A 259,507-nucleotide genomic window follows, 5' to 3' on the forward strand; every position below is an offset into this window, starting at 1 on the left:
TTAATTAAAACAAGTTCAATTTCATTAGGTTGTTTCCTACTTTTGCATATAGCCATTTTTTGTCATTAAATTTTCGTAGACTTAATGCATTAAATGGATCTGTGATTCACCATATCGGCGCGACTTGTGGCTGCTAGTTTAATATTCACGTAATATTGTTTCATTATAATAATTTTTAATAAAATGTTTTTTAAATTTTAACAAAAAAGTAATCGAAGTTGCTCATTTTTTTACGACTCACGCTCTGACTCCGACTCCGCAGCCCTGATTATTTCACTATCAGAAATATAAAACAACCTGCCCCTTTTCCAAATAAAAGCTTCATTAAAACTAAAAATACAGGGGTTAGATTAATGCGGTGTTTATATAGGGTGGACTTTTAAGGTTTAAACCTATAATACTGCAAAAGCCGTCATGTTTGTCAATAAAAATGACTAACTAACTAACTAACCATCACGCCGCTTCCCCGCAGGGGTAGGCAGAGAGAATCGAACGCCACACCACTCTATCTTTGCAAACATTCTTTGCCTCTTCTACATTCATGCATCTCCTCATACATACCCGACGATTATTACGACTCCTGACCCGGCCGCTTTCAAGTATTTGATATACCTGATTGTGCCAAGTTTTCCTCGGTCGTCCTCTGCTTCTTTTTCCAACTACATTCGCCCCATAAATTTGTTTAACCGTTCTTTCTTCACTCATACGCTCCACATGTCCAAACCATCTCAACACACCTTTCTTAATTTTATCGATAATGCTTATCTCAGCCTTACATTCTTTCCTTATTTCATCATTCGAACATCTATCAAACATCGTTTTGCCACACATTCGTCTGAGGGATCGCATTTCGACTGCATTCAGTCTGCTTTCATCCTTCTTTTGCCAACTTCATGCTTCGCTTCCATACATAAGGGTTGGAACCAGAACTCCATTGTGTACTGCCAGTTTAGCTTCCGCTGATAGATTTTTATTTGCTAAAACTGATTTTAGTGCACCATTCACTCTATTCAAAAATACTTTTTTTAATTTATTAGCACAGCACCCAAAATTGGGTGATACATGCCGTACTAGCGATTTTACTTAAACAATTTTTTTTAATGATTTTACTTGGGGTTACACGTTTTTGCCATACTTTTTTACATGTTTAATGACCGCACTATTAATATTTTTGGAGTTAATTGATAAAAGGTGTTGGACATTCAGCGGGAAGGACAAATCCTTCGACCGGATGTCCTGAATAAACTCAAGGTTAGGGAGTAAGGGGCAGTTAAAAAATATGTGGTCACCAGTCTCATCCTCCTGTCCACACGCGCATAATGAACAAGTTAGTATGTTAATTTTTTTGAGGTGGGATATAATAATAATTTGGATAATTTATATAGCGCCATTTTCGTAAAATACTACCTCAAGGGCGCTTATAAAGACATGGATAATAATAATAATGAGAGGATGATGATGATGATAATATTATACAAAAAATAAATGGATTAAAACGTCATCAATCGGTCTTGGGCCGTCGAGTCTGGAACGGGGAAAAGGTGAGCGGACAAATTAAAACGCCTTCCGCAAGTATAGTGTCCGATCCTCAGCCTGCACAGAAAGGACAAATTCAGCTTGGGAATTTTGATTTGTAACGCAAGGTTTATTCCCAATATAAGCGCCATACGGCTTTATCTATGATCTACATTGGTCTCGATCCAGGGAAGAAGTGCGGGTTGCCAACGGTTGTTTTCTAGTACACGTGCTCCAGGCAACCTGGCGGGCATCCATCGGCTGACATCATTCCCCACTCCTTGACATCAATACCTGAGTGTCTTTATATTACAATACAATAAATCAAGTCCTTGTACTTTTTTAAAACTTTTTATTTTATAATTCACTATATTTTATTAATTTTATAATATTTACATAGTTGTTTATATAACAAACTGTTGTAGAAATTATATTTAAGGAAACATTGCATTAGGAGTTGTTTAATAACACAAACTGTGTTAAAATAAAAATATTGAGCAGTGTACAGTGAATGGGTACTTATAACGAACATATCCAAGTTAAATAGTACATTATTTTAATACTTATTGCCGTTAATGCGAAGTGTACCCTGTTCTGAGGGTAAGTTTACTATAGTCATACATATTGGATAGAAAAAAACATAAATATTGTTAAATTAGACATATACAACTTTATAACTGAGCTTATTGGTCAAAAATAGCATTGAAATCAACATAATTGGGACAAAGATCAAAGGCAAGAGAAACGGTAGTAGGATAGAAAAATTATTAATTTAAGTTTTTTTATATATTCAAAGCATTGTTAACTTTGTTGTATGGTAATAATAACACTCTACCTTATCATTCATTGTTCACATTGTGTAATACCACTTAAAAAGTGGTATTAATTAAAGTGTTATTACATTAAATGAATGATAAAGAGAGTGTGTTAATTTAAGTTTCAAATAGTAAATACCACTATTTCTTCAAATCTATTGTGACACGTGTTTCAATGCATTCCTAATCATTTTCAAACACTGTATGTTACATACGGTGTTTGAAAATGATGCGCAATGCATCGAAAGGTGTGTTACAATAGATTTTAAGAAATAATGGTATTTACTAAGCAAAACTTAAATTAAACATGGATAGATTTTACCGGAAAGCAACTGCCGAATTAACTAATGAAATTAGATAAATTGTGTTGTATAATGGGGCTCAAAAGAAGAAAAAAATCTTAAAGTTGTTGTAATAAGAATAAGATTATTATATAGAGGAAGCGCCCCAGAGATGGTCAGTAAGATTGTCAATGTTTATATCACTGACATCTTCATGCCCAATTTTGTACACAATAGCTGGAGTTCACCCATTTATTGATATACCAACATAGATAAAGAAGTTATTATCGGGTGTTTTTACGCCTGCGGACCGCTGGTGACCGCATCATTTTCAAACACCGTAATACGGTGTTTGAAAATGATGCGGAATGCATGGAAACACGTGTCACAGTAGATTTTAAGAAATAGTGGTATTTACTAAGTAAAACATTAATTAAAACAAGTTCAATTTCATTAGCTTGTTTCCTACTTTTGAATGTGGCCATTTTTTGTCATTACATTTTCGTAGACTTTATGCATTAAATAAATCTCGGTGATTCACCATATCGGCGCGACTTGCGCCTGCAAGTTTAATATTCGTGTAATATTGTTTCATTTTAATAATTTTTAATAAAATGTATTTTAAATTTTAACAAAAAAGTAATCGGAGTCGCTCATTTTTTTACGACTCACGCTCGACCGGATGCGGATGCGGACCGCTGGCGACGGGATTTAATAATTATGTATATATAGTCAAGACCTTAACAAAGAGATTGGTAAATAATATTAATTTAAAAACATTAAATATGTAATTCCTTCTTTTCTGACTTTGAAATGAGGCCGGCGCAGAAGGTAAAATACCCTTCCCATACTTAAGCATCAATCGACCGAATGTGTAGAAATACCTTTCCCGTCTATCACTATGGTACACACTTGTTAAGACAGGAGTATGAAAGTCTATAAATTCACAGAAAGCTAAACTATCAGTGCGTAACGAAGTCCTGGAACCACCTAGGGGTGGTACCAGGATTACATTAGGATGTACGGACATGAAGCGTGGACTGGCAAGAAAGGGGTGAAAGTAGACTGAGTGCAATAACTCACACAAATCCACATTTGCTCCACAGCAAAACGATGTTTAAATAGTGAAATGATGAAGGAAGGCTAAGATAAGCATTATCCGTCAAATTAACGAAGTTATGTTGAGATGGTTTGGAAGTGTGGAACGAATGAGTTAAGACAGAACACTAAAACAAATATACGAGTCAAAGGAATAGACCAAAGAAAACTTGGCTTGATCAAGTACTTCAAATACTTGAAAAAAGAATGAATGTATACGAGGCGAAGAATGTTTGCAAAGGTAGAGTGGTGTGGCGTTCTATCCATTTCGCCTGCCCCTGTGCGAAAGCAGCATGATTGTTAGTTAGTTACTTCTTCATCTATGTTGGAAATCGCTATGACTAATCAAATTGTGGTTTGTTTGGGAGAGTGTGGGTGATAAGTACATAGTAGCATAATTATTTGCTTTGAACTTGGATACATAGTGTCACTCACATTTGAGGAAATGCATTTCTTGTCTACTAAGTTAGTATCCATTATTACTTATGTATTTTAAATTTGTAATTTAATAATAATCACACATTTTTAACAAACAATTTAGAAGAAAACTTTTTAAATAACCGAACAAAAACAATTAGTTTTTCGTTGTAAAATTCTAATTAATTTTTTGACTATTTTGCGAATTATCGCCGGCAAGAATTTCATATCTATATTATTTTAAATCTAAAATTGCTAACTAATTGTAGTGTTTAACTTTATATGTAACATGTACGTTCATCCACTAGGCCGAATTAAAAACTAACTACCTTCAAAATATACACCTTATATTACTTTATAGACAGTGTAGTGATCATTTCTATGAACAATAAATGGTTTATTAAATCTACTCAAATATCGGCATATACTGTATCTATTCTCATAACTTAGTAACAATTTAAAGCGAATTGTTTTCATTTAATCTTTTGATAAACAACTGTCCAGAACTATTATTTTAATTTCAATTAATCCTTCAGGATTGCAGAAGGAACCTCAAATCAACATTTTTACACAACATAAAAGCAAAATGTTTCCCTGTTACCATTAAATTCGAATGAACATAACTCTGAAATAATCATTTAATAAATCTTTCTCACACATCCATTGAAGAGCGGCCATCTTTGAAAAAATGGAGTGTGACCGTCTTCAGTTTGATCAAACATGAAGTTAGCTGCACTCCATATTTGAACAATGACCTTTCTTTAAAAAGAAAAATGCTAACTTGTATTTTGTCATTAGGTTTTTACATGTTATTACAGTAAAGCTCGCCAATTCCACACATTATAAAAATTTTGGCAAAATTCAAATAATATTTTGAAAAAATTATGAGATGAATTTGTTTGTTTTTTTTTTTAATCAATCTCATTTAGGGTTATTTTGTTAACAAAATATACAAATTATTTAGGAAATTTATTTATGAAAACTAGCAAAAAATATTTTTTTGAATTTGTTAAATTGAAACTATTCTTTAATTTTGGTTTCTCCAATTTCAAATTAGTGGACTTTTTTGATTAACAGTAATGTAATTTTATGGATACATCATTCGCAAGCAAAGAGTTTATGGGTAAAAAATAATATATTAATAAGAATATTATGTTGCGATGCTCTTTTTTGGTGTCCTATGCAAAATGGAGATACATCTTTATGACAATAAGCCGACCACTTGTTGATGGAATCACAAAATAATCCATAACTAATTAATAATAATACAATGTGCTTGAACGCTAAAATAAAATGAGATGTGCATAAAATAAACCTAAACAAAGTCTTTCTATTTTAACATTGTACTCTGAAAAATTACAATTAATATCTTAAGTGCTTTTTGACTGTTATACTCATCCATCTTAACATAGAAATTGGAAATATCATTCAATACATTGGTGAGTTTAGCTAAAAAGTAAGTTAAGTTTTGTTTTTTTTTAACTAATACGTTTCCAAAATTCAGTGTGTTAATACATATAACTTAATGATATTCATATTCATAAATAATGTTAATTTTGACACTGTAAGGAACACTAATTTTTAACTCTCGTTATCAAAATTCTTTCAACATTTTTTTACAAAAATGTTAGTAATATTAGTATAAAACCACTCACCGTGATTGTTCGGTGAATGGTTATTAAAAAAAAATAATTAAAAATGACTAAACACAAAGTAAATCCTTTAAATATGAATAATATTGAGAATAAATTCTTTGAAACTCATCCTTTTCCTGTCATTTTACAGCTGCCATGATTAGTAGATCTATACTGACATTTTCCATACCTTACCTGATAAAAATATGCAATTTTATTTATTTAATCTAATATTGGTCAGTATTTAAAAAAAAGGAAACAAATGATCATACTGTCTTCAAAACAATATTTTTATGATACAAAAAGAGTTAGAACATTCCATTTTAACAGATAATGCAAACTATTATAAAATAATGGTCTAGTCACATGATGGTCTAGACACATGTAAAGTGACATATCTTGAATTGACTAATAGAAAAGCAAAAATATCAAAGAAAATTGATGAAATATTATTCAGGTAAGTACTGTTAAAATTAGTATTAGTTATCTTCTTGAATATAACAAAAGCAGCTGTATTCGGTATCGGTTTTTTGGCACATGGATTTTGAGCTCTGATAATTTACTAAATAATAAATACATGATGATTTATCTGGATGAGAATAGGAAACAGAGAGTCAGCATTGTTTTTTTTTATCCAAGGATTAACATTATTTGTGAATACGGCTATAAGGCTGAAAATAAAATTCAAAATTAAGTACGTTTCCACAGGTGACATGTTATAAAAAATAATGCAATTTATTCTTAAACTCTTAATAAAGATATATGAGTACGTTTATTGAATGTATTGTACGATATATTGATATAAAATTTGCATTAAAACGTCCATTGTGCTTTTATTGTGTGAATAAAATCAAACATTAATAAAAAATGTGCACCTAACTTTGAACTGCCTAATAATAGAAAAAAATATATAAAAGAAATCTATTTACATTTTTTTTACATTTATTCAATTGTTTTATGGCATACATTGTTTTTTTTTCCTTGCCGCCCTGAATAATTGTGGATGTATTATATTTGCAACAAGATTATCATTCCACTGGCGACATTATTTTAAATCATCATTGTAAATAAATACAACATTATGTGTAGGAAAATGCAAACAGAATCTGTATGAACAAACTGTATTGACCATTTTTAAGTATAATAATATTTTTATCAAAACTATATTATTAAATCTATATATGTTTAATGTATTTACCTAAATGTATAAAGTTGAAATTACCACAAAAAATGTTTTAAGGATATGAAGTTCTGATTACAATTTTTTCATGATGTTTATTGCACTAACGATAATACATTTATTTGAAATAGAATTTTTTTATTCTCTCCGATAAGTTATTATATACAAGGAGAAAATATATAGGGACCTATTTACTATTCTTTTTAGTTTTATGTTCTGAATCTCTCGAGTTTTGTTTAAGGAGGAGTTTCGTTTTTGCGTTTGATATTTCTGTGATATCGAAATTCACTTTGCCACATATAAATCTGTCAAAATCTGTTACAGTTGCAATGCTTTAATATCCATTAAAGAAACGCTTGAAGAAATCTAAGCGTTTTCTGAATGTTTAAAAAATCATAATAGCAGATACTGTATAACTAATTTAATAAGCTGTACTAGTACCTACCCAAAATTAATCATTTTCATCTATATTCTTACCATTTCTATGGATAAAGTCAGTTATAGCTTTGGTATTGCCAGTGAGATAGAGAATTAATTTAAGAACTTGTGAGGTAGGGAACGAAACTTCATGTTTACCCGAGGCACAAAGTCTTTGAAATATGTGCACATATCTGAATGTGCTGAATATATGCCCATATCTCAATTTGCTATAGCAATAATGGGCTAGAAAGAAACAAAAATCCCCCCTACACCTATTCACTTTTCATTTTATCTCCTTTATGTGTATACACAGGCAAATTTATTCGCGAATACATGCAGCAGGTTTGTTTACACCTGTGACATTGCATCAATCACCTAGCAACTTGTGCCTAAAGTGACCGTGTGTATAAGACTAACTTTTTGATATTTACAGAGATAGGACTTCGCTGACATCGGAAATCATAAATGAATCGGATGGTCATTTGAACGGTGTTCATTTGTTTCAATAATCATAAATTTACCAACTATCTATAACAGTTGCTTGACTTGAATTGTTTATGGAATTGATTTTGTATATCTTCAGCAATGAATGGACAAGCGATGGTATCTCGCAAAGGGGCTATGGATCTGCATTCGGAGAGTCAGTACAAGTTAGTTAATTAATTATCACAAATGATTCTGTAAGCACATCATAAGAAGCCCATGTCTAGGGCGTTGTAGAGGGCGGCCATGTCGGAGTGGCCGGATATTCTCCAGAAGGGGTAGTTCTTGGCCTTGGCGGCGGATTCCTCCTCGTTGCCGTCCCCGACCACCACGTACGTGCAGCGATCTCCATATTTCTGACGGATCTTCTCGAAGCATGTGTCTTTGCCTACAGAAAATACGTATATTTAAAACATAATCAGTATTTTGAGTTTATTCAGGAGAGAGCTGCCCATAATATTTAACATAGGGGAAGGTGTGATGGAGGTTTTATGTTTTTTTTTCACTCTACTCATGACACAATAATAAATAAAGTATTGTAACGGTATATACACGGGTCTACCAAACAATAAAATGACTCGACTGCAATCAGTGTTAAACGCAGCAGCGAGATTAATTTTTGGAATTTCTAAATTCACTCACATCACCCCACTACTTCACAAACTCCACTGGTTACGCTTTCCCGAAAGGGTTGAGTATAAACTCTGCCTACTCATGTATAAATCAATACACAATATGGCTCCAGAGTATCTTAAGGAGCTGTGTATTCCAGATGAATTGGTTGATAGACGTCTCACGCTTCGATCGGCTACAACATCTGCAATGGGCAAAGTTATCTTACCAGCTCGCAAGCAACGCACTAAATTTGGCGAGCGTGCCTTTGCTGTTGCAGGACCGACGGCGTGGAATGCTCTTCCACCAATGGTTAGAAATAGTGAGAGTGAGATGATCTTTAGAAAAAGACTAAAAACACATTTGTTTTCTAAATCATTTCCACCATAATATTTTCCCCAATTCATTCACCGTGAAGCGCCCTTGAGGTATTTTTTTACGAAAATGGCGCTATATAAGTTATCCAATTTTATTATTTTTATTATTAAAGTATTACTTAATTGAATACTACTTTGTCCGATGAGTGTTTTGTTGTACGAATGAATTTCTTGAAGAAACTCAAATTTGTATAAATTTATGATTTTCTAATATTTATTTTTAAAAAATTATTATCATTAAACTTTTTTTAAAAACTTTTTGTCTTGTTTTTCCACAAATTTTTCGGGACATTGTATAATATGGTAAACTTACCATAGTGTAAATCGTAAACCTTGGCACTGGGCAGCATGCCATTAGTGATTTTCATTTTGTTTATAGACATATATAATTTATATCATTTCATACTTGAAATGAGAGTTCAAATTTAAACAAAAATTTATAATTAAATCAAAAGAAGAAATATACACCAACGTAAAAGATTAAAATATAATTGTTTTTGGTAAACAAAATTGTTGATGGTATGAACAAAAATTGGCAATATAAGAAAAATAATAAAAAATAATATTATGTGACACAATGGTACATAGAAAACTATATCAGATTGATACAATTTAAACTACAAATATCTGTATCTATATTGGCTACCTACCAGTTTTAGTAGCGGAGTATATGTTCTCCACGTTGAAGACTCCCCCGAGCCCGAAGAGCAGCACTTTGGCCACCGCAGGAACCAGTTGGGTGGTGGTCACCAGGACGTTCACGCAGTTCTCTCTGCAAAATACATATTCCAACCGTTATAAACCTATTCACACACTGAGTAGACTTGCCGGTTGGTTCCCTAGAGTAAGTCAGGTTAGAGATTGTCAGTTTGTTGGTTGATCATCTGGAGTTGTCAGTTGGTTACCTGGAGTTAGTAATAATATTAATAATCTCGGATGATTTATATAGTGGGATTTTCGTTTAATACTACCTCAAGGGCGCTTATACAGATATGGATTATGATATGAAAATGATAATGAGAAATAAAAATTATTATGGCAAAGAAAAACGTAAATCGGGTGAGTCTGAAGGAAGGATAGTGGAGCGCCTTCTTCTTGGTCTTCTTGGGCTGGAGCACGGCCAAGATGTTGGGCAGGACTCCTCCCTGTGCAATGGTAACGGCGGAGAGCAGCTTGTTGAGGTATCGTCATTGTGGATATTCAACTGCAGATGGCGGGAGGTGATGCTGGTCTTAGTTGTAAGTTGTTGTAGTTGTCTAGGTTAGGGATTATCAGTTGGTCAGTTGGTTACCTAGAGTTGTCAGGTTATGGATTATCAGTTTATCGGTTGGTTACCTGGAGTAGTCAAGTTAGGTTTTGTTCGTTCTTCGGTTGGTTACCTGTAGTTGTCAGGTTAGAGATTGTCAGTTGGTTACCTGGAGTTGATGAGGTTGAGACATTTGCTGGAGAGAGTGAGCCAGTTGTCTGTGGCGGCTTCTATCTCCGCCCGCAGCTGCAGCCACTGGTCTCTCTTGGCCGGCCCCAGCAACCCGCCCACACTGGAACAAGAAACGCAACCATTCAGCAGAACTTTTTATTTAATTTGCAATATCTTAAATAATAATGAATATCTGCTAGTTGAAAGTTCTTGGATAAAAAAATGGATATATTAAGTACTGTATATACTATCACATACTGTTGCTTAAAAAAATTATGGTAATAGTATTAACTTGATCTTTGATTATGAAAAGACAAGGTGATCACCATACAAAACATAAGGCAAAATAGAGGGTCGACGAGGTGTGGGCAGAAGACATCTCCTGGCTCCGGAATATACGAGATTGGACGGGGATCAGGACCGTCGAGGCGCTGTTTAGAGCTGCCTGAGACAAGGACAATCACTCTCAAGTGATAGTCGACGTCAGGGGGACGTGACACGACACGACAAAAGAAGATGATCACCGTGCGTTTCAGTTCAACAGTCCGGAATGACACTAACTCCTAAGCTTAAGTACGGTAGCTAAGTGCGCAAAGCACTAACTATTTACCAACGACGGTAGTTGAGGTCCGAAAGGGGTAGCTTTCGGAACAACCTATCCATCATCAGGTCAACTATAGTACATTACACACTCAATATGATATGCCAAATTGTAACAATGGTAGACAAATAATGGGACCAACCTGTTCCTGTAGTTGTTGTAGATCTCCTTGATCCTCCGGTAGCGGAAGGCGAGCTTCCTCATCCAGTCCACGCCGCCGCGCACGCCCTGCGCCGGGCAGAGCGCGCCCGGCCCGCCGAGCGCGCCTGGCCCGCCTAACGCACCCGGACCGCCCGGCGCGCCCGGCCCGCCCAGCGCGCCGCCCGGAGCCGCGAGGCACGCGGCCGAGAAGCCGTCTCCTTGGAAGTTGTACGCGCTGAGGTCCTGCCCGTTGTCATCGGCCGACACGGCGTCCACGTGCTCCTGGTCACATTCCTGAGGAATACACAATCTGTTTACGTGTCTCTTCGTCAGGACCACCACTACCATACCACTACTCGCACACTTAACCCTTAAATGTATACCGTTGCAATTCTGCAACAACAATTTCACATCAGCTGAAACATCTTTCTTTCATCTTCAAACCCTTATTCACACCCCAATGGTGTATAGGGCACTGCATCATATAAATGCAGTGTTATCTTGATTGTTAACACGTGAAGGAAAGGTGATCAGCCTTTATTTAACCCTGGACTGGTAAATGTTGAATAAATATTAGAGTGAAAAAATCACTTATAGTTATTTGACCCCCCCCCCTGACAATTGAACCCGGGGCCTCTAGTACAGTAGCCAAGCATCCTGACTATTACACTACGAAGGCGGACACGTCATCTGACACATCTTTAGTCGCCAGGAATGGTTATAATTCACACGGTTGCATATGCAACATCTCATCACACACCTCTGTGTTAGAATTAAGTCAGCCATTTATAACTAGATGCATTGATGGTTTTTTTTTTGGGAATTTAATAGATCAGTAACATCAAATTATACACATATACAAGCATTTCAAAACAAGTACTTCTTCTTTAGAGTTCTGTCCTCCACTGCTGGATATAGGCCTCTTCTGTATCCTTCCATTTTTTCCGTCTGTTGCTGCTTGTACCCTGTTTTTACCCCCCCACAGCGGCTATGTCGTCAGACCATCTTTTATGATGTCTATTTTACTCTCCCAAGGTCAAGGATCCTTTGATATCCAAAACCGTAAGGTTATAAACCTTATGCCAAATATATTGGTCCCAAAGTATCGCAATAAAATAATATAGACATACGATAAACAATTCATTTTAGCCACCCTGGACCCGGGATTTCCAGCATGGTAGCAAAACCTAAGCAAACCACTTTACTACGGAGGCTGACAAATAGACTCGTTGGTGTAGAACTTAAATTTAAAAATTCAGAAAAACTGTGTTCAAACTGACCTCGATGTCGTTGAAGAAGAAGTGTGTGTCTGCCAAACTAAAGATCAGCTCTTCCATTCGAAATCCTAGCTGAATGAATTGTTGTGCGTCCTAAAAACATGGTATAACATTAACATTTTATAAGGTTGACCATTGCATTCCAAGAATTGAAGCCAAAAAGAAACAATTATAACATTTTTAAATAATTCAACGTTATTTGTTTTATGCGGTACCCTATTACCAAAACCAAAGCTGAAGGTGCGTTGCAGAAGCCTGGTGAGGACCTATCCGATATCGGATCCGTGTTAGTTCATAAGGAACTCTCACGAGAGGTGATATCATACATTATTAAAGTACTGAAGGACATTGGTACCATAAACCAAACTAGAACACACAATATAGAACCCTCTTCTAGTGGGACGGAAGGTCTGTTGACGACAGTCAGCAGTCCGGCTTCCCCTGAGGAGTTTTAAGGTGGTTCCCAACACAGATTCAAATTCAAATAAAACATATTTTTAGCTATGGCTTTTAAGAAACAAATTCCACTTAATGATCACCTTACTATTGATGTCTGTTACACAAGTTAGACCAATAGTATATAAAATATATAAATTAGAGTGAAACCGTCAGTCTGTAAATGTCCGACTCACCTTATTGTACCTAGCAGCGAAGCCTCCCGTGAGCAGCGTGTGGAAGATGATGATGGTCTCGTCCAGGTCCCAGACGAACACCCTCTCGGTGGAGGGCTCCGGCGGCGCGGGGGCGCCCGGGGACCCCGCCCCCGCCGCCTGCCGCCGCCCCCGCCCGCGCCCCTGCTTGCCCGACGGCTGCCCGCCCTCCCTGTTCACACACACGATAACCATTATTGAAATGACAGTCGATCGACCAATTGCACAACCCCGAGTAGCGCTCAGCCTATCCTATAGTTAACTACTATTCCTAGTCCATTTCCTTTCCTGTATAGTAGTAATGCCTTGATCCCAAGATTCATTTACGTGGCCTTTACCCCATCAAATAAACTCCATTCAAAGGAATGCAGAGGAGGTACAGACCCAATAAATTGAAGCACAAGACTGATCACCTTGCTTAAGTGTAATTAACGATCAAAACAACACTGTTTTGGAACGATGCAGTGCCTTCTACACTATTGGGTGAAGAAGTTAGAAGGAAAAAGGAAGAACATTCACCATTCTCCACATGATTGACAGCCACTTACACATTACTCAAATTTCAGAGGTTTTTTTTACAGAAAAAATTTTAAAGGCAAGAAGCATTCTGGTTAAAATTTGTAAGTTTTTAGGCGTACATTTAGTTTGACTAATTTCGTACTAGACAGACTTTTATTTTAATTTGTATGATTCTCTAAAAGAGTTGTCAAAACAACAAAGAACATACTCCAAAACCCAAACCACTCAAAAATGTGTAAATTTTACCAAATAAAAGTTTGTATAATACTTATGTATGTGACTCTCTGTCTCTGTTGAGATGTTTAGAATATGTTTGTGTGTGACTCTCTGTCTCTGCTGAGATGTCTAGAATGTGTTGATGTGTGCCTCTCTGCCTCGGTTGAGATGTCTAGAATATAATTGTGTGACTCTCTGATCTCTGTTGAGATGTCTGGAATACGTTTGTGTGTGACTCTCTGCCTCCGTTGAGATGTCCAGAATGTATTTGTGTGTAACTCTCTGTGTTTGATGATCTTATCTATCATATGATCAAATAGACATCCGTCTAGAATATGTTTGAGTGTGACGCTCTCTTGAATCTTGATGATAGACATCTGTCTAGAATGTGTTTGTGTGACTTTCTACCTCTATTGAGAAGTCTAGAATGTGTTTGTGTGTGACTCTCCATCTCCGTTGAGAAGGCTAGAATACGTTTGTGGTGATTCTTCGTTAAGATGACTGGAACACTGACCCGGAGCCGCCGCTGCAGCGCCGGCTGGACTCGCTCTTGACGGGCGACAGCGGGCTGGTCTCGCCCATGGACAGCAGGCCCGAGGAGGGCGACTCGGGCAGCGCCGTGGCGAGGTGGTAGGGCGCGCTGCCCGCCGAGCTGGGCGGCGACAGCGCGTACGGCGGGTAGGGCTGGTAGTAGGCCGCGTACCCGGCGCCGCCCGCGCCCCCAGCGCCTCCCGACGGGGACACGCCCTCCGAGTACGCGCTCGCCATGCCGTAGTTGCAGTAGTCCTGGAACAACGAGCTTAAGTTACATTTTTACATCTCAACATAGATGAAGAAGAAAATGGAGGTCTGGATTTTTTACAGGGCTTACGGCCTGGATTAAGCATAAGCTGGATTAAATGATCACTTCATAAACGTGTAATATTCACCATTCTACCCATGGTTGACAACCAGACACATTTTTTGGAACTCCTACATTTACATACATTTATCATTAATTTCATGACACTGTACATATGAGTTTACTGGAGTAATCTATGGTTGGATAGGGAGAGCTTTTATTTATCAGAGATCCTTTTATTTGGATGTATGCAAGATCCTAACTGGATTATTTACCATACTGGAATTTTTCGGAATTCGGAATATATATTTTTTTTCTACGGTACAAATTTTTATAACAATGCTAAATGTACGTATGGAATAATCGGCGGGTATGTATGAATAGATGCATGAATGTGGAAAAGGAGAATATGTATGATCTATTAATCACTACTGATTGTCCTGACAAAGAGACAGGGATAGCTTTACCTGGTGCATCGCCGTTCCCGTGAAGGTGGACTGGAAGGGGGAGGAGTAGGCGGCGGGGTAGGGCGGGCAGTAGCCCCCCGCGGAGACCGCGCCCCCGCCCCCCGAGGGCGCAGCGCCCGTCCCGTACGTGGCGTACGAGGGCGCAGCCTTGCATGACGGTCTGGAAACAAAAAACTCCGAGTTATATATTATAAATAAAGCAGACTGCTCGCCTCCGAATGTGAAGAACAGAAGCAATGGCTAAGGCATTCGGGGTCGCATACTCGTTCTAAGTTATCTACGTTGGAAATGTCCATTTTGGTGGAGACTGACCAGAGCCGTAACGTAACACGTTACGATGCGAGCATTCGTATAGTCAGTACAGCGAGCCGAGCGCTCCATCCATAGTCGGAGCGCTCGCCGCGAGCGACGTTACGACGAAATGCTCTCGAAATGTCAGTCCCTACCTTTAGGGATGAATAAAATTTGAAGTTTCGGCTCATACGTATACTGTATTAAGGTGGAGACTGACCGGAGCATTTCCTCGTAACATAACGTCGTAACATCGCTCGCGGCGAGCATCAGCGAGCATCCGAAACTATGGATGGAGCGCTCGGCTCGCTGCACTGACTGCCTGAATGCTCGCATCGTAACGTGTTACGTTACGACGAAATGCTCCGGTCAGTCTCCACCATTAACCGCACGCAGTATTGCGAAAACGTGACTGGCATATGATTTTGCGAGCTGGTTCGATGGGAAGGTAGGTGTGGGTAGGTACCTGGAGGGAGCGGCGCTGGAGTGGCCGGAGTAGGCCGAGTAGGGCGACTGGCCGTAGAAGGGGGTGGCCGAGGTGGCGCCCATGTGGTACGCGGGCCCGGGCGTGTACTGCTGCATACTGGAACAACATCAATATTCAATTATTCAACATATAGGTACAGTTTTATGTATTTAGATTTTTTTAAACTAGAGGATTGATAACTCCTATTTTTCGTTAAGACGAAGAATACTAAGGACTAAGGTCCTCATTACTGAGGGTTGTGGCCCTTGTGGAAGCAAGGACTCTTCTCCAGTTATCCCTTAACTGCGCTGCAAGTAGCGCTTCAACCACTATACACTCTGTTCACAGATATTTGACATGTATTTTTTTAAATTATTTATTCCTTAATTAATTTAATTATAAAAAATAGGGGTAAAATAACTGTGAACCGAGTGAAACTTAATCGGTCCATCGTGTGGGGATCTTCCTCTCCCTCTCTTCCCCTCCAGGCTACCGATCACAACCAGTCATTTCAAGCTATATCCTTACAGTATCCAATCATCTAAAATAGACTTGCGAGTTATTCCTTTAAAAAATAAAAAATAAAGTAAAAATTTTATTTTTATTTACAATTAAAATGTAACTTTGTTTTAAAATCACTATAAATATTTTATTATTATCGTGATAAAGAAGCGGTTAGCTTCGAAACCGGTAGACAATATAATCAAGTTATAATAAAATACTTATAGTGATTTTAAAACAAAGTTACATTTTAATTATAAAATGGAAAATCACAAAGTTAGTGCTTCAAATATAAATTATATTATTTTATTTTATTTGAAAACGTCGCTTGGCAGCCCTGCACCGGCGCGCGAGCGAGACCGCGATACTGTCTCGTGCGTCCGGCCTGTGGTTAGAGCGAGACGGAGCTGTGTTCTCACCTGTGGTAGTAGTTGTAGGCGGGCGGCGCGTCCAGGGCCGCCAGCTCGTCGGGCGCCCCCGCCGCCAGGTACAGCGCGCCCGCGCCCTCCTCCGCCGCGCCCAGCGGGCTGCGCACCTCGCTCTTCACCCCGCCCCCTACAGACACAACACAACGTTACAACGCTATAAGCGAGTGATTTGCCTAGAATTTTCACATGAAATTATAGTAACTTTAAACATAAAGAGTAAAAAGATTTAAATAAACTGATTTTTTTAAAACTCATTCATACGAATTTATCATATAATTCTCACGACGCTTCATGTGTGAGTTCGCGGCAGTATCTATGGTTGATTTGAGTGATACTTGAAAGCGGCCGGGTCAGGAGTCTTAATTATCGTCGGGTCTCGGGAATCGTAGGAATCTAGAAGAGTGAAGAATGTTTACAAAGACAGAGTGGTGTGGCGTTCGATTCTCTCTGCCTACCCCTGCAGGGAAGCGGCGTGATGGTTAGTTAGTTTAGTTTTATACCAGAGACCCTTTCATTTATATGTATGAAAGATCCTCACCTAATTATTTTACTTAGGTACTTGGAAACGCAAGAAAAATCTGTATGCAGCTCATTATTTCACCAGTTTTTTGTTCACAGCCTAAACGGTGTGTCCAAATCCTTTTACACAAACTGGGTTCTACAAAGACGCACCGAAGGCAATTTTTCAAAGAAAAAAATGCGTAAAATACGGTGTAATTTTTTGGTTAGCAAAATATATTACCAGACGAGTCATTCATCAACCAAGCCACCGCAGCGGACGCCGTCACGGAGCTGCACAGGCCCTCGGGGGGCTCGAGGAGCGGGGCTTGCGGCGGCTGCAGCGGGGGCTCGGGGGGCAGCAGGCCCGGGAAGGGGGGCAGCAGCAGCTCCTGCTCCAGCAGGCACGGGGGGCCGTACCCGCACGGGGGCGGCGACGCGGGGCTGCCCGAGCTGCAGCTCGACCCCGAACCGGATAATCTGGAATCAAAGTCAAATGTTCCTGTTATTATTTTTAGTTTTTTTTTTAATTTTTACAGAACGGTTACATAAATACATTTATATTATATTACATTAATGAGTTATAAAAAACAGGTATTTGTAACATTCCAGTTACAAAATTTCACAAATTAAATTAAATATAAATACCTGGAAAAGGGACGGGAGGGGGGAAAAGGGAAAAATCAAGGCTCAAGTCTAAGACAAATTATGTGAAAATTGGGATACACCACGATATGAATATCGAATATTATTGTGGGATTCATTCATCAGACATTGGATTGTTCACCCCACAAATGGTGTATTAATATTATACAGGTTTTTCACTTCAAATTAGACGTTAAAGAAATCGAATTGGACGTTTAAAAAAAAACAAAAAGCTTTTTAAAGGTGTTTTTACCTATCACAGGTAAACACCTGATACAATATTGTCAAATTTCAATGCAATCGATGAATTACTTTAGGAGATTTAACATTTTGAACAAACGCACATTTTACCGTCGATCAAAATCGATGGTAAAATCTCAAACAAAATATCACAACACAAAGCGACGGTAATCTTTAGATTGTACTTAAAATCCATAACAACGCTTTATTTTTTACGTTTTATTACATTCAATGCAGTTTTCCAACGACAATAAGCAGAAATTTTTAATAGGTAAGTATAAAACATTATCTATGATATTTATAAATATGCCGTTTCATTTTCAACAAATGGCACTGATAATTTGGGATTATGGTCATGTACCAGTTATAATCAAATTTGAAAACATAGTTAATAAATGCGTTTATCGCCTGTAATATTTGTATTTCCATCGATTTTTAAGAAGGCAATAGAGTCATAAGTAGGTACGTAACGATATTCTTTTGGTTATTATTTTGTTATTTAAACTATTAACAATATTGTACCAGACATTCTGAATACGTAGGTACCAACATAAATATGCAGTAGATATTTATCGTGAGGACCCGTCTTAGGTGAAGCGTATAGCCCGTACTTTATGTACCCTCCCCTCACTGCACGTAATAAAACACTCGATCCAGCAGATAATAAATTAAGGCAGATTATTAAACCGGAATAAAACAAATCGGGCTATATATTTATAATCTGGCACCGGTTCTGCGGATTGTGTGGCCATAATGAAAAAAAACAGCATCTCGCCGTGGACGAACATTAATTTGTTAGCTGACAACACTGACAAGCTGACTCGGTGTTAAAATGTCATCTGTCATCCGTTTACAGCAGTTTATGGCGAGCTGTAGCGCGTGCGAAAGTGATAAATACTGGATCTTTTTCTAAATCTTATATTATAAATGGTACAAAGTTTCATAAAGAAAATAAGTTATTTATTCACACAAATGAGGAATGAACGGTAAAACAAATATATAAGGGGCGAATGTAATTGGAATATAAGCAGATCAAGACGATTATGGTATTTTAAACAAAGTTTTACTTGTGTAAAACTTGTTCTGTATTATGTAATTCGGGTATAAACCCTAGGAAATTTTCAGGGGTAAAAGTAAGATATCAAGATTTAAAATAGGGCTAAAAACTGGGTTCTAATCGATGCAAACCGAAATTTTTCAACTGAATGAAGATGTTCGTTGAATTCAAACTTCATTTTGCTTCAAATTCTATATTGTAATGATGATCAATCGTTCCGTAATGATGTTCAATCATCATTTTGTGTTCAATCATCATTTTCTATCGTGAACTATTTAATACTATTGTGTTGTTCTATCGTGAACTATTTAATACAATATTAATTTATCACTTGGTAATGATGTTCAATAATAATTTTGCAATGTTCAATCGTCATTGTTTAATGATATTTATTTATCATTTAATAATGATGTTCAATTACCATTCTGCAATATTCAATCGTCATTGTTCAATAGTATTAATTTATCATTTGGCCATGATGTTTAATCATTTTGCAATGTTCAATCGTCATTGCTTTTTGATTGATTTTAATTTATCATTTAGTAATGATGTTCAATAATCATTCTGCAATATTCAATCGTCATTGTTCAATAGTATTAATTTATCATTTGGTAATGATGTTCAATAATCATTTTACAATGTTCAATCGTCATTGCTAAATGATTTTAATTTATCATTTAGTAATAATTTTCAATAATCATTCGTCGTCACAATATTCAATCGCCATTGTTCAATAGTATTAATTTATCATTTGGCCATGATGTTTAATCATTTTGCAATGTTCAATCGTCATTGCTTTTTGATTGATTTTAATTTATCATTTAGTAATGATGTTCAATAATCATTCTGCAATATTCAATCGTCATTGTTCAATAGTATTAATTTATCATTTGGTAATGATGTTCAATAATCATTTTACAATGTTCAATCGTCATTGCTAAATGATTTTAATTTATCGTTTAGTAATAATTTTCAATAATCATTCGTCGTCACAATATTCAATCGTCATTGTTCAATTGTATTAATTTATCATTTGGCCATGATGTTTAATAATTTTGCAATGTTCAATCGTCATTGCTTTTTGATTGATTTTAATTTATCATTTAGTAATGATGTTCAATAATCATTCTGCAATATTCAATCGTCATTGTTCAATAGTATTAATTTATCATTTGGTAATGATGTTCAATAATCATTTTACAATGTTCAATCGTCATTGCTAAATGATTTTAATTTATCATTTAGTAATAATTTTCAATAATCATTCGTCGTCACAATATTCAATCGCCATTGTTCAATAGTATTAATTTATCATTTGGCCATGATGTTTAATCATTTTGCAATGTTCAATCGTCATTGCTTTTTGATTGATTTTAATTTATCATTTAGTAATGATGTTCAATAATCATTCTGCAATATTCAATCGTCATTGTTCAATAATATTAATTTATCATTTAGCAATGATGTTCAATAATCATTCTGCAATATTCAATCGTCACTGTTCAATAGTATTAATTTATCATTTAGTAATGATGTTCAATAATCATTCTGCAATATTCAATCGTCATTGTTCAATAATATTAATTTATCATTTAGCAATGATGTTCAATAATCATTCTGCAATATTCAATCGTCATTGTTCAATAGTATTAATTTATCATTTAGTAATGATGTTCAATAATCATTCTGCAATATTCAATCGTCATTGTTCAATAATATTAATTTATCATTTAGCAATGATGTTCAATAATCATTCTGCAATATTCAATCGTCATTGTTCAATAGTATTAATTTATCATTTAGTAATGATGTTCAATAATCATTCTGCAATATTCAATCGTCATTGTTCAATAGTATTTATTTATCATTTAGTAATGATGTTCAATAATCATTCTGCAATATTTAATCGTCATTGTTCAACAGTATTAATTTATCATTAGGTAATGATGTTCAATAATCATTTTGCAATATCAAACCGTCATTGTTCAATGATATCAATTTATCAATTAGTAATGATATTTAATCATCATTTCGTAATGTTCAATCGTCATTGTTCAATAATATTAATTTATCATTTAGCAATGATGTTCAATAATCATTCTGCAATATTCAATCGTCATTGTTCAATAGTATTAATTTATCATTTAGTAATGATGTTCAATAATCATTCTGCAATATTCAATCGTCATTGTTCAATAGTATTTATTTATCATTTAGTAATGATGTTCAATAATCATTCTGCAATATTTAATCGTCATTGTTCAACAGTATTAATTTATCATTAGGTAATGATGTTCAATAATCATTTTGCAATATCAAACCGTCATTGTTCAATGATATCAATTTATCAATTAGTAATGATATTTAATCATCATTTCGTAATGTTCAATAGTCATTGTTTAACGATATAAATTTATCATTTAGTAATGATGTTCAATAATCATTCTGCAATATTCAATCGTCATTGTTCAATAATATTAATTTATCATTTAGCAATGATGTTCAATAATCATTCTGCAATATTCAATCGTCATTGTTCAATAGTATTAATTTATCATTTAGTAATGATGTTCAATAATCATTCTGCAATATTCAATCGTCATTGTTCAATAATATTAATTTATCATTTAGCAATGATGTTCAATAATCATTCTGCAATATTCAATCGTCATTGTTCAATAGTATTAATTTATCATTTAGTAATGATGTTCAATAATCATTCTGCAATATTCAATCGTCATTGTTCAATAGTATTTATTTATCATTTAGTAATGATGTTCAATAATCATTCTGCAATATTTAATCGTCATTGTTCAACAGTATTAATTTATCATTAGGTAATGATGTTCAATAATCATTTTGCAATATCAAACCGTCATTGTTCAATGATATCAATTTATCAATTAGTAATGATATTTAATCATCATTTCGTAATGTTCAATCGTCATTGTTTAACGATATAAATTTATCATTTAGTAATGATGTTCAATAATCATTCTGCAATATTCAATCGTCATTGTTCAATAATATTAATTTATCATTTAGCAATGATGTTCAATAATCATTCTGCAATATTCAATCGTCATTGTTCAATAGTATTAATTTATCATTTAGTAATGATGTTCAATAATCATTCTGCAATATTCAATCGTCATTGTTCAATAATATTAATTTATCATTTAGCAATGATGTTCAATAATCATTCTGCAATATTCAATCGTCATTGTTCAATAGTATTAATTTATCATTTAGTAATGATGTTCAATAATCATTCTGCAATATTCAATCGTCATTGTTCAATAGTATTTATTTATCATTTAGTAATGATGTTCAATAATCATTCTGCAATATTCAATCGTCATTGTTCAATAGTATTTATTTATCATTTAGTAATGATGTTCAATAATCATTCTGCAATATTCAATCGTCATTGTTCAATAATATTAATTTATCATTTAGCAATGATGTTCAATAATCATTCTGCAATATTCAATCGTCATTGTTCAATAGTATTAATTTATCATTTAGTAATGATGTTCAATAATCATTCTGCAATATTCAATCGTCATTGTTCAATAATATTAATTTATCATTTAGCAATGATGTTCAATAATCATTCTGCAATATTCAATCGTCATTGTTCAATAGTATTAATTTATCATTTAGTAATGATGTTCAATAATCATTCTGCAATATTCAATCGTCATTGTTCAATAGTATTTATTTATCATTTAGTAATGATGTTCAATAATCATTCTGCAATATTTAATCGTCATTGTTCAACAGTATTAATTTATCATTAGGTAATGATGTTCAATAATCATTTTGCAATATCAAACCGTCATTGTTCAATGATATCAATTTATCAATTAGTAATGATATTTAATCATCATTTCGTAATGTTCAATCGTCATTGTTTAACGATATAAATTTATCATTTAGTAATGATGTTCAATAATCATTCTGCAATATTCAATCGTCATTGTTCAATAATATTAATTTATCATTTAGCAATGATGTTCAATAATCATTCTGCAATATTCAATCGTCATTGTTCAATAGTATTAATTTATCATTTAGTAATGATGTTCAATAATCATTCTGCAATATTCAATCGTCATTGTTCAATAATATTAATTTATCATTTAGCAATGATGTTCAATAATCATTCTGCAATATTCAATCGTCATTGTTCAATAGTATTAATTTATCATTTAGTAATGATGTTCAATAATCATTCTGCAATATTCAATCGTCATTGTTCAATAGTATTTATTTATCATTTAGTAATGATGTTCAATAATCATTCTGCAATATTCAATCGTCATTGTTCAATAGTATTTATTTATCATTTAGTAATGATGTTCAATAATCATTCTGCAATATTCAATCGTCATTGTTCAATAATATTAATTTATCATTTAGCAATGATGTTCAATAATCATTCTGCAATATTCAATCGTCATTGTTCAATAGTATTTATTTATCATTTAGTAATGATGTTCAATAATCATTCTGCAATATTTAATCGTCATTGTTCAACAGTATTAATTTATCATTAGGTAATGATGTTCAATAATCATTTTGCAATATCAAACCGTCATTGTTCAATGATATCAATTTATCAATTAGTAATGATATTTAATCATCATTTCGTAATGTTCAATCGTCATTGTTTAACGATATAAATTTATCATTTAGTAATGATGTTCAATAATCATTCTGCAATATTCAATCGTCATTGTTCAATAATATTAATTTATCATTTAGCAATGATGTTCAATAATCATTCTGCAATATTCAATCGTCATTGTTCAATAGTATTAATTTATCATTTAGTAATGATGTTCAATAATCATTCTGCAATATTCAATCGTCATTGTTCAATAATATTAATTTATCATTTAGCAATGATGTTCAATAATCATTCTGCAATATTCAATCGTCATTGTTCAATAGTATTAATTTATCATTTAGTAATGATGTTCAATAATCATTCTGCAATATTCAATCGTCATTGTTCAATAGTATTTATTTATCATTTAGTAATGATGTTCAATAATCATTCTGCAATATTCAATCGTCATTGTTCAATAGTATTTATTTATCATTTAGTAATGATGTTCAATAATCATTCTGCAATATTTAATCGTCATTGTTCAACAGTATTTATTTATCATTTAGTAATGATGTTCAATAATCATTCTGCAATATTCAATCGTCATTGTTCAATAGTATTTATTTATCATTTAGTAATGATGTTCAATAATCATTCTGCAATATTCAATCGTCATTGTTCAATAATATTAATTTATCATTTAGCAATGATGTTCAATAATCATTCTGCAATATTCAATCGTCATTGTTCAATAGTATTTATTTATCATTTAGTAATGATGTTCAATAATCATTCTGCAATATTCAATCGTCATTGTTCAATAGTATTAATTTATCATTTAGTAATGATGTTCAATAATCATTCTGCAATATTCAATCGTCATTGTTCAATAGTATTTATTTATCATTTAGTAATGATGTTCAATAATCATTCTGCAATATTCAATCGTCATTGTTCAATAGTATTTATTTATCATTTAGTAATGATGTTCAATAATCATTCTGCAATATTCAATCGTCATTGTTCAATAGTATTTATTTATCATTTAGTAATGATGTTCAATAATCATTCTGCAATATTCAATCGTCATTGTTCAATAATATTAATTTATCATTTAGCAATGATGTTCAATAATCATTCTGCAATATTCAATCGTCATTGTTCAATAGTATTTATTTATCATTTAGTAATGATGTTCAATAATCATTCTGCAATATTTAATCGTCATTGTTCAACAGTATTAATTTATCATTAGGTAATGATGTTCAATAATCATTTTGCAATATCAAACCGTCATTGTTCAATGATATCAATTTATCAATTAGTAATGATATTTAATCATCATTTCGTAATGTTCAATCGTCATTGTTTAACGATATAAATTTATCATTTAGTAATGATGTTCAATAATCATTCTGCAATATTCAATCGTCATTGTTCAATAATATTAATTTATCATTTAGCAATGATGTTCAATAATCATTCTGCAATATTCAATCGTCATTGTTCAATAGTATTAATTTATCATTTAGTAATGATGTTCAATAATCATTCTGCAATATTCAATCGTCATTGTTCAATAATATTAATTTATCATTTAGCAATGATGTTCAATAATCATTCTGCAATATTCAATCGTCATTGTTCAATAGTATTAATTTATCATTTAGTAATGATGTTCAATAATCATTCTGCAATATTCAATCGTCATTGTTCAATAGTATTTATTTATCATTTAGTAATGATGTTCAATAATCATTCTGCAATATTCAATCGTCATTGTTCAATAGTATTTATTTATCATTTAGTAATGATGTTCAATAATCATTCTGCAATATTCAATCGTCATTGTTCAATAATATTAATTTATCATTTAGCAATGATGTTCAATAATCATTCTGCAATATTCAATCGTCATTGTTCAATAGTATTAATTTATCATTTAGTAATGATGTTCAATAATCATTCTGCAATATTCAATCGTCATTGTTCAATAGTATTTATTTATCATTTAGTAATGATGTTCAATAATCATTCTGCAATATTCAATCGTCATTGTTCAATAGTATTAATTTATCATTTAGTAATGATGTTCAATAATCATTCTGCAATATTCAATCGTCATTGTTCAATAGTATTTATTTATCATTTAGTAATGATGTTCAATAATCATTCTGCAATATTTAATCGTCATTGTTCAACAGTATTAATTTATCATTAGGTAATGATGTTCAATAATCATTTTGCAATATCAAACCGTCATTGTTCAATGATATCAATTTATCAATTAGTAATGATATTTAATCATCATTTCGTAATGTTCAATCGTCATTGTTTAACGATATAAATTTATCATTTAGTAATGATGTTCAATGTCTCTCGTAAATCGTGTATACGTAGGTACTTAATCAATCATCGATCTTCTCATTTTGAATAGATCCGACTGGAATCGTTTAGTGAATGAAGTAGCCGGAGATAAAACTGCTAAAAAGAGCGTCGAATTGATGAATGGATAATAAAATCCCCAATGAAATATACTTGTCAGTCCCCATCTGCGCTGTGTAGATGAGAGTAATTTAACTCCCAATAAAAACACAAAAACTTCTCTCAAATTTTACGGTAATATTTCAACTACATTAACGACGCAATAAAAGTGTAAAACCGAATCACTTAAACACAAAGTTTACTTTAAACCTCCCTCCTGATTTAGTCCCGGCGGAATTGAAGCACAAAAAACAACGCAATAAAGTGCTGTTTACTTTTTTACGCCATCTTTCGAAATAGCCGCGGGCGCTCCTGTCGAAAAGCGTTTGAATTTTACAAACTAAAAAAACAAATAAACAAACAAATTAGTCCAAGACAAAAAGCCATTAATATTATATTAGGGTAAGAGGCGTTTAAATTCGTGGTAATTACGCCTAATATAAACATGGGTGTGAAGTTGGTAACAGAAAAAAAAACTGCTGGGTTTAATACGTATACAATATTTGGATTTGAGTTTTGTACGAATTTCTTGATGGAAATGCGTTTTTTTTATATAATTTGATATTATAAAATAACCATATGTTTTTTTTACATATATTTTATTTGACCAGTGACCGGGTTTCGTCGTTACCGATAACATTGTCGACAAAATTCTATGTTATATCCACAACAAGACAGGGGTAGAAAACCATGATTTTATAATTTTTTCTCATAAAATTAATTTCAATTCAGTGAATTTAAGTGGTGTTTTATGATAATAATTACACATGTAAAAATGTAAAAATAGCTCCTAAAATGTGAAGAAACCCAGATTTGTGAAAAAGGATTTGTGACCCAAAAATGTTTTTAATTTATCAAACGTTTATCGAAGCAATTAGAATCGTAAAATATAAGCTTTAAACTTTAAATGTTCAGGAGATTCAAATAAGTAAAATATTTTTTATTCCTTTAAAACTTCTTCTTCTAGGGTTAAAATAAAGTTAATAAGGGGTTTATCCGCACCCAATTGTGCATAGGGCACTGCATCATATAAACGCAGTGTTATCTTGATTGTTAATACATGAAGGGAAGGTGATCAGCTCTCCGCGTCTGTTACCAGTCTAGGGTGATTGATATTGAACAAATGTTAGAGTGAAAAAATCACTTATATTTACTTGACCCCCCCTTTGGGAATCGAACCCGGGACCTCCAGTACAGTAGCTGAGCGTGCTGATCATTACACTACGGAGGCGGACAAACCCTATAAAATTACACTATTGTATCATTTTCCGTATTATTTTGTCAATACATCTATGGATCCAAGACACCATTGATTGTAACATATCGCTCACTCCTTTCAAGAACGTCATAAATCAAAAAAACTTGATTTCTCAGGAGAACGTTTTTAAAGTATTAAAATATAATACAATATATCAAAAATAAATATCAATCCACGTATCGAACTTTTTACTGTGCAACAGATCTTTTTAGGTATAACTTGAAGGTTTTTTATCCATTTGAAAAATATTTAGTATGTTTACAAAAATTATTAAACAATACCTTTTCTTCAAAATGCAAAAACAACACTTTCTGCCCTGTAGCGGGTAAATATTAAGTTAAAAATATGCCGCTTTTGCTGGGATATAGTACATTTTCTGGGCATTTCGAAAACATGCACAACTGAAAATTGTCGATTTTTAATTTATGACGTTCTTGAAAGGAGTGAGCGATATGTTATATTATATATCATCGCATTCCACATAACTTGCCCAAACGAGAAGCAATCTCTCTTAATTAAAAAAAAGGGATTTTGATGCTGTAAATCTCCATTTGTGACGTTAATATCGAACAATCAAAAGATAAACTCCATTCCATATTCTATGAAACAATAAATTGTCAAATCCCAACCTTCACACCGTACAACAAAGAGTATCCAACTTGGTTTACTAAAGACTTATATAATCAATCAGTGGAAAAAAATTGCTACATAAAGCACTCAAAGAAACACTATATAAGTATCAATATTTTTGTGTATTACTTGATATAAACGCACCGTTGTTTATTGTTTTTATATTCAATTGTAAAAGGCCCTTATGCCGTATACATAATTGAATATGTTCTATTTCCTATCCATAAGAGCAAAGGTAGATATATTTTTTTAATGTGTTAGAATGTAACACCTTTGGCTAATAAAACAAATTCATGACGGCTCATCTTCCGTTCCGGATAGGCAAATGCTCGTTAACGGTCTTACTGAACGCATTCCTTCAGCACAGCGGAGTTCCCCAGGGATCAATTCTAGGTCTTTTTATCGGATACGATTTTTTAAATACGTACTAAAATATAATATAAATAAAAATACAGAGAAACTGTTTTTTTTTAATAAAGACACATCATAGAACATCAGATTAATATGTAATAAGTAGTTTATTAATAACAGCTTTTGATTGGTAAAATTGCTATGTACTAAGCTAGTGGAATATGATCACTAGCTTTGACTTTGTTTTATCATAAATAAGTATTACTAGGTAACTCTAAGAGTAAGTGACTGCTTTCTGGGATAAACAAATCTAGAATGCGCTTGCCAGACTTTGCGGGTATGCCCACGATTGCGGCTATATTGTTGCCACCAATATGTCACCAACATTGTTTATAAATAAAAATAAACGAATAAAGAATGTTATTAAACTCCAACTAAGTATGTTCTTTTACCACTTTTATTTGTGGTACTTTTTTCTAACCGATTTCAACAAGCCCCTTATCATCTTCAGGGATGGATGTCTTCGTACACTAAAGAATATAAACCGAACTAAAATCGGTTAGAAAAAAGCAGCAAAAAATAAAAGTGGTCAAAGTCGGAATTTTATTTTATAAAATTTGTGAAATGTGCCACAAAACATCAGCAAAAAACTTTCAAGAAAAGATTAAAGGATGTTTTTTGTTTTTTAAATTTGGATACAATTCATTAGTGAACATTTTTTTTGTATTATTTCGTCTGAGAATTTCAGATGCTTAAAACATTCATAGATTTAGAAAAGATACCTTATTTAGTTGCACGATAAATTATCGTATAATATTAAACGGAAGTAACGGGTGACTCAAGAAATACCACCAAACATCGATATACCTTTTTTTAACACATTGTATATTTCTAGGAATGATAAATGGACAAGCAAAGGGAAATGCACAGTTTCTTTAAAAAACATAAAAAATGGTAAATGTAGATAAAAATGAAATAATGTACGTCAAAATGTTTAGTTCTCTTTCTTGTTCTCTCTAAGTTATATCTTTCTTACCTTGCATGTAACGAAATGTGTCTAATAAACGTGACGCGTCCTTGAAATTTAACTATTGATTTTCATCTAATTATTGATTATTGAATCGCCCCCTAAGAAGTTTAACTTTAAAAATCTAGAATATCAATAATTATATAATATATGTATATTATACATTTTATGTTAAGGAAATAATGCAAGGCTGACATAAGCATTATCGATAAAATTAAGAAATGTGTGTTGAGATGGTTTGGACACGTGGAACGAATGAGTGAGGAAAGAACGAGTTGAAAAAAGAAGCAGAGGAAGACCGATAAAAACTTGGCATGATCTGGTATGTCAAATACTTGAAAGCAGTCAAGTCAGTAGTCGAAATAATCGGCAGGTATGTATGAGAAGATGCCATGATTGTGGAATATGCGTATAATGTTTGCAAAGACAGAGTGGTGTGGCGTTCTATTCTCTCTGCCTGCCCCTACGTGGAAGCGGCGTGATGGTTAGGTTTGTTTATATAATGTATATACTAACATTAATCAATTGGAGTTCCCTTTCTTGTAAGAAAAAGCAAAACCATTATTAAAAAAAAAAAATATTGTTATCCACATTTTTTCAGTACACTCGTTACTCTCGAAATTTTGAAAATAGAACGCAGTGGGCGGAGTCACCGGATTCTCCAATTACAGCGCGCCTTGTGACAGCTCGATACATATTTTATAATGGAGAAACGTCACTTTGACAGTTGCCGTAAAGCTTGTGTCATATTTGAATCTCGAACGGAATAATATTTTCTATTCTAATTTGTCGGGTTTGACGAATTATGACGGGTGATGAAATGTAGCGAGAATGCTTTCAAAAATTCATTTATTTCAATTCCGTCGTTATTTTATCAATTTTCTGTTTATTTTTGGATATTTTTGAAACTTTAGATTGCTGGTAATTAAATGCACTATATTATTATAGTCCGCCTCCGTAGTGTAATGGTCAGCACGCTCGGCTACCGTTCTAGAGGTCCCGGGTTCGATACCCAGATGAGTCAAATAAATAAAAGTGTTTTTTTCTCTCTAATATTTATTCCATAGTACCCTGGACTGGTACCTAAAGCGGAAGGCTGATCACCTTTCCTTAATGTGTTAACGATCAAGATAACACTGCGTTTATATGATGCAGTGCCCTATGCACCATTAGGGTGCGGATAAGGGTTTGAATTGATTGATTAATTATATTATTATAGAAAAAGGCATGTAAAGCAATAACCAGTACAGGTTATATTAAATAAACATAAATGTGAAGAGTCACTAATATTTATTTTGACACCCTTGGAAATCGAACCTGGGACTTCATTCACGGTACCCATATGCGCAAACCCCTACACTACGGAGGCGAACCTATGAGACCTTTTCTAGGTGAACATCACACACTATACGGACTGTATTTACTCTTTAGGTAGGTGACATTTGAGACCTTTTCTAGGTGAACATTACACTCAATACAGACTGTTTACTCTTTAGGTAGGTGACATTTGGGACCTTTTCTAGGTGAACATTACACTCAATACAGACTGTTTACTCTTTAGGTAGGTGACATTTGGGACCTTTTCTAGGTGAACATTACACTCAATACAGACTGTTTACTCTTTAGGTAGGTGACATTTGGGACCTTTTCTAGGTGAACGTAAAACTCAATGCAGACTGTATTTACTCTTTAGGTAGGTACGCGCTCCCGTGTAGGACGCGCTACTGAAAACATATTTTTAATATCAGGAAGCTACAGCTTGCAGTGCCCACTGACAGATGGAGTTTTGTGCCAGTTAAAACAGTCACAATATGACAGGGGGAGACAAATCGAAATAAATCTCTCTCTTAAAAGAAATATCTGATAGGTTTTTATTTGCTATAACTGAATGCAGTCGAAATGCGATCTCTCAGAAGAATGTGCGACAAAACGATGTATGATAGATGTGCGAATAGTGAAATAAGGAAGGAATGCAAAGCTGAGATAAGCATTATCGATAAAATTAAGAAAGGTGTGTTGAGATAGTTTGGACATGTAGAAAGAATGAGTGAGGAAAGAACGGTAAAACTAATTTATGAGGCGAATGTTAGTGGAAAAAGAAGCAGAGGAAGACCGAGAAAAACATGGCACGATCAGGTATGCCAAATACTTGAAAGTGGTCAGGTTAGGAGTCGTAACAATCGGCGGCTATGTATGAGGAGATGCATGAACGTGGAAGAGGCGAAGAATGTTTGCAAGGACAGAGTGGTGTGGCGCTCTATTCTCTCTGCCTACCCCTGCGGGGAAGCGGCGTGATGGTTAGTTAGTTAGTTAGTTAGAAATATCTAATAATTATCAAATTAGAAATCGTATTGGAAAACGGTGTTGAACTAGATGACAAAAGACAGAAGACAGGACAGTATAACTATTGTTTTATTAGTTTTTATAATGTGATATGGACACCTACGGAATGGATAACAAGAGAATGACTTAGAAAGCATATTTGGCAAATGTGAACGGGAGATACAAAACACTCAGATCAATTAGAAACTAAAACCTGGTGGTGTCAAAAGTCTACGTACTCGGAGGGCATTTACGACTAGATGTATGGATGGGAAGGAGGCTAGGAGTGTGTCAGCGCTGAAGAGTGTGGCGTTCTAGCCTCTCTGCCTACCCCTGCAGGGAAACGGCGTGATGTTAGTAGTAGTAGTAATACCACAAACATTTATATCATCACCTTGGACCAGTCCAAGGTGATGATGGACTGGTACCTCAACACAGGACTCATCTATCATCATCTTGCCTTCATATAATTAGAGATCGAACACAGCATTTGTCTACTATTGAATGCAGTGCCCTATGCACCATTCTAAAGGTGGAGACTGACCGGAGCATTTCGTCGTAACATCGCTCGCGACGAGCTTCAGCGATCATCTGAAACTATGGATGGAGCGCTCGGCTCGCTGTACTGACTGCCTGAATGCTCGCATCGTAACGTGTTGCGTTACGACGAAATGTGGAGGTCAGCCTCCACCTTAAGAGGACAAGGGTCAGAAGAACATTTGCAAATTTGCTGATAAAATAATAGTGCTTATTTGGTGCAACAATGACGTAATTAAACAAGATAAATACGAGTATGTCCAAATGTGCTGAAAGACTATTTACATGGGGAGAAACAAGGAAAGAATTGATTTTGTGGCGAGATGGCGCGAGTGTCATTGTAGAATTGAGTAAAATGGCGCCATTTCTGTTGCTACAATGTCTGAATGGCATCTCCTGTAATATTGCTAAAAGTGTAATCACGCCATTGTTGCACCAAATGAGCGATATGTTGAACATACATATCTACTAATGTGTAAGGGCAACTAGCCGTAACTCAAGCTGTTTGGCGTAACACGGCTCAAAGCATTCTTATAACTGGCCTCTATCATATACAATCACAGATTTTGCTCGATCTCTTTCCTTTACCGAGATATACATTATCCAAAATAGCCGCAAAATTGTATTAATTTGATACATGTGTTGGCAAAAAGCATAATTTTAAGTTAACTATAAACTCGCTTTTCTCAAAACTACTGTTTTTAACTTGCGGCTATTTGCCTTTGCACACTAGTCTAAGTGTCCCTACGCACTCGGGCCCGGGAGTGTCGCGGCTCGCGCTCGCGGGGCGCCACCGGGCGGCGCGGACGGGCTGCGCGCACCTGGCCGCTGCGCTTTGATCCGACACGACAGCGCGCGACATTAAACGTCAAACTAATAAAAACAAGTCCACCGACGTGAAATGGCAGATTGGCGGGAGGAGAGTGTTATTCCAATTTCTCTCCACTTAGACACACAGAAATGTAAACATGACAAAGAAAAACATACGTTTTGTGTTTTTATTTTACTACAAATAAACATGTTTGGAATCTATTGTAGATTTTTATGAAACACGGTCCGTTTGTTTATTTTATACACTAGAATTTATTAATACAATATAAAGAGACATCGCTCACTCCTTTCGAGAACTTCATAAATCAAAAAACTTGATTTTTCAGGAGAACGTTTTTAAAGTTTCAAAATATAAAAAAATGTATTAAAATAAATATCAAGCCACTTATTGAACTTTTTACTATGCAACAGATCTTTTTAGGTAAAACCTGAAGATTTTTTCTCCATTTGAAAAATATATCGCATATTTAAAAAAATAATTAAACAATACCTTTTCTTCAAATTGCAAAAACAATACTTTTTGCCCTGAAGCGGGTAAATATTAAGTTAAAAATATGCCTCGTTTGCTGGGATATAGTACATTTTTTGGGCATTCCGAAAACATGCACAACTGAAATTTTACGATTTTCGATTTATGACGTTCTTGAAAGGAGTGAGCGATATGTCGTCTGCTTAATTTGTTAAGTAATCCACCTGGATTTACAGTATAAGAGAGAGTAAAAATTTTGTAAATTAAGATTTTTTAAATTTAGATGTAAAATAATATTTAAGGTGCGAATACGTAAGTCTGGGCATTAACAAGGTTACGACCAGTCATTGGCTGGTTTAATGATTGATATATGCACTATGTACCATTCCCAATTTCACAAATGATTGACTACCACGACTATTCATTACTAGGAGAAGCTTTAAAATATAATTTAAAATAGCAAAAATAATAAATAATAATTTATAAAAAATACACAAATAATAAAAAAAAAACTAATTTAAAATATTGTATATTAACAATCACATGGAACGTATCAATTTAAAAAATAAAATCTTTTTTTACTCACATATTGAGTGCAAACAAGTGTATTTTTCATTAATAAAATACGTTAAATGGTTATATCATAATGTTTTTATTCACTCCAGTAAACTAAGGCCAGACGGAGTTAGACACATAATTGATTAAGCCGACGATATATTGAATAATAAGAATAAAAAAATAGTATGTTGGATATTCGGAAGATAAAAAAAATGTGAATCTAGATTTTCTCTACTTAGGGGTAGAATTGTTGAATGTTGCACGTGCGTAAAGTGATCACTTATCCAGCCTATGACAAATCATAAGCCCTGTAAATACCCAGTCTTCCATATTCATCTTCATCTATGTTGAGATGTCAAAATACATTAAATATAATTTTAAAAAATTACTTTGAGATTTTTACTATCTGCTAGTAAGAGCGGTCGATATGTATTATATTTTGATTTATTAGACCTTTCTAATACCTCGTAATAATTCCATTAAAATGGGTGAATTATTTCTGCATTCGTGGAAAGGGGAATGCAAAACACGTGATATTATTTGTTTAAGTGAGTGCAAAACGTCAGGACCACTGAGAGGAGGTCCGTCTCGGGATCATTACAAATAATAAAGTGTACCATTAAATTAGTCCCACACGTGATTTACTGCCTCTCTTACCCTCAAACTTGACAAAAAATCATCTTATAAAATTAAGAATCAGTCCTTTCCCGAGCGCTTGCGGGTGACGGCTTCATATCAGGGCAAGTAAAGTGTAACGGGCTCAGTGTGAAAAGGTCCTAATATCAAAATACATGACATTTATTTATTTTTCAAACATGCACATACTTAATTAAAAATTGAAATATACAGTAATGTGCCAAAACTGAGTTTAACCAAGTGTGCCAAGGGTACCAGTCCAGAGTAGTATTGAATAAATATTAGAGTGAAAAAATCACTTGTAGTTATTTGACCCCCCCCTGAGAATTGGACCCGGGACCTCCAGTACGGTAGTCAAGCGTCCTGACTATTACACTACGAAGGCGGACACGTCATCTGAAACATCTTTAGTCGCCCTTTAGTAATTGAATATTTATTTGACCCCGCTCGGAATCGAACACGGGACCTCCAGAACGGTAGCCGAGGCTTAAAACTTTTCTGCAATAACAATATAATACGGTTAAACTTCTATATAACGGACTTCTATTCCACTAAATTAGGATATAACACACAAAAAATCCGGTAAAATGTATAAAATAAAAACGTCAAGTTAATATTATATGTAAATGCTTGATTCGATATCAAACAGCAACGTCACTTCACGACTGTCCGAAGACAATAAATAGAATTTTGTTTGTGTTTTGTTTTGTTTAAAAAAAAAACATTACATAATGGACTTTCCGCTGTAACGGACACCCCCTCCAACCAATTAGTCTACCATAGTATTCTATCGTAATATTCTACCGCCATTGATAAATATATCAATGGCGGTAGAATATTATGACTCGGGATACAAAAGTTGGAGCAACGTCTGCAAAAGTGTTTAGTCAGAAACGGCATTTATGTAGAAAAACAGAGGTTTAAAGCTTTAAAATGATGTATAATGCTTAGGAAAATAACAAAACTGTATATTTTTAAAAAATATGTGAACTTTGTTTTACGAATGACCTTAGTACATTCATATTTTGGTAGATTTTAAGAAATAGTGGTGCTATTTACCAAGTAAAATTTAAGTGACTGCCGCATCAATTAATTCCATATCTTCTTCATCTACATATATTGACAGGTCAAAATGTATTTTTTTTATTTTTAAATATATTTTTCTGTAGTTTCCTTTCTACTAAGCAGTCTACTTTTCGCTAGAGAGTAGACGGTCGGGGAGTAGCTGTGGAGTGCAGCTAAACTGACCGTCACGCTCCGTAGGTCATGTGCTATGCACTGCACTCCCCAACAAATAACAAACTTTCTTACAAATAATAATAAAAATATTAAAAATATTGCGTTTTTATTATTTTACAATTCATAAAATATCCAGAGACTAGCTGAGAATCATATATAATATTTGATAATTCGGCAGTCACTCTGTGGTAAAATCTATCCATTTTAAATTTAAATTTTACTTAGAATTTACAACTTTTTCTTAAAAATCCATGTACTGTGAACGTGGTTTGATGCATTCCGCATCGTACGGCATTTGAAAATGATGCGGAATACATCAAAACACGTCTCACAATAGATTTTAAGAAATAGTGGTATTTACTAAGTAAAATTTAAACTTTGTCCGCCTCTGTAGTGAAATGGTCAGCACGCTCGGCTACCGTTCTGGAGGACCCGGGTTCGATTCCCAGGGGGGGTAAGAATAAATATGAGTGATTTTTTCACTGTAATATTTATTCAATATTACCCTGGACTGGCACTTGAAGCGGAGGGCTGATCACCTTTCCTTCATGTGTAAACGATCAAGATAACACTGCGTTTATATGACGCAGTGCCCTATGCACCATTGGGGTGCGGATAAGGGTTTACACAATTTACAAATTTTAAACTAAGTAAATAAATTAAATTTTATTGTTAACGTATGATATGTAGATGTTCGAAAGGTGAAATGAGGAAAGAATGCAAGGCTGAGATAAGCATTAGGTATCGATACAATTATGAAAAGATGGTTCGGGCATGTGGAACGAATGAGCTGTAAAACATATTTATTAGGCGAATGTAGTTGGAGAAGACCAAGCAAAACTTGGCATGATCAGATATGTCAAATAATTTAAAGCGGCCGGGTCAAAAGTTCAAATGATCGGCGGGTATGTATGAGAAGATGCATAAGTGTGGATGAGGCGAAAATGTCTGCAAAGACAGGGTGGTATAAGGTTCTTTTCTCTCTGCCTACCCCTGCGGGGAAGCGGCGTGTGATTATGTATTTTCTCCATTTAATAACAAATCACAAATCAGGAGAGTCACGATAATTTTAGCATTTTATTACACTAGCTATAAATTTTACTACTAATAAAAGATTTTCGCTAACACGAATTGGTGTTTCATTTTAAGTGTGTAAAAATATTTTAAATACTCGCGGGCCTATTCTGTAAACGTGGTTAACGATTACCGGTAGTTAAGGGTTAAGAGGTAACACGTTTCTTCACGCCCGTTTTTTTTTTAAAGAATGTAAATTGGAAAAAATTGTTTTTTAAAATACATTTGGATTTTTTTAAACGCCTTACCTTTTAATAACTCTTTTATGTACAGAGTTATTCAAAATTTATAATTATTTTCGTAACGATACTAGGCTGCGTTCACGTTGTTTTTAAGCATACGCAAATACTATGCGACGGTAATTACTAGAATAAGTATGATTTAAACTGAACAAATTTAACTAAACTTAGCTAAATTTAGCTAAACAAATTTATGAGGCGAATGTAGTTGGAAAAAGAAGCAGAGGAAGACCGAGAAAATCCTGGCACAATCAGGTATGTCAAATACTTGAAAGCGGCCGGGTCACGAGTCGTAATAATCGTCGGGTATGTATGAGGAGATGCATGAATGTAGAAGAGGCGAAGAATGTTTGCAAAGACAGAGTGGTATGGCGTTCGATTCTCTCTGCCTACCCCTGCGGGGAAGCGGCGTGATGGTTAGTTAGTTAGTTAAACTGAATGAGGGTAGAATACATTGGGTGAGTGTCAGCCTAGTCCTATTTTTCTTGTATGGACTTTCGTTTTGCTTTTGTGAATACGCCAGTATTCGTACCTAGCCTACCGATAATTTTATTCGTCTGTTTCATAATGATAGATACCTGTGGATCAATGAATTAAAAACTAATTAATTCTGTAAATTTAACAGCATGCCTATCTAAATTTATATATACAATATTGTATTCGTAAACTATTTGCCTAACAAGCATATGCATACCACTATAAAATTATAAATTACCATCTACTTCAACAAGTACGTAATAAAGAATTTCAGAAATTTGTTTTTTTTTTTTAAATAACATTACTCCTTTCTAGAGTATTTGAACCGAATTATAAAATAAAAATTAAACAATAATTTTAATATGTATAAAAAAAATATTGCCTTACGTCCAAGTGACTGAAATCCAGCTACGGCTTATGTAACACCGTTTATCATGGCCCTACTCGGCTGTCCAAACTCAAAACACAGTAAGGGAAATTTTTTGTAGTACTTTTTTTTGCATTTTTGGACTAAGTAGGTTCTACTTAGTCCAAAAATGCAAAAAAAAGTACTACAAAAAATGTCCCTTACTGTGTTTTAAATTTGGACAGCCATACATTACCTAACTACTATTTTACAGTACTCAATAACAGTGCATTAATTCTTTTTTTTATTGTTTTGTTTTGTGGGTTGCTTTTGTTTTCTATTTTTCTTGATAGATTTAAGAGTTTCACTATAAAACGTAAAGTTTGCGGATCTTTGTGGTCCGTGACCCTTGTTCCTATTCCTAGAAGGCAGGCCCCAGAAAGCTCCCTGCGGAACTCCCTCGGTCCTTCTGCGAACGAGCCTCGGATTGTCCCCAAACAAAATTACAGCCACCTCGCTATGCTATGAGACTTCTATGGACCTAATAATCGCTGGATTTACTCTCGGCACTAAATTAAAAGATTTTATCTTTGTTCTCACCGAAAAATAAATAACCGAGTTATCATACTCGTAGAGGTAGAACCAGTGCTGGATTAACGTACAAGCTAAATAAGCTGTACAACATTTTGAGTGTGTCCAAATACTTGTTCACCAATTAGGAGTTATTTTATACATTATTTTTTCACATCTCAACATAGATGAAGAAGTATATGAAATATAATTAAACATTGTTTTAAAATCACTATAAAGATTTTTAAACAAAGTTACATTTTAATTATAAAATGAAAAATCACAAAGTTAGTGCTTCAAATATAAATTATAATAATATGGAAGTCTGGGCTTTCGACTTTAGGGCTTACGACCGTCATATGTCCTATTTCTTCGTAATTTTTTTACAACTGCATGTCTTCTTTTGCACATTCTGTTTCCAATTTGAATCTTTCTTTTTCAAAAATTGACATACCCACACTAAATAAGGGACATCTTGCGATGACGCCTCATCACATTCACAAGTAGAGTTTTGTCTAACTTTAAAACGGAAGAGGATTCTCTAAATGCTCCATGACCCGAAAAATTTAAGTCAATGCATAGTTCAAAAATAGTTCATAGTTCGTTTCATAGTTTAAAAAAATTAAGTTGCGGGCTATCGAATATCCTGCCTTGATTTCTATGTTCGATGAAGAATATTGCACAATTTTTGACGGTAATTACATGCTAAACATCTCATTTAAAATAAGATAAAATTGTACTTAGGATCCGCGATGTCTAGCTGAGTTTTCTGAAGGGTATCAGAGATGATAAATATACCAAAACACAGCTGAAAACGAAGCCATTTTAAAATACAACATAATTTATGTAAGGTCGCATATTCAAACATTACTACAAAGTGAGAAATGTCATTTTTTAGCTGCTCATTGGATAGATTTATTGCTATGTGACGTGCAAAAAATGGGCCTAGCCGATTTAAAAAATGAGGGTCGCTCCGCGCAGTACGGTGGCGGTGGTACGGCGCACCCTCTAGCCCCAAATAGCGTCACACACAATAATTCACTTTTTACGGGAGAAGAGGTGCTACTTGTAGCTCCTAACCTCTTCCCGGCAATAAATTCTAATTATTTGTTCCCTGGCAGGGGTGGCTACTGCAGCAGTCGCCCAATATCCCCAAATGCATAAATAAATCGGGATATTCGATAGCCTGCCACTTAATTTTCTTTACACCCAGGTAACATTTGACGTATGTAATTGAATTTTTTCTATTAAAATACCGTTTTTATATTGAAAAAATAGGTTTTTCTTCGAAATCAATATATATTTTGAAAAGAAAAGAGTTATTGAAAGGTAAGGAGTTAAAAAAGTGATAAAAATATGTTTCCAATACATATTATTTAAAAAAATCATATTTCCAGCTAATCCCTCTTAAAAACAGGCCACAGGACCTATACCAAAAAGATGAAGATCTCGAATAAGGCTTTGTCCTAGTACAACGCGAATTAACGACGCGATCATCGTACGAATCTCATTTTGGACACCTATTCGTTAATCTTTGATCGCGTTTACGAACTTAGTCCGCACGAATAAGTTGGGACACATATTCGAGATCTATTTATGTTTAATCGCGGATTCGTACGAGTGAAATTCGCGAGAAAGCAAGATGATTTTTTTATTTTATTTGTAAATTTTACAGAACAAATGTAAATGTTACATAAACACATTTATTGTACATTAATGAGTAACAAAATATACGTATTTGTGACATTCCAGTTACAAAATTTCAAATATGTAATTTAATATAAATACCTAGAAGAAGATTTATATATGAGGCGAATGTAATTGGAAAAAGGAGCGGAGGAAGACTGAGAAAAAGCTTGGCACGATCAGGTATGCCAAATACTTGAAAGCTGTCAGGTTAGGAGTCGAAACAATGGGCAGGTATGTATGAGAAGATGCATGATTGTGGAATATGCGAAGAATGTTTGCAAAGATAGAGTGGTGTGGCGTTCTATTCTCTCTGCCTAAGCCTGCGGAGAAGCGACGTGATGGTTAGTTAGTTAGTTACCTAGAAGAAGGATGGGAGGGAGGAAAAGGGGAAAAGGGAATGATCAAAAATCAAGTCCAAGACAAATTATGTGAAAATTGGGACATGCGTCGCATATCGTGGTTTGTCCCAATATTCACATTATGTTCGCGATCTTAGTACTGACGCCGTCTTAATGTTTGCGTAATCGCGTTGTATTAAGCGCCTAAGGGTCTTAAGAAGAATGATAAAAAGATAGATCAACTGTTAAACTATTTTTTAAATTACCATTTTGAGTTTTCCAACCCCTGTTTCAGTAAACAGCCCCTCGGTGTCGGGTTAAGCGAGTGTCAATTAGTGTCTCCGACACGCAGAGCAGTGATTAACTTCCCCGACACGTATCCACCAACCGCACCCGCCTCGCGCGCACACTACCACACCACCACACTACCGCACTACCAGCAAGAGAGCACATTACTACAAAAAAACATTATAATTTATGCATATTTTTGGTGTTTTGTGAAAAAATCGATGAAACGAAGAAAGGATTTTGTGGTTATATCTACCCATTAATATAAACCAAATTAATCAGACGTATGTGGTTGGTAATATGAGAAGAGGAAGACCGAGGCAAACTTGGCTTGATCAGATATGTCAAACACTTGAGAGCGGACCAGGAGTCGAAAAAAAGACGAAAAACCACAAACTTTGGCCACATATTTCGTGGAGAAAAATATTCCTTTCCATAGTTTTTAGTAGAGGAAAAGATGGAGGGCAGACGGGGCTTGGGGTGTAAAAGAACATCATGGCTCAAAATTCTTCGACAGTAGTTTGGAACGGGAGGCAGCAACCCTCAGCAGGCTGGCCCAGGATCGTGTGCACTTTAAGGAGATGGTCACTAACCTCCGATAGCTGTGGCACGAGAAGAAGAAAAAGAAACAATAATTCCTAACAGTGCAGTCCCTAAGGCGACGGTACACGAGAATGCTATACGATATTGCGTACGATATGACGTGCGAAGTTAATGGATTTAGATTTAGTAGTCAAGTCCGGGTGATGTTTGAAATATGGTGTCCGAGGCGTCGAGAGCTGCACACTGCCACTGCACAGTACAGGGCACAGAGGAGCGCATGATTAATACAGTTCTCTTCATCAAGCTGTCAGAACTGCGCAGAGGCGAATTTGATAATGCGCCAAGTGAACCAAATGATTAGTTATTCACGACATCAGTACCTACTTAGACAAAGCGCTTTTTTTAAAACACCTTCTGTATGTATTGTTCCCTACATAAAAAGCTGTCCCACCGCATGCCCAGATCTGATACAGAAGCATCTAGGCTTCCTGACAGATCTGCTCTTGCTAAGCAATTTTTTTAAAACTAAGTTGCGAAATTTATTGAAAATGTGAATCAATATAAAATTGTATCCCATGTGTGAATTTACACTTAAAAAGTTCCCGACATTAACAACATTTTAATAAACTGCACGAAAACTTTTATCATTGAAAAAAAGCAATACAAAAATACATAAATCGTAACATTTTGGGTGAACCAAAATCCTTATTCACAAATATGGGTTTCTTTTTTACATGTTGAAATCTCAACATAGATGAAGAAGAATATGGAAGTCCCAGACTTTACAGGGCTTTTGACCTATATAAAAAATGCTAACCTTTTTCGCAAGTTGGTCAAATTCGTTTTGTCGTCTACTTTGGGGCTGGCCGTGTAGTGCAATTGTGGGGGAGTCTGGACGATTACACTCTGCTCAGATGTGCATACCATTGTCTCCTTCGTTGCCTTCCCCACCTAACGACATCTTCCATCTCGCATATTTCTCTTATCTTGGTGTTCCTTATTCTACCTCGTAGACTGTTGCCAGTCTTCATTTCTGACATTCTTAGCGCGTTTTTTGTTACTGCGGTGTCCGCTCTGCATTTGATCCCATATCGGTCACTCCTTTTAAGAACGTCATGAATCAAAAATCGGCAATTTTTAGTTGTGCAAGTTTTCGGAATGCCCAGAAAATGTACTATATCCCAGCAAAAGATGTATATTTTTAACTTAAAATTTACCCGCTACAGGGCAGAAAATGTTGTTATTGCATTTTGAAGAAAAGGTATTGTTTAATTATTTTTTTAAATATACTAAATATTTTTCAAATGGAAAAAAACCTTCAGGTTTTACCTAAAAAGATCTGTTGCACAGTAAAAAGTTCAATAAGTGGCTTGATATTTATTTTTAATACATTGTGTTATATTTTAAACTTTAAAAACGTTCTCCTGGAAAATCAAGTTTTTTTATTTATGACGATCTTGATAGGAGTGAGCGATATGTCACGATGGGTCGCACACAAGTTTTATATATTTTCATTTTGCTGCCGATCTTCGTGTCCGGGTTCTGACGTCACGTCATATAAAGAGACGGAAGGGAGAGATGATAGTCCTAAAGCAAAAGTCTAACTCCGGTCCCGTACCCGGGTCGGCGGATAATTGGCGCGAGATGGATGGCGAGCTGTCGGCGCCCTGAAGACGGATCGCGGCCGCATACCGGAACGCGCGCCCGCATTAATACTCGTCGCATCGCGGTGCACTGGGCACTGAACACCGGGCTGTCAGACAGAGGAAGGACAGAGGAAGAATGATGTCTGATCCCTTCATTTTAGTATAAGCATTCTGGTACAAGTAATCCTTACGAGGATTAAGTATGGCGCCACAGTAAATATGCCTTCTTTCTGAACCCAACGCGGTAATAATTTCTTAAATGATTGTAAATAAAAATAAGACTTGACACTGGCAGAAACATCCTCTCATTGGATGACTGCCAAATAAAAAAAATCATAAAAAACATTCACATTTAACGACTGATTTTTAACATCATTCATAATTATTTCAAACTGCGTCAAAAAATAAATAATAAACATTGAATCGCAAAATCATTTCCAAAATATTTCCTCTTGGTTACATGAATGCATCTCCTCATACATACCCGCCGATTATTTCGACTCCTGACTTGATCGCTTACAAGTATTTGATATGTCAAATTCAAATATATGTCAAAGTCAAAATCAAATATTGAATGATCAGGTATGCCTGTATGATCAGGTATGCCTGATCATACCAAGTTTTCTATCTATTTTTTTGGTCTTCCTCTGCTCATTTTTACAACTCCTTCCTCAAATACTATTATTTTTATATTATCACCCGAAGCTTGTTTGCTGATTAATTGCCGAGTTCACATTAAATCAAGTTTATGACCAGATCTATGCTTCGTTTCTAAATAAATTAGGATTGGCACGAGGACTCCTTTGTATTGACGACAATGCACGATGCAAGTAGCCATGTAATGTGTTGCCAAGCTACGCACACTGAAGCCATGATATACGCACTGTCGGGTCGGGCGGTTGACATTTCCTGGTCGCAGTTCTAAGGGTTCGACCACCATTCATCTCCTGACCATCGAGTTATTGAGTTAGTGGTTTTCGATGAGTCCACATATGGTGTCCACATGTCCTAGGCCAGGGGTCGGAAAACTTTCTTCATTTATTTTTCAATCTTCATTTCTTAAGGCCACATTCATTTGGCTGATTAGTGGGCCGTGTTTGTAATATTTTCAAATCAATTGTTGGGTGATTTGGATAAAATTGAACATGGTTTATTTGGTTGAATTCTACATTTATTTATGTATATGTTAATACGAGACGCGTTTCGTCTTCTTAGGACACTAGTGTTTGATAATGTCCTAAGAAGACGAAACGCGTCACGCATCAACATAACTAACTAACTAACTAACCATCACGCCGCTTCCCCGCAGGGGTAGGCAGAGGAATCGAACGCCACACCACTCTGTCTTTGCAAACATTCTTTGCCTCTTCTACATTCATGCATCTCCTCATACATACCCGACGATTATTACGACTCCTGACCCGGCCGCTTTCAAGTATTTGACATACCTGATTGTGCCAAGTTTTCCTCGGTCGTCCTCTGCTTCTTTTTCCAACTACATTCGCCTCATAAATTTGTTTAACCGTTCTTTCTTCACTCATACACTCCACATATCCAAACCATCTCAACACACCTTTCTTAATTTTATCGATAATGCTTATCTCAGCCTTACATTCTTTCCTTATTTCATCATTCAAACATCTATCAAACATTGTTTTGCCACACATTCGTCTGAGGGATCGCATTTCGACTGCATTCAGTCTGCTTTCATCCTTCTTTTGCCAACTCCATGCTTCGCTTCCATACATAAGGGTTGGAACCAGAACTCCATTGTGTACTGCCAGTTTAGCTTCCGCTGATAGATTTTTATTTGCTAAAACTGATTTTAGTGCACCATTCACTCTGTTCCCAGTATTCACTATCCTTTCTCCTTTATTAACATATACATACATAAATAAATGTAGAATTCAACCAAATAACCTTGTTTAATTTTGGATATATAAACCAACAATTCAATATGGAATTCTACCAACTGCCTGCAGTTACAATAATTTATTTTTTTTAAATCAATCATTGACTAATTTTCGAGTTTTGGTGACACAAACATACGGAAGCTGAATTTTTATGTACACATTTATAAAGATATTGGAATTAGAAAATATTATAAAGGAATGTAAGGCTGAACTTGGGATTATCGAAAAGATTAAGAAAAGTTCTTAAAGCTGGTATGGACATGTGGAGCGAATGGATAGCGAGAGAATGACAAAAAAGTATATTTGGCGAATGTGAGCGGTAGAACACAACAGCCGAAAAATATTTGGCACGACCAGAACAGGCACCTAAAATCTGGTTGTCAAAAGTCTACGCAATCGGAGGGCGTTTATGACTATATGTATTGACGTGAAGGAAGCTAGGAAGTGTATGTCAGAATAGAAGAGTGTGGTGTTCCTTCCTCTCTATCTACCCAACAGTGAAACAACGTGATGGTAGTGCATATTAGTAATAGATATGAAAGATATTCAGTATTTTTTAATTGGCACTAGTCAAAAGGCCGTATCACGATGCTAAGAAGCCGCACACGAGTGCAGTTTTCCACCCCTGTCCTCTAGGGTCTACCCTTCAGGGCTGTTAATCTACCGTACTAAGGACAGAGGGGGTATCTACACTTGAGTCAATCTAGTATAATAAGTAGAAACCAGGAAAAAAGTTTGTTTGTGGTTGAATAAGTTATAATAATTTTGGATAATTTACAATGCGCCATTTTCGTAATATATACTGTTACATAGTTATTAGCAGAAACCTGTATGAAATGTATGCAAAAAATGTCCCGACGAAAATTAATTTAAAAATTCAGTTGATCTTTTCAATTGAAGCATCAACTTTCCGAAATTTAAGTAATGTGGTTGTCAATCGTAGATAGTATGGTAAATCTTACACAATGTATACAATGATGGCTTAACCCAGGCAACGACAGGTCGCAAGCCTAGACTTCCATATTCCTACTCAAATAGTTTTTCCTTCTTCGTGTATGTTGAGATATCAATAAAAAAAATCTTTTAAGATTTTAAATTTAACCGTGTGAAGGCGAAGGCGAGATAATAAAATAAAATAAAATACTCTAATATTAAATAAATACATATTAGGGTGAAAAAAATTTTTCAGTTACCCCCTCTGGTCCTAGTACGGACGGCAGTGACACAGATGACCAGCGACAGGTTAGGGGATGATATATTCAATGTACTGAACAGCATAAGGGAGGAGACCGAAGTCAATTTACTAAAAAAACATGTGGCTCATCGAGGTTTCAATAGAACCCAAGGATTTATTTCAAAATACATTCTCAATAATAGTCAAATAAAAACGTACTTTTGATAATAATAAAACCAAAATAATAAAAAGATTGGATAACTTATGAACTGACACTATCGCATAATACTCCCTTAAAGATGCTCTAATTAAAATATATAAAATATAAATCAATCCCTTAGACTAATGTGCGACAAAACGTTGTATGCTCGAAGGGTGAATAAGGAAATAATGCAAGGCTGAGATCAGCATTATCGTTAAAATTAGGAAAGGTATGTTGAGATGGTTTGGGCAAATTACGTATTATATACATATATAGAAATACGCGTGTTTTTTTAATGCTAACAGCTACAAATGTTTTTTTTTACTTAATTTTGTGTAATATTTCTAAAAAAGTAGACGTGGTACTTAAAACACCTGCGTACATGTTGCCCTAGCCGACAATCGAAGCGAAAACCTTGTGTTTAGAAACCTAAGCACTAAAAAGTAGCCAGCCTTTATTAACACTACATAGGCCGACAATAATAACATACCTGCTGAATAGTAAATACAAGTAAAAAATCATAGAATGAAAAGACGCAAAAGTATAAGGCGAATTAACAGGAAGTTTAATGGATTTACAAAGATGTCAAGATGCTGATAAAAATAATATAAAAGATACTCGTAAATACGCCGAAACATCTTGATCTGAGACATTTATGTACTGATCTGAATGATCTGAGTTGAAAAAAAAACGTGTTAATGCGAAGGGTACTAAAACATCTCCCTGAGGTACTCCAGAGTATAATCAATTGTTGTCAAAGCCCCTCGAAGGTGTTGGAAAAAACTCATTGAGAGATTTCTGAGATATTGCGCTCTTTGATCGGCTGAGAGTGGAAGGTGAAGAGCGATCATCCCCCGTCCCGTGTGACACCCTCCGGCTTATCGGGGAGACGGCTCCAATGACAAGTGGGGACAAAGGAAGAATGCAGACTTATTCTGAAAGATTTAGTCCGCTCTTTATGCAAGAATTCGGTAGCAGCTTTGTCACATTTTGGGATAATCCCATCAGGTATTCCCAAGCGTTCGTATTACGTTTTACTAAATATATTTTTGTTGTGAATTTTAATGTTATCAACACGCTTGTTTCTTTTACTGTAGTATTAGCATTAGTTATATGGCTATACATGGTAATAATAATAAATTTGGGTAATTCATATAGCGCCAATTTCGTAAAATACTACCTCAAGTGCGCTTCACTGTGAATGAATTGGGATAAGAAAAAAGTGGAAATGCTTTATCAAACAAATGTGTTTTTAGTTTTTTTTCTAAAGATCATCTCACTGTCATTATATATTACCAAGGGTGGAAGAGCATTCAGGTAAAACCCGCTTTTTTATAAACAATTGCAGCGCCATCTATTAAAAATGCTTCACTAAACATCGATTATGGTGAACAACGTCCTTCTTGACAGCTGCTAAAAGATTATACACCCACAAGCATTGTAAAATTAAACATATTAGAAACGTGTACTTTGTCTTTTCTTTCTCTTCCATTTAACCAGACAGCCCCACAGCAACGCATAGCCGGCTAGTATATAATACTGTGAAATTTCAAATATACTTATTCAGAATTTTGATTATTTATTTGACCAGGCGAATTATGCAAAACATCGTTATTTTTTAAGTTTTATAATCCAAAAATGGATATCTTTTTTTCCTAAATCAGTGACTGTTTGATTGGCATCCTTGTTAATTAAAATTTTCAATGTGTCAGATTACAATTACTGCATTAGTACGTACATTCCGTACATTCCGTACATTCGTACATGCCGTAGTCAGACAAGCGCAATGTTTGGAATAGCACCCCCCGTCATTAATAAACTCAAGTTGCGTCAAAAGTGGCCCTCGAGTTGAAAGGTTCTGTTTGTTAACAATGGCCATTATTGTCGTTATTAGGGAGAGATTTAGAATTGCTCTTTTTGTACCATCGCCTCACAACAATGGCGGCCCTGCTGGAGTCTGAAGGGACCACTACACACTTCACTACGCAAACAATACGCAGGGCCCAACATGGGGACGGCCACTGAGAGCTACTTGACTACAGACTACCACTATTGGATAAAGGCCATTATTAGCTGCCATCAATTATGAACACCTCTTCCGTAAAGTAACTTTGATACGCATAGTTTTTTCATCCTCTTGCGTTATGATTTTCTGATATCAGATACTTCCTGATACTGATAATGATGCTACAATATATATATATAGCAATATATTTGAAGTATGTATTAGGTTATCATCCTGGTGAGTTGGTATCTCTTCGAATTAGAGTATATACACCTTGTGAAAATAATAAGAGAAAATCTACATTCTCGCCAAACTCAAAGACCTTATCCATTATTAATTCATCTATCTGGAATTAATTGATTTTTCTTAGGTCCATTGTAATCACAAGCCATTTTAATTAAGAATTTCTATTATTATTTAGCCCAAAATGAATTTTCATATGTCTTATAATTATGTCAATTTAATCACCTCGAGTGCGTTTTACAATTTACAATTCACGTACTTCTTCATGGTTCCATCTTGGTTGGGGTCAGCTCTCCTCGTCCTCAGGCTGTAGTTCCTTCTTTCACGGACAACGCCAATTCACAATTATATGAATATTTAATATGAATGCGTTTGCCACATAGCAGAAACAAAGGTGCTATAAAATTAACACGATTCACATACTGAATAACATATCACGAGAGAAAAACAGTATTAGTTATCAGATGGTTGTGTATGTAATTAATTGTGATGATTAGATTAGTCAGTCACCATGTTCCATATAACAACCAGATGTGTTTCTGGTCTCTGTAGTCAGTACTCGGTAGTAATTAGTCGCTGCACTTGGCGCAGCTGACAGCGGAAGTGTTCCGTCCAACCAATTAGCCGGCATCCAATAACCAAGTGCTAATTGTAACGACACCACCGACTGCCCGTTATCACTTGCTGCTTTACTATTTCTACCTTGGACCAAAAACTCGACGGAATATGAATACATTTTCTTTTGATGTCTTGGCCATTTTCTGACGATGGCATTCATCATGGCTTTACACTGGTCCCCTCTCTTGGCAGTATGCGATGGTTGCTCTATACACAGATCAGTTCAGTTTCTAATATTCCACCAAAACGTGAATAGATAAATCAATCCAAAGAATTAATTTTACCTGTCTTCACTAGGGATTTGACGTTTTTAGATTCTATTGAGTTTTTACTGTAAAATATTTAACCTAACATACTCTTCACTTGGCGTAGGCACCCAGGCACTTGCTTGGGAGAGAGGGATAATATATTTGTATTAATGTTTAAACTTGTGCATATGTTCCAGTTCTTCAGTAAAGATACCTAATTATTTTAATAAAGAAAACATCAAATTATAGCAGTTACTTTAACACGGCTGCGAAAATAATAACAATACCAAAAAAATATCTGTGAAGTTCGTCATTTATAAAAATCTCAATTTCAGAGCCAGTCGGTGTCAAATTGGATAATTTCCTTATCTTAAAAATCATCTCTTGTATTTCATTACTTATCCACAAAACTAATGCACTCAATCCGAATATTTGACATTCTTAGCAAGGCGGCATGCCGCTTGATATCCTTTATTACACTACATAAAAAATACTATAGCACTCGTAAAAAATAAATAAAACAAGGTTTAACGCGATCGTTAGAATAAATGCCGAGATTAGAAACAGGATAACCCATTTATTAACACGATACCCGATGAATTTATGAAGTGCTGTCTGCCATATCTTAATTGAAATAATTACGTGTTATGTCGCGTCAAATGAAGAAGTTTGTGAATTGTTTTATATGAATAGCGCGATTGTGTCAAGATAAGTCCGAAGTCATATGAACTCATTAAATTATTGGGCGATTTGGTCGTACATCGTACCAAGGACACGGTCATCCAAATAACGAACTTCATCGGACAAGGGATTTATCTGGTCCGATAACATATGAGGACTGTTATTTATTGGTCGCGTGTTTCGCTTCAAAATTCTAAATTTATTATTACATGATAATTCTATCCGCCGACGATAAACTGCCGATAAATCATCGATGGGCGGACAAAACAGATTACAAAAAACGCGTTTTTTTTTTGTTGATCAAAAAGAAGGTAATAAAATTCAAATTAGATTCAAAATAGCATTTATTCTCAATATTTATTATTTTTAAGTAACTAAGCACTATACATATTCCTCGCAGAGGTAAGTGCTGAGGATAGAATGTCACAAAACTTTATTCGAAACTCCTTAAGTTTCTGAAATGTTATCTATCCTCTTTGTATATTTACTTTGTTTGCGAACAAAAAGCACTCATTGAAACTGAGCCAAATTGTCATAGAAACAGGGTAACAAGGTACCAGGGGGCTGCATGACCAGCGCAAGTGTGCTCATGTGCAGCCAGGCTAAAGGGCGGTAGAGAGCATGCCGCAGGGTCCTTGGTGGCTCTTTCTTATAAACTCATTAGTTATTAGTTATTTATAAGGTTGATTGAGATGAGGTGGACTTGATATTTATGCCTGAAAAGCCGCAAACGTCTGCAAAGAGCCACTTCTGCCGACCCCTGTACTAGTGGATACGTTCACGGCCTATGAGCTTGTAACGGTTTGGCAGCGATCCGTTTGCTTCGACAGCAAAAGATACTGCGAAGCGCGCATTTTTGAGATTGTCGAAAGCACGTCATATCCACTGGAGACGTTCCAGATGCGCAGAGCATCAAAAATGTTCGAAATTGCACTGGGTACCCAGATCTATGTTTCTGTACCTATAAATCCCCCAGTCTGAAGATGCCCGCTAAGAATTGTTTGAAGGACAAATAAAATATAAATGTAATGAAACCGAATTGGCAGAGATCAAAAAAATATTGTTATAATGGAAATCCACCAAGATCGGATGTTTAAACACACATTAATACACACACACGAATAATTTTCAAGAGGATGAAAGAATGCAGAACTGTGGTGGTCTTATAAAATTGCAATGTGCAGCCAGTAATGTTTATATTTGCCATTGTGCACCAAGTTATGCGAACGCACTGTACACGGAGGTCAGTGTAACGCGAGTCTTGTGATGCCAGTCAATGGCGAAACCGGACCCAGATCGCCCTGGATTTTATACGACCTCGGATTAGTACCGGCTATACCCAAATAACCAAAATCACAACACTCAACCGAACGCAGTAACTCGGTGTACAAACTTGAAAAATCAGCCCAAGACAGGGGTCACGAGATATAGCGAACGTTTTGAAATATTCGCAGTCCATTCATGAAATATCGCTGATGCGCTTTTAATTGTGGACAGATCATAATTGAAAGATCGAATTTCGACTGCGTTCAGACCGATTTAATAAAAATTACGATCTCTGAGAAGAATGTGCTGTAGGAATATTTGTGTCGCTTTAGCAAAACTGACAATAGTGATTAACGTTATCTTACGATAATAGATCTGCATCTGTGCACTTTTTTTGGTATGTAAGACCTGATTCGATTCCTGACAGGATCTAAATTTATGAAAAGGTATGGAGTAGGTTGGTAGATCAACACCTAGTAAAAAGACACTCAGGTATTATGTTTTTGATTAATATTACATTTTAAAAGACGGAGCGATACCATCTTGAACGGCACAGAACTCTCATTCCCTGATACCTCGAGGATGGCAGAGGATCATTCTGATGGACGGAAAGGTCATCCATTGCTTACTGTAAGTGAGGTTACTAAAGAAACCATCGGTCACGATGAAATACGAATGTCATTTTTAAGCGCCTAAGCCATACGGACAGTCCAGTCGTAAAGCCAGGCCGGATGACTAAATCAGAAACAACTTGTCCTCCGATTATAAAATCTAAAACGCGTTTTATTTTAGGTAAAAACGCCGATTAATCAAAGAATAACGAAGAAACCCGTGTTAATTCACGAACGAGTGGGTGTCTATTCATATTTTATACACGACATTCCACATTACGTCAGGTTTTAATATCTTTTGTAGTTAAATTTATTATATGCCCATAATATTGAACCATTTCTATAATTGTAACGGCAGACGACAAGAAGTGAATACGCTAAAGACACACAACATGATAACCCAGAAAACCCCTATCAAGTGTCTGGAAGGAATGACTTACAATATATGGATATGTAACTATTGGACTTCAAAATAAAAACTGAGAAAAAGCAACGAATATTATTCCAACTGGGCAAATGAAAATGTAACAGTTACCCATCAGGCACATTTGTAGGTGTAAGTGGGTTTGATAAAGTTTTGGATTTTTTTTTTGAGGTAACATTAGTAAAAAAAATCGTGGGTTAAAAAAAGGCACTATGGTTTATAATATCATGTCTTACCTTTCTGAAGTGTCTGCTTCGGTCCTCGCTCTTTTCACCTGTAAAAAATTAATTTAGGTAAGATTTTCTAAAAGATATTTCTCTCAGTGGGCTTGCTGAAGGATATCATTATTACAATTTACACATATTAAATATATAGATATAAATATACATTTTTAAATGAAAAAAATAATCAAACTAAAACATAACTTGTTGAAACCGTAGGTCTGGTAAATGGGAATAATTTTTGTACTGACTTTTCTTGGTGAGACAGCATTTTATAGAATAAAATAACAACTCAGTTTGTAATTTTTTTCCACATGAATATATTTGACCAGCAACCGCGTCGATTACGACGAAACCCGCTTGCCGGTCAAATAAAATTTATGTGGAAAAAATTACATAGTCGTTATTTTATTTGATAAAATACTTAAACATAAAGCAAATCAAATTAATGGTCTCAAAGAATATTCACATTTTTATAAGTAGGTAATTGACCAATGGAAGAATTAGGCAAAAGCTAGTGATACGACAATTTGGAAATACCAGACTATATGTCATAATAAAATAAAATAAAAATATGAACGAAAGAAGGAAATAATAAATAAATAAAATACCCATAAAACTCGAAACATATTTTTATAGCCAAAACTTGTTGCTGCATAAAAATAGCATCACAAAATGCATATTCGCATATTAATACCAAAATTAGCATTATATGATTGTGTACAACATTTTGTCAACCGCCCCCGTGGAAAATAAACACTTAAAAAGTATTATATATTCGATCCTTAATTATAGTAATAATTAAAATATATGTTCCTGATATTGTAGTATTAAAAAGTGAGGTGGGGACGACAACATTCAAGAACAAGGTTTCTAAATTGGTTAATATATATAGAACTTCCAAGAATTTGAGTAGTGTGGTTGTCAATAAGGGGTAGAATTGGTTAATGTTAAACGTGTGTAAAGTGGTCACTTAAACCAGCCTATGACGGTTGTCAGCCCCGTAATTGCCCAGACTTCCATATTCTTCTTCATCTTTGATGAGGTGTCAAAAAATAATAAGTAGATACTTAATTAAATCATAAAAATATATCATGTTTCAATTTTTAAATGGTTCGTGAGACATTGCAAAACAATGACAGGTACTCAGAATGATAACGCGAATCCCAGGCCTACACCAATGTGTTTTATGGTATATTACCGTCTTACTCTAGGTAGTGCCGATCCCTGCGGCATGACCCCCTCCCCTAATCTCTAAAAACAATGACCAACTTAACACTCATATACGCCATATAGATTTTTTTGAACAAAAGGGATGCTATACATATAAACAAAACGCAAATTACAATACAAACGCAAACTCAGTTGCCCGCATGGTGCCGGGAGGTCTGTCGAGTCCTCGACAGTATGAAGCCTGGGGAATTATATGGGTATAGCGGCAGTATCCTACAGCATCTTACTCTATTCGAAAGAGCAACGAAGCACCAGCAAGTAGCGGATAACGAAACCGCGAATATTGGACCATGCCTGATTAGTATTGTAGATTACTGTTCTCATTAAAACTATCATAAAAACAGTAAAATCGTCAGAATGATATTGACTTGGTAATACAAAAAAGTAAGCCTGGGTTTAATGTACTGAGGCTATTGGCGAAGGACCATTAGGGATATACAAGAAAAGGCAACCTCCAATGATCAAAGAAACTACAGAAGAAGAAGAAATAAAATCATTAGCCAAGATTAACGCAGTTTAAACCTGTTTTATCTTTCTTTGCAGATGTTTTTGGATTTGGAGATGGTATAGGCACAAAGGACGCATAGAACCTGAACATATTATGAACCAGGCAATTTCCGTAGATCTTACTCGAAAGACATCTAGAGGAAGACTAAAAAACTCATGGATGCTACAGAAAGATAACACGATACGAAGGCATGGCCTAGGTGGCGCTGTCCATGTTGGAGGACTTACAATCTGAGGACAAGAAGAGTCGACTCCAATAATCTACATAGACGGTAAGTTGGGATGGAGCCAGGAACAAGAAGAGGGGATATTTTTGAATTTCATTATAGGAAATTTCTTAAATATACTTTGAATAAACACCCCCTCTATCTTCTAGGGGAGATCTAATTTGACTCGCAGACTCTAGTACTTTAGAGTTTTATAGTTTTTAGAATAAAATGACATTGAAAGTCTAGTTTTAAAAATTTAGATGCATTTTTGATATCCCTAGACCGTGAATAAGTGAAACCGCACTAGCAAAGAATTCCTGTACACCAAAAACGTTAACATGCGTGAGTGATATGACGTGTTAAGATTTCAAAGAAGAAAAGTGAGTTATTTTAAATTAATATTAATCCTTTCGGTACATATTACTAAGCGGTTCGATCCTGCACCATTATAATTATAACACAATGTGAAAACAATGACCGGAATAGAGACGTATCGCAAACGCTGATTTGCAGCAGTCGAATTGTATGAATGAATGAAAAAGAAAAGAACAAAAAAAATAGCTTACAAAACACGAGTGCCTACTTGAAGAATTTCAGTAACAATAATAACTTATTCGTCACGCAATGTTAGACTGAAAACCTGCCAAAAGAATTTTATAAATCACTTACGCGGTCCAGCAGACATTTTAAAATAAATGAGGCTTTTTGCTGATATTTCACCTATCAGGGACGGCAATCGAATCCAAAAACCAAATAAAGTAATGACTTCTTCGCGAGAACGTTTGTTTAAAAACACAAATAACTTTTTTCATCTAAATTATTTCAAGAGGTTCTATTAATTTTGATGTATGTCAATGCGGTTGTGTTAGTTCGCGAGAAAAAAAAAACTATTGCGAGTGATTATACTAGCGAAAGTTGAAAGACCGAAAACCAAGGCTGTTTGGGAAGCCCCACAGATGCGCGACACAATTAATTTTTAAAAGATTTAGCAAGTGACGCATGACAAAGGTAAACGACCCAATTTGCGAAGGTGTGTAGACTTATTAGAGTCGACAATAATAGATAATTAGGTCAGAATGAAAAGATAGCATTTATACGGGTATAATTTTTACTTGGTGATTTTATCGTGATCTCACACCACAGCATCCTGAAGATGGCCTCTGATATAATAGCCGAAACGTCAGTACGAGTAAATACGAAGGCCAAGATCTCGGGCGTTTATATCAAAACGCATTCGGCCGCGCTGAGGGCTGGACATGTGTTCACGTTGCATATATATTTTTAGAAAATATGTAGGAAAAAGTTAACTCCGTATCTTTCAATAATCCATGTTTTCAAAACCATTTTTTTTTTCGAAGAAAAACTAATTTTTTCAATACCAAAAACTGTTTAAAAAAATCAATTAGGTACGTCAAATGTTATCTGGGTTTTGAAAAAAAATTGTAGCGATTTTAAGTATATTGGGTCTTAATACAACCCATAAAGATGTGTATAATGATCATGTCACATTGGACAATCCTTTGCGCTGATGATATTTGAGTTTTTGTTATAGTCCGTGTGACGCCTCTAAGTCTGCGCGTTTCTCCGATCCTAGAGGCATTTCTAGCGTGTCCATACACTGTGTCTAGTCATCTAGTGGAGACTGGACAGCTCGGGACAGTGGTGCTAGCTGCCAGCACACTACAGTGTACCGTGTACCGTGTAGCGTGTCGTCCCGCAGAGCTGGTCGCTGGCGGCTGGCGGCCCCACGCGCCTCGGCTCGCGTCACCTGGAGTACTTTATTACCCGAGTCCACTGTCGCACAAGGTGGTCCGGGCGCGGATGCAGACCGAGGATCCTAATCTACATCACCTGACGGATCAACTTTGGCTAGTGGCAACCTTACCCGTGTGGAGAAACGTTTAATTTTTGTCAAATTTTATCATTTCAATTTGATTGGTACGTTTTCAATACTGTCATCGATTGGGACATTGGCTTGATACCATACAAAGCAATTCCAACCTTAGTATATGAATAATTAGAATACTCGATCGCTTGAAATCTTAAGTCCAAAATATTCGATGCAACACTAACGCAAAACTTCATTTTCAAGTGATTGAATGGGATTACAGTTACATTTTTTTAGGATAAATATTTGTGTTTTTATTATTTGCAAAAAAATCAATTTCATACTACTTCTGTGAGCCTAAGCGGCTAAAATAGTTATCAAATTGTGGTACAGTGGATTCGAACCCAGAAACTCTGACTCGAGAGTCCGTGACACTAACCACGGAACCGCAAACCGACACAAGTTTCATTAAACAAATTGTGAAGGAGTTTCCCCTCAGGAGCACATGAAGAGGATAAAATCCCAAACGATTGTACACATCTTGTAGTTTAGAATAATATTGTGTGACTTGAAGGGACAAGACACGCCATTGCCGATCAGCAATCCAAATGCGAGCACTTCATCCCAAATGTAACACCTGAACGTGACAATTTCCCAGATTATCGTAGGTGCAGCTTTATAATGACGATAAAACGAGACATAAGAGATGAAGAGATTTTGTGTGTACCGTGTAGAAATGTTATATTGAATGTGTCGTCTCCACATTCCTGATTTCCCGATACAGCCGCCTGATAAGTCTTGTAATTTATTTACGCTCGCCTTTTATTTCTCCTTTATTCATTTATTTATTGGGCCCCCTTTTGTTTTTCCACAAATTTATCCACGGAGACACGCTTTTTCTTGTCTGACTAATTCTCCGTACATTCTTTACACCGTCGCGGGAGGTGGGACCCAGAAGACGACCTTTTGCATTCTTAATTTATTATCAACCTGTTCGATGAATAACCACTTCCATAGGAAACATAACGAACAATGTTCCATATATTTTTCTATTGTTTGCGCGGACCATCTGGGGGAGAAATTACATGCGAAAATATAACCGCAAACCAATGTAGTCGTTACGAGATAGGTACCTAACATTGTAACAATATTTTGATTGTGTCCAAATATTTGTTAACAAATTTGGATAATCTCCAATTACAGGAGTTATTTATCATATTATTTTTATAAGAATATGGAAGTCTGGACATTCACGGGGCTTACGACCGTCATAGGCTGGTTTAAGTGATCACTTTACGCATGCGTAACATTTACCAATTCTACCCATGATTGACAACCACAATACTCAAATTCTTGGAAATTCTATATGTATGATCGAATTTTTAAATATTGTAAAAGAATCACTAGAATTTTCACTAGTGACATCTATTGGTGTGATGAAGAAATCTATTTAAATCTAATCTAAGAATAAAATAATGATTTTTTTTCTCCCTGCAATATACATGTCATGTTGTGTCACAATATATAATATATTCATTTTAAACTCAAAAGTTACCAATATTACCAATCTCAATGTATTAGATACGATAATAATAACATTAAGAAAATTAAAAAAAAAATAAACAAAAATTAGCTGTCAAAAATGATCGTGAATAAAAACAGAGCCCCCATCCAAACCCATGACACAATAGATAAATCAACAAACAAACAGAAAAATAATTTGCTTCGAGATTCATGAACCAACGTCTGATAAGCATCTCTCATAAATGTTCAATAGTGTCAGAAGTCGTGAGATTTGCTGCATTCCTGGTAATATCCTACCCGAATCGGTTGGATCGCACCTCCCTACCTACCTGGAGGTGATTCTGGGATTTGTTGAATATATTAATCCCGCAGGACATCTGTCCCACGGGCCCCCCTGGCCCCCGCAGCCCCGCGGGCCCCGCTACGAGCACTTCACACGCCATCACTCCCATTGATGACACTAATAAACAAGGCACTAATCTCACGCCGGAGATCACGGCTTGACCTTCTATCAACTGTCATAAAAACAATGAAAGACACGCATTCTGATGTCACGAACGTAAGCGAGGGACTGTTTACATACATTAAAGATATAAATCCTTTAGTATTACAAGAACTGATAAGTACCTGACCGATTTGGTGTAGAACCAATGAAGAGTTGGTCACCAATTAATCGTTTGGACGCGTAAACCAATCATTCAAAAATGAAGACATTGAAAGCAATTAGGAATACCTACTCATCATCATTTTTTGTAAAATATTTAATACCTAAACTTGGTAGAACCAAATAACATAAAATCTAGTTTTGTCAAAAATAGCATATGTATTTATGGTAAATACGTTATCAATGGGCTTGTATGTATGTACCTATCTCTTCTTCATTAGCCTTCTGTCCTCCACTGCTGGATATAGGTCTCTTCCGTACCCTTCCAATGTACTTATTCTTCTAACCCTAATCGCCACCCAATGGTGCATAGGGCACTGCATCGTATTGACGCGGTGTTGTCTTGATCGTGACTTTTATAAAGGCTAGGTGATCACATCCTGCGCTTCAGGAACTAGTCCAGTCACTCTGATATTAAAGAAATATTAGAGTGTAAAACCACTAATATTTATTTTCACCCCTCGAACCCGGGACCTCCAACCCGGTAGCTAAACACGCTAAACAATACAACACGGAAGCGGACAATGTACCTTTAATTGGGTGCAAACAAGTTGAAGGATCTAGAGCGTAGGACAGACGTACAGGTATTCGATGTTCAATTCTTCTCCACATACATTATCTTGTTCGGAAATAGTCCAAATTATTTCCATATACATATCTTCGAGTGATTCTTGCGTCAGTTATGATCGATGGTGCGCTAATCAGACGGGAAACATTTTACAGAATTTGATCCCGGTAGTGATTTGGACGATACAGCGATATCGTGACAATACAGATTGGCGGAGAGTGGAGTGTGGAGGGGAGCTCGAGGAATGCAGGAATGCCAGTGAACATTACTGAACATCGCTGGTCGATGGACATTTAGTAGAGGCCGGGGGGACCTTGCGACACTTTACGAGACGGAGGACGGCGGGCGAGGGCTGGATGGGAAAATACTCCAGGAACAATTTATCTTAACTAACTAACTAACTATCACGCCGCTTCCCCGCAGGGGTAGGCAGAAATAATCGAACGCCACACCACTCTGTCTTTGCAAACATACTTTGCCTCTTCTACATTCATGCATCTCCTCATACATACGTGCTCAGGCGTGCCTTCCATACAGTGCTTATCCTTACTTACCAGCCTAAAACTAACTAACTAACTAACCATCACGCCGCTTCCCCGCAGGGGTAGGCAGAGAGAATAGAGCGCCACACCACTCTGTCCTTGCAAACATTCTTCGCCTCTTCCACGTTCATGCATCTCCTCATACATATCCGCCGATTGTTTCGACTCCCAACCTGACCACTTTCGAGTATTTGGCATACTTATTCGTGCCAAGTTTTTCTCGGTCTTCCTCTGCTCCTTTTTCCAATAACATTCGTCTCATAAATTTGTTTTACCGTTCTTTCCTCACTCATTCGTTCTACATGTCCAAACCATCTCAACACACCTTTCTTAATTTTATCGATAATGCTTGTCTCAGCTTTGCATTCGTTCCTTATTTCACTATTCGAACATCTATCGTACATCATTTTGTCGCACATTCTTCTGAGAGATCGCATTTCGACTGCATTCAGTCTACTTTCGTCCTTCTTTTGCCAACTCCATGTTTCACTTCCATACATTAGGGTCGGAACCAGGACTCGTTGTGTACTGCCAGTTTAGCTTTCGCTGATAGGTTTTTTATTATTTAAATTTATCAAAACAATTTATCGACGATCGTAAAAGGTTTAAAGGTGCACACGTATTTTAATATAACAGCGCGAACTACTTATTTATTTTGTAGTTAAACATGTGACACGTATGATGAATTGCCCATTGCGTTTTCTTGAAATTGATTGTACGGATTCGAAAATCTCAAATGCCAAAAAAATCTGAATATCTAATTTCAAATAAAAGCAAATAAAGCACTTTAAGGAAGGTAGCTATGAAGGTAGGCATGAAATGGTACTCCCGAGGAATGAAAGCTCATTTTATTTTGCGTGTTTAAAAGAATAAATATTTTTCAAATGTTTGTATAAAATAACAACAAAACAGATTTTTCTCCTTATCGAGTTACAGCGACCACAACTATTGTTATAAATTACATTACACTGTTGAAATAAAATGAAAAAATGTAAAAAAGAAAATCAAGTTATAGGCAGAGTAGTCAACGTTACACATATGTATAAAGTGATCACTTGCCAGCTAAATGCCAGGTCGTAAGCGCTAAGATGCTCAGACTTTCATCTTCCTTCATATAAAAACGATATATCGTTCCATCTATTATTCATCTCAAGTTCAGAAACCTACAATATTTATTAATAATTAAATTCTTGACGCAGGCACCTGCAGACGATCTTCTGCGTCTTCTACAATCACGTATCAGATAGTACGAAATACCATTTTACTAAACATTCTATAGAAATTCGGCAGCACATTAATATGGTCAAAATTTCACCGTGGAAAAAAATCATTTTTTAAATTCAATTATGTTTTTATTTTAACAGATTTTTGTTGTTGTTGTTGAAATGACGATGCCAGCACTGCTGGAGATTACTATCAGGTCCGACACCCGATGGGTACTTTAGATAAGGCAGGTAGAGGAGAAAGCAGCGGAACAAACGATGACGATTTAAACAATCTGTGTTTTACAGTTTTAATTATTGCTTCAGTAGAAGAAACAGAGTGATTAACAATAAAACACCATCAATAAACACATTAGGACTAGCCATTACTCCGAGACCGGCTGCCATCGCGGCTAATTGGTTTAAATCATTCTAATCTAACATGGACATGGATCGATATGGTTGGATACGATTGAGTATAATCAAATTTCGAGATATGACATTTGTCATTATGTGCTCACCGTCTCAGCGATGTCCCTGTAGCGGTACCTGAAGAGTCGGTAAGTATGATTTTCAGTACATCACGGCATATTAACAACCAAAATACAAACCAGAAAAACGCAAGCAGTTTGTCATATTTGCATCCGAAAATTTTATTACTAAAACTAGTAATAAATATCCAACAGTATGAAAGCTGTATGGGGATCGGATTTATACTCAGTGAAGACCAAATGCCACATATATGTTTAATATATTACAATGCTTGAATTGCTCCTGTTCTCTTATACGGCTGTGAAACATGGCACCTTGCAAGGGCCCAGAGCAGCCGTGTACTGAGCGCCGAGAATAAGCGTGTGCGAATAATTTTAGGCGTACAGTGATTTTACTTTGTGAAGAATGAAGAGGACGTCTTAGGACGCAGCAAATCTTGGTCACAACTGTCGTCAAGGAAAAGGCGATTCAGTTGGATTGGCCATGTACTCCGCATGCCTCCCGAGAGCCGACATCAAGCTTGCTTCTCTTATGAGGCATCAGGTTCACGCCGCCCATGACGACCAATGCTGACAATTCGTCGGCAGCTCTATTCTGAACTTTGGGACGCGGACCTGACTTGGGAGGATGCAAAGGAGCTGGTAGCTGACAGAAAAGCCTGGAGACAGTTTGTGGACTACGTATGCTCCACATAGGGAGCGGATATGGTTTAACTAACTAACTACCTCTTGTGGTTAACAAGGAATGTGGCGTTCCACTCTCTGCCTACCCCTGCAGAGAAACGGTGTGATGATAGAAGTGGTAGATTTATGTTATAAATTAAACTCACATGTTTATATTTTTTCAAAGTCTAGATTAATTCTTGTATAAAAGATAAACGGTGTTACGTTCGTGCTAAGGTAGACAAAATGTGCCAAAAGCCAATGTTGGATAGCTGTTCCCGAAAGATTAATGCACTTAGTAATCTGACTCGCGTCTTGTTTGACAATGTCAATGACTCCTTGGCATAAAAAATGTCCAGTTGTTGTCTAGTTCGTGGGAGAATCGCTTTTTTCTTTCGAGTACCGAATAAACTAAAATTTCTTAGAATTTTTTTTTTGTAGAAACCAAAAGTTAGATCGTTTTACAAAAAACTTAACTAAGAAAATTAATTAAAAAAGGGAATAAAATAATTATTCAGATAGTATAAAATATAAAATAATTTAGATTATTATGGTATTCTAGAAAATGTTTACCTATATTTATTATTGGCAGATAATGAAAGTGATCTCCTGACACCACGTATTGTATGCGTATAGTTGTAGGTATGCATTTAGTGAAATTTTAAAAAACTAAAACATAATACGAAATACCAAAATTGGTGCAATTCCCCCAAAATAAGTTGAATAAAAATGCGAGCAAAGAATTAATAAAAAATAAATAAATAAAGCTGTGCGATATAAGGCAGACTACAAATAATTTGGTGCTGGTGCAAACTGCTAAACTACTGGAATTGGAATAGGTCTAAATACTTAATCAAGAGACACTTGACGTAATAAACCTTCAAGGGTTTTTTGGAAAATAACAACGGAGGTAGTAATTAATGTCTTTCTATTGTAAAGCCGCTAGGCACAAGATCAAAGTAAATCAAAGAAAATGTTTGATTTACTTGGACAACTATCTAGAGATTAATACATCTAGATAGAGCGAAGTTAAACCAGAGGAAGAGATATTACCCTGTTTTTTTTACTCCGCAGAAGAATTCAAAGGATGTTGGGATAGGATGATCTGATAGGAAATATATACATTTCCCAGAGTATAATAAGGCAAGATCAAAGAGCCTACAAAAGAAATAATAATGTAATAATTGGAATTATTTTGCTGGAGTTGGAATTCGTATAAATTTTAATCTCATAGAAAGCTTGGTTGAAGACAAAGAACTTTAAAAAATAAGTAATGAAGAGAATGTATCAGTTCCGAAAGCTTTTAGTGACAAAGCTCCCTTTGAAGTGCAAATATAATTTTATAGATCCTACAGTGTTCGGACCCAATTTCCACATCAGTCAAGTCCAGGGACCGATGATCAATCTAGTAAAAACGAATAAAAACAACAATTCCATCATGATTGAAAACAGGGTCATAGCAGAAGTGCGCTTGACCAAGGAATTGTTTTACAGCTGGTATCCAAATGAGATGTGCAAGCTGGGATAGGAACGGAGGCACAAATCGAGCTGGTGCAAGCTATGTGCAAGGACGTGGCACTACTAGTGCAAGCTAGAGGACCACCAATAGCGCAATGTGCGCTAGTCCAAGGAATGGTTTTACAGCTGGTATCCAAATGATATATGTAAGCTGGGATAGGAACGGAGGCACAAATCGAGCTGGTGTAAGCTATGTGCAAGGACGTGGCACTACCGGTGCAAGCTAGAGGACCACCAATAGTGCAATGTGCGACACGAAGCCGACGGGAAAGTCAAACCTTCGGCTCCAGCATCTTGTCTAGGTGAGACGCGCATCGGGCGGCTGGTGGGGGAGAGCCCAGGTTCAGGTAGGAGCACGGCAGGAGAGTCACCATATTACCACCCCTAACTTGTGGGAAACAAACAAGGGAACATTAGTTTCGATTCGTGGCTGCGGCAGTCACCAGCATAGAGAAATGTGCTTATAAGCAAAGACAAATAGTAGATATGTATATTTTAAAACCAAAACCTAAAATAATCAACTTTTAAATAACGAAACTCTACAGTAAAAGATAGATTTTTTATTGTTGTTGTAATCTAGGTACTTACTTATAATTATTAAAATCGGTTTTAAAATCGTGAGAATTACATTCTTAGAGATAAAATTATGAATTATGAATACAGTATTATGAATTTGTATCAAAACAGACTGTTTAATTTTTCTATTTTTGGTACCTGCCTACTGTAGTCGATTTATTTTTTTTAATTCTGCAGTAGTTCTAGTAATGATCATCAGTTCCATATTTATTTTATCATATTACTTAACAGGTTTTTTAGGAGTTCTTGTGCCGTTTTTCGTTTGCGCTTTCAAACCTTTTATAGATGTGCTGATGGAAGTTTCAAATGAGGATTGAAGAATCAACCAGAAGTGTGAACGTCACAGGCATAATAAAAATACAAAGATATAGAGGAAATGTATTGAGATAAAAAACTGGAATATTTGAGAATACGCAAAAAATAAAAACAGTTTTAGAGGTCACGATCCAATAGACATCATATGTTTAGCTAAGGAATTAAGCAGAAATGAGTGGAGGAACTAATGATATGATATTTTATTCTGCTGTAACAACAGTTTTGAACAGAAATCTCATCTTACAAAGGATGAAAACAAAGACCGCCAGTGCGATGAACCTCTCTTACGTTTTGATATATGCATTTAATCAATTTACAATCTTAGGGTCAATTACCTCCTTTAGATACGGACTTCTTACTTTTAAAAAGTCAATACTCTCTTTAACTTAAAAAAGTCAATACTCTCCTCAACTTAAAAAAAGTCAATACTCGTATGGGAAAAAATATGGTATTTGCTATGCTACAGTTAAAACTTCTATATTTTTACATTTTGACATCTCAACAGAGATGAAGAAGAATATGAAAGTCTGGGTATTTACAGGGCTTATGACATGTCATAGGCTGGTTAAGTATTTATTTTACACACGTGCAACATTCACCATTCTATGATAGACTGACTACCACTCTACTCAATTTTCAGAACTCCTAGATATATTGATCAATCTCATGAAACTACATGCGAATTCACAACAGCCATCTATGTTGGATTGAGAAAAGCTTTTATTAACCCTTCACTGCATAGTGTATCAAATTTGTTACATACCCAAAAGTTAGTGTTAAAACAGCTTTTAAAAATATATACGACCATTCTTTGTTGTTACTGATTTGATACATTAAAAACTCACGTATATAGTTCATAATTTAGCCAAAAGACGCGCTATGAACGCCAAAATAATAACTTCACTTGTCTCTCGAAGACGAACTGTCAATGCAGTCATGCAGTCATGCGAAAAAAGTCATGCAGTGAAGGGTTCAGCAGAGACCCAGATAAGTGTTTGGACACACTCAAAATGTTGTGAACTTCTCTATTTGACAAGGCATGCTTCACTTTTTGTATTTACAAACTATTTAATTACTTGCCATCTTTTATTACAATACACAATTAATTTGGCTTTAAATGAACCCACGAGATGGTGAAAAAATTGGACCAGCACAAACGCGTTGAGCAGAAGCGAAAGTCTTACTATAAAGTGAAGGACAAAATCAAACGTTTGTTGACTTTGAGGAGCGCGGGTGGCCAAACTGGTGTTAGTCAACTCGGCTCCTTGAAACGCTCGCGTTTGGCAACTTTGTTCACTAGGCGGCGCATTTGAGGCATTGTTTCGAGCACAAATAATATCGAAATATTTTTAAACGCATACTTATTTCCCATTCATTATTTATGTTTTGTTTTGCATTGTAAGTCTTGCGAGATTGGGCGAGCGATAATGCGAATAACGCGAACGGACTTGCCATAAACGTTTATTTAGTTATGTCTCCAGTTTCCTGTCCGTAACCAATAGTTCATAGGGTACTTTATAGGACTGACTCGGTGTTGACTTGATGGTCAATTATGTGATGATAAGGAGTTCTGTATTGGTCTACAGATTCTTAGATCTACCATAGGTGTAGAATATATTTGATGGGCAGGTTCTGTGGCACGTTTTTCTAAGGATAGGTTTACGAAGAAGACGCTTGACTAGAGGCCTAGAACAGGACGCAGAAGCGTGGGTAGGCCCCAGACTAGATGGTCCGATGACATTAGGAAAGTATTGGACAACTTTTTCGCCTAGTTGTGGCATTTTCAAACGACGTTTGAAAATGCCATAACTAGGTGAAATAATTCGCTCACTCCTTTCAAGAACGTCATAAATAAAAAAAAACTTGATTTTTCAGGAGAACGTTTTTAAAGTTTAAAAATATAATACAATGTATTAAAAATAAATATCAAGCCACTTATTGAACATTTTACTGTGCAACAGATCTTTTTAGGTAAAACTTAAAGGTTTTTTCTCCATTTGAAAAATATTTAATATATTTTTAAAAAGAATTAAACAATACATTTTCTTCAAAATGCAAAAACAACACTTTCTGCCCTGTAGCGGGTAAATATTAAGTTAAAAATATGCCTCTTTTGCTGGGATATAGTACATTTTCTGGGCATTCCGAAAACACGCATAACTGAAAATTGACGATTTTAGATTTGTGATGTTCTTGAAAGGAGTGAGCGAATTGTCACAAAATTTATTTTTATGTGTTTTAACAATAAAATACAACTTAGTAGACTAAAAAATCAGTGGCTGATTCAACATTAAATACATAAAAAGTCCTTCACTTTATTTATCGTGTATGGTACCACCTCTAATATCTACATAATATGTATATCAGAATATTATTATATCTCACGATTGGAGCGGAAAATAGCTGTTTTATTATTACATTTAAAACTGCAGTTCACCGGGCTTCAATGTAAGTAGGGGTTGGAATAATAATAAAATTAGATAAGAATTAATATACGTAATCCGCTCCCATGATGATGTGTACTGAATAATAGATCCCCTCCGGTGCCCGACTCGATCGCACGCCGCGGCTCACTCGCGGCCACTCGCGCCGAGCGGTGCAGAGGGAGAAGTGAACACAATTTCCGCCCCTTTATGAAAAATACACACAGCCCTATTGCGCGCATTAAAAAAATTATCAAACACCCCAGTGACGTAACAAGCTTCAATATTTTGTTAATAACAATAATAATAATTATATTTTTAAATCATTTTTATAGCGCCAAAATTTCTACCTCAAGGGCGCTAATATACTTTAAGCTAGCTTAATATAGGTACTTCAACTTTTGATTCACACCACACTATATTTGCAAACATCCTTCGCCTCTTCCACGTTCATGCATCTCTTAATACATACCCGATTATGATATATTTGCGGCACATTCGTCTGAGGAATCGCACATCAACTGCATTCAGTCTACTTTCATCCTTCGTTTGCCAATTCCATGCTTCGCTTCCATACATTAAGGTTGCAACCTGGACTCAGATGTGTACTGTACAGTTGTTAACTAAATTACATGGTTTCGAATGACAAGCCTTGAGGAACACCACTTTTTTTTATAATGGATCAGTGACCGGAAACACGTTGCGAGACCGCGCAAGGAACATTGATATCCGGAGCAAGTGTAAGACTTAAGATCGTGAGGTGGAGACGACAACGGAGATGATACTGGAATGAGCACGTAAACAGAATGTCAGAAGACAGACTTAACAGAATGTCAGAAGAAAGAAACCCCAATGGACCCATGCAGACCCCCGAAAAGGTGGAGAGATAGCTGGGAGTCGATATCCCGAGAGGAACAGGTACACATGCCCGGCAATGCCACCAGAGACAACAAGAAGACCAGCATCACCCACCGCCATCTGCAGTTGATTATCCACAATGACGGAGGCTCATCAAGCTGCTCTCCGGCGCTACCATTGCACAGGGAGGCGTCCTGCCCAACATCTTGGCCATGCTCCAGCCCTAAAAGACCGAGAAGAAGGCGCAATAATACGGCGGCTCCACTTTCCTGCCTTCAGACTCAGCCGATTGACGACGTTTTTCACTAATATATATATATATATATATATTTATTTTCTCGCATTATCATTCTCATATCATAATCCATGCCTGTATAAGCGCCCTTGAGGTAGTTTTTTACGAAAATGGCGCTATATAAATCAGCCAAGATTATTATTATTACAGACAGATCTCAGAATCTATAGAAAGATGAAGAAGAAGTACTAATGTGAGTTCTAATTGATCTTTGCAGTCTATTTGCTTGATGAGTCAATGATTACCCACTTCAATCTCAAAGGCTAAATAAATAAATAAACATTCCAATTTTCTACTCGATATAATTTGTGCAATAGTGACATCATTCATGGGGATAAATGAGATTTCTCGTGGGAAGAAACTTAAAAATATAACGAACAAGTGCAAAATCAATTAACGGTACTAACACGGTCATGTATGTGATTAGTGAGATGGTGTTCATTTTGTAGACCTTCGTAATATTGACACATGATAGATGAGGAAATAAAAACCAAATATAATCTAGATAAACAGCAGTTTCGACATCATAGGCGGTAATGTATGTCAGTCAAATGTAAAATATATATCAGTAGATTGAAATTACTTTTTTTTTATTTCACTTGGTAAATATTAATTTTGTCCACATCCGTAGTGTAGTGGTCGGCACATTTGGCTACCACGCTGGAGGTTCCTGGTTCGATTTCCAGAGGGGTCAAAATAAATATGGACGATTTTCACTCTCATGTTTGTTAAATATCACCCTGGTCTGGTACAAGAAGCGCAGGGCTGATCACCTTGCCTTCATGTGTTAATGATCAAGATAACACTGCGTCGCTACGATGCAGTACAGTATGCAACATTAGGTGTAGATAAGGGTTAAAAGAAGAAATACTAAATACAACTATATATTTCTTAAAATGTTTACCATACGATGATTGATTTTTATTTAAATATTAAATACCCCTTTTTTTCAAAAAATTATCAAGCAAAAATATTTAGCCAAAAGATAAGTATAATACAGTACCGTGTTTCGATCGAATTGAATGCAGGAGCAGAACTTCTTAACCAAGAAGAAAAAATACAAAACCATAGATTGTGATTTTGTACTGAAACATTGCACGAAAGCTAGACAATGCGAAATCAATGAGCAAAATACGATTATATTTTAATGTTGGTATAATTGACGAGGCGCTTCTGGGTGCAAGACCGTCATGTCACTCTCCCCAAACAAATCAGTTGCTCTTTTGTGTATTGTGATCGGCCCGTATCCGCCGAGCGCTGCTCTATTTCGTCGGTTCTATTCACCCCGCCGTTTCTATACACCCCGCTATCTGTATTCACCGCCCATGGCCTGCACAATGCGCCGGATACCTCCGCCCATCGCGGCCCCGCCCAGGTCACCCCTCGACGCGCACTCGCAGATCATCTCGCAGTTCCCAAAGATGACATAATTGCGCGGAAACTGATGGCAGATAACGTTTGCCGATTTGATGCTATTTAGGGATGTGCCATGACGTGTTTATTATCTATTTTGATCTGATAAAATCCGGCTTTAACGGATGAAATCGCTTTAGAAATGCTATGTAGATATCATCGTATGTACAACGTGGCGTGATGGTCCATAACATACAGCTTTACTAAAGATGTCTGTCAACGTTTCATATCTAAATTAACGAACGATTTTCTTATCATATAAGAATCGGATATATTTTATATTATAAATATAAAATATTTAAATTATCTTGGTTTTGACATATTCAAAGAATAAATTGGGATTAACGTATCTCTACTTCGCAGCTAATCGATTTAAAAGTTTCTATAGCATTTTTATTGCAATTCTAAAAAATTAATGATTGTAAGGTGTACGAGAAGCTCATTTTTTACAATAAATTTGGCAAAATGACTTGACACTCCATATTAAGATTTTTTCAATAGTATCATAGTAACATAACATAGTTAAAACAATGAAATTAGAGAAACAAGATAAACTACAAGTGTTCTAACATTATTTTAGTCATAATAAAAACGCTTGTAGAGAATCACGGAAAGATATACCTGCATTGTCGAGGATAGATAAAAATGGTAATAAAATAAAAACACAGATTTGTGGAAAGTAAAATTAATCCGGCGATAAAACCCATCAAAGTGTCCAAAAACGCATCGAAACCGTTAAACAATGCCACCTAAATCTCACAAAGACAAGATCCAGTGTGGAACAACAGATCAAAAGCCATAAAAGTAATGATCCGAGTCGACTCCCAGTTTTATATTGACACATAAATCTATTTCCCAAACTACAGAGGAGAAAAAACAATGAAGGAAGAGTTTTATTGGCCATCTGGTCCAGGGACACCAAATCAAAACATCATATTTTACGTTTTTTGTTCCTCGCCTTTCAAAACTTTATCAGAAGTGTCATAAAGTCGCGAGTTTACATCCTCCGCTGAGCCGGGGCAATAGTCAACACTAAACGCCCACCTCTGCTGATCAGCTATGCCCTGTCTAACGTGTACTATTAGGTTCTGGGAGTTTTGTCTCACTTTGTCCGACATTGTTATATTTGTGTATTTATGGCGTGAAGACTCGCTCGTAAATTAGCCGCCATTGTCCGCCGGCAATAACCTTTACAGGTTTATGCGTATTAAGATAGATACGAGATAAATAATGCAGGTATAATTTAGGGAAGTGTTTCAGGTACCAATAGAATGTGAATGGTGCGTAGTAGGTGGTATTATGAGTAATTATCAGGATGAGGATAAAAGGATTGAATGTTATGTAAAATACCAAATAATATTACGCATTCTAGAAACGGTAGGTACATGTATATTTGGTATGGAGTAGACTCCAACGAGAATAGGTCCAATGACCCGCAAAATCAAATATGTAACAATAAATTAATGTTATTTTTAAATGCTTACTTCCATACATACACTTAATGGATCATTTTTCATTTTAGATAATAAAATAAAATAAAAACTGAGTTGTTTAATCGTTTTTAAAACTCTCATTTTTAAACCAGCTTCATCAAATTATCCTTGATGATAAGTTGAAATATAGAAAATGAATTAAATTAACAGACACAAAAATTCTCATAAATTATATGCTTCAAACTACTAGCAGATTGTAAAATATTAATATTTAATAAATATATAAACGAAAGCACTAGAGATATCTAATGAAATGATTGTTGTTTTATTTGAGATTCGCATTCCTAATTATGTATTTTTTCAATGAAATAATATAATTGAAAAATTGATAACAATGTCCGTCATCCAATGAGTTATTTCAATAACTAAAGACATGCGTATCACATCAAATTTATATACAAAAATCTAGATCACTGCCGATCACCATGTCGTCATGCAATCAACGATCGAATCAAGCAGAATATGTAAAAATGTGGCTTTGAGAAATATCGGAAATAAGTCCAAAAAACAAGGATATTGATTTTAATCTAGAATCAAATTATGGTAGACAACAGCATAAAATAACATAAGCGTCCTTACAAAACAAATTGATACAGGTACACGATAATATAAATAATTTTATTACGCTATCATAAAAGGGTAGCGTTGTATTTACACACCCCGCTGAGCAGCTACTTAAAATAAACTAAAGAAGTGTCTACAATGTGAAAATATTAATTTCAGTGTTGCCTTTATGGTCAATTTCAACCCCACCATACTATCGTGGCATTCCTATGAGCCCACCTACTCGCCAGGAAGAATGAAGCTCGGACTGTGTGGTTTGGTTTGTACGTCTGTGAGTTGCCAACACTTGAGGCCTGTAACCAGGGGTAGTGTCCAATTAGGGGTGCGATTACACGGTCCGGTCTCGTCAGGGTTGCGCGGCGGGGCGCCGGAGGCCCGGGCAGGGGGCCGAGCCTCGGGCCCTGCGGCACGCCGGTAGCGACCCCCCGCCGCCCCACAGTGCGGGCCACGGTAATTGGAAAGTTAACATGGGAGACTAATTAAGATTAAGAAGAAAGAATTCAGTGATTTTAATGCATAATTAATTGAATGAATGTCGAAAAATACATGTATCCGGAGCAATAGTTAAAGCACACAAGGTCCACAACCAACCCTAATGCGTAGAATCGAAGCATAGAGTTGGCAAAACAAGGATGAAAGTAGACTGAATGGAGAATGCAGGTGAAAGGCGATCGCTCAGACTAATGTGCAATAAAACAACGTATGGTAGATGCTTAAAAGATGAAATGGATTTTTTTAAGTTGGGTGTTGCATTTATTATTTACCTTACTTATTATGTACAAGGTTTACAGATCAATTAGTGGATGTTTGTTTCTTCTAGCTAAAAACATGTTTTATTTTAATGTGTTGGGAACAGGAGGGATAAACTATTGTGTTCCAATCAGAAACTTATCGTCACTTGCTCATTGCTGGGAGGAAACCACTTTGCACTCCTCAGGAGAAGGCGGACTGCTGACTATCGTCAGCAGATCTTCCGTTCCAATAGAAGAGGGTTCGGCATTTTGTGTCCTAGCTTGTTTTATAACAAGAACTATATAAATTTAAAAAAAACGGCTAGGATCTTGCATACATTCAAATAAAAGCTTTTTAAATTCAACATAGATGGCTCTAGCGAACTCACATGTACAGCGTCATGAGATTAATGACATGTAAGAATTCCAAAAAAATTATAAGTTATGTTATCAACCATGGGTAGAGTGGTGAATGTTACACGTGTGTAAAGTGATCACTTAACCAGCCTATGACAGGACATAAGCCTAGTAAATACGCAGACTTCCATATTGTTCTTCATCTATGTTGAGATGTAAAAATGTCATATTATATAAAGTCAGAATTAATTGGATAAGTTCAAAAGTAGCTTGGCGTTAAATTTCGTACCATGTGAGGGGATAAAAGAAATTAAAACGAATAAAACGCATTTGCTCATAATGTCCGCAAGTTAATAGTGACATTAAACGTGCAAAAGGACACTTAACGGGTTCGTAAGGACATGGCGAGGCTTTGGGAATTCTCGTGTAACCTTCTGCCAAAAGTCTGAAAGGTCGCTTAGCTAAAATGTTAATCGTACATATTGAAACGGCATTTTTTTTAGAATTTGCGGCAAAACTATGTATGATAGATGTTACAAGGGTGAAATAGGAAAAGATAGAAATATTTAAACCTGATATAAGCTTTATCGATAAAATTAAGAAAGGTGTGGTGAGATGATTTGGATATGTGGAGCGAATGAGTGAGGAAAGAACGGTAAAACAAATTTATGAGGAGAATGTAGGTGGAAAGAGGAGCAGAGGTCTTCCGAGCAAAACTTGGCATGATCAGGTGTGTCAAAAACTTGAAAGCGGGCGGGTCAGGAGTCGTATAGTTAACGGTGTGTACGAGGAGGTGCATGAATATGGAAGAGGCGAAGAATCTTTGCAAAGACAGAGTGGTAAGGTGTTCAATTCTCTCTGCCTACCCCTACGAGGGAGCGGCGCGTTGGTCGGTTAGTTAGGAAAACTTTGAACATGTCCACAGAATACGCGCACGTATTTTTATTGACTTCGTAGATAAAATTTCAAATAATTTACAAATTTTCTATCGTAAAAATGCTGTTAAATAATTTAACAGTAAACAGAAAAAGAAGATGACGCACATTTAATAGAATCCGATTGAATCAATTGATAACTTATGTAATTAACGACAAGAAGAACTCTAGCATCATCAACTTTATCGTGAAACCGACATTTACTCCTGCGTTGCCGCAAAAGCGGTATTTCTGGTTGCTCCAGCATTCTGAGAGTTTCGATCAAGCTAAATTATCCTCGAAAAGACGTTATGGAGACTGAAACATGAAGGATTTCGGCCAAACTCAAAAATGAATATTGGTTCCATCTCTTTTATGTTCACAACATTTTGCGTGTGTCCAAATACTTGTTCACAAATCTGGGTTTTCTCCATTTAGGAGTTATTTTTACCTACCGCAATCTTACCAATTCGCAAACAACACTAAATATGGTAAGCCAGCCATTGCTGTTGAGGGACCGATGGCGTGGAATGCTCTTCTACCAGTAGTTAGAAACGGTGAGAGTGATATGATCTTTACAAAATAACTTAAAACGCATTTATATAATTTATATTTGAAGCACCAACTTTGTGATTTTCCATTTTATAATTAAAATGTTACTCTTTTTTTTAAATCACTATAAATATTACAGTGATTTTAAAACAAGGTTACATTTTAATTATAAACGCATTTGTTTGCTAAATCATTTCCAGTTTTACCTTTTTTCTGAATACAATCATGGTGAAGCGCCTTGAGGTAGTATTTTACGAAAATGGCGATACATAAAAAATCCTAACTAATTATTATTATTGTTATACATAATTGCTTTATCGAGCGAAATATTTTTTAAATTGAATTATTTAATATTATTTATTTAATCAAGCGAAATATTTTTTTTGAAGATAAATGATGACCGATCTGTAGGTACTACTTATAGTGTATTAGAAAAAAATAAATGCAAAAAAAAAACAAATAAATGCGTAATAGTTGCTTCAGAAATCAAAATTAATATTGTACTAGCTTATTGGCAAATTGAAAAAAAAATCTGTCGAAACGATAAAATACATTATGCTCAACCTCCCATAAGAAAATGTCAACCTTCTTATCGCGTGTGGATCTATTTATCTGACTTGTACAATAATTCCAATTATTCGGGACCCCCCGCGGACGGACATACCTATCATTTAAAAATATCACAAATTATGTAAATTTCAATCAATATTACACGCTTTTACTAATTCTCGCGCAGTTTACGGTTTAACAGGAAACGGGGGGTTAATTTACATAATTCGAATGGCGTAATCTGATGGCGGAGATTAGGTCCACTAATGACCGGCCGACTAATTGTGTAAATAGCGGTTAGTGTTTGCCGAGGCCGGTTGGTAAAATACGACATGGATGTATAAATTAGTGGGCAAACAGCGCACCTCCATTTTTGGCTTCTAACTACGTTAGGTTCCTACTCACTCGGTAACCTTTAGCGTCGGTAGGTACTTAGTAAGTAAGTACCTACGCCAATTTTCTCCTAGTGCACTAGTGGAGTAAAACCCCGCAATCCGAACCCCGGAGATCCGAAATCCCTGGAAATCTGTACAATATTTTGAAGAAAAACATTTGAAAAACACGCAAAGACTAAATAACGCATTTGTTATTACATAAAATCATTGTATATATTTAATTAATGTTTTACTTAGTAAATACCACTATTTCTTAAAATCTACTGTGACACGTGTTTCGATGCATTCCGCATCATTTTCAAACACCGTATAACACCGGAATGCATTAAAAATGGATAGATTTTACCACAAAGAGACTGCCGAATCAATTAATAAAATCATTATACATAACCTAATTTTCATTACAAATTATTGAAATGTTAATAAGACACACAGTACTGCGCCTGTATTGCTACTGAAGTACTGTGATATTAGATTGACATGTAAAAAGTTAATCATTGATTGAAATTAAAAGAAATTTTGTAACTGGAATGGTACAAATACCTGTTTTATGTTACTCGTTAACGTAAATGAATTTATTTAACTGTTCTGTTAAATTTTCAAATAAAATAAAATATTTATTGTAACTGCAGGCAGTTGGTAGAATTGCATTTTGAATGGTTGGGTAAAATATCCAAAATTAAACACGGTTGTTGGATTGAATTCTACTTTATTTATAAATATATATATGATAATATGTGACGCGTTTCGTCTTATTAAGACATTATCAAACACTCGCGTGATACAAACAGTGTTTGATAATGTCCTAATAAGACGAAACGCGTCACATATTATCTTATATAAGTATGTGAATAAAAGTAGAATTCAATCCAGTAACCGTGATTAATTTTGGAAATATTACCCAACAATTAAAAATAAAATTCATTCATTCATTTAAACCCTTATCCGCACCCCAATGGTGCATAGGGCACTGCATCATACAAACGCAGTGTTGTCTTGATCGAACACATGAAGGAAAGGTGATCAGCCCTCCACTTCAGGTACCAGTCCAGGGTAATATGGAATAAATATTAGAGTGATAAAATCACTTGTATTTATTTGACCCCTCTGGGAATCGAACCCGGGACCTCCAGAACGGTAGCCGAGCGTGCTGACCATTACACTACGGAGGCGGATCAAATAAAATAAAATAAACTTCCTAAATACCAAACGGACAAACTAAAATCTGTCTTCAATGCAGCAGCGTGATCATCATCACAGGGGTATCCAAATTCTACCATATCTCGCAACACCTTCGAGATCTTCATATACTGAAGTGACCAGAACGAATTCCGCTCGGGGTACGCGTACCACTAGTTAGGAAACACTGTTCTACGAATATTTTTTATATTGTGATACAAAGAATTTAAATTATTTTGTAGACGATTTTATTAATGAATCATCCATTTATATGGATTCTTATAGGAATAATAGAATATAGACATTCGTTTATAAATGCCATAATTAGGCGAAACAATTGCCACAATATTAATTTTGATGTGTTTTTTAACAAAGACATACAACTTAGTAGACTGAATAAATCTGTGTTTGATGTAACAATTAATACATAAATTAAAACGTTCCACCAACTATATTAAACGAATAATATAGTTTGTGGAACGAATAAGACCGTAACTCGTAACTACTCCACTGCATTATTTTAAAGTGATTTTAACGCGTGATGGATGAAAACATGGATACAAGAACCTCGATGAACGGCACTTGTTCGTAAATCGAGAATTTACCGCAACACAAGAAATATATTTATATTATTCACTGACACTTCGTGATGGAATTGCATTTTAATATATTATTAGATTAAAACCAATATTTTTAGCTTTTCCACTTTATTTTTATTTGACCAGTGACCGGGTTTCGTCGTTACCGACCAGTCTGATGATGTCGGTAACGACGAAACCCGGTCGCTGGTCAAATAAAAATAAAGTTGAAAAGCTAAAAATATTGGTTTTAATCTAATAATATACAAGAAATATACACAATATTTTGAGTGTGTCTAAATACTTGTTCACAAATCTGGGTTTCTCACTTGAGTTATTTTACAAAATGTAAAATAACTTCATGTCAAATGTTGTGTATAAAATAACTGGTCAGAGTATAAGCTACATAATAATTGAAAATCAGGTTTTCAGGCGTTTTCCAGTATTTAAAGTAATCCGAGGTTGGATCTTGCATACAAATAAAAAGGTCTCTGTTAAATAAAAGCTTAAAATTTTAAAAATGTATATATTAAATGTTAAAATCAAACACTGATTTTTAGAGTCTACTAAATTGTATTTTATTGTAAAAAATATATCAAAATAAAATTTGTGACATTTGTTTCGCCTTGTTATGGCATTTTCAAACTTATTCATAATATTAGTTTGAAAATGCCATAACAAGGCGAAACAAACATTTTAATGTGTTTTTTAGCAATTAAAAACAATTTAGTAGACTCTAAAAATCAATGTTTTATTTTAATAATAAATATATAAATTAAAAAGAATTAATGAAATAAATTAAAATCGATAAATAATGTTGATTTTCATTGACGATTGAGTCTTATGTGACATTTGGCAGAGTGGTCATCACTTGAGAAAGGTGTGGCTTGTGTACATATCTTAGTAACTACTTAGATTTTTTTTAAATAAGGGAAGCGGTCCTATTTAAGGACGTGGACGGTCGTTGACAAAATCAGTCTGCCGGAACAACAAAATGTTTATAACTAATGACCCTAATCTACCATTTCCAGCTACATACATAATTTTATAAAAATAGGGGAGCTTTGTCAAGTACATTTATATACAATATATAGGGCCCAATTTTTAACGCTTGTTAAGTTCTAATATAAATCAATTGAAGAACCTAACTAACCGTCGCGCCGCTCCCCGCAGGGGTAGGCAGAGAGGACAGAACGCCAAACCACACTGTCTTTTCAAATATTCTTCGCCTCTTCCACATTCGCGCATCTCCTCATACATACCCGCCGATTGCGTCAGGAGTCGGAATAATCAGCGTATATGTATGAGATGTATGAATGTGGAAGAGGCGAAAAATGTGCGCATAGACAATTGGTGTGGCGTTCTATTCTCTCTGCGGAGAGGCGGCGTGGTGGTTAATTAGTTTTAGTTTTAAAAAAAATTATTTCTGATGAATAAAACTTTAGGTACTACATATATCGATGTAGGTGGTTTTAGAAAATATATATATGTGGGGTCTATATTTAATATCTACTTTCATAAAAAAAGGTAGGTACTTATTGAAAATAAATAATCTATCTCAATAATTTATGCAATTTTCAATATTTTTTTGGTTAGTGGTTGTTATAGCAATCAAAATATTTATGTATTAAAAAAAACTTAAAAATTAAATTAATAAAGTAAAATAAAATAATTTACCACTGCTTCGCAATGTCGCTATGCACACTACACAGGTGACTTAGTTGTTTTTTATTTTCACTTTTAAAACAGCACATCACTTTTAATTAATTAATTATGTACATATTAATATGTTTGAACAAATAGTACGATATGCACTTTTTAAAATTACAATGAAGGATATTTAAAATTGGTGTAAAATGTCGAGTAAAATTAAAACGTACACTTAATTATTTGCACTTTATTTGAGCGATTTTAGTTTGTATTAAATAATTAGGTAGGTACTTTGATTTAATCGATCCGACTGGCCACTAAAAAATCGCGCCGAAACAATGTAAAAAAATATTTGAAATTAGAAAATGTGTCGAGTTTGACAGGACGACGTTACGTTTTGTTGCGAATGCGCGGGAAAGCTGTAAAATTGATTTATTTCGGAGTTTGTCTACAAATTAGGGCGAGTTTGATATCAGAATATGATCCCAGACGTAATAGAGACGTTTAGTTCGGGTTTTGGGCTCAAATACACTCCAGTGTACTGCTCGCGTCACCCCTCACTCCGTTCAACTGAAATTTAAAACTTCTTCGACCCATGGCGGATCCATTGGCGTATCTTCACACAAAAAAACACGCAAACAGCACCTACCTCCCTAGTAGAAAACAAAGCTCATCTCCTACCTAACTTCAAACCATTCTCATACAAACATTCTGTTTTTTTGACTCGTTACCATTATATTGTTCGCCGCCGGTTTTCAACGGCGGATTCAACAATATGAATGAGTAAAGGAGACGCCAGCCTGATTTGTATAGCGGTGTCCTTGTCGCACTTATGAAAAGGATACGCCTGTCGAACTTCCACCACATCTGTAAATTTGGGTCCTTTGTTGCAGAAAGAACTACGATACCACTTTTTTAATTATTGAAATTAAAAAGGGTATAACATAAATTCGGCTAGTTACTTATTTACAATAAATTATTATTTTTATTATAATGAAAAGACAACGCAATGAGTATCCTAAAGTATATTTTAAATCCGATTTTCTTCCTCAGAAATAAAATATATTTTGTTTTTATGTCAAATAGCAACGGATTCAGATGATTTCATTGTGTTGTTTATTGCTTGAATATTAAAATAATACGTCATTCTGTACCAGCACCTTTAGTACATTACTGATCACCTTGTTTTCGTGTAATTGAAGGTAAAATGCGTTTATAAATTAAGATAAATTAATGTTTTCATTCATTATTTTCAATTGGAAATATGGTATCCCAAACGAAAAATAATATTTTGCTATGATGGGAATAAATCGCATCATTGCGAGTACCTATGCGCGGTATTGATAAGTTGGAAACAATGCCGGAAAATTTTTGAAATAATATTCTTACTCATTTCATTTCCCCGATTCACTGCAAAATACTTCCTAAAACAGGGTTCGCAAGCTCCGCTGAAACGGTAAAATAAGCGGTCGAGGCTAAACGCATACTTATGTGACACTACCCATTGTAGTGTAATGACGGTAATGTTAATATTACGGGTTAATCCTTCATACCATCCTCGTTTCTTTACAGATTTCGCCACATTGTGCAGATATGTACAAACTCGTAAATGTTCATAAAATTCAAAAATATAAATGGGTAATTAATTGAATTCATAAATTCATTCCTGAAGCGGGGGGCTGATCAAATTTCCTTCATGTGTTAATGATCAAGATAACACTGCGTTTATATGATGCAGTGTCAATGAGGGTCTGAAGAAGATGATAATTTGAATATAAAGTAAGATTATGAATACATGAAACATTTGAGTAAAAATTAAATTCAAAATAATTTTACCAAGAGAGATATTTGTCTAAGTGTATCCACTAGGTAAAAAGCATATGAGGACTATATTTTAGATGGTAGATGCATGTATTATTTACCTTGCTTATTATGTACAAGGTTTATAGATCATTATGAGGATTTTTCTTTCATCCAACTAAAAAAACGTGTTTTATTTTAACCTGTGTTGGGAACAGTAGGGATAATCTAGTGTGAGCCAATCAGGACTCAGCACATGAGGACTGTATCCACCATACTGAAGCTCGAATGATCCCATTTGTTGACTTCCGTATGCACTTCCAGAAACTCCATGATGATAGTACATGTAAAGAGTTCACGCGACCAGCTGCGAACATAACCGAAACTCTGCACTTATAATTAAACATATATTTTTTCGGACTTTTAGTATATAGAGCTGCAACTACTTCAACTTGACTGACAAAATGTAGCCTTCTGAATGTGTGTGTTTGTATGTGTAATATGATGTAGAATCGCCATAGTATAGGTGTATAAATGTTATCAACCAAGTGATATGGGATTTCATAGATTTTTTCAGGATAGTGTTTATTTTGTATTTTCATTACCAAAAGTTAAATTAGTCTTATTGTTCGTCTCGGTTTGGCCGGGATTGACCGGGATTGACCTGGATTAGCCGGGATTGGCTGGAATTGGCCGCTTTTCACGTCCCGGTCGGCTTTTAATATTAATAACATTGAGAATACAAACTTGTCAATATTTTGATCGCTTGACATTTTTTTGTAAAATTTTCTCAAAGGGTGTTTTCTATTTAGGATTTAGGAAGTATGACCATAAATATGGGTAGGTATGCAACCCCGTGTGTACTCTTTTCTCCTGCGTAATATTTCTCCTTCAAGTATTATTCAAATCCTTTTATCTATCAGGGGCGCGCCTTGCGTATAGGCAGAATAGCAGTGCTTATCCTAACTTACCGGCGTGTCATATAAAAACGCAACCAATACCTACCCTACCTTACTAAGTACTACCAGCTTACCTTACTACCTACATCTACTACCTACCCTAATTAATTATCTGTGCACGCCACTGAGTATAAGCATGGGTATGCAACCCCGAGAGTTTTCTTATTTCCTGCATAATATTCCTCCTTCATGTATTTTTGATCTTCACTCTAAGAACCAGGAGCGCAGGAGATGTCTTCACATCTTGGGGTAATTATTAGGTACTACTATGTAGCTTCCAAATCTTTATATATCGATAAAATTGATAGATGCGCTGAGATGGTTTGGGCATGTGAATGGAATAAGCGATGAAAGAACAGTAAAACAAAATTATGACTCGATTGTGATTCGTATTAGAAACACAGGAAGGCCAAGGAAAACTTGGCTTGATCAAGTATTTCTAATATTTGAAAGCGGTCAGGTCAGAAGTTTTGTAAGTATGTTTTTGCCTAGAAATTTCACTCATGAATTACATGAAGTTATAGTAACTTACATAAAGAGTAAATCCACTCACGAGTAGGCATAGGCTGTGAAACTTAAAAAGTTGAAGCCTATGTAGGGTCATGATAAGCGGTGTTGCATAAGCCGTAACTAGATTTCAGAGTCACTTGGACGTTAGGTAATTCAAAAAAATATGAGGAAGAGGCAAAGATCATATGTAAAAACTGCCACGTATAAAGTAGGCTTACATATTCATCCGTTTATTTGATATTTAGTATTGTCGTTAATTTAGTATCGTACGTTGATACGGTATATAGAAAATATTATAAAATAATCTTTATAATTTATTTAATACGTTTTCTACATAAGTAGATTCTTACTGGAAACTTATAACAATTCTACGAGCTAACATTTCATGTTCAAGAGATTTAAAATTTTCTACAAAAATTAATATTTACTAGAAAACAATATTCTCAATTCTCAATATTTTTAGAGTATTCAAAACTTTGTTCACAAATTTCTCGTTCTACTTACCGTAGCACAGTGGGGTATATTAGCGATCTGGGCGGCCAAAAGTCACTTTTAAAAACATTGTCGCAGGTGTATGAAAAATATATCAACATGAAATAGAGTATTTTGTTGATGACATGCAATAATTGTATCCCCCCCACGCACATCTCACGTGTCTAATGGTCAGTCGCAAAGTTGTTGTTATTGTGAGTGCACGTGTTTCTCTTTCGCTGTTCGTTTAGTACGCAAACATTTCAGTGATTATTATTATTTTTTTGTATTACACGTATACAATTTAATAATGGATTGTGATCAAGCAGGTAAGATAGTGTATTGTACATAGATTTAAGTTGCAATAGCTAACATATTTACTAAAAAAAACTAATTTAAATAAGTGCCTTTAAATGGATTTTTCCTTCATTTTTTTTTTAAATAAAGGATATTTAGTTGTGCTTCCGAGTGTTATCCGGCTATAATTTTGATTGTATCAAATAGCTTAGCCCTCTTTCTTTATATAAATTGAAATTTTTTTTGCAGAATTTTGCTCTTTTGCAAGAAATCGCTCTTTTAAAATGAGTCAGCACAATAATGAAAACTGAACTACGTACAGTTTTTTATCTTTAAATTGTTACATTTTTATTTAAGGACCAGTAGATGTTAGAATAATGACAAGAAAACAGTTGTTTATTATCATGCAGCAACAAAATGCTAATAAAATTAATGAAAAATTAGAATGCTTGCAAAAGTACCTTTTACAATTAGATAATTTTTCTGACGAGTGTGCAATGAAAATTAAAAACGATTTTTCGCATTTCAAGTCTGAAATGAAACGAAGATAGACTAATGCACTCAGAAAGGAGGAAACATTCTTGATAAAAAATGAAAATTGGCTTGACGGAACTTTTACAATTCCTTGGGTAATGAATCGATCAGGACGACCATCAAAGTCGTTTGGTGAATCAAGTCAGAGAAGCAAAAGAAGGAAAACTGAAGATTTGCGCAAACATATTGAATTAGATGTGCTCACCCATGCTACTCGGTCAAAGTTAGGAGAAAGCGGGATGAGAGATGCTTCTTTGGTGTTGAAAGAAATTATCTGTACACCTAAGCGTGCTACCAAATATAAGAAAGCGTATTCTCGTTGCCAGCAAAAAAATACCCGGATAACGCAATTGACTCCATCACAGGCTTTATCTATTTTTGTTGAAGCCGATCTTTCGAGAAGGCAATATGAAATAGTAAGGAGTTCTCATAAAAAACTATACCCTTGTTACAGTATCTTACAAAAAGCAAAACTCGAGTGTTACCCTGCTAAGAAAGCTTACAGAGTAACTGAAACTTGTGCCGAAGTAAATCTACAGAGTTTAATGGATCACACTACCACGCGACTATTGACACATTTAGAAGAATGTTTACAAAATTTAAATAAAAAAGAAAGAGAAACATTAGTTTTAATGTGCAAGTGGGGTTGTGATGGAGCACAACAAGCTCAATATAAACAAACGTTTTTAAATGATGCAGACTCCGATGCAAACATATTTCAGAGTTCGTTTGTGCCCCTACAACTTATTTGTTCCTTGAATAATAAGGTTATTTGGCAAAACCCAATTCCTTCTTCACCACGTTATTGTCGTCCAATAAGAATACGATTTATAAAGGAAACAAAAAAATAACAAATGAAGAAATCGCTTATATTAAAAGCGGAAGAAGAACTGTGTCCGGACGAGGAACCATGGCCATCTTTCTCGGACTAATATTTTTTTAAATTATTTACTACGATTTGCATTTATTAAATTTTTTTTTTTTTTACTGATAAGTAAAAAATATCTCCATATAATACAATGAATTAGTCAAAAGGCATATTTGGAATCGATTTAGAACGAAAAATAATATTGGCCGCCCAGATCGCCAATATACCCCACTGTGCGTAGGTACGTACAAGATTAGTTTTTTTTTATCGAGATTTAATTGATATATCAACATAAATGGATGTAGAATAAAATAATGAATGTTACACAATGTGTATAGCGATCGCTTAAACCAGCCAACAACCAATGCCAGGTCGTAGGCCCTATAAATACCAAGATTTGCATATTCTCGTCTGAGTGCGCTTCTTCATATACTTATGCAGAGATATCACGAAAATATTGACAAAAAATGACATACACAAATGAGATTTTCTTAATTTTATTACCATCTAACTAACCACCACGCTGCTTCCCTCAAGGGTAGACAAGGAGAATAGAACGCCACACCAATCTGTCTTTGCAAACAATCTTCACCTATTCCACATTCATGCATCTTCTCATACACTTTTGTTTAAATTGTAAATGAAAACACTTTTTTACCACTTTAGTTATAAGTATTTATTTTAATGACAATAAACAAGTTAATATTTAGACCCGAAGATGGAAGCATCTGTAGCTTCCGAAACTAGTCGTTAAAATAAATATAGTTCAAGTGGTAAAAAACAAATGTTTTCTTTTACTATTTCATCAAGTCTAACCGCAAAGTGAATGCCGAAACAATTGACAAAATACACTTTTTATGCTTTAAATAAATAGATTATGTACCCAAATTATTATTCTAAAATAATCTATTTAATTATGGATTTAATAATGTTTACGGCTTTCACATAAATATATATTTTTTCAAATTAAAAAATATCTAAATTGTATTAAAACAATATTATTTTATTACAATCCCTACTCTTTGTATCAGGGGTTCAGAAGAGTTTGGGATAAAAGAGGACGTCACGAGAGACACTATTCTACCTTCGGTAAGTTATTAGTGTCGGGCTGTCTGCTCTCCCATTGGTCGGGAGAGGTATATCGGGTATGACGTCACCAGGGAGTGGGAAGGGATGATGGTTAGTGATGGTTCCGAGAGAGACAAACTTGGGCTGTTGTACATATTAGTATGTTCGGATAACAGGTCTCATGCTCTCTGCTTTCTGCTTTCCTGATATCGCTCACTCCTTTCAACAACGTCATATATCAAAAATCGTCAATTTTCAGTTGTGCATGTTTTCGGAATGCCCAGAAAATGTACTACATCCCAGCAAAAGCGGCATATTTTTATCTTAATATTTACCCGCTACAGGGCAGAAAGTGTTGTTTTTGCATTTTGAAGAAAAGGTATTGTTTAATTATTACTAAATATTTTTCAAATGGAGAAAAAACATTCAGATTTTACCTAAAAAGATCTGTTGCACGGAAAAAATTCAATAAGTGGCTTGATTAAAATATCATATCATATTATTACATTTTTAAACTTTAAAATGATCTCCTGAAAAATCTAGTTTTTTGATACATGACGTTGTTGAAAGGAGTGAGCGATATTAGTGAATGTTCAATTAGTTTATTTTAATTTATCGATATTTTCTGCAGTATCTACCTATATATTTAAATTATTTTAAATTATCTTTGTAATTAGTATCGATTTTTGAATTTTACAGAAGGGGAACAAGATATTCTATAAAATATTGTATTATTTGTAAGATCATATTTTAAACACCTACCTTCCCAGGTATAATATTTGTACAGGGTTATTTTCTCAACATGTTATGTATTTGAAGAGTGCTGTGAAAATCTGTGGTTGAATTTAGGGAAATAATATGAAAATGATTTTGAAAACAAATGGATCTATGGATCATCTCACATTTAGAGTTTCGAAATGCAAAGAGCTCGCTGGTGGAATGGCATTACATGCCATCGAGCCCTCAATATTAAAGGCGCCTTGCCAAAGCACCACTGTTCAAGTGGGAGGGCATTAAAGAGACCGCTCGTACAATTTTAGTAAGATATATTTTGTAACGATAGCCTCAATCCGACTTTTTGGGAAATATTGGTTAGGTGTTTAGGCGTTTGGTCAGTACTGCTATACGGAGTTGAATCGTGGACCCTCAAGATCACCATTATGGTCATCTTGAGGGTCCACGATTAGAGACATTCCAAACGTGGTTACATCGCAGAATTTCACGCATTCCATGGACCGAAATGGTCAGCAACGCAAACGTGCTCGAAAGAGCAAGAGCAGGAGACAGTTGCTGACTGATATCAAGGTCCGGCAGGTGTCCTATCTGGGGCATGTGCTGAGAGGAGACAAGTACGAGCTATTGCACCTAGTGGAGGGTCCACGAGGTGTGGGCAGGAGGCTGATCTCCTGGCTCCGGAATATACGAGATTGGACGGGGATCAAGAGCGTCGAGGTTTAGCCTGTTTAGCTGCCCAAGACAAAGACAATTGTGGATGTCCTCATCAAAACGTTACATTTCCATTATAAATGATTTTAATCAGGAATTCTAGCTTGTAAAATTGTTACTTTTTGGTGCAATTTCATAATTTCATATTGGTTTAACACAGGATTGGTCACGTTTTGTAGCAAATTTAATTAAGATTTCGATAGAATACAGTAAATAGAACCGGTTTGCATTTAAAGGATTTTTGCGCAATATTGGAAATTTAACTTTTTGGTGAGGATCTCCACAATTACTCTCAAGTGATAGTAGACTACGGGGGACCTGACATGACACACACAGAAGAAGAAAAAGGTAACCCTAAAACGTACCTAACCTAACCTCTAATTAAACTTAATCTGATGGAACAGATTTTAAGAAAATTGTTCCTTACGTTTGAAGTTATGGTTAGGTGAGAGTGGTATTCACAGTGCAACACACGGAGATAGGAGGAAGGAGCACAGAGTAGGTACTTCGCCGAGCAGCGAGTCGGAGCTCAATAAACTTGTTTATATTGTTAACAAACCACCTCTTTTGTTTTAAATGTTGTATTCAAATAAATTGTCGGGGGTGTCCCATAAACCTGCACTCCGTCTCGAGCAACTATCTACACGGTGTTATGGAACTGTTATGGAAATCAACAACATCGTATTTTACATTTTTATGTTAAAATAGAAGGACAGTAGAACCCCGGAAATCCGAACTAATTGGGGCTGTAGCCTGTTCGGATTTGAAAGAGTTCGGATTAGCCGAAAAATTTGTAAAACAGTACATACATACATAGTATTTTACACTTCAGTTTATGTTGTACGTCTTTTAGGTACTTTTTACATTTTACATTTACCATTTCAATCTAACATACAGCAATGCAGGTACAGTACTGCGTTGTTCCGCCGCGTGTGTGCCGCGGCACACGGGTGTACCGTGGTGATTAGTTTTAGAAAAAACGTCTAGTTTTGTGAAGATAACACAATTGTTCCAAATTTTGATAGCCTGCGCTCAGTTTAGCGGCTCACATTTCGCATTAAACATCATATGTTAAATATGTTAGCGCATTATTTTTATTTTGATAATCGATCAATATTTAAAAACCTTTTTTTTATTTTTTGGTTTGTACCTCTGAAATTTCTTAATTTGGCAGGTGTAGGTACCTTGAACAGAAAAAGTTTGCGGAACACTGCAGTACTGTATACTTTACTGACTTTTCAATGATTTTTAAATAAAATTAGGTTGTAAATAATAATTTCATGAAATTATGAATGTGTTCTTCTAACTACTGATTTTAAACGTTTTCCTACAAATGTTTTTCTTTTAAATCTTATTACAATTTCGCGGGATTTATGATTTCCAAGGTTCCATTGTATCTATTTTACGAAATATAAAGATATTAGTTATGAATGAGGAATTATACAGAGATTTGTGATTTGGATTTCTTTCCAGATGGTCCTTGTTTATTCATTCAATACGTAGTAATTATACGTGGTAAGTCCAAACTTCAACAGACTCGTACACAAGCTAATACAAATACGGATATGCAGTCCCGAATTCATATCTGATCTTCTCCTTCACAATCATCGTCTCTTCCGCATTCACGCATCTCCTCGTACATACACGTAGATTATTCCAACTCCTGACCTGACCACTTTCAAGTATTTGAGATATGATATTTGATATTATTTTTTGACATCTCATCAAAGATGAAGTAGAATATGGAAGTTTGGGCATTTACGGGGCTTACGACCGTCGTAGGCTGGTTTAAGTGATCACTTTACACACGTGTAACATTCACCAATTCTACCCATTATTGACAACCACACTACTCAAATTCTTGGAAGTTCTATATATATGAACCAATTTAGAAACTTTGTTCTTGAATCACTAGAACTTCACTAGAGACATCTATTGGTGAGATGTAAAGAAGCTTTTTTATTAAGCAGAAACTCTTATATTAGTATGTGAGATCCGAATCCTGGATTATAATCACACACATGAGAAACGCCAGAAAATACCATTTTCATTTTTATTATTAAGCTTATAATTTGACCAGATAATTTATTTACAACATTTTGAGTGTGTCCAAATACTTGTTCACAAAATCTGGATTATCTCCAATTACAGGAGTTATTTTCATATTATTTTTTAAAAAATAATATGAAAATAACTCCTGTAATTGGAGATAATCCAGATTTTGTGAACAAGTATTTGGACACACTCAAAATGTTGTAAATGATATTTGATCATGCCAAGTTTTTTTTTCTGCCTTTTTGCTTCTATAACCAACCACATTCTCCTAACAATTTTTTTACTATCCTTTCTTCACTCATTTGATTCACATGCCCAAACCATCTCAACACATCTTTCTTTCTTTAGAGCTATAAGTATTTTCAATAATGAAAATGTTAAATTCGGTTGTCGGGTTAGGATTGAGTTAATATATTATTTTCTGCCCACCTTACCGTTAGTGCAACACACACTGTTACACCACACACTGCACCTACCTTCTATAGGTGGCGCAGTATTCCGTGTGGCATTACTTTTAATGGCTGTATAAGCACTAAGCATGAATACAGCAATACACGGCACTTAGTGCTTGTTTCCACTTCGTCCACGATACGACGCGACGCGACAAATAGGATTTATCGCAGGTCAAACATACCCTGCCATCTTTGGGACTTCCATGATAATACATATTTCGATTGTTAATTATATTAATTACAGTCGGAGAGTCCCCTGAACGTACGTAGATATAAGAACTAGTGTGGTGCTAGTTAAGGGGAGTATTCGGTTGTTTGCAATTACATCTAATTCAGTAAGCGTGCGGCACCGCTATAAGCCAGTCATCGTACATTTATTTACAATATATATATATATATATATATATATATATATATATATATATATATATATATATATATATATATATATATACATACATACATATTTATATATATAATATATATATATATATATATATATATATATATATATATATATATATATATATATATATATATATATATATATATAGTCGTAACAATCGGCGGGTATGTATGAGGAGATGCATGAACGTGGAAGAGGCGAAGAATATTTGCAAGTACAGAGTGGTGTGGCGCTCTATTCTCTCTGCCTACCCCTGCGGGGAAGCGGCGTGATGGTTAGTTAGTTTTTTTTTATACAAATATATATTATTGACTTTTTTTCGGAATTCGTATAAAAAAAATATATACCTATCATTCTTTTCTAACTCCGTACCTTTCATAAACTCTTTTCTTTTCACAACCGTATACATATAAATTAATTTCGAAGAAAAACACATTTTTTCAGTACAAAAAAATGTTTTAAGAAAAAAAATGAATTAAGTCAAATGTTATCTGGGTTAAATGAAAATTATGTTGTGATTTAACATGTAAATATGTTTACCCTTAGATTATTTTCCGACCACTTAGTCCAAAGGTATTCCAATAGAAGATGCTTAAAAAATTGTGCGCTTAGTCGATAAATTACCTTTTCCACATCCTGAGCCTGTTTCCGATTATATTATGGCTTATCTAAAGTGGACTTAATTGTTAGTATTCATTTTACAAAGGATCTTATTTATGGGGGACAATTGGAGCACCTGTGGCGTCCTCAATAAGGTGATGTAAATTTGAATATCATGAACACGGAGGGTAGATTATCTTTCTATTAATAATATTAAATTTGAATAACTTTTACTCGTATAGCGCCATTTTCATAAAATACCTACTTCCTCAAGGGTGTTTCACTGTGAGTAAATTGGACAAAAGGAGATGGTGGAAATGATTTAGCAAATATTTATTCACACACACACACACACACACACACACACACACACACACTCACCCCAACCAACATAACTTTCATAAGAATAGCATTATCGGAGGATTTTTTTAATTGGCCATAGTTTTGTTAATTAATGTTGTATAATATATTGTTTTGGCTGTAAAAATCCCAAATAAAATAAAATAAATGAGTTTTCAGGTTTTTTTAATGATTATCTCACTTTTACTATTTCTAACTACCGATGGAAGAGCATTCCACGCCATCGGCCCGCAACAGCAAAAGCACGCTCGAAAAAATTTTGTTGAAATTTCATATATAAGAAAAAATTATATTCATGTATAGAATAATCGGCGGAGATGAGGATATAATAATAATTATGAGGAGATGCATGAACGTGAGGCGAAGATTGATCACGAAGACAGATTGGTGTGGCGTTCTACTATCTCTGCCTACCCCTGCGGGGAAGCGGCGTGATGGTTAGATTTTTAACAGCACTCTCCTTATCATTCATCGTTCACTTTGTGTAATACCACTTAAAAAGTAAAAAAATATTTTTATGTGGTATTACACAAAGTGAACGATGAATGATAAGAAGAGTGTTATATTACCATACCACAAAGTTAATAGTGCTTTTAATATACAAAAAAAACAGTTTTTCCATACAACCAAAATTTTATAACAAAAGGCATAAAATAAATTGTATTTGTATTTTATCACCTGTTATTAATTACAGGTAGGTAAGTATATTATAAATATATGGTAGATCGCGGACCACCAAAGTCGAGATAGAAATATCATCTTTGGACAGAAATCGATTTGTATCCAAATACCTCATGAAGATCACGTCATCATATATATTTTAGTACCGAATCGGTGGAGTAATTTGTGAACATACCGGGGAGACATGACACCCGAGGAGGTGTCTAGTTTCAATACGCAATAAAAATTAAATTGGCCGAAGCCGTGAAGAAAGGCGTAGGGGGTGGTGAGAGGAAATTTCACATAAATTCTAAATAAAGGAATCTATTCACGTACCTACCTATACATAGAAAATCTCTCGAATTGTAGCAGATTGGCTGATAGTCATAGAAGTAGGTAGGTACTCCCTGTAGACGTAGATGTGAGAAAGTTGGGATGGTCTCTTTTTGTCATAAAATAAGTAGGATAAATGTTGGTTATTTGGCAGTACCTACCTCGGGTAGTTTGGTAATATGCACTTTATATTGTAGGTCATATATAAAAAAAAACTTGATTTTTTAGGTGATCGTTGTAAAGTTTAAAAATATAATGAAATGTATTGAAAATAAATATCAAGCCACTTATTGAACTTTTAACTATGCAACAGATCTTTTTAGATAAAACCTGAATATTTTTTCTCCATTTGAAAAATATTTAGTACTTATATTTAAAAAAATAATTAAACAATGCCTTTTCTTCAAAATGCAAAAACAACACTTTCTGCCCTGTAGCGGGTAAATATTAGGTTAAAAATATGCCGCTTTTGCTAGGATATAGTACATTTTCTGCGCATTCCGAAAACATGCACAACTGAAAATTGACGATTTTAGATATATGACGTTGTTGAAAGAAGTGAGCGATATGAGCCATCTTTCGTTCTTTTTTATATGAATGAAGATGGAAGTCTTAGCATCCCAAGGCGTGCGACCTGGAATATTCTGGCTTAATCGATCACTTTATACACTTGTGTAACGTTCACCATTCTGCCCATTATTTAACATTTATATTGCATTTATTTTTTAAACTTGTATATATGCATATATGTATAAATGGTCTCGATTACCTTCCACAGTAGGTAAGTGGTCTCGATGTGGAAGTCTGGCTGAGTGTGGCGCCACCAGTGGAGATATTTGTGAAGTATTTATTTAACTTGTTCCGCCAGTGTCTGATAATAAATGAATTAATAAAATGAATTAAATAAATATATTTTTTTTCAAAACTACAAAAAATGTAAAAGATCTGGATGCTTATAAATTATATTACATTAATAACATCAAACGTTACTAAATATTTTTAAATCATTGTTATGCAAGCACGTCAATAAGAGAATCTTAATATGCAAAAATACAAAATACATGTGAATTAAGCATATTTTAGGTCAAACCTCAGGATAGTATTAATATTTTTGTTTTAACCACTTTTTTTTTATAAGTTCACTTTAACCTACCGGTTTTGACTAGAACCTTGTCATCATCAGGGTTTATCAAATTTTAAAACATTAAAAACATTAAAATACTTGTAATTAATTATTTTTTGGTAAGGGAATGTAATAAATTATTAGTATTATAATGTTTTAAATGTTTTAGAATTAAATAAACCCTGATGATGACAAGGTTATTGTTGAAACCGGTAGGTTAAATTGTACTTATAATAAAAAAAGTGGTTAAAACAAAGTTGTTTAATTTTATAAAGTTCATAAAGTGCCACAAAGTATCTGTGAAAAACGTTCAAGAAAATATTTTAGATTTTTGTCATAAGTTACCCTAGAAATGTCCCCTTATATATTGGTTCGTTTGTATGTTAGTCTTCATAATTTAACTAAAGGGTTCGTTAACAGGTTCGCTCCTGAGGGGTATTTTATAAAAATAAGGAAACTCCATACAGTTAATATATTAATTATCCAATTCTCCAATGGCCAAATAAAAACAATTCGCTTTATTTTTTGTTGTACCTAGGTATTTATTAAGTTCCTAATTTTTAATAGTTTCGGAAACCCATTACACACGTTAACAACTTTATGTGCTACACGCGATACAGTTTAGTACCGATATGTAGATATGTATCTGATTGCATTACACGTGCATTACACGTCCCCCTCATGGCATTCTAACAGCCTATCATATCACACCATCTTGCCCTTCTATTCCGTGTTAACTACATTATTACACGGGCAATATCAATCTGTGTTTGTATCCATTTACACTACATACCTACTGGAGTCGCATTCTTTATAAATATTTTCAATAAAACTTAACTAACTAAATAACTAACCATCACGCCGCTTCTCCGCAGGGGTGGGCAGAGAGAATAGAACGCCACACCGCTCTGTCTTTGCAAACATTCCTCGCCTCTTCCACGTTCATGCATCTCTTCATACACACCCGCCGATTGTTTCGACTCCTAACCTGACCGCTTTCAAGTATTTGGCATACCTGATAGTGCCAAGTTTTTCTCGGTCTTCCTCTGCTCCTTTTTCCAATTACACTCGCCTCATAAATTTGTTTTACCGTTATTTCCTCACTCATTCGTTCTACATGTCCAAACAATCTCAACACACCTTTCTTAATTTTATCGATCGTAAAACATTTTATAAAATAAAATAAAAATTAGCTGTACCCGGCCACGCGTTCTGTGCTTCAGCCTGATCAAATGTGGAAGTCCCCACCAAAAAGTTACATTTCCAATATTGCACAAAAAATCATTTAAATATGTTTATAATAATAATAATAAAACCCTTATCCGCACCCCAATGGTGCATAGGGCACTGCGTCAAATAAACGCAGTGTTATCTTGATCGTTTACACATGAAGGAAAGGTGATCAGCCCTCCGCTTCAGGTACCAGTCCAGGGTAATATTGAATAAATATGACAGTGAAAAAATCACTTATATTTATTTTACCCCCCTTGGGAATCGAACCCGGGACCTCCAGAACGGTAGCCGAGCGTGCTGACCATTACACTACGGAGGCGGACATTTCCAATATTGCACAAAAAATCCTTTAAATATGTTTACTGTATTCTATCGAAATATTGATCAAAGTTGCGACAATACGAGACCAATCCTGTGTTAAACCAATATGAAAGCATTAAATCGCATCAAAACGTAACAATTTTACAAGCTAGAATTCCTGATTACTTTAAATCATTTATAATGGAAATGTGACGTTTTGGTTAGGATCTCCATATATGGCAAAGAAAAAAAACTTAAAAGCACACATTTCCAATTTGTTTAATTTATTATCTATGGAAAACGAACGATACAATCGAAAACATTGACAATGTAAGTTTATAATGAAAATATTTTTATATTTTGACATGTCTATGTTCATCTGAAGAAGAATATGGGTATTTTTACAGGGCTTATGACCTGTCACAGGCTGGTTAAGTGATCACTTTACCCACATTTATATTCACCATTCAACCTACATATGTTTGACAACCACACCACTAAAAAAATGGAACTTCTACATATCGCTCACTCCTTTCAAGAACGTCATAAATCATAAATCGACAATTTTCAGTTGTTCATGTTTTCGGAATGCCCAAAAAATGTACCATACCCCAGCAAAAGAGGCATATTTTTAACTTAATATTTACCCGCTACAGGGCAGAAAGTGTTGTTTTTGCATTTTGATGAAAAGGTATTGTTTAATTATTTTTTTAAAAATACTAAATATTTTTCAAATGGAGAAAAATCCTTCAGGTTTCACCTAAAAAGATCTATTTATTGCACCGTAAAAAGTTCAATAAGTGGCTTGATATTTATTTTTAATACATTTTACTATATTTTTAAACTTTAAAAACGTTCTCCCGAAAAATCAAGTTATTTTTATTTATGACTTTGTTGAATGGAGTGAGCGATATTACTGAAAATTCGACTAGTTTATTTCAATTTATCAATATTTTTTGCAGTACCTTTATATTAAAATTATCTTTGTAATTAGCATTTGATTTATGACGTTCTTGAAAGGAGTGAGCGATGTATCATAAATCTCAAGACCCTGTACATATGAGTTCACGAGAGCCATCTATGTTGGATTGAGAATGCTTTTATTTAGCAGAGACCATTTCTTTATTTGGATGTATGTAAGATCCGAACCCCAGATAATTTTTACACACTTGAGTGGCGTTCTATTCTCTCTGCCTACCCCTGACGGTGTATATTATGACATATTGTAGACATGTTATGTGGCAGAGCTGCCAGGGTCCCAGAGCAGGCGAGGAGGTGTCGGGTTTCCTCGGACCACCTCGCACCGGAATATAAAGATTATTAATTGACGATGAAGGGGTCCTCAATTTACCACCTGGAAAGAATGTTTACATTAAAATTAGTGGACATTATTACATCTGTCCGGAGAATGTAGCGACGGGGATTACATTACTTCGCTTTTATCTTATTTTTGTTTATTTATATAATTGGAGGTGCCATAGATGGAGTGGGAACAAAACTACTACCCATCAAAATCTCAAGTTATTCATGATTTTAAGAATATAAGTGTACATTTAAAAAAAAAATTATGTATTGTATTCAGTATTAATTTTAAATCAAACACAGATTTTTTGAGTCTACTAAGTTGTATTTTATTAACAAAAAACACATAAAAAATTATATTGTGACAATTCAGCTTAATTCTCTCACAATTCGGCTGTCCAAACTCAAAACACAGTAAGGGAACATTTTTTTTGTAGTATGTTTTTTTTGCATTTTTGGACTAAGTAGATTCTACTTAGTCCAAAAATGTAAAAAAAACGTACTACATAAAAATGTCCCTTACTGTGTTTTAAAATTGGACAGCCGAATTGCCATGTCAATAGATTTTTCCTTTCCCAGAAAATAAATATATATGTAGGTACGTACCTACATTTTTTTATTCGGGAATTGTACGCTTTACATTAAAAAAAGTATATAATAAAAAAATACTTACATAAACAATAATAAACATTACATTACATTAACAAAAATAGTTACATTAATAAAAGTAAAGCCAATTAAACAATTCCACATTTGAGTGAGAGTGTGTGTGTGAGGAAGGGAGCAAAAAGGAAGTGTATGGTATAAAAAAATATCCCATTAATGATTGTTGTCTCTCGTAAATTATTACTACACATGTTAAAACTATTACTTAAGTACCTAGAATTGTGTAGCTATATAAGGACCGTTTGTCCATTTAATCATCACATTCGTTTGAAAATGCAATAACTTTACGAAACAATTGTCACAATACTAATTTTGATTATTTTTTAAATAAAATACAACTTTGTAGACTCATAAAATCTGTGTTTGTTTTTAACAATTAATACATAGATAAGTAAGTATACATATTTTAGATTTTTTTACGTATTTTAAAATGCTTGCATAATATTTGTAAAAGTAATTTGAATCATCTCCACACGTGCAATATTCACCATTCTACCCAAGATTGACAACCACACTACTCAAATTTTGGGAAAACAAGCCTGTCGGCAGTAAACCCTGTAAGTACCCAGATGTCCATAGTTTTCTTCATCTATGTTGAGATGTAAAATGTGAAAATAACTCCTAGGTGCAGAAACCCTAACTTGTGAACAAGTATTTGGACACACAAATGTTGGAAATCATATATTTTAGGACTACAAACAAACTTACCCATAAGGTGACTACAAACATAGAGGCTTTGGTAGGCACAGAGGATGGAACGCCGCACTCCTCTGTCCTGACATACACTCCTAGCTTCCTTCACATCCATACATCTAGTCATACATGCAGAATTCTTACACCACCAGATTATAGGTTCTGATTGATCTGATCTTGCCAAGTCTTTTCTCCCGCTCACATTCGCCAAATATACTATCTTAGTCATTCTCTCGTTATCCATTCGCTCCCCATGTCCACACCACCTTAAAGAACTCTTCTTAATCTTTTCAATTATTCCTAGTTCAACCTTACATTCCTTTCTTATATCTTCGTTTTTAATTCAATAGTCATACAATGATTTTTCTACAAATTCATCTGAGGCCTCCCTGTGGCATAGTTTACCAAGGATACAAATATTTCTTTTTTAATGTACCTACCTACATGTTATGTACCTTGCAAGGCAGACAGAATAGTATGGAAATTAGCGCGTTAATTGTGTATCTAGGCGGCCTATCCACGCGGCTAGCGGCTAGCGGGTGACCATCTGCTCTTCTCTGCCAACTATGACCTGTCCGAGTCCGTGGTGAGGGGAACAATGATGAACTAACCCATTCGTACAACTGTCCGTTTATTGAAAATTAACCATTATTACTGAGGGTATAATATTCCGCTGACACTGGACGTAAATCAGCGTTTTTTTGGAAATAAATATCATACAGCAATACCCCTAGTTGCGTAACCTTCTACATACGACGGTAACATGCATTTAAATATATCTTTTATTCATAAAGGATAAAAGGTTGGAATATAGATTATACGTATGTATTATATATACATTTTTTCAAGTAGGTTTATATGTATTCATCCAACCCTTATACGCACTGAATGGTGCATAGGGCACTTCGTCATATCGCCGCAGTGTTATATTGCAGGCAAGGTGATCAGCCCTGCGCTTCAGTTACCAGTCCAGGATGATATTAAATAAATATGAAAGTGAAAACCATCTATATTTACTATGATCCCCCTGGGGATCGAGCCCGGGACCTCACTGAGGTCTCACTGAGGACCTCACTTAGGACATTATCAAACACTGAGTGTTTGATAATGTCCTAAGTGATAATGTCCTAAGTGATAACGTCTATGAAGACGAAACGCGTCACGTATTAACGTATACATAAATAAATGTAGAATTTAATCCAAAAAACCGTGTTTATTTTGGATATATTACCCAACAATATAATAATATGCCAAAATTATTGACGTCTAAATTCCTGTATTCATCAAACTACCTCAATGCAGTAATGAGCCAGTAACATATTCTAATGTACCATTTTTCTGTGCTCTTATCATTGTTCTCCAGCAAGCGCATTTAGTTATCTGCAAGTAGGTACCTAGGTAGGTACTGTGTGCGTAGGTATGTGGCTGCAGAACAACGCGTAATTACATATAAATCCATCATCACGCTCCACATTCCCATGCCAGACTGCACTAAAGCGCTGTGTACTCGGTGACACATGACTCATCTAATGAATATCTAATTTATCCAAATATGTGACCAAGGATTTGGACAGTATTATTATTAGAACGGGTGCATATGAAATACAGTTTTCCTTTAAAAATGCCACATTCAATTTTCTGTACTATGGTAGGTTAGGTTAGTGAGTGATTCAATATTAATAATTATTGTATGTACAGTTTCATTAGTCTGTTTTTGGTTGGTTGGAAGATATTGCTTTTTAGTAATAATCCCGCCATGTATTCATTTATTTTCTGTACATCAAGTTTAAATAAATAAACCCCCCTACAACGTTGACATAGTTATCCATTTATCTTAGAAATTTTATAATGGTAAATTATTTTACATTTTGACAAGCGGAATGACTGCACAGTCATTTAAAATTCAAATACAATTTTACTATAGTGATTTTAAAACAAAGTTACATTTAATTATAAAATGGAAAATCACTAAGTTAGTGCTTCAAATATAAATTATAATATTTTATTACATTAACCTCCCTATAACTTCACCTCCGATAACGCGATACCTATCTCAACGTTATAGAGGGGTTTACTGTATTTTAGTACCTAAATTTCTATTTTTTTTCGCACCACAAAATACCTACAGATTTAATACCACTGATACATGGTCTATAGAATAATACATTGTACATATGTGTAAAATATAATAAATAATTTCATTAATTTGTGTCACAGTAGATTTTAAGAAAAGTGGTATTTACTAAGTAAAACTTAAATTAAAAATACATATATTAAATTACATAGGTGCCTAGAATTACGGGCCGGCTGGTACCCACGTAGGTAGGTACGTAATATTTTGCATATACGGAAGCGTAGGTGTGATAAAAGTGTGAAATGCTGTAGTTGGTAGTGGTCAGTTTGTAGCTGGTTCGCACGCTAATAATCTGCTGCGAGGAAATAATTCTCCACTATTCTGCACTCGGCTCGACGCGTTATGATGCGTGTATGGTGTATGGTATATGGTACACACATATCTCGACTTACGAACGAGTTCCGTTCCGTAAGTAGAGGTAATTATTTATGTTACCTACATTTTTTTTATTGCTTCTACGTTTAATAGTTTCTGAAGAGTCACTAGTTTAAGGGGGAACTCGCAATCAGTATGCGATCGGCACCGCTAGAAGCCAGTCGTCGTTTATGCGCATGTTTAAAAAAAATATGTATCTGAATTTGACTTTTGTTAAGAATACGTTTTGTAAAAATATTTACTTATATATATATATATTTTCAATACCTTTCAATAACTCTTTTCTTTTCAAAACCATATATTTATTTCGAAGAAAAACTATTTTTTTAAATACAAAAATGGTGTTTTAATATTTAAAAAAAAACAATTACTTACTTTAAATGTTACCTTGGTAACATTTAACCCAGGTAACATTTAACGTTACTCATTGAATTTTTTGCTTAAAACAGCGTTTTAGTATTGAACAATTTAGTTTTTGTTGATATTAAAAAAAAAAACAATATTTTCAACAACAAAAAAGATGTGGAGTGACGTGTGACCCCTCACGCAGCAGGTCATTTACTGAATTCTATGCTTGCGGGTAAGGCTTTTTAAAAATAAACGTAAAAATAACACCGGATTATCTTATCTTATTTCTATTTTAATTTCTTCATGTGGTGCTTGTAGGAGGACGAAGAAAAAGCATTGAACTAGTGCTGCCGAAACGTTATTCGGAGGCTGTCGGGACTCCCGGGAGGGGGGGGGGTACATTACAGCAGCCCTCCTCCACCTCCTGCCCATCCCTCGCGCGTAACACGAGACCGCCATCCGCCGTAACCCGACACGTCTCCCCCCCCCCTCTCGGCACACCCCCACCCCACACGGCTCACCTTGCCATCTACAGCCATCGACAGACAGATAAAATCAATTTGCGATATGCAGGTAGGGTGGAATTCCGCTATTCGTACTCGTTCGTTTCAGAAGACTGTTCGAATTTGACGAGTACCTTATATCACTTTTATCTTATTCGCAGAAGGGTTTTAACCCGATAAGATAATATTAAACCCCGTAAATGCCCAGACTTCTATATTCTTCTTCATCCATGTTGAGGTGTTAAAAATAATATAAAAAAATAACTCCTAATTGAAGATAATCCAGATTTGTGAACAAGTATTTGGACACACTCAAAATGTTGTACATAAATTAACTGGTCAAATGATACTTATTTATTTTTATATTCTACCGGTAGACATAAAAATCTCGGTGAGTGGTTATAAATATACTAATATTATTAACATTTTTGTAAAAAAATGAATAAGTAAAAATTACTAACCACAAAGTTAATGTTTAGATATGAATAATATTGAGAAAAATAGTGGTCAAATTATAAGCTAAAATAAAAAATAAATACAAAAAAAATTCTAGCGTTTCTCATGTACATATCGCTCACTCCTTTCAAGAACGTCATAAATCAAAAATCGTCAATTTTCAGTTGTACATGTTTTCGGAATGCCCAGAAAATATACTATATCCCAGCAAAAGAGGCATATTTTTAACTAAATATTTACCCGCTACAGGGCAGAAAATGTTGTTTTTGCATTTTGAAGAAAATGTATTGTGTTATTATTTTTATAATTAAATCAAATATTTTGCAAATGTAGAAAAAACCTTCAGGTTTTACCTAAAAAGATCTGTTGCACAGTAAAAAGTTCAATAAGTGGTTTCATATTTATTTTCAATACATTGTGTTATATTTTTAAACATTAAAATCGTTCTCCTGAAAAATCAAGTATTTTGATTTATGACGCTCTTGAAAGGAGTGAGCGATATGTGATATAATCTAGTATTCGGACCTCACATACAAATGAAAAAGTTTCTGCTCAATAAAAAGCCTTTTTTCATTTTACCATAGATGAAAAGAGAGAAAAAACTTTAAATATGTTGTACAAAACAGTAGAACCTCAAAAATTCATTTTTTTAGAATAATTAGACCATTTGTAAGAAATGTTTTAATGTAAATATTCTTTAATATGCATTTTCCATTTATAAAAGAAAACAGGAAACCTGTATTACACTAGGCGAAATCACTTTACGTTTTTCGTCTCTCCTGAAAAAACTTTTTTTTCAGTTTATTAGTTTATGTTGATACTCTTTTGATCTAGGTGTGTGATACCTCTTAAGGCCCAGCATTCGCTTAGTCACAAGTTAATTTTCTTTAAATCCGGGTAACATTTTGCGTAATTGATTTTTTCTCAAAACACCGTTTTTGTATTGAAAAGATAACCTTTTCTTCGAAATAGTTGTATGATTTTGAAAAGAAAAGAGTCATTGAAAGGTAAGGAGTTAAAAAAATATATGCAAATATTTTGTATATATGTATATATTCTAAACAACAATAAAATATCCAATACGTATTCTTTAAATTTGTCCGCCTCCGTAGAGTAATGCTCAGTACGCTCGGCTACCGTTCTGGAGGTCCTGGTTCGATTCCCAAGGTGGGTCAAATAAATATGACTGATTTTTTCACTGTAATATTATTCAATATTACCCTGGACTGGTTGGTACCTGAAGCGGAGGGTTGATTACCTTTCCTTCATGTGTAAACGATGAAGATAACACTGCGTTTATATGACTCAGTGCCCTATGCACCATTGGGGTTCGGATAAGGGTTTTACTTTTTTAACTACTATTCTTTGAAAAAAATATTTGAAAATTAAATAAAAAATCAAATGGAATGAATTCTGTGTAAGAAGTGTTCTAGCGAATATCCCCTTAATTGAGTACAAATAGCGCAAATAGCGAATTACTACCGTGATCGGTTTCAACTCCTGTACACCAATTTGACCCTACAAATTCGTTAAAAAACATTATTTTCATGTTTCATGGCGGTTATCATCTCCGCCTCAACTGTTGTTTAGGCACGTGATGATTGATTACGGGGCGATGACGTCAGCGGCGGGGGGGAGATGAGAGTTAGGGGTGGGGATGGGTGGGGGGTATCCATGGAGACCCCCCACGGGAGGGGGTCCTCGAGGACTAGAGCTACACTCTGTCTTCACGCAGTAATCAAAACTATACGCCAAAAATGCCTTATAATAAGATACAAAATACAAATATAGATGCTTTTATGCTCTAAATACATCTTCCGTCATATCTTTCGTCCGCCTTTGTAGTGTGCTCGGCTACCGTTCTGGAGATCCCAGGTTCGATTCCCAGGGGGGGGGTCAAAAAAATAAAAGTGATTTTTTCACTCTAATATTTATTCAATATTTCCCTGGACTGGTACCTGCAGCGGAGGGCTGATCACCTTTCTTCATCAAGATAACACTGCTTTTATATGCTGCAGTGTCCTATGCACCATTGGGGTGCGGATAAGGGTTTGAATGAATGTAATACAACATAATTTATCTCAATAATGTTTTTGTTGGTTGGAAGATATCAGTTTTGATCAATACGACCACCAATGTACATTAGTGGTCGTATTAACATATTCAACAACATAGTAACATAGTAACATAGTAACATAGTAACATATTCAGTACAAGAAGTTTGATAAATAAAACGTATGTGTACTTTTAGAAATTGTGCATAGCTAGTCGTGAAAGTGTGCAGTGTGTGATGTGTGTTGGACCGACAAAAGGAAGAATGGGTGCAGAGTACAGAGTACAGAGTAAAGGGTGTCTTGATAAATATGAGTTCTGTCTCGGCCCATTTCACCAGAAATGTTCGGGCCGAGATGGATGCGTCAGGAGACACATTACTCACCGCCCGAACGCGCTACTCTCTGCACCATCCTCTGTACGACGCACAGCTGACAGCTTCTGCGCTGAGTTTAGAGGAGAGACAACCATTTTATGGAAAATTTAACAAAATATAATAATTTAACTGTTTATTAATCGTTTTGCTTGTACGGTGAATTGATACTTTAATCCGCTTATAGATATGTGTATTCTATAAGCGGTTAACGATTATTTTAACTACATTTTGAGTATGTCAAAATACTCTGGATTATCTCCAATTACAGGAGTTACTTTCATATTATTTTTTGAGTAGTTTGGTTGTCAATAATGGGTAGAATTGGTGAATGTTATACGGGTGTAAAGTGATCACTTAAACCAGCTTATGACGGTCGTTAGCCCCGCAAATGCCCAGACATCCATATTCTTCTTCATCTTTGGTGAGATGTCAAAAAATAACATGATTATTTTAACATTAGAAAAACGGTCCGAAAACGCAACTCAACTTCGATCATCCATTGTGCACACAGCTTTTGAAAATTTGTTGGTATCATCATTTAGAATTTTTAATAACGATTTATTTTTCATATAATTCGTCATAAGTCGAAAAAGTTAAATACATAACACATCTTTTCTCTAACAACAAAAATCAACTGTCGCTACATATATTAAATAAATAAAAAATATAAAAAATACGCAAATGTGAGTTTAAAGCGTGATTTTTTAAAAAATTTATTGATATTGTTAATAGGTACCTACTAAAAATTTAAATAATAGGGTGTAATGCACAATTTTTTGTTTCCTGTTTTTTTTATTAAATAAAAGGCTCACGAGATATCGCTATGAAGAGCGATTATTACGCATATCGCTCACTATTTTCAGGAACGTCATAAATCAAAAATTGACCATTTTCAGTTATGCATGTTTTCGGAATGCTCAGAAAATGTACTATATCCCAGCAAGAGGCATATTTTTAACATGATATTTACCCGCTACAGGGCAGAAAGTGTTGTTTTTGCATTTTGAAGAAAAGGTATTGTTTAACTATTTTTTTAAATATAATAATAATAAATAATAATAAAACCCTTATCCGCACCCCAATGGTGCATAGGGCACTGCGTCATATAAACGCAGTGTTATCTTGATCGTTTACACATGAAGGAAAGGTGATCAGCCCTCCGCTTCAAGTACCAGTCCAGGGTAATATTGAATAAATATTACAGTGAAAAAATCACTCATATTTATTCTTACCCCCCCTGGGAATCGAACCCGGGTCCTCCAGAACGGTAGCCGAGCGTGCTGACCATTACACTACGGAGGCGGACAGATTTTTAAATATACTAAATATTTTTCAAATGGAGAAAAAACTTTTAGGTTTTACCTAAAAAGATCTGTTGCACAGTAAAAAATTCAGTAAGTGGCTTGATATTTATTTTTAATACATTGTATTATATTTTTAAACTTTAAAAACGTTCTCCTGAAAAATCAAATATTTTGATTTATGACGTTCTTGAAAGGAGTGAGCGATTATATCAAAAATGAAACTGTATAGCCAATATTTCTTCATTTTATTAGAAAAATAACTAATGGTAGGTACTAATGACATTGTGCTTAAATAACCTTTAAATTTTTTGTGTAATAAAAATTCATGAATAAATGATTATTTAATTGAATTGAAGATGTCTACATTTCCAAAATGGATACTGCATCGTGCTAAGTTTACAATGTACGATAGGCATATTTTATGACGAATTAACGCATTAAAGGAATATAAATCGCCTTCACTCAGCGACATTCTACCGTCTCGCTACAATAAAACAACGCATATTAGCATATTTTTATACCTTCTTGACTAAGCCTTGCCAAAAAAAGTGATTTACAACATTTTGAGTGTGTCCAAATACATGTTCATAGATCTAGATTATCTCCGTTTAGGAGTTATTTTTTACATTCTTGACATCTTAATATAGATACTAATCACTCATTTCACTCTCATAAATAAAAATTATTACACCTTGTTCCATATAAAGGCAAAATTATGAATTGTCTTGAAAATTTAGTAATCCAAAAAAACCTAAATTCTAATATTAATTTATAAAATAATATATTGTTTCAAAATTCTTCACCTTTGCTTTCCATTTTTCCTTTGTTTTCAAACTCCGCCCCTTGACTAACCCCCTCCCCCTAACTTTCCCCTCTCCTTATTTATAGAACAATTTTATATTTTAGTTATTATACAGACCTGAATGATGGAAGTTTAACTTCTGAAACATGTAGTCAATAATAAAACTCAAGTGGTAAAAAACAAGTGTTTTCTTTAATCATCTCAATATAGAATAGGAAGAATATGGAAATCTGGACATTTATAGGGCTTTCGAGTGTCATAGGCTTGTGCCACGAGTTAGATTAATATATCTAGGAGTTCCAAAAATTGAGTAGTGTGGTTGTCAATTATGGGTGGAATTGGTGAATGTTACACTTTTGTAAAGTGATCACTTAACCGAGCCTATGACGGTCGGAAACCCTGTAAATGCCCAGACTTCCATATTTTCTTCATCTATGTTGAGATGTCGAAAAACTCAAATTGCAATGATTGCTTTGTTATTTAAAACTAGATTTAGATATGCGGTTTATTTTTGTGCCTCATTTTTGAGAGATATGGAATTTTAAGCTGCTTTTCGGACTAAAAATATATTTTGCTTTGAACTTTAATTTCAGACATTGACCTTTTGCGATGAACCATTCTTGAATGCTTAAAATTTGATATTTGATATTTTGATTTTGTGAACATACAATAACTTCGTTTATTTAGGAATTCCAACAGAAGGATATATCCAAAAAATCTAGATTCTCACCGTTAAAGAGTTGTTGAGACAGACGAACAAATCTATCAAACCGACCCGGATTTTCCTGAATTAAAATAAAATTCGGCATTTCTCGGAAAATGTTGAAAATAAAGAAAAAACAATTAGCGAATCCGTGTACCAGGGTGACAGAGTAAAGCGGAGGTGTCAGATACAAATCGTATTGGCAAGTACTCTACACATTTCAGAGGAAAGCTGATACTGCAGAATGCTGAATAGATCACAAAACGGAGCAAACAGAGGAAAACACGACGCTATTTCAACCTTCTCATTCCTGTACTCCTGGTACAATAATATTATTCGAATATTTCATGAAAATTAAATAATTTTATTTAAAAAAATGTAAAATTGGTGTGTTGTTTCGGTTGAAGACTACTGTTACGATAATAGCTGATATTACCTGAACAAGCAATAGAAAACACGACGCTATTTGAACCTTCTCATTCCTGTACTCCTGATAGAGTAATATTATTTTTATATTTTATAAATTTTAATTTTTAAACAAGTTACTGGCAATATGGAAAAATACGACGCTATTTCAACCGCCTCATTTCTGTATTCCTAATACATCTTTAACGTTACAATATGTTTACAAAATAAATATTGAGCAACTAGTCTTCTTCTTCTTATCCTTATCCGCACCCAATGGTGCATAGGACGCTGCATTGTATTGATGCAGTGTTATCTTGATCGTCATTTATATGAAAGCAAGGTGATCACTCCTGTGCTTCAGGAACCAGTCCAGGGTAGTATGAAATAAATATAAGAGTAATCACTAATATTTGTTATCACCCCCCCCCCCTTTGAATCGAACCCGGGACCTCTAGCACAGTAGCTAAAAACGCTACACCACGGATGCGGAACAAGTAATATGAAAATAAATATTACCTTTTGATTTCTATTCTGTAACACAAATAATTATCAGAAGAACAACTATTAAAAATTTAATCAAAATAAGATAAACATATTTTCATTCCTGTGCTCCTGATCACAATCCTAAAAAAAGGGGCTCAAACAAGACCTAGGGATCCAAAATCAGGGGGGCAAAAAAATTGACATGAAACATTTGTTTGAAGTTGCATATTAGGGTTTCAAATATACATAAAATTAATTTGGATGTTCAAAAAGGACGAATTTGTAGAGTTTTTAAAATGAAAGCTTTTGAAGATTTATTTTTCCCAGGCTCGGTTTTTCATGTTGTTGTTTTTATTTTTTATTTTATTATTTATAAAAGAATTGTGTTAAATTTAAATTTAAATTTAAACATATATTTCTAATTTTTCTTTCTTTTTTATACGAAATTATGCATAATACACTTCTTTTTTATGCTACCTTCTCTCAATTTTAATCTCTCAACACGCTTTTCACAGTTCAAAGAAAATCTTCACGGCTTTTAATTTTATCGTGATGCACCCAACATGAAGCACCTCTCTTTCTCCCTCTTTGTTTATTTTGGCAAAACATGATTGATACATGCCACAAACTTTATATTGAATTATATAATCCTTTTAGCCTCTAACGGTATAAATTTAATCGAATAGTAATGTAGAATAATTATGAATTTTCTAATTTATTCCTTACCTCCTTCCTGGTCACAGTAATAAGATTTAAATCCACGGGATCTTATTAATTTATTTCACTACCTGAAGCTCAGGGCTAATTGCTTTGCCTTCATATAATTATTAACGATTAATGTAACACTGTTTCGTTACGACACAGTGCCCTACACACCATTGGGTTTGGATAAGGATAAAATAACTCGGTTTCATGTATTACAAAATATATTTCAATAATTATTTTTTGACATCTCATCAAAGATGAAGAAAAATATGGAACGCTGGGCATTTACAGGGTTTACATAGGTTTGGTTAAGTGATCACTTTACACAAGTGTAACATTCACCAATTCCATACACAATTGACAACCCAATAATGGTTGGATTGGTGAATGTTACACGAAAGTTTCTCTTAAACCAGCCTATGACGGTCGTCAGCCTCGTAAATGCCCAGACTTCCATATTCTTTTTCATCTTCGATGAGACGTGAAAAATATAATATGAAGCTCCTGCAATTGGAGATAATCCAGATTTGTGAACAAGTATCTGGACGCACTCAAAATGTTGTAAATATTTCAATAATGCTGTAGCATCTTGATCGTAATTAACAAATCGAATCGAGTATTGAATGTTTCCTCGTAGAACTGTCACTTCCTGCATGACTTTATTTAGATGTGCATTTGATTGCTTGACGTGAACTTAGCTTTGAAAATAAATATTGACTTAGTTACACGCGTACACATGTATGTAGTACACCACACTACACTGCGCACACACACTGACGCAGAGCTGACAGCGAGAGTGACAGCTTCCTGCCTTCGAGGAACAGCGAACCAAGTCACAAGTCGGGAAGAAATAATAATATTACAAGATGGTAATGGTTCCTTTTACCGTCACGCGAGTACATAACAAATTTCAGAGAAATTTAAAAACGGTAAAAAAAATATGAAAAAAAATTCACAATACAGATTTTTAAGTGTGATCCCTTTGCTGAATTAATGTTTATAACTAATCTGTTTTCATGACATAAACATTGAATACAATGATAATATCATTATAAAGTTTTTTTTCGTATTTCATATTATTTCGAGTATTCGTACAATAATATTTTTTAAATATAAATTACCCAAATTATAATATGAACAGCGACAGCTTAATCACAACGCAAATTATCTCTTTATTTTGAGTATTATTCATATATAGTATCTCGTTGTACAAGCTTATTATGCTTTTTTATGGAATATAGTTCCTTATTTGGCACATTTGGTTTTTATATAATATAAATACATGGAACCATAAAAAAAAACTTATATATATTCCCTTAACAAATCCATAGATATTACCATTCATCCATTTTTTGATTTTATCATTTATCATTATATTAATACTAAAACGTAATTTTGTAAATTCAAAAGGCGCGGTAATAGGTCGAGAGCAGATAATTCGTTATTTGGCACCTTTACCTTAGTATACATATTAAAACTTGAATCCTTTTTGTCTGCAAGACCATATCTCCGCCATCTACAATCACACCCCTTTCCACCAGGGCTTACAGTTATTTATTTATATTCTATTATACAATATTTATAATTGTATTTTTAGTTTGTAAATCAGAATTATAGTTTGTTGACTGGCATCGAATTCCTGAAAAACTCCAGAATCCAGAGAAATGAGGATAATATATGGAGGAACAAGTAATGTGCGGCAAAACGATGCGAGATAAATGTTCGAATAAGGAAAACGAGGAAAGTATGCTCTGACTTCCGTCATCTTTCATACATTTTAGTTGTGATCTTCTTTAATCAATTGTTAAACTCGCACTTTGATTAGCCGGAATTGCTGTAACGTATATGTTTTAGAGTTCCCGGTCGGATCATCAGTACAACTGACACATTAGCGATTTCCACGAGTAGAACAAACTCTAAACAGAGTTGCTATATGTATTTATCATTGATCAAAATTGGTCAACGATGGATATGGGAATTTTGATATGCTCTACTCGACGTTGTCAGCACTGAGATCGCTTACATAGTAAGTCGTTATTCATATCGTGGTGTATCCCTATAGTCATATAATTTGTCTTTGACTTGAGCTTTGATCTTTTATTTTCCCCCTTTTCCTCCCTCCCTCCCCTCTTCCAGGTATTTTCACTAACGCATGCGAAATTTTGTAACTGGAATAGTACAAATACCTGTTTTGTGTTACTCGCGATTTTATGTAACTGTTCTGAATTTATTTGAATTAATTTATGTAACTGTTCTGTTAAATTTCGAATGAATTTATGAACTTATACGTATGAGTTTATGAATGTATTCGAATAAATTACTAAATGAATTATGTCTTCTTCTTCATTTTTAGGACTATGTCCTGTCATTCTCCGGTCCGCTCCTGGGAGGTGGAAGACCAGCTATCCCTCCATCGTTTAGGTGGTCTTCCTGGGGGTCTGATCCCGCTTATGCTGCTGTCCGCTGCTATCCTCACCACTCGATCCGAACTCGCTCTTCCCGCATGATTTCTCCAGAAACGTCTTCTTTCTCTTCCCCATCGCACAACATCTTAAACATGACAGATTTTTCTTATTTCATAATTTATGTAACTGTTCTTAAATTTCCAAATAAAATGAAATAAAATAAAGAGGAACTATAGATGTTTCATATCAAGTTGAGATACCTCTAATATTGAACCCGACAAATGTAGAGTTATGGAGAAATGGACTCCATATTCCTATACCTAACAGCCTTCCGGATCAATTAGTACGAATAACGAAGTTTCACCGTGTAAAGTTTGACGAGTGGATATTGAATTTTAAATAGTTACGTTATGACTAATAGAAAAGTTTCGTAAGTAATAACTAAAATGAAAAGTAACATGTTACTAGGAGATGTCAAATAAATAAAATCTGTTTCAGTATTCCATTACCGCGGTTAAACAGCGTGACCGAAGGCGTCCGACCAGATACATTATGGTGCGTAGCTACATACGGATAGATCAACTAATATATTATTCTGTCCTTGTACACATAAAAGATTTGTCATTTTTTGCTTATTATTTATAACTGATATAGAATTTAAGAATATATTAATATGAATACTAATTCCACCGATAGTCGAATCTCTTGCAAGCTAGGTAATTTAAGTTTTTTGATTTTTTTTATTTATTTGGAAAACCAACAGAGAACAATAACATATATAGCTCACTCCTTTCAAGAACGTCATAAATCAAAAATCGACAATTTTCAGTTGTGTGTGTTTTCGGAATGCCCAGAAAATGTAATATATCCCTGCAAAAGCGGCATATTTTTAACATAATATTTACCTGCTACAGGGCAGAAAGTGTTGTTTTTGCATTTTGAAGAAAAGGTATTGTTTAATTATTTTTTTAAAAATACTAAATATTTTTCAAATGGAGAAAAAACCTTCAGGTTTTACCTAAAAAGATCTGTTGCACAGTAAATAGTTCAGTGAGTGGCTTGATATATATTTTAAATACATTGTATTATATTTTTAAACTTTAAAAACGTTCTCCTAGAAAATCAAGTTTTTTTATTTATGACGTTCTTGAAAGGAGTGAGCGATATGTTTGTACCTTAATTATTGAAAAAAGCTCCAATTACAGGTTTTCGCAGAATGAAAAACCGAAAGTTTAGTGTATAATATATATTAAATACAATTTATATTTTTTTAATTAAACTATTATTACTGCTTTTATGAAGGAGAGGGAAAGGAATTGGAATAGGGAGTGGAAGTTATTATATAAGAGAGAAGTTAAGGCGATGGATGTGTCTTTACCATGTTTTTTAGTGTAGATAGTTTTGTAGTGACATTTCTTGGTGGAACTGCATTTTATAGAATAAAATAACAACTTTGTAATTAATTTTTTCCACATGAATTTTATTTGACCAGCAACCGGGTTTCGTCGTAACCGACATCATCTGACTGATCTGATGATGTCGATTACAACGAAACCTGGCTGCTGGTGAAATAAAATTCATGTAGAAAAAGTTACAAAGTTGTTATTTTATTCTAGGTAAATATTTACTAGCAATTAAAAATTTAGAATGAGAATTTCCTCGCAAGTTACTGACTAACTGGCTGAACAACTGACTAACCTTTTGTGCACAGTTTTGAGTGTGAACCAGGAGTGGGATTCCATCGGGAAATTTACTTTTTTCGTGTATATAGCTTTAACTTCGCTTATTGACTTTGACAAGTATGTATCTTTAGGAATTTAATTATAAAAGAAAATGGATAAATATTTTTTGTTTACCGAATAGAATAACTTTTTATTAATTGATTCGGCGGTCACTTTGTGGTAATTAACACAAATCCATTTTAATTTAAGTTTTACTTAGTAAATACCGCCAGTTCTTCAAATCCATGTTTTGAGACATTAAAAAAATGATACGGAATGCATCAAAATACATGTCAAAAATAGATTAAAAGAAATAGGTGGTATTTATCAAGTAAAGCTTAAATTAAAAAACAGTAAAATTACGTTTATATTTATTATATGCTTAAACCGTAAACTTCCTTATAGAATCCCAGCCCAGATTTCATTTAAATCTCCAACAAATTCTCTTAACTTAAGTCGTTTGGACTTATTACTTAACTATTATTTAGAAAACTTGTATGAATAGTGAGTTGGATGAATAAGAAATGGGCGAATGCCGAAGTTCCACCGTAGGCAAAAAATCAAATAAGATTTTCATCAATATTTCAAAGTGTCCCTTTGTCGCCGTGCGTAGCGAATAGGTGTCAGTTGTCCCTCAACTCTTCTGGTCAGCAGTCACCGCCGGCACCTGGCAGCAGCCCAAGCCGGACACGCTCCGGGAACCCTGCTTCCGGTTCCGTTCCTATGTCATCTCTAGAGGAAACTCGATAGGCACTTCCTCGACTCCCCCGGTCTGTCCATCATCACATCGCCGCGTCAAGTCGCCTCCGCTCTTACAACATAACAGCGTTACGAGTTATGATACATTTTAACAGAAGGCATATATGCTCGCTTCGTTGCAAGCAGTTCAATTGACTAGATCCAACATGACAGGTATCGTAGCCTAGTAGTTGGATAGACGCTCTAATACGTAACTGATTGCATTGCAAAATTAATCCATAAAAAATCAATTGTTCTTCAGTGTTGTCTTCCTCAAATAAGGATCTACCTACGTGTAAACATAAATATGACCCACGGGACTATCACTCCTGTATATCCTGATTTGAAAGTTTTAGAGAGTGGTTCCACTGTAACGCTTAGTTGCTGCTTAGAGCGGTTATAAACAAAGTGAAAATTGCCAACCTTCAGCGTCTAGTGGCATAAAGATAAAAGAAAGACTATTAAACCTTGGAAATATAATAGCTAATCAAAAGTGACACTCAAAAATCAACATTTAGGATGTAAAGGCATTTGAAAACTGAGAAATGTATAATTGAAATTATTCAAAAAGCTTATTCAAGATGTATTGGTCAAGTGATCAAATCAGAATGATAGGAAGTAACTAGGTTAGTAAAAATGAAACCTTACGGCAGACGACGATCGAGGCAGACTTGACATGGTCAAATTAATCAAAATTTAAAGTCTGGTCATATCAAGAATGGAACATGAACAGAAACGGAGCTTATGTTTTACTAGGAAGATAATAGTTAGTGTCGCGACAGATACGTGTGGTGTTCCACCATCTCTACCTAATACAATTTATACTATTAGAAACAAGACCCCAAAGAATGGCCCCTAAAATTTTAAGATAAGGACCTTGGAAGAGTAAGAGGTGCGTCGGAAGGCCTCATGAAAGATGGTCCATGGATATAGCCGTGTGGCGGGAAAAACTGGCTGCAAACAGCAATCGACCGAATAATATAGAAGGGTACGGAAGAGCCCTATATCTAGCAGTGGAGGACAGAGGTCTGAAGAAGAAGGTGTAGGATCCTCTGTACCGATGTTAATTTTTAGAGAGGCGGCACATTGAACGCTCTGTACCTACTCTGAGTGTATGTAATAGTAACAGTGTAGTATAATTCACTTGTGTAGTTGTGTATTTTTATTCCTCATTCAGTTGTAGTGTGTTGTGGCGTGTCTCGCGGTCAGGCAGCCGCAGCCGCCAGCCATGGCCAGCCAAGAGAGACGGAGTCTGCGGTCGGCAGGCGCGGGATCGTGTTACCCTCTGCCCCGCCTCGCTGTACCATGATCACCTTCCGTTTGCTGGTCCAGGGCTTCGCAATCATTGTACTTCATCTCTTCTTCTTCTTCTTCTGTGTCAGCTGTCTCTCTATTTTAGTAAGCCTCTTCTATTTTTACCAGACTTTCGTTTAGGCCTTTTCAATCCACTTACTACCCGCGAAGAGGACGATGTCATGGGCCCCATCTTTTCTGAGGCCGGCTTCTTCTTCTCTTCATGTCCTATGGTCTCCACCGGAGAACTCTGGATACCCATCTCTAAATCTTCTTTAAAAACACGCCGTTCTAGACTCTTACCTATTTTGAGTTTCTTGTACTGGTAGGATATCCTACAACATATATATCACTGCGGGTATTCAACTGCTATCAAAAGCAACCGACCAACCATTTGGATTGGAACTTACAATGGTGCAAATGGCACTCATGCAGTTCACCATTTGCAGGACGAATAGAGATATCTAGAGATATACATATATGTAATATGGCATTCACTGCTGACCATAATAATAATAGTAACTAACCGTAATCGTATATCACACAGAATGCATTTTGTCACAGGAGAAACAGCATCTTGTTTAATTATGGATATTATTGTTTTAATTACTCATCCTAAAATATTTTCACCCCAGTGTCCATTTCTACTGGCAGAGTTGCGCAAACTTTTTTTTCAACCAAATATTTTTTACTCGTTAATCTTCTAAGATTTTGTAGGTTGTTATACTCAATGTCATTACATGGTCATGTCTGTGAAATGAGCTATTCAATACTGCTCGAAACATAGACACCATTAATGCAAATTTGCGATGAAAAGAAAATGTAAAAGAAACAAGATAGAAAAATGCCGAATGAAACACTTACCGAGTGCTGGAAGTAACTGATATCTACGTCACACGAAAGCCGTCATCCTCCGAATGATTTAGTAAAACAATTCTTACATATGGTATATACCAGTGCTATTAAAAAATATTTTTAATGACTTAGTAAATGGCATCACCCCGAGAGATTTGTACACATTAGCTTACATATCGCTCACTCCTTTCAAGAACGTCATAAATAAAAAAAACTTGATTTTTCAGGAGAACGTTTTTAAAGTTTAAAAATATAATACAATGTATTAAAATAAATATCAAGCCACTCATTGAACTTTTTTATTGTGCAACAGATCTTTTTAGGTAAATCCCAAAGGTTTTTTCTCCATTTTAAAAATATTTAGTATATTTAAAAAAAAATTAAGCAATACCTTTTCTTCAAAATGCAATAACAACACTTTCTTCCCTGTAGCGGGTAAATATTGAGTCAAAATATGCCTCTTGTGCTGGGATATAGTACATTTTCAGGGCATTCCGAAAGTGCATGTTTTTGTGAAAAGTGATATATTTTGTCTCGCGGGCCGCTCGGTCGCCACCCCTTCCGGTACACCTCTCCGCATCATGCATGTCTGGTCTGTACTCGCGGTATGTAATGTAGGCTGCGGCTGGTGCGTCGTGTGGAGTGTGGAGTGTGGAGTGTCCACTGCCCGGTCGTGAGAATATAATGTGCTCCATTGTCTCACACTACTAATACGTGCACCTATGTACCTACTATACATACACCGCGGACTGCGCTTATTTACCTTATCCAGTGTACCCATTCACTTGATGTTCTCGTCCGCTGGACATTTATTTACTAGACCAAGTTCATCTAGTACCCACTGAAAGCAGACTGACAGTTCTTTTTCTCTTTCCTTTTGTGTAGCTCTGGCTTCTTCTTCGCCCATATAGATCGCGTCTTATGGGATTAGAGTCTTGGCTCCAGTCCACTGCCTCATGGATATCCCGAAGGTCACCACCAAACCCTTTGTGCCGGCAGTCCTGCGCCATATGTCTTATCGTCTGCTCAGCTCTATTCTAGCTCAGTTCTAACTAACTAATCATCACGCCGCTTCCCCGCAAGAGTAGGTAGAGACGATAGAATGCCACACCTTTCGTCTTTGCCCATAATATTCGCCTTTTCCACTGTCATACATCTTCTCATGCATACACGCGGTTTTTTCCGACTATTTGACTGATATGTCTATCATATAAAAATGACAAACATTTTTTTAACATCTTCAATCTTCCATCTTACCTTCAATTTTCTAAATTTCTATATATATCGCTTACTCCTTTCAATAACGTCATATATAAAAAAAAAGATTTTTCAGGAGACCGTTTTTAAAATTAAAGAATATAATGAAATGTATTAAAAATAAATATCAAGCCACTTATTGAACTTTTTACTGTGCAACACATCATTTAAGGTAAAACCTGAATGTTTTTTCTCGATTTGAGAAATATTTAGTATATTTTAAAAATAATTATAGAATACCCTTTCTTCAAAATGCATAACAACACTTTCTGTCCTGTAGCGGGTAAATATTAATCTAAAATCATGCCGCATCATGGGATATAGTACATTTTCTGGGCATTCCAAAAACATGCAAAACTGAAAATAGATGATTTTTGATATATGACGTTGTTGAAACGATTGAGAGATATATTTAGCATATTTATTTATTCATTTTATTTGTTAATTAACGGTCTGCGTTTATATTCATTTGAAGCACATGATAATTTACTAGATTACTGTACGACGGTAATTTGCTACATTAACTGGATGAAAGTTGGATATTACACCCTTTTTAATATGGACTTTTCGTTAAAAAAAACATATTTACTGGCTTTCGCAATACGAGCATAAGTAGCTTAGTTCCAGAATATTGATTACATTTCTCTTTCTTGATTTAGGTACTTTTTTTTAAACTGCGTACTTTGGTATTTGTTTAAAATAATTAAAAACAGAAATATTTCATTGAATTTTAGTAACGAGGAGTTTTAGAATGTACTGATTAATTACGAAGATCAAAAAATGAAATTTAAATTATAAAAAAAGCGTATGGTAGAAATTAAATGATAACTCTGTAAAAAGGGATGAATTATTTTAATAAAATAGACGATTCAACATTAATTATGACATATAAGATAATAATAATGATAAAGTATTACATCATTGAATTGATAAGCTCTTGGATTATTATAGAGAAGAATAAGAAGCAGATAAAACTGAAGACAAAACAAAATAGGTACCCGAGGAGAGATAAAGAATGCAACTGGAGAACTTCACACGTGTATATGATAACTTCTCTAAGACTTTATAACATTATTAAAGATAAGGGTTACAATTACAGAATAAATAACAGAAGCACATCTTAATTAATTCGATAGAAATTAAAATCACATTTCGCATAAGGGATCTGATCTCATGTCTGTAAAATGAGATTCTTCATGAAGTGAAATTTGAAATGCACAGATTATTGTCGGTAAGTAATTTTCGCAAAATTCTAGCAGACGTTCTCAGGGTGATTTCCTTGTGATCTGTAAAAAATTAAATAAAATAGTCATAGATATGGATGTAAGATATCGTACTGCTCATAGTAGGCTATCGTACTGTTCATAGTTGAAGAGTAATTGCCGATAACCCAAGTGATTGTTAGTTAGTTAGATGTAATAAGAATTAAATATATTGGAGTAATCGTTAAATTAAACCTGGAACTAAGAAAACAACATTACTGACATACGAGTATAATACCTACTCATGATTTTATTAAATTTATGAACTTTGAAAGTTTGAAATTTAATGTCAATTTCGATACAGCTAGATAATAACACCAACTTTTATTTTTATTTTAATCCAAAATTATTATTTTAAATATCTTAAAATAAAGAGTTTCATTTTTTAAATAACCAGTGATGATTTTCAAATTATATTTTGTATATTAAAATCATTGTTAACATTGTGGTATGGTAATATAACGCTCTCCTTATCATACATCGTTCATTTTGTAAACATTCATTTAATGATTCCGAAACCGGAAGTCATGAAGTTGTTTTTTAAAGTTGTATTACACAATGTGAACGATGAATGATAAGGAGAGTGTTATTTAAAAATTATGTAAAAACGAGCATTGTCATTATTTATTTATTTAAAGTTAGATACCTACATATTTAGTGAGGTTAGTGAAACTAACTTACCCTTAAGCCACTTAGGCAGAGAAAATAGAACGCCACACCTCTCTGTCTTTGCAAACATTCTTCGTCTCTTCCACATTCATGCTTCCACAGGGTTAGGGTAAGTACCTATATATCGTGGGTATACTGGCAAAAAACGTCAACTCTAAAGTCCCTGTTTGAATAATCCCTGTTATTCGAAGCTTTTAGCCTGAATAAAGTATTAAACTATTAAACTTAAAGTTGTATTTTCTTTTAAAACCACATATCGCTCACTCCTTTCAAGAACGTCATAAATCAAAAATCGTCAAATTTCAGTTGTGCATGTTTTCAGTATGCCCAGAAAATGTACTATATCCCAGCAAAAGAGACATATTTTTAACTTAATATTTACCCGCTACAGGGCAGAAAGTGTTGTTTTTGCATTTTGATGAAAGGGTATTGTTTAATTATTTTTTAAAATATACTAAATATTTTTCAAATGGAGAAAAAACCTTCAGGTTTTACCTAAAAAGTTCTGTTGCACAGTAAAAAGTTCAGTAAGTGGCTTGATATTTATTTTTAATACATTGTATTATATTTTTAAACTTTAAAAACGTTCTCCTGAAAAATCAAGTATTTTGATTTATGACGTTCTTGAAATGAGTGAGCGATATAGTATGTGACATTTCAAACTACTTAGTGTATTTTGCCAGTTTATAGAACGTTGAAAACTTTATAACATGCATCATTAAGTCAAATTGCATATTTTCGAGGTAACATTTTTGCCAGTACACCTACGATATTATTAATAAAAACATGGCGTTTTATTATAATATTATAGTTTTGTTTAGTCAAGATTCTAACGAGGGGAGGGAGAGAATATTGACGATGTTATCTGCACGCTATATCGCGGCCGGCGCCAATTCCAGAAATAATCCTTCCCTAGAGACGCCATAATGCACTTGATTAGGACACACTTATTCCATAATAGGATTATTATAATATTTATTGGTCCTTCGCACTTCCCTTGGTCCCTGCTCCCTGGTCCCTGGGGCTGCAGGACTACCCGCTCTACCCTCGGAGGACATAATCCGCAGTTAGTAATCCGACAATCTTATTCGTTTAACCAAATTACGATAAGGGGGTTCCAAGGGACGCGGTTTTGTTCCTTTTATTTTATATTATATCTGATTTTACCGCCTTTATTTTTTTTAATGTTTTACTTAGTGAATACCACTGTTTCTTCACCTGAACGGTGTTGCATTCTCTCTACCTATCTGGTTAGTTGATTTTTCACGAAAACGTCGCTATTTAAATAGGCCATTATTATTTATTTTTTATTTTATTAAAGAATTTCATTACTTGATTCGTCAGTCACTTTGTGGTAAAATCCATCAACTTTTAATTTAAGTTTTGCTAAGTAAATATGTACCACTATTTCTTAAAATCTATTGTGACACGTGTGTTTTATTTATTGTTTCGGCATTAACTTTGTGGTAAGACATGTTACAATGATTAAAGAAAACACTTGTTTTTTACCACTTGAGTTTTATTATAGACTACATATTTCAGAAGTTAAACTTCCATCATTCAGGTCTGTATAGTAACTAAAATATAAAATATAAAATTGTTCTATAAATAAGGAGAGGGGAAGGTAAGGGGAAGGGGCTAGTCAAGGGACGGAGTTTGAACACGTGTGTTGATGCGTGTCGCATCATTTTCAAATAAAATGAGGCGGAATTCATCGAAGCACGTGTCACAATGGATTTTAAGAAATAGTGGTACATTTTTACTAAGCGAAATTTAAATTTAAAATGGATGGACCACAAAGTGACTGACGAATCAAGTAATGAAATTCTTTAATAAAATTCATAATACATAATAATGCCTAGACTTCCATATTCTTCTTTATCTTTGATGAGATGTCAAAAAATAATATGAAAAATAACTCCCATAATTGGAGACAATCCAGATTTGTGAACAAGTATTTGGACACACTCAAAATGTAGTGAATGGATTTTATTACTTAAAAATTAAATTGATGAAACGTCACATTAAATTTGTTCGTCGAATTTGTTATAATGTAATAACGCTTGATATAATCTGTTATGTTTATAATTAATAACCTCTATTGTGTGATACCAGTTCATTATTGGCTTTTAGTCAGTTTTTTTTCAAGAACAACTATTAGTTATGGAACAGATAACAGGAGTGAATCTGTAAGTTGTACATATTTCGTGGGCTTCGGATGGTAGTATAATGCATAGTAACTTCCACTAACTACGTGTGTAATGGCTCGAGGATCTGATTACTATCAGATATTAGTAAAAATCCTTACTTGACACATACAGTGTATTATTCTGTTGATCATGTATCTGTGGTATTCAATCTGTATTTTGGAATGCGAAGAAAAGTAGAAATTAGGGTACTAAAATATATATATATTAATAACATATTAATATAGAATCACCCATGAACATACGAGTAGCTGAAGAATAATGTGGAACTCTGGGTATTTACACGACTTATGACCTCACAGAGGCCGTTTGGTAACCACTTTACACACGTGTAACATTCACCATTCTACCCATGATTGACAACCACACAACTCAATTTTTTTGATCACATACATACAGGTAGGTATACAATAAATTTCATGACGCTTTATATGTTAGTTCATGACAACCATCTATGGTTGGTTTAAGAAAGCTTTCATTTAGCAGAGACCCTTTATTTAGATGTATGCAAGATTCTTACCGGATTAAGAAAACATGATTTAAATTTTTTTGCAGCTTATAATTTGACCAAGAGGTGAAGAATGTTTGCAAATATACAGTGGTATGGTGTTCTGTCCTCTCTGCCTGCCCCTGCAGAGAAGTGGGGTTATGGTTTGTCTTTGTAGTTAAGTTTTATATATATTCACTTGATTATGTACCCTCAGTGGCTTGGATTATAAGAAATATACATGCATAAACAGAAAAACATATGATACAAATAATGGGGATGATATTTACTTGAACAATAATATTCTGTTTTTTGTTCTTAAATATTTAAAAAAAACAAAGGAAGTCCCCTAATAAGAAAAGGTTGAGTACCACTGATGGTACCTACTGACATATAGCATGTAGTACCTACCTTGGCAGTACGTAGGTAGAAAGTCGCCTAATATCAATAACTTCTCTATGCCTATTGGCTGTTGGTGTCAATGTCTGCCATCTGTTAGACGATGTAACCTTTCATAACGTAACCCATTTTTATTCCGCGACCACGTAAAGTAAACAGTGGACATTAATCACGTTATGTTAAGGTGCTTGAAGCCCATTTAGTAGAGGAAACAATGAAACAATGATAACATTTGAGGAAAGTAAAGTATGTATATGAATATTATTTTTTGACATCTCATCAAAGATGAAGAAGAATATGGAAGTCTGGGCATTTACGGGGCTGACGGCCGTCATAGGCTGGTTTAAGTGATCACTTTACACACTGTAACATTCACCAATTCTACCCATTATTGACAACCACACTACTCAAATTCTTGGAAGTTCTGTTATATATGAACCAATTTAGAAACCTTGTTCTTGAATCACTAAAACTTCACTAGAGACAATCTATTGGTGAGATGGAAAGAAGCTTTTTAAATAAAAAGCCCCGTAAATGCCCAGACTTCCATATTCTTCTCCATCTTTGATGAGATGTCAAAAAATAATATGAAAATAACTCCTGTAATTGGAGATAATCCAGATTTTGTGTATTTGGACACACTCAAAATGCTGTATGTTTATGAAAATAGCAAAAAAGCGATAAGGTCGGTCCTCTTCCCTTCCCACCCTACACTCAACCTTATGTTATCAGCTGGTTATTGTTATCAGTTCGTAACACGTCCTCAATTGATCGTAATAAATTGATTTCACCTACTTATGAATTTTAAAGGATTCAAAACTTTTATTACAAAATGAAATTTGAAAAAAAAGGATAATGAGAGAATGGTATGAAAAATAACTCCTAATTGGAGATAATCCAGATTTGTGAACAAGTGTTTGGACACACTCAAAACGTTGTACATATTTCGCTTACTCCTTTCAACAACGTCATATATCAAAAATCGTCAATTTTCAGTTGTGCATGTTTTCTGAATGCCCAGAAAATGTACTATATCCCAGCAAAAGCGGCCTTTTTTAAACTTAATATTTACCCGCTACAGGGCAGAAAGTGTTGTTTTTGCATTTTGAAGAAAAGGTATTGTTTTTTTTTAAATAAACTTAATATTTTTCAAATGGAGAAAAAACCTTCAGGCTCTACCTACAAAGATCTGTTGCACAGTAAAAAGTTCAATAAGGGTCTTGATATTTATTTTGAATACATTGTATTACATCCTTAAACTTTAAAAACGATCTCCTAAAAATCAAGTTTTTTTTTTATATATACGTCATATGACGTTGTTGAAAGGAGTGAGCGATATGTATTTTACTTTCTTAAACAAAAACCGTAACAACACTCTTTATATGTTTATATTTAAATCAAAATATTTAATCGATCTATTGGTCAGAATGAATACTATCATCTCATTTAGTGAGTTGTCTTTCGACATTCTGTAAATTTTTACAGTTCTCTAACAGCAAATGCCTTGGTTTACTCAGTTTCGTTTTGGCTTATCATATACAAACCTACTCCAGCACTACGAACATCACCCCTAGTCATTTCGACACGTTAAAATTATCGAATAATCTAATTAGACGCAATACATCTCATAATTTGAAAGGGTGATGTTTTGAAAGTGAATAAAAACACCCGAACCTGTCTCTCTCCCAAACCGAGCTAATGATTTCATTTTCCGATTGTATCTGTCGGCAATTAATTAGATTGTGACATGACAAGTGTGTAACGAGTACCAGGCTGGCAGAGATGTTAGGGCTACGCCCCCCGGCCGGCCGATGGAGCGGGCAGATAGCGCCAGCCGACCGCGGAGGCTCCCGGGGGAACGCAGATTGGGGACTGGAACAGATTGTGATTCGTCACACGAGTGTAGCGTGTTCTTCCTAGTTCAGACTCATTACCATCATGCTTGATATCGTAACATAGATGAAGAAGAATATAGAAGTCTGGGTATTTACTTATGACCTAATTTAAATTCACTGTTGGTAGACTGGCATAATTTGGATATACCGAAATGTTTTTTGGTATCTCAAAACGGATGAAGAAGAATAAGGAAGTATTATTTACAGGGCTTATGACCGATCATAGGCTGGTTAAGTAATCACTTTACACACATTAATATTCACCATTCTACCTACATGATTGACAACCACACTTCTAAAATTTTTGGAACTGTTACATACCTATAACAATTATTTCATGACATTTAATTAATTCAATTTATGTATTACTTTTTTAATCAAACAGATGGATGTCGTTCAATTGAAAATGTCATAATATGAATTTTAATGTGTTTTCTAACAATAAAATTCAACTTAGTAGACTCAAAAATCTGTGTTTTATTTAACAAGTAATACATATTTTTAATTAAGGTTTTACTTAGAAAATACCACTATTTCTTAAAATCTACTGTGACACGTGTTTCGATGCATTCCGCATCATTTTCAAACATTTTAAGAAATAGTGGTATTTACTAAGTAAAACATTAATTAAAAATGGATAGATTTTACCACAAAGTAACTGCCGAATCAATAAATGAAAGTAATACATAAATTAAAATGGAGTTCTACAAATTTAAACGCCAAATCAATAAATATATTCTCTTTTATTAAAATTAAATACTTGAATAATCTACTTAATCGAGTTTTATTTTTATTTACGACTAGTTTCGAAAACGACAATTGTTTTCATCTTCTGGTACAAATTAAATTAAGTGGATTATTTAAGTGTTTAATTTTAATAAAATAATCATGTCATTCCACAAAGTTAATGCCGAATCAATGAATAATATAAATATATTCTTCATCTACATATATTAAGATACCAACAAAATTACTGAAAAAAACACTTAATATAATACTCTCGGAAAATATCAAACGCAGGATACTGTAGATGCAAAAATGTATTGCTTAGCAGGGATAACTATTTAATTGTTTTTCTTTACGTTATAAATTAATCATTGATCACTTGTGGATATTAATAATAGACTAACATAATTTATTGGGTTACCCAATCTGCCTCCATTGTGGAGTCATCAAGTGTAGTGAAATGGCGCATTCCTCGTTGATTAATCCACATCCGTGTTGGCACACCCCCCTCCCAGCATCCCTGTTGTGTTGTGTTGTTTATTAGCAGCCCCTCGAGAGGAGGGAGGATCGCGTTACACTTTCAGGAGTGAAGTTAAAAAATAAATCTAATTGGGGGTGATGTAGAATATGGTCGGGATGATGTGAGACATGGGGTGAGCTCTTGTCTTATTTTAATCAATTTGTTTTAATAAAACGCTCAATACTTTATATTAATCAGTATAATTCGATTTTTTTTAAGGAATCATGAAAACTATATATATTTATATAAGATTCGCGTCAGTAAGTTTAACTATTCTTCTATTTGAGAAAAAATAAACCTTGTTTCACAGTTATGTTAATAACCTGAAAATACATATCTACAGCCGGTTCGAAATGTCGAATCGGTTAAAAATAAACGTCTCTTGTATATTTTTTTGCAGATACTTTGTGGCACATTTTATAAAGCTTTTCAAAAGTACAAATATCCATCCCTGAAGTTGATAAGGTGCTTGTCGAAACGGGTTGAAAGTACCAAAAATAAAAGTTGTTTAAAATTAATGTTTACATTATAATATATATGAGTATAGGGGCAAACCAAATTTTGGCTTATTATTATTATATATATATATATATATATATATATATATATATATATATATATATATATATATATATATATATATATATATATATATATATATATATATATATATATATATATATATATATATATATATATATATATATATATATATATATATATAATAAGCCACTTACACATATACATTACATTATACATATAGTACTTTATTTTTATGTCATTAATTCAATATCAAGAAGAGAAAAGAAGTGCGATGCAGTACGGTGCCATATGCACCACAGATGGTGCACCCAGAGTTGAAGATGGTGTTAAAAAATGTCTCGTGATTAAAATAAAAATCTAGACAATTTATTTTGCTGGATCCCAAATTTTAACTGTCCGTGGCCGTTCCTGCAGCCAACCTTCCAAGAGTGGAGTGCAGGGTGCAGACAAGCACCCTCGTACCTCACTGCATTACCCTTGGAGTAAACACATAATGGTAACGCACAAGTGCACATTCAAGGTAAGTAGTGAGAGTAATGGCCGTCCCTGCATTAGTGCCGGCGGATTGGTGCGCAGGCGCCACCGGATCGCCCATCAACCATCAGCCATCAACACTCCGCTATTGTGCTGCACCAATCCACTAGTGATCGATGGGTTCGCAAAGTGTGGCTCGTGTCATTATTAAGTAAACATTGTCTTCGGTCTGCTCTTCTCTCAGTTCTTGACCTAGCGTAGGGTCATTCGGCACAGATACCCAGGCATTCGGTCCCAATGAAGGGGAGAATGCATCCTCGTATTAATTTATAAACGTGTGGGTACATATATTAATTTTTCTTTTCAGTAAGTGATGGGGCAACTATTTACATTAAAATTCAGGTAATTAATCTATTTTGATGTTGTAATGTACATTACAAGCTCCTACAACATACCCATACCTTGACACGATCAAGTATGCCAAATACTTGAAAGTGGTCAGGTTAGGAGTCGAAACAATCGGCGGGTATGTATGATGAGATGCATGAACGTGGAAGAGGCGAATAATGTTTGCAAGGACAGAGTGGTGTGGCGTTCTATTCTCTCTGCCTACCCCTGCGGGGAAGCGGCGTGATGGTTAGTTAGTTAGTTAGTTACAACATACCCAGATCAGTTCTAGAGACCGTTTGTCTTTCTCATATGAAGGAATTTAGCGAATAAATAAATAAAAAGCTTAATAAACCATATTTACTTTTTTATGAAAAATTAAATGCCTATATAAAAGATTGAAAAAAATAAATTATAAAAAAACTATATAAGCAAAAAATTACGCTTTATGTCTTCAACTAAGTACAATAAATAAATATTGAGTGTAAGTCTTTCTCCAAGCACAAGAGCTTAGTCTCTTTTTGGAGAGGCACAACGTAACTGGAGAAATAAATAAATATTTAGAAAGAAAGTCGAAATGTCTAGTTAATAAACTGAATGTAATATTATTTGTTTGACATCTCATTGAAGATGAAGAAGAACACGGAAGTCTGGGCATTTACGGGGCTGGCGACCGTCATTCATTCAATATCCTTTCAATCTTCATAATTTTCTAGCACCTCATCACTACTTAATACAATTTTACTTATAATTTAATTTGGCAAAAGACTATCACAATATTTGTGTATAAATATAGAAACATTGTAAGCGAGTATCTTTTTATTTACCATATAACCAATTAAGCGATCTTCTTGTTTCCACAATAAAAAAATATGAAAATAACTCCTGTATTTGGAGGTAATCCAGATTTTGTGAACAAATATTTGGACACACTCAAAATGTTGTAAAATGTAATACTTTTGTAACAATATTAAACAAACAAAAAATATACTTTGAGATCTACAATCACTTGCCATTTTATGGTATTTGACAGCTTTCAACGTCCTTATTATTGTTAGTTTAATTTTGTGTAGACTATCCCACAAGACGTCCCCAATTTCGATAAAATGACAGTTCAAATTTTCATATTGTTGAATTCCTGAGCCACAGTTGGACAATCATTCGCTCGGCCGTCGCTAATTACGAATATCTCGCAGGACGTGTTCACCGGAGCGTCTTCCTGCTCGCCTGGTGGGGACTGTATGCTGGATGCGGCAGGAGGCTGGAGGCTGGAGGCTGGAGGCTGGATGCCAGACGACGCAAGACCCATCACTACCGGGCAGGACTGGATATCACTTTCTACGATCTATTGCACATACCTGTAATCGTAATTGCGTACTATGGCTTAAGAGACGTGCACAAATTCCTCATATTCCTCCGAGTAAACCATTTGTAGGTATTTCATCAACAATATTTTGTTCATTCTTTCACACATAACAAGTTTTTTAAATTTTTGTTCACATTTGATAGATGGGGGTTGTTATCAAGATTTTAATTGATACTTAACATAAAGATAAAAAATCGGTGTTTGAAAATGATACGGAATGCATCGAAACACGTTTCACAATAGAAATTAGAAATAAATATAAATCAAGAAAAAGTGGTATTTATATTAAATAGAATTAATATTAAATAGAAATTAAGAAAAAGTGGTATTTAAGTAAAACTTAAATTAAAAATGGATAAATATTACTACAAAGTGGCTGCCGAATCAATGAATGAAAATAGATAAAGAGGTTTATGATGTGGAAATAGGGAAATCTGTATTGACTTTTCAATCATATGATGTAAACCTTGTATTAGAAAAATATTAAATCTTATTTTTTGACATTTCATCAAAGATGAACAAGAATATGGAAGTTTGGGCATTTATTTCTTCTTCATCTCTGATGAGTTGTCAAAAAATAATATGAAAATAACTCCTGTAATTGGAGATAATCCAGATTTTGTGAATAAGTATTTGGACACACTCAAAATGTTGTAAATATAAAATGTTTCAAAAACTTCATACATACAACTTTTTTCAATCGTGTGAAAAACGGTGAATATTATGAAATTTATAAATTTATCATTTTGCCAGTCAATGACAAGTCTTAAACTAATTCGCCTGTAAGACATATGCTTGTATTTCGGCTCAACAAAGACTATGCATTTTAAAAGAATAGAAATTTAAGCAAAAAAATTGCAATTTTTTACATAGTAATGTAAAATTCACACAAAATTTATGAGTGCGCTATTTCATTTGTGAACATCCTAATAACCACTCGAATAAAAAATGCCTTCATCTCAACTGAAAATAAATGAACCTAACGTCGACTGCCCCCTTAAAGTGAGTTATCCCTTCGGATCGGCATTAGCTGTGCGTCACTGGTCGAAATAATTTGGTCGGGATTCTGACGCCACGAGAAATGAGAAATGTCTACATTTCTCCTCAAGTAGCCACAATAGTGTCTGCAGGACTGGTGTAAAGCTCCGGCGCAGGCGAGGGATTAGCTCGCTTGACTGGGCTAAGCCCGTAGTTTGTCCCAACAAGGAGCCAGAGAAAGGACGAAAGTGAAAGCGTAAAATGCCAGTATACAACCACTCCTATCTCTTACTTACTTACTTAGAAATCAAAGATGTTTATTTTTATCTCAATACAGATGAAGAATATGGATGTCTGGGCATTTAAAGGACTTACCTGTTAAAGGCTGGTTTGAGTGATCACTTTATAAACTTGTAGCATTCACTATTTTACCCATGATTAACAACCACACATCTCAAATTTTAGGAATTATCAAGACTTGATATTAGCGGAAGTGTGTTTTTTTTATTATATTGATTACTCAACATAGATTAACAAAAAAAAAGAAAGTCTGGGCATTTAACAGGGCTTATGACCTATCATAGGTTGGTTTAAGTGATGAAGTGTAAAATTCACCGTTCTACCCACGATGAAAAACCACAACTACTTTAAAAAAAAAAAATTCTCTTGAATAAAGTGCTCGCGCGTAGTTGAATCGACTACATGTTCAATTGTTGCTTAATACTTTTTTATATAAGGACAAACTATCTGTAGATTAAACTAAATAATGGTTTAAATAAATGTTAAAATGTATCAAGAATTACTCAAAACACATCTAATTATTAATAGGCCTACAACTAATCAAACTAACGCCTTTTAACTCATAACCAAATTCTCATTTAACATAAATTACGATTAAGGTAACGCCACATCATTACATAGCAGTATCCTATACGGCATTTTTATATCATTTTTGCAAGAGTAATGCAATTCGATATTTCGTTTTACAAAATAATTAGTTACCTATTGTTAATAAAAATGCTTTGAATTTGAGGGTATTTTAAGATTTTTTCTTGCGATGTTCGTGAAATTTAATCCGTAATTACATACCCAAATAACCACTGCGCTTGCTCGAATGAAAAACCACACCGAATTCTGCTCCAAATCACTGCGCATAGACAAATTTCAACAAACGTTGTCTATTGTTTGCCATCATGGACGAATAAATCTTCAGCCGGGGTGACTATATAGAATACCATAGACTAGACTACACAATACAGCAGTCAATAGTATCAAATTTCTAATTCAAAATAATAAAAAAAAACTGGGTTTTGCGTCAGGCGTTTTCGAATTCTGGTTTTTGTCCAAGAATTTCGGGAAAATTACGCAAGAAAAGATTAAATTGGACAATTATTGTAACATGGTACGGCGTTCCAGCTTTATGACAATCGAGTGAAATGGAGACGATTTACTCTGGACTGGGAAACAATGGTTCAGGGTACTTATGCCTTGTGTCTTGGGTTTCCTCCACTGTGGACCATAGTTTGGCAAGTTTCTGGATGAATGCAGTTTTGGGTTTATATCGGGTGTCATCCTTTCTTTAAACTTTATATTTTAAACTTTATCGAACTTGCACAAAGGTATTTTTTTCATGTTTTCAGAAAGACCTTGCGTTTAACATTTTTATTTTATTGTTTACAATATAATCATTGCCGTTTGGCGCAGTTACTTATTAATAAAATAAATATTCTTATCCTAAAACCATTAATGATTTGTAATGCAATGAATAAGTCTGTCACTCGTCTTCGACTGTTTTTCACCATTAAATTTCGCAATTTTTAGTATCGCGTGTGTTTCACATTCTCAGAGAGTAATACTGTATTTTTTAATAAAATTTGTTACCAGGAATAAAAAGATTAATCCATTACTGACGTTATTAAAAATAAAATAAAAAAAACATTGTCAAAGTGTCCTTTCTCAAACGTTGAAAAGTATAGATAAAGCGCAAGAAAAATAGAGTTTGTAAAATGCAATGAAACGAGTTATATTTATTTGGATTTTAAACATATTTATCTAATAAACATAAGTTTATTAGAAAAATTATCATTTTAACTGGATGAGGATGTTGGATATGGTGAGTTTCGACCTAACATCTATTTGAATGGGATTTTCCTTACAAGGTAAATCCTATAGACTCCACTGCTTAAATGAAATGAAAAGCCCAATGTTGTTTGTCAAATTACGTTGACGAGTTTTGCTTATTACGAGTTTTTCTATATTTTTCTCGACTCAAAAGATACTTTGGAGAAGTGCCTCACCTTATTTTCCTTGTTAATCGATCATAGCTGACTACTCTCCAATTAATCTCAGGTTCTATTTCCATTTTTTTTAAGAGAAATATTTTTGTTTTTTTTTTATTTACAAAAATACTTTAATTTTTTTTTAAATTATTTATTTGGCAGTCACCCAGTGAAAGGATGTTTCTGCCAGTGTATTATTTTTTATTTATTTATAAACAACAAAAAAAATCCAATAATTATAAAAATTAATACCAAATTTCATAGTTTAAATGCTTTTAGCTTTATCTTGAGCCTAAGCGGCTCATTATTAAAAATAGGTATCAAATAGTGGTAGAGTGGGCTCCAACCGAGAAACTCTGACTCAAGAGTCCGCGACACTAACCACTGGACCACAACCCGACACAATTCGTATCGTAAATATATTTTCACATTCTTTACTTTATCTTTTTCTCCACATTCAAATAATACTAATTGACTTGGTAATTTTATTGAATAAACTATATCTCAAAATAAATCAGTGTTAAGGCATTGACCAGTTTTTTTTTTCATTTTTGAAACTGGATATTTAGAAATATTGATTTAATTTCTTTTTTAAACTCAGTTCGGTGAAGCGAGCCGCAGCAAGGACGGCCGAGCAGAAGGTCCACACGAATATAGGAGCGTGTTTTTTGTGGTGAAATTTAATTTTGATTATTTTATAAAGATCCGGCGCATTGAAAGGAGGCCGCGAGTCTCGAACCGGGGAGCTGCGCGTAATGCGATGTGACGTGCGCGGGGCACTGCGCACGAGACGAAACCCGAATGCTGGACCAAATTATTTTATATCTGGTTATAAAGAAGGCCGTAGTCTTCTTTTTCCGCCGGATTTATCGGTCAATTTGCTGCGAAGAGCGCCATATGGATGCGATCAATTTTTAGAAAACCCAACATTTTAATTGAAAATCTCTCGACTTAAAAAATATGTATACAGGCGGACCTCGTCTTTCGCACAATTCACTATTTCGCAAATTTAAAAAAAAATCTTTTTTGGCAATAATGAAAAAATGTTTTGTTTTCGTGTAGTGAACATATTAATATATGTAACAGTGAATATACTTATCAGATGATTGAATCTCATTCTGAACCCTTGACTAATGAATTTCTAATGGACCGAAAAGAGAATGAAAATACAGTAGGTAATATACAAATTTAAAGTGAGGAAGAAGAACCTGAAGAAAGCATCAAGATCTTAACGATAAAAAATATGAACGAAGCTTTTACGCTTTTTGAGACATTTTAAAAAGTTATTTAAGAATATGATCCCAATGGAGAACACATATCGCTCACTCCTTTCAACAACGTCATTTATCAAAAATCGACACTTTTCAGTTCTGCATGTTTTCAGAATGCCCAGAAAATGTACTATATCCCAGCGGAAGCGGCATATTTTTATCTTAATATTTACCCGCTACAGGGCAGAAAGTGTTGTTTTTGCATTTTGAAGAAAAGGTATTGTTTGATTATTTTTTAAATATACTAAATATTTTTCAAATGAAGAAAAAACATTCAGGTTTTACCTAAAAAGATTTGTTGCACAGTAAAAAGTTCAGTGAGTGGCTTGATATTTTTTTTAATACATTGTACTGTATTATATTTTAAACTTTAAAAACGATCTCCTGAAAAATCAAGTTTTTTTATATAGGTACTTATAACGTTGCTGAAAGGAGTGAGCGGTATCTCAAGTGCGTAGGACGATCCATAATAGTACTTCATGTTACAGAATTCTCTATGAAGAAAAGAAAAAAAATTGTAAAATACAACTAACGCTTGACTAGTTTATTAAAAAAATAATTTTTTTTTCAATATGTGCTTAGTAATTTTTGATAAATACAAATTTTAAAGTACATAAAATATTTGGTGTTTTTTTATTCTTTTTTTTTACATCCCTCTTCTTTGGAACATTTAACTTTCGCACACATTTTCAGAAACCAATCATGTGCGAAAATTGAGGTCCGCCTGTATTTACATTTTGATTTCTGGGTATTTACAGGGCTTATGACCTGTCATAGGCAGGTTAAATAAACACTTTACACACATGTACATACACCATTCTACCCATGATTGAAAATAAGACTATTTAAATTTTTGGAACTGGTACATAAGTATATCATAATCTCATAATTATAATATAAGTACGTAGAAGTTCATCAATACGCCAGGAAAACGCAATTTTCAATTTGTATGCTGCTTTCAATTTGACCAGTTATTTTTATTCACAACATTTCGAATGTGTCCAAACCTTCTTCACAAATCTTTTTTTTTACCACTTCGGAGCTATTTTCACATTTTGAAAATTAAAAATTGTTTCCTGAAGTGGAGAAACTCAGATTTATGAGCAAAGATTTGGGCAGACCCAAAATGTCTTGAATATGTTATATTTGTTTGTAAATAAATATAATAATAAATAGGCTATGTTTATTGGTATAAGGTCGATACACTGTTTGGGTACAAGTGAAGGTACCTACTACCTACATCCTTCCTGCTCCCTTCCTGCGTCCTGTCCGCAGAAGGAAGTGCCGAAGCCCTACAGATCGCGGGGCTTCTATTCAGGTACTTTGTTACACTAACTTAACCCTTGATTATTAATATTATTCACAAGGCTTATACTCTATCTTCGTCACTTGAAGCTGTAAAAATGATTCATTATTGACAGCTTTTTTTTTCCCAAAATAAATGCGTGACTTGGACCAATTTTTAAATGCGAACATGGATTGGTTTGCTTATTTCGTGGTCGTCTCTTCAACTTGGCGTGCCCGCTAGAACGCATGTCGGACATAATTTGGTCCATGTAGTTTAGGCGTGATCGTCCTCTGTAGTTTGTGCCTTCGCACATGCCTTCCGTAATCGCAAAAAGCAGACCTGGGTGTTTTATACAGAATTATGGCCAACCCGTTTGGCTCGCTGTCCTGTTACTTTATTTAACGAAAATAAGATAACACAACAGCGAGCCAAAGGATAATATAATCGTATTTGTAATAGATTTTGAAAATATAACATGTTTTGGATCTTAGAGATTGTTATTCATATTTCTTTCCAGCTTAATAGTTCCAGAAACCGAATCAGGTAACGACATCTTATAGAGACGTTGTTATAACTGATGGATAAAGTTTCTTAGAAATACATCCTTTCATAATTTTGATAAGCTAGGACACAAAATGCCGAACCCTCTTCTAGTGGAACGGAAGGCCTATTGACGACAGTCAGCAGTCCGGCTTCTCCTGAGGAGTGGAACGTGGTTTCCTCCCAGCAATGAGCAAATGCTGACAAGTTCCTGTTTGGCCCACACTAGATTATCCCTCCTGTTCCCAACACAGAATAAAATAAAACATGTTTTTTAAGTTAGAAGAAACGAAAATCCACTAAATGATTTGCAAACCTTGTACATAATTAGCAAGGTAAATAATGTAAATCCTGTATAAAATGATGGCACAATCTAGTAGTGCTTTATTTTGAACATCTTATACAAAATGTATATACATATTATGTACATTGGGATTCTTATTACTATAAAGGAGTACTTAAAAGCGGTTAGGTTACGAGTCGAAATAATGAGGAGATGCATGCATGTGGAAGAGGCGAAGAATGTTATCAAAGACAGAGTGGTGTAGCGTAATATTTTCTCTACCTATCCCTGTGGGAAGCGGCTTAGTTAGTTACAATGAAACTTATTGAACCGCTGAAGATATCGGCTCATTACAATATGAAGTAAGTATCTGTAACTGTATCTGAAGTGCTCCCTGCCGGTCCTGTATGGGTGAGGGGGGAAGTCCGGGATGGCCTCTAGCCAGGACTACAGGATGGGGAGAGTGGAGAGTGATGGATAGGGCTCTCACTCGCGCGGACACCTGAGCGGAGGCAAGTCATGGGGAAAATTACAGCCACGGTAAACCCATATACTTCATACTAACCAATTATGTTAAATTGATTGATTAAATTCACCTTTATATGCACCAAATACGAACTACAACGGTAAATAATGCACCGATATAACTAACTAACTAACTAACCATCACGCAGCGCCTCCGCAGGGGTAGGCAGAAAGAATAGAACGCAACACCACTCTGTCTTTGCAAACATTCTTCGCCTCTTCCACGTTCATGCATCTCCTGTTCATCACGTACATATCCGCCGATTATAACGACTCCTAACCTGACCACATTCAATTATTTGGCATACCTGATCGTGCCATGTTTTTTCGGTCTTCCTCTGCTCCTTTTTCCAATAACACTCGCCTCATAAATTTGTTTAACCGTTCTTTCCTCACTAATTCGTTCTACATGTCCAAACCATCTCAACACGTCTTTCTTAATTTTATCGATAATGCTTATCTCAGCTTTGCATTTCTTCCTTATTTCACTATTCGAACATCTATCATACATCGTTTTGTCGCACATTCTTCTGAGAGATCTCATTTCGACTGCATTCAGTCTGCTTTCATCTCTCTTGATGCACCGATATCTTGATCCTAAATTACACGAAAGAAGCAGATGTGGGCAATCCAGATAAAACCTAATCTAATAACGACTTCTTTTAAAGTATTCGTGGCTTAATTTAGTTTTTGGATTCGATCATTTATGAATCAGTGCACAAACTTCTATATTTTTTAACGTTTTTTTATGATATTTGTGGCATAATTTTAAAAAAATTGATAAAGCACACACTTCAATTTCAACCGCTTTTATTTTTGGTACTATTATTCCAACCGGTTTCGACAAAAACCTTAGTTTCTTTAGGGATGTGTACATATTCTATCCATCCTTGAAGAATCGTGTATATATGTATAATATATCTATCCCTGAAGAATATGAAGTATTTGTTGAAACTTGTTGACATAATAATAGTAGGTACCAAAATAAAAGTGATTTAAAACAAAAACAAAAATTATATTAAAACTTATTTTTTGACATCTCATCAAAGATGAAGAAGAATATGGAAGTCTGGGCATTTACGGGGCTTACGACCGTCATAGGCTGGTTTAAGTGATCACTTTACACACGTGTAACATTCACCAATTCTACCCATTATTGACAACCACACTACTCAAATTCTTGGAAGTTCTATATATATGAACCAATTTAGAAACCTTGTTCATGAATCACTAGAACTTCACTAGAGACATCTATTGGTGAGATGCAAAGAAGCTTTTTATTAAGCAGAAACTCTTATATTAGTATGTGAGATCCGAATCCTGGATTATAATCACACACATGAGAAACGCATAACTCCTGTAATTGGAGATAATCCAGATTTTGTGAACAAGTATTTGGACACACTCAAAATGTTATATTAAAACTGTTGTAGCTGGACTATTTGACATCATAATCACACAGCATCAATCAAATGTAGTGTCCTATACACCATTTTGTAGGAAAAAGAGTACAATATTTATATTAACTGCAAATAAATTACCAAATATTAGTTGCGTAGTCGGGTTTTCAACCATTTAAAATGGGTTTCACACCATTGGTTTTATTTTTAAATGATTCAGGACCAATGTACTAAAAAAAATATGTCTTCTTAACATGTGTCCGCCTCCGTAGTGTAATGGTCAGCACACTCGGCTACCGTTCTGTAGGTCCCGGGTTCGATTCCCAAGGGGGGTAAAAAATAAAAATAGATTTTTTCACTGTTATATTTATTCAATATTACCCTGGACTGGTACCTGAAGCAGAGGGCTGATCACCTTTCCTTCAGGCTTAAAAGATCAAGATAACACTGCGTTTATATGACGCAGTACCCTATGCACCATTGGGTGCGGATAAGGGTTTTATTTTATTTTATTTTTTAATATGGAGACTGGTAAGAATTCGGTATGCTTCAAGAAATTTCCAATGGCTATTTATATCCATAGTCAGAGATGAAAAATGAAAGATCAATCAATATTTGGCACCCGCTGACTTTTGGCCATCACTAAGGAATTCACCCAACGGTCGATATATTTTTTACGTTCAGTGATAAAAACGTTTAATTATATTACAGCCACCGTAGTGAAAACTTCAGGGAATGTCTCGAGCAGGGACCACCTGTCAGCGAGCATCCAATCTCGGCAGATATCGATCTATTCTTCTATCTTCCTAATACGAGCCGAGCCGTCTGCCTCGCGACCACCCCGGCTCTTGTCATCCGCGTCGCGCGACGTTATTCCGCCAACCGTCGAGCGATGCTGCGCACTCGACCGGCACTGATGCGACACTAAACTCCAAATCAGACTACATCTGGTCATAAGAGTCACACTCGGAGGAGTCAGCAAGCGATCAATTTGGGAGGATCGAATATTTAGATGATATTTTATGATTAGTGCTGTCTGCCGTCATAAGTATTGATTTTCACTAATAAGTCCTTAATATGCCCTAATATTTCACCAGGTAAATACAATCATTTATTAAAACCTTCTCAGAACATCGGAAATGAAAGTCTTATTGGCCATCACAGGAAGAATGCTCAGAGACAGAATTCCAAACGAAGATATTAGGCGGACCTGTGAGACCGAAGATATCGCACGATGGAGTAGAGAAGAAGATTTTGGAGAGACCATGTCAACAGAATGGATGAACCAAGGATCCCATAAATTTCACCATGGAATTCCAATGGGTCACCAACCTCCTTCCCGGAAGACCACCAGAGAGGTGGAAGGATAGCCGGACGTCAATAACATATGAGTCACTTTCTTAAAAAAAAAACAGATCTTCAGATGTAATATAAGAAAAAGAAAGAATTAAGAAAATTAAAATGTTTTGTGACACGTATTTCGAAGCATCATTATCAGCACTATATGTGAAACATTGAATTGAAATTGTCACATTGGTATGACTGCTCGCAAAATCAAAACCCAAAGCTTACGAAAAAATAATTTTCATTGATGTTTTTTAAATCATGAAATAATGGGAATAATTGATCGTATCTGCACTTTGTACATGTAAAATCCTACTTGTTCTTTATTTTGTCTAGTGAAGAAGTATCGACCGGCTGGCTGTATGTAATTAGTAAGCAGTATGTAGCAGGTAGCATGTACTACGCAATAATATTATGATCCGTATGTGTTGTCAACTAGTCGGTGTCGGGATTAGCCCTGACACTGGCCGTGTACAAATGTTTCCCCTTTCGCCTAAACAATGCCTACTAAGGTTTCCTCGTCACTGAGGGTTATGCTAAGTACCATAACTCCCGCGTGTTTCTGTCACCACTGTCGCACGTATGACTGTCTGACCAATGCCTTACACCTCACTAAGGTTTCCCAAAAGGGTCTTCCCTTTATACAACACTTCTCCTCGAAAGATTGTCTCCTTTCTTTTCATTTCTTGGTCTTCTTCCTCGAATTCTATAATCTCCCCGACAGTCATTTCGATCGTGAGTTATTAATTTGCTTACCAATTTAAATACGCATATTTTTTTGATTTTATAACATAAAAGTTTAATATGTTCCCTAAGAGAAAAACACAAGTTTTTCCAAATTTATACTTCTTGGCTTTGGAATATTTATTAAAGTATCGAAATGGGCTGTGTTTACATTAATTTTTAGCAGATGAGATGAGATCTCGGGAGATCGCGACGCACGGCATTGAGCAAGAAAATGAATATGAAAATGTAGACAACATTTTGAGTGTGTCCAAACACTAGTTCGCAAATCTGAATAGATCCAATTAAGTTATTTTTTACATTATTTTTGACATCTTAATATAAATTAAGGAGAATATGGAAGTCTGGACATTTACAGGCCTTACGACCGTCGCGTCGTAAATCCCTGTAAATCCAATTATCCGTCAAGCGTCAATAACAATCCGTCAAGCCCTGTAAATCCCCAGACTTCCATATCCTTCTCTAGATTGTCTGTACTCCATACGTGGTATGCTGCGAGCAGTGATCGTGTTTACCCAGCACGCCGTCCGGCGCCACCGCCTGCAGTCCTGCGTGACGTCACAAGTGTCTCCCTACGCAAACACCCCTAGAGGGGTGGACGCTGGAGTGGCTGCCCGTCGGGGGTAGTGGCTAGCGACCCTCGAGTCCCCCGCACTTCACACGGTGGTCCGGACACACTTCCTCCGCAACTTGCAGCATATGTCACATATTTACTGTAAACTGACAAAAAGTTAGGCAAGAATCACTACTCTCTCTTGTAAATTACCGTTGTTCAGGGTTCATGTGCAAAAAGGGAACCGGTCTGATGATGTCGGTAATGACGAAACATGCAACCGGTCACTGGTCAAATAAAATAAGAGTATTATAAGATAATAATATTCTTGTTTTAAGAACATACGAGTGTATAACTAATTTTGGAAAATAGGCACATAAAAACATTTCATTAACATTTTTAACTTATACATTTGGGTTCTAAATTAGACACCAAATAAGTCATTTAAAAAAAAACAATCAGCTTGCAATCTTTCAAAAATAAAATTTGAAATAAAAACATAACCTAACCAACATACCTAGTCTGAAAGTACCTACCCAAAGAATCGAAGAAATAAGCTAGGGAAAACATAAACACATTTTGTTTACATTGTCTCCCGTTGGCAGGATAATCCCCTTATCAGTTCATCCGGAAGATGTCCGATCTCCGATCTCCGATCTCGGCCCGAGAGCAGAGCTGCCCGCACCTATCCATCCACACACCACATCAATAAGGCCACATCTGCGCATTTTTCGTGTTTATCATTTGTCTTTATGGCGTAAAGAAACAGAAATTGTGCCTAAAATTTAATTTCAATAAATATTTTCTCAACGTCTGGATCTATCATTTTTATAAGTATGCATATATATACAACCCTTATCCGCACCCGATGATGCATAGGGCTCTGCATTATATAAACGCAGTGTTATCTTGATCGTTTACATATAAAGGAAGTCCGGTGTAATATTGAAAAACTATTAGAGTTAAAATGTCACTTATATTAATTTGAATCCCCCTGGGAATCGAACCCGGGACCTCCAGTGCGGTAGTCGAGCGTGCTAACCATTACACTATGGAGGCGGACAAGTAGTTTTTTATATAAGAGAAGTTCTTAACTTATAGCAGCATCGTCAGCCGAAATTCCACATCCATCGAAATTACAACTACTATACGAAAGGAATTGAAAAATATCGAAAGCGTTCATCTTTAAAAATTTAATACGATATGCATGTTTAACATTGGGTGGAATGGTGAACGTTACACAAATGTATAAAGCGATCACTTAAGTCAGCTGAATACCAGGTCGTAAGCTCTGGATCTCCTTCCATCTTCTTTCGTATAAAAACGATGGATGTTTCATCTCAGCTAAGACACCTGTAATACTCGTTTATATTGATGTATCATTGATTATTCATGAATAATCCATTGTCCGAATAACAAAAAATTATAGATTTTTAATATTTATCGACAAAATGATTGATTAAGATAAAATGAATCTGACCCTCCCTGAGTTCGAAGTATAACCAAGACACCTATAATACTCGTTTATATTGATGTATCATTGATTATTCATGAATAATCCATTGTCCGAATAACAAAAAATTATAGATTTTCAATATTTATCGACAATATGATTGATTAAGATAAAATGAATCTGACCCTCCCTGAGTTCGAAGTATAACCTTTTGTAAATAACCTTTTGTAACCAAAATAAATGACGAAAACTGCAACAATAAAAAAACTCTACCTAGTAAAGTCGGAAAAATTATGATTGATAAATAGACGTTTATTTATTTATTTTAAGTTAAAACATTTTTTTAAATAAAAAAAATACTTTAAAATATTATAATATTGTAGGTACAGAAAAAAATTGCGATTTATATATAGTGAGTTTTTAAAAGCGTGGAAGTGGTGATCATTTAATAATATTTGAGATTCAAATTATTTTACACTAGTTTTTACTCGCGCGTCTCTCTTGACGTCTTAAATTTTCAAATTTGAAAAATGGTTGCGGCATTAATACGACATTATTTTTTGGGGTTTGGTTTGACAATCAATAAATGAAAATACTCGTACATCAAAAGAAATCAAATATTTTTAATTAATGCTTTACTTAGTAAATACCACTATTTCTTAAAATCTACTGTGACACGTGTTTCTATGCATTCCGCATCATTTTCAAACACCGTATGTGAAGCTAATTCTAAATTTTAGAGTTGGGTCCTTGGGACGTTGAAAGTTGAAGAGGGAGTAGTAACTGTTTCTTATTTTTATTTATAATTCTTTTTTATCAGAGGTTTTAAGAAATAGTGGTATTTATTAAGTAAAACATTAATTAAATATGGATAGATTTTTCCACAAAGTGACTGCCGAATCAATTAAAGAAATCAAATATTTTGTATTTATGGGGTAAAAGGAAAATTTAATGTGTCTGCGATATTTGTTGTAGTTGAAAGCCTTTTTAATTTGCATTATTTTTAAATAAAATTATAACTAACGTGTAATATGGTACTGGATACACTGTTGTATGAAGATTTAAAAAATGGACATGCTTCTCGCTCGTAGTGATGGCGATGCCTGAATACACCGAGAGTGCGCTTATCTACTAACTGTTATCTGATATTCGTATCTGGTATCTGCAGCCCTAATCTCCACCAACAGATCAGGTAAAACAACACAAATTGCTTTTGTTACGCTCTTTATGTCCGACTGCAGCACAACTGAACCTACTTATGTGTATGGTGCATGCATACCTTCATAAATGCACCGATCCAAGTGGGTACATATCGTCAGTAATCCGTACAGTGACCATCTCCATCTGGGCGTTTTATTTAAAATAATTAATAGCTACCTACCTTACCCACACCTTAATTAAACGCCGAAAATAAAATTTAAAAAAACATTTCGTAAAATTAAACATTATTTGGGTGAGTGTGAATAGGTTTCCACTACAGCAGTGGTCGGCAAATTTATTAACTAAAACTAACTAAACTAACTAACCATCACGCCGCTTCCCCGCAGGGGTAGGCAGAGAGAATAGAGCGCCACACCACTCTGTCCTTGCAAACATTCTTCGCCTCTTCCACGTTCATGCATCTCCTCATTTATTAACTAAAGAGCTAAATATGCACATTACAACGATTAAGATTTTCTTGAAAGCCAAATGTGTTTGCAATTCTAGTACACCATAATAATTATTTTAGACCTTTAATAAAATACGGCTACACTCAACAAAAGGTGATTTCGCATTAAAAATTATTTTATACATTGATAAAAAATATTTTAAATATAAGGTACCTATCCAAAAAGGACTTATTGAGAATAATGTCTTCGCATCACCTTGGAAAGTTTGATCATATCTGGTTTGCATGTCGTTATTTTTAGCTCGTTTTCTGCTCTCACCGATAAGATAATTTCTCAGTTTGCTTTTAATGAGGTTCATACTTTTTTTTAATGTTGGATTTTGTCCAGAAATAAAATTAAAATTAAAATAGCAACTTATGCATGGAATCGATGCCCTGGAGTCGTTGAAAACGATAGAATTTACGCTTTCCTCAAAGATAACTTCTATTTAGAAACATCTCAGATCCTCAAAACGATGACATTTTACGAATATCGGAATAACTAACTGTCGGGTCACCACCAGCAGGTCAATAGCAGTGATACGACCCAACGCATCAGGACGAATGGCGAATGGCCACCCTAGTTTATACTATAGGCACATGGCGCTGAGATTTAGTGTCAACAATTCCTATGGTAAAACCGTTCCAGCTTTATTGCTAGAACCTATAACCTAGAACCTACCACCTACCTAATAATGGTTATATTATGTATAATAAGTTGGTAAACACGCGCCGGGGAGAGCAAGCACTCGACTACATCAGCAAATAAATACGTTTGTTGTACTTTCCTCCATTTGCTTGCCTTGTAACAGCTGTGGCGCTCCAAAACCTGAAAAGGTTTTTTTAGTTTGTGTAACTATCGAGAGGGCGCTTAAACGAAGTATATTTGATCAAAATGGGTTCATTCCCATGAACGTTTACATGTGGTCACGATAAAAATGTACATATTCAATTTAATAAGCTGCGAGGATTTTTTTAAATTATTTTAATATTGTTTAATACATGGTATATATACATACATACATATAAATACATCGGGAAAAGAAAACGAATTACATAATTTTGAAAGTAAATGCAAAAAGCAACTAAAAAAGTTGCTAATTGATTAGCTAACTTTTACGACTTTGCGGAAATGCAAACCAAGTCAAAAAAATATCATAATATTGATTTTAAATAAATAAAAACTTCTATAAATGTTACGAAATCACCCTAAAGAAACTTTTAAACTTTGAAATGATTCTGCTGTCATAGCAATCCATTTTTATTTTAAGTTTTACCTATTAAATACCACTATTTCTTCAAATCTATTATGACACATGTTTCATAGGTTAAATAAAACTAAGTAAAAATTGTTAGGTAAAACATAAATTAAAAATGGATAGATTTTACCACAAAGTCACTGCCGAATCAATTATCGAAATTCGCAAAAATCGTCAATAAGCTAGATCATTTTCAAAACCAATATTTATAAAAAAAAATGAAGTGTATCTACTGTAAACATGATTAGTTTTTATAATTATTCTACATGGTTTCAAAATATAGAATAATAATATTTTGTTCCTTTGTGCGGTAGGCACCCCATTGCATCTTAATTACTATACCGCACACCCTCCTCACCTGAATAATCATTATTTTACTGAACAATGTGAAGGTAGCCAGCCACCCCGAGCATACATCCTCCCCAACTGCGTGATCTCCACCCCCTACACGTGCAAGGAACCCTCTCTTCGCGTGCACTGAATCAACCAACAAACACAATATAACTATTATCATGAATGTCTGAAGCGCTAACTTTGTGATTTTCTATTTTATTATTTGCAAAACTTGGCTTTCAATCACTGTAGGTATATTTTTCTTATTAAGTATAACTTAATTATAATGTTGAGAGGTTCCGAACAGCTTTCTCAATTATAATTATATAAGTTATAATAAGATATAGGTACATAAGATTTAAGGTTTTAAAAATTACAAAGGAACGGAAAAGAATATACATACAACTTGGATAAAATACAGTAGAACCTCGGCAATCCGAACTAATTGCCTAATGGCCTGTTCGGATTCGGTAAAGTTCGGAATAGGTGAGAAAATTGTAATACAGTACATACATAGAACATGTTTATGTACTTTACAATACAGTAGTAACGTTGCACGCGCAGCTCTGATGTCAAGGCCATACTCGCAATAATTTAATTCAGTTACCTTCCGGCAACGCAGAGAGCCGGATGTTTTAACTCTTTACCTTTCAATAACTCTTTCTTTTCAAAACCTTTCGAAGAAAAACTGTTTTTTTCAATACAAAAAAGGTGTTTTAATGTAGTTAAAAATATGCATCATGGCAGTTTTTACCGCTGACGCCATGCAACATTCATGTTTATTTTTCTGTTTCACCAAATAATTTATCGTTTTCTCCGAATTTATAATGGTGAATCGCAATATATTGATATTATCTAGTTATAGCGTAGTCTAAATATTTGCGTATATTAATAATAAATGATACAATTAAGCATACTAAATAATTCGCGGATTATTTAGGTCCCCATACACTGTGGAGCACCTACCCAGATGGTGTCGCGTGGCTCGGCGTGTGGCGGCCGCGTGCGCAGGGGCGCTTAGCGACTATCAGTAATGGACTCATTACACGGATTATAGATTATCACAATGCGGCGCTACGTGGAACTATTACCGTATTACCCATACTGATCCTGGACTCCTGGTAGGGGTCGGGAGATCGGAGCGTGCTCAGGTGGGCGTGGGAATCTAGGATACGATCGGACCATCATTCGAGTCACTATCGAGTCGAGAAATCAAACAAATCTGTTCAAAATAATTTTACTAATAGGAATAACCAGCAAATCCTTTATTTTAAAGGCATGTCGCAGGTAGGATAGTAGATAGGGAAGGGGAAGGTAGATGACCAATTGAATATAAATATTTCGTGAATTCATTTTGTGATTTGCAGGAATCAAACCTCCATCGCTAGTTTCGCAGTCGAGCAGCTACCCAACTACGCCACTACGCCTGTCTATAAGAACCAGGGCTTTTTTAAAACAAAAAAGGTCCCGAAACTCACTAAATAATATATATTTGTTATCATTTTGACGAATTATATAAATATATATTGTAATTACGTAAGCACAAACATTGTTTCGTCTAATTGATTTTGAAAATTAAAAAAATAAATAAAAAAAAGTGCCGGAACGCCATTCCACCGCGTTACATGGAAAAAAGCCCTGATAAAACTGATAAAAAAGATAATACATTATGTACATAGAGGTGCTTCTCGCAGTATAGAAACAAGAGCAAAACATGTCATTTAACATCAAAAAATATACAAGGTATGAACACATCTTAAATTTATGATCTGTTATGTCTTAATTTGGAATGTTGGGTGAGGTTTTTAAGAATGTTTCGGGAGTGTATTAATATATTTCCAAATTCCATAAAATTGTTCTAAATGTGTATAGCGACATGACTACCTAACAAAGAACTTCAAAAGAGTCTCCAGAAGAATCGTGATTTTTTAATTGTGACGTTTTTCTCGCAAACGAGCGTTATTTTATAAGCTGCGATACTATTCCTACTGTGTAGTAGAGATAGCCCTCCCTTACTGTGCTGTGGGGTGTGCGGCGCACAGTGAGCAGTGTACAGAGTGGCAGGGGATGTGCCGCGGGTAGCGGTTCCCTCGCGGTGTCGTGTTACCCTGGTGCTGTTACCCCGTCTTCCCGTTGTTTCATCACACACCACTCTCCTCTGCAACACATATAACACAAGGATATCTACAGATGAAGATGATCTCGTCTAGTTACAGTCATTTATGCACTTACTAAAAAGTAAAACACTGTTTACATTACAGATGGATGGATCTTGGTATAAGTCTTGGTATAAGAGATAAAATAAGAAATTAAGAGTAGAACCAGAATAGGGGATATCATGGATCGCGTAGTAAGACTAAAGTGGCAATGGGTAGGACATGCTGCAAGTCAAGATCCCACAAAATTGACCCCTAAAATTTTGAGATGGAGACCTTGGAAGAATAAAAAGACGTCGTCGGAAGTCCTCAAAAATGATGGTCTGACGACTTAGCCGCTATGGGAGGTAAAAACTGGGTGCAAGCAGCAACCGACTGAATGGAAGAATACGGAAAATGTGGTGGAGGACAGAGGGCTAAAGAAGAAGAAGAAGAACATAGATGGATAAGTTCAATAACTCGTTAATAGAACTCGAACTAGTTAATATTCTCAATACGGCTGTCCAAACTTAAACACACAGTAAGGGACTTTTTTTGTAGTACGTTTTTTTTGCATTTTTTGGACTAAGTAGAATCTACTTAATCCAAAAATGCAAAAAAAAACATACTACAAAAAAATGTCCCTTACTGTGTTATGAGTTTGGACTGTCGAATAGATTTGGAAGTCACAATGTTTACCTGTCATTCGCTGGTGAATAAGAGTAAATTTACACCGAGTAACATTTAACATTTTTGATATCTCAACGTAAGTAGATGATGAAGAATACGGAACTCTGGGTATTTACACACCTTTCCACCTGTCATAAGGTATAACAAAAATAGGCTATATAAAAAAAGCAATAATTATTATGCATGGGTTTTCTACTTTTGTTTTATTTGACCAGTGACCAGTCTGATGATGTTGGAAAAGCGGAAAAGCTAAATCTTTGTGGTTTTATTATATAAAATCCAGTTCTACCGAGAAATGTCAGTAAAAAATTTAAATCCAATAAAAATACGATATGTTGTTTTGAAAACTGCGTGCAAAATAGGATAGATGAATTGTTAAAGTATGGACTGATGATGACTGCTCTCTGAGGAATGGGAGAGTAGGGATCTACAAACACAATGCGGTTTGTTTTTGTATGGACTGATGATGACTGCTCTCTGAGGAATGGGAGAGTAGGGATCTACAAACACAATGCGGTTTGTTTTTGTATGGACTGATGATGACTGCTCTCTGAGGAATGGGAGAGTAGGGATCTACAAACACAATGCGGTTTGTTTTTGTATGGACTGATGATGACTGCTCTCTGAGGAATGGGAGAGTAGGGATCTACAAACACAATGCGGTTTGTTTTTGTATGGACTGATGATGACTGCTCTCTGAGGAATGGGAGAGTAGGGATCTACAAACACAATGCGGTTTGTTTTTGTATGGACTGATGATGACTGCTCTCTGAGGAATGGGAGAGTAGGGATCTACAAACACAATGCGGTTTGTTTTTGTATGGACTGATGATGACTGCTCTCTGAGGAATGGGAGAGTAGGGATCTACAAACACAATGCGGTTTGTTTTTGTATGGACTGATGATGACTGCTCTCTGAGGAATGGGAGAGTAGGGATCTACAAACACAATGCGGTTTGTTTTTGTATGGACTGATGATGACTGCTCTCTGAGGAATGGGAGAGTAGGGATCTACAAACACAATGCGGTTTGTTTTTGTATGGACTGATGATGACTGCTCTCTGAGGAATGGGAGAGTAGGGATCTACAAACACAATGCGGTTTGTTTTTGTATGGACTGATGATGACTGCTCTCTGAGGAATGGGAGAGTAGGGATCTACAAACACAATGCGGTTTGTTTTTGTATGGACTGATGATGACTGCTCTCTGAGGAATGGGAGAGTAGGGATCTACAAACACAATGCGGTTTGTTTTTGTATGGACTGATGATGACTGCTCTCTGAGGAATGGGAGAGTAGGGATCTACAAACACAATGCGGTTTGTTTTTGTATGGACTGATGATGACTGCTCTCTGAGGAATGGGAGAGTAGGGATCTACAAACACAATGCGGTTTGTTTTTGTATGGACTGATGATGACTGCTCTCTGAGGAATGGGAGAGTAGGGATCTACAAACACAATGCGGTTTGTTTTTGTATGGACTGATGATGACTGCTCTCTGAGGAATGGGAGAGTAGGGATCTACAAACACAATGCGGTTTGTTTTTGTATGGACTGATGATGACTGCTCTCTGAGGAATGGGAGAGTAGGGATCTACAAACACAATGCGGTTTGTTTTTGTATGGACTGATGATGACTGCTCTCTGAGGAATGGGAGAGTAGGGATCTACAAACACAATGCGGTTTGTTTTTGTATGGACTGATGATGACTGCTCTCTGAGGAATGGGAGAGTAGGGATCTACAAACACAATGCGGTTTGTTTTTGTATGGACTGATGATGACTGCTCTCTGAGGAATGGGAGAGTAGGGATCTACAAACACAATGCGGTTTGTTTTTGTATGGACTGATGATGACTGCTCTCTGAGGAATGGGAGAGTAGGGATCTACAAACACAATGCGGTTTGTTTTTGTATGGACTGATGATGACTGCTCTCTGAGGAATGGGAGAGTAGGGATCTACAAACACAATGCGGTTTGTTTTTGTATGGACTGATGATGACTGCTCTCTGAGGAATGGGAGAGTAGGGATCTACAAACACAATGCGGTTTGTTTTTGTATGGACTGATGATGACTGCTCTCTGAGGAATGGGAGAGTAGGGATCTACAAACACAATGCGGTTTGTTTTTGTATGGACTGATGATGACTGCTCTCTGAGGAATGGGAGAGTAGGGATCTACAAACACAATGCGGTTTGTTTTTGTATGGACTGATGATGACTGCTCTCTGAGGAATGGGAGAGTAGGGATCTACAAACACAATGCGGTTTGTTTTTGTATGGACTGATGATGACTGCTCTCTGAGGAATGGGAGAGTAGGGATCTACAAACACAATGCGGTTTGTTTTTGTATGGACTGATGATGACTGCTCTCTGAGGAATGGGAGAGTAGGGATCTACAAACACAATGCGGTTTGTTTTTGTATGGACTGATGATGACTGCTCTCTGAGGAATGGGAGAGTAGGGATCTACAAACACAATGCGGTTTGTTTTTGTATGGACTGATGATGACTGCTCTCTGAGGAATGGGAGAGTAGGGATCTACAAACACAATGCGGTTTGTTTTTGTATGGACTGATGATGACTGCTCTCTGAGGAATGGGAGAGTAGGGATCTACAAACACAATGCGGTTTGTTTTTGTATGGACTGATGATGACTGCTCTCTGAGGAATGGGAGAGTAGGGATCTACAAACACAATGCGGTTTGTTTTTGTATGGACTGATGATGACTGCTCTCTGAGGAATGGGAGAGTAGGGATCTACAAACACAATGCGGTTTGTTTTTGTATGGACTGATGATGACTGCTCTCTGAGGAATGGGAGAGTAGGGATCTACAAACACAATGCGGTTTGTTTTTGTATGGACTGATGATGACTGCTCTCTGAGGAATGGGAGAGTAGGGATCTACAAACACAATGCGGTTTGTTTTTGTATGGACTGATGATGACTGCTCTCTGAGGAATGGGAGAGTAGGGATCTACAAACACAATGCGGTTTGTTTTTGTATGGACTGATGATGACTGCTCTCTGAGGAATGGGAGAGTAGGGATCTACAAACACAATGCGGTTTGTTTTTGTATGGACTGATGATGACTGCTCTCTGAGGAATGGGAGAGTAGGGATCTACAAACACAATGCGGTTTGTTTTTGTATGGACTGATGATGACTGCTCTCTGAGGAATGGGAGAGTAGGGATCTACAAACACAATGCGGTTTGTTTTTGTATGGACTGATGATGACTGCTCTCTGAGGAATGGGAGAGTAGGGATCTACAAACACAATGCGGTTTGTTTTTGTATGGACTGATGATGACTGCTCTCTGAGGAATGGGAGAGTAGGGATCTACAAACACAATGCGGTTTGTTTTTGTATGGACTGATGATGACTGCTCTCTGAGGAATGGGAGAGTAGGGATCTACAAACACAATGCGGTTTGTTTTTGTATGGACTGATGATGACTGCTCTCTGAGGAATGGGAGAGTAGGGATCTACAAACACAATGCGGTTTGTTTTTGTATGGACTGATGATGACTGCTCTCTGAGGAATGGGAGAGTAGGGATCTACAAACACAATGCGGTTTGTTTTTGTATGGACTGATGATGACTGCTCTCTGAGGAATGGGAGAGTAGGGATCTACAAACACAATGCGGTTTGTTTTTGTATGGACTGATGATGACTGCTCTCTGAGGAATGGGAGAGTAGGGATCTACAAACACAATGCGGTTTGTTTTTGTATGGACTGATGATGACTGCTCTCTGAGGAATGGGAGAGTAGGGATCTACAAACACAATGCGGTTTGTTTTTGTATGGACTGATGATGACTGCTCTCTGAGGAATGGGAGAGTAGGGATCTACAAACACAATGCGGTTTGTTAAAGTATGGACTGATGATGACTGCTCTCTGAGGAATGGGAGAGTAGGGATCTACAAACACAATGCGGTTTGTTTTTGTAGTATGTAGGAGACCCTAAATAATGTTTACGGGGTAAATATTAACCCGTTACCCCCCCCCCTCCCCGCCGCCCTGGCGCCGTCGCTGTTTGCACTGCCGCGGGGGATTTGAGGACCCCAAATTCTTCTATCTACCCATCCTAGACACGTCCGATCGAATAAATAATAACTTATTAGAAACAATTATTACTTACAGCGGGATTATCGATCGCCCGCTACTTCATTTTCTTAAACCCCAGGTAACATTTGACGTGATTGAACTTTTTGCTTAAAACACCGTGTTTGTATAGAAAAAATAAGATTTTCCTCGAAATAAATAAATGGTTTTGAAAAGAAAATAGTTATTGAAAGATAAGGAGTTAAAAATAAACGATAAAAGCATTTTTTCAACTCATATTCTAAAAAATTCAAATTACAGTACATAATGTAAAAAAAATGTGCGTGGACACACGCGTGGACACACGTGTGGCCCCTCGCGCAGGCAGTCGAGTAATGAATTGTATATTTGAGAGTACCTACACTTTTTTTTCAGTTTTTGGTTTCAATCATTTTAAGGTAATTATGTCGATTGGTACACAAAATGGTTGCGTATTTCTTACTTCTGATATATAATATTTGACAATTTGACATCAAAACTTAGCTGGAAAGATATATAAACTGAGAAAAAGTAACTAACACCGATGGGATGCCGATCGGGTAACACACACGCAAACATACAAACGCGGGTGCTGATGATAACGCTGCATTTTCTAACACAATGCCCTACGCATCAATGCATCCAGTTTGAATGAGCATAAATTATAAAGGAAAACAATAAAATACACCTCTCATAAGTTTTCCCACCTTAAATCTCATCACTATTGCATCCGATGAAGTAGGTATTTCATTAATTGTGATATTTACGATGGGTCCCGAGGTGTTTGATGGGTCCCGACCCGGGATGAACCCAGATTCCCAGAATTGTGATCATTCCTCGGGTCCTCCATCACCGATCACCACACACACACACTCACACACTCCTCTCTAGGTACCTACAGATAGGTAGGTGTGGTGTCGCGTTACGTCCCAACTATCAGACGACACATTAAACATTTTATTATTCAAGAAAGGTGATTATATATCTGTCAGGAATGCAGGGAGGGAATTCCTGCACGCGACCAGCGATCAGCGACCAGCGCCAGCCAGTATAACGCCAACATTATAATCTTATCTTCCGAATCGAAATACTTTACATTTTTATCAGAAATTAAGTCCAGTGTTTATCTGCACGTCTACAGACGTCTTAGTACAACGATATGTTTTATTTGATTGTACTTAACTGTATTTAACACCAGATAAGAGTACACCATACATATCGCTCACTCCTTTCAAGAACGGTGATTTTTCAGGAGAGCGTTTTTAAAGTTTAAAAATATAATACAATGTATTAAAAATAAATATCAAGCCACTTATTGAACTTTTTGCTGTGCAACAGATCTTTTTAGGTAAAACCTGAAGGTTTTTTCTCCATTTGAAAAATATTTAGTGTGTTTAAAAAAATAATTAAACAATACCTTTTCTTCAAATTGCAAAAACAACACTTTCCGCCCTGTAGCGGGTAAATATGAAGTTAAAAATATGCCACTTTTTCTGGGATATAGTACATTTTCTGGGCATTCCGAAAACGTGCACAACTGAAAATGGACGATTTTTTTTTATTTATGACGTTCTTGAAAGGAGTGAGCGATATATCAAGGTATACAGTAAAACCTCGATATAACGGACTAATTGGTGGAAAGGGTGTCCGTAAAAGCCGAATGTCCGTTATACCTACTAGTATAAAAATCGGTTAAAAATAAATCGGTTTTTTTTTATAAAAACGCTGTATTTAAATTGAAATAAACATTACAAAACACAAATAAAATTATATTTATTCCGATTGAAAAAAATCATAGAAAATATTCTAGTAAAATATTGGTTTAGAGTTTTGACCCCGGTATTAGTATTTACTTGCATTCCTATATTTCCTACACATATGTGTATCCTAATTTATATAATATGTAGATAATGATGTGCTTAGTAATCTACTCATTTATTTTAATAGTACGAAATATTTTCTTGAGTAAAATTAAGAAATTTGAGAACATTTATCGACTTTTTATTCAAATCACAAATCTGGAATTCTAACTGCTTTCCGTCTAGTCTCGGCGGCTCTGGTGGTGGCTGTAACTCCTGAACTCACTGACCGACGTACAGGGATAGGTAGGGAGGATAGAACGCCACGCCACACCATCTTCCCAAACATGCTTCGCCCCTCCACGTCTTCATTAACAAATATCATGGGATGAAATACCTCTAACGATTAAGATTTAAGAACATCCAGGAGTATTTGTTATGTACCTACCTACCTAGTTCTATAACTGAGGGAGTATGGCTATATTAATTTAACTATATATTTATATCATTTGATTTCTGTTACCAATATTAACCCAAGATAACTAAACATTCGTCCACGCGACGACGCCCTTCTCCGAAAAAGTCAAGTGCACTTACTTCCCTGCACCCCGCGCCCGCCAGGCTTTGCTTATAGAATAGTGATTTATTGTTATTCATTGTTATTTATTATTATTTACTTATTGTTATTTATTGTTATTTATTGTCTCTCATTCATTCATAATAAACCAAACTGTCATGTAACCAGCTACTATTTTTAATAAATACTTTTGATCATTTTCACGTTTCTAATTGCGTAGTCCGCCTGACGAATGTTTAGTTACTTTGTATCTCCAAATATAGTTAAGCTATCTAGGGTTAATAAAAAGCATATTTAAATTATAATATACCTACATGAAAAATGAATAAACAATGTAATTGCCGCTAGTTGTGAGTCATGAGCTGCGATGTTTCCTAGTGTTATTTACTTCAGCCTTCTTCTTGTGTCCAGCATTGAGCAAAGGCCTCCCTCTTGGACTTCCACAGTTGTCTGTTGGACGCGACTCTCTTCCAGTGCACTCTCCTAATACCATCGGACCATCTTGTCTGGGGCCTACCCACGCTTCTGCATCCTGTTCTAGGCCTCCAGTCAAGCACCGCACTTCGTATAGTATACTTCGTATAGTATCGTAGTGGTCTCTATCGCAAGATCCTGCGAGTTTCATGGCGTGATCGGGTCACCAACCTAGAGGTCCTCCGGATGAATACCAATAAGGAACTCCTACCAACCATCGAGCAGAGAAAGCTGATGTACTTCGGACACGTCATGAGAAATGAAAAATATCGTCTTCTCCACCTAATCATACAAGGAAAGATTGAGGGGCGAAGAACTCAAGGACGCCGAAGGACATTATTGGGTAAAAACCTACGACAATGGTTTGGCAGAAGCACCGAATCTCTGTTCCGAGCTGCAGCATCAAAACTGAAGATAGCCATGATGATCGCCGATCTTCGTTACAAGTGGCACAGAAAGAAGAAGTATCGTAGTGTTATTAATGTTACGGCGCAATAATTCTAACAGCTTGAACTATGACCCTGTGCGCCCGCTAGGGGTAGGGCAGGGGTGTGCGCGGGGAATGCTTATGTTATAACCCTTATGAGATTGATACAAAGGAGACTGCACACACTTGTCCTTGTACTGTCATAGCGACGAATTACGAGTTATTATTACCGATACCCGAACCCCGTAATATTTTTCATTTGTAATTTGTAGGATGGTACTGAAGTAAGAAAATGTGGCGCTGTTCTCGCTTTTCGCAATAAATCCGTGATTCGTAATATCAAAGTGGGCACTTGGCATGTTTCGGCGGCGCCTAAAACCAGCTGAAATTACGCCGCTTTTATTTGATTTAGTGAGATATGCGCGGGTGTCGAGTTACCACTACTGAAGGAAGTACTTTCCTCGGACGGAAACACTCATCCCGCGCGTACTTTACTTGTATTATGTACCGGAATATATCGTCCTAATCTGCAGTCGGCCTTCGTCTACAGTACCTACTTAACGAGAACACTTTCGCTGGACCTACTATGATATTCTTCTAACCCTTATCCGCACCCAATGGTGCATAGGGTACTGGGTCAAAACGCAGTGTTATCTTGATCACTACTTAAATGAAGGCAAGTTGATCAGTCCAGGGTTTTATTAAGTGTAAAATTAAAAACTTAAATCAATATTAGAGTGTAAAATTATTCATATTTCGTGGGTGTACTGGCAAAAAACGAACTCGAAAATATTCAATTTTGACTTAATGATGCATATTATAAAGTTTTCAACGTTCTGTTAACTGGAAAAATACACTATGGAGTTTGAAATGTCATACCTATATGTAGTTTTAAACGTAAATTCAACTTTAAGTATAATAGCGGGTATTTTATTCAGGCTAAAAGCTTTAAATAACAGGGATTTTAGAGATTTTAGACTTTTTTTAAACGTTTTTTGCCAGTATAGCCACGATTTATTTTCACCCCCCCCCCCTAGGAATCGAACCCGGGACTTCCAGCACGGCAGCTAAACACCCAGGCCATTACGCCACGGGGGCGGACTGACAACTGTGGTGACATGACAACGGAGTCCAAATACAAATCGATTGAATTTTGTCATAATTTCCTTCAAAATATCTTTCTTTCTGAAAGAACCCCATTGGATAGATACTAGGTAAGTGATGTTTTTCCAGGACTCCGAGACTACAAACTACAGACAGTCCTGTACTGTCACTGTCACCCGTCACTATCAGGCGTCCGGCGTCAGGCGTCAGGAGTCGGGCGTCAGGCGTCGGGCGTCAGGCCCTCAGCACATGCCGAATGGCGGCGTAATGCAAACAAGTCAAAGGAAAGTACCTACACACTCAAATATTCATCATTTTTTATGGAACCATTACCACTTTTGCGATTTTTGCTAATATCTGTGTATTTTTAAACATTGTGTTACTATTAGCGGTCAGAACGCGTGGATACTACGCATTTGTTGATGGGGATACTATTGGGTCAACATAAAAAAATGCTCTACCTACATTCCTATAACATTTCTTTAACTGTTAATCAAAGGTGATTAATCATAAAGTATGTATCATTGAGATTATTCGGGACCTCCGTGCTGAAGGTCCCGGGTTCGATTCCCAGGGAGGAGTAAAAATAAATACTAGTGATTTTATACTCATATATTTATTCAATATTCCCTGGATTGGTACCGTGCCTTCATGTAAGAAGCGATCAAGATAACGCTGCGTATTGACGCAGCGCATCGTATTGCGATGCAGTGCCCTATGCACCATTGGGTGCGGATAAGGATGAGAGAGAGATTATAGAGATTATTCTATGTTGGAAAATAGTAATCTCTTACATTTTGATATATCAACATGGATTAAGAAGAATATGGAAATCTAACTAACTAACTAACTAACCATCACGCCGCTTCCCCGCAGGGATAGGCAGAGAGAATAGAGCGCCACACCACTCTGTCCTTGCAAACATTCTTCGCCTCTTCCACGTTCATGCATCTCCTCATACATACCCGCCGATTGTTACGACTCCTAACCTGACCACTTTCAAGTATTTGGCATACCTGATCGTGCCATGTTTCTCTCGGTCTTCCTCTGCTTCTTTTCCCACTAACATTCGCCTCACAAATTTGTTTTACCGTTCTTTCCTCACTCATTCGTTCTACATGTCCAAACCATCTCAACACACCTTTCTTAATTTTATCGATAATGCTTATCTCAGCTTTGCATTCCTTCCTTATTTCACTATTCGCACATCTATCATACATTGTTTTGTCGCACATTCTTCTGAGAGATCGCATTTCGACTGCATTCAGTCTACTTTCATCCTTCGTTTGCCAACTCCATGTTTCACTTCCATACATTAGAGTTGGAACCAGGACTCCATTGTGCACTGCCAGTTTAGCTTCCGCTGATAGGTTTTTATTTGCTATAACTGATTTCAGTGCGCCGTTCACTTTGTTTCCAGCATTCACTCTCCTTTCTATGTCTTATCAATCTTTCCATATGGAAATCTGGGTATGAACAATGATTATGTCCCCTATATAGTCTGGTTAAGTGATCACTTTACACTCGTGTAACATTCACCACTGTGATTGACAACCACACTACTCGTTTTTTGGAACTCAGACAGACATAAATTACGAAAAGAAAATCAACAATTGAACCTTTTTACTTTTCCCGATAAATTATGTTTTTTTTTTTGTTGTATTGTCAATCCGACTAATCGGAGACTAGTCAGCAAATGTGGTCCACCACATTTGCTGAAGTTAATCCATTAACTGACCATCACGCCGCTTGCGCGCAGTGGTAGGCAGAGAGAATAGAACGCCACGCCTGTGTGTTTGTCTTTGCAAACATTCTTCGCCACTTCCTCATACATACCGATTATTCCGGCTCCTGACCAGACCGCTTTCAAGTAGATATTTGACATACCTACCTCATGCCAAGTTTTCCTCGGTCTACTTCTATCTTCTCATTAGTAACAATGTCCAAACCGTATCAACACACCTTTCTTTATTTTAACGTAGTCGGGTAAGCTTAGTTGGCGTATCCCTATAGATAGGTACCTACCATACCATACTAGGTACCTAGTACCTACCTACCGATCCAACGTTCGTATGATATAATCGTTAATTTTCTTTTAGGTACCTACTCTTTAAGTCTTGGTATGTTTTTATATTAAACAGACTCGACAAACAATGGCATCATTCACCATTCATCTCCATTCCTTCTCAACTAAACATTTTGTGTGTAGGTGTATATATACTATAATTTATTTATAAATACATATTATATACATACAAGCATTCCACTAAATGCTGGCCGTCTGTTTTTACTCCAGTTATGAAAGAGAAGAGTTTCGACACACAAGGATATGGTTTATTTTCTTTTTTTCTCCTTATTATTATAATTTTTTTAATAATAAAGGGAATGGTTTCCCGCTGTAGACTTATAGATTTCGGTCTTCGAGTCAACAGCTGTGGTCGGATGCCTACTCTACCACAAATTGATTCCTATTTTCAATCATAAGCCATCGTGTAGGTTTGCCTGAAAACAGTGGGTTCTTGTGTAATTTTGTTTTTCAAAATATTAGCATTTTTCTTCTTTTTCTTTAAAAAAATATTCGGTAAAAAGTAAAAAATCAATAAGAAAATCACATAAAATTTGGTGTAAAATTAACATGGATATTCTTCATTGATTAAAAATACTGTTTACATTAATAATAATATTTTATATCGTTTATATACCTACTAATAATGATAATTGAAAAGATTAAAAAGAGTTCTTTAAGGTGGTATGGACATGTGGAGCTAATGGATAACGAGAGAATGATTAAAAAAGTATAGTGGCGAACGTGAGCGAGAGAACTGAACGAGGACGAACGAAAATGACTTGGCACGATCAGATCAATCAGGACCTAAAGTCTCGTGTTGTCAAAAGTCTGCGTAGTCGGACGGCATGTATGACTAGATGTATGGATGTGATGGAAGCGAGGAGTGTATGTCAGGACAGAAGAGTGTGGCGTTCCATCCTCTCTGCCTACCCCTGCGAAAACGGCGTGATGGTAATAGTAGTTAGTAGTTTATATACTAACCAACACTCGATATAATTTATCGGACAATCTAGGCAGGAACATATGTTTTTAATTTTACTTAGTAAATACCACCAATTTCTTAAAATCTATTTTAAAATGGATAGATTTTAACACAAATTGAATGCCCAATAAATTATTAAAATGAAAATATGTATACCTACGGGTTAAAATATCGAATAGCCCAAATTTTAAATGCATTCGTTATTAGAAAGAAAAAAGTTTATTCAACTAAAAAGCGTAGAATAAAGATTCGTACCCCAGTCTACCGATCTAGAGAAACTATTATTACCCGTTAAAAAGGGTTAAATCGCACCAAATTTCGCATTCGCATTTCAACATTTGGGGGAAAATCTCACTTTTAAGGAAAGCAACCCTTCGAGTGCTGTGATAATATAAAGAACTGACCGTAAATTCGACTTTAGGGGTGACCGCTAGTCAAATATCCCACGGAAGGGTTAAACCGAACAATGTTCAACCCTTTCGGATACAACTGTACCTACCTACTACCTACTACTGTATACAAGTTACTTATATTTTGTTAGTCTATAGAATTGCGTATTGAAATGTTTCTATAAAATCTATTGACCAATTTCAATACATTTGGTTCACGAAAGTTAACGACCGCTTGGTGCGTATTTTATTTTATTTTCAGTTAATTTTAAATTGTTAAATTTTGTAAAATACGTGGGAACGGTCCAACTGGTTTTTGATTGATAACGTATAGGTAATATGATACCGTCGATTTTTCAATAATTTTAACGTTTTTTTTAAAGCTATATGTTTACCCATTTACCCGTTTTCGGCCTTCATATCAAAGTTATGAATACGTTGTAATACCTACAGTGTATGTAATCCCGAGTTCGATTCCTCGATTGTAAATTATAATATGTAATGCATACAAGATGTACTCGTATCAACTTATCTTCAATCATGACATTCAAACTATTTTCGAGATAATAGTTAACTAATTAGTGCGATCAGAGGAAAAGTACAATAAGAATATCAACGGTTCACGTTTTTTAAAAGAAATAAATATTTTAATTTGCTTCTATTATTTTGTCCGCCTCCGTAGTGAAATGGTCAGCACGCTCGGCTACCGTTCTGGTCTCGGGTTCGATTCCCAAGAAGGGTAAAATAAATATAAGTGATTTTTTCACTGTAATATTTATTCAATATTAACATGGACTGGTACCTGAAGCGGAAGGCTGATCACCTTTCCTTCATGTGTAAACGATCAAGATAACACTGCGTTTATAAGACACAGTGCCCTATGCACTATTGGGGTGCGGATAAGGGTTTTATTATTATTATTATTATTAAGGGTTTTATTATTATTATTATTAGTAATTAGTTAGGAAGATGCGAGGTAGGAAGGACCGTATGTCGTGATAATAATGATGCTTCGAGACACGTGTCGCAATACATTTTAAGAAACAACTGTCAAACCAATTAATGCAACGAGAAGATATTGCATGTTGCATATTAGAGACACGCTATGGCAAAAGCACGCGGTCCCTAAAATTGTCGCGTTGTGGTCCCGTGGCTAGTGTCGAGGACTCTTTAAGTCAGAGTTTCTCGGTTCGAACCCACTCTACAACAATTTGATACCTATTTATAATAATGAGGCGCTTAGGCTCAAAGAAATAGTATGAAATCGAAGTACAATATTTTTGTAAATCATAAAAACACAAATATTTCTGTTTTTTTAAGCAGTTATGCTTAATTCTGATGGGTATTATTATTGTAGCAAATTTTTTGCTCAATCAAGTTACTAAACGTCATTGAAAAGACTGTTTTACTTAACTTGATCGTTGGGACTAATTTGATTAAATTTGACGAAAATAACATTACTGTTTCTAAATGTACAATGAGAACCACTCATCAAAAGAGAATTTCTCTCTAGAGAGAAGACCCTCGCGCACACACGGAACAGATCCAGAGCGGTTCATCCTACAGACATAACCATCGGCAGGTCGGTCCTGTACGTATATATTTGAATGTGCGACAATATTTCCCGACACTGACTCTAGTAATCACAAGGTATGAACCGATGCATCGCATTGTATCATTCCTTCTAGTGTAACTATTAGAGTTTACCGATCCCAGAAGTGCTCGTACGACCGTGTAGTTGCGCACCGCACATGTGGCGATGTGGCTCTGCGGTTGCCGAGAAGGGTTGACGTCTCGCGGGTAGCTAGTTCGCCGCAACCCGATCCCCCGCCCGGGTTATGACCACAAATCACAAATAATACAAAATAATCATCTCGGTAACCCTATACTTCGACGTACACCATAACAAAACCCCACAAAACGTCGCAAATCCACCAAACCTTGTTTATTTTCTCCACCAACTGCCGAAAGGTCACGATTTTATATTTATTGCTGATTTTGCTTTCAAATTTCAATGCCAAATGTTCCCAAATCGCCCTTTTTCCTTTACTTATTTTTTTTCTTTTCAAAAGTTAAAATCAATATTATTTCGGCTGGGGTCGGGCGGCGGTGGCCATTGTTGATTTAGGGGAGTTTTTTTCTCCAAAACAGGGTTGTTTTAATTCACCGAGTCCATTTCTAATAATTCAAGCAGGAATAAAGAAAGTTAAAAGAAATTTGAAATATACAGAATATAGGGTTAATCAATTCACCACGTATTTTCACTGAATCCGACAATTTCTCACGAAAATCTAACAAATGAGGCATATTTTATAACAATTGTCCTAAGCAGGTACCTACCTATTATTCAATTTTATACCCACATATAGCTGGATCGGTGTTGCGAAGGAAAATTTACAATTAAAACTCAAAATAAAAGCAAAAAAATGTGTTGATTGCGATGTAAGAAGGTAGATAGACATATGTTATGTTAGTGATATAACAGCGGTTTCGGTTTGTAAGGCATCTAAACGAATCTAAAATGTTGATTCCGTACTTTAAAAAATTATCAATTAATAAAATCCATATTATGATGATATGAAATCGTATTATTTTTTGACATCTCATCAAAGATAGAAAAGAATATGGAAGTCCGGGCATTTAGGGGGCTGACGACCGTCATAGGCTGGTTATCTTTGATGAGATCTCAAAAAATAATTAGAAAAATACTCCTATATTGGAGATAATCCAGATTTGTGAACAAGTATTTGGACACACTCAAAATGTTGTATATGAAATCATGTTTAATTGAATGATCCCGTCATTCAATAAAGATCTAAAATTACAATTAAGGTACTAGAATTGCAAACAGGTTTGGCTCTCAACAAAAATATTAATTTTATAAAATTACATAACTTTGTTTTAACCACATTTTTTATTAATACAATTTAACATTTGATAGTTTATTTTAATTCAAAAACATTAAAATACTCTCACAAAAACTTCCACACACTCCGTAAAAGTCCTAAATGTGTGTTAATGTTAAATGTGTGTGTCCCACAAGTATCTGCGAAAAACATTCAAGAAAAATATGAATCGTTGTAGTGTGCATATTTGGCTAGTAAGTTTGTCGACTACTGGGCTATGATCACCGGTCACCTGCCCGCAGACTCCAGACTCCAGTAGAATCGGGAAGAGTAATGCGATACTCCGGGAGAGGAGGAAGCAGCAACCCTCTGGCTGCAGCTAGCGGCTAGCGGCTAGCTACTAGCAGCCAGTAGGTAGGTAGGTTGGGTAGGCGGTAGGACCTGGGAGGTCTCGTGGGGAGACACTACCCAAGCACTCCGCTACCAACTACTACTAGTGACGTATTCACGTTCCTGCTTACACTAAGTGTAATTAGGCGAGTATCGAATCTGGCGCTATCGCTATCGCCGAATGTGCAATAATTATTATTTATTTAACCTTCATGTACAGAAAAGACGTTTCTTGCAAGTTATTAGAGAAGGTGCCATTGTTTACGCGGAGAGGTAATTCATTCCATAGTCTGGCCGCTTGGACAGAGAAGGAATTACTGAAGAATGATGTTTTATGGCGAGGAATGAAGAACGAAGTGATAGACCATGATCTGAGAGGGATATACAATTTTCAACCAGATATTTAGGTGCATTGGGGTTGTGAAGAACATAAAGTAGAGTGAGAGATTGAAGATTATCAATTATATTATCAATTATAATAACAATTTGAAAGGAACATCGAATTATCTGTCATTATACAGATATGTAATAATAATAATAATAGAGTAGTTAACTCTATGTTACCTTATGTCAGTCACGCGTAGAAAAAACGTTGATTATTTAAAAAAAAAAACAAAAAAACAATCGTATATTATAATACCACTTAATAATGGTTCTGGAGGTCCCGGGTTCGATTCCCAAGGGGGGTAAAAATAAATATAAGTGATTTTTTCACTGTAATATTTATTTATTACCATGGACTGGTACCTGAAGCGGAGCGCTGATCACCTTTCCTTCATGTGTAAAACGATCATGATAACACTGCGTTTATAAGACACAGTGCCCTATGCACCATTGGGGTGTGGATAAGGGTTTTATTTATTATTAATAAGGTCCATGTGAAAAAAACGGTTACAAAAGTAGAGGTATCATCTGTATTTTCTGATCAAGACCAATGACTCCTAAGTTAATTTAATGCAGCACCCAATGCACCATTTGGTGTGGATGATGGACGAATAAGGAGGAGGCAATATCTACGTTATCTACATACTATAGACCTATCTAGGTAGATGTATATAATATTTGGGTAGTCCCCAAATAATAAAGGTGGTGTGGTGTCCGGGTGTGGGTAGGCAGAGAGCGGAGAGCAGAATACACAAAACAAAAAGGGCGCGCAAGATGGCGGCTAAAAGCGTTCCATCGTTCTCTATTCAAATATTTGAATCCCTCTCCGCAAACCCAGTGGACTAAACTAGATCGTTCAAATTCTCATGCAACAGTCGCCGAATTCCCGAGATTTAATCTATTGTAGTACATTCCCCAGATTCCCTAGTTAACCCTAGATTCGTTTCCTGGTGCAGGAAGAAGAAACCTTCTGACCTAGGTAGGTATTCATTTGATGAATTGATTCGTCACTTTGTAGTGCAATCTATCCATTTTTATTTGAAGTTTTACTTAGTAAATACTACTATTTCTTAGATTCTATTGTGACACGTGTTTCGACGCGTTCTGCATCATTTTCAAACACCGTATGGCACCTGTTTATCATGCGGTGTTTGAAAATGACGTGGAATGGATAGAAACACGTGTCACGTACTAAGAAATAGTAGTATTTAGATACTAAGTAAAACTTACAACATTTTTAGTGTGTCTAAATACTTGTTCACAAATCTGGATTATCTCTTCTGCTCAGTAAAAATCTTATTTTAATCTCACCAATAGATGTTTCAAGTGAAGTTCTAGGAATTCAAGAACAATGTTTCTAAATTGGTTCATTTGATATATATAGGACTTCCAAGAATTTGAGTACTGTGGTTGTCAATCATGGGTAGAATTGGTGAATGTTACACGTGTGTAAAGTGCTCACTTAAACCAGCCTATGAGGATCGTAAGCCCCGTAAATGCCCAGACTTCCATATTCTTCTTGATCTTTGATGAGATGTCAAAAAATAATAAGTAAAACATAAATTAAAAAAGGTATATAATTTATTACAATTCTTCCTCTTTTGACCCTTCTCCGCACCCGATGGAGCATTGGACACTACCTCATATCGATGGAGTGTTTTCCTGACCTTTAAACACGTGAAGGTGAAGTGACCAGTCCTGCACTTCAGGTACTAGTAGGGCGATAGATATAAATTTTGGAGTGAAAAATCAATGATATTTATTTTGAGCACCTTGAGACATCCATGGTACCTACTCTACTAACTCTACTAACCACTACACTCTTCTTCTTCCTGGTTCTATCCCGACTTATCGTCTTTGTAGACTGCTGGGGTCAGCTCTCCTCGTCCTCAGGTTGTAGGTCCTTCTGTCATGGACAGCGTCACCTAGATCATCCCTTCGAATCATGTTATCTTTTTGTAGCATGCATGAATGTTTTAGTCGTCTACCAAAAAATTCGTCGTCGTCTATTAAAAAAGTCGTCGTCTACTAAAAAAAGAGCTAGGCTACCATTCTGGAGGTCCGAGTTCGATTCCCAAGAGGGTCAAAATGAATATTAGTGATTTTTCAGACTTATATTTATTTAATATGACCCTGGACTGGTGCCTTAAGCGGAGGGCTGATCACCTCTCTTTCGTGCATTTAACTATCAAGATAACAGTGTTTCTATAAGATGCAGTGCCCTATGCACCATTGGGTGCGGAGAAGGATTATTATGAACTACTTTAAGTTGATACGTTGAGAGGTTGTCGCGCGTGGAGTGGCTAGGGTAGGGCCAGTGGCAAGTACAAGAAGTAGACTGTGTTTAGCGGGAAGTGGAGAGGTGGACATGATTGATCGGAACTTCCGGCCGCCATAGCAACCGGCGGGCGGGGGGACGGGGGGGGGTACATCTCTCTAGCGCCTACCTACTAGTAGGTATCCAACATTACACCCACCTTCATACCTACTGCCTATCTAAGGCAACATTGTAATACTACAAAGTAGGAAGTCAGGAAGGTGTACAAAGATAGGTAATTTCCTATCAGTGGATATTGTTTTGTATATATTTTTTGCGGGGCGTTTTTAGAGATCGTGAATTCGCCTGTTCGCCTCCATAGTGTTACTACACTGTCAGCGCAATTGATTACCGCGGTAAAGGTCCCGGGTTCGATTTCCAAGGGGGTCAAAACAAGTATAAATAATTTTCCACATTAATCTTTATTTAGTAGGTATTTTTCATGAGAAAAAACATTCAGGTTTTACCTAAAAAGATCTGTTGCACAGTAAAAAGTTCAATGAGTGGCTTGGTATTTATTTTTAATACATATTTCAAATACATACTTTAATACTTTCTCCTGAAAAATCAAGTTTTTTGAATTATGACGTTCTTGAAAGGAGTGAGCGATATGTGGGTGTAGTTAATCCTCAGATACGGTGCGCGGTGAGAGAGACCTTTTTCTAATCATCGATATGAGATTGAACGAAAATTTGACCTTTGGAAACCCAAAAAACTTACGAAGGAGGTCAAGGAGGCAAAAGCCGGCACAAACTCGTGTAGAACCGAAAACGTTATTGCATAGTTAAGAGGATATAACGCAACGCAGAATTCACTCGCCGGCCGACCGCCGTAGAGGTAATACGTCTTTCCAATTAGATATTTTATATTTATTTTGTATTAGATATTTTTGTTTATTCTTTAGAAAAGGAATAAGTCTATAGAAAACACATTTTTATAATTTTTTAAACTCCTAACCTTTCAATAACACTTTTCTTTTAAAAACCATAAGATTATTTCGACGTAAAACTTATTTTTTCAATGCAAAAACAATGATTTAAGAAAAAAAAATACGTAAAATAGATTAAAAAAAAAAAACGGCACCTAAATTGCTAGAGCGCGAATCAAACTAGAGTGACAAACTTTGAAACGTACAAAAGTTGAACGAAGGGCCAACGGGACTTACTCGTGGGAATTAATGAAGGTTAAATTATTATTCGAGCTAAAGTTACTTTAGCTAGAAGATACATAAGTAATAATGAAAATCCAAGCATCATTTTTTCCGGAATCTTCTAATTAAATTCTCGAGCTTACAAAAAAGCTTTCGCTCGACTCCGTCTCGAATCAATATTACCAAAAATAAGAAACTCCTCCCCTCTCCCGTCCCCAGCCTTCCGAACCCCCGCCTCCGCGTGCGATCTGACCAATCACGGGCCGACCACGCCCCTCTAGGGAGGAGCCGAACTAAGTGATCCAGGGGTGGAAATGGATTACAAATAAATTATGACTGATGGAATGTATTTTGTATTATTTGAGAACCTATTGAGTATTTCCAATTTAGGGAATTTAAATTGAATGTTGGAAGATAAAAGCCGGCGGCGCCAGAGCGCGTGGGGCGCGGGGCGTGGGACGCGGGAGCGCAGATTCAATTACAATATCAATTTATTTATTTTTTCTCTATTAAAACACCGTTTTCCATCGTTGCGTGGTTTCTTTGTGTGAATTGCTTTTAGGGAAGATATGAAAAATACTGAAATTTTAAAAATGCCACGGGATTAGACATTTGACTTTGATCTTATACTAAAAATAATTTTAATCACCCACAAACACAAGCAAATAAGCAAATGTAAGTCCCTCTCTAAACACAAGAGATTAGTCTCTTTATTGGAGATGATAAAAAAAAAGATCTATTTCAGCGGGTCGTGAGTGAGATGTTTCGTGAATTCCAATAAAAAACAAATATTATATATATATATATATATATATATATATATATATATATATATATATATATATATATATATATATATATATATATATATATATATATATATATATATACTGAGAAAAAAAACATTCGAACTCATCTTTATCCCTTACCCCCCCCCTCCCCCCTCCCAATATTGCAATTGAATGTAAAATAATTATATCCCATGTAATACCTATATCCTACATCTGCAATCATTAGTAGTCAACGGTGTTAACCACTGCCCTACGGAAGTTAGCCTAAATAAAAGGAGAAAAGTCTTCGGAAAATGTTGTGCCACTTCTTTAAAAAATGGTATTGTAATTCGCTATATATAGCGTTCGAATGACTCGTGACGTAGTGACTAGCTACGGCTTATGCAACACCGATTATGTGCCCTACTTAGGCTACAACTGTTAAAAAAACAACTATTAAATTTTACAACTGTTTTTAAAAAAAATTACAACTGTTAAAAAACAACTGTTAAATTTTTAAGTTATTAAAAATTAGTAGATTCTTATGTTCAAAGTTACTATAATTTCATGAAATGAAAAATTCTCAGCGAAACACTCTTATTATTTTTCAAATTACTATCAATATTTAGAAGAAAAAAACACCGAAAACGTTACTCGAAATAATAAAAAAATATTATTATTTTGGCGTCAATTATAATTCAGAAGGGGCCGATTGAGTCGACATAAGAATAGCGTAGTGAGTACACGTAAACGGCGTTATTTTCGTAAAAAAATCACCTCCAGGACGTTACTTATTTACTTTTCGTGCAGCAAAATTAAAGTATTTAAAAAACTAGAATAGCAAGCGCAAGAATAGGTGTATTTCCAAGTATTTCCCGAACCGATTTTTGTCGTCAATCGATGCCATTCGAATCGATGACAATCATTATGCTACTATTGTTGAACAAAAGTCATCATGTTTTTTGACTTTTGTTCAACAATAGTACCATAATGATTGTCATCGATTCGAATGGCATCGATTGACGACAAAAATCGGTTCTGGAAATACACCTATTCTTGCGCTTGCTATTCTAGTTTTTAAAATACTTTAATTTTGCTGCACGAAAAGTAAATAAGTAACGTTCTAGAGGTGATTTTTTTACGAAAATAACTCCGTTTACAACTAAAACCATTATTAAACGAGCTACTTGGATACTACTAGTGTCATCTATTGAAGTTTAGTACGGACGCAATCCTATAATATAAAGTTCCCTTTTATACAACTAAAAACAGCTTACGACGATAGATGTCACTCTGCCTCTATATTCAGACCAATTCCTGAAAGTAACGGAAAAATTACACCCGTATTTTAATTACAAAATTCCATACTATACTGTGGCATAATTATATAAAATATATATAAATATATTTACATAATTATGTAAAATGGAAACGGAACAGATATCTCTGAATAAAATAGCTTATTTATATTTACAAATACGGAAAAAAATGTGCTGAAAATAAAAGCAATTTATATTATAGTATGTACTTTTATATGTGTGTAATATGTATTGAGGAAAGAATAAAAAATAAAACAACGAAATTTGGATGCTTTTATATTGATTTTTATTGTATAATTTACAGAAATAGTTTTATTAAGTATGTTTCCATTACATAATAATATTATGATAGTTGTGATTGAAAAATACTGTAACAACTAGAGAAGGGATCATTATCAGAAAGAGAACACATTCCGGAGAATTCAGTTACAAAATATAACATGTGGTCAGCAATACGAGTAATTCAACACATCCTACACTATTCCAATGTACACACACCCAGCTCTAGCAAACAATACCGCTTGTAATTGCAAACTATTAATGAGGGAAAAAACTTTCAATGGCAACAATAAGTCAGTTGTAGCGAGAGATGATTTCTGAAAACTGATCAGGTAAACGCAATAAATCGTAACATTATGCGTGAAGATCAGATTATCTGTAGTTATACATTGATAAAGCTTGTTAGGAAGATGTTTTGATGTTTAATTACATAATTATGTATTACCATGTAGCCAATTCCCACAGTTATTCTTCTACACATTAAATCAATCAAAATAAGGAAAGTAAACATGATTATCATCAAATTTAAGAATAATTAATACAATACTCTGAATTCCAGACATTTTAAAATAAATACAAATACATATCGGAACATCTTAAAAAAACATCAGAAAATTGATAAATTATTGGTTTGTTATAAAATCCTAACCCAAGTGTAAACCTTTAAAGTTCATAATGAAAACAATACAAGTATGTAACGTATTATATCAACTCATTCCGTCTAAACATTGTAAAGGCCAACCGGCGTACCTAATTCCGTAAAGATTAATGTTTACCTAACTGACATTTACAATTTTTTAGTATGTTTACTGAATGAATCACTTCTTGGACTTGTTTAAAAATTAGATAGAACTTTGCGTTTGGTACGGCAGAATAGGTTAGGACGATACGGATGTCGGTTAGTAGTGATACATGTGCATATTGATTCATCAAGGTTAATTAGTGTATTACATTTTAAATAGCGGGTAAACATTGTAATATAAAGATGAACAAGCTTGAGAGAGTTTAAATTCACAGAATGAGTTTTCCGAAGAACCTAATACAAAAATGATCGAATTATCAATATTGGCAGATAGAAAACTTATAACCGTACATAAAGTTACGTGAATTTGCGCTTTATGTATGAATATAACTGACTTAAAATAAAATACCTCCAAACTAGAAATAAGATTGTACATACATTACACTCAGCCGACGTGGCACAAATTAATAATACTATAGACTTACACAAATGAGAAAACAATATTACATAAAACAAATGGTAAAAAAACATTTTTGGCCTAAGTTGTGAATTCCAAAAAATCGGAATATATAAAAAAAGCTACTAGTTTGGTAAGAATGTGATTGCGGCTCGTGGCTTTTCTTCAGTATGTACAAGCGTTTTGGATATTTCCGCATTCTTTAAGGATCACTTGAATACGGTTGATTTGGGAGCTTCAATATCAAAGCAAATATGGATATTTAATTGTACATAGAATGGTCAATGTTACACGGTGTATAAAATGATTTACTAAACCAGCCAACGATAGGGCATAAACTCCACAAATGCTCAAACACCCGTATTTCTCTATCAACACAACTTATTTATCTCCGTTGTCTATCGTCATCTGTAATATGTATGGTGAAATAGCGCTTACCATTGAAATCGAGATGAAGTCAGAATATATAAACCGCAATCGCATTCTTACCAACCTAATAGAAACAATGTGCTGACGGAATAAAGAGAAGCATTCCACGAGGAAAGTGTGTCAAAGTATGGAACATATTGAATCAACTTTGCATGAGATCAGCTTTCTGCAATATTGTATGACTAACATAAAATTATCCTTAAAGTATCACATTTTTTTTATTTCATTTAATAAATTATATATTTTTTTTATGCCTTAAAACTAATCACACCTTTTTCTGCAATAAACTAAGACTCGGTGAAAAAAATCAAAATTATTTTGTTTTTCTTCAGTCAAATATGTCACTCGGCATCGAGCCGCGGTAACCTCCGTTCCTGGAACTCGCTGCGGAACAACAAGGAACAAGCGGCATCGGACAACTAGAGTTCCAGTTCCGGGAGCTGTCTACTTACAATGGCGTTTCACACCCAACCTAACATGAAAAGTGTCTAAGGTTACGTTACGCAGTGTCCATTAACATTTTAGGGATAGTTATATACTACGCTAGCTACAAAACAGTCCCAGAGGACGCCCGCACTATGCACGCGCAGTTCTCCATTTACAAACATCATATAGCGGATGAAGCGTCGTATGGCAGAATGACTTTATTATTAGTATCGCATCTTTCCTAAATACATACATATATGATTGCCTAGAACATTGGAAACGTTAGTTACGAGGGAAGCCTCAACTAAATAACTGCGCCTCAAATATATTGCAGTATTCACTCTGCCCGGCATGATATTGACATTTTTATTTTCTATTTTGTGAAAAACCATATTCTGTTAAGAATTGTTGATTTTTTATTACAATACATTCGCATTATGTGACACGACCAAGCGCATGTATATTTGATCTCCTTATGGCGGCCGACCATTTTATCATTCAACTTTACCAAATAATATTTTCTTTGGAATTATTTAGACAGAAATGAATATCATAAAGAATAACTCAAATTTTAAGTTTAAAATTTTTTTACAATCTGAATATTCTATCTCGAGTAAGTTATAATCTCGGATACCGGGGGCTCACAAATGCTCGGAGTACTGGTGATGCCTCGGGTGCCTCGGGTGCTCGCAGATCTATGTGAATACCCGAGATAATCCAGATGTTATAATTTTGATTACTAGACGACTCTGTCTAGAGTTAATAACGCAGAACATATCGGATGATCTGTAAGTTAGATATGCTATCCATCTAATAACCAATTTTGCGGGAGTTCAAATTTGAACAACAACCGCTGTATTTTTACAATTGAATTTTGAAACTGATACCCTCACATATATATACATATTTACCATTTCATAAAAAGGTTTTTTCATGTTAAAATAATATCGTTAACATATACATACATACGTATTAAGTTGAAACTAAAAGTTTAGGTTGTTCGGTGTATGTGTGTAATGAATAAGTTGTAAATGGAGAAGTGCGTGTGACATACCATATTAGTAAAACTTATTACACATTATGTAACTATGTATTTTAGGTTACAGTAAGAAGACATCGGGACTAAAGTGTTCCCGCGAGACAAGACAACTTGTCAACAAGCTCGTAATAATAACGCAACAGCTAAAAGTAAATACATATATCATTACACAAATCGTTAGTCAAGTTTCGTCACAATCTGCACCTGAAAGAGTTGAAAAAATTAAACACTCCGATGAAATCAAATCCAGATCGTTTGAAACACTCCATCTTCTCGTATTTTCAACGAATGATAAATCTAACCTTTAAGTAGCGATGAACATTCTATTTGATAAGAAAATAACATTTATTTTTTAACCTACAGAGATATGCCTCGACCGTGAAAAAAAAACGGTCTAAAATTTTTTAAACAATTTACGATTGCTAGCTCGCTGCAAAAATGACATTTCTCTCACAAACTATATTTGAAAGTATAAAAATACAGATTTTGTGATTTTTAAACAGATGTTAACTCGTGGTATTAATTTAAGTGAAAAATTATAATAATTAGTTCTGAAAATTTTAAAATGTTTGAATGTTGAAGTTCATGGGTACTGGCAAATCATGCAATTATCTGTGATAGTTGTACAAGAGACACATTCATGTCGTATCAAAGACGTGTGTCAGCCGCGGTTAAAGGGTAAACATGGGAAAGAATCTCATGACCCGCGAATGCAGTTTATGTTTCAACAATCTATACAGATAATTATTTTTTTTAATATATAAAATTAGAAAATAATCTGACGAGATGGATATATGTATTTAGCTTCTGCAGCAAAATATGTTCTTAGATTTTACGTCAACTGACAATGTCGCCCGACTGGTCACCGAGCCATCTTATAATTTGCAATAAGACAACACGCCGTTATCTGATGCAGTGCCTCGCGGCGAGTAAGGGGCAAAGAAGAAATATAATTGCACGATCTAAAGTCCACACATCCGAATATTTCGTTGAAAGATGTTCCATTTTTGCAGCGCAGCAGTCGTTCGGTGAAACCATCGGTGCCGGAATGTTCCGGCTATGAACACTTTGTATTTAGTTAAAATGGCAACATTAGATACACATTGGTTAGTAATTAAACTAAAGAGATTAACTTAAAGCACTAGGGTGATCCCGTCCCGTGGCAGAAGTGTGCACACCGCTCCGCAAACTAGTACGTACTTTCTACCTTAACAATAACACACGCAACTTTACCTTCACACGAAACAGCAATGTTTAAAACGACAGCAAATGTCACACGGAACAATATCAGCGATACAAACTAGCTTTGCGGTATTCACACGTTGTTTTTGCGATTTGGGAATATTCCCGACACTTAATCGCATACTTAATTTTAAGCGGCATCACAACGTACTTTATTTTATAAATACATACATCATTCGTAAGTAAAGAGTTTTTTTGGTAAATTAAAAAACGATGAAAATACTATGTCGCGATGCCTCTCAAAGGAAATATGAGGAAATTCACAACATAAATCTCCAAATGTCACGGTTTCCAGGTAAATTGTAATTCGAGACTCGAGGATATAAAATACCTAACCTCAGACAATATGTTGAAAGAGACAAGCGTTTGTTTAAAATTATATTTGTAAAATAGGAAGTAAATAATAAAAATGAAATAGATTTTGAGAATAATGATTTTTATAGAAAATAGAGAAATAGAAGGTGAAATAAATATCAAAACAACAAATAAATTATATACAATCTTCGGTCTTCGATATTAACTTCTGGTAAATATCATCCCAAAGTAGAAGTTTGAATTAAAATATGTACATTTTATCCATTGATTGAATTTTCATATAATCATCTTCTATATTGCAATGTTTTATAAGGAATTTACCGAATCGTTTTACCGTCTGAATGTGAAAATATGGTTTTATGATTGAATTATTACCTTACTTAAAAATATTACTAATTTTAATACTACTAATAAAACATACGTAATTATGAAGTATTTAAAAGTTAATATAGACAACATTGGTCAAGTTAAATCCTTTATTAAATTTTCACAAAAGTTTCTTCCGTATTGTAATGATTTCTGTGAATCTTACTGTAGACTAGAGGTTATATTTTTATATCGAATGTGACATTTGGAGAATTTTCATTACAAAAACCTCTAATAACTGTTGTTACAAATGGAATCTAAAATCGGATAATTTTTATATCCCGACAAGTTTAATAATCACGGAACAAAACTGTTTACTTCATTTTCGGTGCGCATGTTCATAAAAAAACCGGTGACTGGTTTCAAAGTCTTCTCGTTATAGAGACTTTGAATATTCTCAGGATGATATTTGACAAAGACCGCGGTGACTCGACAGTTTGGTTTTGAGTGGCGGTGAGACGGGATGGTTCAGTTGTGAGTTTCCGGCGGGTGGAGAGCGGGAGTGTGTCATTTGTTGGCGGGCGAGCGCAGTCGGGGGGAGGCGCGGTGGCGTGGGGCGGGGGGTCACGCGGCCGCCTCGCCCGCCCCCTCGCCGCCCTCCGGCGCCCCCTCCTCGGGCTCTACGTGGTACAGAGTCACCGAGGCTATGTAGTTGTTCGGCATCACCTGAAATTACAAATAGACATAAATGCCGCAGAAAAATACAAACAATAAAATTGGCTCCGTAATTTTGAAGATTTACAAATACCAAAAATCTGTCAAAAGAAGCTCTGACAAAATTTTAGCTTATAAACAAAGTTATAGTAGATTTTTTTAAAAATGGGAATTGCATTTATTATTTACCTCGCTACTATGTATGTATTATGTAAAAGGTTTGTAGATCAATGGATTTTTGCTTCATCTAAGAAAAAAAAGATGTTTTATTTTAATCTGTGTTGGGAACAGGAGGGATAATAGATTGTTGGCTATAAGAACATAGCAGAATTTTGACTGCCAAAACAGGGGCGTTATCATATTTTTACTATGGATCCAGGATTATGATAGATCGACAATACTAGACGAAAGATCAGACACTCAACACCGACACAAGAGAAGTGTCGGTGTTGGAAGAGAACAAAATGACTAGAAGTAGCGAGTATTGCGGTAAATATAAAGATCAATATTGAGCCACATTGAGGTTGGCGTGGATTGATGGTGACAGGGGGTCGCAGGCTAGAGACAGAGATGGATGGAGAAAGTATCTGCGCGCGGCTACTGGCACAACAGAAGTGACGAGGACACGGAGTGCTTTAGTCACACGCACTCATAGATAGCCCCGCATGCTGAAGACATATAATCCGGTGCGAGTTGGGAGCTATTATTATAACTAACTAACCATCACGCCGCTTCCCAGGGGTAGGCAGAGAGAATAGATCGCCACGCCACTGTCTTTGCAAACATTCCTCGCCTCTTCCACGTTCATGCATCTCCTCATACACACCCGCCGATTGTTTCGACTCCTAACTTGACCGCTTTCAAGTATTTGGCATACCTGATCGTGCCAAGTTTTTCTCGGTCTTCCTCCGCTTCTTTTTCCAATTATATTCGACTCATAATTTTTTTTTACCGTTCTTTCCTCACTCATTCGTATTACACGTCTAAGCCATCTCAACACACCTTTCTTAATTTTATCGATAATACTTATCTCAGCCTTACATTCTTTCCTTATTTCATCATTCGAACATCTATCAAACATCGTTTTGTCGCATATTCTTCTGCGAGATGGCATTTCGACTGCATTCAGTCTACTTTCATCCTTCTTTTGCCAACTCCGTGTTTCACTTCCATACATTAGGGTCTTAACCAGGACTCTGTTGTGTACTGCAAGTTTAGCTTCCGCTGATAGGTTTTTATTTGCTATAACTGATTTCGGTGCACCATTCAGCCTCCTTTCTATAGTTGGGAGCTATTATGATTACCTCGAATATGATATCTTGGTAGCCGTAGCAGAAGGTGGAGCCGAAGGGGTTGGTGGTGTTGGTGGAGGAGGCCCGGTTGAGCACCACGGGGCGCTGCGAGGGGCGCAGCGCGGGCGCCACCTGTTCCCAGCGCGAGTAGGCCGACACCTCCGCCGCCCCCGCCGCGCCGCCCTCCAGCGCCTTACCCGCCGGCGGGATGGCCAGCCGGAACTGGCAGCGGTGGTACATGTTGAAGTTGTAATGCCCCGGGTAGTTGGTGTGCAGCACCAGCTTCTTCACTCGCTGCGTGCGCGCGTCAAACAGTACGTCCTGGAAACAACCACATCACTCTTATCTTATCTTAACTATTAAAATCAACCACTGATTTCTTAGGATATTAGTCCTCCACTGCTGGATATAGGCCTCTTCCGTATCCTTCCATTTCTTTTGTCGGTTGCAGCCAGTTTCTAAACCCTATAACGGCTATGTTATTGGACAATCTCTTTTTCTCCCAAGGTCTCATCTTAAAATTTTTGGGGTCCATCTAGTGGGTTCTGTCTTGCAATATGCCATGCATTTTAAGGTCTACTAAGTTGTATATTTAATTTTTAAAAAATAATTAAATGAAAAATAAAATTTGTGACAGTTGTTAAGGCATTATATCAAACTACTGCAAACTACTTTTGATTACGCATTTCATTGTAACAGCTGTTTTAAATTGCGAGAGCATTATCAAACTGTGTTCAAAAATAAGTGGACAAATTTAAGAATAAATTTGTAAAACTGGCAACTAATCCAGATTCATCCAATTCAGTAAAACCATAAATCATATTTTATACGGAATATAATAAACAACATGCTTTAGGTTGGTTCTAGGTCTGTTCGGCGAGGTCATATAGCGGTGGTCTAAATATAAAATTGTTATTAGGTGCAGTGGCATAGGTGGGTAGATCCTCGACTGCGAAACTAGCGTTGCGGATTCGATTTCCACCAATTGCAATATTAGTTCGAGTAATATTTATTTTCAATTGGCCTGGGTGTTTATGATGTTTTTCACATCTACTTTCCCTATCCTTACTGTTCTACTTGCAGACAAGCCTCTAAAATAGAGACTTTGCAGGTTATTCCAACAAAGAAAAAAAATAGTGGTTGCATTACCAATCCCTTGACGGGAGCTAAAAAGTGCTTGCCTGGAGGCCTAGAACACGACGCACAAGCCTAAGTAGGCCCCAGACAAGATGGTCCGATGGTATTCGGAGAGTGCACTGGAAGAGAGTCGCGTCCAACAGAGAACTGGGTAAGTCCAAGAGGGAGGGCTTTGTTCAATACTGGACACAAAAAGAAGGCTGAAGTAAGTTAGTGAGTACCAGTCCCAGGGTGAAGTAGTTGAAGAAGTAGTCGGAGTGTCCGGAGTGGCGGGGGCGGTGTGCGTGCGGGCTGTGGATGCGCATCTTGTCCTCGGCCTTGTAGAACACGCGCGCCGGCGCCCCGAGCGCGCGCGCCACCTCCTGCGGCCGCTGCCCGAAGGTCACGCTGCGGCACAGCTGGCGGCGCGCCGGCTCCAGGCTGCGGCCCGCTCCTGCAACACACATACATCCCATGATCTATGGCGTTATACATTCAAGAAGCACCGATGCACTTTTGGAAGTGAAAACATCTTTTAGTTTATAACTCATATATAGGGTCCGCCATCTAAAGTTTTTTTTTTCAACTAGTGCTTATTTCGTGAATGGTAACACTTAGCTCATGTCTGATTTGACAGATAATTAGTTTTATCCTTCCGCTGAGCGAATATGGTTGTGTATACGCTTGAACAACGCTGGGAAATATTGCGACATTACTTTGAAAATCATGGTAATGTTGCAGAATGTGTGCGAAAATTGCGTACGGTTTTTGGAAGAAGAGAAGCACCGTCAGCTCCGTATGTTCGTTATCTTGTGAAAAAAGTGAAAGAAACTGGCATCCTCATCGATAAACCAAAGCGTGAAAAGCCAAAAACAGTGCGTACACCCGAGAATATCGATGTTGTGGCAGAAAGTGTGCGTGAAGCGCCATCAACATCAATTCACCGTCGTTCTCAACAATTGAACATTTCGGAGACATCATTGAGACGAATTTTGCATAAAGACCTTGGTATGACGCCATACAAAGTCCAATTGGTTCAGGAGTTGAAGCCAACTGACCATCCAATGCGTTTTCGCTTCGCTGAGTGGGCCTGCGATCGACTTACAGAAGATGCCGATTTTGCCAAAAAAATCATCTTTTCGGATGAAGCTCATTTTGATCTTGGCGGGTATGTAAACAAGCAAAATTGTCGTATTTGGGGCACAGAAAACCCGCACGCATACATTGAAAAGCCGGTACACCCAAAACGAGTCACTGTTTGGTGCGGATTTTGGTCCAGAGGCATAATTGGGCCATTTTTCTTTGAAAATGAGCAAGGAGTGGCCGTTACAGTCAATGGCGATCGTTATCGGGCCATGTTGAACGGATTTTTGTTCACAAAAATTGAAGAGGAGGATATTGGCAACATTTGGTTTCAACAGGACGGCGCTACGTGCCACACAGCCGAAGCTACACTCGATGTTTTTTATAGCATTTTCAAAAAAAAAAAGTTATTTGGCGGACCCTTTAGTACACACTTATTGTTTTCATTTTCATTTTTTGTTTTTTTTTGTTTTCTGTTAAAATCAAATATTTGCATTTTACATTCCATTTTTTTTAAAAAAAAGAGAAATATTTACATTTTTATTATTTACAAAAATACTTCAATTTTATACTGTTTCTGTGAGCCTAAGCGGCTCATTATTATAAATAGGTATCAAATTGTGGTAGAGTGGATTCGAAACCGAGAAACTCTGACTCAAGAATCTATATATTAGCACTATTCAATATATTTACATATTTGAAATCCATTGTATTCTTTCCAGTACCCTTTATTATAATCTAAAATAAAATGTTTACCCATACACAGGCCATGCCTTTTTGGGATCTTTTTTTTAATTAATAAAATAGGATATTTTTGTACTTGTAATTACATCATATTTTGAAATGCAAAAATAGTTAAAATAAAAATAAAAAAAAGGTTGGAAGCCAACAAAAAGAGACAAAATCTGTATGTTCATTTACCCGTATGGTAAGTTATGTTAAGCACTGACCTTCGGTGTAGAGGTGCAGGCGCAAACCGCGCGTGCGCTGGCGTTCCCGCAGCACGTCGCAGCGGGACAGGTACAGGTGGCTCTGGTAGCAGCTCAGGGGGAGCTCCGGGGTGGCGGGGCCCGGCACCGCTCCGCCCGTGTTGCTGCTCTGGAATGGGACACATCGCCAACATGTCACTGCACTGCCACACTAAATCAATCGAGCCAATGCAGTCGACTGGACTATGCACGTTGCGTGACTTCCGAGAGCTGCCATCAAACTCGCGTTTTTTACAAGACACGAGTTCCTCCTGCCCACGATATCCGCAGCTGCCAATTCGTCAGCAGTTATTGTCTGGAGGCAATTTGTGAGTTCTATATGACCCACACTTTTTTTAGAAAGGATATAAATTAAGAAGACAGTAATTTGGCTGTGTTAGGTGTTGGCTCAAAAGAACTACATTTATTTGCCTTGAGAGCCTGTCCGCCTCCGTAGTGTAATGGTCAGATGCTTGGCTTCCGTACTGGAGGTCTCGGGTTCGATTACCAGGGGATTTCAATAAATATAAGTTATTTCCCTGTAATATTTATTCAATATTACCCTGGACTGGTACCTGAAACGGAGGGCTAATCACCTTTCCTTCATATGTTAACAACCAAGATAACACTGTGTTTATATAGTGCAGTGCCCTATGCACCATTGGGTGCAGATAAAGGTTTGAAGATAAAGGAAAAGCCTACATCTGATGACTCGGAAGAGTCAACTTCCTTAGTTAGGCTTTCCTTTTGGAGCCAAAGTCCGACATGGGAAAGTGCACAATTAATTTTTTAGGAACTCCAACTGACCAACTCGTAAACAAAACTATTAATCAAATAAATAATTCCCTACCTGAGAGTGACACGCTCCGTGGTAGACCGTGGTGCGCGCTACCACGGGCGAGGCCCCGTTGGGGAACTGCAAGGAGCCCAGCCCGTGAGCGTATCCGGGCTGGAAACAAACCACATTTATTACAGGAAAGAAACTTGATGTAATAATAGTACCCATAGTAAAGCCTAGCCGATAGCCTATTAACTGGATGCATTTCAATTCACAATAATTTTCTCAGTGAGCAATGCCAAAACAAGAAATGTTATTTATTGTTTCGGCATTCACTTTGTTGTAAGACATGATTAAATTATAAATAAGCTACAGATGCTTCCAAAACTAGTCGTAACAATATAATACAACAATATAACAATATAATATAATACTCAAGTGGTAAAAAACAAGTGTTTTATTTATAATTTAATACCCAAAAATGTGCAACCCAGTCTGGCGACGCAGGTTAGTTAACTTAGCGGGTATATAATTTAACCATCCAAAACCATAAATTCTTCATTACAATTTGTACAGTAAATCTGGATTTCTATAGGCGTGACATAGCGGCGAGTAATATCGGGCACGGTAGTATAGTATAGGACTACTACGGGTACTAACCTCGAACTTGCTATCTATGGGGAAGTAGAAGGACAGTCCTCGGAAGTTGAGGGCAAAGAGCTGCCGCTGGGAGTCGTACAGGCCGGGGTGGGTGGCCCCGAAGGAGTGCTCCACCTGCTCGATGGACGGGGGCACCTCGGGGGCGTTGAACCACGCGCCGCTGCACCACACGCACACGCACACGCTCATTAGTCATGGTAATGTGACATTATTACTAGGAGAATGACAATCAAACTAGGCACAATTATGTAGGAAAAGTTATAAGATTTTCAGTCAGGAATTGAACTTCTAGATTGTCACAGGCCAATGGTGAATATTCTTACATCTCATGTATATATTTGTACATTTTTTACTATAAATGGCATGTTTTTTTCATACACCTGTGTTTATTTTTTTGGCATTTCAACCTTTATTATAGGAGTCATGTTAACGAATCGGAGCTACATTTGCTATGAACGAACAAATAAGAATGCTATTTCAGATTTCAGAGGGGAGAGGTTGTCGGCACTCACCAGTACTTAAGTTTCACAAGCTTCATATTGTATATTTCTATAATCTTGAGTCGTTGCGCCACCGGGTCAAATATCAGGCGGATGCCGTCTAGCGGCATGTTGATCACCAAGTCCACCGCCAGCGGATTCTGCAAACACCGACAGAACTTATTTATATAAAATATAAGAAAATAAAGGCAATTCGTTTGGTAATGCTATATTCAATTCAAATACTTTCAAAATTTGTGCAGTTAGGAATTTAATTACGTGTGCAGAGAGAAAACGACCTAGAAATTATTATTTCCCATTGCGACTGAGATTATTATAGTAAATAAAATGAATTAACTACACTGCATAGCGATAAATAAATGTCAGGAGAGTGTAATAACAATAAATACATGATAATTTGTTAGCCATAGTTGTAATGTTATTGACGTCTCATGAAGAACACACAAGTCAACGAGAAGGGAGCGGACATTTACTTATGTTTATCAATTTGCCTTTTGTTATTATTTTCTTGATTAATTGCACGCTACTAAATAACTGAGGAGGTTTTTCTCATAATCATTATCTTATCTTTTCTTTATATTGTCTATTGATTCGGCATTAATTTTGTGAAATAACATTGCGATTCAAATATAAAAATTAAAGATTTACGTTAATGTAAACACGACTAGTTTCAAGAACTAGATATTCTTATCAACAGGTGAAATACAAACTGAGTTTGTATTTGTATTGTAGGTGAAAGCATTTGTAGTTCTCAAAACTAATCGTGTTTACATTAACAAACTCAAAAGTGGCCTTACAGTGTTTTAATTTAGGTATTTAAATTATCTTTTCTATGTTTAATAATAGAGTTTCTGTTAGAAAGAAAGTTAGTTATTTAGATTGATTCTATTATCAGTAAAATATATTTTTATTGGATATGTAGTGGTGATTGCATTTTTCTGGATTGTTATACCGTAAATATATGTATGTACATATATGAATCGAGGGTGTGCGGTGATCGTTTTGAGACATGCAGAAAAGGACGCTTTTGTAAAAGGCTCAAATTCATTTCCAACTTCAGTATCCAATTGAGCGAGGTAAAGAAATATTAGAGAGAAATAAGAAATAAGCTTAGAGAAAAATATTCAGTCAATATCGTAGGGTCGATAACAGAAATAGGTTTGAAGGGATGCGGATCATCCGCAGCTCGTATGGGCGGAACGTACTTATATGTATGTATTATTTGGAATTAGGTACTGTACTAACCACATCGCTGTAGAGCACCTGAACACCTCGGATAACACCCACTTGAGACTGGATTATGGCAACGGACTGGGAGAAGTGCATTCCTGGAATATACAACAAAATTACATTCATTATTATATTTATCTATTTATTTGTACATTTTGTGAATTCTTTTGGCAGCCTTTTTTTGGTGAATTCCTATAATTATATGCCTCTGCAAATACCGACAAGCATTTTACGCTTACAATTCAATTCAACAGGAATTTCATATTAACCTACATTAACCTATGATTAATTAATAATCTACTATTACTATAATAATGTATGTCATAGGTATCCAGGCAGTCTCTCGGGAAGGTAATTAGCGCACGTATTAGGATACTGATACTCATATTACATAGAAATAGTCGATAACATACACATTGAAGGGTACATTATGTATGTAATAATAAAATGGGTACAATGACTAAAGCGTACGAGTAGTCCACTTTCAAACCACGTTATGGTAAAAAATTTAGATTTTTAGCCAATGGCGGCAATCGGTAGAAGACTAAATCTTCTACCGAATTGAGCTTTTTCGAGATTTGACAAAGTGAACTGTGGATCGGCATAGTGAGTTTTGCAAGAGTATTGATTTTTCTATTCCATTTTATTCCTAACTTAACGAGTATGGCAGATTATGTTAAATATAAACATTAATATTTTTAATTTTCTACTGATTTGCGCCATTGGCTTAAAACACTTAATTTTTTAACATAACGTAACATAAGCGATAAGGTATAAATTAGATTTTGTTTTTAAAAAATAAGGAAAAGTTTTTTTGCCTTACCTAACCTAACCTTACCTAACCAAGCGATAAGGTATAAATTAGATTTTGTTTTTAAAAAATACAGAAAAGTTTTTTTGCCTGAACTAACCTAACCAAGCGATAAGCTATAAATTAGATTTTGTTTTTAAAAATTAAGGAAAAGTTTTTTTTGCGTTATGTATCATTCCGTTACAATTACAAATAATTTTGTAATTTATTCTTATATTAATTCGAGCGAGTAATTTATGTATTTCAAAAATTTATATTTTTGAAATGTGAATTCATTCATGAAAGCAAAGAGATTAGCCGCTACGATCTTTCAACAGTTTATATTAAAAATATATCTGATTTCTTACAGCCACCCGACGGCTTGTCTAGACATACCCGCGATATTGAAGTTCACAGACCGTTTTTTATTTTTATTTATGAGTAAATCACTTTATATTACAATTATTATCCCGGGGCAATGAGCTTTTGGGAAGATTAAAAGGTCACAAGTTCGCTCCGGCTGGAAGCTATTTTATTTATTCAAAAGTAAAATAATATTTTTTTATACCAGCTTGACTAAGTGATGGGTGCAATACTTAGTCAGCCATGTATGTTTTACAACATTTTTTTAATAATGAAATTAAAATCACAATGATATATTTTTAATAACAAATATTATATATTTTTAATGAAACCACAGGAAACAGGAAGACTTTAAAAATTCTTAGATTACAATTAACACGAGGTTTGGAGTATAATAATTAATAAAACGAGGAAGACTTGCTGATAAAGAATAGTTTGATTATTACGAGTGATATAACAATAACAACTACTTCTGCTTATTAGATTTTTGTAAATAATAATAATTGTAAGACATTTATAAACAAAGCATGTTTGAAAGTAGTTATGTTTACTTTTATGATTGTTTTATGTTGAATTGTTAACATTGTAAGTGTTTTGTTGATAAAAAAAAACACATTGTTTGAGTCACATAAAGATTAAATGCCAAAGGGCCACAACGCAAAAAAAATAAACTCTTTATTCCAAAAATGGTATCTAAATCGTCAGCATTTTTAATTAAATTTTTACTTAGTAAATACCACAAAAGAGGTATTTACTACTTCAGTCATTGTTCTTAAATTTTACAAAATGCCTTTTTTTTAATAGAAATTTAATGTCATAAGAAACTACCCACTCAAAAAGTTTAAAATAAAAAAAGACATCAGATTTACCAATGTGATTTGATTTATATTTTTGTTTATTTGATGTTATCTTTGCAATATATATATGATTTAATTTTTTTTTGTTAATTAAAAAAAAATTAAGAAAATAATCCAAAATAATTTAAAAATTAACTTCTAGAGGGAAAAATTGTTTTAGCATAACATAGTAGTACAAAGAAAATATTTAAAAAATAAGATAATATAACATTGTTCACAAAAAAATATAATAAAGATGGATAATGACTAATTTGCGAAATACAATGAAAATACAGTTTCGCAATGACAGGGACTGATAGAAGTACGATTGTTTATTTTCCATTCTCGGCGAGCGACCTTGAAAAGTGACTGTATAGTAATGAAAAACGAATGCAGTCGGATTGTTTGCACTTCTGCGAGTGCAACGGCAACTTCGACGAGACACTTTTCAGACATCATTTCGGCGGCGGAACAAAGGCTAGACGGGCGCTAGCGGGAATATTACGGGAAACGAAGATTGGTCCGTGAAGGCCAAACAGACAGAGTCGACATATCCGAAATGACGCTGGAGCGAGGTGACGATGCGGCGGAGCGATATCGGATACGCGTTGCGTAATTTAGGACAGTAAAAATACAACGCAAAAAGTGCGAGGATTGTAAACACAAACACAGGAAGAGTGGCGGACGTACCCAGCACGAACTCCCATTGCTCGCAGCCCAGAGAGCGCTCGGGCACCACCTCGAGGTCCAGCATGTCGCCCGGAGGTCCTAGTAGTCCAGTAGAGTAACAGTAGCACTGGTTAATGATGTCGCAGCTCGCTTTTGCTGCGATGGGGAGCACTTTCTTTGTTTGGCAACTTCAGTTTTCAACCATTTTGTATTTGTCAGAAGAACTGTCATTAAACAGCTGATTGTGAACCAGTGGCGTACTCGAGGTGTAAATTTCCGCCACTAAAATATTTATTTTACGTGAACAAAAAAGATTGCTTCAGTAAATTGCCATATAAACAGATTTTCATCAGGTTTTCAAAACAAATTACCAACGAATAATAAAATGAACTTTAAAAAAGGAAAATAAAATGGTATAAAAATTACCCTATTTAAAAAATAAGCGTTAAATTGCCTACATAATACAAAACAGCAGTCAAATAGAAATATACTAATAGTAAAATAATGTTAACAAATCCTCACCCAAATTCTATTTCTCAATAAAAAATTAATAAAACTTAAGATTTTGCATGATTTTATGTCCTAAAATCCAACAATAGTTTGTTCAGAATACACGTTTATACCAATATTATTAATAATATTGTTATGAAAGTATTGCTCCCAACATACTTTATTTGCATACTTGATCATGACAGGTTTTTCTCGATCTTTCTCTGCTCCTATTTTCAGCTACATTCAACCTCACACATTTGTTTTACTCTTCTTTCTGCACTCATTCGTTCCACATGCTCAAACTATCTCAATACACCTTTTCCAAGGGTTAAATAATACGTAAAAAAATTTAGTGTTTAATTCTTGATCATCAATAGAGTTGAAAGTATAGTTTATAACACATAACTTACTCTAGATGTCCACAGATTTTCGGTTTAAGTTTGTATCTATAATAATTGAAGATTATATTTGCCATTAGCTGGTGTCTTTTAATGGTGTTTTATTGTTGTTATTAGCAAATATAGTATAATTTTGTATTAATTGTTTTATGTTTATAACATATGTACATATGTGCATACTAATCACAAATAAGGCATCATTGATTTGTTAGAGTTGATGCAAATGTGAGTTGTAGGCTTTGATTCACAGGTAATTCACCGGATAATTATGTTTTATTATTATTGGAATTTGGAAACAGAAAAACATAAATGCTGTATGCTGATAAACCAAAAAAATACATTTAAAATTATTTCAATATTTTGTTGTGAAAACTTTAAATATAATGTCTATAAAATAAGATTATTTGAATATCATCATTATCGTAAAATACTGTCGCGTGTCATCATATATTAAAATTAATTAAAACATGAAACATTTCAAATGATACTCAAACTTTCAACTTACTAAGGACTTTGTCGCACATATTTCTTTAGAGGAAGTGTACTTAAAACAACTTTTATTCAATAATTTAATACATGCATGTGCTCAATTAACATCATGCCCGTTGAACAGTTAATGAGTACTGTTAAAATAATAATATATCAATACATATCAATACTCTAAGTTAAAATGAACTCAAAATAATACCATTTCGAGAGCGTAGTAATTAATATCTTTGTTGAAATTAAAGGTAAAAAGGCAAACCCAATAAAATGCTAACATGTAAAATTAGTCCAAACACAAATGTGATAGTTAGTCTAGATAGCATTAATTTTCTGTACTTAATATCGTAAAGTAAATATTTAGGCAAATATGAAATAATACAGTTTTGTTTACATAAGATAAATACAGTATATACAAATAAGTTACTAACAATACCTAATATACGCAGCATTGATAGTAAAAAAATATTTAATTGTAAATTCAATTTATTTGATCATTTTATTTTATTTCAGCCCTGAAGATATCAAAATTTCATCATCGCTTATCATGCCAACTCTGAACACTACTTCCGAATTCCAAATGAAATTTCTAATGTATTACATTTCCAATGCGTGTCCTGCCACTGCACTTATTCAATAATACGCTTGCGCAAAACAATCTGCGTTCCGTTGCAAACAAAGCGTAATATAATATACTCTATCTCTGTTACACGCTTGAAAAATGAAAGAGAGACATGATGCGTTCAGCGTAGCGTTCTGTGCTTTGTCTTCATCATGATTATGTAAATAAACACCAAAAGTTGTGCGAAAACATGTTATTTGTTTTTCTGATGTGTTCTATTTATTAAAAAAAATATGTTAGGTAAAACTGTGATATTTATCTAATCAATAGTAACGAATGACGAATTGTTTTTATATCGTAAAATCATAATCAACTAGTGGTCTCTTATCGAGCGGAGGTCATTAGTATTCTCGTATTCTATGGTCGTTACAGAGCTCTACAGAAATATCGTCATATTATATCCCAAAGATGTCAGTAGTAGTCGTTAATAGAATCTTGTTTTTAGTCACTTTCCCGCGTGACGCATGAATCGTTTTGATCAAATAAACGTTGGCAAAAAACAAATTTTAGTGGTAAACAAAAAAAGTTGTAAAAGAAGTTTGTTCGGTTGGGTTTGTTATGATTCGCGCCATGACCCAGAAATAAAGCAACACGTTTCCATTCGCCATTTTAGACACGTATTGTGAATTATTTTTTTTCATTGAATATTATTTTTCATACTGCTTCATTACTCATATGCATGGTTTAGGGAATTGCGTTAAAGGTTTCTCAGGCGTCAGTTCCTGCTTTCAATGCGAAACGCATTAAGAGCACGCAAGCTTAGCGGTAACAGTTGCGATTTTGATTATTGCGCTTCAAAACAACTAACGACTTCACACTTGATGACATCACGAATTGTACGTTTTATTGCAATAAAACATAGATATATTAATCCTTTCTGTTTGTCTCATTTCTTTACACATTTCAGCAATAATATTTTGCTAAAAATCAAAATACTTACGTATGTTGGGGCTCCATCATGTAGTACATAAAACACTTTTTTTTTCGGAAATAAAATCTCCATTTAGTGAATATTTATCTCGTCCCAATAAACCAGGGAACATTAAAACAAAATTGTAAATATTTAATGTTAGATAAGCAATAAAGTTCATTAATTATGCCTTGTTTTCTACCTAAAAAAAAAAACAATTGAAGGTTTGGGGACAAAAACCACATGTCACGAAACCCGTTTTTTACAGACTGTGAAATCAATACAGCGCAGCATTTTACACCGGATTTCAATACTAATTTCTTTCTATAGCTGTTTGTATAAGGAATTTTAAAATAATAATTAGTATTGGAAATATATTGTTTTCGTCCAAAGTCTTCAGAATTGTCAACGGGTTGAAAAGATCGATAAGAAATCTTTTTTGTTTCAAAATTAGTATTTTTGTAGTAGGTAGTGGGTTTATAAAAGTAAGATATTTATTTCCAGTACATTGCACCAGCTATTAGGAGAATAAAAATCACCGAATAAATGACATATTTCGACATTTTCTATGTGACCCGGGAGATGAAATTAACCGGACTGACCATGGAGTTTGTCATTTATTATTCATTACATCTTCATAAATACAGAACGTAAAATGGTAGATGTTCTTAGAAACTAAACAAATTATTTTCTACAGTTTTCGAGTATTTGGCGAAAATGCATTTTATAGCATAATTACGACTTACGAGATATCTGCTGTTTTCAATGTACCTGCTCGTACAAACAATCATATATTGGAAAACATTTTAAGTATGTACCTACCCATTCACCATTAATTTATTGTTGAAATACTAAGTCGCCTTTTTCCCTTACTGTAGGATTGTTATAATATTTGCATTAGATAATTTGTCACCAAATAATATATAATATTATTATTTAATTCGCTTAAATTAGAATTTAAATTCGTGTAACTTGAATAAGTATGCAGAGGTGAGCATCATAATAAATAATATAATAACGCAATAACCATACGATTTGTGATAATTCCAGTAAAGAAAATGGTTATGTTTTTTTTTAAATGACTAATGTACACGAGTATCTACTGGTAAGTACCTACTCTAATAATAATTTTTTTGACATTTCATCAAAGATGAAGAAGAATATGGAAGTCTGGGCATTTACGGGGCTTACGACCGTCATAGGCTGGTTTGAGTGATCACTTTACACACGTGTAACATTCACCAATTCTACCCATTATTGACAACCACACTACTCAAATTCTTCGAAGTTCTATATATATGAACCAATTTAGAAACTTTGTTCTTGAATCACTAGAACTTCACTAGAGACATCTATTGGTGAGATGTAAAGAAGCTTTTTTATTAAGCAGAAACTCTTATAGTATATTATTGTACTCTTATAGTTATTATTATATAACTCTTATATATATATTTTCTATAATTTCTTCTATCAACAGATTTAAGCCTATGACGGTCGTAAGCCCCGTAAATGCCCAGACTTCCATATTCTTCTTCATCTTTGATGAAATGTCAAAAAATAATATGAAAATAACTCCTGTAATTGGAGATAATCCAGATTTTGTGAACAAGTATTTGGACACACTCAAAATGTTGCTAATAATAATTGATATACGCATGAATAATTTTTACGTACTCGTAGGTCGTAAACATTGAAACTATTTTATTAATCACATTATTGTGATGATTCAGTTTCTTGATAATTATTTTTCCCGTACTTTAAGTAGGTACCTATTTGGATTAAAGTTTGTGACAAATTTGACAACCTTGGAAATTGTGTAGTATTATGCAGGTTGGTATTTGTGGTAGAGTTGGAATTGGGCGGTTTGTGTCTGCTTTATTTTCTATAATTTCTTCTATCAACAGATTTAAATCTATATAATTATAAGTATAATGGGTGTTTCCACATAAAAAGCGCCATAAAAACTCACCCGTTACGGTTTTGGATCCCGCATACCTAAAAAGGATTTGTTTCTTTTTGTTTTTATATGTATATTTTTTCAATTTCGAAATTTCTCCTATCGAAAAAAGGTTTTTAGTAATACATTATATTAGTGGATAACATCCTATTATATTTCAAATAAACCGAATCGAACGTCTCGGAATTCTAAATTCGGAATATTTTTCGTTCTGAAAAATACACACGAACATCGATTCTCATACGACCAGGTTTGAAGTGAGCCTTTTTAAAGGAATAACCCGCAAAGTCTCTATTGTAGAGGCCGGTCTGTAGATAGGATAGTAGGATATGGAAGGTAGACTAACTGAATATTTATTTAATATTACCCTGGACTGGTCCTCGAAGCGCAGGAGTTAACACCTTGCCTTAATGTAAGTAACGATCAAGATAACATTGTGTCAATGCACCATTGGGTGCGGATAAAAGTTTAGAAGAAGAGAAGAACGGAATAAAAGGATTCACTATATTGAATTCAATTGGCGAGAATCGAACTCGCGATGCCAGTTTCGGGGTCGAAGGTCTGCCTAACTACGCCACGACGCCTATCAAATACTAAATCTAATATTTATTGATATTCAACTGATTTAGTTAGTATGCTTCGCCAAATCAAAGTAAGTCTAGAGCTTAGGAACGTTCAAGTGTCAGTATTATTTATGGAAACAAAACATATTTTGCCAAATTTATCAACCGATCCGAGTGTATGTTGCGTAGGTACCATGAATATATAATACAGATACATATGTATGCGTGTAGTAGTGATATTGTCCAACATAGTACTGTGCCCACCTTGAGCTTCACCTGTGAGCGTTAGTCGGTAGGTAAACTTGTAGACTACACTACCTACTACGAAGTGAAGGTGACACTAAATTTAGACGACAAACAAAATAAAAATAACAGGTACTCGCGCACATACCTGTCTGCAGTTACTTTACAACGCAATGTTGACATACTATACGTACTAGCTGGGTAGCTGGGTAACAAATCTTTAAATTGGAGTGGGTAAATCAGCGATGTCATCTCTAGCATTCTCCATCGCATTGCATGGGGGGAGACGTGGACATGGGGAAACAGGGAAGGTATGGTATGGTACAGATACACATGATACTAATGAGCATGCTCTTTAGCCTGTATACATTTGCTTGAAATAAGCATGCTAGTTTTGAGTATGCTCAAACCAAATACTCCAACACATATGACATTTACTAGCAAGCTATCTGTCGGTTCAGGGTGAAAATGGAAAACAAAGCGGACGTTCGCAACTGAATAAAATCATTATTATTCTTGCAATGCGTCCAAATACTTCTGCCATATAGAAAGAAAAACACGAGGAATAGGACGATTTGGGTTTTTATTTTTTGTTTTTATAATATACGTTCATTCATGTTGGTCCAGATATGCATTATTTCTTGCTATATTGTTTTTACATATGGACGATCGCGGATTCCAGAGGCATTCATTGCTCCGATATAAAGATACAAATTATTATTTTCTTATTATTATCTCCCCAGTGAGACATTTTGGAGCCAAGTCGCGTACGAACACCTACTGCGAACATCTGATTGACTAGCATTCTCATAAGCAAACCTGTTCACACTTGATCAAAACACCCCCTCTTCCACCAGCGCTGCAAGTAGCATGCCCGAAAATCGAATGGCTTTAGATTTTTGAGCATTCTCATTTCTAGCAAAGTAGGTACGTACACACGTGCTACTAAGTAGCATGCGCTCAATAATGGCATGCTCATGTGCTAGTAATGAGCAAGTGTATGTAGTCCTTTATGTTGGATGGATTTGCAATATGGTAGGTACTGGAGGCGCACACGCCTCTCACTGCCTAATCGAAATACCCTCTACGCGAGTAAAAAAGGGATTCATTCTCACTTCGGGCATATTGCCAATTGCCAGAAATAATGAGCATAGTCTCGAGAAGTTGGTGGTAACGCGGACAAGATGGGCTGGCCAAGTAACGGAACTAGCGGGTCCTCATTGCGCGCTGTACCAGGACCCAGGACCGGGAAGAATGGAGGCGAATCATATGCCAATTACCTACTTGACATCTCGGGAGATCGCGACGCGAGGCAAGAAAATGTATATGAAAAATGCTGATTTGATATTACAATACATGTAATCAATTTAAATCCGAACTTGATTATTTAAATATATAAAGATAAAGATGTATGAATAAATCGATATAAACTCGCTTATATCCGTATTGACAAATCCGGTTAATATTTGATCGAAAATAGTAACGAAAACTCCATACAAAAAACATATTAGCCGGTCACCACTTACATCCTCCCTTTGTCCTATTCAAATCATCTTATTCTCTTGTAAATCGCCTTAACTTTTTAGAGTTTATCGATTTATCCATATGTTAAAAGTCAATACTGTACGCAGATTTTATTTTTATAACCGAGTGTAGTATACATATTGGGGTTGTAGATGTTGTTTGGTGACTCGGTGTCGCTGCACGCATAATACATGAATAAATAATTTCTGCACGTTTTTGTGGGAGTACTGTGTGACGTCGAGTTACAACTATCTCGAGTCGAGATTATTGAAGTATGCAGATTGTTAATATTCTCGCTGCAAATTATGTACCAGTCAAGGACGCCTCACACATCCTCACTCGCCTACTAGCTGCCTGCAAAGACTTAACTAATTTGTGCTGCCTGCAACTGCCAACCTGTTAACTGGCCAACTCCATCCGGCCGATGTTGGCTGTTACGATATTTTGCTAAACGAGGTAATAAAGTAATGTTAAAAAAACTACGTCTCTCTTCACCTTCAGACTAAAACAATTATTTTTCATGGGAGGCTATCGTTCGCAATGGCGAATATATATAATATGATAAACATTCCTAAAATAAACGACCTTGATAAACGTTATACATTGCAGCCACTTACTTTACTGTATAAATAATCAAAATATTTTTATGAGGCCAGTTTCAAAAATGTAAATTTATATTTGCATTATTTTGATTATTATATGTATGCAGATATATTGACTATTATATGTAGGTAGATGCCTGCCAATCGTCTTCTTCATCATCATCCTCATAGATTTGTTTGGATTTTGGTCCAGGGTATCATCGATATTCTCCTCAGCACCACATCGCGAATGCACATGTCGTGCTGTTTGCCAACTAATGCGTTAACTTATGTACATATATAGATATGCTTATAGTACATATATAGATCTAGATTAAATTAATAATAATAATGCATTAGAACATTGCCTTTTCGTACCTTACAAAATAATAATAGGCTGTTACGAGTTGTATTAAAGCCAGATAAATTTTTCAATTACGGCAAAATTTTATGTGATTCGGACGTTTCAGTCCTGCAAATGATTATAAAATAAATACGATTAACTATTTGAAATACTGATATATTAATAAATATGATATAATGTTAAAAACAAGATATGTACCATTCGATAAACTGAAAACTTGGGCGAGTAAAAAGTTAAAATTTATCACTTATCAGTAGTAGTCCCTCAATATTGTTTGTCCTCTTATATACCTTGTGTGAGAAATATTTTTTATTTTATTTCATATTTTAAGATTGTATAAATAATAAATAAGATTGTTATAAGGATAAGGTATAATAAAATTTCAAGTATAAAATCACAACTAACCAACTATAAAAATAATAAATGTAGGTACCTACCTACCTACTTTACCTTCAGGAAAAAAAGAGACGAATGATGATGGTATGCCATAACGATAATGAAGCGGAGAAAGTTATAGTTGGAGTATTCCAGTGCTTTATATAATATTTTTTAATGTTATTGCTTATTTAGTGCAGTGATTCTAAAAAATGGGGGATGCGCTCTCGTGCGGAGCTACGGCCTACAAGACGCCAAAACTTGACACCCAATCTGTAATACATTATTGTATATTTGGAGCCATCACGAAATGCACCAAAGAGACATCAATAATCTATTACCAGTATTGTATGATTTGAAAGTCTTCTGAAACTCTATAGTGAAAAACAACAACAAAAAACTATAAAAGTAGTTAAACGAGTCTTGACTCATCTTGGTGACATTTATTTGACCATAAGTCAAGGACAACCCCTATAATACAAACTATCAACTGGGTATCCTAATATATGATGAGGTGTACTTGAGGAATGTATGTTCACTTAGTATTTAATATGTAGTGTGCAGTGCAGGTAGGTAGTAGGTAGGTAATTACTAGTTACAAACATAATAACACCGAGGAATGCTCAAGACCATATTAATGATGTGTAAGTCGAGTGTAATAGCGGGTTAATAGGTGACAGGTTACTCGGCTCCTATCTTTATTGGGTCAACTAGATACCATTTTTTTCAACGTGTTACTTTTGGGTGAGGTTCCCGTGGAACATTTTATAAAGGGTAAAGAAAGAATACCAAGGATCTTACAAGTAAGACAGGAAAAAACCGATACTTATTTATTTATTTATTGAACGGCTGAAGCCTTTAAGATAATACATATAATACATATATACAGTATCTAATACAAAAATGAAAAATACACTAATGAATACACTAATAGAGAAACAAAAAGTCTTGTAAATTATGTAAATATATATTATATTAATATAATATATATTTACATTAAAAAAAAAAACAGATTGTAAGTAATCGTTTCATTTCCTACTGCTACCATCACACCGTTTCCCCGCAGGGGTAGGTAGAAAGGATAGAACACCACACTCTTCTGTCCTGACGTACACTCCTCGCCTCATTCACATGCAAACATCTATTCATACATGCCCTCCGATTACGCAGACTTTTGATACCACCAGATTTTAGGTTCTGATTGATCTGATCGTGTCAAGTCTTTTTCGGTCGTCCTCGTTCATGTATCATTTCAACTATAATATTGTCGTATATAAGAGATTTCACTTACAGGTAGGTACATACTCGTATATTCTTTTTTACCAACAACTGAGTTTTAAATTTTGAAACAAAATTATTCGATAGTAGCTTTCTTCTTAAAAAAAGCTGTAATAACCCTTTTAGAAAATTTGTTGTTTAAGCCTAACTAATTTGTGGAGTCACTTGGAAAACTGAATTAGAGAGGACACGAAAGCTGATGATGATTTATTTATTAGAAATAATAGGAAAAGCCAAATAAATAATTAAAAAGTACAAGTAATGGTGGTCGGGGTTGTGTTCTGCCCGCCACTGCCAACTGGCGGGTCAGATTAACTAACTTACTCTGTACCGGGTGAAGTGTACAGTAGGTATAGTACAAGTTGGCAGCGCTCCAGGTGCAGCAGGACCGGAGGTCGCGGACAGTTGACCTGTTGTTTGGGACACGTCGCTCTGCCCACTGCACCGCTTACTATACTCACAATAACAACAACAGTACCTACCTATCCATGTTGCGATTAAAAAAATATCAGGCTGCTTCTCTGCAGGGGTAGGCAGAGAGAATAAGCCACCACACTAATCTGTCTTAACACACGATCTCATATATATACGCCAATTATTTCGACTCCTGACCAGACAACTTTCAAGTATTTAAGATATTTATATTCGATTATATTTCAATAATTATTATTCTAGTGCCTCCTACGCCCACAAGGTACTGATCTACTATTTACATAATTAAAAAATATATCGCTCACTTCTTTCAAAAACGTCATAAATAAAAAAAATATGCATGTTTTTAAATGCCCAGAAAATGTACTATATCCCAGCAAAAGAGGCATATTTTAAACTTAATATTTACCCGCTACAGGGCAGAAAGTGTTGTTTTTGCATTTTGAAGAAAAGGTATTGTTTAATTTTTTTTTAAATACTAAATATTTTTCAAATGGAGAAATAACCTTCAGGTTTTACCTAAAAAGATCTGTTGTAGAGTAAAAAGTTCAATAGTTGGCTTGATATTTATTTTTACATTGTATTATGTTTTTAAACTTTAAAAACGTTCTCCTGAAAAATAAAGTTTTTTGATTTATGACGTTCTTGAAAGGAGTGAGCGATATATCAGAGTTTTGGTACGTAGGTAAGCATCATTCTATCTTCCTTAAAAACACAGAATTTCATATGAAAAACAATGTCTACTAACATTTGTTTATGTGATGTTCTACGAAGATTCTGCGTTCTCACTTAATTCGGGAACGCAAAAGCAGCTTGAGTTGCCGCAATCGGGGTCATTTTTGGTTAAAGCACAAATATTTTTTGTTTTTGTTTTAAACCGAGAACCATCCCGACTGCGGCAGCTTCAAGCTGTTTTTTCAATATTTTTTAATATTCTTCAATCTTTTTTTTTAATATTCTGAAGTAAATATTTAATTATTAATATCTGGCCAAGGGTAAACATTGAAGCAGAAATTATTTCCTGTAATAGGTAGGTAAAGTTTTTAAGATTTCTGTTTTCTGAACAACTTATTAGTATTATTTTTTTCTTACTATCTTAGATTTGGTAACTTTTATTATGTTTATACATTTGTACAAATATGAAAATCTACATTTAAAAATATTTACACAAAATATGATTGATATTCAGTTACCTACTTTTACGTAGTTTAATCAACTCTTTAATTCTTACTCATTGTGTAATTTTTTTTTCTGAAAAAACATTTTCTAGTTTTTGAATCGGCATAAAAATACAGTAGGCATAATACTTTGGCAATAATTTTGCACATTTCCTTAAGAAGATGATGGAAACCTTATTCGTTTTCGAGTCGTGTATTTGGGAGACTTTATATTAGGTTTATGGGTTTTTCTAAGTGCCTACCAAATATTATTTTATGGTTACATTATTCATTGGATTATTATTATACGCGGGGTTTTTTAGATTCATGTTTTACAATGTTTTCGCTTTATCGGAGCATTAAAAACTTATAATTGATTTATGCTGGATTATTCGCATTCCATAAAATATATACTGTCATTTTGTGTTTACCTTTTTATCTTATTTAATAAATATATCTCTGTCTATTTAATAAATATAATGTCACCGTCATGGGTAATTTTAGTTGAAAGGCGGCCACATGTCTGCAGCTGGGAAGCGTAACGGTGACAAAGGAAGTAAGTCATTTCAAATATGTAAATATGTAAATGAATTCTTAAAATAAAAAAATAAAGCGTGACCAGTCACCAGTCTCCTCGCACAAGGAGAGTCACTGACTGTCCACTGTCCACTGTTCATCGGCTAACGGCCTGAACGTCGATATTTCGTAAAAAAATAATAGCGGGATTTTACCGCATAAGACTTTGTACGGATTACAATCAATCAAAATACAGAGATACGCATATAAAATCTGGAGAAACTTTACTAGAAAAAGCAAAAAACGTTTCACAACTACTTTGAACTGATTAATCCCGTGTTCTGCTTGATAACATACATATTATCCAAGGCGCTTGATATTATAGTGCGTCCTGTATGAATTAATTAAGATTTGTACAATATTATGAAAAAAATTAAAATATACTTTTATAATATTGTTACGCACTACAAATATTAAGTATGAAAGTAGATTTTCATACCACTGTGCATTGTCATTAATGCTTCTGGACCGTCAGAAAATCAGTAAGGGCAGGCGGTCACTGTCATGTGCTCGGTGTCCAGTCACTCTCGCTACCTTCTATGCGTAGTATTATACATTCTGCAAGACTACATATGAAAAACTATTAAACCCACAGTCTATAGTCCTTACAATAATTCCCACACGTATCGTTTTTATCATAATATGGTCACGGCTGTTTTCGATCGACTAAAATAAAAGCTTTATCAATGACGCTGTCAGAGGAAACCGCAAAACATCTGATATTTCATCAGGAATTTGATAGCATCATTGATAGCAACACGAAACACCGATGTATTGTGCAGTTCAACGTTTAGAAATATGCAACTGATTGGAAGCTTCGTGTTGTGTGTCCTGAATCTACATAATATTTATGTAATACTTTTGTTTGTGTGCGGTAACATTGAAATGAAGGAATATTAACGAGAGAAACATTTGGGGTCGAGAATCAAGCGCAAATCCGACGAACATTCATTACTTATTCATCTACAGTAGAGTCAAGATCAAATCTGTATATTTAAATGTATAATATTTAATAACATTAAATCAACTCATACAGAATATTACCCAACTAAAAAAATTTGAATTCAGGAAATAAGTGTAATATTTTATAACTTTAGAGTATATTTTTCATCTTTCTTTTGATTTTATGATATGTTTTAAAATTTAAAGTAAGGTCGGAATAAACTAGTGATAACAACATACTTTTAGGCAGGTATTTCTACTTGTAAAGGGTCCGCCAAATAACTTTTTTTTTTTGAAAACAGGGCGCAAAACATCGAGTGTAGCTTCGGCTGTGTGGCACGTAGCGCCGTCCTGTTGAAACCAAATGTTGCCAATATCCTCCTCTTCAATTTTTGTGAACAAAAATCCGTTCAACATGGCCCGATAACGATCGCCATTGACTGTAACGGCCACTCCTTGCTCATTTTCAAAGAAAAATGGCCCAATTATGCCTCTGGACCAAAATCCGCACCAAACAGTGACTCGTTTTGGGTGTACCGGCTTTTCAATGTATGCGTGCGGGTTTTCTGTGCCCCAAATACGACAATTTTGCTTGTTTACATACCCGCCAAGATCAAAATGAGCTTCATCCGAAAAGATGATTTTTTTGGCAAAATCGGCATCTTCTGTAAGTCGATCGCAGGCCCACTCAGCGAAGCGAAAACGCATTGGATGGTCAGTTGGCTTCAACTCCTGAACCAATTGGACTTTGTATGGCGTCATACCAAGGTCTTTATGCAAAATTCGTCTCAATGATGTCTCCGAAATGTTCAATTGTTGAGAACGACGGTGAATTGATGTTGATGGCGCTTCACGCACACTTTCTGCCACAACATCGATATTCTCGGGTGTACGCACTGTTTTTGGCTTTTCACGCTTTGGTTTATCGATGAGGATGCCAGTTTCTTTCACTTTTTTCACAAGATAACGAACATACGGAGCTGACGGTGCTTCTCTTCTTCCAAAAACCGTACGCAATTTTCGCACACATTCTGCAACATTACCATGATTTTCAAAGTAATGTCGCAATATTTCCCAGCGTTGTTCAAGCGTATACACAACCATATTCGCTCAGCGGAAGGATAAAACTAATTATCTGTCAAATCAGACATGAGCTAAATGTTACCATTCACGAAATAAGCACTAGTTGAAAAAAAAAACTTTAGATGGCGGACCCTATATCTTGTATGTTGTAATACTCATCGTATAAAATGTGTTTATCGAGTAAGCACACCCATATAACTAGAGATAGTATAATATTACATTCTACAGATATTATGGAAAGTACGGAACTGCCTAGATTATGTATAGGTATAAGCATACATATGTAAAGGTTTATGTGCACATTACAATCATCGTCCATTTATTTGGAAAACCCAATTTATAAGTAATCGTGCGTAATGCGTAGAAACGTAGAAATTGGCGTAATATGCACGAGTGTGTGCTTAGACAAAGTTTAGTAATAATTCTTCAAATAATATGTTTGAATAATGCTCAGGATCGCGAGGGGCAGGACCGGAGCGCTATGAAGGACCGTGAGACATGAGGCAACGAGCGGGACAACCAGTAGAGATAAGAATTGTGTATTTTGTTTTATGTACGACGGAAACATAAAATGTTTAAAATCAATACCTACATGTAAGCCCCTCCCCTCCCCGTTAGCAAGTGCCTTGACGATTGTGACGAGTGGACTATTAGGGTCAGCTCTCCTCGTCCTCATGTTGTAAGTCCTTCATATACAACGTCACCTTGGTCATGCCTTCAAACCGTGTTATCTTTCTGTAGCATCCATGAATTTTTTGGTCTTCTAGATGTCTTTCGAGGAAGATCCATGGCGATCGTCTGGTTTACAATATGTTCAGGTTCTCTACGTCATATGTGCCCATACTATCTCAATTGCCTTTCCTCTACCTTACTATTGATACCAGTTATAGCCAGGCTTGCACGAATGCGTGAATTCTTTATTTTGTCTCTAAGGGACACTCCAGCTGACCACCTAAGCATTCGCATTTCAGCAGTTTCTAGTTGCCTAGAGTAGGCGTTATACATCGTCCAGCGTTGGGAGCTATAGAGGAGTGCGGGTCTTACAGTTGTGAATGCCCGGCACCGGGTATAGGAAATGGGGGAAACATTAGGGAAGGAATTATGAAGACAGGGGTAAGTCAAAGAAGATGGTCGTATTATGAAGAAATAAACATTTATCATTCACGATCAACATGTTAGTAGAAGGTCAGTTTATTTATTCCTTGAAAAAACATGCGCAGTAATAATTGGGACAGGTAAAACGTTTTGGTATTCACGAGAAAAACTCCTTTGAAATGTTTGTTTCATAAAAAGTTACTACATCTAACAGATCTCACTGACGGATAATGATCAACCGAGTAGCGTTCTTTGTTTTTGATCAAGTTTCTGACCATTTCAAACCCTTCAAATGTTGTTAGTCGACTGTCCGCAGTTATAAGTTTGAAAGGATATGCTGATTTGGTGACTTCACCTAAAAGCTTCAAGGCCTTCAAAAGTCGGGTAATCTTTATAGCGATTAGATTATCTCCGATCAATTCAATTGAAACCAGATGCCAAGGCTACCAGATTAGAGAGTATTTTTCGAGTACTATTTGTATGTATGTGGACACCGCCAAGTCCTAAAAGCAACTTTCTTTATTAAATATTATGTATTTTATTAGATAAGAGAAAATGAATGGAAAAAAGTGAATGCTGGTTCCACTAGTGAAATTGTATAAAACCCAATATCTATAATTTAGTAGGATATATGTAATTATTGTTTGGACGCTAATTGGTAGCACACTAATCGTGTGAATTAGAATACCTACTGTACTCTGAACCATTGTACCGTAATCATAATATGTAATAAGTATCTAAGATCGGATTTACCAACAGTTGGAGCCACTCGAAATGCATTGTTTCATTTATTACACTATCCCTCATACCTGCCCGCACTTCCCGCACTAAGGAGACTCTTTTTAATTTTATTTATTGTTCATTGATATGATATCAACAAAACTCACAAATATTTTGTAAAATAATTATTAAACGTATCTAATTAAACCTACTTACTAAAAAATCTACAAAATGGTAATTTCCCGACAGGTTTCAAACCCTATACGAGTATATGGTACGAGTACCTATATACGATGTATGTTACATACAATTTATTTATTTTTATTCTAGGAAACCTCAAACGAGGAAACTCTTTGATATTATAACAAAAAAATTGCCGGTAATTCAAAAATGTCACTGTTTGTACGAAATTTGGTGATCTAGTTTTTAAAAAAGTTTTTTTTGCCACAAAATCAGAGTAATGCTGGTTAATAGCGTTTTGTGTCTTTGGATTGGAAGTTTGAGAATATTTTATGCAGGTAATCGAGGGATTGATATTAATTTTTATCTAGTATAAACAAAAGATTGTAATGTGTATTATTTTTAGTAAATATCCCGTCGACCTGGTTTAGCTATCGTAGTAAGAACTGTAGGTACTCGTATAATACGTCGTGTTGGTTATATGCTTTGTTCCGGTAAAATAAGAACTAGGTAGGCGCTCATTACTCACAAACACAAGTACGAATATAATGAAGGTTCAAAACAGTATCGTTACGTATTGATAACTAGTGATTAAAATGTCACGCTTATGATTCAGCAATACAAATAGACATAAAAATGTCACGCTTATGATTCAGCAATACAAATAGACATAAAAATGTCACGCTTATGATTCAGCAATACAAATAGACATAAAAATGTCACGCTTATGATTCAGCAATACAAATAGACATAAAAATGTCACGCTTATGATTCAGCAATACAAATAGACATAAAAATGTCACGCTTATGATTCAGCAATACAAATAGACATAAAAATGTCACGCTTATGATTCAGCAATACAAATAGACATAAAAATGTCACGCTTATGATTCAGCAATACAAATACACATAAAAATGTCACGCTTATGATTCAGCAATACAAATAGACATAAAAATGTCACGCTTATGATTCAGCAATACAAATACACATAAAAATGTCACGCTTATGATTCAGCAATACAAATAGACATAAAAATGTCACGCTTATGATTCAGCAATACAAATAGACATAAAAATGTCACGCTTATGATTCAGCAATACAAATAGACATAAAAATGTCACGCTTATGATTCAGCAATACAAATACACATAAAAATGTCACGCTTATGATTCAGCAATACAAATAGACATAAAAAATGTGTCAGACGGAATGGTCGGCTGTGGTCTATTCGTGGGAAATTCTGCACATCTGCCTTTGTAATAATAATAAAACCCTTATCCCCACCCCAATGGTGCATAGGGCACTGCTTCATATAAACGCAGCGTTATCTTGATCATTTACACATGAAGGAAAGGTGATCAGCCCTCCGCTTCAGGTACCAGTCCAGGGCAATAATGAATAAATATTACAGTGAAAAAATCACTTATATTTATTTGACCCCTGAGTAATGACAAAATTATATTTTTTATCAGAAGATGAACTGTCATTTACTCGAAACTCATTCCTAGTCCTTCTTTTTCACTTCATAGGTGTTTATCAATGTTTTTTTCAATTTCTAACATCATCGTAAACCTTCGCGACAAGCCCCCGTGACTCTTTATCGGTTTGATGTTATTGAAATCCTTATTCAGGCTTCTGCATCGGGCCTCGAGTTGTATTCTTTCTCTGCCGAAAGGAGGGGTTGAAGGTGCGGTTTCTTTCATTCCAAAGTTCGAGGGTTCTGTTTCTTATCGATGAGATTTATAAATTGAAACTGCAGAATGCCCAACTCGGGCAGCTTAAAGCTGTTCATGCTGACTGCTTCGAGCTGCTAGTCTGTTTCCGCAATAAGAGGCTGCCATAAATTGTTATCCTTAATTTATTAGACTCCATATCTGCTAAGGGCTGGTCCTATATTATGATAACTGGTTACACGGCTTATTGGTAGGTATATAAGTACTCTATAAGAGTCAGGTAAGTAAAGGTGATAGTGACGGGAGAATGTTGGCATGGAAACGCGCCGCAGTAATTGCGATGATTTTGTAATCAGTAAATTAGTAAGTAGATCAATGATATTTTTGTAATCAAGAGCCCTCATGGTAGTATTGTTTTTTACGAAAACGGCACTACAAGAATTATCCTAAATTATTATCATTTTTTGTCCGCCTCCGTAGTGTAATGGTCAGCACGCTCGGCTACCATTCTGGAGGTTCCGGGTTCGATTCCCAGGGGGGGGGTCAAATAAATATAAGTGATTTTTTCACTGTAATATTTATTCAATACTACCCTGGACTGGTACCCGAAGCGGAGAGCTGATCACCTTTCCTTCATGTGTAAACAAACAAGATAACACTGCGTTTATATGAACCAGTGCCCTATGCACCACTGGGGTGCGGATAAGGGTTTTATTATTATTATTATTATCATTTAATGCAGTCAAAATGCAATCTTCAATCAGACAGAATTAATAAAAAAAATTACCACATTTACGAGCATAGTGAGTAAAAAAACAACCATTCTTAACTTGTCGTTACAAAATATGTACATGGTATATTCTTCTTCATTTTCTGTTCCTCATATGCATCCCACGGTGCCTTAAAAACCCACCTATCTTAACCTACGTTTGCATTATTCTTCTGACAATGGTGTCACGTGTGGACGTACCCAATAGTGCATAGGGTGCATGCATCTCTATTGTAATGGCTAAGAATATGTGATGCATATGTCTACATGGCCTCTGGGTACATTATATTCCTTATTTTCCATTGACACTTCTTCAATGTCGCCTCTTTCCTCGTGACTATTTTTATTAATGACTTTTCACCTGCTTTTTCAAATTAAATAACCAACATCTAATTATTGTAGAATAATGTGGCCTGAATAATTCAGATTATGGATGTGGCGAGGATAAGATATATCATTTGCCGTCTGAGATATTATTATCTAATTAATATATCGATCTAATGATTACTACGAAAACCTCGAATGATCTCATGTTTTTGTGAATACTCGTATGTAATTCATTTTTTGGCGTATGCATCGTTAGCTGATATGAGGAGGACGCGCTTTAGTTGGCATGCCGAGAGTGTTGGTGTTGGATGCCTATCCTCCGTTGATATTCGATGGCTGATTGCTAAATAAATAATCACATACTCGCGAAGTCCAGGCACTACGTGTCTCCAGTATCTACAGCCCGCATACTTGCGATATCGCGATGTTAAAGGAAGATTGGATATCTAATCGCGGCACCTGTTGCCTGCGTGCCGACCAGAAGATCCGCTGTCAATCGACGTCGGCTCGTCTTCTACAAACCAATTGCAATACCTTTACTATTGAAGCAACTACTCGTATGGTGTATTATGATGGTAGCAATGCAGAAAGTGCTAGAGCAAATAGCGTTTCCGTTATCGTTATCTCCGCTAGGTAACCGACTATCAGCGCTTGATCTCTGGGCGCTTCTTAGATTTAGCTTTTTATCTTTAGATAACTAACTGACCATCACGCCGGTTCTCCGCAGAGGTAGGCAGAGAGAATATAACGCCACACTTATCTGTCTTTGCAAACAATCTTCGTCTCTTCGACATTCATACATCTCCTCATAAATATACCTACGCCGATTATTATCTTTATATATCAGCTTTATTTATAGATTTGGCGTTTAATTTGAGTCTACTAAACAGTATTTTACTGTCGAAAAACGCGTAAAAATAATGTTTGACAATTGTTTCGCCTTGTTATGGCATTTTCAAACGAATGTCCATCGTTAACATTTAATGTAAATATCAGCTATAATTACCAGTAACATTCCGTTCCTTCGGAGTTTTTTGCTCCTTACATAAATAAGTACATACTTACGATATAGTTTTTAGCTACTTATGCACTCGTGATTAATAATTAGCTTGAAAGCCTTTCACGTCCCTTATCACTGTAGTTGTCAGGTTCATCTGCACTCTAATCTGTAGCTCATTGGTTATCACCGCCAACCAATGGTTCTCACTACATTTATAGCTGGCTCGGGAATTCACGTTCCGTTTGAGATAGTCATTATTTATTGCGATTTCATTATGAGTAACGCTTGATCGGATCTTCTCGGTACACATAATATCTCACTCATTCAATTTTTACTAGAATATTATCTCAATAGTGTCGGCTGATTAGATTGTCCGCATGAGTCCCGCAATTTCTACACTCATTTAACTCATATTCAATTATTTAAAGCTTTATATGAATAAAATTATACATATATATATATATATATATATATATATATATATATATATATATATATATATATATATATATATTATAGGTACTATGACGTATGTATTGTACTTAAGTATTTTCTTTGTAATTAGTTAATTCTTAAACATAATAAATTATTCTTCAGGAATTTAATTAATTGATTCGGCAGTCACTTTGTGGTAAAATCTATCCATTTTAAATTAATGTTTTACTTAGCACGTGTCACAGTAGATTTTAAGAAATAGTGATATTAAGTGAAACAGTAATTAAAAATATTATTTAAGGAATTTGTTTTCGATACAACCACCTTCTAAATTAACATATATATATAAAAAAAATAAAAATACTCAAATAAATATTTTTGAATATTTTTGGGTTTTTTATTTTATGTTAGTTTTGGAGGGTGGCTGCCTACTGCCACCGCAGTGACGAGCCTTTTTGGAAGAGAAGAAATGATCAATGCATCCGCGAGTCTTGTGATGATGAAATAGCCACGTACACGTTATATTATTAATGGAACTTTTTGTTTATTAGTTTATTTGGAGGGTCTATTCGGATGATGGATATCGCCATGGTGACGGCCTCCTGGTCCTGCGCTATCAGGGACAGGTCCGCAAACCGAATCCAGGCCAGTCGCGTATGGTTTGACAGTCGGACAGTCGCATTCTTCCTCTTTTTTCATGTCTTCCTTTCTTTCTGCTCCTGAGAATCGGCTGAGGCACTTGGTCACCAGGTACCACGTAACCAAGATACGCCTCCTGAAGGTATTTGACTGTACGTATGATGGGGAGTATTCCGCAGTTTTTCGTTTGAGATGGACAGAGAATTATCAGGTACATAGCAAAATAATTACATATTATGCCATTCCATATATCCCAAAAAATACATATATTTTTTTTAAATTTGAGGCATACTTCTGTATCGTATTTTATAGTGTTTTGTCTGTGTATCAACACTATAAAATACGATACACGTGCTGTAATGTAGTGCTGTAATATTGAGTAATCCTGTATGATGCGAGGAACTAAAGTTCACCCCGCTTTTACATATAATATTTTTTCCAACAGGTAATATTTTCTGGTATATCATTAACTCTATAGGTATCTGCTTGAATACAATTCACGTGTACTTAATTACATCATCGTTAATGGGTATATTTGTACAATATTATAATATATTTACGATATAATTCATGTCTTCAGAATTTGGAAACACGTATCTTTTCGCGAAGACAGCCACATACATACATATTCGTACGAGGAGGTAGGTACTCACTTAATGATATTTATTATGCACAAAATAACTTTTATTGCTCAACGTTTAAACAAATATGTACGCAAGAGTGTCTGCTGTATGGATTTTCTCCAAACTGTGCTGCAATTTGCTGGAAATGAACCTGTTTTTAAATATATTATATAAAACAGAACCGCAGTTGGGCAAAGTTTATTTCAGAGCGCAGGCGCAGCAGTAAATAGGAAATTCAAGCTTTCTCCGAATTACTCACTATGTGTACCGATTAATGTTACAGGCTACAAAAACATGATTTGTTTTAATAAAAAAATATGTATCATCGACAGACTAGTCTTACCAGGCTGTGTAGTGCTTAGGGCACCGTAGGTGCACACGTGCAGTGAGATTAAGGATTTACTCTGCTCACGATGCGTATCTTTCAATTATTAATGAATCTTCTGACCCTTAGCCGAATCCGAGGGTGCATAGCGCACTGGATCAGATCGCAAATTAAGAAGACAGAGTGATCGGTCTTGCGTTTCAGGTACCAGGGTGATATAAATACCTATTTATTTTGACCCCCCCGGGAATCAAACCAATAAGACCTGGCATGACGTGTACGATAGTCAAATGCGCCGGCCACCACATTACGGAGGCACATTTGAAATGTCGAATATCATTTATAAATATTATATAAAGATACGAAAGAATGATAAACTATGGCATCTAAGAACTATGTGCTTAATTCCGGGATTAAATATCGCAGTGTAATTGAATATGAGCTACACATTTAATTGGAAACAGCCTTTAGTTCGGCACATCACATGCGGGAGGCGGGAAGGTACTGGAGGAGAGCACAGCTGACGTCCCTGAAGAATCAGCGTCATACTAAATGCATAATAATATACATTACGCCATTCACCTTGTATGCACGCTCAGTCTGGGTATATGTACGAGTACCTAATATTATATATTAATTTATTATAATATGTTATGTTTCCTGCCATACTAACGTGTTTCCCAGAGAAAATTCCGTTTAAGAAGGGTACAATTGGAATGCGGTATTGGATCAATGGTGTAAATTTGCTCCTAAATAAGCCCCATTCTTGGTGTACTTCCTTAACGCATCGCGTTTCACGTAATCTTGATATATAAATATACCCAACTTACCTAGAGAAGCACGCATCTCAATAAGCTAGAAAATATATGTTTATTTTAGATCGATTATCGGTCTGAGCAATGGGCAGTGCAGCAGGAGCGCAGGAACTCCAGAGCATCTGGCATTCGTCACAAGTCCGTCAAGTGCAGAGAGAGGGTGTTATATTTTAAGGGTAATTAGGTTTTAAATGTACATTTGAGTACTTGTGTAGCTGAAGGTGGTACGTATGAGGTATATTATTATGTACGTGTATACTATTGGATCGGTGTCGGTGTGTACGATATATCGATGACGGATGATGGATCTCTGGTTTGGTTTCAGCGCTGGATCGGGTTACAGTCCAGAGGCGAGTGTAGCGTGCAGTCGGTACACTGGAGAGAAGGCATCTCGTGACCGGGGACCGGGGACCGCTCGTCCGAGCATTGAGCAGGTCCGATTGCCTACCTCACTGTCGCTGTCCAACGTCTACCATGTGCAACGTACACCAATATTATATATCGAGAGTACTAACTGCGCAGGTCATGTGGTACTTGTGTCTGAGGATAGATGGACAGAAAAGGCCCCAGACGAGATAGTCCGATGACATTAGGAAAGTGCCGGGTTTGCGCTGGAAGAGAGTCGCGTCCAACAGAGAACTGTGGAAGCCCAAGAGGGGGGCCTTCGTTCAATGCTGGACACAAGAAGTCTGAAGTAAACTGTTAAATACCACGCAGTTTATTCTCGCGAGAATTGTACAATTTCCCAGTAGCTTGTATAACTATCTTACAGAATATTGCGCAATGCCGAGTGCCCTAACCGCTATTCCCCTGGTAGGTAGATCTGAAATTGATCGCATCATTCGGCCGTGCCGTATTTGATTGCGTGTCATAAACAATTTTCTTTCATGTCATTAATTGATTCGGCAGCCACTTGTGGTAAAAGTCATCCATTTATAATTTATGTTTTACTTAGTAATTACCACCATTTCTTAAAATCTGTTACGACACGTGTTTCGATGCATTTTCAAACACCGTATGATAAAATACAGCTCCTACCCTCTCTTCAACCTTCAACGTCCCAAGGACACGACTCTAAAATTTGAACTTAGCATCACATACGACCTTTGAAAATAATGCGGAATGCATCGAAACATGTCACAATAGATTTTTTTAAAATAGCGCTATTTACTAAGTATAACATGATTCTTCATTATAATTTTATAAAATGTAAAATGTGCTCTCGGCGAAGAACAACTTAATGAGGGTACATTATTGTAATTTGTATTCTGTAATTATGAAATAAAACAAACGAACTAGCAACTCATTACGCCACTTTCCCGTAGATATAGCCACAGAGGATAGATCGCCCAACTTCTCTTCCTTCGAAGACTGCTTCGTCCCACATCCACACAAGGTGCAATAATTTCAAGTAATAAATATTTTAAAAAATCTTGATGTAATAGAGAAAAATACAATTAGTTTTCTTATGATGGAAATTTCTAAAAATAAAACAAACCGCGATAAAAAAAAATATTCCCAACAATGCACATTCGTGGTCAAAGAAAATATTCCCAATACTGCACACTCGTGGTCAAAGAAAATATTCCCAATACTGCACACTCGTGGTCAAAGAAAATATTCCCATACTGCACACTCGTGGTCAAAGAAAATATTCCCAATACTGCACACTCGTGGTCAAAGAAAATATTCCCAATACTGCACACTCGTGGTCAAAGAAAATATTCCCATACTGCACACTCGTGGTCAAAGAAAATATTCCCAATACTGCACACTCGTGGTCAAAGAAAATATTCCCAATACTGCACACTCGTGGTCAAAGAAAATATTCCCAATACTGCACACTCGTGGTCAAAGAAAATATTCCCATACTGCACACTCGTGGTCAAAGAAAATATTCCCAATACTGCACACTCGTGGTCAAAGAAAAGGATAGTAAAAGAGAATGAATATTTGAGATATTCTTTTCTTTATTTGAGAAGAAGAAGAAGGTTGCCCACTACACATTATACTGAATGTTGATTTGACAAGGGCTCGCCCCAACTCTTCTAAGCCTCCTGGTACCCGAAGCGTAAGAATGATCGCATAATGCCAGCGTAATTTACGGTCGCGATAACGCTGCATTATTTTAACGCAAAGTAAATGTCTTCACGCGTTTGTCACATATTGATGAATATAATTACAAATCGGTTCTTACCTATCAGCATTTAAAGTACATTGCGATTAATTTAGATTACTTGGAAAAAACCTGACTCGAGTAATTATTTTCCCTTTTCGCTACATTCCTGTGCAGATACGTAAAATAACTATAAATATAGGTTGTTGATTACGATAATTCCACATTACAAGTACATAAAGCAATATAAAATTATAATGCTAATCAAGTCTTTTCTTTTCTGTGCGATACGCGATACCGTTGTGCATACCTCCTTAATATGTTGTATTATGAAATAGATTGAATATATCGATAGGTACTCGATTTATTTATTACAAAGTCAAAATAGTGATCAACATTTCATATTGTTTTCCTGAAAAGTATTCTTGCCAATATGTCAATTATCCTGATGTTGGTGTAGGTAGATTTGTTATTTAATTATTTATTGTTTGATTCACCAGTCACTTGATGCTAAATGCTTCGAAACACGTATCATTGAGTAAAACTTAAATTAAAAATGGAACTATTTTGCCTAAAGGTGGTCTTCTGCACCAGGTGAATGCCTCGTGTTATTGTTTCCAATACATTTTACAATAGATCGCTTTTCGAAAGCGAGCAAAATATCGCGAGTGAACAAAATATTTGAACGTCTTGCCGAAAGTAGCATTTATAGGTAGTATAAGGTATTTTATTATTTGTGGATTCAAATATTGTGTCGTTCATAATGTACTTCCCATACTGAGTAATGACATACCTATTAATCCTGCGTATATGCGAGTAAGTGTGTACGAAGTACCATACCACAATAGATTAAAGCTAAGCTCATAAGCAATAACAAGTGACAAGTAAAGTTAACCAAACAAGTGAAATTGGCGTCGACTAGACCTAGTAAGTGTTGATCCGAGTGTGTAGCGAGTAGCGAGTAGCGACAACTGAGGAAAATGTTTACAAACAGCATTAGACTTCATAAGCTTCATATAAGCTGTTCGGCTGATGACGCGACGTGACGTCACGCTGAATCACTATCACTAGACCCTGAACTTGTGAACCTACGTATTACAGTACGTACATGTGTATCTCTTGCCTGCATATATCAGCATATATCGTATACATATCGAGTTACACGTACGTTCCGACGACTTTGTATTATGTTGTCACCGAATATGTCCAATTGATAATGATAAATTGAGGATAATCGCGGATAAGTATCTCGCGATAATTACTTGTCTCGCGGAGAACGACTGCAAAGCGACAGGAAATATTTTTTTAACCCTCAATCTAGCGAATTTCAACGGTCACCAATGTTATATACATTATATTTTTTTTCAAAACAATAATTTAAGTTCTCTATTTGTTTTTACGGTGCTTGAAAATGCTGAGCAATGCATCGAAACATGTGTAACAATAGATTTAAGAAATAGTGGTAGTTATCAAGGAAAAGTTTTATTAACAATGAATGGATTATGTCTCGACCTTAATTCAGTTATTCTTATTCTAATTAAGATCGAGACCGGATCTCAATTTTGAATTTACACGAGGGTTTCTTGAAGAACATCGTCTGGAAGAAGGTGCTTGAAATCCACTACCTAGTCCACTACGTAGACGGCCACAACATCAGATCCTTTGTGAAAACGATAAATACAACTAACTAACTAACCATTACGCCGTTTCCCCGTAGGGTTAGGCAGAGAGAATAGAACGCCACACCACTCCATCTTTGCAAACTTTCTTCGCCTCTTCTACATTCATGCATCACCTCATACATACCCGCCGATTATTTCGACTCCTGACATGAGCACTTTCAAGTATTTGACATTCCTGATCATGCCAAGTTTTTCTCGGTCTTTCTCTGCTCCCTTTTCCAACTGCATTCGCTTCATAAATTTGTTTTACCTTTCTTTCCTCGCTCGTTCGTTCTACGTGTCCAAACCGTCTCAACACGCCTTTCTTAATTTTATCGATAATTCTAATCTCAGTCTCGTATTATTTCCTCATTTTACCATTCGAACATCTATCATACATCGTTTTGCCGCACATTCGTCTGAGGGATCGCATTTCGGTTGCATTCAGTCTACTTTCATCCTTCTTTTTCAAACTCCATGCTTCGCTCGCTTAGTTCTTAAGGTGGAGACTGACCTCCACATTTCGTCGTACCGTAACACGTTACGATGCGAGCATTCAGGCAGTCAGTACAGCGAGCCGAGCGCTCCATCCATAGTTTCGGATGCTCGGTGATGCTCGTCGCGAGCGATGTTACGGCGAAATGCTCCGGTCAGTCTCCACCTTTAATTTGATCAATAATGCATATCTCAGCCTTGCATTATTTCCCCATTTCATTCACTATCTATCATACATCGTTTTGCCGTCGACCGCATTCAGTCTACAATACTTTCATCCTTGTTTTGCCAACGATAAATGCATTTATCGACGCTACGCGAGTGCGAGTCCGGCACGGTCCGGCTGTGTCGCTATCAAGTCAATGACACGATCCCGACAGTTATCAGTGTCCCGACATGTTGCAATGGCGGAGCACGATGCAAAATAATGTTGCCGGTAAGTCTAGTGTGGGTGGCCCCGCGCGGCGGTACCTCGGGGAGTCGCGCAACTTCTCGAAACCTGAAAGCGGTATTTATTTTTAAAGGACCGTATGAAATATCAGCTTTCGAAATGAAGACTTACGAGATCAATATTATTAAAGAAAGTTGCGGAGGTTTCGCCCTCAAAAGGTGACATTCACGAACTTTTCATTTAGGTACATTTACAAGTTGTCTCGAAATTCTTGAAACCACATAACACTATTATGCAAGTATAATTGCTGTAATAAATACACGCATAAGTGTGACACACACACACACACATATATATATATATATATATATATATATATATATATATATATATATATATATATATATATATATATATAAATATATATATATTTTATTTTTTAATTAATTATAATTTTAGAAGGTGGTTGTATCAAAAACAAATTCCTGAATAATATTTTTAATTAATTTTTTACTTAGTAAATACCACTATATCTTAAAATCTAATGTGACAAGTACTAAGTAAAACCTTAATTAAAAATGGATAAATTTTACCACAAAGTGACTGCCGAATCAATTGATTAAATTCCTGAATAAAGATTTATTCCATTTAAGAAAATAATAAACAACCAGAAAATACTAAAGTACGATATATACCACATATGTATAATATATATATATATAACGTGGTAATATTTTCCTTTTGAAAATTAAGTGTAAATAATATGTAAAGTGGGTGTATAATAATAAAATAAACAATGTGTTGCTTTTTAATTAAAGTTTATTCTTAATTTATCTTTATAATAATTTTTATATCTATCTATCTATCTATCTATCTGATTCTGACAGTTAATTTTTTCCTATCGGATCTCTTTTGTTTAATTCTGTGCGACGCATGCGGCATCTGGTGGTAGAACTGTTTTATGTAGGTACTATTTATAAGTACTTAATAAAATGTATAGGTAGGTACCTAGTTACATTTTATTACATCTCCCCCCTTGGGGATGAAAATTCATAGTAAAATTTTCACTCGTCCTCCGGATCATCTTCTTGTAGTGTTGACTGGTATAAGTTGACTGGTATAAGTTTAGTGATATGATAAAGTTTTTTCTTTCTTCTTCTTTCTTTCTTTTTTCCTTCTTTTTTTTTTCTTTTTTTTTTTTGTATTTTTTTTTCTTGACCCTTTTAAAGTAGACACAGTTTTTTTCAATCCATTTGTTTTTTTCTTTTGAATTCCTTCATTTTTATTCAGATCTCTTAAAGTATCTTCTAATATAACCAAATGTACAACTTTTAATTGTTCATCTGCATTTTCATTCGATTCTAAAACTGGATTCCTGCTTAGACAATCTACTTCTAAATTCTTCTTTCCTGGAGTATATTTTGTTTTATATTTTGTAGTATTTTTTTCTACTTTATTTTTATTTTCATTCTTCAAGCACTGTTTCTGTGTTATTTGTATGTCTTCATTTTTATTCTGATCTTTTAAAATATCTTCTAATTTAACCAAATTAACAACTTTTAATTGTTCATTTGCATTTTCCTTCGATTCTAATACTGGATTCCTGCTCATACAATCTGCTTCGAAATTCTTCTTTCCTGGAGTATATTTTATTTTATATTTTGTAGAAATTTTTTCCACATTATTTTTATTTTCATTCTTCAAGCACTGTTTCTGTGTAATTTGTAAATCTTCATTTTTATTATTAATCTTATCATCTTCCTTTGTTTTAAACCAGCACGTTGCTTCAGGGTGATATCGAGTTCCCTTATTTAAATTTTCACAAATCTTACATGGACTTTTATCTTTAATTTTATCACTAGTTCTTAGATTTCCACGTCTTCTTTGATTATCTTCTAATCGTTTTCTTTGATCATCTTCTAATTTTTCTCTCTCACTCCGAACATATTGTAGTAATTGTTTTAGTACATCTAATGTTTCATAATCCATTTCCATATTAACAAAATTGTCGTTTTATAACGTGGTAATATTTTCCTTTTGAAAATTAAGTGTAAATAATATGTAAAGTGGGTGTATAATAATAAAATAAACAATGTGTTGCTTTTTAATTAAAGTTTATTCTTAATTTATCTTTATAATAATTTTTATATCTATCTATCTATCTATCTATCTGATTCTGACAGTTAATTTTTTCCTATCGGATCTCTTTTGTTTAATTCTGTGCGACGCATGCGGCATCTGGTGGTAGAACTGTTTTATGTAGGTACTATTTATAAGTACTTAATAAAATGTATAGGTAGGTACCTAGTTACATTTTATTACATATATATATATATATATATATATATATATATATATATATATATATATATATATATATATATATATATTTGATTTTCGCTTAGTAGATAATGACATCATCAAGACTGGGGAGTTGCAACTTCTTATGTAGTGCCTATAATTCAAGTTTTTTTTCGCCTGACTTCTGGACCTACATTGTAGTTACTTATTCTTCAAATCCTTATCTACCCCCTATGGTGCATAAGGCAATGAATTCCATTGATGCAGTGTTAAGAATATTAATATTAGAATAAAGCATGTAGTAATACTGAAGGCACTTAATACCACATTGTTACTTGTTTGATGGCCAAAATAAATTGTATAAAATTAAAATACTAAATTAAATAATGTATTATGATATTTCCATTCTACTTGTTGAACTTCATTTAGGGCATAACCATCTCGTGAAGTGAAAATGAGACTAAGATTATAAATACAATTTGATTGAAGTCTTTAACAGTAGGACATTATATGGTATGGGGGATGGTAGTACTGACCACTGACAGGGCTTGGAAGGAGATATAGAATAAAAAAATGAAGGTTGAAAAAAACTTGATGTAATGAAGCACATTTCCTCTACAGAGCAAAAAATAAAATAGGGAGAATTAAAACAAGACTTTGAAAATGAGAATCAGTTCATGATTTGCAGGTTAATGCAAATATATAGGGTTTCAATATGAGTTATAATTTTAAAAAGTTATATTAATTCAACAAGCATATAATTACTCTATCAACTATTTTAATGTAATAGATGGGACTAAATATTTATAGAAAATAGTTAATTCCACTCAGCTTTTTATTTGGACTAAATCGCGAAGAAATCAAACACCAAACAGAACAGCCACGCGTTGCTGTGGCTCAGCCTGGTTACATGAAAAGAAGAAAAAAAAAACACATTTAATTCCACAATGGTGCGGGTACACAAAATTTTAGCAGTTGACAAGAAATTTTATCAAGATGCCCCAATTAAATAGAACCAACTGTATATTATAATCTTCAATAGAAAGGTTGAGAGTTTGAAAGGAACATGTTTCAAGAAACACGGGAAAAAAGAAATAATTGAAAAAAGAGAAAGCTGGGGGTATTTTGGCCGTTTTACGAGGCGAGAGAAACATGAAATAATATGTACCGTAAGGCAAAGTGGAAGGTAGAACTGATAACACATATCCTGGCTTAAGAAGTTAAGTGGTTGCGCTCTAGCACTGAGTGCTGTTTAGAGCTGCTGAAGATTGCCAACGTTCAGAGTGAAACGGTACGATAAGAAAGTGTATTTGTTTCCTCTGTAATGGCACTGCCATGAATATAGCCATTTTCTTGAGTTTGTCAAGTTTTTGTAACGAGAATACAATAGTTTTGTTACAGACATTGTAAGACATAACGATCACATGGAAATCATCTTCGATGCATAGTGTCGATAAAATGTTATATTAAAGAATGTGTATGTAAAAGCGCAATACTAAATATTGAAATCTTTTTAGCATTGATATATAACCTATTTGTTAATAAAACAATTACTAAATATCACACTATTTGCAATAAAGCTTTTTTGAAATGAATAATTTTACAGCTGGGGATTGACCCCGGATCCCGGAATCTCCGGTGATCGACACATATTGACAACCACGCTTCTCTACTTGGAAAGTGATGTTATATGTTTTGATTTAAGTTACTGATCGGCGCTGAATAATAATATTATATTGTACATGAAAGGCGATGGTTGTAATGTTTTTTAAAATAAATTTAAATAAAAAACAATTTCGTTTGTAATTTTTTTTTAATTTTACTTCAAGAAAATTGGATAAACTCCAATTAAATTTCACAACACAATAAATTGGAAAAAACATTTTTACGGTGTAAACATACAAGACTGGTCACCTGTCACCTGTCACCTGGTCAGTAGTCGGCTTAACAATAATACTGAAGAAACGAAGCCACATTTCCACAACACGAGCACGTAGCGACACCATCGTACGGGAAGTGGATGGAATGGCGGCCGAGATTCTAGGGAGGTCCCGCCGTCGCACGCCGCCGCGGAACATGTTCGCACAACTGAGGCTCATTTAGCGGGAACTCAATTATAAAGAATAAAATACATCTAACGAGTAAAGTGTACGGGACGATGGCGAGGCACAGAAATGAAAGGAATCCATTCCTCTCGGAACGTTCAATAAATTATAGCTTAATGATAGGGAATCCTCGTGAACGACGCGTCTCGCGTAGAGGTGTGATCACAATGCGCGGAGGTGTCGGCGGTCAGTACTTGACCTTGGGCGCGAGCTCGGTGGCGCGGCCGCCCCACGCGAGGCGGTAGCGGCGCGCGCGCCAGCGCACGGTGGGGCGCAGCAGCGCGAGCAGCAGCAGCGCGGGCCCGGCCGTCTCGCGCAGCAGCCAGGCGAGCGCGAACCAGCCCTTGGGGAAGGGCGGCGGGCCGGCCTGCGCGGCGCACAGCAGCAGCCAGTCCAGCAGGAACCACAGCAGCGCGTGCGTGGCCAGCACGGCGGCCGGCTCCCAGCCCAGCAGCGTGTGCGCGGCCCACGCGGCGCACGCGCCCAGCACCAGGCACTCGGACAGCGGCTCCAGCAGGATGGTGGCGGGCAGCATGGCGGCGCGCAGCTGCGCCCAGCGCAACAGGCGCGCGGCCAGCGCGCGCACGCCGCCGCCCGCCGCGTTCTGCAGCGCGGGCTGCGAGCTCACGGCCAGCCGCCAGCCGCGCGCGCGCAGCGCGGCCGCCAGGAAGAAGTCCTCGGCGAGGTAGTCGGCCACGGCCGCCAGCCCGCCGGCCGCCTCGAGCGCGGAGCGGCGCACGAGCGACGACATGCCCGTGTGGCAGTTGATGCGCAGGAAGTCAGCGGCCAGGTACATGCGCGCCTGCGCCGTGCCGAAGTACACCTTCTCCAGCGCGGCCGCGAAGCCGGGCCGGTCGGCCGCGAACGGCATCTGGTGCACGAGCCCCACGCGCTCCGTGAGGTGCCCCACCATGTCCAGCAGCGTGTCCTCGCGCATGCGAATGCCGGCGTCCGAGATGAGCAGCAACTCGTGGCGCGCGGCCGCCAGCCCGGGCTGCATGTTGTTCACCTTGGGGTTCACGCCCACGCGCGCGCCGCCCGCCAGCAGGCGCGCCGGGACGCCCGGGTAGCGCGCCATCAGCGCCTGCGCCACGAGCGCCGCCGGGTCCTTCTCGTCCTCCACGCAGAACAGGAGCTCGTACAGCGGGTACTTCATCGTGAAGAACGTCTCCAGGTTGGAGCCGAGGTTGGGGTCGTCGCCCAGCAGCGGCTTGATGACGGACACGCCGGGCAGCGCCGCCTCGGGCGACGGCGCGGCCACGGGCCGGTGCAGCTTCCAGCGCGAGTAGAACAGCGCTATGAGGTGGATTATCCACAGGCAGACCCATGTGACGAAGAAGAATACGGCGAAGCCGTAGCGCGTGTAAATCATAGTGGTCATGACGGAACGGAAGGATATCGCTTCGATCGCTCGACGGTTGACATGACGGACCCGCTAGGAGAAACGTCAAAACCGAGATTCCCGCATTACGGCGCGGGAGAAACGAAACGCAGTCGCGTCGAGGAGGCGACGACCCCCGACGAGTCACCGATCGTAATCCGCGCTTCGCTAACTGCCTCCGACGACAGACGGACACCGCAGACACCGAACTCGGGGCCAAATTACGGCATTTGGCATTTATACCATCCGACAGTTGATTTGATAAGACAAGACACGCTAACGCAGTGTTGCCACGACTATTGTGTGGAAATGAATCGTAATAATAATAATAATATGACCATTGTTAAATAGGTACCACTATTAAAAAAATAAGAGCGAAAATAAAAAATATACAAATTTAGATTTTTTCCATTTGTCAGCTAAGCTGCCGTTGAAGTGAAAAACTGAAGATGTGTTTTTCTTTCTGATAAGGTCGAAAATTTTTCCGCGTTCGACAAAGTTCTCTATATTTTTTTAATTTTACCAACGGATTGCGAGATAATTTTTTTCCCCTTCATGATTTCGAAAACGATTGTTGTATTATTTTTACGTTTTTATAAATACAAGTATCATTTATGTACTATATTCCCCGTATAAAAATGGATTTAAAGCTGGTTGGATATATTGATATGCCGATAGCTATTTCAAAGCAGGCGAAAAAGCATGTTTGAGCGGGAAGAGAAAAAATAAACGAATGCTGCAATTTCCCACTTCTTAATTTAATTTGGTTTTCATAAAAATTAGTAAATATCTTTTGATATTCTTAATAGATTAAGTCAAATATTAGTTGAAATTGTGGAATATGTTTTTTTAATCAATACTTAATCGTTCTAGTTAGAAATAAATAGTTTTTTATAAAAGTAAAAATGGAAATTTTGAGTTCTATAAAGACTCTAAATGATTTAGAACGTTTGAAAATAAATGAAGTTATTCCACGGTCCTTTGGAAATCTAAAATTAACGAAGACATTGCTAAATGACTTGCAAACTATTCTATGTTTGGACTTTAAGGTAATTTTATTATTTTATACAGATGAATTTCATGTTGTCGAATGAATCCCTGATTTTTATTTACTTTTAGAATGGACTTCTAACGAAAACGACACCGAAATGGTCTATTTGCCTTTTCTATCAGATTTTGGAATCTGAATCGGACGAAAATAGATTCGAAGAACATGCCGAGGCTATAACAGATTCTCTAAAATACATATTTAAGCAAAGCGAGGAGTATTTTGCAAAGGGTCTGGAGTTGTGGTGGAGCGTAATAAAAGGGATAGTGCCGCTACTCTCGGTAAGTTGACGACTTCCACTATAGCGGTGTCTTTGAGTAAAGTAAAACCGTAACCAAATTAGTTACAACAATTCAACTCACTTCCTCGGGGCAGTTCTCTGATGCGGTAGCGAGTGATATTCTTGTGATGAATTCTTAAAATGTACAAAATGCAGATTTACACAATAATATACAGAAATCTTATTAAAAGGTACAATTTTAAATTCAATTTGTTAGTTAATCCAAAATATTAAGCGCATTTTAAGCAATAGAGAGAAATAAGTCATTAAATATTGAAATCTTCTTTGTGCTAAAAACTTTTACTAATAAACTTTTGCCTTCGTTTTGATTATGGTCGAAAACACTCCGTTTTATGTGAATCTGAATTTCCACCGCGATGCTCAGTTAATTGATGGCGCGCTCCATGGGGTTGCAGGAGAGCGGCGGTAAGTGCGGGCGGCTGTGCGAGGCGCTGGCGCGGGAGCCGGGCGGGGCGCTGCTGGCGCTGGTGGCGCTGCCCGCCCTGCAGCCCCCTCGGCGCGCCTTCCTGCTCAACCACCTGAACGCGCTGCTGCAGCGCGCGCGCGAGGGCGGCGGCCCGCCCGCGCTTCCCTCCGCGCGCCTACTGCCCGACCTGCTGGCCGCCTGCGGGGACTACGCGCTGCAGCTCAACCTGCTGGAGACGCACCTCCTGCTCGGCCTGCAGCCCCCCTCCCTCCCCTCCCACCCCACCGCCCCCCAGATCACCGCAGACCATTTCGACGAGGTACAATCAGCCTTATTATTATATTATATAGTACAGTAAGTCCTTTACTTACACGATTAATTCGTTCCAAAGGTTTACGAGTAAGTCGAATACATGGTATGTAATAATATGCGCTAGTTTTGAAGGATATGGCACGTATGTGAAAATAGTATAGATCCACATGCATATTTTTAATAAAACATTATTTTTAGAAGTTATTATTGAAATATGTAAATAATTATTTATGTGTACTATAAATACATAGTTACCTACATCTAAGTTCAGTCACATTTTTTAAAAGTAATGTAAGTACTAATCACGCAAGTCAAAATCACGTAGGTAGAGGACTTACTGTACTGGTATTTAGCTGCGATGCCCAAATTTAGGGAACATGGCCCCGCAACAGTGCCCGAGATATTGGCAACTAAAGCGCAAAAATGTAAAGAAACGCGCCAAATACCATAAATAGACTATCGGCAAATATAAACATGTTTTTATTGTTTCGGCATTCTATTTGCGGTAAGACATGATTCAATTATAAATAAAACCTTGTTTTTTACTACTTGAGTATTATGTTTTGTTTTTAACGATTAGTTTTGGAAACTACAGACGCTTCCATCAGTTTATATTCAAACCCGTAGCTTCCTAAACTAGTCATTAAAAATAAAATATAATACTCGAGTGGTATAAAACAAGTGTTTATTTATAATTTAAAACAGACGTTTATAAAAACTCATCAATACGTTAAGGAAAAGGAGTGGAGGAGGCATATTGGCATTACGCTAGAGGAGTGTGTTGCAGAAGTGTCGCGAGTACCTGAACAGGATGAATGCGGTGTGGGGCGGGGTGGTGTCGGTGGCGTGCGCGCGCGTGTGTGTGGGCGCGCCGCCCGGCGTGTGCGTGGATGCGCGCTGGCTGGACCTGAGCACGGGCGCGCGCTCGCTGGGCGCGCAGTGCGGCGGCGCACCCCTCGGCCTGCCCGCCCACTGCTCCGAGATGCTGCTCCTGCGCCTGCACAGCGTCACGCACTTCACCATCTCCGGGTAAGTACTGTCCCCTACTCTGTAACGCCACTTGCGTTTACTTGTTGTCCATAATATATTCGTAATTATTTTTAATATTGAACCTAAAATCTGGCGGTGTCAAAAGTCTGCGTAATCGGAGGGCATGTATGACTAGATGTATGGATGTGAAGGAGGCGAGGAGTGTATGTCGGGACAGAAGAGTGTGGCCTTCCATCCTCTCTGCCTACCCCTGCGGAGAAACGGCGTGTTGGTGGTAGTAGTAGTACTTTTTAATCAAATTAGAAATGAACTGTCAAAATTTTTGAAAATTGACAATACTAGGAATATAAAATATTCCAATGATGTAAACCATTTCCCTCGACAGGTGCGGTGGTGAAGGGTGTAGTCGGGAAGGGAGGGGATGCCGTTACGAACTGTTTGGCAAACATCCCTTCCCCGTCCTCTTTCTGCGTAGTGAGTCTGGAAAGTAGAGGATGCACGGGTCACCTTTCGCAATATACTGAGGAGTTTTTTTTCTTAATATAATGTATACGTATATTGAATACATATTAATTAGTGAAAAATTACTTATATTTATTTTAATTTACAAGTGATTTTTCACTGGAATATTTATTCAATATTATCCTGGACTGGTACCTGAAGCGACGACCTTTCCTTCGTATGTTAATGATCGTGATAACACTGTATACGAGTAGCGTGGGATATATTGTGTTCAGGCGCTGGTTGAGTGTGTGCGGGGGGGAGCTGGAGGCCGGCAGCCCTGCGGCGCGCGCGCTGCTGCGCTCGCTGGGCACCGCGCAGCTGCGCGCTGAGCTGCCGCACGGCGCGCCACCCGCCTTCCTGCCCGCCCTGAGGCGCCTGCTGCCCGCCTCGTGCCTCCTCACCATCTCCCCGGTAACACTCGGAGCACCTCTCTCTCTCTCTCTCATTTACCTCATTCAACAAAGTTCGGTAATTCATTCATAAGCAGCTTTTTTTAACTATTTTAAATACAGATTTAATTTGAAATTCATAAGTATATAGATTCAAATACTCCAACCTTTAGCTTGAAAAACGGAATATTTAATACTGAGTTTTTATGCATTTTTCTAAATAGTATTCTAGTAATAGTAATGCATTATTGGTGGGATATTATGACAGGCAATAATGTTAGGGATATTTACGTAATGTATGTATATCACATTGTGTGGATCTCAGTTCCCGGCGCCTCATTTGGAAGTAAATAACTAGAACTTTCATATGCATATCTTATGCTAATATGACATATTTACTACAGCTTGTGTATTTTTCTGCGCAAGCACGGGTATGCGTCCCCCGGTGTCCTAGCCAATGTGGTATTTTTCTTCTCTTCATTATTAGTAACAATAGAGCGGTATGAATATAGGAGTAATGTCCTTTATTCAGAGTACTTGTATAAAGATGCGTCTCTATATGCACAAAACTAGCTCAAAATACACAATGTCGGTTATTGTTGTAAATACTGTATAGGAGTTAGTGGAACCCCACGATGTGTACACATACGTAAAACAATGTAACAATTTACAAGTTTTATGTAACAATTTAGAACTAGACAATGTTCTCATTTTATATTACTTGTAAATGTTTTTTTTTTAATTTTAGGAATCAATAAATTATGACAATACAAATATTTAAAAAAAAACCACAGTTGTAAATAATTGGGAAGTAATCTCCGGTAATAAAATAATAATAATCAGATCACAAGAGAAAAGTTTTTAGTACTGCGTAGCTAACCTAAAGCTCTTACCCATACAGATGTCCTTATGTATTTTATTTGTATTAATCATGGGATTTCAATTGGACAATTGTCAATACAATAATGAACAATTTGATTATTCATCGGAGTTGAACGCGTCCAGATGTGTCGGGGTGCAATAACGAAATAACATTAACAAATGACCAAACGGGTGACTGAATGTGGAACTGTTTGTTTGCAGGACTCGGTGGATGGGGCGGAGGAGACTACCAAGAGCTCGGGTAAGTACTCGACACTATACGCATTACACTTACTATGCTACGTCAGGAATCCCAGAGACCTCCGCTGTTGACTAAATAGTTAACCAAAGTACCGACTGTTTTTTTTATTGATGAATCATCTAATATGCCATAATTTAAGGTACTAATAACCGAAGCACTCTCTCGGTACTTTTATGTCAAAAATGGCATTACCTAATTTATATTTTATTGTTTTAGGAAACATATAAAAACATTATCCGAGAAGTTTCTAAAAACAAACGATGATGCAAATATCAATAACATAAAAACAACGAGTCGCATTTAGAAATCATCCGTGGGAATAAAAGAAAACAAAAATATGTTTTAAATCGATATTATTATCGAGTTTCACCGCAATAACATTTACTTATGGTATCGAGCGAATATTAAGTTATTCTTTTCCCTCGAAAGTGAGGGTCGACATAGTGAACGGTAACTTGTCAGGTCGGTTTTGATTGCAGGAGTGGCGCCCTCGCTGAGCGTGCAGCGCCTGCTGGAGGAGGCGGGGGACATCATCCCGACCACCCCGCCCCCGCCGCGCCGCAAGGCCTCCCTCTCCCTGGGGGCCATCCGCCCTCCGCGCCGCCACGTGTCCGCCGCCCCGTCCATGCTGCTGCGGCGACCCCGCACGCGCGCCAGCGAGCGAATGAAACCTTCGGATGAGGACATCCCCCCTGATTCCAGACAAGGTTCCGCAAACGGCGGTACCCGAGCCGAGAGTGTCGGCTTTTCCAGTTCCCCCCCTCCTTTGGAAAAAAGTCGAGACAACGCAGAACGGATTGTATTCGGCGACCGAAAAAGCCCTAAAACCAATACGCTTCGGAAAGAAGCGGAACCTGCGGGAACAAACAAACCCGACGAGAACCTAAAAAATATCGTGGAGAACAAAAACAATACAATTCCTAGCAAACAAAATATGAGAGATGATAAACGTGATCCTGTAGTTCTTATGGACACCTGTGAAATACAACCGTTTCACTCGGACGAAGAAGAGAACTCGCCCGATGCCAGTGCGGCGGTCTTGTCCGATTCCTTCGAATGTCCGCTGGTCAGATCCGTCTCGGGATCCGGCCCGAGTAGGAGCTTCGCTTCCCAGTTGACTTTTGACGAGTTGGTGAAAGAAAATAATGCTGATTGCAAACGGGATACCCGGACGCCGGTAGATCCCGAAATAATACACCGACTGAATTGTTCCAGTTCCGATTTGGAAGACGACTCTTCCCCGAGGACGTTCCTTCCTCGACGAGAATCTAATAATACTGTCTGCGGCGCGCACGACGACGCTCCTACGGCGACCGAGGAGAAAGTGGCACAAAAAGATGACATCTCTACGAAGGATACAAAAAGTAAAAAGAATGTCAGGTTTTCTTTTACACCTCAAAAGGCGAGAGAGAGCGCGCCGGACAATAAGGAGCCGACGAGCTCCCGGCGCCGCAAGCTCTACCCGCGGGACCCCCCGCCCGACTTGTTCTCCTGGCGGCCCGAGGAGGACGAGGCCGCGCTGGGCTCCCAGGACTCCGAGCTGCTGTTCCACCCCAAACCCGAGACCGAGAGGATCGGCAAACCTAAAAGAGATTCGAGGAAGAAGCCGCCCTCTGGAAAATGGTCTCTCTCGACAAGTAATACCGAAGCCCTCTTGGACGAAAGAGTGAGACGTGCGGTTGCCGAGGAGACGGAAGAATGCGACGCGGAGTTCCGAGTGCGGGACGCGGCAGAGGGAGATCTCGCGGACCGAGAAGACGACATTCCGCTGCGCTTACTGAGCGAGATGACTCGCATGGTACCCCCGCAGCCCCCTTCCATACCCGCCACTAAAAAACCCTCTAAAAAGAAAGTCGCTAAAGATAAACCGTTACAACAAAATACGAGAAAGAGAAAGAGAAAACCGATTCAGGATTATTTCAATACAGAAGCTCAACACGAGTTCGAGCACGAGCTCACTGTGGAGCTTGCGGCCGGTAAACCCCTTCTGGAGGACTCCTTCTCTCGCGAGATCCGGAGCATCATGCTCCAGCCTCCGCTCCCCTCGCCGCTCTCCACGCCGCCAGGGGGCACCCCCCCTCCCCCTCCCCTTCTGGACTGCCGAGAGGAACGATCTTCGGCCGACGTCCCCGGAGAGACCGATGCGCCGAGTTTGTGTCTCCCTGAGGAACGCGGAGATCATTACGAATCTGCAAACGGATCCCCAGTTCGGGAGTGTCGCGTCGTGTTGGAAGATTGCGCGGCGATGTTAGCGGCCATAAACCTTTCCCGGAATACGAGCCGCTCTGTTACAGATTCAGAGTGGACAAGAGAGTCAGATATGCGAGATCAATTCTCCAGTTTCTCTAAAATAGAAATCATAAATTCCACATTAAAAAGGAAGAACCCTTTCAAGGATGATTTGTGCGACAAGCGCCCCTCAAATTATTCGAGCGACACTGAAAACCAGATGGACGAGAATCCCTTTTCGTTAAATTTTGAAATTGGTAGATTTACAAGAAGTATATCTCCGATAAGATTGGGCGACGGTAGTCCCGCAGGGGTCGGCTTCCCCGCGGCGCCCGACTCCCCTGCGCCGTCCGGCACTCCTGCCGTGTCCGGCACTCCCGCAGTACTCGTCTGCCCTTCGCCCTGCGACACCCCCGCAGCCGCCTCCTCAGCGCGCGCCCCCTCCCCGCCGCCGGCCGCCCTCGCACTCCATCACCACGACGGTGAGTGTTTCCACCCCTCTTGTAATAATTGGTAGCCAACTTGATTTTTGTAATTAACTATTTTCGAGAATTAAATTCTTAAGGTGGGGACTGACCGCAGCATTTCCTGGTAACGTAACGTCGTTCGTGGCGAGCACCCCACTCGGGATGGAGCACTCGGCTCGCTGTACTGACTATACGAATGCTCGCATCGTAATGTGTTATGTTACGACGAAATGACTCCGGTCATCCCCACCTGTAGATTTGTCACGCTAGCGCTAGATGGTGATAAGCCGCTTGTGCACTACACGGAATTTTACCATTTGGCAGTCCGGTTTCGAAAATGAAAGCGACCACGACAGTTTAGCATGATGGAATTTCCGCGCAACGTGTTCACGCACCGATCCGAAGAAAGATGGACAAAAGCACAAGCCAATCATCCGTTTTACATGCTAACTGACGTGCCGTGTCCGTGTAGCGCACAACTGCCCACAGCGTTCTTGCCAGTTATTATGGAGGGTATCCTTAGCAATTCTCATTCATGTTCCACATTGTACTATGCCATCTATAATAATGACTGACGCTGCAATGAGATCTTAAATGTCTTGTGGTAAAAAGTGCGACACAATAACACTCGTGTACATGTATCTAGTTTAGTATAGGACCACTTGTACCCAAAGTTTTCGGGTTAAACCGTGTACACCTTAAAATGCAATGTGTACTTACCGATATTATCAAGTAGTTAGTTCCAAAATAAATGTTTTGTTTCATTCAGAGTGGATGGTGGCATGGTTGGACAAAATAATTCAAGAGATGGAGAATGTGACCGAGTCCCTTTCCTTCCTGCGCCGCAAACTCACCAAAGCCAGCGCCTACACCGCGCCTTCCGGACTGGACTGACCGGCTCGGCGCTACATCGGCGGAGACCTAACTCTCTTTACAAACTCGTCTTATATGTATATCAGCGAGTTATATGAAGCGAATAGTTGGTACATACTTCAATGCATATAGTTTGGTTGACTATTATATCCGGTTGCATGGCTATCGAGACATTTTAGTATATGATAGTGTGCGTATAATACACGGTGTGTGTATTTACATAACTATAAATGTAGTTTTAATACAACATGATAATTTTTAAGTTGAAATAATAAAACCCTTATTAATAAATTAATGACTTTTTATTTACAATATAATTATATAGTAGTTAGCAGAGATGAGGAGGTCGGCAGTGTGGAGGGGGTGTGGTGTACACTACTCTCCGTCTTGTGGAGTGACTTGCGTCAGGTAAACTTGTTGGGATTGAGGATTCTGGACCTGTAAAACAATAATACATTTTAGCTCCAATTTCAGTTCAGGCAATCGACTAACATATTTCCAGTCTTTGTCTACACTTTTGGGGTCTTATATTGAAATGGGCATAAAGATTTATCACATTACAATGGTTAGTGACTAGTGAAGATAATATCTTTAAATAGTTTTGAAATAAAATAATGCAAATGGTAGCCATTGCTGACGATACACGCTGGAACCCAATTTTCAAACCTACCGACATCGTCAGACGGTGTGTAGCCTCACACCGTCTGACGATGTCGGTTACGACGAAACCCGGTTGCTGGTCAAGTAAAATTCATGTGGAAAAATGACATAGTTGTTATTTTATTCTATATAATATTCCTTTGCGACTTACGACTTCACAAAAATGGAAAGTAGGACCTAATTATTTTTTCTGCTCAGTAATATATATTTTGTTTTGCATGTGAATTGCCTTTTGCGAAAGCATCGTGTAGTTTTCAATATTTGATTTGGCAGAGCTATATTGAGTACTAAGAGCTCGACGGGTAATACACCTGTATCAGCTGTTGGTGCGGGGCGGCCTGCAGGATGATGGGCTGCGCGCCGCCGCCGGCCGCCATCTGCAGGCGCAGCATGCCGAGCTGCGCCGCGCTCAGCTGCAGCGCCTGCGGCTGCACCCCGCCCGCCTGCAGCGCCGCGCCCACCTGCACCCCGCCCGCCGCCTGCTCCGCGCCGCCCTGCAGCGCCGCCTGGTGCTGCTGCGCCAGCTGGAAGTAGTAGTGGACCTGCTCCTGCTGCTGCGTGGCGGGCGGCGCGCTGCCCCCGGCCTGCGGCGCGCCCTTGCCTCCGCCGCCCCCGCCGCCGCCCCCGCCCCCGCCGCCGCCGCCGCCGCTCGCCTTCACCTCCTGGCGCGGCACGATGTCGATCAGGAAGTCGAACTGGTCCGACTTGATGATGGCCATGGCGATGTCGTTGCGCTGCAGCGTGCGCCGCTTGTTGTCCTCCGTGTGCGCCCACGCGCGCAGCGTGAGCTCGTGGATGAAGATCTCGGCCGCCTTGGCGAACAGCAGCGGCGCCTCGGCCGAGATCATCTTCACTTCTTCGTCCAGCTTCATGATCTTCTTCACGCGCGCGAGCGGCAACGCCTGGCTCTTGTACTCCTCGGGGCCCGCCTTGCGGATGTCCTCGGTGACCTTGTCCCAGAAGTGCGCGAGCACGGCGTGCGCGTCCGCCCCCTCCGCGCCGCTCTCCGCGCCGCCCTCCGCCTCCTCGGCGCCCTCCTCCGCCAGCGGGGTCCCGTCCCTGAAGCCATTAGTATTACAAACGTCCGTAGCGACAACGAGAAACTAAATACAAAACTGGGCGTTAGCTGGCATAACAAACGGTCTAATAATAAGTTTATTTTCAATTCTACAATTCAAATTGGAAATCTGGACATTCACACACTTGATCACCTGGCATCGAGTGATCGCTTCTTACGCCGTGTTACTTTTACTGTTGCGCTATATGGTGAGTGTATGGGGTACAGCGTCGCATCGATGCTGCGTTATCTCGGTCATTAATTACATAAAGGAAATGTGATCAGGTTTCGCAAAAAGTTCCCTCGAGGGCTCTTCCTGATTTTAATAAAATATAATTAAATTTCAAGATTAAAAAAATTGGACTTTGAATAATTATTGTAAATAATAATTTCATCGTGATTTGGTAATTTAAAAAAAATCTGCTTTCGAAATACAATAAAATGAATTAGTGAGTGTAACTATTTATTCATGAAATTAAATTTAACTACAAGAATGGTTGTATGTTGATTGTCAATTACTTACTCGAGGTACTACAATATAAAGGTTATAGTAATGTTTAAAGAAATCCTCACGCGAGAGGCTATTCAAAACAATCAAACATAATAGAACAATAAGACAATCAAATTCTGTTAAATTACCGGAATAAAGTTTTCACCTTAAAATTATTATTTTAAAATAAAACATTGTCAAATGCGCTGCAAAATATAATAACCGGAGTACTGATTTCATTTCCAGGCATTAAGAAAAATAATATTTATCTATACTTACGCGGACACAAAGCACACAGACATTTTGTTTTGTACTATTTCTGACGTTTCCGTCGATCGGAATTAGCTAAGCCGCGGCTTATTAATGTCACACAAACTAATAAATTATGTGAAATTACGCGTGATTTTTATAAGTTTTTGACGTATATTTCAAATTGCTGCCGAACGAGAGATCTTAACAAAGAGCCAATCAGACAAATAATTTTGAATCGCCAATCACCAATTATATGAAACGTGATTCGTCCGGCCGCGGCCACTCACGGGAAGATGAAAACAAGCCGTGTTGCTAGTTACTAAACTAAATAGTATTACTTCGAGAAGTGTGATGTGTGGAATGATGGCTTTCGTAAGCCTCTCAGCAATCGGATTTTTTTCGCTGGCGATTTAGGTTGGTTTTTTTTCTAACTAACTGACTTACTAACTTTCACGCAACTTTCCGCAGGGGTAGGCAGAGAGAATAGAACGCCATACCACTCTGTCTTTGCAAACATTCTTCGCCTCTTCCACGTTCAAGCATCTCCTCACGTGTACCCGCCGATTATTTCGACTCCTAACCTAACCACTTTCAAGTATTTGGCATACCCGATCGTGTCAAGTTTCTCTCGGTCATCCTTTGCTCCTTTTCCAACTATATTCGCCTCATAAATTTCACGATATATTTTATGTTTTTATAAAATATATTTTATTGGGTCATTCAACAATGATTTCTCCCAGGATGATAGATTAAATTTGTATTATTATTATATTTATAGCATAAATAACCATAATGATCGATAAAACACTGTAAGATGATAATATTTATATGTTAAGTACGTTTGTAACTTTCTTATCAAGGTTGTTTTATTATGTATAAGTTGGGCTTTTTGTGTCATCCTATAATTGTGAGAGAAAATTTAAGCTTTGTATTTGTATTTTACCATTAGATAACCCCAAAAAATAAATGAATAAATAACTCCGCTAGTGTCGTGATCGTGGCGGTGTGCTTAGTTCTTTGTAAAAAAAAAGTAAAAGTATACTTCTTCGAACTTATATTTATAACGATTTTCGGCATAACTGAAATAATATAGTTTTTTGGTTGGTCAAAATTAGTTTTATATGACAGTGGCGCTTCCGAATACGAATTGTCGGATGTTAGGGTGCTTTTCGAACACAATATGTTTATCAAATTATGTGACCACAAATATATTATATTATGTGACCACAAATGTGTAATGTTTATGATATAGTCTGTGGTTTATTGTTTATCATCGCGAATTGTTTATGGTGTGGAGTGCGCAAGATGGCAGCCGCCGAGATCCAGGTCGTAAATCCTGCAAATTTACAGAAAATCGAAAGGTAAATCCTGTCTTTGTATGAATATCTCCCTTTCTTATATTACTCAATTTTGTTTCGTGCTGTTTCTGTTATTTGAAATGACTACGTTATCTGTAGCCCCTGTTAAAGGTTTCGTGATGGCGTGCAGATTATGACGGATGACACTTATCGCAGTATCGTCTTATTGATTTCAGTTTTTTTAACGATTCCGCATATCGGGAGGCCATAGAGAACTCGGCGAATTTCAACACCCGATTATGCGTGGAGCGGCGGCTGCGTATGCCCTTCTTGGACCCCCAAACGGGTGAGTGGTGTTCGCGTGTAGCACGGTGCATATACAGTAGTACGCGGAGAGAAGGAAGGGCGGGGAGTAATGAGCGACTGTTCGCAGGGGTGGCGCAGACACACTGCAACCTGTTCATGTCTCGGCGGCAACGCATGGCGGGCGCCCGCGAGGGGCAGCTGTACACGTACCCGGCGGCGCGGTGGCGCAAGGCCAAGCGGCAGTACCTGTCGCTGCACCGCGCGGGGTGGGGCGCGCCCGAGCCCGGCGCCGCCGCGCCGCCCGAGGACGGGCCCGAGGACGCGCCGCTCGCGCCCGACACGCACGACGCCGACAGTAAGGACAGCCACAAGGAGGACGCCGCCAAGGTGGGTGCCCCGCGCGCGCGCCTCGCGCTCTCGCCCGCGCCGCGAGTCGTACTAACGCCGCTTGTGTTGTCCCGCCAGGAGTGGTTCTACGACGAGATGACCATGGACGAGCTGGAGCAGCTGGACGAGCCGGAGCCGGACTCGGACGAAGACTACTGCGACGAGTCGTACGCGGCGCGCGGCCGGCGGCGCGGCGCGGCGAGCGCCGAGCGCGCGCCGGGCGCCACTCCGGCGCCCAAGGGCCGGCGCAAGGCGGCGCCCGCCGAGCCCGACGGCGCGCCCGCCACTCCCAAGGGGCGCGGGCGCGGCGGCGGGCGCGGGCGCAAGAAGGCCGCGCAGCAGGTGCTGCCCTACGAGGTGGCGGGCGATGCGGACAAGCCCTATGGCTGCGAGCTGTGCGGCGCGCGCTACAAGACGCGCCCCGGCCTCACCTACCACTACACGCACTCGCACAAGGAGGGCGGCGGCGGCGGCAGCGACGGGGACTCGCGCGACAGCCCCGCGCGCCAGGCGGCCGCGCCGCTCGTGCCGCCCGACCAGCCCACCACCGAGTACCAGGACAGCTACGTGACCTTCATCACCGGCAACAGTGAGTCGCTCGCTTTCCTTCTCGCGCCGAGCGTACGCGTGCGAACGCCTACTGACCGCGACCCGACGTGTTCCAGGTGCTGCGGGCCGCTCGTCCCCGCCGGTGGTGGCGCCCGCCGCGCCGGCGCCCGCGGCCCCGGCGCCCTCGCCGCCGGCCGCGGCCGCGCCGGCGCCCGCGCCCTCCTCGCCCGGCGCGGCGCCCGCCTCGCACTCGCCCTACTGCGACTTCTGCCTCGGCGACCAGACCTGCAACAAGAAGAGCGGCGCTCCCGAGGAGCTCGTCTCGTGCTCCGACTGCGGCCGCTCAGGTAACGCCCTCTCTACCAGTTACTCGGCGGAGGACTTCGACAGCTTCGTGCGGCGCACCCACCTGCTGCAGGCGTGGCCCGCCGAGCCGGGGTCCCCGGGAGCCGAGGAGGAGCCCCCGGCCCCGGCGCCGCGCGCGCCCCCGGGCCCGCGCCGCGGCCGCAGGAGGCGCCGCGACTAGCCGGAGCACCGCGTGTCGCGCTCGCCTTTGTTTCCGCTTTCGACCGGTCCGCCGCCCCCATCGGTAGCGGGGGCGCCGGAACTCGTTGCCAAAGATTGATGTCGCGCGAGAAGCGACACCCCGTGTCAAACGTAGACTGGTCTCTCCGAGACGCCTATCCAAACCATTTAACGGACCATTTATTACTTTATCGTCTGAAATATTTATCTATTGTTATTCCTTATGTTTGTCTGTAGGGAGATAGTGGCTGGCAGCGGCCCACGGCTCCCCTGGCAGGTACTAGCGCTAGTGCCCACCAGCCGACTCGGCCGCCATCGTAGATAAACTAACTTTGTTGAAAATTGTTAACCAAAAACTTAGTAATCTAGTCTGGAGTTTCCGTAAGGAGGTGCCTTCTCTCATGTGTTCATGTTGATCAAAGTTTAATATTAGTAGTCGTAAGGCGAGTGTGTGTGTGTGTCTGAGTGTGTGTGTGCGGTGTGTCACCGCTAGTCTGCAGCATTCCATTAATATATAAGAATACAGTTCAATCTCACGAACTCATATCTCGAGTTGCCTTCTCTAGTCGGGTGCAGGCGATGATGGAAGTGCAATCAGCGGACGGAGTTACTACGGCTAGATCGTATTATTATTCGATTCTAAATATATATATAAGAAATTATATATTTACATTTTATGCATTAGACATTGTTGCTTTTTTTCGTTTGACTTTTATTAAATAAATTTTATCGAGTTTATTGATTGTAATTTTGTCTAGATTTTATACGAACTATTACGGAGAAGTAAAATAAAGTATTTTATACAGCCAATAGTTTGTTGTTATTTGCCTACGACCTTCCCGTGCTGAAGAATAGTGAATGCACTTCCACCAGCCGCCGCTCTTGTCTCTCTCTCTGTCTCTCGCTCTCTCTGTCTGTAGCGTACTTGGTCTGAGTTATTCACTATTGTTCGGCACAAATATTGTTCTATCCTCTCCCCCGGCCCCCCGCGCGCCCCGCGCCCCTCGCCGCTCCGCCCGAGCCCGGTAAGCAATATTTGTGCCCTGCAATAAGTCGCTAGCTCGGACGCGCCCGTGCCCGACACTAACCGCCTTCCCTTGCAGGCCACCCCACCTGCCTGCAGTTCACGGACAACATGATCGTGTCGGTGCGCAAGTACCGCTGGCAGTGCATCGAGTGCAAGTGCTGCTCCGTGTGCGGCACCAGCGACAACGACGTGAGTATCCGTCCTCTGTCGCGCCGTCGGTACGTCGCGTCGGCGCGTCACTACACGCTCGCCTCCTCTTGCAGGACCAGCTGCTGTTCTGCGACGACTGCGACCGCGGCTACCACATGTACTGCCTGGCGCCGCCGCTGCACACGCCGCCCGAGGGCTCCTGGTCGTGTCAGCTCTGCATCCGGGAGTTCCACGCCGCGCGCTAACGACACATTCTCATACTCATCTGTATATGTACATTTTGCTTTTATTCCTTTACGAGCGAGAGCTAACGGCCACCCGCCACTCGCTTTCTATTTTTGAAGCCCTTTATATTACTACTTAGGCTTTTTGTATTAATATTCTATTTATAAATTATGTTAAGAGAGAGGGAAAGCGGAAACTATAGGTTGTGATGGGATCGGAGGAAGCGACGGAGTGACAAGTATTCCAGTCAGTGTTCCGCTTCGCTATATGTATAACTTAATAAATTCTCTTCAGTAAATCAACTTTGTGTTTTTATTCCCGAGTTTTTCAACACGCCGGTAATGGAAATAATCTACGCCTTTGCGGCACACACGAAATCTTATATTCTCCATCTTTTTGACTTTCACATATCCTGTTTACTTTTTGAAACTTGCGAAATATCCCTGTGACCTTTCGAGGGGCTGTTGTGTTATTCCGGTACCCAATTCCGAGTGTAACTGTTCATGTGAGCCAGATGATTGGTCGTTATGCAACTTGGCTCCTTTTAAAATTATTTTTAACTCACCATATAAGTATTACAGATCACAATTTTCACTGATGTTCTGAGAATTATCATAAATGTTATATTTTTAAAAATTTATTGAATGTTTTTACTAATTTGTCATTTAATTAGCAAATAACATCCCAACATTTACCAAAACAAAAACAAAAAATCCTTATTTGTTTGAAAATAAAAATAATTACCGACTAGGACCGACCAAAATTAGGGTCACTGGTGTGGCTGGAAATGGCTACTGGAAGCCCAGTGCTTTACTAAACTATCAACTACAAGGAATCACTCTCGTAACCGAGTGCTTCAATTCATTTTGTGGAGAAATACATTTTTGTTACAATGTTCTCTTAGTAGACATTACAATAAATGCGTTTTAGTAGAATGTGTCCACTGTCTCCGGTGCATTCTGCGTTACTCTGGTCATATAATAGTCGCCCAGACAATATACCTACAGAAGAGCTGTGGCAACCGGTGGTAGAAAGGCCAAGAGTGCCGCTGCACGGAAGTTCCCAGTGCCCCTCAGGATGTCGCCACTCATCTGTTCACCGCTCGTGTGGCCACAGAGAGGACCGGGATTCCAAGAATAATAAGGTACAGTAAATCTCCAACAATCAGGATTAATGAGTGAATTAAGGTAATGTTATGAAAGGGAAACAAAATTTACTCGAGTCTTAAATGGTTTATCGTATATAGAATAGACAAAAATGTAGGGTTGACGGGCTGAATGAAAAATATGTAGAAAGGGTATAAAGTGAATCGATTATAAGCGGAGCTAAGATACAACGGATCATTGTCAGACGGGAGGAATATCTAATTTAACATACTCGACCTATAAAGGATTGTATTACACTCGTTTTGTTTATAACGGACGATATAATCAATATTTTCTTTTGGAAAATTCGCCTTCGTAAATACCTTGTTTTCTTAAGTTGGTAACGAATGACGTCACAAAAACGATGGACTTATTTTAATATTGGTAACATTGCTAAATCATTGGCGGCTCTATTTGTTGATGTCTATGGTCCACCCTCCCAACCCTCCCCCCTCTCCCCTCATATTTGTATAACACAAATGGTAGTGTAGTGGTTAACAAAAAATCCTCACTTCTACTATTACAGCTCTATAAACCATAGACAATAAACCATATGACGTCATAAAACATTCGATGACTGGAATTTAATGACGTATGCGATCGCACGTTTTTCGTTTTATTCAAATAACTAAAGTTTAAACCTTAATATCTCCCTTAGTTCTCTACAGATTTCAATAAGAATGTTACCAATAGTCTTGTGATTTTTCATATTAATTTATTAGCCAAAAAACCAACATCGTGACAAAAATCTATTATAAAATACAGAACAGGTGTGGGTTTTTAGAGGAGTCGGTATTCTGCATAAAAATTATTAGTCTGTGGGTAAAATGTGAGGCCCCTAATGTTTATATGGGTATACGCAGGGGCGTGCCTTCCACATAGGCAGAAAATAAGTGTCCCTCTCCAAGCATAAGACTCTTTTGGAGAGGCACCGAGTAACCATATTTGTTTTTTATTTAAGAAATGAAAGATGATAAGAGAACCAATTTGAGAGAAATATTTTTTTAGTTAATTAATACTGCTGGTAAGTTTAGTTATCTCATTGAAACATTCATAAAAAAAGTAAAATACGTGTTCCTTTATTTTTACAGGAGATCTTAATTACAATTTTTCACATTTATTCGTTTGATGTTTCGTCATAAAAATATCGTCCACCCTTTAATACTTAAGAAGTATAGTAAAATACGTATTGACTTATTTTGAATCACAACTTGAATACCGAATTTCGCATCTTTTCCATTTAAGTCGTTGGTCATAGAGTATTTTATTTATTTATAATTTCAGTTAACCTTCAAAATTTACCCCCCCCCCCTCTTGGAGAATATACAAATTGAGTCGGGTCATGGTTAGGTTAGTTTGTCGCGGTTACAATAAATCCGCGATAATTCAAAGGGAATTGTCATAACAGGTTACACGGTTAGTATAGCGCTGGCCGTTGGCGAGATAAACCAAAGTAGGAGCCGCATTCTTCCGTTCCTCGGGCAGAACGGCTCCCGACGCCGACGGGGTGCACCGAGTGGCGGGTAGGTACCGAGCGCGGAGGACGGTAGCGCGGGGAGCCGCTCGGAAAGGGAAATCAATAGGGCGGCAGGCTGCGCGTGCGCGTACCCTCACTCCAGCCTAAACTCTGGACAGCGCCGATCCCTTCATCCTGCGTCCGCCGAGATGGGACCCGCTCTGTGAGACCACAGGACTGCGCCCCGCAGGACTGCGCCCCGCAGGACTGCGCTCCGCCTGACCCGCGACCCCGCGCCACGACCCATCTCGGCGGCACCCCGCCCCGGAGCACCCCGTCTGAGACAGCCCGCAACCTTCGGTCTTCCTAAATGTCAATTCCGACGAGTAGAACTCGAAGCTAGTAATAGTCCGATAGTATATCGATATGCGCAGTGGCGGCCGGTAAACGGGCCGCCCAGTTTGTGTGTAGCGAGCGGCCATCCGCCAGCCCGACCGACCATGAAGGTGCCCGCGGGGCTGCGGCTGCCCGGGGCGGGGCAGGCGCTGCAGGTGGCGCTGCAGACCGTGCGCCAGCATCTGCCCGGCGACTCGCAGCAGCCGCCGCGCCAGGCGGTGCGCTTCGCCAGGCAAAGTGAGTACTCGCGGCGAGCCGACTTACATCCACTGTACCGTGCATGCACCCGCTGACCGCGTGTCGTGTGACTTCCAGACACCGGGGAGAGCTGCGAGATGTCCGCCATGTGCCACGAGGGCGCGCCCGAGGCCGGCTACCAGTCCACCAACCCGACCAACCCGTTCCTGCAACAGCCGGCGGCGGGGGGCGCGCAGGCCGAAGACAGCTTCTCGTACCAGCAGCAGGACGGGGGCCACAACAGGCAGCCCAGCATGCAGAGCGTGGACTTCTACGCGTCCTCGGAGGAGGGCTGCGAGGGCGAGGGAGGGGGGCGCCACGGAGCCAAGATCAACGAGTGGCAAGCCGCCTGGAACGTCACTAACGCCATTCAGGTAACGTCCACTGCCAGTATCGGTATATACCCACCTAGATGTATTGTAGTACGCGCCGCATCGCACAACAGGTGCCAGACATTTACTCGAACCTGCTGCCAGATATATTTTACCTTAGAAAATAATTGTTACTATTAATAATATTTTTACAATTTGCTAGAAAAAAAAATTAAAAAAATTGGTTGGGAGATATTAAAAAAAAAAAATCTTACGACGCCGTATTCGCTACTCTTTCATATAAATTGCTTATAAAGTTAAAATCCCAAATAAAATTTTCATGTAACTGCGACGAAATCCGTGGGTCTTTGAAAAAAGTATGTCGGTGGAAAAACACGTAACGGAAATTAAATCCATATTAGAAAATGCTCTTGGAGAATATCTCTAATGTTATATTCCACGTTTTTTAGTTAGGAATTGAAAATTGCCGCACAGAAGAAATATAAACCACCAGGAAAATAGTCGTAAATAAGTAGATCAAACCGAAACCAACAAACAAGGTGATCTTTCCTACGTTTCAGTTGCCAGCTCAAGGTAACACATTAAATAAGAGCCAAAAATCACTTGCACATACTCTTGAGGGTCGATTTTGAACTTCCAGGAGCGGATTTTTTCAATTAAAACTGTCTCTAAATGGAGATTAGTGATATTTCTATACCGATGAGTGAGGTCACCGGTAATACCGGCGACCCGATTCTCCGCAAAGCAGCGACCCTGGTCGTTGCTTAAAAAATCGCCGCAACAGCTCAGGGTCCGATGTAAAGGCAAATGTATATTCAGATTTTAGTGAAGAATGGGAGTTAAAGATTTCATGAAGACTAAATAATAAACAATGGAAGATCGATAGCAAGGATGGTGGCATAGCAGACTACAGTTGGAGCCTTCAGCAAAACTAGCCTACTTAACTCCATGGAAGATCGATAGCAAGGATGGTGGCAGAGCAGACTACAGTTGGAGCCTTCAGCAAAACTAGCCTACTTAACTCCATGGAAGATCGATAGCAAGGATGGTGGCATAGCAGACTACAGTTGGAGCCTTCAGCAAAACTAGCCTACTTAACTCCATGGAAGATCGATAGCAAGGATGGTGGCAGAGCAGACTACAGTTGGAGCCTTCAGCAAAACTAGCCTACTTAACTCCATGGAAGATCGATAGCAAGGATGGTGGCAGAGCAGACTACAGTTGGAGCCTTCAGCAAAACTAGCCTACTTAACTCCATGGAAGATCGATAGCAAGGATGGTGGCAGAGCAGACTACAGTTGGAGCCTTCAGCAAAACTAGCCTACTTAACTCCATGGAAGATCGATAGCAAGGATGGTGGCAGAGCAGACTACAGTTGGAGCCTTCAGCAAAACTAGCCTACTTAACTCCATGGAAGATCGATAGCAAGGATGGTGGCAGAGCAGACTACAGTTGGAGCCTTCAGCAAAACTAGCCTACTTAACTCCATGCTAGAAAGTCATAAAAAAGGACATTTTTATGTGATAAGTGAGTAATGTATGGAAATTTTGCATTAAATACTTAAATCTATGTTTTCATGTTAATACATACTTATATCCATGTTTTTTAATAGATTTATATTATCCACTGACACTTCGTGATGGAATTGCGTACCGACATCATCAGACTGATGATGTCGGTAACGACGAAACCCGGTCGCTGGTCAAATAAAAAAGTGGAAAAGCTAAAAATATTGGTTTTAATCTAATAATAAATTATATCCATGTATTTGTTTAAAACTAGCAAAAGTAATAGTTATAACGTGAAATGTACAAATTTTGAAAATTCTTGTTTTTTAATATCTCAAAAGATGGATCTGATAAGACAAATTCTGAGGGCTATTTCGGATTCTGCAGCCAAAAATTAACTAGAAATAGTTTTAAAAAATCGCGGGCACCAAAATGTGTGTTGGCCTGTGTAATTGGTTTTTAATATTGTTTGATTTGTGTCTTAATGTATAATTTTCATTGTTAAAATATTTTCTATTGTTAAAACACTTTTATGTTGATTACTACACAAATTTATTTTTTGTTGTTGGTTCAATGCGTGTTTTCTTTTCACATCTGATTGTCGTTTTGTTTTTTTTATATATATATTTTTTGTATAAGTTTGTGTGTGTCTTTGTATGTGTGGTCCTTGGGGAAATTTTAGGCCGTCAATGCGGTCCGGGGTGCAATTTTCTCATAACTATATTATATCAGCACATAAGCACGCTTTTATTGAGCATTGGCTGCTTAGTAGTATGTGTGTGCGTACTTGCTATAAGTAGACATGCTCAAAAATCGACAGGCGGTGGTCGATTTTCGGGCATGCTACTCGCAGTGCGGGCGGATGGGAGCGGGTTCGAGCACGTCTGAACAGGTTTGCGCGGAGCGTTCTATAATATCGATCAAGTTTACAGTAGGTTTACGTGGGGGACTAGCTCCTAAATGTCTCTCTGGTGTCTGGGGAGATGAGAAAACATCGGAATTTGTAACGTTATATCGGAACAACGAATGCTACTGAAATCCGCGATCGCTCCTATATAAAACAATATAGCGAAAAATAATGCATATCAAGATTGCACAATAAACGACCCAACTCAAGACTGAAAATAAAAAAAAAACTAAATTAAAAATTAAAAAATTATTTAAAAAAAATCCAAATCGTCCTATGTTTTACTTTCTTGGTGACTGGAATTTTTGGACTCATTTTCACTACGATGAGCAGGCAGAGAGCTTGTTAGTAAATGACATGTGTGTTGGAGTATTTGCTTTGAGTATCCTTATTCAAGAGCATGCTTAAAACAAGCATGCTTATTTCAAGCGAATGTAAACAGCTAGAGAGCATGCTCGTTTTAAGCACACTTGATGAGTAGCATGTGTATCTGTACAATAATTGTTGACATATTTTTCATAAAAAAAACTTTTTGTTTTGTGTTAGTTGGTTCTTGGTTAATATATTCAATGAAAAACTCCATTAGTGGATCACGTATATATGTGATCCACTAATCCACTAAGGCATATGGCCTTACGGTATTCGCTCCAGTTCTGTTGTGGAATCGATATCATATACCAATATGTATGTGTGTAAATGTAGAGTATGACGTAACATTTTGTGTTTTAGTTGTTTACTCTTTGAACGATCACTTCTAGGACCCGATGACAAACAAAACAATAAAGTAGCGCAGGAATGTTGATGAAGACTTTGCGTCCTTTCGTTTGCAGGGGATGTTCATCGTGTCTCTCCCGTTCGCGGTGCTGCGCGGAGGGTACTGGGCCATCGCGGCCATGGTGGGCATCGCCCACATCTGCTGCTACACCGGCAAGATACTCGTGGAGTGTCTGTACGAAGACGACCCCGTGACTGGGCAGCGGGTGCGCGTGCGCGACTCCTACGTCAGCATCGCCAAGGAATGCTTCGGGCCGAAGTTCGGCGCGCGCGCCGTCAGCATCGCGCAGATCATCGAACTGCTCATGACGTGCATTCTGTACGTGGTGGTCTGCGGGGATCTCATGATAGGCACCTTTCCGGACGGAGCCATCGACACCCGATCCTGGATGATGCTGGTCGGCATCTTCCTCATTCCGCTCGCCTTCTTGAAGTCGCTGCAGTCGGTGAGCATGCTGTCCTTCTGGTGCACCATGAGCCATCTCTTCATCAACGTCGTCATCGTCGGCTACTGCCTGCTCGAGATAGGCGAGTGGGGCTGGGCCAAGGTCAAGTGGACTATCGACATGGAGAACTTCCCCATCAGTCTGGGCGTGATCGTGTTTTCGTACACGTCGCAGATCTTCCTGCCCACGCTGGAAGGGAACATGGAGGACCGCTCCAAGTTCAACTGGATGCTGGACTGGTCGCACATCGCGGCCGCGGCCTTCAAGTCGCTGTTCGGCTACATCTGCTTCCTGACCTTCCAGAACGACACGCAGCAGGTCATCACCAACAACCTGCACTCGGCCGGCTTCAAGGGCATGGTGAACTTCTGTCTGGTGGTGAAGGCCGTGCTGAGCTACCCGCTGCCGTACTACGCGGCGTGCGAGCTACTCGAGCGAGCCATGTTCCGCGGCCGACCGCGCACCGTGTTCCCCTCCATCTGGGCGCTGGACGGCGAGCTCAAGGTGTGGGGGCTCGCTTGGAAGGTGGGCGTCATCCTCTTCACCATCTTCATGGCCATCTTCATCCCGCACTTCTCCATCCTCATGGGCTTCATCGGCAGCTTCACGGGCACCATGCTGAGCTTCATCTGGCCTTGCTATTTCCACCTGAAACTCAAGGGCCAGGGACTCACGAACCAGGAGAAGGCCTACGACTACTTCATCATGAGCCTCGGAGTGCTCTTCGGAGTTATCGGCGTATACGACTCCGGCTCGGCGCTAATCAAAGCCTTCGCTATCGGTTTGCCCTTCTAACTTCTACAACTATCTCGTTACGCCTCTTCCTTTTGTACAACCGCAAATTATTCAAGTTCCGTAGATCGTATTGTTAGAACGTGACGTACATTGTTAAATGTATATGATACGCGTATTATTTTACATGCGCGCGCATAAAGAGCGTATTCTAAGTACATGTTTACCTATTGGTATAGTGTACATATTGATACATTAGTGGGACTAAATTACAGCGTATCTCCCATTGTGAATCTATGATACTTTCTTGTAGGAACAAGTCTTCCTCCGGTAGATGTTCCACGTGTGGTATGGCGTATGGCGTGCGGACACTGTAAGGATTCCTCTAGGCGCCACTGAAGGCGGGTACTACAGAGCTCCCAGTCCACTCCCGCCCGCTGTACTCGTATGTCGGATGTTACTAGAGTAGGGCACTACGGAGTTCCCGGGAACTGAGTATGTATTTTGTTCACTCCTGTTCATTGTATAGAGCTAATGCTAAGATAGATCATACAGCGGTATGTGTAGTGTTGTTACGATGTCTTCCAAGTATTAATTGACAATAATATTATATAATACTCTAATTAAGTTAGGTATAAGAAATTTGTCTTCCGAGTAAAAATTATAAAATGTAACACGTCTTCCGAGAAAAGAAAATTATAATTATATACATTTACATGTCTTCCAAATATTTTATATATATTTAGAGAATTCTCGTAGATTTGTGCGGTTTACACGCAATCCTTTGTGGACGATGGCATCTTATCGGGAAATTAGAGTTATCCCTTATTACATAAATATGTCCGGTCGGGTTTGTCTCTGCGGTGTAACATTCACCAATAATGACTCGGTATGGATAGTATCCATTTTAATTTCCCTGGCATTTCATCGTAGTTGTGTTAAGACACACGAGCGCAATAAATACAATTAAACAATTCTAAATGTTAAGGTAAGTGACTCTCGAGTAAAGGGATGTGACGCCCTTGCTCGTGTTGCCGAGCTACGCCCGATGTGGCTCCGACTGCATCACGCCGTCGCGTGCGTGATCAGTTTGTGGCTTATATTTCCTACACAACGATACCAAAATAAGGTGCGTTGCTAGTACGGTCGCAATGTTGTATGTGGTGCATGGTACGCCATAAGTGTAGCATGCACCACGCATGAGACATTTCACGTACCCCTCTGCAGTTGCTTCCCCAATACAGGCTACCCAATTGTTTATATATATATAATATATATATATATATATATATATATATATATATATATATATATATATATATATATATATATATATATACATATATATATATATATATATATATATACTTATTGTTGTTTTATCTCATAGTATTTATATAAACCTGTTGGATGACTCATTTTGGTGATGTCTAAAAATTTAAGAAACAGAAACCGGTACATTTGAGAAAACGAGAGCCATCTAATGTGAATTTTTCAAATTTTCATCTATTAATATAATTGGCTAAAGGTCCGGGCTAACGTCTTTAAGGTTTTAAGATACATTTTGGTCATTGTCAAAATTAATTACATTTCACTTCATATCCCCATTGAGAGACATATCACGAGAAATATTATTCTCAATCAAAAGTAAAAATAAAAATATGAAAAAAATCTATTTATTCTCGATTTTTAAATGCTCGAATTTACAATTTTTGTCCACGTCAAGCGTTATTTTAATACGTTCCCCAAACATGACTGGATATTGCACTTAGAGCTTGTTGGCTTTGATTGTGTGATAAGAGTACAATAATACAGTATGATTGCTCGAACACTAGTTTCCGAAAATTCTGAGATTTTCGGGTCTAATAAACGGCTGGACCTTGGAATCGTATTATCTTCAGTCTCCTTACGAGAGACAAAAAGATTTTTGAATAAAAACACTTTTCACATCTGTGAAGCCGAGAATTATCATTCCGAAAGCATTCGTTTGCTGATTCGCGGTTAATTTCACCGAATAGATTTTCATTTAACAAGATTTAATTTTATCATCATTGTTAAATAGTCTTAATTCCATCAGTGACGAACAAACGGCAGTAAGTACTTAAAAACAAATATTTCACCACTGTTATAATTTATTACGCAAAACGTTCTAAGTTACATGTTACGACAGTAATGCTATTATATACACATTATGAACTTGTACTCTCAAAATCGTAAAATTATAAATGCTATTGTTGTTGTTAACACTAAATGTGTCTGTTTATAAAAAAATGTTGAAAATTTACGCAATTTAGATGTGAAACTGTTTATAATAAATTCTACGTTTAATAAACATTTATCATTTAAGAAAGAAATGATTTTTATTGAGTAGACACCACTGCACATTCCTGTTATCTAGATGTACTTATTTCATTCATTATATTGCGGTCCGATGGTTTGTTGTCGGGCGACGCCGATGCGTGGCTTCCGCCTTCGCAAGCTACAATGTCCCGCACTGGCTCCTGTCCCCTGCAGCCATGTTCCACGACAGCCGCTCCACTCCGAGCCCGTCTGGTTCCTGAACTGCCGCAGGTATGACTTCTCCTTCTCAGTGTGCGGCTCCTGTCCCCTGCAGCCATGTTCCACGACAGCCGCTCCACTCCGAGCCCGTCTGGTTCCTGAACTGCCGCAGGTATGACTTCTCCTTCTCAGTGTGCGGCTCCTGTCCCCTGCGGCCATGTTCCACGACAGCCGCTCCACTCCGAGCCCGTCTGGTTCCTGAACTGCCGCAGGTATGACTTCTCCTTCTCAGTGTGCGGCTCCTGTCCCCTGCAGCCATGTTCCACGACAGCCGCTCCACTCCGAGCCCGTCTGGTTCCTGAACTGCCGCAGGTATGACTTCTCCTTCTCAGTGTGCGGCTCCTGTCCCCTGCAGCCATGTTCCACGACAGCCGCTCCACTCCGAGCCCGACTGGTTCCTGAATTGCCGCAGGTATGACTTCTCCTTCTCAGTGCTCCTCCGCTCGACTCCGTCTTCCCTCGGATTATGACGCCGGCGGCGGCGCCGTGAGCTCACAGTTCACCTTCGTCTGATATCATGTTCACGTTAACAAAACATTTCAACGACTGGGTCAAAAATGAAAATGAAATACCAGAGCTATCAATTAAGAAATAATGTTTTTAATTCTACCCGGGGGGGGGGGGGGTAAAATTAAATGAAAAATCAAATTTAAAAATTCTACCCACCCACCTGTGCTCACGCAAAAGTGTACGCGCGTACGTGCACAAGCGCAAGCACACGTGCGCACACTTGCACAGACACACGTGCACACATTCACTCGCACACGTGCACACGCACACGTGCACGCATACACAGGTGCACAGTGGGGGCACATTACCGTAATCTGTGATGATGAAATATGTCAATATAAACTATTGAAAAAAACACAGGTGTATTATTAAATTTTTTATTACTATACAAATATTCTTTACTAGTGTGGTATAAAATCACGTAAAAATTCAGCACAATGTCATGGATAAGGAGTCACTATTGATTATTTTGAAACATAATAAAAAATGGAACATATTTATGTATAACACTAAAATAAATAAAAGACAAGGAGTATTGTGATCCGAATTGTTAAATACATTGTAGCAGTATTTACTAGTGTAGCATTGCCGATCGCAAGGGCAGACTGTTCTGAAACTGAAAATATATCCGAAATTAATATTTTATATAAAGGATCAAGTTTAATAGGAATTTTCAGACCTATGAACCAAACTCAAAATCAAAGAGATAAAAAGAAAATAAGTTTTTTTACATATTCTCACTACTTAAGTAATATTAGGAATGAAAAAGATAATTAAGAAACATATTTGTTGATTACAAATAATGGCAATTATCGACACAACGGATGAGGCTTTCCCTATTGTTGAAAGTATAAATTGAAAAGTAAGGAAGGTTCAAGAAAAAGACACGCGTTAAACATAGTCGGATAGAAAATAACAGTTACATCAATAAACAATAAACGCAATCGAGGCACTTTGCAAATCGATCCGAGTAATACAAGTATCGCAAAAAAGGGGTGGTAAATTTTCATAAAATGAGAGCGAAATTAAGTTACGAGTAACTACGTGAAATAACTGATTCATACATTGCTCGGACCCTTATTTGCAGATTCGACGTTTTGCACCATAGTATTTAAATAGGAACAATCCGAAAAGCGTCGGTATTAGGTATGAGGGTTATTATATTGCGGTGTTTATTTACATATTTTACTGCTGGGGCGAATGCTTTTACTTTTTATTACCAAATTATTATATTTTTTTCGTCACATCACATCTCAACCAGATTACGGCGAAACCAAACCCAGCAATGAATGTAACACGACAACAACGCAAATAACGAACCAACTCGGATTAAGTTTGAGTTGACTATCCGATTTGTGTAGTTATATTATTTATGTCAAATTGTAATTAATTTATTTTAATTTTATAAAACCATTTTGCGGGCGATGGATGACATTGTTCGATTGGAGGACGATCCCATCACCTCATATTGGCTCACGTACCAACCAGTTAACAAAAACAAAACATATATAATAACGAATCCTATTTTTTAATAAACGACAATAATCGCTTATTTGATTTATTATCCAGTTTACTTTTTATCGCAAAGTGATAGTTTGCAACAACTAAAGGTTTTTTGTTTTATAATTACGTATTTGTTAGAACAGAAAAATCGCATAAAACAATTTTTTTAGCATATCGCGATTCATTCATTTTCAGTCACTTATTACTCAACGAATTAACGAGTTTAAACATTCTAGGACATAGTAAGTTCTCTAAAATATGTTAAAGTACCAACACACTCGAAGCGACCATAGCGAAGAAGCTCGATTGCGCGACGCTGACGTAATGGGTGGGTACAACGGTGCGGGTGATGTGAAAAATAAGCGTTACATATTTATGAATTGGCTACCCAAAACTGGCTGATTTTAAGTAAGAATAGTTATTTAATTTTCTATTAACGTTCGTCAATCACCATTTACATGAATACCAATAGGAATAATCCGAGGAGGATCAAATTATTGAAAATAAAATATAAATAAATATTTCAGCACTAGTAAATTAATTCCGTTCTCGCGATCAGACATTTGTTAGGGACAAAGAATAGACTGGAAATTTTTTCACAGGAAAAATATGTTGTAACGAATTCATGTGCAAGTATTTTTTTTTTAAATTGCGTATAAAAATAATAGCAAAAATACATTTCATACGAGCTATATAAATATATATGTACAAATAGGCTGTAACAATCCAACAAATTTCGTTTTACATTAACAATTTTGCCGTTAAATTTTTCACTTGTCAAAAATCAATAGACTCGATCGATTTATTACAACAAACATGTGTTTTTATTGTAATAATAATTGAGTATGTCCATACGAGTATGTTTGCAGATGCCAGACGCGCAACAACAGACCGATTAGTGACCGACTGCCGCAGGAGTCGGACGCTCGACTTCAGCAGATTTCTCAAATATTTTTGATGAAATACGGAATTCAATTTATATCACTCAAATAATCAATTATTTTCTTACATAATAACAACACACCCCTATAAAAAAATCGATACATACTCGTACATACTGAGAAAAGATTGATCACCTACAGTTACAGGTAGATAAGTCCCGTCAGTGCAGTAATGATATTAATACATTTATATTATTTTTTGACATCTCATCAAAGATGAAGAAGAATATGGAAGTCTGGGCATTTACGGGGCTTACGACCGTCATAGGCTGGTTTAAGTGATCACTTTACACACGTGTAACATTCACCAATTCTACCCATTATTGACAACCACACTACTCAAATTCTTGGAAGTTTTATATATATGAACCAATTTAGAAACCTTGTTCATGAATCACTAGAACTTCACTAGAGACATCTGTTGGTGAGATGTAAATAATAAAAATGAAAATGGTATTTTCTGGCGTTTCTCATGTGTGTGATTATAATCCAGGATTCGGATCTCACATACTAATATAAGAGTTTCTGCTTAATAAAAAAGCTTCTTTACATCTCACCAACAGATGTCTCTAGTGAAGTTCTAGTGATTCATGAACAAGGTTTCTAAATTGGTTCATATATATAAAACTTCCAAGAATTTGAGTAGTGTGGTTGTCAATAATGGGTAGAATTGGTGAATGTTACACGTGTGTAAAGTGATCACTTAAACCAGCCTATGACGGTCGTAAGCCCCGTAAATGCCCAGACTTCCATATTCTTCTTCATCTTTGATGAGATGTCAAAAAATAATATGAAAATAACTCCTGTAATTGGAGATAATCCAGATTTTGTGAACAAGTATTTGGACACATTCAAAATGTTGTTAATACATTTACATTTTATTTATTGTTTCGGCATTAACTTTGTGGTAAGACATGTTACAATGATTAAAGAAAACACTTGTTTTTTACCACTTGAGTTTTATTATAGAATACATGTTTCAGAAGTTAAACTTCCATCATTCAGGTCTGTATAATAATGTATGTTATTATACAGACCTGAATGATGGAAGTTTAACTTCTGAGACATGTAGTCTATAATAAAACTCAAGTGGTAAAAAACAAGTGTTTTCTTTAATCATTTATACATATACATATAATATATTTTGCAACAACAACAAAAACGGGGCCATTTCATTCCTGTCGTCAAATTCAACAACAACTCCGAATTCTTTTCGACAGACTTGATTTTAAAAGATTAATAGTAAATTTAAAAAAAATAGATGGTAAAAGAAATGGCGCCGACAACCTATTTGTAGACGATTTATTATTCCCTTACCTTCAAGCAAAACGTCCATGCGACATACTTACATCAAAATTATATACTACATATAAACATTAAATACAAATAACCCTTGATGAAGCCGGACGGTAAAATATGTCATAAGGTATAAAAGATCAATGCTGTGCCTTGTATTTTCGATTTCGATCGAGGCAATGTTTTACCTTTTTCTGTGGTCTCTCCTAGCTTAATTTATTTTTCTTCCCAAATGTTGGAGATGTTATTTACGGTTTTTGCAAAATCCTAAATATGTGTTATACGAAATTCAACCTAATAATCTCAAAAATGTTTGCTATGTGATCTATATTCGCACGCATTTTTAATACGCGTTAGTGCTTGTTTTTCTGCGCTTTGGTCATTATTACCCTTCAAAAGTGTACACGGATCATGCACGGATGTGTGTTTTGTAAACAATATTTATTTTGACAAATTTATATTACACAATCATCAGCTTCCTTATTCAATCGTGAAAGGAACTTTCACGTCAAATTATTTTTTCATCTGATATATTATATTCGTAAAACTTGTATTAAAAAAGAATGTGCATTGTATTTTTATTAATGTAATATTATTTGTCTTTTAAATGTTTAATGTGGATATTAAAATAATGAATTACCTAGTTTTTTTTTCATTTGTTATTTATTATATTCAAATTGATTACAAATAATTATTTTTAAGATCCCATGTGTGTCTATTATCGAGTGATTATAATAATTTAATTTATAAAAAAATGTATTTGTATTGTTTATTCCTATAATTATTATTGTGTTTTGTGTTGATCTAAACATTGATTTAAACAATTGATTTTTTGTAAAATTGTCGGCGTGAAACAAAGATTTTCCATGTGTGAAATTTCAGTCGCATGTCGCACGCGGCATGCGGACACTAGCTAAGCTCTGACATCGTTATTCGGCGTTTGATCCAATCTATATGTGGTATCAACTTATTCATCTAAAACTGAATAAAATACCACGCATGTTGGTTCCTATAGAACTTCACATTAAATGCTAATCTTACATTTATCCGCAGATTTTAAATTTCATCAGCACGTGTTACGTGACATGAAGTCATTCTTGTATATTCAGTTGCAACTCAAGCAGTAACAAGAAAATAATCCTCATTGCTCCTACATAATTCCGTTGTGTGCTGATGAAATTTAGATCATTCATGTTTGATGATTATCTTTATTGTGTAGCCTTTAATTCACAAGTACAATGCCTACAGTCAATAATATTAACGAATATTGAGGTTTTTTTTCAGTTCAAATCAGGTGCACCTATTATAACTGATTTTGACAGTTATTCGTATGTCCTACATAAATTTTCAATTTTCTCGATCACCGGCTAAGAAATAACCAAAAGTATAAAACATATTTTCATTCACATTTTTATTCATTTTAGAAATCCAATCCCTTTCTATTTCAAATTTGTAGCGTGGACCGTTGTAGTTGTTTTGATAGTAATAATCCTTAAAACGTTTCAGTATTTGTTATCAAATCTATACATATTTTCATTCTTCTGTTTTATTATATACTATGTCCAAATCCAAAAATCTGTATTAAACTAAAAGTACTACCTAAGAGTAAAATCTGTTATCTGTAACGCCAGCTTAAAATCTGTATCAATACAGATAAATCTGTATATATGGCAACAATGATCGGTATACCGTCGGCGGTGACTTGTAAGCAAGGTTGCCAGGTCTTTTCCAAATAAATACCGAACAGAGAGCAAATTTTTTATTTAATTGTATACAGTCGAACTCGGTTATTACGAGCACGGTTATAGCGAGGAAACATTCGTTGACATTTTGGTTTCTGATTGTCTCCATACATTTATTCACGGTTATAACGAGGAACTTCTCGGCTATAGGGAGCAAATAGATATCGTCTTTTTTTATGTTGAAAATATTCCAATGCTAGAACATTTTCAAACTTAAGCAATAAAAACATACTTAAATCCGACCGGTCAATTAGACCGTTGCCGCCGGGATCGGATTACGTTTATGACTCTTAAGTAAATTTGGTGTTGTCACCGACAGTAAAAAAAAAAAAGTTTCACGCATATGGGTTTTGAATTGCATGTTGCAAATTGCAAGCTTTGTCACGTCTGTAAGGACCTACTTTGTTACAATAACTTATTATATAGTTAAGAACGTCATGTTTTTTTCGGGGATTTTTACGATTGTTTCGTAATTTTGTATGTTCTATCTATGCTTACTATGGACATAGCATAATAAACATTACGAGGCGGGGAATGTCAGATCAATTCTAGAGCAGGTCCGTTGAAAACAAATCCTCGAATTATCAACAAATGTACTAATAAGAAAAAGCGTCTCTCGTGAACAGGGAATTAAAATTGAAGTATTTTAAAAGTTTTCGTCATTCTCAGTGTCAATATTGTATTTTTATCTGCATTAAAAAAAACATATGGGAACTGTGATCGTACGAATTTTAATCAAACTGCTACAATGGTTTTGTACTCAAGCAGCACAAGATTTTCCATATTTAAGAAAAACTGGATTGACAGAAAAATATGACATGTGCGTAATGGGTGAATTGTATGAATTATGTTTCGATTATGACATATTGTGTTTTGTGACCGTTTCAAATAAAAAAAAAACTTCATGTGATAGGTATTTAAAAAAATAATACATATTTTCGGACATTACGAGGAACGGTTATAACGAACAAAATCAGTTGGTTCCTTCATCCTCGTAATAACCGAGTTCGACTGTATTTATATTATGAATTTAGAAGTATAAAGTACCTACCACAAGAGCAACTAGCTAACCTACCTTTATGCACTGCATCTTGATCAATACTTACATGAAGGTAAGATGTAAGACTCCTGCGCTTCAGGGACCAGCTCAGGGTAATATAAAATAAATACTAAAAATATTAATAATATTGAAAATAGTGAAAATATTTGTGTAATATCAAATAAAGATGACTCTTTAAGTGATCACAATGTTCTAGTACTTGACTATCTCATCTCACTCACTACTTCTTCTCCGTCTCCATCTCCGTCTACATCATCGTCTTCATCTCCGTCTTCATATTCATTTAATCTTATTGTTCATTAATTCTTCCATCTCCATCTTCATCTTAGTCCTTGTCTTCATCTCCGTCTTTATTTCGTCATCATCTCCGTGTTCATCTCCGTGTTGATGAAAAACACGGAGATGAAAACGCAGATGAAAACGGAGAAGAAGACGGAGATGAACACGCTATGAAGACGGAAACGGAGATGAAAACGGAAACGAATGGTTTCCGTCTTCATCTCCGTCTTCATCTCGGTGTTCATCTCCGTGTTCATCTCCGTGTTCATCTTCGTTTTCATCTCCGTTTCATCTTCGTTTTCATCTCCGTTTCGGTGTTCATCTCCGTGTTCATCTCCGTGTTCATCTCCATGTTCATCTTCGTTTTCATCTCCGTTTCCGTGTTCATCTCCGTGTTCATCTCCGTGTTCATCTCCGTGTTCATCTCCGTGTTCATCCTCGTGTTCATCTCCGTGTTCATCTCCTTGTTCATCTCCGTGTTCATCTCCGTTTTCATCTCCGTGTTCATCTCCATTTTCATCTCCGTTTCCGTGTTCATCTCCGTTTTCATCTCCGTTTTCATCTCCTTTTCCGTGTTCATCTCCGTGTTCATCTCCGTGTTCATCTCCGTGTTCATCTTGGTGTTCATCTCCGTTTCCGTGTTCATCTCCGTGTTCATCTTCGTTTTAATCTCCGTTTCCGTGTTCATCTCCGTTTCCGTGTTCATCTCCGTGTTCATCTCCGTGTTCATCACCGTGTTCATCTCCGTGTTCATCTTCGTTTTCATCTCCGTTTCGGTGTTCATCTCCGTGTTCATCTCCGTGTTCATCTCCGTGTTCATCTCCGTTTTCATCTCCGTTTCCGTGTTCATCTCCGTGTTCATCTCCGTGTTCATCTCCGTGTTCATCTTCGTTTTCATCTCCGTTTCCGAGTTCTACTCCGTGTTCATCTCCGTTGTCATCTCCGTGTTCATCTCCGTGTTCATCTCCTTGTTCATCTCCGTGTTCATCTCCTTGTTCATCTCCGTGTTCATCTCCGTTTTCATCTCCGTGTTCATCTTGGTGTTCATCTCCATGTTCATCTCCGTGTTCATCTCGGTGTTCATATCCGTGTTCATCTCCGTGTTCATCTCCGTGTTCATCTCCGTTTTCATCTCCGTTTTCATCTTCGTTTCCGTGTTTATCTCCGTGTTCATCTCCGTGTTCATCTTCGTTTTCATCTCCGTTTCCGTGTTCATCTCCGTGTTCATCTTGGTGTTCATCTCCATCTCCGTGTTCATCTCCGTTTTCATCTCCGTGTTCATCTTGGTATTCATCTCCGTGTCCATTTTAATTTGAAACATAAATTTTAAACTTGCAAAGGTTTTAAGATTAATTTAACCGATAATATAAAACGCGTCAAACGGAACTGTCAGTGAGTTCGCACGTGCAATTACACGTGCGATTACATGTGAAATTACACGTGCAATTACACGTGCAATTACACGTGTCATAACTCGTGGATTTACACGTGCGATTACACGTGCTAGTACACGTGCAATTACCACGTGCAAGTACACGTGCGATTACACGTGCAATTACACGTGAATTAACACGTGCAGGTAACTGTAACTGTAGGCACGTGTAAACGTGCATGTACGTGCAAATCCACGAAATTGAAAATGAACACAAACTTGCACACGTAGACGTGGACGTCACGTTATAGTCATCTCAGCAGAACTCATGTTGGTTATAAAAGATGGGAATCGGTGGAATGTTCAGAGAGATTTGACGAATATAAAAATCTCGAACATGACTGTAATCACTCTGGAAATGACTCCAAAAGGTAACGTAAGTAAAAACACAGTGTTCACGGGAACAACGGAACAGAGTTGCGAGGATAATATAATCGAGAAAGGTATTTTTCTGTGGAAACGAAAAAGTTTTGAGGTTATCGTTTTCTGAAACGTCCAAGTTGATTGGAAATAATGACAACGAATATCGAGACGACGGATCAATGACGTATTATTGTTAGAAACCGATTCTTCCTTTTTTATACAATATATAATATATATTAACGAAACTTTTAATCTTTTAGAAACTTTTACACTGAGAAAACAACGCGTCAAAAGGAGCTGTCAGTGACATCGATAAACACAAATGAAGTCAGCAGCAAAACGGTCTTGAGCAAAACAAGTATTGTTAAAAAGGCAAGTAAATTTTGCAAGTCTTGGCACGTTGTTTTGACCTTTTTACCCGTACCTCCACATTATGTACAATTATAATGAGTTCATTTTGATTTATATACCTAACGGTACTATTTACGTATGGATATATCAGTTGCTTGAAAAATTAATCATCATTTACCTCTGAATTTGTACTTGTCTGCGACGAACACAACATGAAAAATATCATCAAGCCTACACGCATAAATAATATATTAATAAGCATGCTTATTAATATATATCATCACACATCGGCTTACGTACATACCAATTAAATAACAATAACAGCAACAGCAACAAAGCAATAACAAAATGAACCCATGTTTTTTTTTTTTTTTTTTTTTTTTTTATAAGTCCCTGACGTTTCCCCTTACTGGACAAGTCTTCTACTTTCCTCCTCCCTCGCCTCTTCGAGTCCTCCAATCACGCACGCAGATTCCTCCATAGACAATAAAATCATATGTTTTTCGATCAACGACAATAGTAAAAAATAATGAATTCTTCACACTTGTTCATTTCAGGCATACTACCGCCACCTGTCTACCAGTAGAAAGCGGAAAGCAGATTTCTTCTACCATACATCGATACGGAGTTTCCGACTATTCGTCTACAGGTGACAAAATATCTTCATAAAATGGTATGTTTAATTCATTTAATTATTTTTTTTTGTTCTTCGTTCATTTTTCGCTACTTAATTTAGTTTATTTAGTTTATTCTTTGCGTACAAGATAAGAGTTTTGTTGAGTTTCTTCTTGTTGATTATTTATTGATATTTTCTGTTTGATTTTTGACAAATTTCGTGTTTACTTACGTTCTTACGTAAATAATTTAATTTTAACCTTTTGGCATTCGCAAAGGCGAAACTTGGACATTTTAACTTAAAAAATCTGAACTTTGACCTTTGACAATATTCCGTTGACCTTTGACAATATTCTTTGACCCTTGACATTTTTCTTTGACCTTCGACATTTTTCTTTGACCTTCGACATTTTTCTTTGACCGTTGACATTTTTCTTTGACCTTTGACATTTTCCTTTGACCCTTGACATTTTTCTTTGACCTTTGACATTTTCCTTTGACCCTTGACATGTTTCTTTGACCTTTGACATTTCCCTTTGACCCTCGACATTTTTCTTTCACCCTTGACATTTTTCTTTGACCTTTGACATTTTTCTTTCACCCTTGACCTCCTTTGACCTTCAACAATTTTCTTTGAAATTTGACTTATGAACTTTGACCTTTGACCTTGACCTTTGAACTTTGACCTTGACCTTTGAACTTGACTTTTGAACTTTAACCTTTGATCTTTTTTGAAAATTTGACATTTAGGTTAGGTTAGGTTAGGTTAGGTTAGGTTAGGTTAGGTTAGGTTAGGTTAGGTTAGGTTAGGTTAGGTTAGGTTAGGTTAGGTTAGGTTAGGTTAGGTTAGGTTAGGTTAGGTTAGGTTAGGTTAGGTTAGGTTAGGTTAGGTTAGGTTAGGTTAGGTTAGGTTAGGTTAGGTTAGGTTAGGTTAGGTTAGGTTAGGTTAGGTTAGGTTAGGTTAGGTTAGGTTAGGTTAGGTTAGGTTAGGTTAGGTTAGGTTAGGTTAGGTTAGGTTAGGTTAGGTTAGGTTAGGTTAGGTTAGGTTAGGTTAGGTTAGGTTAGGTTAGGTTAGGTTAGGTTAGGTTAGGTTAGGTTAGGTTAGGTTAGGTTAGGTTAGGTTAGGTTAGGTTAGGTTAGGTTAGGTTAGGTTAGGTTAGGTTAGGTTAGGTTAGGTTAGGTTAGGTTAGGTTAGGTTAGGTTAGGTTAGGTTAGGTTAGGTTAGGTTAGGTTAGGTTAGGTTAGGTTAGGTTAGGTTAGGTTAGGTTAGGTTAGGTTAGGTTAGGTTAGGTTAGGTTAGGTTAGGTTAGGTTAGGTTAGGTTAGGTTAGGTTAGGTTAGGTTAGGTTAGGTTAGGTTAGGTTAGGTTAGGTTAGGTTAGGTTTTTTTTTTTTTTTCCTTGTTGTGTTACTTAATATCCCTTGTTTATTATCTATCAAGGTGATATGTTGGGGCTGTTTTTAGTGTAAGTGTGTGCTTCTACGTGTTTTGTGCTTTGAGTTCCTACATTAGCTGTGGCATGGACTATTTATTCTTTCTGACATTTGTCTTATGGCTAAGGGAACCATGCGAAACCTTAACTAGAAAGAGTTATGCTGAAAGAAAAAAGCAGTCTTTATTCATGTTCATCGGGATTTTGGAGGCTAGCTCCGTTTACATGGGCATAGGTGGTGGCTGCTTTAATCCTGTGGTTAGTTTTGGGCATTGGCTGAAATAAATTGCATTTTAGTAAAAAACTTTTAATGTAAATCGCTCCAGTTATTTATTCATTTTTTGGATCCTGTTTATTATTAATTTTGCATAAGATGCAAACCGTCTGGACAGTGAGCTGTTTTGTAGTGCTTTCTGAAAATCATCGATTGGAATGTTGATTTTGTTGCATTCCTTTTCCAGATCGTACCGTTCTTTGGCGAACATCGGGCAGTGTAGAAGTAAATGCTGGACGTTTTGCTCGCTGATGGTGTCGCACGGGCATGCATTGCTACTCTTCAATTTAAATCTGTGCAGATACGATAGAGTAGCTCCGTGTCCCGTTAGGATTTGTGTCGTCTCGAAGGTGGGTTTATTTTCTTTACCGAACTGCTTGCAGTCTTTTAGACTTTCGAAGAAATATCTAGTTACCGCTCCTGTTGAGCTAGTTCGGTACCGTTGTTCCCATTCTTTGAGAGACAATTCCCTGAGCTCCCGTTTGGCATAGCTCAGTGGAAATTCGCAGTAAAGCTTTGCAGTTTTGACGTGCAAGGCTGCGTCTTTGGCAAGTTCGTCCGCTCTTTCGTTTCCGGCCAGTCCATTGTGTCCCCGGATCCACAGGAAGTTGCACTTGATGCCTTCCTTCTCGAGATTTCTCGAGGTTTCCTGTATGCAGAAGATCATCGGGTTCGTGGGAGATCCGTCGGCTAGCGCCTGTACTGAGCTTTTAGAGTCTGACAACAAGTTGACAGTCTTCCAGCCTTTCCTTTTACTAGCGACCCAGTCCAGCGCCTTCACAATGGCGAAGAGTTCGGCTTGGAATACCGTGCAGTAGTCGGCCATGGGTAGCTTCTTACTGTGTACCTCTCCGGAATTGTCAAATGCGGCGAAGGCAGCGCCCACTTTTCCTCCGGTCTTGCTGCCGTCCGTGTAGATGTCAATTTCGTCAATGGGGAATTCCGTTCTGGCGTACGTTTCCGGATGTTCGGTCTTCAGGCCCACTTGTTCGCTCGGGTGGGGCAGGTCGGTGTAGTTTACCCTGCCTTGGTATCGAACGTCACTGGGGGTGTCGGGGATGACGAGTTCCTTTTTTGTGCGGTAGATGTCTTTGATCTCTCTTATTTTGATGTCCAACGGTGTCAGGCCTGCTATCGCTTGAACAGAGGTAAGCGACGTGGTTCTGTAAGCTTTGCATATCCTTATGCCCATCGACCGTTGTATCCTGTTGAGTTTATCTTGGACATTTTTCCTTTTTGTGGCATCCGCCCATACCGCTGCAGCGTACGTCATGGTCGGTTCCACCACCCCAGTGTAGATGGTTTTGACGATATCTGGGCTCAGACCCCAAGTGGGTTTGGCCAGGAATGTCAGTCGGTTCGCTATCTTGGCTGCCTTTTTGGTGACCGTATCGACGTGTTTATTCCAATTTAGATTTTCGTCGAGCACCACTCCGAGAATCTTGCAATCTTTCACGAGATCCAGTCTCTTACCTCTCATGAAAAGATTGGGCGGTTGCGCCTTTCGCTTCGTGATGAAGAGGGCGTTGGTTTTTTCTTCGGAAAACTTTAATTTGACTTTGTCTCCCCACGAGGTGACGGTGGAGAGCGTTTCATTCGTTATCTGTTCCAGACGGTTCACATCTTTGTGGGTGACAATTAGCAGGACATCGTCCGCGAATGCTTGAATATGTACGTTGTCGTTGTACTCTTTCTGCAGTAATTCATCCAGGACGATGTTCCACAGCACCGGACCGCAAGCAGAGCCCTGTATGCAACCCTTATTCGAGCTCTTGTTCGAATACGCCCCGGCGTATCTGATTTCTACCATCCTGTCCGAGTGGTAGTCTCGAAAGACATCGTATATGTTTTTCGGACATTCAAGTTTGGCTAGTTGATTCAATATGTGGGGCCACCACGCGTTATCAAAGGCTCCTTTGATATCGAGGGATATCACACAGACGTGTGCTCCCTTTTTTGTATACTGTTTGATGAGAGTGACCGCGTTCACCATGGCGTCTTCGGCACTCTTCTGTTGGGTGAATCCGTATTGGTTAAGACTTAGTTTTTCAAGTTTGTTGAATCTCCAAGAGATTCTTTTGATTAAGAGTTTTTCTAAGACTTTTCCAAGTACGGGTAGCAAACCTATGGGCCGGTAGGAAGTCACGTTTCCGTAATCTTCCTTTCCGGGTTTGGGTATAATTTTGATTCTGGCTATCTTCCATAGGGCCGGGAAGCAGCCGAGTCTGAGACTCGCATTGAAGATGCTATGGAAGATATCGGGAATGAACTCAAGGGATTTTTGGCATATGTCGGCCGTGAAGTGATCGCGGCCCGGCGCCTTGCCCGAATCTATGTTGTCGAGTATGTTTTTGATTTCCTGCAGAGTAAAGGGTCTGTCGTCTCCGGTAGACAGGTTTTCAAGCCGGCGATTCCTTATCTTCAGTTGCTCTGTAGTTTCTCCGCTCTCGTCGTCATCCGGGAAGAAGTGCTTTAGGAGTTCGGTTGCCGACTCCTGCGCTGAAATTGTTTGTCTATTGTTGAATTTGAGCGTTTCTGGAGGTCGAGATTGGTCGTTTCTCAGTATTCTTTGCACCGTGGACCAGACAGTGTCTTTGTTTTGTCCGGTGCAAAAATCCTTCCAGCTTTTAGTTTTTGCCGTGGAGATGGCTTCTTTATATTGCTGTTTGATCTGTAGGTAAGCAGGTAAAGTCACTTCGTTCCTTCTGCCTGCGGCTGAATTGGTCATCTTCCTTTTCAGTCGGATGACCTCTTTTTTGAGGTCGGTCAGTTCTCGCGTCCACCAGGGACACTTTTTGGGTTTGGCTAATTTAATGTTCGGTATAGACGAGCGACAGGCTTCAGATATTGCGTCCGTTAGGATTCCTACCTGTCTATTTAGAACGCTCGGTTCCGCGTTAGTGTCTACTTTAGCTGAGTCTAGTTGTTTCTCTTTAAGATATGTAATTAGTGTTACTTTGAATTTTTTCCAGTTTGCCTTACTGGTTTTGTATAAAAACGTCGAGGCGTCTTTTTGTTCTGCGTTAGAGTCGGTGTCTAACCGGATGTAGAAAGTGATCGCATTGTGGTCAGACAGTGCGGCCAGTTGGCGGTCCACTCGCCATTTTTCTACTAGGCCGATCATGTTTGCCGAGCATACCGTGATATCTATGATGCTGGTCAACAGGTCGTTGCCTCTGTGAGTTTCGAATGTGGGTACTGTGCCCTCATTCATTATGTGCATTCCGTTTTGAGACAGAAAGTCGACGACTCTGTCTCCTCTCCTGTCCGACCTTTTGCTGCCCCACCAGACGTTTTTGGAATTGACGTCCGCTCCGATGAGGATTCTGTTAGCGCTCTTGTCGTTGACGAGCGAGCTAGTTTTGTTCAGGCAGGAGTCGACATCTTCACTCGGTGCGAAATACTGAGACCCTATAACGAGATGGTGAGTTGTCGTTTTAATCTCGATAAAGATGCTGGTGTAATCGCTATACTTGTCGAGAAGTATACAGTGTTGCGATAACTCAGTATTGAAGATGACGATTGCCGCTTTTACGGGGGAACTTCTATCGGTCTTTTGATAGATTTTGCCGTTGAAAGTGGATTTGTTGATCTTTCCGGTGTTCCCCGTGTACGGTTCCTGGATGAGAGCTATATCGTATTTTTGCTGAGCAGCCTGTTGGAGAAAAGTCAGCGTGGCGGCCTCGCATCTCTGGAGGTTAGCCTGCGCAACTTTGACGAGTCTTCCGGCTTTACTGGCCATAGTCTACCATGCTCCTGTACTTGGCCAATTGCCGTTGGTGGGCGGGACACTCCGGGCTGAGGGTCTTATGGCTGGTGTTCGTTTTGGTCTTGTAGACCTTGTTGACGAGAGTGCAGTTGTTGCACTTGATGTCTGTCGTTTTGTTGCATGCCGCAGCCCGGTGTTCCCCACCGCACCTCCAGCACACCTCTTTGTTCTTGCAATGAGCCACGGAGTGTCCGTAGCTCATGCACTTTTGGCACGAGATGACTGCCATGTATTCTGACAGCCATACCCTCTCGAACCCGATGTTCACCTTTTTTAGCTCCATGAGCGTGGACCATAGTTCCGGTGGTTAGGTTAGGTTAGGTTAGGTTAGGTTAGGTTAGGTTAGGTTAGGTTAGGTTAGGTTAGGTTAGGTTAGGTTAGGTTAGGTTAGGTTAGGTTAGGTTAGGTTAGGTTAGGTTAGGTTAGGTTAGGTTAGGTTAGGTTAGGTTAGGTTAGGTTAGGTTAGGTTAGGTTAGGTTAGGTTAGGTTAGGTTAGGTTAGGTTAGGTTAGGTTAGGTTAGGTTAGGTTAGGTTAGGTTAGGTTAGGTTAGGTTAGGTTAGGTTAGGTTAGGTTAGGTTAGGTTAGGTTAGGTTAGGTTAGGTTAGGTTAGGTTAGGTTAGGTTAGGTTAGGTTAGGTTAGGTTAGGTTAGGTTAGGTTAGGTTAGGTTAGGTTAGGTTAGGTTAGGTTAGGTTAGGTTAGGTTAGGTTAGGTTAGGTTAGGTTAGGTTAGGTTAGGTTAGGTTAGGTTAGGTTAGGTTAGGTTAGGTTAGGTTAGGTTAGGTTAGGTTAGGTTAGGTTAGGTTAGGTTAGGTTAGGTTAGGTTAGGTTAGGTTAGGTTAGGTTAGGTTAGGTTAGGTTAGGTTAGGTTAGGTTAGGTTAGGTTAGGTTAGGTTAGGTTAGGTTAGGTTAGGTTAGGTTAGGTTAGGTTAGGTTAGGTTAGGTTAGGTTAGGTTAGGTTAGGTTAGGTTAGGTTAGGTTAGGTTAGGTTAGGTTAGGTTAGGTTAGGTTAGGTTAGGTTAGGTTAGGTTAGGTTAGGTTAGGTTAGGTTAGGTTAGGTTAGGTTAGGTTAGGTTAGGTTAGGTTAGGTTAGGTTAGGTTAGGTTAGGTTAGGTTAGGTTAGGTTAGGTTAGGTTAGGTTAGGTTAGGTTAGGTTAGGTTAGGTTAGGTTAGGTTAGGTTAGGTTAGGTTAGGTTAGGTTAGGTTAGGTTAGGTTAGGTTAGGTTAGGTTAGGTTAGGTTAGGTTAGGTTAGGTTAGGTTAGGTTAGGTTAGGTTAGGTTAGGTTAGGTTAGGTTAGGTTAGGTTAGGTTAGGTTAGGTTAGGTTAGGTTAGGTTAGGTTAGGTTAGGTTAGGTTAGGTTAGGTTAGGTTAGGTTAGGTTAGGTTAGGTTAGGTTAGGTTAGGTTAGGTTAGGTTAGGTTAGGTTAGGTTAGGTTAGGTTAGGTTAGGTTAGGTTAGGTTAGGTTAGGTTAGGTTAGGTTAGGTTAGGTTAGGTTAGGTTAGGTTAGGTTAGGTTAGGTTAGGTTAGGTTAGGTTAGGTTAGGTTAGGTTAGGTTAGGTTAGGTTAGGTTAGGTTAGGTTAGGTTAGGTTAGGTTAGGTTAGGTTAGGTTAGGTTAGGTTAGGTTAGGTTAGGTTAGGTTAGGTTAGGTTAGGTTAGGTTAGGTTAGGTTAGGTTAGGTTAGGTTAGGTTAGGTTAGGTTAGGTTAGGTTAGGTTAGGTTAGGTTAGGTTAGGTTAGGTTAGGTTAGGTTAGGTTAGGTTAGGTTAGGTTAGGTTAGGTTAGGTTAGGTTAGGTTAGGTTAGGTTAGGTTAGGTTAGGTTAGGTTAGGTTAGGTTAGGTTAGGTTAGGTTAGGTTAGGTTAGGTTAGGTTAGGTTAGGTTAGGTTAGGTTAGGTTAGGTTAGGTTAGGTTAGGTTAGGTTAGGTTAGGTTAGGTTAGGTTAGGTTAGGTTAGGTTAGGTTAGGTTAGGTTAGGTTAGGTTAGGTTAGGTTAGGTTAGGTTAGGTTAGGTTAGGTTAGGTTAGGTTAGGTTAGGTTAGGTTAGGTTAGGTTAGGTTAGGTTAGGTTAGGTTAGGTTAGGTTAGGTTAGGTTAGGTTAGGTTAGGTTAGGTTAGGTTAGGTTAGGTTAGGTTAGGTTAGGGTTTAGGTTAGGTTAGGTTAA

General features: G+C 36.7%; 7 protein-coding genes across 13 annotated transcripts; 3 read left to right on the top strand and 4 right to left on the bottom strand.

The window, feature by feature from the left end:
• Nucleotides 1-7,170: 7,170 nt before the first annotated feature.
• Nucleotides 7,171-79,226, bottom strand: eya (eya transcriptional coactivator and phosphatase 2). 2 transcript variants are annotated; one of them, XM_088269453.1, is made up of 14 exons: nt 78,682-78,814; nt 64,091-64,200; nt 52,879-52,916; nt 17,390-17,625; nt 16,639-16,774; nt 15,719-15,835; nt 14,962-15,121; nt 14,168-14,439; nt 12,901-13,090; nt 12,272-12,361; nt 10,993-11,285; nt 10,248-10,370; nt 9,483-9,604; nt 7,171-8,231 (listed from the first exon to the last, which is right to left on the bottom strand). In XM_088269453.1, exons 2-14 carry the CDS (start codon nt 64,184-64,186, stop codon nt 8,050-8,052), a joined length of 2,055 nt encoding a protein of 684 aa, XP_088125579.1. In that variant the 5' UTR covers nt 64,187-64,200; nt 78,682-78,814; the 3' UTR covers nt 7,171-8,049. The 2 variants fall into 2 exon arrangements, with proteins under 2 accessions (XP_088125579.1, XP_088125581.1); XM_088269455.1 differs by lacking the exon at nt 64,091-64,200 and having other exon boundaries at nt 78,682-79,226.
• Nucleotides 60,436-182,916, bottom strand: LOC148303787 (PHAF1 protein CG7083). Of its 2 annotated transcripts, none has more exons than XM_088269457.1 (9): nt 182,712-182,912; nt 180,048-180,130; nt 178,815-178,942; nt 178,303-178,462; nt 177,715-177,813; nt 176,847-176,994; nt 175,056-175,267; nt 173,613-174,018; nt 60,436-60,466 (listed from the first exon to the last, which is right to left on the bottom strand). In XM_088269457.1, the coding sequence occupies exons 1-8, from the start codon at nt 182,773-182,775 to the stop codon at nt 173,641-173,643; spliced, it is 1,272 nt and encodes a 423-aa protein (XP_088125583.1). In that variant the 5' UTR covers nt 182,776-182,912; the 3' UTR covers nt 60,436-60,466; nt 173,613-173,640. The 2 variants fall into 2 exon arrangements, with proteins under 2 accessions (XP_088125583.1, XP_088125582.1); XM_088269456.1 differs by lacking the exon at nt 60,436-60,466 and adding an exon at nt 171,261-172,417 and having other exon boundaries at nt 173,710-174,018; nt 182,712-182,916.
• Nucleotides 182,917-214,031: 31,115 nt separating this feature from the next.
• Nucleotides 214,032-216,041, bottom strand: GlcT (ceramide glucosyltransferase). The gene has a single exon (XM_088269399.1). The coding sequence runs from the start codon at nt 215,721-215,723 to the stop codon at nt 214,530-214,532; it is 1,194 nt and encodes a 397-aa protein (XP_088125525.1). The 5' UTR covers nt 215,724-216,041; the 3' UTR covers nt 214,032-214,529.
• A 393-nt stretch (nt 216,042-216,434) lies between these two features.
• Nucleotides 216,435-224,644, top strand: LOC148303789 (uncharacterized). 2 transcript variants are annotated; one of them, XM_088269427.1, is made up of 8 exons: nt 216,435-216,772; nt 216,843-217,052; nt 217,468-217,797; nt 218,578-218,819; nt 219,518-219,752; nt 220,757-220,796; nt 221,276-223,507; nt 224,262-224,644. In XM_088269427.1, the coding sequence occupies exons 1-8, from the start codon at nt 216,629-216,631 to the stop codon at nt 224,384-224,386; spliced, it is 3,558 nt and encodes a 1,185-aa protein (XP_088125553.1). In that variant the 5' UTR covers nt 216,435-216,628; the 3' UTR covers nt 224,387-224,644. The 2 variants fall into 2 exon arrangements, with proteins under 2 accessions (XP_088125553.1, XP_088125555.1); XM_088269429.1 differs by having other exon boundaries at nt 216,438-216,772; nt 219,518-219,695.
• A 1-nt stretch (nt 224,645) lies between these two features.
• On the bottom strand, nt 224,646-227,141 carry LOC148303790 (uncharacterized). The gene is made up of 3 exons (XM_088269430.1): nt 226,852-227,141; nt 225,337-226,084; nt 224,646-224,803 (listed from the first exon to the last, which is right to left on the bottom strand). The coding sequence occupies exons 1-3, from the start codon at nt 226,872-226,874 to the stop codon at nt 224,741-224,743; spliced, it is 834 nt and encodes a 277-aa protein (XP_088125556.1). The 5' UTR covers nt 226,875-227,141; the 3' UTR covers nt 224,646-224,740.
• An 891-nt stretch (nt 227,142-228,032) lies between these two features.
• Nucleotides 228,033-231,593, top strand: LOC148303791 (zinc finger protein ubi-d4 B-like). 4 transcript variants are annotated; one of them, XM_088269416.1, is made up of 7 exons: nt 228,033-228,185; nt 228,359-228,468; nt 228,556-228,815; nt 228,894-229,404; nt 229,481-229,711; nt 230,993-231,105; nt 231,180-231,593. In XM_088269416.1, the coding sequence occupies exons 1-7, from the start codon at nt 228,055-228,057 to the stop codon at nt 231,309-231,311; spliced, it is 1,488 nt and encodes a 495-aa protein (XP_088125542.1). In that variant the 5' UTR covers nt 228,033-228,054; the 3' UTR covers nt 231,312-231,593. The 4 variants fall into 4 exon arrangements, with proteins under 4 accessions (XP_088125542.1, XP_088125540.1, XP_088125539.1 ...); XM_088269414.1 differs by having other exon boundaries at nt 228,556-229,404; nt 229,481-229,511; nt 229,572-229,711; nt 231,180-231,455; XM_088269413.1 differs by having other exon boundaries at nt 228,556-229,404; nt 231,180-231,455.
• A 2,455-nt stretch (nt 231,594-234,048) lies between these two features.
• VGAT (vesicular GABA transporter) lies at nt 234,049-239,920 on the top strand. Its single transcript, XM_088269412.1, has 3 exons — nt 234,049-234,525; nt 234,604-234,899; nt 238,103-239,920. Exons 1-3 carry the CDS (start codon nt 234,393-234,395, stop codon nt 239,285-239,287), a joined length of 1,614 nt encoding a protein of 537 aa, XP_088125538.1. The 5' UTR covers nt 234,049-234,392; the 3' UTR covers nt 239,288-239,920.
• Nucleotides 239,921-259,507: the final 19,587 nt, after the last annotated feature.

This window comes from Brachycentrus maculatus, unplaced genomic scaffold (assembly GCF_059751285.1).
Source record: "Brachycentrus maculatus isolate JH-2025_06_01 unplaced genomic scaffold, ASM5975128v1 h1tg000349l, whole genome shotgun sequence".
NCBI lineage: Eukaryota > Metazoa > Arthropoda > Insecta > Trichoptera > Brachycentridae > Brachycentrus > Brachycentrus maculatus.

Coding starts and splice junctions, on each gene's coding strand:
- GlcT (XM_088269399.1), bottom strand. CDS start 215,723: ATGACCACTATGATTTACACGCGCTACGGCTTCGCCGTATTCTTCTTC.
- VGAT (XM_088269412.1), top strand. CDS start 234,393: ATGAAGGTGCCCGCGGGGCTGCGGCTGCCCGGGGCGGGGCAGGCGCTG. Junction 234,526..234,603: donor GGTGCGCTTCGCCAGGCAAA/GTGAGTACTCGC, acceptor TGTGACTTCCAG/ACACCGGGGAGAGCTGCGAG. Junction 234,900..238,102: donor ACGTCACTAACGCCATTCAG/GTAACGTCCACT, acceptor TTTCGTTTGCAG/GGGATGTTCATCGTGTCTCT.
- LOC148303790 (XM_088269430.1), bottom strand. CDS start 226,874: ATGTCTGTGTGCTTTGTGTCCGC. Junction 226,085..226,851: donor TCTGTGTGCTTTGTGTCCGC/GTAAGTATAGAT, acceptor TAATGGCTTCAG/GGACGGGACCCCGCTGGCGG. Junction 224,804..225,336: donor CGCACCAACAGCTGATACAG/GTGTATTACCCG, acceptor ATTGTTTTACAG/GTCCAGAATCCTCAATCCCA.
- LOC148303789 (XM_088269427.1), top strand. CDS start 216,629: ATGGAAATTTTGAGTTCTATAAAGACTCTAAATGATTTAGAACGTTTG. Junction 216,773..216,842: donor TTCTATGTTTGGACTTTAAG/GTAATTTTATTA, acceptor ATTTACTTTTAG/AATGGACTTCTAACGAAAAC. Junction 220,797..221,275: donor GGAGACTACCAAGAGCTCGG/GTAAGTACTCGA, acceptor TTTTGATTGCAG/GAGTGGCGCCCTCGCTGAGC.
- eya (XM_088269453.1), bottom strand. CDS start 64,186: ATGGTGACTCTCCTGCCGTGCTCCTACCTGAACCTGGGCTCTCCCCCA. Junction 16,775..17,389: donor GTTGATGAATGACTCGTCTG/GTAATATATTTT, acceptor TTGTGTCTGTAG/GGGGCGGGGTGAAGAGCGAG. Junction 11,286..12,271: donor TCTTCTTCAACGACATCGAG/GTCAGTTTGAAC, acceptor TGTATTCCTCAG/GAATGTGACCAGGAGCACGT.
- LOC148303787 (XM_088269456.1), bottom strand. CDS start 182,775: ATGCTGGACCTCGAGGTGGTGCCCGAGCGCTCTCTGGGCTGCGAGCAA. Junction 180,131..182,711: donor GCAATGGGAGTTCGTGCTGG/GTACGTCCGCCA, acceptor TGTATATTCCAG/GAATGCACTTCTCCCAGTCC. Junction 176,995..177,714: donor ACGGAGCGTGTCACTCTCAG/GTAGGGAATTAT, acceptor GTCCCATTCCAG/AGCAGCAACACGGGCGGAGC.
- LOC148303791 (XM_088269413.1), top strand. CDS start 228,055: ATGTGTAATGTTTATGATATAGTCTGTGGTTTATTGTTTATCATCGCG. Junction 228,186..228,358: donor AATTTACAGAAAATCGAAAG/GTAAATCCTGTC, acceptor TATTGATTTCAG/TTTTTTTAACGATTCCGCAT. Junction 231,106..231,179: donor GCGGCACCAGCGACAACGAC/GTGAGTATCCGT, acceptor CTCCTCTTGCAG/GACCAGCTGCTGTTCTGCGA.